This window comes from Gorilla gorilla, chromosome 5 (genome assembly GCF_029281585.2).
Source record: "Gorilla gorilla gorilla isolate KB3781 chromosome 5, NHGRI_mGorGor1-v2.1_pri, whole genome shotgun sequence".
In the NCBI taxonomy this organism is placed as follows: Eukaryota; Metazoa; Chordata; class Mammalia; order Primates; family Hominidae; genus Gorilla; species Gorilla gorilla.
This window is the reverse complement of record NC_073229.2, coordinates 150,881,992-151,170,349: the sequence shown is the minus strand read 5'-3', so window position 1 is coordinate 151,170,349 and position 288,358 is coordinate 150,881,992. Positions and strand designations below refer to the sequence as shown.

General features: G+C 36.4%; 1 long non-coding RNA gene across 1 annotated transcript; it reads right to left on the bottom strand.

Annotated features, from left to right (window-relative positions):
• Window positions 1–261,535: 261,535 nt before the first annotated feature.
• On the bottom strand, window positions 261,536–278,268 carry LOC129534452 (uncharacterized). Its single transcript, XR_010134364.1, has 4 exons — window positions 278,164–278,268; window positions 276,979–277,098; window positions 263,093–263,201; window positions 261,536–262,778 (listed from the first exon to the last, which is right to left on the bottom strand). It is a non-coding gene; the product is annotated as an uncharacterized lncRNA (long non-coding RNA).
• Window positions 278,269–288,358: the final 10,090 nt, after the last annotated feature.

The window sequence follows — 288,358 nt, the reverse complement described above, 5'->3', positions numbered from 1 at the left end:
TAGTGCTACAATAAACATATGAGTGCAGATATCTTTTTGATACAATAATTTCTTTTCCATTGGGTAGATATCCAGTAATAGGGTTGCTAGGTTGAATAATAGTTCTATTTTTAGTTCTTTGAGAAATCTTTATACTGTTTTTCACAGGAGTTGAACTAATTTACATTCCTACTAACACTGTATACATGTTTTCTTTTCTCCATATCCTCCTCAACATCTATTATTTTTTGACTTTTTAATGATAGCCATTCAACAATAGTGTAAGATGTCTCATAGTGGTTTTCTTTTGCATTTCTCTTATAATTAGTTTGAGCATTTTTAAAACATGTTTGTTGGCCACTTGTGTGTCTTCTTTTCAGAAGTGTCTGTTCATGTCATTTGCTCACTTTTAATGAGTTGTATTTTCTTGTTGATTTAAGTTCCTTATAGATTCTGAATATTAGTCCTTTGTCAGATGCATAGTTTGCAAATATTTTTTCCTATTCGTAAGTTGCCTGTTTACACTGCTGACTTTCTTTCGCTGTGTAGAATCTCTTTAGTTTAATTAAGTCCCTTTTGTCCATTTGTCCAATTTGTGTATTTGTTTTTGAGGTCGTAGTCATAAATTCTTTGTCGAGGCCATTGTCCAGAAGAGTTTTTCCAAAATCTACAAGAAACTCAAACAACTCAACAAGAAAAAAACAAAGAACCAATTAAAAAGTAGGCAAAGTATATGAACAGATATTTCTCAAAAAAAGACATTCAAATGATGAACAAACATAAAATAAAATTCAATATCACTAATCATCAGAGAAATGCAAGTTAAAACCACAATAATATGCCATCTTAAAGCATACTAGGAAATCATACTACAAATTGTATTTCCATTTGAATAATTTTTTTTTGGATGAAGTCCAATATCTATATATTTTTCTTTGGTTTCTTGAAGGTTTTTTGTGTTATATCTAAGAAACTCTTGTCTAATCCGAGGTCACAAAGATTTATACCTCTTTTCTTCTAAGTGTTTTATAATTTCAACTCTTACATTTAGGTCTTTGATGTATTTTGAGTTAAATTTTGCGTATGGTGTGAGGTAGGGGAATAAATTTATCTTTTGCATAGGGACACACAGTTGTCACAGCATCATGTATTGAAAGGATTATTCTTGTTCCCATTGACTGGTGTTGGCATCCTTGTTGAAATTCACTTGGCTGCAGACACAAAGGTTTCTTTTTAGACTCTCGATTCTATTCCATTGATGTATTGTCTAGCCTTATTCCTATACCATACTTTCTTGATTGCTATAGGCTTATGGTGGGTTTTCAAATTAAGAATTGTGAGTCTTTTAATTTTGTTCATCCTTTTTCAAGATTATTTTGGCTCTTCTGGATTCATTCCATTTCATATACATTTTGAGATCACTTTGTCCATTTTTTCTAAGAAAAGCAACTGGAAGTTTAAAAGAGATTGCAGTCAATATAAAGATCAATTTGGGGACTATTATGATCTTAAAAATATTAAATTTTCCAATCTATGAACATAGTATGCCTTTCCATTTACTTAGGTCTTCTTTAAAATTTTTTAAACAAGGTTTTATAGTTTTTAGTCTACAAGTCTTAAACTTGTTTTGTTAGATGTATTCCTAAGTATTTTATTCTTTTGATGCTACTATAAATGTTTTTTCCTATTTTCACTTTTGGAACATTTATTAATATAGAAATACAACTGATTTTTGTATATTGATCTATCCTGAAACCAAAATTGCTGAACTCTTATTAACTCCAGCAGTTTTGAATGTTCATGTGTTTATGTGTGAATTCTTTAAAGTTTTGTATATATAAGATCATGTCATTAACAAATACAGAAAATTTTACTTCTTTTTTTCCCAGTCTGAATGCCTTTATGTCTTTTTCCTATCTAAATGTTTTCGTGCAACCTCCCATAAAATGTTAAATACCAGTGGGGAAAGTGGACGTCTTTGTCTTATGTGGAAACCCTTCAGTCTTTTATGAAGAAATCTTTTTGTCTTTAACCATTAAGTATGATGTAAACTATACATTCTCTATGAATTCCCTTTGTTACATTGAGGACGTCTTTCCCATTTGTAGGTTGTAGAATTGAAAAGATGTTAGACCTTGCCAAATGCTTTTTATACATCTATTGAGATGATCAAGTGTTTTCTTCTTTTTTCGATTAATATAGTATATTACATTGATTAGTTTTATTGTATGAAACAACTTTGCATTCCTAGGCTAAATCGAATTTGATCATGATCCACACCACTTTTTAGATGTTGTTGGATTTAGTTTTTCATTATTTTGTTAACGATTGTTGAACCTATATTCATGAGGGATTTAGGTCTGTGATTTTCTTTCCTTGTGATAGCTGTTTGATTTTTGTGTCAGGGCAATAACGACTTCATAGAATGAGATAGTATTTCCTCCTTCTCTTCTATTTTTGGGAAAACTTTTAGAAAGATTGGTGTTAATTCTTTAAATGTTGGTATAACTAATCATTAAAGTCATCTGGTCCTGAACTTTGTTTGTGGGAAGTTTTTTAAATTTAACATTACTGATTCAAACTCAATCTTAATAGTAATAGGTCTATTCAAATTTGCAATATTTTCTTCAATCAATTTTTGAGGTTTGTGTCTTTCTAGAAGTTTGCACATTTTATCTAGGTTATGTAATTTGTTGGTATAAAAAGTTCATAGAGTTTTCTCAGAATATATTTTTAAAAATTTCTTTAAGGTCTGCTCCTTCATACATGATTTTAGTAATTTGAGTCTTGTCACTTTCTTTTTCTGTTAGTTTAGCAAAAGTTTTGTCAATTATGTTGATAGCTTCAAAAAATAACTTTTGGTTTCATTGATTTTCCGTATCATTTTTCTATTCTCTATTTTGTTTATTTCTGCTCTTTTCTTTATTTTATTTCTTCTACTTGCTTTGGGTTTAGCTTGGTCTTTTTTTTTTTTCAATTTCATAAAGTAAAAGGTTAAGATTGATTTGGATCTGTCTTCTTTTTCAATGTAGGCATTTACAGGAATGCAGTTTCCTTTAGGCATTTCTTTTTATCTCATAAGTTTTGATAGGTTTTATTTTCATTTGCATACATCCTATAGTATTTTCCACTTACCCTTATGATTTCTTTTTTGACTCATTGATTATTTAGGAGCATGTTTAATTTCCACATATATTTGTAAATTTCTCAAGTTTCCTTCTGTTATTGATTCCTAATTTTATTTCATTATGGACAGAGAAGATACTGTGTATTATTCTAATCCTTTTAGATTTATTGAGACTTGTTTTATAGCCTAGCATACAGTCTATCCTGGAAAATGTTGCATATACTATCAAGAAGAATGTGTATTTTGCTGTTTGGAGTGACTTATTCTATAAATGTCTGTTAGGCCTAGTTGGTTTATAGCATTGTCCAAGTCTTCTATTTCTTTGCTGATATTCTGTTTAGTTGTTCTATTATTGAAACGTGTGTAGGGGCAGAAAGGTGTGATACCTTTCCTTACCCATCATAATGGTCACTGCTGACTCTCATATAAAAAAGGCAAGTTAATAAGAGAAAAGTATAGCAAATATACTTAAACTTTTATGTGACATGAGAGCCTTCAGAGATGAAGGCTGAGGGAAAACTGTCCATTTGTATAGTTAGGTTTGTTGAAGAATCAACAGCCATGTAGAAATGTAATTGGACAAAAAAGTGAATGATCTAATAGTAACAGAGTGGGGAAATCTAGCAAGGCTTGTCTCTTCAGATTCTTTTTGACCTCTCTGTGTAGCATTTCTTCCTCCCAGGTATAGGGGAGAACTTCTTCTGGAATGAGGGTGTTATGACCTACTATTACAAAAGGTAGGTCAGAGAATTTCATTATGGCCAGCTCTCACAGAAAGATGGGAAAAGGTTAGAGTAATATTTCTAGGTTTCCTGGCTGGCTTTGGGGAAGAGGAGTTCTAGTTTCTATGACCTGCCTTAAGGGAAGATAAACTACAGTTTTTATGACTTGTCTTGAAAGAGAAAGGGGAGCATTAGAAAGAAGGTCAGAAAGGGACTTTGCTTCTGAAGTCCTTCTAATGTCCTTCAGTTCAATGTACTCAGCGTAGCAAAGCACGATACTTTGTGGTTACATTTTCTGAGCCCCAACAGTAACATATTTAAGTTTCCTATTCTTATTGTTGAATGGTCTATTTCTCTCTTCAATTTAGTCTGTTTTTGCTTCATATACACTGGAAATCTGTCGCTAGGTGCATTTATGTTTATATTAGATTGGAGCAAAAGTAATTGTGTTTTTTGTCATTAAAAGTGTTATATCGTTTTTCCCCTCAAGTTTTCATTACTGCTTTATTTTGTGTTAAGTAGATATTTTCTAGTGTACCATTTTAATTTTTTTCTCTTCCAATGTTGTTAAGATATTTTAATAATGGCTGCCTTGGAACTTACCATAAAATTTTAATTTATAACAGTTTTATTCAGAATAATGCCAATTTAATTTTGACAGTACACAAAAACATTAAAAGTAATGGCAAAAACCTCAATTACTTTTGCAATAACTTAATAATTACCATATCTTCTTAATAGATTGACATTTTTATTATTATAAAATGTCCTTTGTCTCTGGTAACAATTCTTGCTTAAAATCTATTTTGTCTCCTATTAATGTAGTCACTTCATTTTTTACACTATTTGCAAGATGTATCTTTGCCTATCTTTTTACTTTTAATCTACTTATGAGTGAATCTAGAATGAGTCTCTTTTTGACAGAGTTGATTTATTTAGTTATTTATACCATTTTGGTAAGCTCTTCTTTTTCATTAGAGAGTTTAATCCATTTACATTTAATCTAATTACCAATAAGGTAGAATTTACATTTGCCATTTATTTTCTAAATGTGTTATATATTTTTTCTCCTCAGTTCTTTATTACTGCCCTCTTTTGTGTTAAGTAGATATTTTCTAGTGTACCATTTTAATTCCTTTGTTTTTCTTACAATATGTTTTTGAGATATTTTCTTAATGGCTGCCTTGGAGCTTAGTATGATTTTTTTAAAATTTGTAACAGTTTTGTTCAGATTAATGCCAATTTAATTTTGACAATACACAAAAACATTGCTTCTGTGTAGCTCTGTTTTCCTGCTCTTTTATGCTCTTATAGTCAGTTACATATTACATATTGTGTACCCATCACCTTCGACCTATAATGATTCCATTTTGTAGTTGTTTCTAAATCAGAGGGAAAAGGCATTACAAATACAAAATACAGTTACATTGTCTTTTATATTTATCTTGTATTTGACTGTATTTGTGCCTTTTGTTTCTTCATATAAATTTGATTAGTGACCTAGTGTTCTTTCACAATTTGAAACAGTACTATAAGCAAAAGCCACGACTTCAGTACACTGAAACCTAAAATTCAATGACATGGGAAAATATTTATAATATATTTATAAATTTTTAAAAGTCAGTTATAAATCATCAATATGTGTGCTGTAATCTTATGTATATAAAAGTAAATATATTTTATATAGACATAGAAAAATTTAAAACAGACAAGAAATGTATATGCCAAATTATTAACAATGTTTATCTCTGTGTAGCAGAAATAATGGTAATTATTAAATTTTAAATGATTTTTTCTTTGTTTCTAAGTTTTTTCTTTGAATATATATACCTTATATAAAAAGAAAAACATTGATGTGACTACTTCTTAATGTATTAGTCCTCAATAAGATGTTCACGGAGAGATTAAAAGAACATAGTATTGAAATAATTTGTTCAGGTCATTCAGAGTTGTATCTTAAACAGTCTCTTAACCAGAACCCAGCTAGAATGTAAGCTCTTTAACACTTATTTATATAGCTTTACATCTACAGAATGTTAAGTACACATGCACATGCAATACATGTTTGTTCAGGATATGAATCAATGAATCAATAACTCGGTGAATGAATATATGAATAAACAAATGAAAATGATTATAGCCTATATATATGCGTTGCTTCTTCTGAAGCTACTTGGAAGAAATTACTTGTTAGAACAACACTTGAGACTCTTTAGTTGCAATTCTGAAATGAATGATTTATTGCTTTTAAAACAGTATGAGATACTAGGTGAAAAGCTGTAAGTAAATGCGAAATATTATTTTATTAATTGTGACTTGTAGAATGATCTGAAAGATTCATAACATATAGTGATTGCCAAAAGCAGCCGAGAAACCCAGTTTGCTTTTGACAAATAAAAGTGAAATTTGGAGGGGAAAAAATCATATTCAAAGTTATTCTATATAAGCTGAGACTTACCAGACTTACCATGCCAAATGAATAATATTTACTTTCATTTAAAATTTATATAATCCAACCATAGAAAGTTTACATAGCAGTATTAAATATAGCTATTATTAATTTATACCGTGGGGCCATGATTAATGTTTTTTCTGCTCTAAGACTTTATTTTTTTTCCTCTTTTTCTCAAACATGTTTGGCATTTAGAAGTTTTAACGTAATTTCCCCCTTTGGTTTCACCTGGGGTCTCTGCTGTCCCAGAACCTCCTTCTGACCTCAGTGTTGTGTTTTCATTTAAAATAGGGCATGTATATAAATGTCAGCAATACAGGGCAATTAGAAGTTTGAAAAGGGCTGTAACATAAACCAGCATTATAGTGAAATGGATATTGCCTTAAGCTGCCTGCAATTCACTTGCTGTTGGAAAGACAATATCCTGCCATTCTCCCATGGTGGCCTTCAATTGAACACATTTGGCTGAGGATTGACCCATTATTAAGATAAGTCTCTGCCTGGCTTGAAACAATGAAGAAACACAGAGTGAGTGAAGCCAGCAAATTGGGCTGGTAGTTAGCAAGCATTGGGCAGAAATGTGACACTGGATTAGACTTTAATAGCTGTCTGTGGTGCTATCTGTGAAATCCAATACTGTCCTGATTCCCTTGAATTGGACGGTATGTACATGCTCTTTGGGCTTGTCCAAAGTTTTCAGGTTTTTGAAGGAACTGCTATTTATTTATTTAGGCATGTGTTTATGTTATTTTTATTTTTAACACTGCCACCAATAACAAGACAAAAGAGTTTAGCACTCCTGACATTAGCTTACGTTTATTCATTTTCATTTTCTCTACTGCTAGGAATCCAGACCACGAACTGTTGTTGCAAAGTTAGAAAATGGAATATGTTTTTACACAAGGCATATCATATTGTTCCAATTTACCCACTTCCAAAGATGCTCGACCTTTATGCACTCAAGGATGCTTTCTTTCGCTAGTTGGAGGCTTTTTGACACACTGTCAGCTGAGCTCTCGCTTGCTCCATGTGACCTCAGAGCAAATTTTCAAACAAGATAAGGTTGCTGCTGAAAGTCTCTCCTGGGCTTGCAAACTTTGTCCTGCCTGTTCTGGTGTTTCAATGAATAACAAAATGCAAAAGGGTACCACGCCTTTCCACATTCTATGTACTCTGGGTCAAGACCTTTTTTTTTTTTTTTAAGACCACGTGAGGTTTGGTGGTAAGGAGAGAACAAAGTTTGGGGGACAATCTACGAAATTACCTATTTTTTTGCTCTTAGGGTGAGTCATTTTAATTAAATATATCTCTGGTGAGGTGTTTCCATGATCCTGACTTTTAGTTCCTTAACAACATTTCATCTCGTCAAACTCAGCTTTGTAAAACTCATATGCAAAGCTGAATTGAAATGAGGGAATCTAATTGAGTGTAGAAGGGAAACCTATATCACCAGTTTGCTTGTAAAAATCAAGGTTTCTATGCAGGCTATGAGCTATAGTTTTGGCTGTTGTAGGAAAGACTTTTAAAAATCCTTGCTGTCAACATGCTTTTGAGGTTTTCCAGACTTCAGGGAAAGTTAAATAGACCATGAAACATATAAGAAAGTATGCCTGGGCCATGAGAATTGGGAGAAACTAGAATGGTCTACAAGTGAAGTTGGTTGGATCTCTCCTGCTGGAAAAGTTTAGTGACATTTGAGTTCCTGCACCATTTTGCTTGAGATGGCTTAAGTGACACAGATGTCAGAGTGCCTATGATGGTTTAAATTCCAACTGTCCCTACGCAAGTATGTGGATTAAACAGCTTTCCACAGTCAAATTTACCTACTCTATTTCAAATTCTATGTAAGTGCTCTTTCTTCACTTTCTTCACATACTTTTCTATATAACTAGGTATGATTGTTTCCAAACAGATACATAACATCCTTTTACAGTAAGTACAGTGTAGAAATATTTCTCTCTAAGTGAAGAAATTGGGCCTCAGAGACAACTGGAATGATACCTTTGATGTGCTTCATGGATCAAGATGGTTACTACATTACTAAGACCAGAGAAATCTAAAACATTAAGACTGAAGTCACTTGAATTTCATTGTTTTCATATCAGCCTGTTTCCCAATATTCTCAGCCACACTGCTGCATATGCCTAGTAAAATCCTATTTTCAGACTTTGTAACAGCTATTACAACATTTTCTTGATATTTGCAAAATGCCTACTCACCCCGGCTTTCCTCCCTTTTTATCAATAGGCTCACTCATATTAACAAAGAACATGGAGCCCATTCTAAACTTTCTCAGGTAAAACTTTCTCAACATTTTGGCCTCAAACCAATCTATATCTTTATCCATCATTTCTCTTCTCATAGAAAAGGCAGATTCCACCTCTGCAAAGCTACACTTCCACTTGTGTACTTGCATCTTTCCCATTCCTAAGTCTTGATCATCAATGGCGTTCTCTTTTTTTCCGGTGGCCAGAAGTGTATGTAAATTGCTGTCACTCTACTTCCTTCCCAGAACTTGGCACTGTAAATCTTTTAATTTTTAGTCACTTTGGCAAGTATATGGTGGTATCTGGTGTCTTCAATTTGCATTTTGATGATTACTCGTGAAGTGAAACTTTAAAAATATGTTTTGGCCACGTAGATACTGTGTTTTTGAACTATCTGTTCAAGTGTTGTTTCCCTGCTTTCTCTGTTTGTTGTCTGATATTCCAAAACCTTGTATGTAGTCCTCACTGTGTCTTCTCTACTTTTGCAAAGTCCCAAAGCAAAGTGAAGAGGATTCACTAGAGCCATCTTCCTTGGTAAGCCCTAGACTCAACTACAGTACTCCTACTCCCAAGAGGCTGTCAAAACCATAGCTCAATCTTCCAGAACCTCCCTCTTTAATTGTCAAACTCTCCTAGGATAGAGTAACCCTAAATTCTGTTCTTATCTTCCTGGGCCTTTGTCCTTATTTTAGATTGTTGGATGGTAATGTTATGATGTCTTACTAGTTCTCTAATTTAAGGATGTGATTTGTTTTATTTTAAAATATTTTATCTAGTTTGTTCAGTAGTCTTCAGTTGGAGACAAATTACCTACACTTCTATTAGTAGGAGGAGATGTCACTCTTCCTTTTTTTTATGTTGCTGTTTCTTGGTTTTAATCACCAGAAAGTTACTTGAACGGCTGTTTTTCCTCTGCATTGCCTCTACACTTCTCCTGACTTTGTCCTTGTCCTTCTTCTTTAAACTCTCTTTGTGTCTTTTCATCTAGTTTTATGCTTTCAACTACCAGAGCTCAAATCTGTATCTCTATCCTAATCTCTTTGTTTTGAGTGAAAGACTCTACCTCCAGGCAGCCCAATGGACGTGTCCATCAGTATATCCTGAGCACGGCTCAATCTTAAATGATCAAATCTACATTTTTATTAAGCTCATTCCTACCCCTGGCTGGGATTTAATCATGTTCTTATATTTCTTAATTTGTGGATGGTGTCATCAATAAATACTGTCACTTTTTATTAATGTCGCTATTTTTCCAAATTTGAATCCTCATACTCCTTCTCTGACTCCCTGCTTCCAATCTAATCAATCATTAAATCGTGTTGATTCTTTTCATTGATACTTCTCTAACCATTCTCCATTTCTTAAAACCTTAGAGACATAAAAGTAAATTTCTTAGACAACAGACACTAAAGCTGGATTATTTGGTGAACTGTTAGCTAAATGACCTAAAGCAGATTACCTGACAACTCTGTGCTTCTGTTTACCTACCTGCAAAATAGGCATGATAACAATAATACCTAACTAAAGAAGACTGTAAACATCGCCACAATCTTTTCCTCCTCTCTCTATCCTTACCCTTTGCAAAGTGACTTTGCAGCCCTTATCATCAAGAGATGAAGTTGATTTCCCCACCTTAGAATTTGGGCTGGACTGTGCCCTGCTCTAGTTAATAGAGTGAGGAAGATATGATAGTATGTCTTTTCTCAACCTAGGTCTTGAGAGGCCTTGAGTGCTTCTGCTTGCTCAAAATTTGCCCGGTTACCATGTGAATAAGTCGGATTCAGGCTTTGGTGAATGAAAGACCATCCAGAGTAGAGACAAACCTTCCTAGCTGAAGCATTCTAGTTCAGCCAGCCCCCAGCCAACCTGGCAACTGACCAAAGATTATGTGTGATCTCAGCCAAGCCTAAAAGAACTGCCAGGATGATGTGCTAAATAAATGGTGGTTGTGTTACGGCACTATATTTGGGGTTATTACCTAGAAAATACCAACTGATAACACTACTTCATAGGGTGGTAGTGAAGATTATATGAATTAATATGTGTACATTGTTAGGACATTGCTTGGCAAATAGGTAGCATTATTTAAATGATAGTTATTGTTATTATTATTCTTATTTTCCTCTCTATCCCTAGAGGAACTCTCATCACCAATTAATTCTTTTCTCTTTTTTTTGAGACTGATTCTTGCTTTGTCTCCCAGGCTGGAATGAAGTGGTGCCCTCTTGTCTCACTGCAACCTCTGGCTCCTGGGTTCAAGCAATTCTCCTGTCTCAGCCTCCTGAATAGCTGGGATTACAGGCACACATCACTGCACTTGGCTAATTTTTGTATTTTTAGTAGAGACGGGGTTTTGCCATGTTGGCCAGGCTGGTCTTGAACTCCTAACCTCAGGTGATCCTCCTTCCTCGGCCTCCCAAAGTGCTGGGATTACAGGCATGAGCCACTGAGCCCAGCCTGTTAATTCTTAAGTGTTCCCTTTGCTGTTTATCCCTTCCCCTTCAAGTCTACCATTTAGAACTGCCTTGTTAGTTATCTTCTAAAATACAAGTTCAATCATGTCAGTTTCCTGTTTACAAATGAATCTTTACTAATTACATTTGAGTCTAAACTTCTTAGTTTAGTTGTTTGAGACCTATTTAATTTTGTCTTTTTATATATTACCTTAATTTATCTATGTTTTTAGGCATGACTGGTACCCTATATTAATTATCAGTAAAATAACTAAAAGTAAGACATAAATAGTGTAGAGACAATTACTTTTAGTTGACTCAATATGGCATTTGTGTTCAATTCTGTTAATACTGAGTTGTAGATGAGGAATGTAATAATAATCCCAATATTTATCATATTAAAATAAGATCTGATTTATAGCACCTTTTCTATAAACTAATCCACCATAAAATGCTATCTGTAAACTGTTCCTATTAGATTTATTTGCTATAAATATAACTCATAGTGCATATGCATTGTTGGATAATGAAATGCTCTACTTCAGGAATTTCCAAATGCAGGTCCCCTCATTGACACTGGATTGTTGCACAAGAAAAAAGCCAGGGAGCTTTATAAAAATATGAGTATTTCAGTGCCATTTCAAAACTTCTGAGTAAGAATTTCTAGTGATATAGCTAGGAAATCTGTATGTTTTCAAATAACTTTTGGCTCATATACCTACCTCTGTTATAGCTAAGAACATTTCTAGTTATTTAGACTAAGTTCATTGAAAATTCTCCAGGAAAGAAAAAGCTTCTGTTTAGACAATATGAAATCAGGGACTGGAATTCTCTTTAGGTGTGAATAATTGTAGGCTGTTTGTTTTTTTATTTTACCAACTGTAGATCTGCTAATAACTTAATTAACCCTAGCAGAACATGCCAGAAGTATGGTAAAAGCACATTGCTTTCTAATGTGAATTTCATTTTGATTGAACTAAGCCAAATTGTGGATATAGAAACTGACTTTTAGAAAACATTTGAATTAATTTTGGAAATTCAAAGTTGATGGAATTAGAAAGTGTTCTCCAACCAAAATAACATTTAAAAAAATCTAGAGCCTGATTTTGTTTTATCTTATTGGAGGTCAATCTACCTTTGCTTCATATAACCTAAAGGTTAAAATATACCTTCAGGTACGAATTCCATGTGTGTCTGAAACCTTTCTTTTCTAAAGCTGTCCAGTACTTTAATAGGAACATGATTTCTTTTATTGTTGTATTAAGTGGTAAAGTGATTACAGGCTAACTTCAGTCCTGTGTGTGATAAGCCATCAGGTTATGCAACATAATAATGGTAGATATACACTCAAATTTAATCTATCTATAGCAGCCCAAGAATAACATTTTTTGCTCTGAAGAGTCTTCATTTTGCTATGAAGAGTATCACCCAGAAAATGCATAGATAATCACAGGGGAACCCTCTTCGCCCTGTTTAGACCAAGTTTGGAATTTTGACTCTAATCCCATCTTTCCATATGTTAAATAGAGTATCCAAAGTACCCACCTCAGGCCAGGGGTGGTGGCTCACTCCTGTAATCCTAGCAGGTTGGGAGGCCAAGGTGGGTGGATCACCTGAGGTCAGGCATTCAAGACCAGCCTGGCCAATATGGTGAAACTCCTTCTCTATTAAAACCACAAAAATCACCTGGGTGTGGTGGCACATGCCTATAATTCCAACTACTTGGGAGGCTGAGGCAGGAGAATCGCTTGAACCCAGGAGGTGGAGGTTGCAGTGATCCAAGATGGTGCCATTGCACTCCAGCCTGGGTGACAAGAGTGAAACTCCATCTCAAAAACAAACGAAAAAACAAAAAACAGAAAAAAACAAAGTATCCAACTTAGAGAATTACTATAATGATTTAATGAGGTAGTATATGAAAATATTCTTAGCCCTAACTTAGTAACCTATGAATGTTAGTTACTATAATTCAAAAATTATGTGGTCACCTCTTAATTATCATCAAACATAAAATGTAATTGAGTCTTACATAAATCATGTTTAACTTATGATTTATGATTAGCTTTATAATTCTGTAATGGAATTGACATTTTACTAGAAATGAACAGACAAGAATTGAATAAAAACTGCCATGAACAAGTAAATTTAGGCAGTTGCTTCAACTTCCCCCAAGCTTAGCCTTCATCTTTTGATATGGTTTGGCTGTGTCCCCACCCAAATCTCATCTTGAATTGTAGTTCCCATAATCCCCACATGTTATGGGAGGGACCTGGTGGGAGGTAATTGAATCATGGGGGTGATGGTTTTAGAAGGGGCTTTTCCCCCTTTGCTCAGCTCCCATTCTTTCTCCTGCTGCCTGTGAAGAGGTGCCTTCCTCCATGATTGTATGTTTCCTGAGGCCTCCCCAGTCATGTGGAACATTGAATCAATTAAACCTCTTTTCTTTATAAATTACCCACTCTTGGGTATTTCTTCATAGCAGCATGAAAATGAACGAATACATCCCTCAACTAAGGTCAAACTGTAGATGCTTTGTGCTTTACATAGATAAAATATGATACAGTATGTCAAAATTGTTCTGTACACTACATTGCTTTTTAAGGATAAGGTATTATTATTATCAACAACATCTCTGTTGATGCAAGTTCTCATTACATATATAAATATTTGTAGAGTGACTGTAGAATAGTTTAGGCACTTTTCACATCAACAGTATCAATCAATTCAAATAACAGTTTGAATAGTTCTATGTAAGTAGTAAAATCAGAAGTATTTCATAGAGAAATCTGGTCCACTGTGGTTTTAGTAATCGCCTTTCCAACAATTACTGTCTAAACTTTTTTTTTTTTGCATCATCTCTACATTGTTGATTGTTGCTTCTAAGATATATTGCTATTTAACTTATCGAGTATTTATGTTTGGTGTCTCTCAACTTGGGAAAGCAAAAAAAGAAAAAAAAAAAAGGAAAACAAAAAAACAACTTGTCCTGGCTGGGCACGGTGGGTCACACCTGTAATCCCAGCACTTTGGGAGGCCGAGGCTGGCGGATCATGAGGTCAGGAGATCGAGACCATCCTGGCTAACGCGGTAAAACCCCGTCTCTACTAAAAATACAAAAAATTAGCCGGGCGTAGTGGCGGGCGCCTGTAGTCCCAGCTACTCGGGAGGCTGAGGCAGGAGAATGGCGTGAACCTGGGAGGCGAGGCTTGCGGTAAGCCGAGATAATGCCACTGCAGTCCAGCCTGGGCGAAAGAGCGAGACTCCGTCTCAAAAAAAAAAAAAAAAAAGAAAAACAACTTGTCCCAGGTTGATAGAAAGCAACTTAAGGGTAGGCATCATGATTTAGATTTCCCGTTTCTCTATTTTTTTTTCCTGCTCAGCTTTTGATAAATACGGCAAAATAAAAGTGAGGGTAAATGTATTTAAACTCAAAATATTTGATTATCTCCCTCACTCACAGAAACAGAATCTTGAATAAAATAAAAATAATGTAAATGGTGGGGGGACTACGCTCTTTTTAGTCCATTGTTTTCATATTCATAGTAGCCCTTTGAAATAAAGGTTGAAGAGTGGGGTATAGTTTATTGAAGATTGTTTGGGCTTCCATATTTTTTCTAAGAGATATAAATTCTGGAGTTATCATGTATAAATCATTATTACCTGTTAGAGAATACGTTCCAAGATAGAACATGTATAAATTCTTGATTGAGGTGCTAAACTAATTTATACCTTGAATCATCCCTATTAGGAACAACAGTTTAGTTGGTTTATCTTGGTTTTCCCTGTCACTGTAATGATTATCATGGAACTCTCTTAGCAAGCACCTGCTTATGTACAGTTTTCTCGTTAAATGAATGATTTTAGAAAACACATAGGATATTTTGTAGCTAAACACTAGAAAGGATATTTTCATATAGTAACTTCTGTACAAAGAGTTGGGCTTGAGAATGTCAATAATGCAACAGTTGTATATATTTGCTTTCCAACATTAAAGTATCAAGGCACAATATAAAAATAAGATGAAATTAATTTATAATCATAAAGTCTTTCTTTTAGGAATAACATTCTACTGCTTACAAATTCCTTCTTTTTAATAGTTATCACAATGAACTTAAAAATAATTTACAAATAGCATGGCATGTCAAGCTGTGATTATGGAGCTTAATTCTATATTAAGCACAAGAGAAGTAGATGGTGTTTAATAGCTTTTTAAAGCTCGTGATTTTCTGGAGATTTCTGGTCCTCATTGGAGGAGACAATTGTAATAAAAAATAACCTTGGTACAGTCGTCTGTTGGAGTAGTAATCTGAGAATTTGTGCTTTGAATATTTTTCTTTCTTTGGATACATAAAGTAGCAGAGCATGACTCCATGTGGGTTGGTTCCACTTTGTGTTTTGGCTTTTGTATTCTAAAATGGAATAGTTTTCCTTGGCAGACTCAGCAATAGAGTAAGTCTGGGGTAGGTAGAGTGCATGTATTTTATTTTTTTAAAGGAGAATGGGGATTTGCACAGTGACCCAGATGTGTGCTCTCTGAACTCCAACTGTCTGTGTTCAAATATGCACTGTGAAGTGAACAGGGTTTAAAAGGACCCTGTGGATACCTTGGGGGTATTTCTTGCACAGTGTTTTGGCAGCATGCTCTTCTAGCTGAGTTAGATTTATTGCTGAAGCACTAAATCTTCATTATACGTGACAACCTTATTCCCCTGCCGTCCTAGTCCCTTTCCCTGCATACTCCTTTTGTTTTATTCCAACATCTTGTTTCTTTCCCTTCCCTAGCCCTGAGATCCCAAAATATTTTACATTCCAGTCTATCTCAGAGTTAAAATTGTGTTAAGTTTGTGGATGTGTCATTCACAGATGTCAGAAATTGGAAAGCACAATAAAGGTTAAAAGATGTCTCATCCAATCCATCAATATTTAGCCAAGAGTGCACTGGAGCTTTTAACATGATCTATATGGCTGGATGCCTGACATAACTCTATCAGTGAAAAGCAGTCACAAGCACTCTGGCAAAGTGTAGTTACAGGTGAGTATTGAAAAAGAATACCATTTCAGGTGTGTGGTCCTGAAGCTGTCACTTTTCTTCTATCCAGCACCATAGGCCAGGGTGAGGAGCCAGCACAAATGTTCAATGGACTTAATCTCCTGTTGAATTGCTGTGGAATTTTTAATAACTTCAGAAAGACTAGACCAGATGGACTCTGGAATAAAGGGGTAAATTTAGAAATATCAAGAAAGCTGATTTTCTTAATCCTTGCTGTACAAGAAATTTCACCTATTCCCAATTGCTTAGATCTACCTAGCTTGCTTAAAAAGACATAATATTGTTATAGATTCTTTCTCTGCTTACTGCAATAGCAGTATATTGGAGAATTACTATCAATCATTACATAAAAAGTCAGAAAGTATCATGCTGGCATACTTAATACAGATACTGCATGAAAGTCATTCATTCATTCATTCATTCATTCATTCACTCCTCTATTCATTTAATAGTATTTATTTCATGCTTACCATGTGCCAGAAACTGAGATGTATAATTGTGAACAAGACCAATCAAATACACATATCTCGGTGAGATTACCACAGGGTATGAGATTCAGACCAGTAAATAGGCAACTTCAATGCCAGTGTTCAACAAGGGTAGTATGTTAGCTACAGTAATACAACAGGCTTCTAACTCAGACTGTGTGTGAGTGTGGAGGAGAGAAGTTAGCAAAGAGAAGGGCAATGTGGAATCTGAAATCTGAATAGTTAGTATGGTTGGCCATTTGAAATAGGTGGTGAATGAGTCAAGACATGCAAAAAAGATTAAAGATGAGAATGGCATGTGATATTGGTTTGGCTGTGTCCGCACTCGAATCTCGAATTGTAGTTTCCATAATCCCCATGTGACATTGGGGGGACCCGGTGGGAGGTAATTGAATCATGGGGGTGGTTACCCTCATACCGTTCTTGTGATAGTGAGTGAGCTCTCATGAGATCTGAATGGTTTTATAAGGGGCTTTCCCCCTTTTGCTTGACATTTCTCCTTGCTGCTGCCATGTGAAGTGGATGTGTTTACTTTCCCTTCCGCCATGATTGTAAGTTTCCTGAGGCCTCCCCAGTCATGCAGAACTGGAGGCAGTTCTGTTTTTCTGGAACCTCAAGGATGAGATGGGAAAGCAAAAGTGGGGACTCTTAATGGAAGCAGGATACTTTTAGATGTGAACTTGGTCAGGAACTTCTGTTACACATGTGCTGTTCATAGACCCTGCTTGTGGAGCCCTTTGCTTTAAAAATGTACCTCATCTGCCCAGAGTGCTTCAAAACATTAAATGCCACTTTCAACTATCATAGTGTTTGGTTTCTAGTATATGTTAAAGAGATTGAAATAGAGAGACAAAGAAATAACTCATAAGTAAATGTGTTCCTAACCCACTGAAAAAAGACTTCTTTTGTGATTAAGAGGCAATATTATTGTTGCATCAATGTAAAAGATATTTTTTAAAACAACACATGAGAAATATAAAAGATGAAATAAAACAGAAAATAAACCTACTCTGAGTAGAAAGTCAAAATATAGTTTATTCTAAAACTAAAGCAGGTAAGAAATCATGATCAAAACAAAAAAGTTAAATAGGAGAAAACATTCTCTAATAAATAGAAATATACCAACCATAGTATGGACTTTTTTTGGAAAGTACTGTGGTCCCAGTCATGAGAACACCAAGTAGATGGCTCTGCCTTCATTTATCCATATTTTTGTGGCGGGATTCCTATAGATGCAGAGAAACATTATTCATTCACAATCCCGAAATACAAGTTTTGAATTCTTACATGGTTTAGGTCAGCTTTAAATGAATTTAACAGTAGATTTGAGGACAAGTGCTGCTCCACATCACTCAAGGTCACCTTCCACTGAAGTCTGATCCCTTTCCCTAATGTCTGTAGCAGATGTGTGTAAGAATTTGGCCCACCGTCCTAAAGATTACCCGGTTTGTTGACGTCTTTTGAGTCCAATCTTAATCCCAGAACTTTGACACAGAATTTGAATTTTAAATTGCTGGAGAAATTTCCTGAGAATACATGTCAACAAGTTATCCAGGTGTTAAATATATACAAACTGTAATGCATACCTCAGAACTTGAATTGGCATACATTTATGCTAAGTTCTTCTTCGTGGTAGGTTTGTTGAAAATGTTTGGTATTTGTTCATAAACAAGAATGGATTTATTACTTTAAATTTGGCTAAGATACAAATATGGTAACCCAGATTTTTTAGTAGAATGTCTAAATAAACTTCCCCAGGCATGTTTAAGTATAGAGTTAATAAATACTACCTGTAGCGATCCCTCATTTGCCAAAGATTTAACTTCATTCACAAAACACAAAATGTAAAATGTTAACCTTTTGCCATGTATCTATAAAAGAGAAAGTAAATAGCACATCTGATTTAATAGTTTATACAGTATATTTAATGATAAAGTTTCTGTTGACAACATTCTTCTAATTTTTTAAAAACTATTTTGCCGGACGCGGTGGCTCACGCCTGTATTCCCAGCACTTTGGGAGGCCGAGGCAGGCGGATCACGAGGTCAAGAGATTGAGACCATTTTGGCCAATATGGGTGAAACTCTGTCTCTACTAAAAATACAAAAATTAGCTGGCTGTGGTAGTGTGCGCCTGTAATCCCAGCTACTCTGGAGGCTGAGGCAGGAGACTTGCTTGAACCCCGGAGACAGAGGTTGCAGTGAGCCGAGATCGCGCCACTGCACTCCAGCCTGGAGACAGAGCCAGATTCCATCTCAAAAAAAAAAAAAAAACAAAAAAACCTATTTGAAATACCATCTTCTTCATGAACTCTTCTCTGATATTTGCAAATGAAATTTGATATTTACTTTATTCTAATTCCTCACTACAATATTTAATACCCTCCCCCTGATATTTTGTCTTGTACTTATTTGTGGACTCTAATCTGCTAACTTTTAAGATAGTGTTATAGGTTTGGTGTTATTTTTTAAAAACTATCCTCAATTGTCTTGTACCTCTTATATAATAGGCCCTCAGAGGAAATAGTGTTAGTCTAGAAGGACAAATCTAAGTTTGAATCTTGTATTTGCAGTTCTCTAGCTGAGTGGTTTTAGGAAACATACTTAATCTCTCTGTTCCTCAGTTTTTTCACCTGTGCAATAAGAACATAACACATACTTGACAGTTTTGCCATTTAAATTCAAAAAGAGAGCAGATCTAAGTGCACTTAGAAGACAGTAAAACATTGCCAACTTCTCTCTCTCCTTTAGTAGAATTTTTCAATTTTTATTTGAATGGAACATCTTGTGTCTTTTAAGGTATATGGTTTTTTTGTACATTTGCTAATTTACAAAATACAACAGTTTTCCAGTTATTATAGCCAATTAGTTTAATTGACCTTTAAAAACCATTTTGTATTATTCTTATCTGGAAGAACGGCCTTGCCTTACATGTAAAGTGCAGTGATATGTGCTGTTAGAGATACTTATAGCTTTCTGTTGTGCTCCTATGGAGATCCCCTGTGTCATGAAATGGCCTGTTGTTAGAAACAGACAGGAGTCAATGAATCAACAACAGCCCAGTGAGCTGTTATTTACAGTAACATTACAGCAATGATTTATGCTCATGAGGTTCCTAGGTGACAGGGGAACTGAGATTGTAAATTAACGTAGATTTAGATTGTTGCACAGGAGGTGCGGATGGCCTTTGTTTTCTATTTTGAGGCACAACAAAAGACAGAAGGATGACGTATTAGCCCAGACATCAGCTAAGCTCACATTACGTTTAGCATTCTGGCCCATCTTCTGATTTCTCTTTCGTGTGAGGAATGTTTGCTATTTTATTTTCATATTGCGATATATGTACCCTCTTCTTGCAGCCCCGAGACTAACCCTAAATGACTGAGGACCTCCTACCCTATAACTTTCCAAATCCCAAGCCACCTGCTGTCCTTGCATAACAGACTCAATGACGTGCTTTCATTGTCGTGATCATCAGGTGCCTTCTGCTACTTGTACTTGAAAGTCACCAGAAGCATTTATGCAGATTATATGCACAGTCAGGGTGACCTCTGACTGAGCAAATGTCATAATCGCCAGAAGAGGGTTACTGACCTGATAAAATTCAAGATGCTTATACAATTTTCATTTTTGCAAATTTGTCTAGGTGAATATTTCCAAGTCAGATTCACTCTTAATGTCAAGGTTAATGTTTTGATTTCTAATTTTGTTGTTTTAGGTGATCATTTGAGAAATTAAAAAAAAAATTAGAGCTATTTCTAAAAATATATTCTAAAATATTTTCTCTTTAAAAAACTTTCACAATGTTGATGTCTTTAATGTCTTACCATAAAAGAAACAAGGAAGGCATTTTAAAAAATATTACAGAGAAGCTTAATGACATCGTTCAAAGTATTCTGGATAGTACAATTTGAAACCAGAATAAGAACCCAAGTCTTCTGAGTCTTACTCCAGTGATTTTTGTTTTTCCAATTATAGAATTGCCTCTTCAACCATGTTTACATAGGCAATGTAAAAGTGTATGTTTGACAGAGAAATTTAAAAATGGTTACATGTATTTGAATATGGTATACTCTCTATGCACACATTAATCCATGTAAGTAACTATTTGTCTTATTATTCCACAATATGCCTTCTTATTCCATATTTCAAGCAGTGTTTGACAGTAAATCCAAAATAGTACAAATAAATGAAATTCCAGAGCTGGGAAAAATATAGCTTGAACAGAATATCAAAGTATAAAAGGAGGTTAAAATATACTATAAAATAGAAAATATAATATGAAGTATGAAGTCACAACTAAGAAAAAACATGTATACACTATCGGTAAATGCAAATGAACTAATCTTCCCTTAATATTAAGAGAAAAGCATTATCAGATTGGATCACAAGCAAAACCAACAGTAACAGCAGACTTATTTAACATACAGTGATTCACAAAGATTGAAAATTATAGAACAGACAATGACATACCATAACAATTCAAATACCATTATATCAGAAATGTTTACAAACAGGGCACAAGTATTAAATGGGACAAAAAAGAGTCTTTAGTGATAATAAATATTGCATTCTTCAATGAAAACATGACACTTGTGAGTATTAACTAAAAACATAGCATTGACATTCTTAAGGCAAAATCAAAGTCAAACACTCACAAAAATAGACATAGGGTTCTTAGTAATCTTTCTCTACTAAATCTATCAAAGGGCTAAGAGGAGTAAATAAAAATTAATTGTCAATGTATTTTATGTATTTTTGCGTATGTGTGATCTTTTAATTTACTTTTAGTGACATCTGTTGTCAGGTTTAGCCATAAAAATTAAGCAATTCAGAAGTTTGTTTTCCTCGTCTATACGCTGAAACACTTAAATAAATTAGAGATTTCTGCTCCATACACTAAGAAATAATGTTAGGCTAGTGCTTTGGGGTGGAGGGAGAAGTTAGCAAAATACAAATTCTTTCCTTGCTTTTAGGACAATGAACTGTTTACATTTGTTTATCTTCTGGAAATTGTTTTGGAAATTTATGCTTTTCTAGAAAATCTTCCATTTTATCAAGATGTGCAAAATTATTTGAATAGGGTTAAATATATTACATGATCCTTTTAGTTTTTTCTTAATCTGTAGTTATTTCCCCCTCATCAATTTTTATTTGTGGATTTGTACTTTCTCGTTTTTTTTTATTGATTAGATTTTTTATTTATCTAGTTAAAAAAAAACTTGTTCATGGATTTATTCAGCAGTTCAATTTTTTTCATTTTCTAATTTATTAATTTCTGTTTTTTTCTCTTACTATTATATTCCTTATATAATTATATATTATATTATATTCCTTCTCCTTTCCTTGAGACTATTCTGTTCTTTTCCCACCTACTTGTGGCAAATGGTCAATTCATTATGAAACTATTTATGCTGAGACTTTCCATAAGCAATTTAGCTATATTTCATAGGTTCTGAGATGCATATTTTCATGTCATATTCTAACCATTCTTCCATTTTGGTTTAAATTTTCTGTTGTCATTTAAGGAAAGTTTTTACTTTTTTATTTCAAAGGGCCAGTATTTGTTACTTTTCAATTTGGCTATTTCTGCTTGTTTTGCATTGTGATCCGAGTATGCTACCTGTATCATTTATGTTGTTTTACATGTATCGATTTTTTTCTATGTCAATATATAATTAAATCTTGTGAATGGTCATTCTCCTGGTAAAAAGGCACATTATCTGCTTCCAAGGCACATACAGAGTTTGTCACATCAGTTAGAACTATCTTATCTCTTGATTGTTTTATTTAGGTCAATTGAAAACATATGCTTGGAATCCAGGTATTCTGTGTTGCTGATCAATAGAAATTCTATTTATTCACTAGAATAAAGTAAATGATAGAATTGATATATTCATTGTGAAAATTGAGGATCCCAACCATGACTCTTACGTAAATAGATAGCCAAGCCTCTCTGCACAGAGGTGGCCATCATAGTATCCATAGGCAGTGCCAGGATTGTGTTAAGGCATAAATAAACAAATAAAAATAGAAGTCAGCCCATTATTTTCTACAATGTGTAAGTGAATAAACAATAAATCCTCAAATGTTAACAGCTTAACACACAGTTGAGTCGATTTCAACTTGAACTTTTTTCAAAGCAGCATTCATGATATGTCATCCATGTCCATTTGAAATCTAAAAAATGTACTCATATCACATTTAGTTGGTTAAATGAGTAGACTGGAAAGTCCACCAATATGAATTGGTTGCTGTCATTATCCTAATAAATTGACCAGCTGTATGGCCAAATCGGAAGGAGAAAACTTTACAGTATGCTCAATTTGTCTGGATCTACCCAATGAAGTAGAATCAAACATGGTCACTATATTTGTTTTGAAATATGTGTTTGGTAATTCTGAAATCTCAAGATTTTGGTAGAGGGTAAGATGCTTATTGTTTCTACTGATTATTATTTTTCATAAGTATCACTTCTAGTTTTATAATCCTGCATTTTTTTCCATAATTTTCTTTTAAATTGATCTTATTCTTATTTTTTAATGGTCTTAATTCTATAATAGTCCTTATGAGATTGTTGTATTTTTTCTCTCATTTTGTTGTAGGAGAGTAACATCCTGAGTTTGCAGGCACTCTTTCTTAGTATTATTTAGTTCTAATAGTTTGAAATCTTAGTTTTGATGCTCATCTGGGTAAGCTAGTTCTGATATGCATATTTTATTTCTCTCTCTCTCTCTCCCTCTCTCTTCCCCTCTGTTTATCCCTCCCTAGTTTACAGTTACCTCAATTTAGCTCCTCCTCCATCCTGGGACCTCTGTTCCAGCACCATGTTTTTTATTGTTGACTTTGGGTTCTCACATCGTGATTAGTTTGGCATTTTGATAATGTCATCTACGAATCATCTTCTTACAGTCTCTTTAATCCCTCCAATGAATAGGGAACACTTTTATTTGTGTAATGTGTATCACTTAAAATTCCTGTGGTTTTTAGATTCATAAACCAATGCACCTATGGCTGTACCTTTTATTCTCCCCACCACTCTCTACCACCTCATACATATCAGTCAGTACCCTGAAAACGCAATCACTCCAGTTATTTCAGAGATCACATTTGATTCAGATAACTGGTTACACAGATGAGTTGAGAAGTCGAACAGTAAATCATAACAGAAATTACCAACAGTGAGAAGATGATGTCTTTCCTATGACTGAGGAGGCATGAGAACAAGTTGCTGTTATCAGAAACAAGCCACAGGGCCATGGGAACCAGCCTGGATGAGAGTTGGGATCATGGAGGGAATAGGTCTGCAGGAGCTTGGGGCAGGATGGAGGAGGATGTAAATAGAGAGACACAGTCACTGTCAGATGCCAGTAAGGCAGAGAGAGGAGGCACGTTGCCCTAGCGTTTATTTCTCCTGCTACCCAGTTTCTTGCCATTGCTTTACACTGGCCCAAACTAGCCAAAGCCAGCTATCAAGAAACCCTGGGAAATATGGCAATCTGCAATAAGACCAAAAGAAAAGGAGGAAATGCATCTGAGTACAAACAGGCAAACGACCCTCATACCTCTTTCACACCTTCTCACCAACACACATACACTCTCTCTCTCTCTCTCTCCCTCCTGGTTGTTTCTGTTCCCTTCAGGTTCACAGAGATGTCTGTCTCAATTTTTCTTAATTTGGTTCCACCATTTTTTTTTGTTATCCAAAAAAAGATTTCTTTTTTATAACCACTGTATTCAGAGTGGAGTAGGGGTGGAGGAATACTTTCAAAGTATGAAATCACAACATGGGCTTGACTAAAAGATATCACATTATCTCTCTAGCCCTGGAGTTTCACTTTGTAGATTTTTTTTTTTTCCTTAGGCACGATTGCTGAGTGAAAGGGCATTGGCTCTCAGTACAATCACATCTGGATCTCTGTTTCAGCTTCACATGAATAGTGTGATTAATTTTGGATAAGCTACTTAGCAATGTTCCTTATCTGTAAAATTGGAATAATTGATACTGACCTTAAGATTTCTTTAATGATTGATTAAAAAAGAATATCTAAATTGCCATTTTCTGTGTCAGGTATTCAGTGGGTTCTTGACATATGGTTATTACTATAATGTTATTACATTATTATTGTCATAGTTAAGTGAAAGTATTACTAACCTTGATTTGTGTTTTCTGATATGTGACTTTATGTTATATTTATGTTATGTGTTTTCTGATATGAAACCTTTACCTTGTTTGACCAGGAAGCACTGATTAGTAGGACTCACAGTAGAATAAGCCATAACTAGTCATGTATCAAGCATAGTGTGGTTCTTTGGTTTTGAATGTAATGGATGTGCTTAGGAATTAGTAAGGTGCCTATACATATCATGATTTTATCAATTGAGTGAATATATCTTGCAACATGTTAGCACAGTCAGCAAAAGTAAAACCAGAAACAGTTATAAGAGAAAAAGCAGGTTTGTTCAAAATATATTTTAATGTAGATAAATTCCCCAAATCACAGATTGGAATTGCAGTGCATAACATTTCACAACTCTAAGGACCCTCTTTGTTGAATTAAAATGTTAATATTTTAATATTTTAAAGGCTTTTTGCAAATATTTAACTAACACATTCATATTTTATAGCCTTTGAGCACTAAAATTTGGTGAGATTTTTTTTTTTACTCTCCAAATGTTGACTAATGCTGACATACGCAATCTAAAGGGATTAATAGTTTTCATATACATCTCCCTTGTCTTTCATTTTAAAGCCTCATCAAAAAGTTTCAGCCTCTTTTTGTTACTTTTCAAGAACAGCTCAGTTGATACTTTGACCCATGTTGCTCAATTATTCTTCTTCAGAGGGTGTCTACTTAAATGGATTGGTTTTACATAAAAAGGATTTGACTACATTCGATATTAAAATAAACATCAATTAACATACTTGTTGGGTTTTTATGCTGCCAAATCATTGGTTAGACTCACTGCTTCCCTTTCCAAGCTTGTTTTGGCATTGTCAAAACTATGTCTGAGCTACCCAGACTCTTTCCTAACTTCAGAACCCAAGTGCTTGGTTCTAATACCAGGAGGCGATGAATCATTATGGTTCCGTCAGACTTCATAGGGCCACATAAATGATGTAGAAGTTAGAAGACTGTTTCATTGTCTAATCCCCAGCCTGTCCCGTTTTATTGACATTTCCTATTTGATTAACAGCAAATTCTCACCATCTTTAACATTGCTAATGGAAATATTCCATACAAAGGCTGAATTTGTACTATGTGGTAACTTTCTGTTGTTTCCAACATGAGCAGTCTTCTATGACTAAAAAATGTTCTGAAGGGCTGAAATTTCTACCAATGCACATATAAATAATTATGTTGGTTGCAAGTATGTTCCTGGGCAATGAGAAATTCAATTTGTCCTTGTCAAAACAAAACAAAAGAACCAAACACAAATTGGTTGGAATGTTTGAGTTAGTGGAAAGCATTCATCAGAGATGTATTGGAGAGGGAGATAATCAGAAAATGGCTTAACTACATCAGTTTTGCATTGATCTGACTGTAATAAATGCCTTTTTGTGTAGCTATAAGAATGGTAGTAGTTGTCTTAAGGTCAAAATATCCACAAAATATCCACGGGGAGTTTGTTGAAAGTGGTAAGAAGAAACATCACAGAGAAGTGAAACAAAGGAAAATGATTGATGATGTATGAGGACTTCATTCTGTAAGAATAATCTAAAATTTTTAGTATTGTTTTCTGGATGTTTTAAAGTCTTTCTTTTATAAATCAGAGCTGTGTTTAGCACAATATGGATCCAAATGTTGGACCCCACAATATTTGGTTCATTGTGTGAAATGCAACAACAGTCTTAGTTGCTGTGTTAAAAACCACATAAATACTTATTCTCAAGACATATTCTCAAAATACTGAGAAATCAACCCACATAAGAAGTGGTGAATGTAAAGATATATCGACTTCAGAAAAGTCACTGTATTTCAAAAAATAAATTTCATCTTAGACAATCAATCACAAAGAATAACTGGAGATATAGTATGAATATAGTCAACAGCAATGGAGAACTATAGGAAATAGCTCATGTTTATTATACTAGGAAAACAAATTAAAATAATATGAGTGTGAAAAAATCAGAGACTATCCATTTTTTAACCTTAAGAAGGAATATCTTATGTTAAATGGCATATTAATAACTACAAAGTGGCTAAGCACCGTGGCTCATGCCTGTAATCCCAGCACTTTGGGAGGCCAAGGCAGGTGAATAACTTGAGCCCAGGAGTACAAGATATGCCTGGGCAACATGGTGAAACTGCATCTGTACAAAAAATACAAAAATTAGCAGGGTGTGGTGGTGTAAGCCTGTAGTCCCAGTTACTTGGGAGGCTGAGGCAGGAAAATAGCATGAGCCCAGGTTGAGGCTGCAGTGACCTGTGATTGTGCCACGGCAGTCCAGCCTGGGCAACAGAGCCAGATCTTGTCTCAAAATAGTAAAAATAATAATAACCACAAAATATTGAGCATAGCATATATGTCACACATGGTGTTTTCTAAGCTATATTATGTTGTTATTTGATATAACCAAACTAGGAAGAAATTAGTGGAAAAAATATAAGAAAAGAACAGATTGCATTCTTATAAATGATTGCCTATGTATTAGGGGATTCTATAAGAGGTAAATGTCATTGTTAGGCTGATCTGGAAAGTAATGAGAATAATTCTATAAGATACATGTGTGTACTGGTCTTATTCCTTTTTTTCAGTCTTCTGAAATTAAGAAATAATCTTATACATAAATTCAATTTGTTGCAGGTAAAAGTATACCATTCAGAATAGAGAAGGAGAAGAATAGAAGGAAGTCACATTGTTCACCACACAAGGTTGTTGTGGAAATGTGAGGGAAGGGTCATTTATTATTGTTTTTATTTTGACTGGGCTCAGATTTTGTGCTCTCTGAAAAGATACAATTGTGAGAACTTGCTCTAAAGTCCCAGCTTGTTGATGGACAGGCATCCTCTCCCAAGGTAATAGGGAAGTTGTTTTAGCAACTCATATTTTTGGAAAAGGCAGTGTTTGTTGTAATTTGATCCTAACTGCAACCTATATCTCACCTGCATTCATCAATGCCAAGCCACAAAAATGCCTGGAAGGTCCAGAATGCTTGTAGCTTGTGCTCTGCATTAGTGGTATTGTGGCTGCTTCACTATGAAAATATTGTGCCACAGAAAATATATTCTGATTCCTTATAGCAATTAAGTCCACAAACGTGAAACTGAAGGTCAGTTCTCTTATCCTTGACTAACTTATGTTTTTTTGAGAGTAGAAAACTATACTACAGTAAATTCATGTGTTCATGTGGTTGTGCTGAGGGTGGGGAGGTAACTTCAATATAAAGTCTTAATTTGTTCCCCTTTTCTGTAACACAAATGCTTTCTATCATATTTGATTTATTTAAAATAACTTTAGGCATTTCTCTTTTGTTTTATCAACTACTTACAATATTTTCATACAAAAGTGATGGTAGCAATTCTTGTACATATTAGTTAAAATAATAAGAAACTCAGAATATGATTCAGAAATGCCCAAATATTTTTTACCAGAAAAAGGAGGAAAATACTTCTTGGATTTACAAATGCAGGTATTCATTCATATACTCATTCAGTGCATTTTGTGGTTGCAAATTGGTCGCAAACAATTTATTGGAAATCAAAGGGTTGAAAATAAATGAGCCATAATGCAAGCCATTAAAAAGGTCCATGGAGAGAAACAGACATTGATGCAAATGAAATTTCTATAAAGGGAGGTGAATGCTCTAAAATAGTATGTGTTTTAAAGACAAAACTGCCCTTTTAAAGTCAAATATTTTTATATTAAACCATAGTTTTGTAGCTGTAGATTTGTCTTTTTGTTACAGTATCTAGATCTATTGGTATTCTTCCATATCATTTCCATTATCAGTATGTGTATAATGCCAACTATTGGAGGCTATCTAGTGTTACATAAAGCAGGCACCTTTGTGTAAGGAATTAATCTTGTCCTAGAGTTGACTTTATTATTTTGGCAACAGGCAAAATGATTGATTTTCGACACCTCTTCTCTGCTCTTTGTTGTGAACCAATTCTATCTTCATGGTAGGGGAAGTGAGTTAAATAAAACAACTGGTAACAAAAGGAGGCTTAGTTGTGTGTATACATTTTTTTAAATTTAGTTTTTATTTATTCATTTTTTGAGACAGGGGCTCAGTCTGTCACCCAGGCTGGAGTGCAGTGGTGAGATCATGGCTCACTGCAGTCTCCACCTCCTAGGCTCAAATGATCCTCCCACCTCAGCCTCCCAAGTAGCTAGTACTACAGGCATGTGCCACCATGCCTGGCTAATTTTTTGTGTATTTTGTAGAGATGGCATTTTGCCATGTTGCCCAGACTGGTCTCAAAGTTGTGGGGTCAAGGGATCCTCCTGTCTTGGACTCCCAAAGTGCTGGGATTACAGGTGTGAGCCACTGGAACTGGCTCATTTTTTTTTTCTAATATCAGCGAGAAATATTTCTTGTGGGGCCTCTTTCTTCTTTGTAATTCAATAGAAGAATTTCTTGACTCTCAAAACACTTTAGATCTTTGTCCTCATTTAGGAACTACTTTAATGCCATATTTTAGACATGGATATAGACCAACATAGATGTATATGTATTTATTCAAATGACTTTTTATTAAAAAATTAAAATGATTCGTTCTTTATTATGAAGCTTAGCCACATATTCAACACCTTTCTTTGCATCCCCAGAGTTAATATATTGATAAATTTGTCATTTGGAGATTCCAATGTTGGTTGTATTTATAAACCTAAAAATATATGAGAAATATACTTGAGGTGCAAGATATTTAAACTTTACCTTCACGCTTACTCACACATCCTGCACCTGTCAGTAGGACAGGAATTCTGTGGGGGAAACAATCAAGAAAGTTATATTTCTCAGTCCATTTTCATGGAGGAGACAAAATATTAATTTTGAGTTTTCAGATTTATTATAGTATACAACAGATGACCAGAGGCTGACTTAAGAATATTACTCAATACTCCTATGTTCTGGTTTTCTCATCCATATTGTGGGGATAAGAGTTAGTGCATGTTTATGTTGAATAAATCTCTCACTTAGACCAGTGATAAGTGCTATGTAAATATCAACTAGGAAATTTTGTAACTCCACTGCTCACGTATATTATTATAGAGCTTAAATCTACTCTAGAAGGTTTTCTGTGTGCCCAATATTTCAGACACCAACTCAGTTCAAGCTTCTGAATGTTTTTATTTATTTTCAATGATTAATAACATTTTTCTACTCCAACTCTTTCCCCCACTCTAAGTTGTACAAAGGACTTAAAAGAAATTCAGATTTGAAAAAAAGCCACAAAATATACCTAATGAATAAATGCTATGATAAAAATATAAAAGTGGAGACCCTGGGTTGCTATTTATTACCTCTGTACCTTTGGTCAGTTTCTCAACTTTCTTGAGCCTGAACCTCTTCATACCTAAAATGCAGACCTATATCCCAAGATTTTTGGGTGAGGGTTAAAAGACATAAAACATGTGGAATTGTAGCAGAAATAAGATTGTCCGTGACCTATTTTTAATCCCATTTCCCTCCTCCTTACTGCATAAACTACTGCCTCTCAACATATACTGTAAACTGAATTAGTCAGGGAAAAATTACAATGAGTAGTTTGTCTTTATATGGAAGATATATGGAAAGAAGAGGAAGATAACCTCTTCTTTATATGGAAAAATTTAAGTAGCTTCTTGTTCTACAAAGTGTTTTGAAGCACATAGTCCTTACAAAAACTTCATGAATTTAGCCCAAAATTGTCAAGTTTGTCTGGAGCAATGTTGAGTGAGTTTTCTACCACTTAATGGAATGTGATTAAATTGAGTTGTAGAAAAAGATGAAAAGCCTTAAATGCTGGGCATTTAATTTGTGGATTCTTGGTATTCCATGCCCACCGTATATAAAGGCATCAAAATTATGCTGTGATAGCGCACTAGTATTAACAATAAGGATAGGAGCAGTAGTTGGAGTTGGTCTTGAAGCTACTCCACTCAAAGGGAAATGTGGATATAGGGTACATTTATTAGTTTGAATTTAGCTTTGCCTTGGGCACATAATGGTGGCAGGATGAAGGGAGGACTCAGGAATGAAGAGTGAACAAGAAAAGAAGAAAGGAGGAGAATATGAGAGAAGGGTCTTGAATATCTAGCAACAGCGGTTGAAAAGCAGCCTGATGCAAACCGTAAATTGGGTTCTGATAATTTTCATGAGTGGCTTTAGGTAAGATTCTTTTCTTATTCTTTTTTTTTTTTTTTTTTTTTTTTGAAAGGGTGGCAAATGGATTTTGTTTACGTGGTCCTTTCGATATTGCATTGTAACACATCAGCGTAACACTTCCTTCTCCTGCCACTGCAAATATGAACCTAGTAAGATATTTACAATGTTGTAGCCTGTTGTGTGGACAGAGAAGTCTGTGTTTTGGTATTTTTAAATTCTCAGAGCCAGATATTTTTAGAATGCCTGGGTATATTTTCTGGAACACAATTCTTCTTTTGTTTATACCTTCTGTCTCATTGCTTCCAAATACAATTCTCACTGCATTTTTTTTCCATAGTCTTTTCTATTGGATAAGAATATGGATAAAGTTAAGGTTTCACCTCAAATCCTTTTTCTTTTCTTTAATGTGGTGATGGCATCATGCCAGACATTGACAGCCTGGTGGTCTATGTTTACTTTTTACTCAATCTTGAAGTGCTGAATAAACCTGGATCAGTTCTGCTAAAAGGCATTTAAAACCAGGTGGAAGTCTCAATCTAGGAAAAGACAAGGGCGTTCCCTGGAGAACAAAGGCCTGATCCCATCCACCATGGGATGGGTGGAGTGAGTAGCTGTAAAGGAAAAAGTAGCTATTGGAAGTATTTGTTAAATAATGACTGATTGAGTAAATATTGATTGAGAACTTCTGTGCATTGTTATGGGCACTGAGTGTTTCAGTGTTGAAAACGAAAAGATTGAACCCCTGTCCCTATGTCTCTAGGGGAGAAAAAGACCATTATCATGTAGATAATGAACAAATAATGTACTTTCAGATCAAAGTAAGAGGTGCTATGAGGAAAATAAACAGAATAAATAATTAGAGGACTATTTTAGAATGAAAGATCAGGGAAGACCTCTCTGAGATCACACTTAAGCACAGATGAAAACAGAAAGAAGGAAACAGCTATTTGAGATCTTGGGGAAAAGCATTCCAGGCAGACCAATAGCAAACCCTAAGGATTAAGGTAGAAAGCAGCTTCATGTATTTGAAGACACCCACTGTCAGGACCTGATAAGAAATGAGGTTGGGTGATACGGGGCCAGGGTATCCAGGCCTTTCAGATTAGAATAAAGAATTGGGGTTTTCTTTTAAATGTTACGGGAAGTCTCAAAAAAGTTTTAGCAGGAAGATAATTCAATCTAATTTTTTTAAGGAGGAGATGCCGGCTTCTCTTTGGAGAATGAAATGAAGTGGCATAGGAGTGGGACCAGAGAGATCATTAAAGAGGCCATGAGAATAGTAAAGGTGATAGCGCTGTAGACTTGGACAGCAATTATGCAAATAGTGAGAAATTGTCTAATTTAGAAGATATTTTAAAATTCAGAGCAGCTAAGACTTCCTGATGAATTAGATGTGAGAGATGAGGGAAAGAGAGGAATCACTGATAGCTAGTGGTTTCTTGGACTAAGCAACTTTGTGAAAATATGGTATGTTTTACTGAGAAAGAGATTATAGAAGGAGCAGGTTGAGATCAATAGTAGATCAAAATTCTGTTTTAGACCTTTTAAGTTTGAGGTGCTTACTAAGCAACCAGTAGATAAGAAATAGCTGCACTTTCTCCTACTAGGTGTTTGTAAGTGCTCTCTATATAGTAACACGTTTAATCTTTATAGCAACTTTGCAATATTTGTAATATTATTATTATCATCATCTCCATTTTAAAGATAAGGAAGCTGGGACACAGAAAGGTTGAATACTTAGCTAAGAAGATACTAATATGGCAGGAAGTCTGGCTTCAGGAGTTTATGCTCTTAACCACTGAGAAATATTCTTTTTAGATGGATCTGCAAACCAGACATTGGGGCAAAGGAGATCTTATTCTTTTTAATAGAAAATAGGTGAATAAATGCAACAATTATATATACAGAAGAAATTCTCCAACAAAAATATAAAATTACCAAAGTGATGCATTAATTTAAAAATTATTATCTTATTCATTTTATGAAACAGATTCAATTTTGGTACCCAAACTCAGAAAGTCCAAAAAATTATATAATTTAGCTTCATTTATGAGTATTTTTGGAAAATTATATATAAAATTTTAAAATAGAACACATCATGTTGAAATAATTATCCACTGTGAAGATATGGGATTTGTTCTAAGAAACAGACTCGTATAACATGAAGAAAACCATTAGCAAACTCTAATGCATTCACAAGAAAAATAATAAACATGTCAATCACTGATTAAAAAGCCAACAGGATCATATATTGTATATGATGTTATATGAATAGAGAATTTTCTCAACATTTAAAACCAGATACATGGAAGTCTGCTTGAGTAGGAACTATAGATGGTTCAATCTAATAAAAAGAAGGGATTCAAAATCAAGGAGATTCTCAAGTACTATGCTAAAGACTTTGGATTTTACTCTGGGAGGTAAAGTTGACTGATCAATAACAGGCTCTATTATAAGAGGAGAGGCCTAGAGAGTAAACAAATAGTCCTCAGTGAGCAGTCAAACCAAACAGATAGCAACTCATGGGAGTGGAACAGATCTGCTTAGCTGGGAAGGGGAAAGAAAAGGGGAAGGGTTTTCATCCCAAAGAAAAGTATCACAGATTGGGCTAAAGTCAATAATCTCCCAGAGATTAAGATATCCTGGCAGTTAAAAAATGCCTAAGATAAGTAAATAACTATCATGCTCTGCCCTGATGGAATTAGAAGTGTTATATCAACTTTACACTGACTAAAAGGAATTGCTGAAATGGACTGCCAGAAAGCAGAGCATATTTAAGAAGGCACAAAAATCTTTGCTCCTGACCTCAATACTTTGATATGTATATTTTAAAACCAACTAAACTAAATATATATAAGTTTATATGTTAAACTATATTAAACTAATATTTATATGCTAACCAAATATGTATATAAAATATATATAACATATATAACTAAATACATATATAAAACATATATATCTAGTTTAGTTGTTTATAAACATATTTTGACTCAATGTATATAAATTGAGTCAAAATATGCACTGGGCTGAGAACCAACTAACTATTGATGAGCTAAACAAATTTCATTACCGATGCCAGTATCCTGCAAGTAAGGGTCGTACTTGACCATCACTGATCATGAGAAGAACGCCGTGATATTCAGTGTCATATGAATGTGAAACACAGACTGAAGTCTTTTGGAATAGGAATAATTTCTGACACCCAAACTGGAATTCCATCTCTGGTTTACTACTTAATTCTCCTTCTTAAGGGAGGTAGAATAAATGAAGAAAATAAAGGCTCTTACCTCCCCTCCTCTGCCTTCATTACCCATTTTCACTACACACACACACAACACAGTACACCAAGAACAAGTTAATAGATGTATAGGCAACCAAACTCTGATTTACTAAAATATTTAGTCTTTGGACAAATAGTCACCCTTTCTTAGCATAAGAAAGTTTGGAAATCTTTTACATTCAAGTTGAGCTTAACGACTTAAATCATATCTTCAACACAATGAGAAAGATAGCTCAGCAAACCCTATCTGTTCTAGAGTGGTGCACTGATTTCTCAACCTTCCTTCTCTCCATTGATCTATTTCTATCTAATATAAACCACTCTTCTCTCATAAATGGAGATGAATGTATGTGTAATTGAGAAAGATCATAAAGAATTTGGAAAAATGTAAATAGATTTTGTCTTCTTTATAAACATTGGTTAAAGTTGCCTAAGTTCAAATGTTACTGGAAGAACTAGTCTTCTGTCCTGCCTCTCCCTCATTCCTTTATCTTAGGAATTTGAAGAGGGAAATAAATCCTATACTGTGACCTCCTGCTTCCAAAGATATAATGAGTTAGGGAGATGGATGCCTGCCTAATAATTTGACCTTCAATTTCAAAAATTTTGATTTTGATTCCAGCTAACTTTTATATAACTAAAAAAAATGTAATTTTGTTATTTGTCATGGGACTGCAATGGATCCAATTTCTTTTGCTTCACTAAGGGTTGGCATTATTGTCTGGAAAGAAGACATGGAAATGGAAATGTTTTACATAATAATATAAACTACTATAGACATTGTTCACAGATATTGGTGCATATTATATTCACAAAAAAGTGCTTCTCTCTCCTACTATGAACCTAGATTGCAATATTTTTGAGATTATTGTTTGTCCTTGGGAGGTGTGTGTGTCTCTGTGTGTGTGTGTCAGTGAGTATCCATATAACTTGTGTAAATAGGAAAAAATTCAAAAATATATCATTCAGGAACCTTTGGATTGTGAGTGACAGGAAATCAATTCAAATTGGCTAATGTGGAAAAAAAAATACTTTGCTCTCACACTGAAAATTTCAGCAGTACCAGCTTTGATCATGGCTGGATCCAAGGGTCTCAAATTCCATCATTAGAGCCAGTCTGTCTTTACACTTCAGCCCTGCTTTCCTCTCGGTTGTCCTCATTTTTATGCTTTTATGGTGCCTGATGGCAGTTCAGACTCACTTCATCCTCTCTGCTAGCTGTCTTAGGACAGACACACACAGACACACAGACACACAGACACACACACACACACACACCCCAACCTGTCTTTTCTAGTTGCTCCAAAAAAAAACATTCCTGGGATTACTTAGATTAAAGAGTGATTAACCAATCATCATGGCCAGAACACAATACCAATTGTCCAGATCTGGGTCATGAGCTCACCTCTGAGTCCAGGGGTTGGGCCAGCCCCACCTAAACCACAAGGAATGGAAGTATATAGGGTTGATCTCCAAGGAAATTCAAGTCACTATCACAAGTATAAGGAGAATAATTCTGGGTGTGCAAAAACAACACACATCCACCCAGTAACCTAGGCTGGCTTCTCTTCACACGGGCTGAGGGGCCTAGATGGTAATCAGACTTTAAGCTGCAGAACCCATTATCGGCTATTTTCTGCAGGCCCCTCTCCTTCCAAATCCAACTCCCACTCCCTGCTCTTATAGACTTGCCTTGGATTCTCTATCTCAGTCTTTGGGAAAAGCCCTGTGGAATGATCACTGTATCCCAGAAGTGCCCAGATTGAAAAAAGACCATGGGTAAAACCAACCCATGAGAGTATTCAGCAAGTTTTTTTTTTTTTTTCCTAGAGCATTTTACTTGGAACAATCTCCAAAACTGCAGCAGAATCCATAACACATAAACTTTGTGGTTGAGTATTAATGAGAGCAAAGTGACAGGTCAGTGATAGAAAGTGTGGCCCTTGCGGTACTAGTGCTATACCACCAAGGAAGACCCAAGCCCGGGTCGTAAACAGCAGTGAACAGAGTCGTGACCAAAGGCCATGCTGAAAGCAAGGCAGATTGGAACACATGACATGGCCAGCACTGCCAAGTCAATGACTCAGGAGGAGACACGAGACAAACTTTCTTACCCTTTATTTTCCAAATAAACTAGAAGGTGACCCTTAGATGCAAGAGGCTGACATTTCAGTTACACAATAATAAAAACCAAAAAATTAGAAACAACAGCAAAAGGTACAATGTGTTATTATTTTCATATGAGAAAACTGGGATGGAATGACTATTTCACAGTGACTATTTTAAGCTGTGAAGACATAGCACAATATTGCCAAGTGATTTGGCATTTTAATAGGTTACAATCAAATGTTGATTAAAAATCAGACGCTTGGGCCGCCTTGTGTGAACATCTTTTTCATCTGCTCTTCAGATGTAACTTTTCTATTCCTGCTACCCTCATTCAATATTGTAATTATGAGTTTTCTAGACTACGCCAATTAAAATTAGTTTGGGGCCAAGTGGACAGACAATTGAAGAACTTGGTGGAAAGTATAAAAGATGTTAACAAAAACTATGGATGTAACTGAAATAATAGTCACTCGCATTTAAAATCCACAGAGCTCTTTATGTACACATGAGTGTATTGGGAGGTGGGATGGTGGGAGAGTTTAGGAAATCAAATTAAGCTTAACCTTGGCACTTGGGGAGTTTCTAACACTCAGATACAGATTTAAATGTAAAAGAACCTTTATGCAAATGTGTACTAAACAGAACAAGTGATGTATCAGGGAAAGCACAAATGTAAGGACATTTTTATGTTGCTTTGCAATCATCAGTTGAATTTTAATATAAAGGCTTCAGTAAATGTCTGTCTTTCTGGCAGCCTGAGGGATTATCGGTAATAGGATTATCACTTTATTTTTCTCTGTGAACTCCTTCCGGGTCAAACAAAGAGCCTCTGGGCTTCTTTCACTGGTGTATCTGTACACACCAGGAACTGATCATAGACAATCTGTTGAATCTTGGGCCTGACTAATGTAAACAAATAGAAAATAATCAAACTTCCAGAGAAATTGTTGATGATTTCCAGCCATCATTAATGTTCAGTGCTCCCTTGAATTTTGGCCACGTTCTCACCTTTAATCACTGGACACCCTTAGGATAATGCACCACACCTGGGACTGGGGATAATTTACCACTTGCAGATGGGTTAGTACTGCAGTTCAGTCAGACAGAGTTTTGCATTTATTCTGGGTCCCAGAGGTCTTCCTTTTATAAAGTGCAGTTATATCCACTAAAATTATAACTTCCAAAATTCTGTTCTGTTTTATTGCTCTCGTGAAATATTTATGACCTCTACTGCTTAAGTGGACATTTTTAGAGATTTACTGCTGAAAGCTTTCAGGAGAACTGCACAAAATTGGTGCTGCTGGTACTGACCTATTAGGCTAAGGTTCTGTAAGAACTTTTTTATAAGATGCCAACAGAAAGTATATTGAGTTTTAGTTTCTGTAACTTAAAAGCAGATCATGTTGAAATGTGGACATTTTATTTTGTGTAGCATCACCATCCAGTAGACTTCCTTAATAAGCACATCACATTATGCAAACTACATGTTGATATTATTTTTCTCCTAGTTTAACTCAATTTTAGGTATCCAGAGACTGAGTTACTTCCTAATATATTAGGAAATCAGTTAATTGTGCATTTCTGCATTTTTTGGTGCTTGGATTCAAATAAGACCTTTTTGGGTAATTTCTTGTCCACTTTTCATATCAGTTTCCTTTTCTGCTAAGTATTCGGTGTTCTTATATGGCCTGGCAGATAAAGTTTCCAGGGAGTGTTACTGGGGTGAGTCCCAGGAAAACACGAGCAAAGAATTCTCTGTCTCTTTCTGCCAGATAGAAGGATTTTGCACAAGCTAGAGTGGAATATATGAGAAAAGAGTATTTGTTTGAACCATACTGCAACTCTCCGCCTTAGCAGAGACTAAGACTGGCTAGAGGAAAGCTGATCCCTTTCCACACTCTGTCACCAGAGAATAAATAACTGGTCATGTCTTGTGAGATTCTCAGCATTTCCTAGGTCATTGATACCTGGTTTGACACTTCCATGGGCACAAAAAGCCCACACCGTACTCTTGTTCTGAATACGCAGATATAGGTACAACTAAGAATATCAGAAAAGCATGCTTGTTCTTCAGGGTTTGTGACCCTTTACAGGCTAAAAAAGCGACAAACATACACACACACATGCATACAGGTCTGGCCATCTATACCAATGCAGTATACATGCAATTTTCAATAAAGCAACTTAAAAAAGTACATCTAACAGTAGTGTCTAAGTTATGTTTTATGTTTTACTGACACTATTAGCTATGACATGAGAAAATCCAATAACAGACCCCTATCCTCTTTAGTAACTTAGTGACACCACTAGCCACTCAGCAGTCCCAGCCTGGAGACTGAAAATGGACCTTCCAGATGCTCAGGTCACCCCAGGCCGTTCTCCATGCTGCATGGATTCTCTGCCTTCCCCGGAACCAGAAACAGGAACTTCCAAGCATCTCTCATTTAGTCACACTAGGGAGGATGGTGGGAGGAGAAGAGAGATGAAAGAGACATATTAAACCTATTTGGGCATATGATTTCTCAACGGCCCCACATCCTCCTCCACGTCTTCTGCCTTCACCCACACTCCCTCTATTACAGCCATAAGGAACTATTGCTTCCAGAACACATCATGCTTCTGCAAGCCTCAGACCCTCTGAAATATGGTTTATTTTAGGCTGAGGAGTACCTCGTTGTCCTTAGAGACTTACTGGAGTGTTAAATCCTCTGGGAAAATGTCCCGGATTACCCAGGCATAACTAGTCATTCTTCTCTCTCAGCAACCCTAATACTTATGATCACTAACTCAATTGTAATGTTTCTGTATCCTTATAAAGTTTCTTCCACCAAACCACAAACCCTTGTGTCTTTTTTTTTTTTTTTCCATCCTGGTAATCACCTTTCCCTTCTCCAGGCCCGATGTCTAATAGAATGATTGCTTTGCCCAGAGAAAGTGCTACATAGTAGCATATTGAATTAATGCATGAAGGATAAAATGACTGAAGTACTAAAGGAAGGGAAAGATTAGGGAAAGATTACACCTACTCACCAGCACCCAGCCATAAATCTGAATAGGATGAGCAGCTTTAGAATGCCTGGAGGGTGCTTGATGAGAAGTAGCTAAAAGATACTGGGGCTAGTAAAGCCCTTTCACTTTCTTCTTTTTTTTTTTTTTTCCTCCTCTTACTCAACTCTTTTTTTTTTTTTTTTTTTTTTTTTGAGACAGAGTCTCGCTCTTTTGACTAGGCTGGAGTGAAGCAGTGCTATCTCGGCTCACTGCAATCTTTACCCCCGGGTTCAAATGATTCTCCTGCCTCAGCCTCCCTAGTAGCTGGGATTACTGGCGCCTGCCACCACACCTGGCTAATTTTTGTATTTTTAGTAGAGACGAGGTTTCGCCCTGTTGGCCAGGTTGGTCTCGAACTCCTGACCTCAGGTGATCTGCCCGCCTCGGCCTCCCAAAGTGTTAAGATTATAGGCATGAGCCACTGAGCCTGGCCTTCCTCTTAACCCTTAACCTTAATGCTGTCTTATTTCTAAGCCCATTTTCCCTGTATTCTTTACCCTTTTTTCTCTGTGTGAGATCTCTAGATTCTTCCTCTGTCTTCCTGCATGTTTACATTTGCAGACAACTCCAGGAAGGACATTGGTAGACTCAACGTCCAGGGAACCTACGAATCTGCTATCCCAAACCTTCTGCCCCCAAACACTTCACCCTGAAATACAGCCCAGAACATGCACTCAGTGAGTCCCACAGAAGAAGAGACGGAAGGCAGAACTGAACAAGATGTGTCCAGAAGAGGTAGCCATAGATCATGGACATGACCAAAAGAAGCTTACTTTATTTTCAAGTAAGTTCCCAAGCCATTATGTCTTAGCCTGATTTTCTTGTGGGTGCACGTAATGCTGATGATGTGAAGTTTAACCATTAAATGATCCATTATAATACATTAAATTTAAATGACCATTAAAATGCCATGCAGTTTTAAAATAAAATCATTAATATTTATACCTAATGTTGGCCAGAAAAAAATACTAAGTGAGAAATAATAATGTAAGCTAACAATTTAGGGGAGTTTACTACGTGTCCAGCACTATTCTAGGTGTTATTATCACAATCCAATGGGGAGGTATAGTTATTTCTCCATTTACAATAAGGGAACTGAGGTAGAGAGAGGAGTCAAGTAAGTTGCCAGAGCTCATGCAGCGAGTAGGTAGTGGAGGTGGGTTTCAAGTATCAGCAGTTTAGCTCCCGAGTCTGCCATCTTAAATCCATGCAGCCTCTTCAAAAATTAATAAAAAGCATTTCTTTTTGAGATGGAGTCTCGCTCTGTCACCCAGGCTGCGGTGCAATGGTGTGATCTCGGTTCACTACAACCTCCGCCCCCCCGGTTCAAGTGAATGGCCTGCCTCAGCCTCCTGAGTAGCTAAATTTTGATGTAGTAGTATAAATGCAATGCTAGCAAATTAATTTCTTATTTATGCTTAACTGCCTAGAAGCATATCATGATGTAGGTACCAAATAAGCTACTGCATTTGTAATTTTATTGAATAACAAAATCCATATTTCAATAACCAGTGTTCATGATTCGAAGTTGATGCTACACACTTTCTTAGCTCAGCCAGCCTTCATGTTTCACATTTTATAATTACTACAATTAATGAATAAAAATCATTGGTTAATGGTTTCTTAAAAATAAAACTTAAAACTCTGGCATTTCTGATTCCAGATTTTTTCTTTCTTCATGGTCACAAAACCATGCCCTAGGACATGCTTAATATATTGTTCAGCTTCTGGACAGGGGTGAAGATCTTTCCCCTAAGTATTGAAAAACTTGTAACTTTAAATGACTGCGCAGGGGTACAGAATTATGCCTGAGGGATTCCATATAGTTTTAAGGAAGACTACTGAGGTAGCCTTAAAAATAATAGCTAAATTATATTTAGTGTTTCTTATGTACCAGGGACTGTTCTAAATTATCTTTAAATTCTCTAAAAATTCTAAGAAATAGGTACCAGTGTTATCCCCATTTTACAGATGGGGAAATTGAGGCAAGGAGAAGTAATTTGCCCAATGTCGTATAAGAATGGCAAAGTCAGGAAAAGCATTGGAACACAGTCTTTGCTCCAACCACTGTGTGTGCTGCTTCACTATGCTGCGTGACAAACTTTTTGTAGTCAGAAAAACTTTTTACTCCAAGACATTTCATTAGTTAAACAAATGGCCAAAGTTAGATCTCAAAATCTGGGAGTCTTTATTCTCTGGAGTAACTTTCAGCATCCCAGTATCATCCATTGGCAAGAAACCAGCATTTTACACAATCTTCCAGGAGACTCTGAATATTAAAACATGAAGCTTTGCATTTGGTAAAATTGTAAATGTCTAATTTCTCCCTCTCTTGGAGTGAATCACAGGTTGATAGACTACTGATATTCCGAGGTATTTTTTCATCAATTTTATTGCAATTAAGGAGTCCATGGTAAAGTGTTCAGATTCAGAAAATGTCTTTAAATCAAATATCATTCGTATGGGAAATATTCATAGGCACACATCTTTAATTTTGATAAAAAAGATGTAGGCTTCAGTGGGGTGCAGTGGGAATGAACCAGGGTAATCCATAAAGACTCCATGCTTGATACCCTAAAAGTAGCCATCCTTTCAGTGAGGAGAAACAACTCCCCCTAACTTCTTACTTTATTCTCCCTGTCAACTTCATCTGGCTGTTAATCTCACCCTACTCCTGGTCTTTAATCTTGTTCTAGCATGGGGGTGGAAAAAGTAATCTTTGTTAGTAGAAAGTCCCAAAACCCCACAACAACAGGAGTTCTGTGGACAATGTGAGGAACTGGGCATTCTTGGAAAGATGGGGAAAAAAGTAGGACGTTTTTAGGATGAATAAGATGCAACCATTTACATGGTTTCAAGTTAGTGGGTGAGGAGACAAATTTTTTTTAAGCTAAAAAAGCAGATTAGTTAAAAATGGATGTAAAAAGAAAAAATGAACAGAACGATCATGAGAAAAAAGGAGAAATATTGCAGGAGGACGATTAAGTAAAAAACTATGGAAAAATGAGAGAAGAGGATTAAAGTACAATACAAAAGATTCAAAAGAGGAAAGATTTTCAGTCATAGGCATCTAATGTTTCAAAGTTGATTTCTGCATGTACAGGAGAGCTAGATGACTGAGGACTGTACGGTATGTAAGACACCCTCTGTTAGAAAGATTCTCATCTCCTTAAGTTGGCCACAGAAACAGAATTAATGGGCTTGCTGCACCTCTGAAACACATTCTGTCTCGCTCATATTTGCGCAAAAGCTAGAAAAAATATATTGGCAAGGACTTCTTAGAGCTTCGTGCTTACTGTGGGTTTGTGCAGGTTAAGAAGGCTGTCTCTGGGGTCTCACACAGAAACCTGGGTGAAAGCAGCTACTGGGAATTTGGCCAAGAGCAAGGTTTATAAGGTTCCAGTGTAGGACATGGGATCTATGCTATTCTACTTGATTAGTGCAATCAAGGAGGTTACCAAGAAAGTTTGCATTTATAGATCTCTGTTGGTGTCATTTGACACTATTTTATTGGGGTTCTTATTTGAGTGTTTTTATCTGTGATGAGGTATAAAGTATGTATTTCATATATGAATTTACATCTAGGTAAGTTCATCCTTATATAAGCAAAGCCAGCTAACCCAGAACATTTTTCTTGTCCTTGGCTAGTTTATGATACTATTTGTGTTAGTTATCTCATTCTAACTATAGACTGGGTGGGTTAAACAGCAGAAATGAATTTCTTCACAGTTGTGGTGGCTGGAAGTCTGAGATCAGGGTGCCAGCATGGTCAAGGGCTGGTAAGGACTCTCTTCCTGGCTTATGGATGACTGCCATCTCTCTCTGGTGTCTCTTCTTTTAAAAGCATTAATTCCATCATGAGGGCCCCCTTATGACTGCAGCTAAACCTAATTACTTCCCAAAGGCTCCATCTCCAAAAGCCATCATAGTGGCAGTTAGGGCTTCACCATGTGAATTTGGAGGAACACAATTTCAGTCCATAGCTCTACTCTTAGGAGTGTCATCTCCCTCCCCGCCCTATCATGTCCATAAAACTTACTGAATGAAGGTGCGGTAGTTATTCACTATTATATTATTTGGAATGGTAGGACTACAGACAGACTCGAGGACAATGTTTTCTTTAAACCAAGAAATATTTATAGAGTCAAAAAGTGCAAGCTATGCCCTTGAAGAGTGAGTTCTGCCATGTCAGCAAGAGTCCAAGCAGTATTTGCCTTCCAATGTATCTCAAAACATTTTTTTTCTTTTTATTCTGTGCTAGCAACAATGGTTTACACAGAACTTTGCATTTTGTCGCATTTTATTTGGAGCTTTACAATGCAACATCATTGATAAATCTCTGAGGATAGTTGACCTTTGAGGTCATTGATGGGAATATTCTATGAGTCAATAAATTAATAGAATACCAGGCCGGGCATGGTGGCTCACACTTGTAATCCTAGCACTTTGGGAGGCTAAGGCGGGAAGATCACAAGGTCAGGAGATTGAGACCATCCTCGCCAAAATGGTGAAACCCCGTCTCTACTAAAAATACAAAAAAATTAGCTGGGCACGGTGGCACATGCCTGTAGTCCCAGCTACTCAGGAGGCTGAGGTAGGAGAATTGCTTGAACTCGGGAGGCGGAGGTTGCAGTGAGCCAAGATTGCACCACTGCACTTCAGCTTGGTGACAGAGCAAGACTCCATCTCAAAAAAAAAAAAAAAATTAATAGAATATCTGTTATAATGAGCTTGGTATTATGAAGTATGTTTTCCTCAATACTATTACTGGAATTACTCAATAGTTCTAATTTTGCTATTGTACACTAGAGCAGTCTTATTCACTAAACTGCTTTTTGAAACTTTTTACCATATTATAGGCATGGATGGCAAACACAACACTTACATGTGATAACATACCATTCTATAGTTTAAAGAATAATGCTACATATCTTATAGGTAGTTGAGACCTATCAATTAAATTCAATAGTTGCCCATTATTCACTTGGCTTTACTTTACAATCCTGGTTGAATATCTGTTAATATTTTTCTCTATATTTATATATTGAAAATGATATATATACTTACATGCAGATACATAATACATATATGCATATATATATGAATATATGTGTGCATGTGTATACATATATATATACAAAACACCCACATATATGTATCTACATATATGCACATATGTGTAAATGTATGTGTGTATATATACATGTACATATATACATATATGCATAAATACACACATACCTGTACCTATTGTATTAGTCCATTTTCACACTGCTATAAAGAACTACTTGAGACTAAGTCGTTAATGAAGAAAAGAGGTTTAATTGACTTGCAGTTACGCAGGCTTAACAGAAAGTATGGCTGGGAGGCCTCAGGAAACTTTCAGTCATGGTGGCAGGTGAAGGGGAAGCAAGGACCTTCTTCACAGGTTGGCAGGATAGAGAAGCTGAGCGGGGAAGTGCCACACATTTTTAAACCATCAGATCTCCTGAGAACTCATTCACTGTCACAATAACAGCATAGGGGAAATCTGTCCCCACGATCCAGTCACCTCCCACCAGGCCCCTTCTCCAATTCGACATGAGATTTGGTCAAGGACACAAATCCAAACTATTGTCACCTATCTCTAGTGTTTTAAAACTAAAAATAACATTGTTTATTGCATATTTCAGGGCACTAGTGACAGTTAAGATGGAAAAGTTAAATATGAATGCTTATCTTTTCTCTGTTCTTCTTCCACTGGTACAGTATTAATGCTGTGAACTTAGTTTGTCCAACATCTAACACATTTCCTGAGAGCAATTAAAGAGCCACAAGGGAGTAATTAAAGAGCCACAAGGGATACAGTGTACTTAGAGAAATGGGGTTGGGCAGAAACTAAAGGATAAGCGTTGCACGTACTGTTCACTCTTCCTGGAATACTTTGGTCTATCTGGAATATTCTATATCTTCTCCCCTTTCAGTCAGAATTAATTGCTATCTTTTCTGTTCTCTGGGGCCTTATAAATTGTGAATTATTGAATTCATTTTATTTTTTAAAATACGAATTCTCTGTTTTTAGTGTGTAAATTTCTTTATTACCTATTAAATAAGAGTTGTTAATTGTGTCATTTAAAGCCTCTGCATTTTTATTTTTTGTATACTGTTGATTTATTATGGGCATATTATTCTCAAATTATAATACTATATTTATTTTTTCATATATTTCTATGAGTTTGTCAACATATAGCTATGCTGTCATAGGCATAAAAGTTAATTTGTTTGTCTGCTATGTACTATCTCATTGTAAACAGCATATAGCTTAATTTTAAAAACTAGATCAGCTCTGTATTTTAATGTATCACTTTAACACTTTAACATGCTTTTTTGGTGATTAAATATCACCTTTATCATCTCCCTATGTTAAAATCATTGGAATTTTTATTCCAGAATGTGATTCCTAATTGATTTCTTTAAGCTATAGTTCAGCAAGTATTTAAACTGGCTTTCTTGGTTTCTTGACTCACCACTTTTTCTGCTAGCCTGCTTCTTCCTACTCCTTGGGCTCTTTTTCTCCTGTGTTATACTTGAGTAATTTTCTCAGAGAACTATGGTTGGCAAAATTTCTGACTCATTACACATTTCTAAATGTTGCTATTTTGAATTTCAATGTAGTTAAGTATTTTAGGTTCAAAAATAGTTGTTTTTTTCTTAACGATAACATTAAAGATATAGCACCATTATCTTCTACCTCTCAGTATTGCAAAGGAGATAATTTCTTGTTCATCTGATTTGTGGGTTGCTTCTTGTAGTTAACTAATTCTTTTCCCTCCTAAATCTTGTAGGATTTTCTTTTCATCTTTGAATTTCTAAAACTTCAGTATGGTGGCCTAGGTGTTTATTTTTATTCGTCTTTCTTGGCACTCTAAGACCTTTCAGCTGTGCAATTAGATCCAAAATTTTCTTCTATAGTTTTCATGATTTCTTTGTCATTTCTCCCATTCCATTCTCTTTGCTCTTTTTAGAACTCCTATTAAATTGATGTTGGAATTTCTTTTCTTTGTCTATTGACCTTTCTCTTATCCTTTCCACTTCTTTGCTCTTTAGTGTTATGTTCTGGGAGATATCCATGGTTCCATTCTCCAGCTCACAGATTTAGCATCTGGCTGCACCCATTCTCTGTTTAATCAATTTATAGAGGGTTTTGTTTTTGTTTTTCCATTTCAACTACCTTAGTTTGTATTTCCACAATCTTTATTTGATATCTTATCGATACAGAATTCTATACTAAAAGTTTATTTTCTTTATTGTATCTCTTTTTCATTATTTTTTTTTTGTTATTTGTGTGAAGTCTCTTTGTTTTGCTTTTCCTCAAATGATTAGTAATTTTGTTGTTTTATTAATATTTTTTGAGTACTCTGCCCACCTCAGTATGGATTCTAGTTATATTTAATCATAAACTGCTTTTGTGATTTTGGGTGAAAGATAAAAATATTTCAGATTTTGTAGACAGCTTTCAGACCTCTTTCCTGTTTTTCACGAGCTACTGCAGATTCATTATCTAAATATAAATATATTTTTTATTTCATGGCATTTTAGACAGAAGAGCAGTTGGACATACATGTTCCTTCTTCCATATTGCTCCAATCCTCTTTTCATAATTGGAAATTGTTACAATAAAGTGTATTTTATTCCTTCTCTTACTGTATTCATAGATAGATATCAATATAGAAATTGTTAGAGAGACAGATACCATTTTTCTTTGATTTCATGGTATTTTAGGCATAAGAATAGGTGGAGATGTATGTTTCTTTCTGCCATATCGATCTAATCTTCTCTTATATTTTTAAATGGTTAAAATAATGATTATCATGTTCCTTCTTGTCTGGATTACAAGCTCTTAAAAGTGTAGATTACGTCTTATTCTTCTGTGTATTTTGTACATGTCTTGCCCATGATGTCTGTTTGGTAAGCTTTTGCTGAACTGAAGGGAGGTAAACAGAATATTAAAGATAAAAGTTTCCTAAGCACCAGAAACTTTGTTTATTAACTCCAGGCTAGGCATGAATCACCAAAGGGTCAGAAAGAAGAATTATGAAGTGTTAACATTTAATAAATAGTACAATGGTGAAATCAATCAAATACTCACTTGAATCAATCATTTTCTGTGATTTTTAAAATGTGTAAATAGGCAACTTGATCAACTGAAGTAATCACGTATTTTAATTCAAGGGTAGAATTTTTCATACTTGAATCAGATTATCTTAATATCTTTAATTTTCCTCACAGGTCCTTCTCACTAAAAGAAAATGTAAGTCACTAAAATTATGTCTCAGTTTATAATCATTTGAACTCTTTCCACTAGATCCAATCATGAATAATTTCTTCCATGGGTGAAAGAAGAAAAAAATCAAAACGAAACCTCTGTTCTCTTCTCTTTAAATCTTCTAGTTTGATTTATTGCTATATCAATCTGAATGAATTTTAGATAATTACAGGAACAATGGGAGTGACTCAACATTTACATGGAAAATTTCTTCTGAAATATAATGATAAATAAAAGAAAGTCTCCTTTTAATTAATACCTACTCTGGGATGTCCCTCCTATATAGTAAAGTTATTTAAACTCAGAAAAGTTTACCTAACAAACATGAGGATGACTAGTATCAAAATAAAGAGAAGCAAATAGTAAGTGTTTGCAAAGAAGTGAAGAAGTTGGAGCCTTTGTGTACATGTGTTGCTGGTAGGAATGTAGAATGGTGCAGCCATTGTGGAAAATAATACAGCGATTCCTCAGAAACTGAAAATAAAGTTACTAACACAATCCAACAATTCCACTTCTGTGTAAATGCCCCAAACAATTAAAAACAGGGACTCAAACTGATGTTTATGCACCCATGTTCATCACAGCATTATTTACAATAGCCAATAAGTGTTCATGGATAAACAAAATGTGGTATACACATAGAATGGAATATTACTCAGCTTTAAAAAGTAAGAATATTGTGACACATGCTACAATATACGTGAACATTGAGAATATTTGGCTAAGTGAAATAAGCGTGTCACAAAAAGACAAATACCATGTGATTCCACTCAAGGATTGCTTGAGCCCAGGAGTTCAAGGCCAGCCAGGGAGGCATGGTGAAAAGCCTGTCTCTATAAAAAATAAAATAAATAAAATAGCCAGGTGTGGTGAAGCACACCTGTCGTCCCAGCTACCAAGGAGATTGAAGTGGGAGAATTGCTTGGGCCTAGGAGGTCGTGGCTGCAGTAAGGAGCCAAAATCATAGACAAAAAGTAGAAGTGTAATTGATAGAAGCTGAGGAGATGAGGGAATGGGAAGTTGTTGCTCAAAAGATGTGGAATTTCAGTTGGAGAAGATGAAAAAGGTCTGGATATTGATAGTCGTGATGGTTGCAGAACAAGTTATGTATTGAATGCCACAGATCTGTATGCTTAAAAATGTTGATATGGTAAATTCTGTGTAATGTATATTTTGCCACAAAGGTTCAGGACATGACTTTAATCTGTGATGGTTACAGAACAAGGTATGTATTGAGTGTCACAGATCTATACACTTAAAAATTGTTAAAATGGTAAATTCTGTGTAATGTATATTTTGCCACAATTAAAAACAAGGACCAGGAGGGTTAAATAATGTTCTTAAGTTCTTTCATTGATAAGTAGGAAAGTGAGAATTTCAACCCAGCTACATGTTCATTCATTCAATCAGCAAATTTATTAAGTTCCTACGATATGCCAGGTACCATGCTAGTGCTGGGATAGATCAGAGAGCCAAAGAAAGATCCCTGGCCATGTGTAGCTTAAATTCAAGTTGAAGGAGAGAGACAATAAACCAAAATAATTAAAGTGTAAATTATGTGGTCTGTGAGAGGCTGGTAAGTTACTGATAAAAGGAAAATTGAAACAAGGTAAAAGAACTTAGGACTGCCAGTATAACTGACTTCTAAAACCAGGCTTCATCCAGAAACCTATGCTGTCAGGATATAATATTTCAGAAAAAAAATGAAATAATGTTATTTACCAGTTTTCTTTACTTTGGATGTGTTTTTGTTACAGCTGTTTTCTCTTTTCCTGCAAGTACTTTATTAAGAAAGTAAAAATTGGCATGTTTTACTTCTCTAAGAAGCAGAACCAGGCTCTTTAGAACAATGCCTGAAATAATATTTCTTCTCTAAGAACACCTCAGCATGTAGATTATTGTCCCTCTTACAAACCTGGGAAATAAAAGACACGTGGGAGCTTGGGAAAGACTCATGCACCTTAATTGGGTAGAACGATCTTGGGCAATACAAGAATTCTCAGATTTTAAAATATAGATATTAAAGTATCCTGGATCAGGATTTTACCAGTTGTGTGGCCTTGAGAAAGACAGACTTTCTTATAGGCAAAATGAATACTAAAAATCAGCTCCATGGCCAGGTGCAGTAGCTTACACCTGTAATCCCAGCACTTTGGGAGGCCAAGGCAGCAGGATCAGTTTAGCCTAGGAGTTCAAGACTAGCCCCAGTAACATAGTGAAGGCCATGTCTCTACAAAAAATAAAATAAATAAATTAACCAGGCGGGTTGAAGCATGACTGTGGTCCCAGCTACTCAGGAGGCTGAGGTGGGAGGATCGCTTGAGCCTAGGAGATTGAGGCTGCAGTGAGCTATGATCATACCACTGTAACCCAGCCTGGGTGACAGAGTGAGACTGTCACAACAACAACAGCAACAACAACAACAACAACATCAGTTCTACTCACTTTATAGGGCTGTTGTACATAGTAGTAGAGAAGCAGTTTGTTACTTCTCAAGCACTACGTAAAGATGAATTAGTCTGTAGTAATAATATTATGACATAAGCTTCTTTTCATTGAATATGATGAACTGATTTTGGAAGACCCATAGTTGCCCTAAATGTGTACTGAGGCCTTAAACATTCTCAGGTCACAAGGGAGGAAAGAACAAACTTTTTCCTGCCCAAGTGCCAACGGATACACAGTAGCTCTCTCATGTAATCTCTGGTGTGGAGTGAAGAATTGCGAGTGGGAACATCAGAATCACAAAGTTCTTACAAGCAGCCATTTTATGCAGATGTCCTGAAATAGTCTTGATTTCAGCATTTTTTTCTCTTCTAGGAAAGTAAATCATTTTTTCTTCCATCTTTATGGTTGTGTAAGTTCACTAAGAAGTGGAAATTGATGCATTATTTACAACCAGCTGGTGAATTCACTGCCAGTGTAACAGAGCTCTAATTTACTCACCAAGTGAAAATGTTCAAGTCAAATTTGAATTATGTCACCCAGTGATGTGTAAATGTGTACAAAAGTATGCATTAATGCACTGCCTTGTCCCCCATGGAAACCAAGTGTGGCTACCCTAGAAGGAAGTGACTTCTGGTCTGCAAGAGTGAGAACTCAATTCATGATGCAACTTTTTAGAAAAATTAATGCAGTATGTTTATATTTTGTATCCATTACACTATGTTACAATTATATTTGTAGCTGTCTAACCTCCTCCTTCTTTTATACTGTGAGAGTCTGAAAGTCTTATGATGTGTCTGTATTGTTAAGGGAATACTTGGCACATTGATGGTGGGGTATTGCAGCTGGAATCATTTCCTGATTCAGTGTTGAAAGCCTGAGTGGTCCATGATTTGTAGTGCAACCCAGGCAGCTCTCGATGAGGAAGGAGACTTGCTTGGGACACAATCTGAGAAAGGCTTGGTACTCAGCAAATGCCTGGCTCCAGGCAGGAAGACAAAGGTTCAGGACATGACTAATCTCTGCACATGGCTGGAGCACTACCTCATATCAATATTGGTTTCTCATCTAGAAAATTCTTGGTTATGTGGACCACAAATCAGAAACCAATGTCAGTGAAAGGAAAATTTAGACTTAAAGGCTTACATACTATGACGCCACTAATAAGACAGGGAAAGAAATCAAAGCATGAAATTCAATGGAATGAAGCAGGAAAAAAGTGAGTATAGAAGAATTAGACAACATGTTAAGGAAGAAACTGATTCAAATAAAACAATGCAAGCAAACACAGCAGGAGGATAAATGTCAATATGGAATTAGAACATTTCAGCACTGAAAGTACAGGAATATTCTAGGAAGTTGTCTCATAAAATAAAGGACATCATATGATTTCCCAAATGTTTACATTGAAACACAGCAGAGAGATGTGACAGCAGTCTGGGCTTAAGAGATCAATTTAGGAGTGACCAGCCTCCAGGTTCTCCCCTCTGGCATCCTTCTTACATGTTTTCAGTAATCTTTCCAAAACGTGGATATAATCATGTCATTGCCTATATACAAAAATCTTCAATGAATCCCCAGGATATGAAAAATAAAGTTTAAATACTTCAACATAAGCATTCAAATACCAAAGTTTGGCCCTTTCTAAACTTTTCCATCCAATTTCCCCACCCCTGGCTTTCCACAGAGCCATGGAATCAGCCCATGTACTCATTTGACTGCAAACATGTTTGGCAAAATCCTTTGGATTTTTGCTCAGGCCATTTTCTCAGTCTAGATTGCATTTTCCCATAAATATCCAACTTCTGAAATCCAATTTATTTATCAAGGCTCTTTAAAAATCTTGGTTACTCCAAAAAAGATTTTCCCAGGTGAATTTCTCCCTTAGTACAGCGTTTGTATTCTACTGGTGTAACGTTGGTTAGTGTTATTTAGGCTTACGTCCATCTCTGCACCCAGCCTATGGACCTCCAGAGGGCAGAAGCCCCATAGTCCTTACACTCTTAAATTTAGCAAATAGTCCTTACTCAAATAATGTTTCTGGCACTAATCTCAAACATAAATTAAACATTGTTTTAACCCCTCCTTTGTATCAGTCTTTTTATTACTATTAAAATCAATTATTACTTTGATGTTTAATTTAACTTAAAAAAAACTTCTTTTCCAACCACAAAAAAAGCCCAAGAAATTTTCCTCTATACTATCTTTAAAATTGATAATTTACCATGCAGCTATTTGCACATTAAAAAAAATTAATCAACTTATTTATAAGCATTTTTACTCAATTTCTGAAGAATCAGAAAAGCATATTGAAGGTATATTCTACGCTGTTTGGTGGCTTTCAAATATTCAGAAGGAAGAGTCTAGCTTCTCTGAGAATTATTTTATGACAGTAAGGTAACTGATCACCACGAGGAAGAGACTCTGAATAATAGCATGGGGGAGAATACGGTTCCAAGTTCTGTTGTGAATCTACCCACCAGAATCAGGCTGAAAGAAAGTAAAAATATTTAATGTTCATAAAATGATAAGGGATAATAACATAGATAATTACCTAATTAATTTAACAAATGACTCTAGAAACCTGAGCTGTTCTTACATAGGAGGGGAGATGGGGGCATGGGGGTGACAACCTCGTAGGTTTTCTCTTCATTGTAAAAAAACTAAAAGTACTTTTGTAAAAAAGAAACCCCAAACCTAGCATTTTCAATAGGGTGGAACTGTGAGAGAACTTGTAGGTTTAGAGAAGAACCAGTATTTCCATATAGCTGCAGTGTCATGAATACAGGAAGAAGAGTTAGGCAGAGATTAACGCTTAAGTGAATTTGTAGATCATATTAAAACCTTTGAATAATTTTGATTGCAGGATTCTGCCTAATATATCATATCATATGCCTAGGTCAACTTAATTAAAATTCTTCATAAATATTGTTTAAATGACTTTCTATCCAATTGATATGTTATTATATTATTTGTTTAAGGATAACTTGGATGTTGGGTACTTTGGTATTTTTAAAATTTTTTTTCACTATTATAAACATCACAATGGTAAACATCTTTGTAAATCTTTGTTTCTTCTTCTCCATCTCTGAATTTTTCCTAGAAGAAGCACTCTTAAGGTAAAACTAGAAACATATTAGAATCAAAGAAGCCAGACATAATCGTGGCCCTATTCCAGGTTCTCATTTTTCTTTAGTTAGAAAAATGTGGGATTGCAACAACAGACTATTAATTAATCTCCCAGCATCCAGTCTTGCACCCCTCCAATCCACTCCCTGTATTAAGCCAAAGTAAACTTTCTAAAATATAAATCTTATCACGTCCTCCCTACTAAACCTCATACAATAGCTCCTCAATGTGTCACATGTGAACTAGTGAACTATCCAAATTCAAGAACATGTTAAGACTTCTAATATATATTACTGAATTGCTTGCAGGAAAGTTGCAGCAATTCATTCTCCAACAAGCCGTGTACAAGATATGGATCTTATGCCATTACCAACATACAGTATTCTCATATGTCACACATATCATAGTGATTTGTTGTTGTCTGTCTCTCTCATTAATTTATAAACTACTTACAATCAGGAATGCTGCCTTACTCATCATTGAATCCTAACACCAGAGCTGAGATAGTGAACAATGAAAGAATTAATACTACTTAGCACAAGTACTTCATCTGTATGTAGGATTTAAAATTCCTTTGTCCTTTGCCCTGCTGGGATTTAAGGAGAGGCAGGGTCAAGGCCAGGAGTTGAGAGGTCAAACAGAGGTTGCAGTATCAGACATGAAACCAAAGGTCAAGGTAAGTATTGCAAAAACCATAGTTCAGAGTATCTGACAAAAGTTGATCTTTTATAGATTATCTTATTATTGTTTTTAAGTTCCCTACATCCTGTATACTAAGTAATACATAGTTATTTGACTGAAAAAGCCCAGGTAGGGAGATCAGGTGAGATAGCCCCATCTCACTCAGTTATGCTCCTTTGAAGAATGCCTTTCTATTGGAACTAACTGAACAGTTTCATATGCAAGGCAAGCCATGTGCAGGGACGGTTCATCCACTCTTCAGAGAAGTCTCATGTGTGTGCATCCTCCCTCTAGCAGAGTGCCTTTCAAACTTGAAGATGCATAAATTACTGGAGAGTCTTGTTATTCTGATACAGAAACCCTGGCTTGGGTATTCTGCATTTCTAACAAGCTCTCAGGTGATGCTGCTGATACACGGACCACACTTTGAGTAGGCATACTCTAGCATACTTTCTGCTTAATCTCAAAATATTGTTGGGAAACTTAAATATCAAGAATCTAGACAATGTACCTGGTTATTATTTAAGTACTTCGTGGATGCTCGTTGTAGAAGCATCTTTTCGTCCCTTCCAGTGGGTCTCAAACTTGGCTACATGTTAAAAGCAACTGGGAAGACTTTAAAACATACTCATGGACGCCAGGGTTCCATTCAGATGAATCAAATCAGAATATCTTGGGAAGGAGACCAGGAATGGGTATTTTTTAAAGCTTCTCAGGTGACTATTTTCTCATATAAGGAGACTGCATGGTGATGAATTGCAAGTGCACCTGAGTTCTGAGTTTGAGGCTCCAGGTCCTCCTTTTGGATGGCACACCAGAGAGACATTAGGTATTTAGGAGAAGGGCAGGCAGCACCTTGTGGGAATCCATTCTACTCTTTGGACATATGTAGTGGTTGCCAACCCAGCAAAGCATCAGAAATCAGACTTGCCTCTGGAACTTTGTACGTCTACAGATTCCCAGGCACCACCAGTGGGTAGGCAAGGCTCTGAAATCTGGATGTTGCTGTTTTAATGCTTTTAAATGTTTCTCAGTGATTCTGATGCCCCACCAAGTTTGAAACCATGGCATGCATACCAGCCAGAGAAAAGGGAAATTAATCAAATACGTACTATGATAGTAACTCTGCTAACAAACGAAGGTCTAGTTATATTTTTAATGCCTCAAATAATAGCCAATTCACTGAAATACGTAAGTTCTTTGGTGTCAAATCTTCACAAAATAATTATAATTAATAGATTCATCACTTTTTACCTGATTTGGAGGGTTCTGCCAGTAGTACTTTGACCATAATTCAGCTTCTCTAAGAAACACTTAAGCCTTCCTTGATTGTGACTTTGGCTTCGCTATGCCTCGAGTTTCCCAAGTTGTGTATGTATTGACGGAACTCACAGGAAAAGGCTCAATAAGAGTTCTGTTGTGCTTTAACTATAAAGCACCCTTTAAATAACTTTCTCTTCTATGGGAAAATTCAACTGAAGTGTCTTGGGATGGCCAAACACAACTATTTACAGAGGAGTATATTGCTTCAGAAAGGATAAACCACCAAAAGCAGGGTCCTTGACCTAAGAGGCTTAAGCTTTAAGATGGGGTAAACAAATGTAAGATAACTGTAAAACAGAGTCAATCTCAAGGCTGGAGAGCCAGCAGCCCTGGAGGCTGCACAGAAACAGAGTGGTATTCACTTCTAGCACCTCACAAAATAAACTGACTTCTAGAAAACCCTGGTTACTTTCAGACCCAAGAATAGTTTAGAAATTGAGGTTTTCAGTTTTAGGTTTTTATAGGGAAAGTTGGAAATAAGATATTCAATTCAAAGTGTGGTTGTTTTAGCTTCAGTTAACATTATATAGATGAGATTTATCACTATCTAGGCCAGGTTTGCTACCAATTTAGTTTTAAATATTTTACTGAGTAGATTGTTGTATGATGCCAAGACTTTTCCATTGGTCTATTTAATGGTTTTATTTCTATTTTTATTTTTTTTTTTGGTTAGGCTAAAATATTAATTTAATTTAATTTATTTATTTTTATTAATGTAACAGTATAATACACTAAATAAATTTGACAGGAGCTGATCAAATGCTTGGCAGTCTCAATTTCATTTGCAATTAGTCTTTCAGAGTATTCTGCCTTTGGCTCCATAATGTTATCATAAGAAAGAAAATATAGTCAAATCCCTAAGTGATATTTGGTCATTAATAGTTTAATGTGTGTTTATTTTTTTCTTCCAGGTTTTTATTTCAGAAAATAAATCCTGGATTATGTTCTCAAAGGAATTATAATTATTTTGTGTATCTTTTTCTTAAAACCATGTAGGCATTTTTTTCCCCTAGTGGTTTTTATAAAGGTTTAACAACTGGCAGCCCTGGAATCTGATGACCTCTTTCTTTCCTTTGACTAGATAAGGTAGTGCAGCTGCTCGGTAACTTTTCCCATAGAGGCTGCCAATGGTGGTGGGGGGATGGGGTGTCCCTCTGTAATTTGATCTCCACATAGGATCAGACCTGGTCCTTGTCAGGGCTGAAATTGTGTGCTATATTAAATTACATTTAATGTTTTCTGTCCTGCTCCTTAAACTACTGTTTGTAGAGACCATCCAACCTACAGAACTTCCTTGAGTCCATTGGGGAACCAAGTTACAGCAGTCCACATGGTCATTCAGTCGACACTCTGTCTGGAGCCAGCTTCTTTAGAATCCACTGGTGATGTTTCTGGCAAAACGATTCACATTTCTAGTAAAATCTCATCACATAAGAAAAGTTAATAATCTTTGGTGAGAAATGACTTGGGCTATGAACCTACAGAGCAGGAAATTGAGAAGCGGTCGGGCAAAGTTTAGAGATGAGCAGTTTGGTTTTGGTGTATTGCTTTTACTTAGCCTGCCCCAACCTTACACTACCTTTTGTGTCTGCATTTGTGACTTCTTGTGCCCCCACCGTTATCCTCTAGTTCACTGATGTTCAAACACAGGTGTGCATGAGACTCATTCCTGCACCTTATCCATAGACAGTCTGATTCAGAAGTTTGGTACAAGGTCTTAGAGGCTACATTTTTAACAAACACCCGATGTTCTCCTCATTCAGGCGGTCTAAAAACTACGCTATGAGAAAAGCATCATTAACAAAATGTGCTATCACTCAGCCGACATTTGTCAAAAGGAATGTATACTTCATAGATTATTCGTATTTGATTGTGTTAACCTACCCTCAAAAAGTAAAATTTTATCGGGAGATATACATATAGAGAAAAATCTATTCCAAGATACCTATGCAAAACAGTCGCATAGACTTTAAATGCTTGATGAGTTAATAAAAGGGGTAGTTACTATTAGCAGCTGTGGTCATGGAAATATGCCCAATGCTTTAATTTCTTCACTTTCAGAAAAGCTGTTTTTGAAATAGCAAATTTTAAGTAGGAGGGAACCAGGGGTTTGCTTACAATCCCAGCTGATGTTAGAAATACATTTTTGGGAGACTTCATTTATGAAAGCAGCATGCATTAAGCATATGCTATGTGAAATACATATTTTGTTTGTTCATTTTTAAGGCCGCCTCATATGTATTCTGATCGGAATTTAAGTCCTCAGCATTCTTCAACTCTTCTAAAGCAATAGAACATATTTAGTAGGTTTGAAAAGGAAAAAAACATTCCTTACGATTTGACCCAAAAAAAACACCAGAGCTCTTAAAAAAGTCAATTCACTCTTACGAAATCTAATGAGGGATTTAAAACATTTTAAGATGGCTCAATTTATTACAGCCACTACTGGTGCCGCTGCTGTGGCGGAGGCTGCTGGTCTCAAGGGGCGGGGGGTGTATTTTTACTACTAAAATGTAGAAACGTGCATTGGAACATGGTACGTTTTCTCTTATGTCGAAATAGAATAGTAGAAAGATTCAAAGACTATGTGAATCAGGTGATAATGGCTTCTAATACCAAGGCTGGCATTTACTTTGACGATAAGTAAATAAATTAATCTTTCCGTGTTCCAGTCTTTTGTAAAATGGAGGTATTAATAATTCTATCTTGAGGATTTATTGGGAAGGTAAATAAAAGTAATAGAAGTCCTGGCAAATTAAGGAAGATATTTGTATATAAAGCATTATTTTAAAAATATGTACACACACATACGCACATATTTTTTTTCGTTCCCTGCAATTCTGCAAAGCAACGTATGTAATGAAATTAAGCCTCTTGCAATGGGGCTTTGTATTCTCTGACTTTCACTGATGCACTTCTCTCCTGACTCTGTTATCACTCTTGGCAATGCAAGAACGGAGTTCAAAATCCTAAGCCAAATTAATACAAACTTAATTGGGCTTCCATAAGTACTATATTAAAGTTGAAATATATAATTATAGCAATGGTGGACTAATAAGTGACAATGTTATCAAGGGCTTAATATTTTTCTAATGATTTCTCAACATTAAATAACATTATTATTGGTTTTAATCAAACAATAAGAAGAAAAGCTAAATTTCAAAAATACTATTTTATGTCCACCAACAAATTTTTTTGAGATACCTCTCTAAAGGAAGCATTTTAGTTTCTAGAACCTGGAATTTCTATTGCAAATTAAAGATCTGTGTTATTAGCATGGCCATTTACAGTTGAGCTATGACATTTTAAACTGAAATACAGACTTGGTTGCTTTCCACAGAAACATTGAACACCTACTATGTGCAATACTCTGTACTTGGTAACGTAGGAGACACAAAAATATTTAACTATTGTTAAAAAAAATGTACCTTGAGAGAAACACTGATAAAGAGAAATAGGAGTGAAAGAAATAATGAAAGTAAATAAATAGATTGCCTAAGATTGAAAACTAGTAGAGCCAAGATGCAAAACTAACTGTAGATTTACTCTCTTTATTGTTCTGCCATGCTCCTCTGTATCATTAAGCTTAATTGCAAAGAGTGACCACGAGATATACTTGTCTATTATCTAGTTACAAAGTTGGGGTTTTTTTTCCTGATTAGTTTCATACTTTGCACTATCAAAAGAAGAAAATAAGGTATTTGAAATGTTTCACCCCATTAAGAAATAACTTTAATGACTGAACCAACATAGTGTATTATCAGGACATATTCATGACCTTGCCCCTTTCTTTCTATGTTTGTTCATTATAGCATCATCCCAGTACACTCCAGCCCTTATCATTAGCAATCCATACAGGTAGTAGACTTACCTGTGGCTTCTAAGTAAGCTCAGTGTTTATGGAGTAAAATTGTTCCTCATCCAAGGGATTTTTTTAACTTATCTAAACCAATTATATAAGCTGCCATGTTTTCTTTCAACAGTTTGACAAATATTGTCTTTTATTGGTTAGAAAAAGAAAGTGGCCCAAAGCATTTATACCTCTTTAGCATGTACTGTTTGAAAGTTTGAGCACAACATGAGATAGGATGCTTTGGAATCCTTGATACCATTTCTTCCCCTGGAGCACATGTGATGGAGCAACAAGACAAGAGTATTATGTCCTTGCTGGAATAACATAAAGCCTAGTCAGCCAAGGCAATTTCACAGTGCCTGACCCAAACACCTTGGCTGCTGCTGTCATGCAGGGAGACTTTTTGGCTGAGAATGAGGGCTTGAGTCAGTGATTGCTGAATGCCCTATATTTGGCATTCTACTGTTCATATAAACAGGGAGAACAGAGCAGACGTTCATGACTGTAGCATTACTGACTGACATTTTGGTGAGTAAACGTCTACCTTGTTAACTCCATTGGGCTTTTTTTTTTTTTTTAGGTCAATATCTTTCACCTGCTTGTTTTGAAGTTCTAGTTGATGTTGACAGTTCTTTGATATTTATTGATAAAATACCACATTGAGATTTCTTTCTGAATTTACCCTGTTGTGTGGATTCAAGAGTACCCCTTTAGCGCGGTATTTCTCTATGATTACTTCTTGTATTTAACTTATTTTTTTCACCCAGACAGAATTTCTTACAATTATGCTCCAGATTCTCCAGACTCATATTCATTTAGTATTTGTTCATTGCTTAGCACAGTGCTGAATATAGAACAAACATTCATTAACTTTTTAATGGATCGATTGACTAATTGAGTTCACTTGCCATTGACTGTCACAATGGAAGTAAAGAACAGGTATTTACAGTGGACAAATTAGCTCCATTTGTAAGGGTATGGTGCTGTTGCTCACAGGGAGAGGGTGGGTGTTGGTCCCTAGAAAGACCAATTTGTCTTATGAATGTTATCTATTGTGTTCAACCAACCTCTTCTTAAAACTGTGAACCTAATTGCAAGAAAAAGCCTGTAATGAAATTAACAGCAAAAAGCAACAGCCTAAGGATATGTCCCCAAATGGTGGTTCAGTAATGATCTTAACAAATTACATATTTGAAAGCAAGTAGAATAATAAAATAAATTTCTTTATCTCCCTGCTTTCTTTACCTTCACCAAATTTTTTGTTCTTTCTTCAAAAAATAATGATCGAGTCCCTACATGAGCCAGACACACACAGTACTAACAGGAAGAGCTATAAGGGCAAAAGAGGCACACCCTGACTCTGCCTGCATTTCAGTGGAAGAGTCAGACAAGCAGAATTATAATCAGGTCCCTATGCAATGCCACTGGACATACAATCCAGGGTCAACTGACTGGAGGTGGTGGGAGGAGCTAATCAAGTAAGAGGGAATGAGTGCATTCATGCAGGGAATACCATGGGAAAGGCCCAGAGGTAGGGAAAAGAGAGACAGATTAGGAGAACCAAAATGATGTTAGCACAAAGTTGGGGTCAGGAGCAACAGTAATGAGAGTTGACATTGAAGTGTTATAAATCAACCACGTTATTGTAAAAACATTAAGACTTTACTCCAAAGTAATGAAAAAGAGTGGGGATTTTAAGCAGAAGCATGACATGCTCAAATTTGTGTTTTTGACACTTCCCACTGATGGGGCTGGGAGCTGGGGGAAGACAGGAGGCATGGAGATAGGGGATTGACAGAGAGGATTGGAATAGCTAAATGAATTTGAATCATATCAACAGGACTGGAGTCTGGCTAAATGTAGGGGGTTTAGGGGAGAGTGAGTCAAGGGTATATATATCTGAGTCAAGGGAAGGTAGCAGCACTCACTAAAATAGGAATCAGAGAAGCAAGATCAAGTTAAGAAAAGGAAGTTCATGGATTCAATTTTAGCTTTGATAAATTTGAAATGCAGAAAAGGCATTTCGGCCAAAATGCTAAACAGATCTTTCTTGTTCATAATGACCTTGTAATTGTAATTCATATATTCATAGATGTTCATTTTTATATTGCTCTTTTTTACCTTCATTCCTATCATTATAGTCAAAGTTACCTACTCTACTTAAGCAAAGGCTATGAGGGACACCAAGGAGTATAGGCAATCTCCTTGAGGTGTTAAGAGCATGGATAGGTAGATAAGACCTACACTGAAAAACAATTAGGTAAAAAAAGCATCATGTTTAGGGAAGGGTGTATATATATATATATATATATATATATATATACACACATATACATATATATGTATATATATATACACCCTGTAATGAGTGCTGTTATATATATGCCTTTTCTGTATGTAATATATGTATATATAACAACATATATGCAATATGTGTATATATAACATATATGTATATGCCTTTTCTATTTGTAATATATGTATATATAACAAATAGCACCTGTTATAGTATGTCAAATAATGGAGAGGTTGAACTGAACTAGGGAAAATTTCATGTGGAAACTAGGACTTGGTATTGGTTTCAATAAGGTAAAGACAGGGAAAGATGCTAGATAAGGGCATTTCTAATTTGGGGGCAGAAAGGAAGGGAAAATAAGCTATTTTATCTATAGTTTTAATGTAATATATGCCTTGCAATATGGTACTACCTAAGCAAATAACTTGCTCGTAATGTTTGTTGTAAAAAGAATGACAGCTTACCAGTACACATCCATCCAGGTGTATAATTTTCACTTCTAGCCCTACTGTCTTTCTCATATGTAGAATGTTTATTAAACTGGCAATGAAGGGTGTAGTTCTCTTAGGAAAAACCAGAGGAGGGAGTTGCTGTGCATAAATTTGATCTACCCCGCCTATGCCTCTAATTTCTTGAACAGCGATATGCAAACAAGTTCACTGAGGATTTGTTCTCTCTGTAGTTATTAACAAATATTTGATAAATCGTTAATGTGGGACCGTTGATTGAAATATTGCTATATTTATTTATTTATTTTAATTTAACTTTTAAGTTCAGGGTACTTGTGCAGGTTTGTTATATAGGTAAACTTGTGTCATGGGGGCTTGTTATACAGATTATCTCATAACCCAGGTATTAAGGCTAGTACCTATTAGTTACTTTTCCTGATCCTCTATCTTTTCCCACTTTCCACCCTCCAATGGGCCCCAGTGTCTATTGTTCCCCTCTATGTCCATGTGTTCTCATCATTTAGCTCCCACTTGCAAGTGAGAACACACAGTATGTGGTTTTCTGTTCCTGCCTCAGTTTGCTAAGGATAATGGCCTCCAGCTCCATCCATGTTCCTGCAAAAGACATAATCTTGTTCTTTTTTATGGATGCATGGTATTCCATAGTGTATATGTATCACGTTTTCTTTTTCCAGTCTACCAACATTGCTATATTTAAAGTAGACAAGAAGAGTTAAAATAAAAAAACCACTTACTTGGTGGGAAAATGTGGTCTAAAGGCCAATAACTTAGAACAGTGCTATTCAATAGTAATATAAAGAGAGCCACAAATGTGAGCCACATTTACAATTTTAAATTTTCTAGTAGGAACATTTAAAAAAATAAAGGAAACAGGTAAAAGTAATAATATGTTTATTTTTGTTGATAGATCTGAAATATAATTTTAACACATAATCAAAATATGTATATATACATAATCATAAAAATGTATTCGTGTGATATTTTACATTCTTTCATTTTTCATATTAACTGTAAAATTAAGTATTTATTTTATACATATAGTACATCTCAATTCAAACTAGGCACATTTGAAGTCCTCAAGAGCCACAGAAGGCCACCATATTGGATAGCAGAGGCTTAGAGTGGAAAACCTCTTATGTTTGGATTGTAATGGTCAGGTTGCTTATTACTGCACACATTCAGTCTGCTCCAAAGATGAATGCTTTGACTTCTTTGTAAAAATAATTCTCAGAAGCAGAAGAAATAAGAAAACATAAAAGAGAATTAACTACTATTAAACATCTGGGCTCCAGGCAAAGGGCTGGATATTTTATATTTATTATTTCATTAGTCACCACATCAGCTATTTGTAGTGAGATAAGCACATGTAAATAAATCCATACACAGACAGACTTATAAGTAAATGAACAATTAAGTATTGCACAACAAACCCAATGGACAAAAAAGTGGAAATTTAGAAATTTAGTAAGTTGTTCAAGATTACATAGCTAGTAAGTGGCAGAACCATGAGTCACAGCTAGATCAGTCTGACTCTAAAGCTGATGCACTTTCTACTATGCTTTGCTGTCTCCTAAGGCATATCCCTGGTTTTTCTCAAACTTTCAGTAAATAGTGAATCAGCACATGATTTTGCAGTGAAGAATAAGCTTTTAGCAAGATCTTGTAATAGAAACATCATCAGGAACTGAATCATTGTAAAGACATGTTACTGGACCTGGCTCTTGGTAGACCCTAAAATTTAGTGAGAAGAAAGTAATTCTAGTGGATTACTCAGAAGAGGTAAATGGGAACTTCGTGAAGGTAAGTAAAAATAATGGATTGTATCTGAACAAAGAGTAAGTACATCTCAACTTTAATCCAGGTTTTGCATTTAATTCACTAATGTACCATAACTCACTTAGAAGATTTGCTATTCCAAACATCTGAGATGTGAAAGGAGGGAGTTAACATACAGCATTATGTAAACATTATTGAAAAAATGAATGTATTTGGTTTACCTTATTTCCTTTCTATTTCTATCCATATAGCCCTACAACCATACTGAGAATTTAGCCCTGGGGACATCTTCCCATATAATCTGGCATAGAAGAGTGGTTATCACACCTTTAGCATGGGTAAGTCACCTGAAAAACTGATAAAACACAAGCTCCTGGCCCCTATCTTCAGAGATTCTGATTCAGTGGGTCTGAGAAGAGACTTGATAATCTGTATTTCCAGTAAGCTCTAAGGAGATGCTGATGCTACTGGTCCATGGACCACACTTTTGAGTGGCACTGGTTTAGACAGTGAGGGATAGCTGAGGTAGTTTAATTATAAAGTCTGTTTGTCCTTTGCTAACTGGTCAGCTGCTTCTGGATTCCCTGAACTTCCTCCTTTTGACTCTTTTTTTTTTCCTGAACTCTGTAGATAGATTCAGTAAGTAACACTTCAATTTATCCCAAGGAAGTGGCAGGAATGACTTCAACAGTCCTTAATTCCTATTTGGATACTGACTTAATGGCCATAGACTACCACATGGCAAAGGTAGATTCAGTGCTGATCAAAGTAAGAGAAATTGCAAAGGGATGATCAAAGAGTTCTAGAATCTCCAAATTTGTGCAAGTTTCCTGATCTGGTAGAGTTATATTCTAGAACACTGACAAAATAAAATATTAAATTGATAAATATAGTGGTCTCTGAAGAATTGCAGTGAATGAGATGACAGGGAAGTAAGAAATTGTCATGTTTTGATTCTTCAGAAAGAGAGAGAGAGAGACCAGAAGGAGAACGAGAACTGTTTCCACCAATATCACAGCAGTGCCTTTATTTTGGGTTCTTCATAAGTAATTATGTGATTGTTTATTAGTAACAGTTTATGAATACCATAAGAAAAAATAGAATCCATTTAGCCTATCATGGCTTCCCTAAAAATAAGATGTCTTGTTTTCTTGTTTGAGTGGGCTTCTAAACCATGAAATAAGAAAGTGTGGTAAAAAAGTACGTGTAAATTTCAGACATCTATTTTTATCTCTTCCTATGAATATGATGAAGAAACTAACCAGATGTAAGGACAATAACAGCTGAATGTCTAATCTAATTGATTATAAGGTTTCCGTCCCTCTGGGGGGAGATGGTTATTAGAATGACATACCTTTGTTCTTAGCTTTTTATTCAGCCAAGATGTGAATAAAATATATGTGTTATGCTCATCAATTTTATGGATAGCAAATTAAAGAAAAAATGTGACTATTCTGGTTAATAATATTTGTAGGACTGAAAGAGTGAAAGACTGATTCTAATAAAATAAGTTTAAACAGCAATTAAATATGTAGAGAATGATAGAAATTAGGTATAGTAGGTAAATTGAAAGAATACAAAGTTGTAGAAAAAATTAAGCTGTATATGATTCAGTGTTAGCACCAAAAAAAAAAAAAAGCCAATGCAAGGGTTGGTTACATTAGTTAAAAATAATATATTTAGAATTAGATAATAACTTATTCTGCTTTATTTCTACTATTCACATTAGAAATATAATAGAGTTGGTCATCTGTATCTGAGGGTTCTGCGCAATCCCCAATCAAAAATATTTTGTAAAAGTTGTAAAAAAAAACATACAACAGTAAAGAATACACATAAAAATATGGCATAACAACTGTTACATAGCATTTACTTTGTATTAGGTATTGCAAGTAATCTAGAGCTGATTTAAAGTATATGGGAGGTTGCGTGTAGGTTATATACAAATACTATATTATTTTATATAAGAGACTTAACCATTCACAGACTTTGGTATCCACAGGGATCCTAGAACCAATTTCCAAGTTGAGAAATAACTATTGAGTTGAGCTTTGGGTGACACATTTTATTAGTTTGGTGCAAAAGTAATTGCTCTTTTTACCATTAAAAGTAATGTGCAGAACTAATTGCAGGTTTTGCCATAAAAAGCATTACTTTTAATGGCAAAAACCACAATTCTTTTTGCACCAAACTAATATAACATATACAGACAAATAGAACAAGCTCCAAGGATAGTTATTAGGAGAGGTACAGAGTGGGAAGCCACATCATATCAGGAAATGTGTATACTGTATCCCTTCCTTTACTGCATTTCAATGCTATCTAGCCACTCGTGTCTGCAATTAGATCCTCAGGAGAGATAAGTCATGGATTATTTTAGCCAAATACGTGTTTACTACTTTCTTCAAAACCTCTGTTTGCTTCCTAATCTCAGGACAATACTAAAATACATTACGGGTGCCCTTTATTGCGATCCCTTAAAGTAAAACTAGAGCCAGCCCCAAACAACCAGTTATATCTCCCTTCCCGATTGTTGTCCCTATGGCTCCTCTCATTCTCCAAATCCAAAGATTTTCTCTTAAGGACAAAGTTTTCTCACGATGACTCTTCTAAAAGTGAAATAAAAAAAAAAATAGAGCAACAGTGGGAGAAGCACCCACTCCCATCCAAAGTGGCACATTCATTCAGTGACTTGAGATATTTGAAGTAATATTGCTTGAAAAAACATATTTGAATAATTCTGAGGGTAAAACATGTACACAAATTGGAAGTATGGTGGAAGAGATTCTGGCTCAATATAAGAAAGAACTTGAGGGAAAGGACTCTTGTTTGCTGTATCTTTTCATGGCCTGGGACCGTACATGGCACACAGTAATTTCAACAAATATTTGGTGATGTGTTGAATGAATAATTAAATAAATAAATAACTTGGAAGAGGAAATAGGCTGTTTATATCAATTCTGGGGGATAATCAAGTAAATAATCAGATGTGATAGAGTTATATGCAACCGATTGTATATAACTCTATCACATCTGATTATTTACTTGATTATTCCCCATAATTAGCATTATATGTAGTTCAGGCATTAAATGGGCCTGAAATTATCTAAAAAATCTGAGAAAATTTGAGATTCTTCTGTAAGTTACTGTCCCTTTTTCTAACAATAACGCTTCTAGCGTCTTTGTTATTTTGGTTCTGGACCAGATGTTCACTTAGATATAGTCTGCAGTCAGTTGTAAGTATTCACAGAATTTCTAATCTACAAACACCTTCCTGTGTTTTGTGTTCTGATGATGTCAGACATATAAAGCAAGTTTTCCGACTTACGCAGTTCATGATATATTTTATCAATATTTTAAGCCCAGATGCCATTTAGGTGATTAGATAGATCAAATAATAAAGCACATATTTTGCTACTTAATTCATCTGGGAAAAACCTGCCGTGCCCTCTACTACTTTCCTTGCTCCAAGAAAAGTGATTGGGAAGAGAAAACATTTTGTGGTTAAACAGTCCTGGATATAAATTTCAGCTCAGCCATATTTCAGTTGTATAGCATAAGGCAAGCCACATTACTTTTGTAACTTAGTTTCCTTATCTATGAAATTGAATAAGAGTATATACCTTACATGATTTTTATGGATATTGAATGAGATGTTGCACTTTAAGTATCTATTACAATCTCTGGCATACAGCAGACTATACAAATGGCAAAGGCATTGCTGGTGGTGTTGATAATTATGGATAATTAAGTATTTATTTGCTTCTTCTCCTTCTGCGAAGAAGATCAATTCAATTGGTTTTATTGAAAAAAACAATCTCAAGTCATTGACTATTTTTAGTATTTCTCCTGAGGTTTTATTAAACAGTTTAAACAAGCAGAAAAAATAGGTCATTTGCCCATAAACTGCCAAGATTTTCAGACAGTTGCCTGTTTTGGAAAGTCAGCATTCATTTCAACCATATTGAAATCATATGCTGAGCAAGTCTACAGTGAAAGGACAACCCAAAGTCATGCTAAGGAAAACAGTTTGGCCCACGTCCATCCAGCTGTAAATAAATTTGGATTTTTCTTGATAGACAGGAATCAGGTTTCTTTATTACTGCAAGGAAGAAGAGGTAGAAGCCATGAAAGAAGCTTATGTAAAATATTTACACAAGTCTTCTTTGATACGTTAATGAGCTAGATTCTTTGAAATGAAGCCTACTTTTGCCTTTACTACTTTCTTTATAAACATAATGAGCAAGAAACTTAGACTTGGAAAATCTTTCCTACTTGTCACTAATTTGGTTGCTTCAATTGAAGTATTATGCCAGTTTTAAGCAAAAGAAATGAAGACATCATTGTACAGCAATGCTTATTTTTCTGATTATCTGAAAATAATAAAGATCATGGTGCAATGGACCTGGGTAAGAAGACCATTATTGCCCATGAAGATGGCCAGAATGAATGAGGTTGGCTGGGCTGTACTCCCACTACACTCCTAAACCTGAGCACTGGGGTTACCAGCAGGTTGGACATTTAGGTGCATTGTCATTCAATGATACTGAGATTACATGGAATAAAAAAGCAAAAGATTTAGCTCTTTTGACTCTGAACTAAATGCTGTCCAGCGACTTTGAATGGTTGGCACTAAAAATAATAATAATAATAATAATAAAACCTATTTTAAGTGAACTACCTTATGGCATTCAATGCTGAAAAATGTAGTCAGGAGCTCAGCAAGACTCCAATAGGAGCTGTAAAACTGTAGTTATTGAAAAGTGCAAATATAGTATATCTTTCAAGTATTAGAAACAGACATTCTCCTTGGCAGCTGTCAGAAGAAATGTGTCTTAGCAAATTTCCTGACTGAACTAAAGCATTCAGCATTTACTTAAAGATTTTGAAGCTATGGCCCAAATTGTAATTAGCATAGTTGTTACTGGCACTGAATTCCTTCTTTCCAGGAAACAGATGTAAGAGCAAAGCTGAAAGTGATAAAAATTTCATTCTTCATCACTATAGAAAATCATTCAATGATACTTTTTCATTTCTACTCTTGTCATTCACAGCACAATTTTTTAAACAATATTTCCTGTTCATGCACAAAAACAAGCAGCAGCTAAAGCCCTGAAAATGCATGCCTCCATACTGCTAAGATGGCAGGCAGCCCCTGATATACAATTTAATCTGTATCTTGAATGTTCTAATAACATGATCCTTTTGGCTGCAATGAACCAGCTGAAAAATTTGAATTGTTGATGTTGAGTTAACAGTCAGAGAAAACTCAACAGTGACAGACAGCCAGTGGGAAGAGTGATAAGATTTGACGCTGGTCTAAGTCTAAGCAAAATATAATATTTTATTTCAGGTTCTTTAAAAAGCATAAACCTCTCAACTCAGGAGTTGTTTTGGGTATACCCCAAGATAGACTGAGCAGCTGATGAAAGAGCCATTACATATCCAGTCACAAGAGGCTGGCTTCCTTTAACTGGCCAATGAGCGGCTGAGATCTTAGTCTGGCTGGCACTGTTGGCTGTATTATTTGCTCAATCAACCATTACAGCTAAAGAGCTCAGTTGGCTAATTTTTTTGTTTTGATTTTATTGGACTTGATCAGCAGTTGGAATGAATGTACTAAGTCAGCTGGTTGTACCATTCGCTTTGACTCATTATCTAGGCTTCAGTGGAGTAAAAAACTACATGCAATTCATGGTAGACCAAGTAAATGTATGTGGATATCTATGCATACATAAAAGGACCTATCTCTACCTTTTAATGTTGCTTTATCTTTGAGTTGGGGTAGGAAATTTTGTAGCTTTTAAAACTTTATTTCTTTCTTACTGGCAGAGATATTTGCAATATTTTCATTGATGCATCATAACCATCATCATCACTATCATTATTCAGCTTAAACAGTCAAAAGTCCTAGAAAAAGAACAGAAGGATAAAAAATCTTTATTTGTATTTCTTCCCATATTAAGAAATCGGACAAACAGCTTTTTATCTTCCTAGCTGAATGGCATACTTTTGCTCTTGAACTCATGGTATGTGTTGTTGTTAAACAGAAGAGTGTTTGGTAGCTTTCAATGAGAAATCTGTCAGCTTTTACAGCGGCTGAAATTACAGCTTGACCAAATTCTTCAGTGAATTTGTAGAAACTCCTTCTCTCTCTCTGCCTCTTTTCTCTTTTTTCCTTTTCTCTCCTCTTTCTCTGTCTTCCCCCCTCTCTCTCTTCACTTTTAAATAAAATTCCAACATAAAAATACCATTTTCCAGATTATACTCCTATTCACAGCTTATTTCTAAATCTAGGGCAGATATCTCTAAGATATCTCTAGGAGTTGATCAAAGAGTTGGAGGATCTTTGCTGTTATGATAGACTTAAAAGTTGAAGATCATAAAGTTTGAGAGTGGAGTGATGATAGAGTCAGTATGTTATTTGATGATTAAAGCTCATAAATACTTGAGATGATTCTGTTGGGGGGAATATAGAAAAAAGATATGGTAATTCAGGGAATTAATAAAAATAAATGTTTAAATTAAATGGAAAGGGGACTGGTTTACATTTTCATATTCACAAGTATTGGATGCAGAAATTAGTATTGAATCTGGGAATGAACCACCTGATCGGTATATTGTCTGAGCCAGCATTGGAGTCACTCATCTATGTCATAAATGACTAAGCATTGTGGGTAAGGAAAAGTATGGCATAGCAACCAATTTGGTGTTGGTGAATCCTAGAACCTGGAAAGGGGAAAGGATTGCATTGGCTTATCAGTCAGAGCTGCCCATATAGTATAAGGCCCATATAATTATTATAAAGAACCATGTAATCATAAGGGACCATATATTTTAAGGGCCAAATAGGGTCTGTGAATATTGAAATTTTCTTTCTAATTAATACTCCTTGTGTCAATTTAATGGTCTTGTGATTGCTTATATGATTACTGCCCTGATAATAATATATCAATAGTGAATGGGTCTCACAAATGGAAACCCAATTCAATAAACATGTATTGAACACCTAGCATGTGCCAAGCACTGGACTAGGTGCCATAAGCTGAAAGAAATGTGAGATGTCATCTTTACATCCAAAGACTTCACAATGGTTCAAAGCCACACCACAATTTTTGTAGTTAACTCACAACACTTTTTCCTTTAAGTTAACAATGTATTTTAAAAAGTAAAATTTATCATGTAACAAAATCAACAGCATTATAGTCAAAGAAAGATGTCTCCATTTTGTCCTTGCTACCAGTGCGCATGCACACACACTTGTGCATGCACACAGATGCACACACACACGTAGACACACACGGTCCACATTTTCTTTTATTATTTTATTATTTTTTTGAAGTTTAAGAAGGATTCAACTTCTTAGGCTGTGATATTGGTTAAATATTTCTGGACATGTATCAATTTTTATATAAAAATCATAACCATCGGTAGGGATGGTACTAGGTTATAACAAAAAATAAAAATCATAACCAGCTACCATTAACAGAGGAATTAGATTGTAACCTCTGTTTTCGTTTGGTGAAATGGCACCTCCTTATGTTATGACACAAAATGTTGATTAAAGAAGATTGCATGCCATTAATCCTCTCCTACCATCAGTTTACATATCATTAACATGGTCTTCTCTTTTTGGTTTCTCTATCTTTTTAGGGTACATGAAACACTTTTAGCTAAAGGAGTTTTATAGTTCATGTAGCATTTTTAGTGGCAAGTTGTTTTCAGAATCATGTTTCATGCAAAGGAATATCTTATGGCACTGTTTCTATGTGTACAAACTAAAGAAGTAAATCTATAATTCTGTGGTTTCCTTTAACTACCACATTATTGTGTATTTCTATACCTACTTATATACTGGTGATGCCAACTCAAGTAGGCATTATTCGAGTATATTATAGCATCCAGATACTACAAGAACATTTAAACTGGATGAGGCTTTAGAGATCCCTTTACAGATGAGGAAATCAAGGTCCTAAAGGCCTTAGTGACTGCCTTAGTTACTAAGCCAGCTACCGGCTCAGCTGAGACTCATTTCTCTTACTCTTATTATGGAGCTTTGTTTTTTAGGCTGTGCCTCACTATATCTGCTCTGGCAAACCTTACCAGGTCTTTCATTCATTCAATAAAGGTTCACAGGGAACCATCTAAATGCATAATGCTACCATCAGCGCTGAGGCAGGGGACTACAGACTGTCATAGTTAAGTAAGAGCATGCAACAGACTATTACTAATGTTGACATCAAAAAGAGTAGGACAATGTATTAAAGAAAAGAAGGGATAGGATCCTTTTACCTAGAGGTATTTAGGAGATATCTTGCAGAAGTAGGATTTTAGTGGGGAGCTAAATGATCATGAAGAAATTAGCCCTTCAGAATAAGAGCACAACAGGACAGTGGTTAGAGAAATTTAAGAGTTCACAGCATGATGGATCCTAATGTTTAACCAAATTAATCTATGTAACTATTTTCAAATTTATAATAGCCACACCGTTTTTAAACGGTGCTTTGAAGTTAACTTATGACTTCAAGGGTTAGACTGTTTGCTTGCTCCCACCATCATACCCCCAAAATCACCTTGTTGGTTGTTCAATGACTTAACATGTTATCATTTCCAATCCCCTTATGTAGTAGATTTGCCTTTTGTTTTGCTTCTACCTTTTATGACGGCACACTCTTAATTTCTCCTGTCACTTTCTGAGTACCTGCTATTAATTTGTTTACATTAGCACCGACTAATTGTGTTCAGTTTTTTTAGAGCTTAGTCTCAGAAAAAAAATGGGAAAATTAAGATACTACCTTGTCTAGTACTTAAGGTGATTGGGAGTTATTACGAAATGGTTTTGGTGATATAAGGTGTTTTCCTTTTGTTTTTCCACACAGATAGAAATGCAAAACAATATTTGTAATAGTCTGTGCTCACACTGCTATAAGGACATACCCAAGACTAGGTAAGTTATCAAGAAAAAGAGGTTTAATTGACTCACAGTTCCATGGCTGGGGAGGCCTCACAATCATGGTGGAAGATGAAGGAGGAGCAAAGTCACATCTTACATGGCAGCAGGCAAGAGACTGCCTTTTATAAAACCATCAGATCCTGTGAGACTTATTCACTATCACAAGAACAGCCCAGGAAAAACCCATCCCCATGATTCAGCTACCTCCCACAGGGTCCCTTCCATGACACATGAAGATTGTGGGAGCTAAGATTCAAGATGAGATTTGGGTGGGGACACAGCCAAAACATATCAATATTTAACTGCTATTTCTCCTCATGTAGTTGAGAGTCTGAATAATATTATATGAGATAGAATGATAGAGTTTCTTTTGCAAATGTCAAAGTCATGCTTGTAAAAAAGTATCATACATAACCTTATATTGAGGCTTGTCTAGAGATGCAAATGACAAAGATGATCTCTGGTTAACAGTTCTACCTTGGATCAACTTATGCTTCATCAATTTACCTTCTACATACTGTTCTTAAATTTGCAATATAAAGTTTCTACAGAGTTTGATTAAAAGATTGCTATGATAATGATAAACATGGTTGTTAGAAACTATAGGAAATAATGAAAAACTTGGTGTTACTTTTTCCTCTACATAATATGAAATAATTATCTTGATGGCCTTTTTCTTTGAGCTGCCATTGTAATTATTGAACACAAGAACTCCAGCTTTTCATAGCTGTGGTCTGATACAAATATATCATTGTTGCCCCTTGCAACTAGCTTGCTACCTTAGAAAAGTTTTATGTCTCCATCACCTTGTGAGCCAGTAGAAATAGCTGAAAGGTGTGAAAAGATGATCCCATCTCACTTTCTCTTCTATATCTTCCACAGATGCATCTAAGTGACAGAATCTAATTTTTATCCAGAATCTTAGATACAAAGCACTCTAGAAAAAGATGCTGCATTGCATGAAAGTGCATTACAGAACAATGAGCTAGAATTTGAACACAACAATCTACAGTAGGTAATATAATGACAATACAAGTAAAGAAAACCAGCTAACTCAAGATTCTTAGGAGAAAATCATGTTAAAGTTAGATAGTTACTGCCTGAATAGAGGAAAGCATGTTCTGGGCAGAAGAATTCATACTTAAAAGATTCTGAGGTGAAAGGATGTAACATTGAGGATACTGAAAGTAATTTGGTATGCTGAGAGGGTAGAAACACTAGAAAAGGAACTGAAGATGAGGTGAGAGACATAAGCAGAGCCAGATGGCTAAAGGCCTGGTAATCATCAGCTCATTAAGAAGTGTTAACTCTTATTCGGTAAATTATGGAGGTTCAGCAGGAAGCCTGGTCATTCTGTGTTTCATCTCCACTCTCATTCTAACCAGAATGGAAATTTCCCCTCCTTCACTTTTAATTTCTTGTTTTGGAACAAAACTGGACAAATACTCATGACACCAGGCCTAGGGCAGAGAACCCAGAGACGTGAAGCTTTTATTTTATTCCACCCACCAAGAAAAATGCAAAAACTATACGTATTCCTACCAATCTGAAGTAAAGGCCCTTATGTCATCAGGGAGCAAGTGATGCAGAATTGTGCTAATTTAATAATATATCAGTTTTTGCAAAATTTTAGGAGAAGAAGCATTTATAGAAATTAAGTAGTTTTCGCATCCTCTGAGGCAATTGTAAAAATGTTTGGTTTTTTTGGAACACTTCAGACTGGTTGAAAGGTTATTAACAAAGTGACCGATACAACAACAGCAACATCTTATTAATGTAATGGCTTCTTGGTACACTTTTAAAGAAGAGTTAAATTGAAAAAGCCCTTTAAGCATCACCAGTTACCTCCCTTCCTCTCAAGCAGAAATGTAGCTAATACGCCGCAATATTATTTGCTGTAACTGAAGACAACTATGTTAGTGATTACTCTCAATTCTCTACCTTCAATGCCAGGCAGATATTTCCTATATTTAGCCTAAATTCATTCTCTATATCTCAAACATTCATTTAAGCTAAATTCATTCTATATAACTCAAAATATGTGTGTATGTAAATAATAAATACTTGATTATTAGTGAATGTACAGTAGCATTTCATGACCTAGAACTGTTATAATCATCTTAGCCTTTTTGCAGAAAACATCTTAATTTCACATCTTTCCTCAAGCCAGAAATTGTTCGCTAACATTTCTTTCTAGTTGATTTTTAAGGTTCTACTTTGCATAGATAGATATTAATACAAATAACCTCTGCTGCCCTGTCATCAAAATATATGGAGAACTGTGTATATGTTAATAAGGCCTCTTTCAAAAAATATTTCTGAGTAATGTGCTTCTTTCCAAGAATGCTGGCAAATTTGAGTAGGCTGCACTTTCTCTAATATTTTATATCCATTAATAGAAGGCACATATAAGAAAACAAATATACGAAGGAGCTCAGTAATTTCTCTATTAGCCTTACTTTGACTATAGCCTTATCAAAAAAGTGAGTTTAGGTCTCTTTTCTTCCAGCCATGTCTTTTTCCCTAAACTCTACTATAACCGAGGGGAAAAATTGCTGACTTTTACCCTTCTGTATTCAATTCTGCAACTGAAATATGAACTTTTAAACCTAAAAATTCCACTGGAGCATTGGTAAATAGCAGGAGTAACACATATCCAAGGGTGTTCACGTTTCTGGCATGTGAAGCCTCACAGAAGAGGGCTTATTTTATATTGGTCTTTTGTATTTTTACATTTAACTGATTGAGTCAATGGAAACCAGCCCTAATTGTTGCTTTATAGGCAAACGATGTTTTCCATCACTGGCACATACTGAACTAAACCTTCGGGGAGTAAAACAGGGCTAGGCTGCTGTTTTCTGTTACTCTGCAAATCAGAAAAAGATTGGTAGTTCTGATTAATCTTTTATTTCGTTTAGTTGCCTACACAACACCCTGCCAAATTACTTTATAATAAATAATAAAAGTCACTGAGAACTATGTGTTTATTCTCACCACCAATGCAATAAAAGATTTTCTATAAATGAGTTATTTCTAATAAAGTACAAAGCTTGAAGAAAATTATTGAAAGCAAATTTGCCTCATGCTTTTATGTTAGTAGAATATCCAAAACTTAAGAATAAGTTCAACTAATGTTGTGATTTTAAAGGTTCTAAAAAATTTAAAGCAGCAAAACAACTCCAAATGTATCTCTTCATGCTGTAAAATAGCATTTAATGAATAAAACTTACTATTAGGGTAAACATGATGCTATTCAGGTTCTTCACAACAGTGGACTTCAGAAATCTAATTTGTTGAGTATGTTAGAATAACATTTTTTTTAAAATGTGCTAAAATAAAACAAGCATTTGACTCTAAACAATAAAAGACTGCATTTAATAGCAAACAGAGCACAATGTTGCCATACACACTTTCTCAATGGGAAAATGAGTTAATGAGGTCATCCTTATGCAAGAACATGAGGAACATCAAACTATGATTACTACTAAGCACATGTGTAGTTCTTTGCAAAACATAGAATTCCTTATATCCATTTTTGTTAATGCTTCCTCAGCACCACCAATCACTACTCCCATTTTTTACAGATGAGGACGTCAAGGTAGAAAATGAGTAAATTATTTACCCAAGATAGCAAATTAGTTTGTGTCCATGCCAAGATTTAGCTCATCAGCAGAGTGATTCTTATAACAAAGGGCCACGGCTCTGCGCCTCTCTACCTTCCTAGCTGCAGTAATACAGTAGACTTACTGAAACATGATGAACAAAGAATTATTAGCAAATGTGACATCTGGAAGTTGTTTCAATAGTGCAGAATGTTAAAGCAAGTGTGTGGGGGTAATTAATTGATTTAGCACATTTAAGGGAAGTTTCTTCTCAATTACAATACTTGCTGGGAAACAATAGCGTACTAAAAAACAGCACTTTTTCTATGGCTAGAGTTACCATTATGCCATTTCTTTCTCCCTGAGTCGACAACATAGGCACTTAAGTTGAGGGTTTGAGCTATAAAATTTGTCTGAAAATGCTAGTCAATAGGATATTGGATAACTTTCTGGAAATTTTCAAAAGATCTGCTCCTAATACATTAAATTATATGGCTTCAGATGTATTTAGTTATTTTGCTTAACTGTTACAGTGACTTCCCTCACCTAATAATTCAAACACCTCTTAAACTACTGAACCATTAGGACATGCCCTGATTCTATAAGCTGCAGGTTACAAGAGTATTTTACACAGTCAAGACCTTTTAGAACTCAAAGCCTTCCTCTATTATATATTAAATGGCTACTTTACTGAAAGACAAAATCGTACATGAGGGTGAGCCCAGTGGTATCAATAGCAACAAACCAAATCAAACCAAAACAAAAAAATTATAGTCACATCTAGATCTATGGCAAGAACAGTTAAGTAACCATGCTATAGAGGCTGCTGTGCTTAACTGAAGCTGAAAATAATTTGAAGATAAATGAGTAGATGCAGTAAAAAGTTTCTAAAACATGTGGCTTCCAACCAAATTGTACAAGTCTTATAGGATAATAGCATCAGCCTTGGTTCCCAAGAAAGCACCTTATTTCATGTTCAGTCTAATAATTAAAGAAAAATAAAGGAAAAAGAATTGGACCAAAGACCAGGACGTGAGTTAGTTGATTAAATAAGCATTTATGAGTATCTAGTATGTGCTAGGCACAGGAGCTCACAGACACATAAACAAGTAATTGCAAGATACGGGGAGAAAAGGCAATAAGAAAGTGGTGGGAGAGCGCACCAGACAGCGACTGAGCCATGGATTGCGTGGGAGGGGAAAGATTCAGAGAAGATCACATTTCTGCTGACAGAGGACAATGTGTACACAGGCTCAGAGTGAGACAAAGGAAGTGTGACCTGGAAAGGCTATCCAAGTTCTTCATAGTATTTTATCATTTTTTTTTTCCCCCTGGTGAATTCAGTACATTTCAGAGTCTATACTCAGCCCTGCAGACTTAATCATTCAGTCTTTAGTGTTCCAGACTTGAAAGAATGGGGAAGATAAATGCAGACCAGCAAACCTCACTCACAAAACACGATATAAGGAACTAGAATTCTAATTTATTTATCTACTATGATAAATCTAATTTATTTGCACAAAACCTTTGTGTCATCCTATATAGAGAAGTCTGTCCCCATGTAGAAGACTAGAATTATCAAAAATTGCTTTGTGAGATCAGAGGAAGAGCATCTGCTTTAAATGCAGAATGCATATGAGCTTTTCATTGTGATAACATGCAGAGTATGTCCCTATGTCAGTGACATCCTGACCCACAGGACACCCTCTCCTTACAAAATGTTTATGGCCAAACTTATGTCCTCTTGCTTCCCCTCTTCCAAATACCTCCCCACTCCCATCTCCAGGCTGGGTGACAGAGCAAGACCCTGTCTCTAAAAAGAACAAAAAACAAAAGGTCATTCCATTATTCCATGAGGTTAATAATGAAATACATTTCTGGTTTTATGTTGATTTTGTATGTGTTTCCTAATTCATTTTATGTTGATTTTAATATTTGAACCCTTAATTGGAAACACACTTCCAAGTTTTTAGAGAACATCTAACTGCCTTGCAGTATATTACAAGTTAGGAGTGTTCAGCATAACCTGAAGTACAGAATACTTAGAGAGGAAGAGTGTTTATTGAAGGTGTAGAGATAGAATGAGCTGATAAAGGACCACTAGTATCTCGCTACTAAGAGAGGTCAGAACCTGTAAATAATCTGGGGGAGGAGGTGGGAAATGACAGTTTTTATGTAAAAAAGTGATTGACATAGTCACAAGGAGAGTGAAGAGAACAGGTGGGAGTTAGCTGAGGGCATTCATGTGCATGTAGACATTGATTTTCAAACTCTGGTCAAAACATACACCTCCTGTCGGCTAAGAAATAAAAACCATAGTCACAAAACTATCAACCACAGGGAGATGAGACAGGAGGGACATAGGAGTGATGTCATGAGGGCCTTGTATAATTTGCTAAAAATCTGGAAATATTACTGAAGAAATTTACACATAGGGAGTGACCTTAGTTAGCAGATTTGCCCTTTAAAAGATATTCCTAGCGGAAAAGTTTTTAAAAACATGTATTAGCATGCACAAAAAAAGGCAAGGACAAAATGTACACAGCTTCTGTGGTAATACAAGTAATAATTACTGATGGCCTGAACCTGAGGATGTCAGGGTAGAGAAGTGACAAATTAAAAAGACCCAAACAAGTACAGAGACTAGGACCTGATGTCCAAGACTGATGGGGGAGCAGGCTAGGGGAGGGAACAGAGGATAGTTTGACCAATGGAGTACACAGTGATGCTTTGCATTGTGGTAGAATGTGTAGAGAGCAGCAAGATTTGAGAAGATACTAAGTTCGTTTTGGACATGTGTTTGAGAAACCATTTAGGCATTCATTTGGAGAGATTCAGTAGAGAGCTGTAGTTTTGAATCTGGACTCCAAAAGAGAAGGTACAGACTGTAAATAGGGACTAGAAGCCACATTTAGGTAGTGGATGGAACCATGAAACTTGATGAGAGAGAATGTGTATTGAGAGAGTGTGTGCAGATTGAGAAAATGAAAGTAGCCAGTGTTTCTGGACAGCACAGTTCAACCATAATAAAGAGCTGTGTGGAAGAATAGGAATCTTTTAAAAAGAATAAGTAAGAATGGCCAAGGAGGAAGAAATAAAAGCAGAAGTGCTTGTAGTTATGGAAGTCTCAAGGAGGGAATGATCTATAGTATCAAATGCAACAAGGAAGGAAAACATCACATGGAATAAAATATCATTGGATTTTGAACAAAAAATTATTTTTGACCCTGGGAAGGGAGTTTTAGGGAATTTCTGAGGGCAGTGGAAGGAGGGATTAATGGGAGGTAAAGAATTGAGATGACAAATGGAATCTACTGTTTTTTAGAAGATAATCAATGGAGGAAAGAATAAAGACGTGACATTGACTAGAGAGGAAGACTTCCCAGATCCTTCTTTCATGAGCTCTAGTGGTACCTGAGCACAGCAACATTTTAACACTTAACCATCTTGCCCTGCAATTGATGACTTAGCTGGTTTCCTCTGAGGGAAAGATTATTGAAGGCAAGGAGTGTATTTTATCTGGTTATGACTCTTAAGCCCATCTGATGCTTTGTAAGTGGTCACTGAGTAAGTCATGAATGAGGAGGATGTGGAACTGAGGGATAACTTTTCAATAGCTGAAAGGAAATAATCAATAGAGAGAAAGAGGCTTAAGAGAAAGTTAAGAAGAAGTAACTGACAGAGCAGTGATCCTTATTTGCCTGTAGGTTGAAGTCCAAAGCATAGTTGGAAGCTTTTATTTTTGCACACAGAAAAGACTTTTTTTTCCCCTCTGAAATGGAAATGAGGTGAGGATAGATTCATATGTGAATCAAATGTGTAGATGTGGGGTCAGGAAGCTGAGGAAATTCATTCTGATACCCTTGCTTTCTTTAGTGATGTGGAAGCCATTAATTGGGTAGCTAATAAATGCCAGGCATAAACATTTCCAAATATTGATTCATTTGTGAATCTGTATTTATAAGAGAGATCTGTATTTAGCATTTTTTATAATGTTTGTCAGATTTTGCTGTCAGAATTATCCTTGATTCATGTAATAGATTTGATTGCTTTCCATGGTTTTTTTTCCCTATGTTCTGGAACAAATCATGTAGAACTGAATTTACTAGTTCCTTTAGAGTTTCAAACAATTCACTAGTAAAACAATCCCTGGAGAATTTGGAGTAATTTTTTGAAAAGTTTTCCATTATGCCAATGGTTCTTATTCAATTCAGGTTATACTTTTTTTTTTTTTTTTTTTTGAGACAGAGTCTCGCTCTGTTGTCCAGGCTGGAGTGCAGTGGCGTGATCTCGGCTCACTGCAAGCTCCACCTCCTGGGTTTGTGCCATTCTCCTACCTCGGCCTCCCGAGTAGCTGGGACTATAGGCGTCCACCACCACGCCTGGCTAATTTTTGTGTTTTTAGTAGAGACGGGGTTTCACCGTGGTCTCGATCTCCCGACCTCATTATAAATATTTATTGCTAGTTTATATCTTTCATGAACATCTTCCTTTTCACAGTTTTACATATTTATTAGCGTTACATTGTCTTGCATTGTAATCTCTTATACATTTTATTCTATTTGCTGTCTCTACCCTTTCTCTTTCTAATTCTATTTATTTGTCTTCTTTTCCTTAATCAGATTTTTAAGAAACCTTTCTAATTTAATTTTATTGCCAATAATTCATGGGTTTATTTATTCTATTTTTTCCTGATTTTAATACATTAATTTTTCCTTTTAAGATATTTTTTCTTTTATTCTTATTTTATTTTACTGTTTTGTTAATTCTTGCTTAATAATGTATATCTTTAAAACTGTGAAGTTGCCTCTGAACACAGGCTTTTTCATTGACTCCTCTAGGACTGCTTTCTATTATTTTGTTTTTGCCAGATAACTCTTTGATCTACTTTTTATTTTTATTCTTTGTCATTGCAGTTATTGGAAGTAGCATAGAGTTGAATTGTTCTATCCTAATCAGCAAAGCTTTACATATGAGTTGACAAACAAAGTTCACAAACATTGATGTTAAATTGTTTTAAATTCTAACTTTTAATTACAAGAAAAGAACCTATATTTCTCTTCTGATACAATTTAAAAACAAAATAATTAGAAAATAAAGGCAAGAAGAAACTTCTAGTAGTTAGTAGAAGTTTATTCGGGATGTGATGAAATAAAATAGGCTATTTTTTCACGCAACATTTTATTTAACCTGTTTTCACAAGTTTATGTTAACATCATAATTTTGTTACAAAGAGAAAAGTATAAAATAGGAAAAGAACAATATAAAGACTTTATCATGTAAAATAGTGATTTTATTATATCTACCACTACTACTTAATAACCTTGAAAATAAAATCTAGGCTTACATACCTGAGTTCTTTTTGTCATTAAATTATATTTTTATGTTATGTATATTTTTAAGAATAATTTTATTTGAATTCAATAATATTTGTTTATAAAACAATTATACTTAAGTTGAAGCATTTCATTGGAATAGAATACTAAGGAAAGTCTTCATAATGCTATTTTCTCATACTTAAATTTAAATTAATAAATTAGTCTGTCACTCAGTGATTTTGAGTTTTTCAGGAGCAGAATATGAGTTGTATATTTTCTGACCTCTTATATAGTTGATCATACTTTACTATTGAATTCATATGGAATTCATGAATTATGATATTTTATCTCAATATTATTTATAGTTTCACTTTCTTCCATTTTGTATAGGACAAGTCTAATTGTAATTTTGTTCCTTTGAGCATGTACAGGAATAATTTTTGAGATATTTAAGCCATATATTTTTTCCTAGATTTCTCACAGCTCTCACAACCACTGACAATCATCATTGCTCATGGGTAGAGAAGGGCCTAAAGGTAAAAAAAAAAAAAAAAGTGATTATTCAGCTTTGAGTTTTAAATTAAAAACACAGTCTGTATAATGACACACTAATTTTGAAAGGTAAGCTTCATTGCATTCCATAAATTCCAAATCTTCCTTTTAGATATCAGAGTAGATTTTGCAAATCTGATCACTGTTTTACTCTGCACCAAAATAGAGAGTGAAGTTTGCTTTGGTGTAGGAAAGTTCCAGAAAATAGGAAAGAGGAAGGTTTGAGAAGGACCAAGTTGTTGTTAGATGTTTCTATTTGTTCTTTTCTCTTCATTCTTCATCCCTACCCCATGGTCAGATCTCAAAGAGGCATGGAAAGGTACACAATAAAAATAGAAAGTTAAAAAAAAAATCCTAAGCAGAAAGCCTAGTGTCTCACTTTTTAAAGAGCAGACCAGAAAACTGAAAAACATAGAGAAACTCTGTGTTTGGCATTGTCTAAAAGAAAAATGATGTCAACCAAGTGACATAGTAAAAATACCTGAGGGAGGTATCTTGACAGAGAGCCCTTAGTTAGATTCAAGATTACCATTGCCTTTGGCATCTAGGGGACTTCTGGTTGGGAAAACAGTCGGGCAAAAAGAACTGTGAACCAAAAAAGGCCTGAGGTCCAGAAAAGGAAGCTTCAGAATGCTGGGACCTCTTGAAAGCAGGCTATACCAAAGTCAGAGACTTCAGCGGGGTATTTCTGCACAATATCTCCCCAAAACCAATGAAGACAGCAGTAACTTTGTAAACACAGGTGTGGCATGTCCAATAACTGGGTGAAATAAGGAATTTACTTTCCAGGGGAGCACATGAGGATCTATGCAGCTCAGAGGCCACTCTCTGACCTCTGTCTTATCATGAGGACATGGATACTTTCCTTGTGTGTATGTCATCTGGGGAAAAAGGAGGGAAAAGAGAATCCTTGAGAATGGAGAAGAGCACCTGACAGAAAGATGCCTAAAAATATAACCCAAAGGAACATCAGACAAATCTAAAATTAGCTCATTTCAACACACCTATTTTTTAACCATTAGTAACAATAGACTTTATATCAAGATAATGAGTTATAGAAAGTTTTGTGTGTAAATTTACATTCATTTATAGCATATAAATTTTCTGCACTTGCAAATTAGTTTAAAAAAATCAGCTTGAGCTGCTTATTGACCTGTTTCTTTTATAATACTTGAAATCATCTAATATTGCTAGGGACATCTAAGTGTGAATTTTTCAATTGAATTTCAATCTACCTCCTCATATTTTTTTCAAATGAGGACAATTTATTTCTACTATAGTCTTCAGTATTGCTTCTCACCTGTCAGGAATGAGATTGGAGCACTAGGCTCTGCCATTCACATCTACTATACACCCCCTCATTTTTTCTAAGGTTTTTTTCCTCTGTATTCTCAGAGACCTACTATAACTTGTACTTTTTTCACTCTTTCTATTTTTCAAATAAAGCTGATTCTTTTCCTTAATGGTTTCATGTTGGATACTGTCTTTGGCAAACAGCATTCATTCCATTCACCTCTGGTCTCCTTGTATTATAAGGTCTGGAAGCATGGAAACTGAATTTCCCAAAATCCCTTGCCAGCAGAACTCTGGATACTGTTTAAGCTCTGCTGATGAGGGTTATTCACATGAGATTTGGAAGGTAGAAGCCACACTGCTTCCTTGAGTAGGGGTGGCATATATCAGCTTTGGCAGATGAGAGTGTTTGCAATGATAGATATTCATATTGATATAGACATAGAAATATATTGTAGGAATTGGCTTATGTGATTATGGAAGCCAGAGGACTCATGGTCTGTCATCTGCAATCTGATGGACAAGGAAAGCTAGTGGTGTAACTCAGTTTGAGTCCAGAGGCTCCAGGGGTGCCGATGTCCTAGGACAGGTGAAGATGGATGTTCCAGCTCCAACAGAGAAAGTGAATCCACCCTTCCTTTACCTTTTTGTTCTATTCAGGTCCTCAACAGATTGGATGATGTCACACATTGGTAAGGGCAAATTTATTTACCTAGTCCACTAATTCAAATGCTAATCTCTTCTAGAAACATGCTCATGCACATACCTAGAAATAATGTTTAGGCAGCTATCTGGGCAATTCTTAGTCCAGTCTAGTTGACACATAAAATTAATAATCACAAACTAATGCCTTGTAAACTTGACACCTGTACACATCTTCCTAAACTGTACTTAATCTCTGAAAACAAGGTCATAATTCTGCCTGACATGATACAACTATCCTGCATACAATAAAAAATGTGCTAACTCCTTCCCTAGGAGGGAAGGTAAAGTACTTGAGTGATGTCTATTCTTCTCCTGATAGCCTATAACTCAAATACTATAATGTGAAATTAATGATACTTAAATACAATATAAAGTCAACACATCTCATGTTACATGATAAAAGAATTAGAAGGGAAAGAAAATGAAGATAATTGCTTTATATATATGTATATATATAGATACATACACAAATATATTCATAAAAAAGAGGAAATATTCATGAAAATTACAGTCCTTGTTGCTATAACTTGTCATGTGGTCACAGCTGGTGCCTGTAACTCCTTCTACCACTCATTCTTCTACCCATTCTATTTCCTTTACCTTCAGCAAGCCCCTCAGTGGGTCATGGGTCTTTATCTGATGGAGTGACCCAAATTTTCATTCCTGAAGAGTCTGGGCCAGTTGTTATGTTGTTATAGTTTTCCATTGACTGTAATCACAGGACATGGTAATACTAAGAGACCCTAATGCAGGGGTCCTCAACTCCCAGGCCCTGGACCCATACCAGTCTGTGGCCTGTTAGGAAGCCAGGCCACACAACAGAACGTGAGTAGTGGGTGAGTGAGCATTGTTACCTGAGCTTGCCTTCTGTCAGATCAGCAGTGGCATTAAATTTTCATAGGAGCATGTACTATATTGTGAAATGCACATGTGAGGGATCTAGGTTGCATGCTTCTTATGAGAATCTAACAAATGCCTGATGATCTGGGGTGGAACAATTTCATTATGAAACCATCCCCTTACCCATCCATGGAAAAATTGTCTTCTACAAAACCACTCCCTGATGCCAAAAGAGTTGGGGACCACTGCCCTAAGGGATCTCTTGTATTTCAGACATACTCTTCCTTACCTCCATTGTATTGTATAGAGGTAGTCCAAGTACTCTTTCATAATCCAGATGAATCACCCCAGCCAATACCATAACTCTCTTCTTTGCCTATTGACTCAGAGGCGTGAGGAGCCCAAAGTGACCAGGTGGAAGTCTTCATGTACAGTTCAATGGATTATTGTTGTGTTTCCTGGTGGGAGTAGTTCTCCCTCTGGAACTAAAACTTCTAGGCCAGCAGAGCATAAAATCACGAAAACATGGAGCAGAAATGTTGCTAGTGGGTCACTAGGGGTAAGAGCGAGTGGTCTCATTCCCATTTTCCCGCCTTGATTCCTGGATCTATAAATCCCAGCTATCAGAGAAACAGCATCGTATATTAGATGCTGACTCAACATATACAGCCTTCTGGAAAACCTAGCCCCACCCTGCAAGGCATTACCACATAGCTGACTCTGTAACTGTGTCTTCAAAAGGTCATTCTGTCGCTCTATCAAGCCAGCCACTTCATGATGGTGGGGAACATGGTAAGACCAGTGAATTCCATGGGCATGGGCTTATTGCTTTATCTCTTTTGCTGTGAAGTGAGTTCCTTGATCAGAAGCAATGCTGTATGGAATATTATTACAGTGCATCATTCATTCTGTAAATTCATGGATTGTATTTTTAGCAGAAGCATTTCAAGTAGGGAAAGCAAATACATATACAAAGTAAGTGCCTATTTCAGTAAGGATAAGATGCTTCCCTTTCTATGATTAAAGTGGTCAAATGTAATAAGGCTGCCACCAGATAACTGGCTGATTACTTTGAGGAATGGTGCCGTATCAGGGGTTCAGCGTTGGTCTCTGCTACTGGCATATTGGGCACTAATCAGTGGCTACAGCCAGGTTGGCCTTGCTGAATAGAAGTCCATGTTGCTGAGCCCATGCATAACATCCTTCCTGCCATCAGGGCCACTTTGCTCATGAGTCCACTGGGCAATGACAGGGGTGAGTGGGGAAGGAAGCTTACTGGTAACCATGGAATGAGTAATCCCAGACACTTGGTTATTAAAATATTCCTCTTCTAATGTCATCCTTTGGTGAGTATTCACAAGGACACAAATGTCTGTATGATTTTTGCCCATTTAAAAGAGGGTTTTCCACATACCTCTTCTCCAAATGTATTTGTTACCAGTTTTCTAATCATGTTCCCTCCAAGTCCCTGATGCTCCTACTAAACCATTAGCTACAGCCTATGAGTCAGTGTATAATAACACATATAATCCTTTTCCCTTCCAATAAAAGTGTATAACCAGGTGTACTACCTGGAATTCTTCCCACTGTGAAGATTAATCTTTACCACTGCCCTTCAGGGATGTCTCAGAGAGCAGCTGTAGTGCTATAGTTGTCCACTTTTGAGTGGTGCCTGCATATCACGCAGAACCATTTATAAGCCAGGCCTGAGTCTTCTCTTCCTTTATCAACGAATTGTAGGAAACTCCTCATGAGGTCCCAGGTGCAGGCTGGGAGAAAGAAGGCAGTGTAGCAGGAGTAGGAAGCATGGGCATTTGAGCCACTTCTTCATGTACTTACTTGTGCTTTCAGGGCCTATTCAGGCTCCATCGCATATATACCACTTCCATTTGACATAGACTGTTGCTGTACATGCCCAACTTTATGGCTTGGTGGGTCAGATAATACCCGGCTCATGTTGGGCAGCTCAGATCATATGGTAACTTGGTGGCTCATGGTCAGGAATTCAGTTATTACCAAGGTCCATTATCAGGCCAAGAGCTGTCTCTCAAAATGAGAGTAGTTATTTGGGGATGATGGTAGGACCTTGCTACAAAATTCTAAAGGCCTGTGCTGCAGGTCACCTAAAAGAGCCTGTCAGAGGCTCCAAACTGCATACTTATCTGCTACTAACACTTCAAATACCACTGGATCTGCTGGACTGTATGGCTCAAGTAGCAGAGCAACTTGTACAGCAGACTGGACTTGTTGCAGAGCTTTTCTCTTTTTCTGAGCACCAATCAAAACTAAAAGCTTTTCAGGTCACTCACTAAATAGGTTGAAGTCACACACCCAATTGAGAAATATGATTTCTTCAAAATCCCAATAGGCCCAGTAGATGTTGTGCCTCATTCTTGGTTGTAGGAGGGACCAGATGCAACAATTTATATTTTACCTTAGAAGGAATATCTCAATATGTTCCACATAACTGGGGCCCTAGAAATTTCACCGAGGTAGAAGGATTCTAAATTTATTTACCATTCTCTGACATGCAAATGTCTTATCAGTTAGTGTAGAGAAGCTGCTACATCTAGCTCATTAGGTCCGATTAACATAATGTCATCAATGTAATGGACCAGTGTGATATCTTATGGAAGGGAAAGATGATCAAGATCCTTGTGAACTTAATTATGCCATAGAGCTAGAGGGCTGTATAGACCCCCGAAGTAGGACAGTGAAGTGCTTCTTGCCTTTCCAGCTGAAGGTAAATTACTTCTAGTAGGTTTTGTGAACAGAGATGGAGAAAAACGCATTTGCCAAATCAATAGCTACATATCAGGTAGCAGGTTATGTGTTAATTTACTCAAGCAATAAATCCATATCTGGTACAGCTGATGCATTTGGAGTCACCACTTGGTTAAGCTTATGATAATCCACTGCCATTCTCCAAGATCCATCTGTCTTTTGAACAGGGACAAATAGGAGAATTGAATGGGGATGTGATGGGAATCCACACCCCTGCATTTTTCAAGTCCTTGGTGATGGCAATAACCACTGAAATCCCTCCAGGAGTGCAGTATTGCATTTGATTTACTGTTTTCCTAGGTACAGATAGTTCTAATGGCTTCCTCTTGGCCTTTCCCACAATAGTAGGTGTCATCTTACAGATCAAGGAATGAATTTTGGGATTTTGCTAACTGCTAAGTAAGTCTATTCCAATTATGCATTCGGTAGCTGGGGACATGATCACAGGATGGGTTCAGGGACCCATTTAGTGACCACTCAGGGATGCAGTTTAGTTTAAGATGGACCTAAGGTAAAACTCTATTATAATCACCTGATCTTTATAAGGCCCTATTCTGACTGGAGAGCCATTGTAATGTTTCGGATCTCCTGAAATCAGTATAAGTTTAGAGCCAGTGACCAAAAATCCCTGAAAGGTCTGATTATTTCCTTTTTCTCAATACATAGTTACTTGGTAAAAGGCCATGGGTCTCTTTGGGGAAGGCTGGGAGAAAGACTAACAATAAACATTTTTGGTAGTATACCAGGGTCCTTTCTTGAGTGGACCTATGCTCTCCTTTATTCAAGGGATTCTGGGTCTGCAACCTGGCTCAAATCCAGGACTTGAGGTCAGTAACTCTGTCTTTATTATTCAAGTTAGACTTTTGTTCACTTGACCCAGGATTTTTCTGCTTATACAGACCAAGTAAAAATTTAGTAGGCTTCCTATCTGTTTCACTTCCAGGAACACTGTGATCAGTTAGCCAGTGCTATAGGTCTGTGCGTCAGTCTTCTGATTGCTGCTGTGACTCTACTGAGCACTAGAGTAACTATGGTCGCCTTGTCCTTGGTGGTTGAGTGCTGCCACTTGGGCACCCCAGGATCCAATTACTCCTGTTGCATTTAGATTTTCCAGTTGAGTGGCTGGATGTGGTTCTCACTCTCTAAAGTTTGGCCTACAGGGAAGCACAATCACTATCGCCAAGCTCTCTAGGGATACTAGGACTCCCTTCATAAATGCATTTCACAAAGTATTGGGGAAAAGTATGTTGTCTGAACCCCCTGGTGTGGGTGAGTAGGTCTTAAATGACAACTCCACTCTTCCTGAAGCCTTTGAATTCCTTCCTCTGTAAAACTCTGTAGATATATTAAAACCATTGACTAAATTTTACATTTTAAATAGGTGAACATTATGGTATATAAATTGCATATCAATGAAACTATTTTCTTAAAAAAACTTTTTTTTTTTTTTTTTTTTTGGATTGCAGGAAAGAGCCACAGATTTGCTTCTTCCTAGCAAGGGCGTGGTACTAATTCCAGATCCATCCAAATATTCTTCACTACTTCTTAGACAGAGACCCCTTTCTCCCAGGTAAGCAGCAGAATTCCCAGACTATTGGTAATTCTCAAAAATCATCATTTGTCAGGCAGTTGATGAAAGACAACACTTTGTGAATGAGAGATAATTTAGTTGGGTTAATATAAGATGAGTAGAAGTTCAAGTTATAATAAAGTCAGTGTATGAAGGTTTAAAAGCATTTGGATAGATGTGTGGGTGAGGAAGAAATAAATCACCATGGACATCTCATAAGAGAAGAGTAGCTTCCAGGCTTTCTGGCCAGTGGTCCAGCACCTGAGTCTCTGATATTCCAGGAAATAGAGTGGATGCTTGATCTTACTCTTCATCTGCCTAGCCAGGTGTATTTGTCCACTTTCATGCTGCTATTAAAAAACTGCCTAAGACTGGTAATTTCTAAAGAAAAGAAGTTTATTTAACTCATAGTTCCGCATGGCTTAGGAGGCCTCAGGAAACTTACAATCGTGGCAGAAGGGGAACCAAACACATCCTTCTTCACATAATAGCAGGAAGGAGAAGTGCCAAGCAAAAAGGGGAAAAGTCTCTTATGAAACCATGAGACCTCATGAGAAATCACTCATTATCACAAGAACAGCATGAGGGTAACCTCCCACATGATTCAATTATCTCCCACTGGGTCCCTCCTGTGACACGTGGGGATTATAGGAACTACAATTCGAGATGAGATTTTGATGGGGACACAGTTAAACCACATCATTCCACCTGTAGTCCCTCCTAAATCTCATGCCCTCACGTTTCAAAACAATTACACCCTTCCAATAGTCCCCCAAAGTCTTAACTCATTCCAGCGTTAACTCAAAAGTCAAAGTCCAAAGTCTTAGCTGAGAAAAGGCAAGCCCCTTCCACCTATGAGCCTGTAAAATCAAAAGCAAGTTAGTTACTTCCTGGATACAATGGGGGCAAAGACACTGGGTAAATACACCTATTGGGTAAATATGCCCATTCCAAATGGGATAAATTGGCCAAAAGAATTGGCTCCAGGCCCCATGCAAGTCCGAAATCCAATAGGGCAGTCATTAAACCTTAAAGTTCCAAAAAGATCTCCTTTCACTCCATGTCTCCCATCCAGGTCATGCTGATGCAAGAGGTGGGCTCCCACAGCCTTGGGCAGCTCTGCCCCTGTGGCTTTGCAAGGTACAGTCCCCCTCCTGGCTGCTTTCACGGGCTGGCATTGAGTGTCTGTGGCTTTTCCAGGTGCACAGCATAAGCTGTTGGTAAATTTACCATTCTGGGGTCTGGAGGACGGTGGCCCTCTTCTCACAGCTCCACTAGGCAGTGCGCCCATGGGGACTCTGTGTGGAGGCTCCAACCTCACATTTCCCTTCCACACTGCCCTAGCAGAGATTCTCCATGAGGGCTCTGCTCCTGCAGCAAACTTCTGCTGGACATCCAGGCATTTCGATACATCTCCTGAAATCTAGGCAAAGGTTCCCAAACCTTAATTCTTGACTGCTGCACACCTGCAGGCCCAACACCATGTGGATGCTGCCAAGGTTGGGGTTTACACCCTCTGAAGCAATGGCCTGAGCTCCACCTTGGTCCCTTTTAGCCACAGCTGGAGCTGAAGCAGCTGGGATACAGGGCACCATGTCCTAAGGCTGCACAGAGAAAGGGGGCCCTAGGCCTGGCCTCTGAAGCCATTTTTCCCTTCTGGGCCTCAGGGCCAGTGATGGGAGGGACTGCTGGGAAGGTCTCTGACATGCCCTGGAGACATATTCCCCATTGTCTTGGTGATTAATATTTGGCTTCTCATTACTTACACAAATTTCTACAGCCAGCTTGAATTTCTCCCCAGAAAATGGGATTTTCTTTTCTATTGCATTGCCAGCCTGCAAATTTTCCAAACTTTTATGCTCTGCTTCCTCTTGAACACTTTGTCTCTTAGAATTTTTTTCTACCACTTACACTAAATCATCTCTCTTAAGTTCAAAGTTCCACAGATCTCTGGGGGACAAATGCTGCCAGTCTCTTTGCATAACAAGAGTGACCTTTACTTCAGTTCCCAAAAAGTTTCCCATCTCTGTCTGAGACCACCTCAGCCTGGACTTCATTGTCAATATCACTACCAGCATTCTGGTCAAAGCCATTCAACAAGTCTCTAGGAAGTTCCAAACTTTCCCACATCTTCCTATCTTCTGAGCCCTCCAAGTCTCTAGGAAGTTCCAAACTTTCCCACATTTTCCTGTCCTCTTTTGAGCCCTCCAACCTGTTCCAACCTCTGCCTGTTACCCAGTTCCAAAGTTGATTCCACATTTTTGGGTATCATCGTAGTGTCCCACTCCTGGTACCAATTTACTGTGTTAGTCTGTTCTAATGTTGCTGTAAAGAACTACCTGAGACTGGGTAATTTTTAAAGAAAAGAAGTTTAATTGACTCACAGTTCCACATGTCTCATGAATGTCTCAGGAAACTAATAATCATAGTGGAAGGGGAAGCAAACACATTCTTCTTCACATGATGGCAGAAAGGAGAAGTTCCGAGCAAAAGGGAGAAAAGCCCCTTATAAAACCATCAGATCTCATGAGAAATCACTCACTATCAGAGAATAGCATGGGGGTAACCACCCCATGATTCAACTGCCTCTGCCTGGGTCTCTACCATGACACGTGGGGATTATGGGAACTGCAATTCAAGATGAGATTTGGGTGGGGACACAGCCTAACCACATCACCAGTTTGCTGTGTTTCTGAGGTCTAAGCTTGAGTCAGCTAATGGATGCCCATGTTGCAGGAGTTACAGATTATAATTTCCAAAAATTAAAAAGATTGATCAGTAGGTTTAAATTAGAGTGCTTTTGAAATTTGGCATGTTTAAAGATTTTTCACAGATATGTTTTTAGGGTGGTAAATGCAGGAGAATCAGGAGCAGGTAGATAATCACTTTTACAACCTATGACTCAGCTAATTTTATTTTCAATTTCTTCCATATGAACTTAATTTTCTCTTCCATGTTCTTTTCTGAAACTGATTGTGTTTTCACAAGTTCCTTCATATAATAAAAATCAGCATTCATTCTTTTGCCAAAACATTCATCCTGCTTGTTTCTAAACACTCCTTTCTCTGTTAAGAGTTTTCCCCTCCTCCTACAGAGGAATAACTAATTTATCTGCCTTTTGAATTTGGCTTCTCTCACTTTAGGATAAGTAGCCCTGGATCTCCATGTTCAGACCTCCTCACTCTCATCAGCAATCTCTGTTTATCTTCAGGATCTTTTTTTTTTTTTGAGATGGAGTCTCGCTCTGTCGCCCAGGCTGGAGTGCAGTGGCGATATCTTGGCTCACTGCAAGCTCTGCTTCCCTGGGTTCAGGCCATTCTCCTGCCTTAGCCTCCTAAGTAGCTGGGACTACAGGTGCCCACGGCTGGGTAATTTTTTGTATTTTTGGTAGAGTTGGGGTTTCACCGTGTTAGACAGGATGGTCTCGATCTCCTGACCTCGTGATCTGCCCACTTCGGCCTCCCAAAGTGCTGGGATTACATTACAGACGTAAGACAACACATCCGGCCCTATCTGCAGGATCTTTAAATTCAGAAGTTAAGTACAAGATTTCGAACAATATCTTCCAGAATACTTTGAACCTACTCATTAAACTTCTGCATTGAAAAAAAAACCTCTACTGGCTGTCTTCTACTTTACTCTACTGGAGTTAGGCAAAACGTTCCATAAAATGTTTAAAGACACTTTGTGCCTAGCCAGAATATAATATATATTCAACATAAAAAAAATCTGGGCAGTGATTTCAAAATGGATAGGAACTTCTATTTAAATAAGAAATGAAGACTACTGGATCAGACTGACTTGGCTTTTCCACGAATCTTTGTTGCTGTTATAGGCTGTTGTTAAATACACATTAAAATGTTTGTGATAGTCATGCATACCAAAAGACACTCCTCATGATTTGGGGGACATCTTGGATCATATGAAATCATGGCATTGCAGGGCTGGGGTCAAGACATGCTGCTGCCAGGCCAGGTTCTGCTACTCCAGGAGCCCACCTGGCAAGGTGCCAGCTGCTTTTGCAGGGCCCTGACCTTTCCATCAGGCAGCAGCAGAATCACCAGACAGTAGCTCAAAAATAAAAGTAAGTTAAACATAACTGTGTCATCCCAGAATGGTGATGTTCCCTAATAAAAGCCACACTGATGAATAAAATATAAGGTACAATTATCCATAGCAAGTGCCAAGAACGGTCTTATAGCCTGATCTTGTATCTGTAGTATTTAACTTCATTTAAAATCACTAAAGAATTTATGTTTAGTAAGAAGTAAAATCACTTAAAATGACTTTGGTAACTTTGTTTTTGTTTAGTCCCCAAAAATAGAAGAATATCTTGACAGATGCAAACCAAAAACAATAAACATTTGATTATCTCCAAGTTTAGACATTTGTATAAGAACTGTGGTAAAGATTATAATCAATAAGGACTCCAGCTTCTTTCTCTAGCCCCATCACTGACAGGCCAAGTTAGCTCAATGAAATTCCCAGGGTCAGCTTTTCTGTTTTTAGAAATATAACTAATTAGCTCTCTGTAGTTTTAAACATCATTTCTTAATGATTTTCTGTAGTAATAATTCTCTGTGATTACCTAGCAGGGTGACATTCACGAGAACTGTTCTTTGTAAATTGGTTTCTGATAATAGGGAGGACGGGCCAGTTCATGAAGCACAGATAAGAGAACAATAGGGTAGTGGCCCATGAGAGAGTAAAGGATTGGGCAGGATCAGGAGAGTGAGAGGAATTTCCTTTATCACTCTAGGCGAATGAGGTCAACATATCTCTTTGAGGAGCCTTATATTACATGATAGTTATGATGTTAGTTACTTGTAGTAGTAACAGTATTAGTAGTACTCTGCATATTATCAGAATTTCAGATATTTTAAAATTTCCTTCTGAATATATTTTGATGCCATTTCCTGTCCAAAAGCTTGGTTTAATAAACGTTGCATCAAACTTTCTACTTCTGCCAATGATTTAGTATAAAATTTGAATAAATTTAGCAGATCTTCATATGTTAAGACCCAGTGCCTAATTTGGAATGTTGATGTGAGGATTAGAGACACATTTTTCTATAACAGAACTCTCTCATTTTCCATATAATAAAAGGGCAAACAAACAGGAAGAAATGATTCAGTTCCGGAATAGTGATCCTCCCCAGTAATGGAAGTTAATTGAAGAGGGATTTTAATGTAGCTCACATTTAGGAAGGAAATAGTTTTCTTATTATTCAATAAGATCCAAACGTTATGATTTCAAGGAGATATGGATCTTCTATGAGGAACTAGTGAGTTCTGGTGGCAGGAGATGAAACACCTTTTTTTTTTTTAAGACAAGAGGAATAGATGAACAAATATGCAAAGGAAAACAATAAATACCAAAATATGCAGCAAACCAAAGCAGAAACCCACCCTGGTGCCTTCCCTGGTCTCTTTTATTCTCAAAGCTCTAGTTTCCCTTTCCAATTACCTGGCAGAAGAAACAGATGGGAGATAAAAATGCTATGATTCATCTCAGGGTGCCATAAGGATGTAGAAGATACAACATGAGGAAGGGGGTATGATGACTACTGGTGAAGGACCAGAGCCCAGAAAGGAAGGGAGATGAGAGCATGAATGAACCAAGGCACTGGTTCAGTTGGAGGTCAAGTGGAAGGTCAAGTGGGTAGGCATGGAGAGGGCTCCCTGGAGGAATACCCAGCTGAGGGATGCCCATAAAAGGATCACACTGAAGGTCTGGGTGATGAGGCTGCAGGCTCAAGAACAACCATAGTAGGGCTGAGTTTGACTAGGAACACAGGATTGTCAGTCCTCAGCCTCTCATCTCAATAGCTTGAATTTGTGCTTGGTCACTGGTAACATGGAGTAAAAAAATGATTGAAGTTTCTTCAGGGATGTGTTTCTGCCTATCCTCTGTCAGGACCGTTGAGACACCTTTGCTGTGAATAACGGAGAAGCAAAAGGAGTTACTAATGAAGACAAACTAAACCCGAGAACAGAGAGAGCCTAACTATGTGCTCCAGAAGTGCCATGTGTGTCTAAGGTAGGTCCAAAAGTATGAGTCTAGAGATATTATGTATAAAACATCTAACTGAATGTCAAAAAATCCATAGGAGCTTAATAATTGGTAGCAATTATTATTACTCATTAGTGTGGGGGCTGGGAAGATGACAACAGAGTATAACTTGGAGGGTTGGTGTAGAGCAATTAGCTAGCAACTGTAGTTTGAATTTCCATGAAGTAGTTCCCTTAATTGTGTACACACAAACACATCAAAACTGAAAACACAGCTATGTGATTTAATAATGTCGCACGTTTAGACATGATACAAGGCACTTTTGCCTACATTATCTTTCTGTGAGATTAACATTAGACCTGGTATAATTATCCTAAATTTACTACTAGAGAATTTAGTTTGAAAAATCATGCAACTTTTCTAAAGAATTTTTTCTGATTTAATAACACCAGTCAATGAATTAATCAATCAACTGTTCTGGCCATTAAATGTGTGAGAAAAAAAAAGTCAGTGTATTAATTATAATCATATACCGAGACTTGGCTCTGTGTGTTTCACAAAATAAGTATAAAGTATCAAATTTGTTATAAATGTGTGACCCATTAAAAGAAAAAAAAACTTGATAGATGTGTATTTGGTAACAGCTTTTTAGAAAATTTTTTGAACATTTATGATGTTCAGAAAAGAACAGTGATCAGTGTGCTAAATTAAATTACTTGAATAAATTATGGAGAAAAAGTTCTGATTTTTATGCAAGGTTTGCATTCTGGATTGAGGTCCAGTTCTTTTTGAAGTAGCTGAAATCAAACATATATTTCCAAACCCTGAGGACTGATTTCCTTCTGAAGACCACCCTCTCTTCTATTTGAGGAACTCCATATTCCTTCTTGTAACACTACTCTGATTCTATATCAAGCAATCTTGGCCTTGTTAAGATAAGAAAGTTGCCTTAAGCACTTTCCAAAGCTTTCCTACATTCACTGTTGGTGGATGGTGTCTCTACCCTACTTGTTCCCCTGCAGAACCTCAGATTGGAGATATAAGGGGTGAAATAACAGCCAAGTACCTCAGAGCTAAGTACTTTACATATAACTCATTTAATCCTCACAGCATTGCTATGGAACAAGTACTATTATTCATCCCAGTTTACAGATAGAAACTAAGGCAGAGAAAGGTTAAATAATCAAAGTTCACCTACTAGATAACAGAGTGGGGGTAGAAACCAAGCCATTCTGGCTTTGCCTGCTTGTAACACCAGGGTGGTAAAGGTGAAAATTTGGGTTCATTCTCACAGAGAAGAGGTTATTAAGGCTCAGACTGGACAGATAGCATGGGAATGATGAGCAAGAAGGAAATTTAAGAGTCAGATCTTAGAAAAATATGACAAAGCCTAGAGACTGGCAACTTACATGATCTGAGAAAAGTGAGGAGGCCAGTGTTCCTTGTTTGGAAACAGGAGGAATAATGGGACCACTGGTTGAAATGGAGTGCAAATGTCTTATAAGGAAAGGAAAAAAATGACACCAACTTGACCCTCAAGTATATTTTGAGTATATTTGATTTCTCTTTTCATTAGAAGAAATTTAATTTGAGAAATGAATAGAGAAAGAAAGGGGAAAGGAGAATTTTCAAAGAATAAGGTTAAAGTCATCACAGCTTGACAGCAATCTAAAAGTCAAAAAGTATGCCAGAATAGCAGGTATTTGAGACCCACTGTTCGAAACAATTTTATTTTAAACACATGTGGTTCCTTAATGATACTGGTAGCATGGTGGTTGTGCAGCCCGCCTTTAGCAGGAAGTGCTGATTTGCTTAATTCTATTAAGCCTGTAAGAAAGGTAAATCTGTCTCCTGAACTTAAGGGGCCTCTGCTCTAAAGTAAGTTTGACATTGGCCAATAATCACCCTGACATTCTTGTGGCTTTGGCTGCTCTTGAAGCTGCTGAATTGCACCAGGAGAAGAGGCTGAGTGAGAAAGCCTGGTTATAGCAATGGCCCATCCTGTCAGTGCTGGGAGTGGGTACTATACTCAAAGCAGTATAAATACAGATGCTGCACATTATGCTCTGCTATGCTGGCTGCCTTTGGGATGATTGCTGGGAAAGTTCTTGAAGCCAGTGGTGTTAGAGGGGACAGTGTGCTTCTTAAAAGAGTTAATGGTGAGAATGGTCTTTGAAAACTGTACGCTTTACAAAGGTGAACTCTGCAAACCGGGCCTACTGAAAGAAATAGGGATTCTATTTTCATTACTGTTTTATCATCAAAATACCATAAGGCCTGGCCCTTAGCAAATAGTCCTTAAATATCTGATACCATTAGAAGCTTGCTTCTATGAAGGGAGATCACCCATCCCAGTTTGCATGGGACAGTCTTAGTTTACATTATTGTCCTTGCATCCTGTTCAGCTGGTATATATCCAAGTCTCTTAATTTTTATTCAAGTATTATTATTAATAGTTGTACAAAAATAAGTCAGAATAAGTTTGGTAGACCTCTACTTTATTTCCAGCTTCTGTCATTTTCTTCCTGGTAGTAGGTATGAGACATATATACATGGAAATATAATCAGCAGTAGCCTATCTCTCTCCCTTTAATTTTTTTAAGAACTTTCCAGATTCAAGAATGGACAAGGCACTCAGGTATGAGCAACAAATTCCTTTTGTCTTGGAGATCATGGAAGAAGTATTAGATGCTGCTCCCCTTAGTGTAACAGCCAGTTTTGTTGCAGCCTGTGGGGCCTGCAAGCTACACAAAACCACCAGGATCCTAGAAGAGTCACTAGGAAACGTAGAGTATTATAGCTAGATAAACATCATCACATATGTGTAAAAGATAGAGACTGAACAGTCCAGTCTTAAAATGTATAGCAAAGTAGTTTGAATGCTTTTGTTACAGTGATTTTGTCATCTACCAATTTTAAGTGTGTAGTGATTTATCTATCACATTATTTGGCAATACTTTCTGAATTTTGCAATACATGCAACAATGACCTAAAAAATGAAAGTGCATGTTTAATTTAAAAATTAAAAGTAAAGCCAGGTGCAGTGGCTCACACCTGTAATCCCAGCACTTTGGGAGGCTGAGGCGGGTGGATTACCTGAGGTCGGGAGTTCAAGACCAGCCTGACCAACATGGAGAAACCCTGTCTCTACTAAAAATACAAAATTGACTGGGTGTGGTGGTGCATGCCTGTGGTCCCAGCTACTTGGGAGGCCGAAGCAGGAGAATTGCTTGAACCTGGGAGGTGGATGTTGCGGTGAGTGGAGATCGCGCCATTGCACTCCAGCCTGGGCAACAAGAGCAAAACTCTGTCTCAAAAAAAAAAAAATTAAAAGTAGGATCTTCATACATCATAAAAGCCATAATGATTTCACACACCAGCTGACAACTAGCAGACAAAAAATCTTCTGGGAAGTCAGAAGCATCAGCCTTCAAAGTTATTATTTTGGGAAGACTATGCTCAAAAGGAGAATTTTACATATGTGACCACAGAAGGTGTGCCTATATATCACTCTTTAAAGCATGAGTTTTTATTTCTATCAATTGGTTGTTAGTTTAAGTTAATTTTGCTCATTTTCACTTTCAAGTTTTTGTGTATGCATGAAGCAGGAAGCAATAGCAGAAAATGTGGCTCCATTAGTAGCAGAACTTCTCAAGCTCAAAGGATGTCCATTTTGTATTAGCAGATGCTTCAAATTGAAAATCATTAATTCCAATATACGTTTTTTTCCCCATGTGGTTTCTGTAATCAAAGTAAAGCTTTTGGAATTCATTCTCAAAGGTGAAATATCTTGAGATCATTGTCAACATTAAAAGTACGACCCTGAAATTAAAGTATCTGTTTTTGTGATGATAATACAGATATAAATTTTGATGGAACAGATCATCCTGGTAACAGTAATGTTCTTACTAAATTAAGGAATCTATGGAGGAGAAATGTACTTGGAGTTGGATGTAGTATCCTCATAATTTGTAATTTTATCCAAACAAGCTGTAATATTCTACCAAAAAAAGAGCCCGTATAGCCAAGACAATCCTAAGCAAAAAGAACAAAACTGGAGGCATCACGCTACCTGACTTCAAACTGCAAGGCTACTGATACCAACACAGATATATAGACTAATGGAACAAAACAGAGGCCTCAGAAATAACACCACACATCTACAACCATCTGATCTTTGGCAAATCTGACAAAAACAAGCAATGGGGAAAGGATTCCTTATTTAATAAATGGTATTGAGAAAACGGTCTAGCCATTTGCAGAAAACTGAAACTGGACCCCTTCCTTACACCTTATACAAAAATTAACTCAAAATGGATTAAAGATTTAAATGTAAGACCTAAAACTATAAAAACCCTAGAAGAAAACCTAGGCAATACCATTCAGGACATAGGCATGGGCAAAGACTTCATGGCTAAAACGCCAAAAGCAAGGGCAACAAAGCCAAGATTGACAAATGGGATCTAATTAAACTAAAGAGCTCCTGCACAACCAAAGAAACTATCATCAGAGTGAACAGGCAACCTACAGAATGGGAGAAAATTTTTGCAATCTAGCCATCTGACAAAGGGCTAATATCCAGAATCTATAAGGAACTTAAACAAATTTACAAGAAAAAAACGAAGAATCCCATCAAAAAGTGGGTAAAGGATATGAACAGACACTTCTCAAAAGAAGACATTTATGTGGCCAACAAGCATACGTAAAAAAGCTCATCATCACTGGTCATTAGAGAAATGCAAATCAAAACCACAATGAGATACCTTCTTATACCAGTTAAAATGGTGATCATTAAAAAGTCAGGAAACAACAGATGCTGGAGATGTGGAGAAATAGGGATGCTTTTACACTGTTGGAGGGAGTGTAAATTAGTTCAACCAATGTGGAAGACAGTGTGGTGATTCCTCAAGGATCTAGAACTAGAAATGTCATTTGACCCAGCAATCCCATTACTGGGTATATACCCAAAGGATTAAAAATCATTCTATAAAGATACATGCACACGTATGTGTATTGCAGCACTATTCACAAGAGCAAAGACTTGGAACCAATCCAAATGTCCATCAATGATAGACTGGATAAAGAAAATGTGACACATATATACCATGGAATACTATGCAGCCATAAAAAATAATGAGTTAATGTCCTTTTCAGGGACATGGATGAAGCTGGAAACCATCATTCTCAGAAAACTAACACCGGAACAGAAAACCAAACACCCCATGTTCTCACTTAAAAGTGGGAGTTGAACAAAGAGAACACATAGACAGAGGGAGGGGAACATCACATACTGGGGCCAGTCGGGGGGTTGCGGGGAAGGGGAGGGATAGCATAGGAGAAATACCTAATGTACATGACAGGTTAATGGGTGCAGCAAACCACCATGGCACATGTATATCTATGTAACAAACCTGCACGTTCTGCACATGTATCCCAGAACTTAAGTTTAATTTAAAAAATCTACTAATTGAAATAGAAGCTAAAGATGTCAAAATCCATAAATATTTTTATATCTACACAATTGGAATAGTTAAACTTTTGTGATAAAGCTAATATTGAATTTAAAAATCTCCAGCGTAACGGTATGCTTTTTCTGCAGCCTCTCATCAGTAAGATTTTAGGAATGTTTGATCATTTGAATAACTACTTTCTAAATCAACCTTAATATCCTACAATAATATCCATATTTTGATAAATGAGTTATCTAACTTTTGGTTGCACTGTATGCAAAATCAGCTGAAAAAATTTTAAACAACGTATTTAAAAATGGTGTGGCAAGAAAAAACAGCAACTTCTGGTTGAAGCTTTCTGCAAACTGAAATTATTGAAGACAATATCTTGCAGGCAGGAAAACATTTATCTCTACAAAAGCAAGGGGAAGCTGAACGAACTGCAGAATGAGCTCACAAGAGGCTCTAACATTTAGTTTTGAAATTACATAACAGCTTTGGAACATCTGACTTGTGGAAAGAATTTGTTGATAGATTTCCTAATTTTAATTGGATAAATGGTATTTTGTATCAGACTGAAAGAAAATTGAGAAAGCCTACAATGTTTCAGCGCTTTAATTTGGTGAAGTTTTCAAAGATATTATAAATAGAGACAACTTTTTTTGACAAGTGTTGTCTTAAAAAAAATTTGTTGGAAGAAGCTGTGCTACATGGAGGCAAAAGAGGCAGTGCCCATGAAAATATCTGGGCTGAAACATTTATGCATTTCAGCTTAAAATAAATTGAAATTGAGATAATATCACATTTAGCAGAATTTATTTGGAGATAAGCAGTTCCCTTGGGACATTTACAGATATTTTATTTTTTTGGTTCTTTTACAAAGATGTGTCTAGTGAGTAAGGATATCAGTGATTTCAAATTTTTAAATGAAGAATTTTAATTTTCAAATTTCAAATATTTCAGACAATTTTATAGGAAAAATAAAAATAATTTAAAAATGTTTTTTAAAAAACACATTAGAGACAGATTCAGCTAAGGAGCAGATTAAAGCACATATGTGCAGGTAATATTCTTTCTGCTTATGTAACTTTCTAATAGTTTATATAATCAATATTTCAACCTGTTTTAAAGTATACAAATATATTTGTATCTTTAAAGAACTTTTTTAAAGTAATTTTTGAATAGAATTGTTTTTATAGATACATGAATATAAATATACAAAATTTCATACAATAAACAATATTTTAAGCAATAAACATTTTCCAAAAATTGTATACATTTAATTATTTTAGTGTATCCTTTCGCTCTCAAACGTCTTCCATTTGGATGATAAATTGTAAAGTCATCCAGAGCAGCTTCTGAAGTCAGTAAGAGCTATAACTTTTCTTCTGAAGATTGTGGTAGTTAAACGTGAATCTAACATTCAGATGAATCATATTTATTAAAGAGAATATTATGACCATGAAGTTGTTCTTAAAACTCCCAGAGAGAAAGAGTAACCACATTAAGCCAAATTTTAGTACATGAGAAACTCAGTGGCCTCAACATTGTGATAGAGGCATATTCGTCATAGGAGATCCAAGTTAGTTGGTGTGAACTCCGGGTGGCTGTTAAATGTGGTTGGGTGAAATTTATGAGGTGGTATTTCTCCACTTCCTGTTCCTTTTTTTTTTTTTGGACAGGTCACCAGTGCCCGAATTTCTGGCTTTCTATGGCTGAAGTGTAGTTTTAAGTGGCAGTGAAATTATGATGACATTGGACAGTGATATAGCGGTGAGCGTGGTGGTAATTAATCAAAGTCTGAGATTTTTTTTTCTTACTGTATCAGATTACAAATCACTTCATAGAATTTAAAGATTACTTATTCCTTGGTGGGTTTGTGTAATGCCCACAATAAGACAATCTTTTCATTTGTACATCTATTTGCAATAATTGAAACTATAATTTGATCCTCATTTCATGTTTCAAAGTAAGGAGAGAGGTAAATTTATTCTATACAAAAAAGAGCAAGTATAGGGATTTGATATCTGCATATAGGACTTAAAGGAGCCAATTATAGCCCTTCTTTGTGCCTGGTGGGCCAAATATGACATTTACTAGTTTATCTCCTACGCTCACTTGCAATTTTTCCTGAGTAAATCCAATCCCCCTTTAAATTTATGGCAATGATACTCTCTCCGAAACCATCTCCAGATTTTGGAAGATAGCTCACCCAATACTTTTGCTTCCAGCTGTACTGTGGAGTAGTCACAAGTATTAGTTAAGAAAATCATCCCACCCCATGTGTAAGTACGTTCTGAAACAGTGTATCATAGGCCCAATGATGTAGAGGTACCCAGGAGCTTCAGATTTTATGACTGGATTCAACCGCTGGTCATAAATGAATCACACTGACTGGAAGAGAAAGATTTTCTGGTCCTGCAAAAAGAAGAATATTGGAATTTGACATATTTTCATTTACATAATACAAATGATTCCTTTGCTCTTTTGATTTTCTTTACTTATATTGCTAATCCAAATAACATAAAACAACACATTGCAGCAATTGTATGCATAACTGCTTTGGGATAAAAATCTAATAAAGATGGCTCCTGATATTATGAATTAAAATAATAATAGTGATTAATCATAGTGATGATAGTAATAGCACTGATTATATACCAGGCACCCTGCTCAGCATTTTCTATATCATATAATTTTCACAAGTGATTCTTTAAGATCAGTGCTATTATTATTCCTATTTTTCAGATTAAGAAACTAAGGCATAAAGAGGTGAAGTCATTTGTTCAAGGTCAGGCAGCTACTAAATGAGAGAACAGAGAATCATATCAAGGTGCCTGGATTCCAAGGTCATGCTCATAACTGGAGACTAAACAGCTTCATATTAGATTTCCTCCCTGGAAAAAAATCCTATTTTCTTTTGGTGAACTATGTATTTAATATTTTAATTAAGTTTGTTAGCACATTATTGTTCTTCCACTGTACTAAGTGAAACTGTTCTCTTTTTTGTTTTTTTATTGTGTTTCTGTGTGCACATGATAATTTGTTTTCTTTCTTTTCTATTTTTGTCAAACTTATATTTTCTACTTTGTAAAATAACCAAGAACTTTTTCGTGTTTTCTATGTCCTATAAAATAAAAAGCAATTAACCCTTAAAAGATTGAAAAATTAAGTATATGATTCTTTGAAATTGAAACTTTTTTTTTACAGTTAATGAGTACACGGTTCTGCAAAGTATTCTCTTTCAATTTTTGAATATCCTGCATTTTCATTTATTCTATAAATATTTATAGGAGCCTGCTATGCCTATAAGTTGTTAGGTTACGGATGTGCTAGTTTATAAATTAATAAAATGAACAAAACAATGCCCTGAGAATTAAGAAGCTTACTATGAATTCAGTTTTATTATGTCTTCTTTCTGATTTCTAATGTTGTTATATTTTAATATAATACTGTGTTGTTTTTAATTTCTTCATTAGAACTTAAAAGAAATTTTGTATTTTTCAGTTTATTTGCTTCCTTCTAAGAATTAGTTCTTAGGCTTATTTATTAATTATATTTGTATTTCATTTTTACTACCTTCTAAGTAATTGATTTTGGTGTTTATGCTTACTTATCTCCTAAAACAGAAGAAAACAACATAATCCCATAAGTCCATGCAATTATTTTTTAATATAGCTTTGGTCACATGCTATATATGCAGATATTATTATTCTTAGATTTATTGAATTTAAAGTGAATTTATATTTTTCCTTTTATTGTCCTAGTTGTATACAAAAATTTTAATTATATATCCAGATAATAGGATGTTTATGTTTACAATTTTGCTACTAAATTTGGATATGTTGGTATCATGGTCAAATGTTACCTAAAAACTTGTATTATTTGGAATTTGTTGAGAATTTTCAGTGTGTTTTATGAGTGTATATAAATATGATACTTGCTTCTTAATCTATTAGCATTACTTTTATTTCTTAATTTATTAGCATTACAATAATCGAATCCTTTATATCATTAATTTTTATCACATTTGACCTGAACTCATATAGCAATAGTAATTCATAGTACTAAAGCTTTTCTTAGTCAATTTATTATTGCATAAATCACTATTTTGCCTTAATTGTGAATTGTGTCTATGATCAAATTAGTATGATCCTTTCTTGCCCCTTTAATTTGTTTTACCATTAATTTTATTTGTTTGATTTTAATATAATCATTTCTAATATCTATTTATATTTATCTATTAAGCCATTTACATAAAATATAAACACTATCAACCTTTTGTACCATTTTGGTTTCCAGATACCTTTTGTGAGCAGTATATAGTTAAATTTGCTTATTGAACAAATTGCCTTTCCCTTTAACAAAGGAAGTTAAATTAGTCATATTCAGGTTATTGCTAAACTTTGTTTTTCTGACTTCTTAATAGAGTGCTTTTGTTTTGTATTGTAAACATTTATACTGTTTTCCTTGTGGTCTGTCATTTGCTACATGATCGACATTTCCTTTGTTTTTATGTTCCAGTGGGTACTTAAAATTCTGTGAGTGTTATCTTTAAGTTTTTGAAGTCAAATTAAACAAAATTTTTTTAGAACTTACAGCAGGGAAAAAATATGACTTTTTACTTTATAAGATATAGATTTGAATTTTTACTATTTTCTCTTCATATATGATTATCAATTTTTGTACATTTAATCAAAAATTATAAATTTTCACAAATATTCTAAAATGCTTTTTTATGATATTTGCACTCATTTTAAATTATAGTTATAGTACTTACACAGTCTTATCTCCTTTACTGAAATGTCTCCAATATTTACTGCTACTTTTTTTAATGCTATGAGTGTTTTGCTTTTAAGTGTATCCAGAATATATTCTTAAGAAATTTTTCCAGGACATCAGCAAGATGATGAAAAGGGAGTTTTCTACTGTCATTCCCCAGAAGAAGCATCAATTTTACAACTACTCATGGACAAGAGTATCCCTGTAGGAATCTAAGAGTTTAGCAAAGAAGTTTCAGCACATTCTCAGAGCAAAAAGTTTGAGTATGCATACAGAGAAGAGAAGAGAATAAGAACAGTTGCACTTTACCTGCACTTTTTCTCCCCCAAGGTGTCACAGCTCAGTGCCAAGAGAGACCTCCTTAGCCCATTTCTCCCATAAAGGAAAGTGAGAGTATAGTAAATAAACTGTCAGTTCCCTGGCTGTGTGAGATGCTGCCCAATAGCCCCACCTCTTTTTTGTCTTACCCAAATTACCGAGGTGATCGGCACAGGTGAGAGATTGAGAGAGGGTAGAACCAGAGAAGAGAGGCCGTGGACTCTCATAATTGCTCCAGTGGATTCCATGAGGAAGTTTGTCCATGAGGCACTTGAGATGTCGCACCTGCGGACACCACCAATGGCCCAAGGCCACTGCAAATGCATTTCATGCTTCTCCCACCGCCTGGATGAAAGAAGGATAGAAAAAAGGCACACAAACTTGAGCATCTCAAAGCACTGCTCTAATAGGTAATAGAAAAATAGGTAAGTGTCCATTGACAGATAAATAGATTAAGAAAATGTGGTGTGTATACATACACAATTCCATTGTATATTTACACAATGGCATATTATTCAGCCAAAAAAGGAAGGAAATCCTGTCATTTGTGACAACATGGATGAATATGGACAATATTATACTCTATCATATTGTACTATATTATAATAAGAGAAATAAGCCAGACACTGAAAGACAAATACTGAATAATTTCACTTATATGTGGAATCTAAAAATGTCAAACAGAAGCGGAAAGGAGAGGAGTCAAACTCAGAAGCAGGGGTGAAGCTGTGGAAAAAATGGAAGATGTTGGTCAAATGGTACAAATTTTCAGCTATAAGACTAATAAATTCTGAAGGCCTAATATACAGTATGGTGACTATAGTTAATAATAACATATTGCATACTTGAAATTTGCTAAGAGAGTACATCTAAAGAATTCTCACCACACACACACACACACACACATACAATAGATAACTTTGTGAGATGATGGATACGTTAATTAGCTTGATTGTGGTAATCATTTCACAGTGTATACATGTACAGTAGTTCACCCCTACCCACAGTTTTGCTTTCTGTGGTTTCAGTTACCTGCAAAAAAATACAATAAGATATTTTGAGAGAGAGAGAGAGACAGAGACAGAGACAACATTCAGATAGCTTTGATTACAGTATGTTGTTTTAATAGATCTACTATATTATTAGTTATTGTTGTTAATCTCCTACTGTGCCTAATTAATGAATTGTTTTATCATAGGTGTGTATGCATATGAAAAGACAATATATTTAGGGTTTAGTACTATCCACGGCTTTAGGTATCTTAGAATGATATTCTGAGGTATCCACTCAGAATCTTGGAATGTATGCCCTACAGATAAGGGGGGACTATTGTATCAAAACATCACATTCTATACCTCTAAATAGATACATTTTTTATTTGTGAATTATATCTCAATAGTCTTGAAAAACAAAAACCAAAACTGAACAAAATATTTCCAGAACATTTATGAGTCACTTGTTTTCTTTTTTCTTATGGATCTGAGAATATTTTCTATGGCTTCCATTTAGTGAATGTGTATTAGGTTATTCAGATACAAATCCTATACAAATCATTTCATTTAATTCTGATGTTGTCATGGAGAATTTTTAAATCAGCTTAATTTTTGTGATTTGCTGATAATCTTTCAACTGGATTTAAAAATTTTTTTAATATTAAAATTTTTAAATGTTGCCACTGCACATCTAAAGTTGGTATGCTGTTATTATTATTATTTTTTGCCTGGTGTATATTAACGCCTTTCAAAACCCTTTCTGTTCTCCAATTCAGAACATTTCTTCAATTATATGTTTGATTATTGCTTTCTGTTCTATTTGTTTCTATTCTTTCTTACATTGAATATGTTCATTCTAAATTATGTATCTTCTCCATATGTTTTTGTCTCTTTTATTTCTTCTTATTATTTTCATGTAATTTCTATGGTATGGCTTGAATATTTTTGTCTCTTTCAGAATTCATGTTGAAACTTAATTCCCAATAGAACAGTATTAGGAGGTGTGGCCATTAGAAGGAGATTGAGTCCCTCATGACTAGGATTCGGTGTCGTTAAAATAGGGCATGATGGAGGAAGTTCATTCATTTTTGCCCTTCTGTTTCTTCTGCCACATAAAAAACAACATTTCTTCCCTCTGGGGATGTAGCAACAAGACCTCATTAAGGGAGCAGCAAGAGCACCCCTCGCTGGACACAAACAAACAAACAAACAAACAAAAAACAAAACTGCCGATGCATTAATCTTAGACTTCCCGGTCTTCTGAACTGTGAGAAAATAAATTCCTGTTTATTATAAATTACCAGCTTAGGTATCTTGTTATAGCAGCAGAGTTGTGCTAAGACACCCTATATAATGGAAAATTTTATCAAATTTACTTCTGTATTACTGGTTCAATTTTCTGCTTCCATAATTCTGTTCTTTCTTACTGCCTTCAATTATCTTTGTATTTCTGTTAATAGTCTGATACTTTTATTATTTTTTAAACTTTTAAATATTTTTCAATGAATTGGTTTGCCATTTTAGTTCAAACTGCCTGTTAACTAGCCCAAAATTAATGACTTGCTGACATATTATCATCAGTTGTTCTTGTATCTTCATCGAAACACTGTTTTATGAAAAATATAAAAGAAATAGATTATGTTTTCTTCCATTTTGATAGAGAAATTACCTTAAGAATATGACTTCCCTGAGTCCTGTCTGTGTCAAAATTAGTATCTTGTTCTGGGCATACAGAGAGAATAGTAGGTATCAGAATTAATTGTAGAGCTCTTAAAAATTACCTTCTGTGTCCCTACCAACTGAACTCCTGAGAATGTTGGCCTATGGTTGGGCCAACTATATTATTTGTTTTTATTTGTATTTACAGCTCTACAGCTAATAATTGTAATTAAATAGGTTTGAGAACCACTTGGCCAAAGAATATTAAGCTCCTCATAGAAGACAGATGCATGTGAAAATTACATTCTCTCACCTCTGTCCTGTATATAACTCTTCAAAGAAGGTTTTATGCACCTCAAGTTTTAATTTATAAATATGCTTTAGTCCACCCAGTCAGACTCTTTGAAACTAAGACATAGGTTCTTCACTTCCAGAAAATAAATTAGCTGCCACCTTCCACTATATTGGACAGCCACTTTTTCTTCCACTTTAGCGCCTTTTGTGCTACATGAATTTGAAGGCTGTAAAACTGCAGGAGCTTAACTGCTACCTTTTATTAAGCACTCACCCTTTGTATACATTCTCTTATTTAATCACCCTAACAACTTTAAAGAGATATGTAGCATCGTTTTCTTCATAAGATGAATTAGAAGGAGCATAGAAAGTAAGTAATGTATTTAAGATTACATAACTGGTGAAGCCAGAATAAGAAGATGGATCATTTAACTCCAAAACCTGTCCTCTTATCCACTGCTCTACATGGTTATATCATGACCTGCAGAAAAAATACAACACTACTGTCTTGGTCTGTTTTGTGTTGCTGTAACAGGATACTATAGACTGGAAATTTATAAGGAAAAGAAATGTCTTACAGTTCTGGAGACTGAGGAGTACAAGGTTGAGGGGTCTGCATCTGGTGTCATCTCATGGCAAAAGGCAGAAGGGCAAGAGAGCAAGAGCAAGAGGAGGCTGAACTTGCTTTTATAACAAGCCCACTCACATGGTAACCAACCCACCCTTGTGATAATGACATCATCAATCCATTCATGAAGGCAGAGCTCTCATAACTAATCATACCTTACTAGACCCCACCTGCCAACACTGTTGCATTGGGGATAAACTTTGAGGAATACATTCAAACTACAGCAACGACACTACATCTTTCAGAGTTTTCTTTTCCTTCACTGTAGCAAAACATAATCCACTGGGGCACTGGTAGTGTGAGGAGAATGCAGTGTGAAAAGAGGCAACATTCAGTTTTGAAGAAATGGAAGAAATAGGTGCCTAGCTACATAAATGCAGATGGTCTTCAAAAAAGAAATCAATTTTCAAGAGCATATGGTTATTAAAGCATAACAAAGCTCAAAAGTTTTGGGGAGGAAAACCACTGTATGTAAATAGATTATACTCTTCATCTTTCATACAAATATCTGGCACTGGGAAAGAGGCCAAGCGTAACATCTGTAAACAGTTTGGCATTGTCCATTGTATTCTCAGTCAACAGTACCATTTGAAAGTTTGTCCTATTGTTGCTCATCTCAATCTTTTAGAAGGATTTTTCTGCAGATACATAAAACTGATGAGGGGTCAGGTCAAGGTGGGAATTTTCCCTCATGAAGAAAATATTTTAAATGTCCAATGAAACTCATGATATCAGTATGTATTAAGTGATTTTTGTATTGCTATAAGGAAATACCTGAGACAGTAACTTATAAAGAAAATAGGTTTAATTGGTTCATGTTTCCGCAGGCTGTACAGGAAGCATGGCACCAACATCTGCCCAGCTCCTAGGGAGGCCTTGGGGAGCTTTTACTCATGGTGGAGGGTGAAGCAGGAGCAAGTACATCATATGGCGAAAGCAAGAGCAAGTGAGTAGGGGGCAGGTTCCACACACTTTTAAATGACCAGATCTCATGAGAACTCACTCACTATCTTGGAGAAAGCACCAAGCCATAAGGGATCTGTCCCCATGACCCATACACTTCCCACCAGGTCCCACCTCCAACATTGGGGATTACATATCAACATGAGATTTGGGTGGCACAAATATCCAAATCATATCACAATAATTAAGGAATTTTAAATACTGAAAGAACAGAATAAGCTTGGAAAATAAATATTGCTGAAGCAACTGGTTAAAAATGAAAAATTTAACCAAGCATGTTATTTGACATCATGTGCACAATATAGAATTATCTGAATTTGAGAACATTTCTATAGAATTCAATTTAAAAAACCCAGACTTCCAGGTGTAAGATTAAATCTTTTCATAAGAAAACAAAGAGAGAATGAAATTAACTTGAGGTGATTTAAATCATGGCAGTGTATCAACATCATAGGTAGATATTTCTTGTTTAACAAGTAAAATGCAAAGTGGCCAAACAAACCACTGACTTTTGATTTTCATTTTTTTGATACAGAGTCTCACTCTGTCACCCAGGCTGAAGTGCAGTGCCACAATCTTGGCTCACTGCAACCTCTATCTCCTGGGTTCAAGCAATTCTCCTGCCTCAGCTTCCTGAGTAGCTGGCACTACAGGCGTGCCCTACCATGCCCAGCTAATTTTGTATTTTTAGTAGAGATGGGATTTCACCATGTTGGCCCGGCTGGTCTCAAACTCCCAACCTCAGGTGATCTGCCCGCCTTGGCCTCCCAAAGTGCTGGGATTATAGTTCTGAGCCACTGTGCCCGGCCAAACCTCTGATGTTATATACATTTTTGTTAACCTTTTACCTAGTTGCTCTGATATTTGGTAAAAATAATTATAGTGGAAAGAAAATCTTGCTAGTACCAATTTATTTTGACATGCTAAGATTTATTTTATTTTCCCTGTTATGCCCAGAGTGATACCTCTCAAAAGTTTAGGCATTAATAAACTAAAGTCAGTCATTATGTAAGTACTGTTCATAGGGATGCATAGAGGCTTTGAATGAGAATTTTGGAAGACAGAAAGGGAAAACAGATATGAATATTTTAGGAAATGATGTGCCAGTGGGTTCTGTGGGCTCACAGATTTGAGGCATTCTGATCCAGTCTGACATCCTTACTTTACACAGAGGAAAGAAAAAAACAGACAAGCTAAGTAAAATCACACAGCATGTTAGTGACAAAAGGAAGTTTTGATACAACCAATGTCCTTCCACATTTAGGTAGAGATCAGTTTCTCTGACAGATTCCCAGAGCACAGCTCAGTTCCTTCATAGTCAAAGAGCTCTTTACCCACACTGTGCTTTGAGAGGAAGTCCCACTTACCTCCAAATATGCCCATTACAAGATTAATGAATTATTCTGGGCCATCAAATCACTTCTCTGAGGTTAATGAATTAAACACTATTCCCAAAGTGAATACATGATAGGTGCCCTTAAATTATTTCTATCTTAGTTCAAAAGAGTTTTTCAGGTTAACTGGGTATTATCCTAGGGATTCATGAAAAAAATGAATTTATACAAGGCCAGCTACGAAATAAAACAATGGCAAAGAATCAAACGGGTTAGAGGTCGTTTCAATTCAGCTTCTTATTAGCTCTCCAAATTGTGAAATTTTTATCCTCTCTAAATGGAATAGTAATACATCTCAAAGTAGTTGTTATTCTTTTGGGATTCCAGATGACATCTTATCCTACTATAATCCTCTCTAGGTCTCAAAATTCCTAAAATTGTTGAGAATTTTAGGAATTCCCAACTCTCAATTAAGATTGTTAGAGATTAATTTTTTTAGATTCAGCATTGGCTTATCTATTCATAAACACTGTTTAAACCAAAGACCCCTCAGGACTCAATACATTGTGGATTACAAATTACATTAAGGATTATAAATTACAATCCTTGTCTAACTGTATCTCCTGTACATATTTCCAAGATGGGATAGAACAGAATAGCATGCCATCTGGAGCCCATGGTAAGCCAGTGATTAGATACAGGAGAAGTGTAGAGAAAGGCAGGGAAAGGTGAAGAGCTTGGGTTGTTGTGCAGCAGGGCATCTCCGGGTATCGGCCAATAGAGGTTTAAAGGCCTTGGTGGGAAACAGGATGCAGGGAAGGACAGAAGAAACAAAATGTTGGAAAGGTTTTCTAAAAAGGAATGGATAAGTGCTCAAACAAGCCACTCACTCCAGAAGAAATGGAAAAATGTTCTGATTCCTGGAATGTTTCAGTCATTCTGAGCTTCAAGTCACCCCTAAGAAGCTCTTGGGAACCCAATATCTAAACTCTCTTTAGGACTGAAACAGAAGAGCTCTTGATGGCCAAGGGGCATAAGAATTATCTTCAAATACATGGCTGTTTATGACCCACTATGTTTAATGTACATCCCTAGGGGAAAGTCAAGAATCAATGTGTTTACTTTGCAAGAGACCGTTACACTCATTTCCTCAAAACATTTCTTGAGCTGCTTCTGTGTGGAGGGTAGGAAGACAGAACATGTGGTGGGTGAGTAAGCCCACAAGCTCAGCAGTCAGACTGCCTGGGTTCAAAACCCAGTCCCACCATTTATTATCCTTGTGATCTTGAACACATAAATTAACCCTTTTATAACTCAGTATACTAATCTATAAGGTAGGAATAATAGTAGTATCTACCTCATAGAATTTCTATGAGGATTAAATAAAATATTATCGATAAATCTGCAATATTCAGTAAATGTTTATTTTTATTATTATTTTTTCTACATGTGAGGCTCTGTGCTACCTGTAGGGGATATTTGGATGAATAAGATGCACATACTTACTCAATTCAAATTTATCACAGATGCAGGCATGAGTCTAAGCTGTGAATTTCTGGGATTTAGACCTGACTGGTCAGTTGATCGAGAGGGGTCCTTCCAGAAGTGTATGGGCAGGAAGAACTCAGGAGCACCTAGTAGTAAAGCCTTAGAAATTGTATGAGAGGAGGTTTTCTGAGTGCAGTGTTGTATCTGCATGTTGCATTTGGTACGTAACTCCCTTTGGAGTCATATCTGCCCGGCTGTGAATGCAGATGATACTGGGCATTAAAGTAAAAACACTGAGAGGAGCAAGGCACAGTGGCTCATGCCTATAATGCCAGCAGTTTGGGAGGCTGAGGCAGGCAGATCACTTGAGGTCAGGAGTTCGAGACCAGCCTGGCCAACATGGTGAAACCCCATCTCTACTAAAAATACAAAAATTAGGTGGGCGTGGTGGCACATGCCTGTAATCCCAGCTACTCGGGAGGCTGAGGCAGGAGAATCGCTTGACCTGGGGAGGCAGAGGTTGCAGTGAGTTGAGATGGTGCCACTGCACTCCAGCCTGGGCAAGAGTGAGAATGTCTCAAAAAAAAAAAAAAGAAAGAAAAACTCTGAGAGGCATAGAGGTGGGAAGAGGTGGCATGGAGCACCCAAGCAATGACAGAGGGCACCACAACAACTGGGAGGGCCAAAACATCTCTCTGGTTGCTCCACAAGCTACTGCACAGCTCAGGGCTGCCTTAGCTACTCCTATCTCAGTGAACAGAGTGGAAGGTAGCAAGTTCCCAGTGTGAGACAACCATGCATAGCAGAAGTGGTAGGTTCTACATGACAATTGTCAATCTGACTTGTTGATCAATGCTTGTGAGATATTTTCTGGGACAACTAGAAATTCAAGGGCTTAGCAGAAGCAGTGTGGAAAGATTCAGGTTACTATGTGAGCCAGTGGAATATGGATACTGCTTTAAATGGGACCCTATTTGAATCCACATACTGTTATTGTCTAGGATAACTCAGTTTACATTAAGGGACAATTTTATGATGAAAGAGGTTCCAAAATGGAATATAGCATCAGTAACTGGAGTTGGTTACAGAAACTGAAGAGCCACTCAGTGGAGATATATTAGATAGAGGATTTCTCTAAAGTGTAGAAATAAATGACCTCTTAAGATTCTTTCTAACTCTGACATTCTTTGGCTCTAAAACCATTTAGAACTTTAGATAAAAGTTATTTCTACTTACAGACTGCCTACTTCTAGACATTCTGACAAGTGCTTTATCAGTTTTTTCTACAAATAGAGTTTGCTTGCATTATAAAAATAGGCTATTAGGATATGAGCTGCTCCATGATAAGAACCAGATTTTAATCACCTTTGTATCCTCAGCAAGGAAGATCAGCCTGCAGCCTGCAGAATTTAATAGAAGTGTCTTGGGTCTTATATTTTTTCTTTTAAATCATTGTTTTAATAGTTTTAACAGTACTATTTAAAGATACTCTGTCATTAGTTCATAAAATATTTTTTATAGTGAGATATCAATGCTAAAAAAATAGACAAGTAGTACCTTATAGTTACTACATAAACAAAAATCTTACCACACATCCTCTTAGTTAATCCCTGTACCTTACTTGCCCATATGGGCAATAATATATACATATATTATTTAATGTAGTTCAAGTATTTAGGCAATCTGACTTATAAGTCAGTTGTATCAGATATTCTGATGGTTAAGATAATTTATTTTGAAAATTCTTCTCTTCCTCTTCTTATCTGTAGTGACTTTGTGGCATGGTATAGTTGACAGAGATTTGAATGTTAGTTATTCCAGAGATTTCTTGGATGGAGGGAAGGAGCAGGCAAATATTTTAATATTGATTAAACTTTTAAGCTAAAAACATGGAGCCTCGGTAGTCAAACTTCTGGCATCATCCTGCAGGTGTGATGATTCCTTAACGTCAAAACTGGAAGATCTTGGTTCCCTATGCCTCCTCAGCCTTCTACATGGGTGAAAGGATTTTGGAGAAGGCACATTATCTTTTTAGGTTTCAGTTTCCACATTTACAAAATAAGGGTCTTGAACTCGGTGGTTGTTATCGTACTTTTTAGTGCTAGCATTTTATGGTACTTCATCAATTTTCCAACTCCATTTCATTATTTTCTAAGGGCATCTGTGACAGAATAAAATCCTTTTACATGTTTATAAGGTTTTTCTCCTGAATAATAATAACTTGGTAGTTTGTTGCCTGAAAAAAAAAAATGCAACAGAAGTGAGGGAAATGTAAATATGACAGCAAATGGACAAAGGGAAGCCAGAGCACATGGAGAAGTGATAATGCCTATGGGTATGGCCTTTTTTTCCTCTGGGTTTTAAAAGAAAATTAATCATTTTCTCTTGGAATGCTCATTTCAAACACATGTGAATTGTGACTACATTTTATCTCCTGCCACTGACTCCACTGGGGAGCTTCTGGCGATAAATCTCCTTGTCAGTATACACCGTCTCCCAGAATTGCAAGCATGCCGGAATGAAAAAAAATCTGGGTGTGCTGAAAATAACAGAGATAGGCCAGGGCCATCCCATATAAAATTGCCTTTTATTCCCCTAAAGAAAAATGGCAAGGTTTATGTAATAAAATCAGAGACAACATTTGGGGTAATATGACAATAGCCACTTGAAGCCCAAGAGCGGTATGAGGCAATCACATTGGAAAATTTTGTATATTTTAGTCTTTCTGTTTTAAATGGAAAAAAGAAGCACGTGCAAAACCATGTGTGAAGTCCTGATATTTAGAGGAACATTAAAGAAACCTGATGCATTGGAGGGCAGAATGTCTGGTAGTGCGAGAGTTGGTAACTAGAAGATCATTATTTAATTATCTTTCTGCAATCCTGAGCAGAGAAAGTGTATTTGTCATAAATGGGTGGGTACCAGTATACTATGCAGGGCACAACTATGACTTCTTGGCAAAGACCATTTTCTATGATGGCTTTGAGCAGCGTATTATTTATGCGTAGTTGGCAATTGTTATTAAATACTAATGATGAACTTCTTCTGAGGAGAAAGGGAAGAGAAGTGATGTCTATATGTGTCGTAGCACAGGAGAGTAAATGCATTGGGGATTGGAGCTCAAAGAAACTACAGAGAGATTTGCTCCAGATTATGGGTGTAACTAGAGAACCCTATGTCATACAGTCATAGAAAAAATATGAGTTAGATTGGCTTTTGAATTTATCATAAAGCATTTAAGTCATGAAAATGTATAAAGATAATGCAATCATTGCCTATGGAGCCACCCCTAGTTCAGAAATGAGATGTTACTTATGCAGGTAAAATTGATTAGTAAGTCTTTCTTTTATTCTTTTTTTTTCTTTTTTCTTTTTCTTTTTTTGAGACACGGTTTTACTCTGTCTCCCAGCTGGAGTGCAGTGTCACAATCTTGGCTCACTGCAACCTCCACCTCCTGGGTTCATTTAATTCTCGTGCCTCAGCCTCCAGAGTAGCTGGGATTACACGCTTGTGCCAACATGCCCACCTAATTTTTTTCGTATTATTTGTAGAGACAAGGTTTTGCCATGTTTACCAGGCTGGTCTCAAACTACTGATATCAAATAATCAGCCTGTCTTAGCCTGCCTAAGTGCTGGGATTACAGGCATGAGCCACCGCGCCTGGCTGATAAGTTTTTCCAACTATATTTTTCTCTCTACTTCCAGAGTTACCAATATCCTACAGCGGTGTATCTTTTCCCACAAATTTCATGTAAATATATATATATATACATACATATATATAATATATAAACACAAATCCATGTATACACACATATATGTATACATATATACACACACATATATATACACATGTATACACATATATATCTTCTTCAATAAGGGCATATTCTTAAATAATATATAATGTCTTTGCAAGTTTTTTAATTTTCATAGTTATAATTTTCTAATATTATTCTGCAATCTACTTTTTAAAAACTTTTTGGTCAATATAGTTTGTATAGTTTGTGAGAATTAATTCTCTAATATTATTCTGCAATCTACTTTTTAAAAACTTTTTGTTCAATATATTTTGTGAGAATTCTTTACCTTCACCCATGTTCCTTTAATTTTTTAATCTATTTTATTTCACTGTATGACTATACAGGAGTTCATTTATCCATTCTCTTGTTGAGGGTCATTTAAGTTGTTGCCAGTTTTTTGATGTTATAAACAATGTTTCTACAGAGATTTTATAATATTTTTCTAGGTTCCTAAATATATACCTAGAAATGAGACTGAACCTAGGACACCTATGTCTACTTTGTTAGAATTTGTCAAATTTTGCTTTCCAAAATGTTTGTAGCATTTACATTTACTGCTGGTGATTTAGCTCTATTTGCCCATATTCTGGGTTTCTTGTGGGTATGTTATCACCTCATTTTATTTGGATGTTGCCTGTAAGTTTTTTGTTTTACTCACTGAATTCCCCTCTAGACAGAACATTTTCATCTAATCAGTTTGAAACTTTTATTCCTTATGGTTATATATTCATGTATTTATTCAATAGAAAGTAATGTTTTGGTAGTTGTGTTCTGTAACTTACTGTAAATTTGTATTTTCTTCTTATATAGAATTTCTCACATTATGCAAGTATTCTGCCAAAAATGATGTTCTCTTTCTTCCTTGGAGATTTACAGTGCATTAACATATTAAAGACTCTTAATAATTTCTCCAGTAAATAAACTTGATTATTCATTTTTTAATCCATCATTTCCCAAAATTAATTGGCCATGGAATTATCTATTAATATAACACCTTGTTAAATCCTGCATTGCTGTGCACCACAGAACATAGTTTGGGAAACAGTGTTCAATTAACAAGCCCTTCTGTAAAACAGCATGCTTCAATTCAGAAACACATGAGCTGAACAAATACTTGACACCAAATGACTTTACAGAATGTATTTTCACAATAAGAAAGTAGAAACTAGGTTCCAAGATGGCTGAATAGGAACAGCTCCAGTCTACAGCTTCTGGCGTGAGCGACACAGAAGATGGGTGATTTCTACATTTCCAACTGAGGTACTGGGTTCATGTCACTGGGGTAAAAACATGCCGAATTGTAAAGACCACCGATGCTAGGAAGAAACCGCATCAACTAACGAGCAAAATAACCATCTAACATCATAATGACAGGATCAAATTCACACATAACAATATTAACCTTAAATGTAAATGGGCTAAATGCTGCAATTACAAGACACAGACTGGCAAATTGGATAAAGAGGCAAGACCCATCAGTGTGCTGTATTCAGGAGACCCATCTCACATGCAGAGACACATATAGGCTCAGAATAAAGGGATGGAGGATGATCTACCAAGCAAATGGAAAACATAAAAAAGGAGGGGTTGGAATCCTAGTCTCTGAAAAAACAGACTTTAAACCAACAAAGATCTGAAGACAACTCAGGATTAAAGAACTCACTCAAAACTGCTCAACTACATGGAAACTGAACAACCTGCTCCTGAATGACTACTGGGTACATAACAAAACGAAGGCAGAAATAAAGATGTTCTTTGAAACCAATGAGAACAAAGACACAACATACCAGAATCTCTGGGACACATTTAAAGCAGGGTGTAGAGGGAAACTTATAGCACTAAATGCCCACAGGAGAAAGCAGGAAAGATCTAAAATTGACACCCTAACATCACAATTAAAAGAACTAGAGAAGCAAGAGCAAACACATTCAAAAACTAGAAGAAGGCAAGAAATAACTAAGATCAGAGCAGAACCGAAGGAGATAGAGACACAAAAAAACCCTATAAAAAATCAATGAATCCAGGGGCTGGTTTTGTGAAAAGATCAACAAAATTGATAGACCGCTAGCAAGACTAATAAAGAAGAAAAGAGAAGACTCAAATAGACGCAATAAAAAATGATAAAGGGGATATCACCCCGATCCCACAAAAATACAAACTACCATCAGAGAATACCATAAACACCTCTATGCAAATAAACTAGAAAATCAAGAAGAAACAGATGAATTCCTGGACACATACACCCTCCCAAGACTAAACCAGGAAGAAGTTGAATCCCTGAATAGACCAATAACAGGCTCTGAAATTGAGGCAATAATTAATAGCCTACCAACCAAAAAAAGCCCAGGACCAGATGGATTCACAGCCAAATTCTACCAGAGGTACAAAAAGGAGCTGGTACCATTCCTTCTGAAACTAATCCAAACAATACAAAAAGAGGGAATCTTCCCTAACTCATTTTATGAGGCCAGCGTCATCCTGATACCAAAGCCTGGCAGAGACACAACAAAAAAAGAGAATGTTGGACCAATAATCCTCACGAATATCATGCAAAAATCCTCAATAAAATACTGGCAAACCAAATCCAGCAGCACATCAAAAAGCTCATCCACCACGATCAAGTTGGCTTCATCCCTGGGATGCAAGGCTGGTTCAACATATGCAAATCAATAAATGTAATCCAGCATATAAACAGAACCAAAGACAAAAACCACATGATTATCTCAATAGATGCAGAAAAGGCCTTCGACAAAATTCAACAGCGCTTCATGCTAAAAACTCTCAATAAACTACGTATTGATGGGATGTTACTCAAAATAATTAGAGCTATTTATGACAAACCCACAGCCAATATCACACCGAATGGGCAAAAACTGGAAGCATTCCCTTTGAAAACTGGCACAAGACAGGGATGCCCTCTCTCACCACTCCTGTTCAACATAGTGTTGGAAGTTCTGGCCAGGGCAATTAAGCAGGAGAAGGAAATAAAGCATATTCAATTAGGAAAAGAGGAAGTCAAATTGTCCCTGTTTGCAGATGACATGATTGTATATCTAGGAAACCCCATCATCTCATCCCAAAATCTCCTTAAGCTAATAAGCAACTTCAGCAAAGTCTCAGGATACAAAATCAATGTACAAAAATCACAAACATTCTTATACACCAATAACAGACAAACAGAGAGCCAAATCATGAGTGAACTCTCATTCACAATTGCTTCAAAGGGAATAAAATACCTAGGAATCCAACTTACAAGGGATGTGAAGGACCTCTTCAAGGAGAACTACAAACCACTGCTCAATGAAATAAAAGAGGACACAAACAAATTGAAGAATATTCCATGCTCATGGATAGGGAAAATTAATATCGTGAAAATGGCCATACTGCCTAAGGTAATTTATAGATTCAATGCCATCCCCATCAAGCGACCAGTGACTTTCTTCACAGAATTGGAAAAAACTACTTTAAAGTTCATATGGAACCAAAACAGAGCCCGCATTGCCAAGGCAATCTTAAGCCAAAAGAACAAAGCTGGAGGCATAACGCTACCTGACTTCAAACTATACTACAAGGCTACAGTAACCAAAACAGCATGGTATTGGTATCAAGACAGAGATACAGACCAATGGAACAGAACAGAGCCCTCAGAAATAATACCACACGTCTACAACCATCTGATCTTTGACAAACCTGACAAAAACAAGAAATGGGGAAAGCATTCCCTATTTAATAAATGGTGCTGGGAAAACTGGCTAGCCATATGTAGAAAGCTGAAACTGGATCCCTTCCTTACACCTTATACAAAAATTAATTCAAGATGGATTAAAGACTTAAGACTTAAATGTTAGACCTAAAACCATGAAAACCCTGGAAGAAAACCTAGGCAATACCATTCAGGACATTGGCATGGGCAAGGACTTCATGTCTAAAAACCAAAAGCAATGGCAACAAAAGCCAAAATTGACAAATGGGATCTAATTAAACTGAAGAGCTTCTGCACAGCAAAAGAAACTACCATCAGTGTGAATAGGCAACCTACAGAATGGGAGAAAATTTGTGCAATCTACCCATCTGACAAAGGGCTAATATCCAGAATCTACAAAGAACTCAAACAAATTTACAAGAAAAAATCAAACCACCCCCTCAAAAAGTGGGCAAAGGATATGAACAGACACTTCTCAAAAGAAGACATTTATGCAGCCAACAGACACATGAAAAAATGCTCCTCATCACTGGCCATCAGGGAAATGCATATCAAAACCACAATAAGATACCATCTCACACCAGTTAGAATGGCAATCATTAAAAAGTCAGGAAACAACAGGTGCTGGAGAGGATGTGGAGAAATAGGAACACTTTTATACTGTTGGTGGGACTGTAAAGTAGTTCATCCATTGTGGAAGACACTATGGCGATTCCTCAAGGATCTACAACTAGAAATACCATTTGACACAGCCATCCCATTACTGGGTACATACCCAAAGGATTATAAATCATGCTGCTATAAAGACACAAGCACACGTATGTTTATTGTGGCACTATTCACAATAGCAAAGACTTGGAACCAACCCAAGTGTCCATCAATGATAGACTGGATTAAGAAAATATGGCACATATACACCATGGAATACTATGCAGCTGTAAAATGGATGAGTTCATGTCCTTTGTAGGGACATAGATGAAGCTGGGAACCATCATTCTGAGCAAACTATCACAGGGACAGAAAACCAAACACTGCATGTTCTCACTCATAGGTGGGAATTGAACAATGAGAACACTTGAACACAGGATGGGGAACATCACACACCAGGGCCTGTTGTGGAGTGGGGGGGGACGGGGAGGGATAGCATTAGGAGATATACCTAATGTAAATGATGAGTTAATGGGTGCAGCACACCAACATGGCACATGTATACATATGTAACAAACCTGCATGTTGTGCACATGTACCCTAGAACTTTAAGTATAATAATAAAAAAAGAAAGTAGAAACTGCCTCTTCTAATTAAAAGAAATAACTATTTTTAACGTGATATCTTATTTTCTTTGTCATCTAAAAAAGGAAGATATTTTACATATTGAAAATATTTTACTATAAGATCACATGATTTTTTAAAGATATAATATGAAAGATTAACAGGAAAACATATGGTTGTCAGTTCTCTAATACGAAGGAAGTATTTTATTGTTCCTCAGGCATTTTTCTCAAAATTTGTGTAAATGATGCATCTTATTCCTTATTTAGTAAACATTTTAAGACTCCTAGAATTTATACTGTCTATTTTGAAATACCCTAAGGCATGGCGGTATATTTATAGAACTACAGGATGGAAAGGAATGGCTAAAATCCCCTATAACATTCAGCTATAACATCCAGAAGTTAGGCCCAACTAATTTCCAGGTTCTAATACATGGGCAAGCCTCAGTGTTCAATGGTGTGTGCTTTTGAAAAACAATCAGTAATATGAGACTGAAAATAAAGCAGTAGTATCTATTAGCAGGAAAGCACTATGGGACATTCATTCATTTATTCATTTAGTCATAAAATATTCACAGTCCCTGATCTCATGCACCTCATCATCTCCCACAGAAGTAAGAGGACCACAGTGCAAAGAGATGTAATCATATTTCATGGGAGCATAAGAAGGACAACTAACATGTATGGAAGTGGAGAAGCTGGGATAGTGTTTAGGGTTAGAGACGGGGTTTTTATTCTTCCTTCCACTCCTCACCCTTACCTTGTTACACTGTTCTTTTTCTCAGGAGGACTAACCTCAGGAGGCTCTGTTTTCTAGCCTCCTGAGTCAACTGACCTTATAAACGAGACCGGTCATCAGTGGTTGCCACTAATGGGACATGAGGAGGGAGGTTATTTTTGTGATTCTAGTTTCTACCAGGCAGCCCTTCTGGGATTCCAGCTTTCTGCAGTTGTTCCTAGTAATGCCATTTTCTCCTTTGGTCTTCTAAGCTTCGGGATAGTTTCCTGTTTTCCTTATTCTTAGGGTTGACCTACTCTGCCCTAGCTGGATTCTTAGACTCTTCCTCTTATGCAAAGTCAATTTCCTGTTCTAATTTCTTGTGTTTGACATACTTAGATTAGTTTGTATCTGCTTTTCTCTTTAGATCCTGATACATACAGATTTTTTAAAGTAGGTAAAATCTGAACTGAGTCTTTCAAGGATAGAAGGCATTATCTAAGCAAATAAGAGAAGCAGACAGAGCCTTTGATCAAATCTGGTGACAAGAGTCCAAATTGGAGCATGTTAACTTAGTTTCTGAAGACATTCAACATGAAAGGGAAGGAGTTTCATCAATGACTTAACCCCTTTCCTCTCAGTAGGCTCTTAGAACTCCAACACAGATTTGTCCACTTCTCATCTGTGTTCCACTTAGCAAGAGATTAGATGTTGAGATAATGGAAAGATAATGAAAAATATTACATAATAATAGAGACCACGAAGTGTTTCATCAGAACAAATAAATTTCCAGAAACAAGGACATTGTAGTACATTTTAAGTGAAATTTAAGTAACAACCTCTTTCTAACAAATATATGTGCATCCATCTTACCATGCACACAGTTATGGCTCTTTAAGAGTAAATTGCTCTGAGAAACATCCTATGAAAGTGCAACTCTTTCAAGGAAGCCCTTTTTTCCATCAGAGCTTATAGAAAAGCAGCATTGCTATCAGGGAAAGATCATGAACTCTGGAGCCTAAAAGAACCTTCTTTAGAATTGTGGTTCCCTCGCTTTATCAATATGTGATCTTACACAACTTACTCAATTTTCATAACCCTTTTTCTTTATTTGTGAAGTAAGAATAATAATGACTAACTTTTGGAGTTATTTTGAAGAATATGTAATGAAATTTGGGACTGGGCGTGGTGGCTCACGTCTGTAATCCCAGCACTTTGGGAGGCCGAGGAGGGTGGATCACTTGAGGTCAGGAGTTTGAGAGCAGCCTGGCCAACATGGCGAAACCCTGTCTCTACTAAAAATACAAAAATTAGCTGGGCGTGGTGGTGCATGCCTGTCATTCCAGCTACTCAGGAGGCTAAGGCTCTGGAGAATCGCTGGAACCCAGGAAGCAGAGCTTGCAGTGAGCCAAGATTGCAACACTGTACTCTAGCCTGGGTAACAGAATGGAACTCACTCTCAAAAAAAAAAAAAAAAAAGAAAAGAAATTTGGCATATCACTGATAATCAATGAATGCTAGTACCTTTAATTCTCCTATAACATCTGCAAGTGTAGAATGTAAATTTGTGAGAAACTTACAAAATAACAGTAGCCTATGTATATCTATGTCAGATGAAAAAGTCATCTGTCCATTGATTGATATATTCATTGATTCATTTATCTATTCATCAATATTTATTGTGTATCCTTTATATGTTCCCATTAGGCTAGGTCCTAGGATTTAAAAATGAACAAGACATAATCCCCAAGAAATGAATGATCTACAGGAGGAAGATAAATAAAGAAGGAATAACAAGGGATGTACTACAATAGGAATATACACCAAATGTAATAAAAAACATAAGAAGGGCTCAGTTTTGGGAGTGCAGGGAAGATTTTCTGGAGATGTTATCCATGTAGAATTAATCAGGTAAAAGACTAGATAGAAGGACATTTCACGTAAAGAAAACAGGAAATGCAAAAGCCCAAAGAGGCAATGAGTCACCATACTCAATTTTCATGGGAAGTTGGGTAAATAACTACAACTCTCTTGATAGAAATTGGTTTAACCTTTCCCTAGCCTTTCCAGACATGCTATGTTAGATTACTTTTTCTAGACGTATTCTAATTGCTAAATATTCCTCTAAAACTGAAAAAATTAAGTGTATCAAATAACCTAATGAGATAACTAACTGTAATACCAATGCTTATTAGCCATAATAATAAGCATTCTCTTCACTTAAAAATCACTTTATTATTGGCACATAATCTGTATTTAGTATCATCCTTATTTGTTCTGGTTTTGTTTGGGGGGTGGGGGATGCTAAATTTTTCACACTGGTAAATGAGAAGCCTGGATCTGATTCAAAGCTGTTATTTTTTGGCCTGTACAGCTTAAAAATGGAAATAACGTTTAAAATCTAGAAAGTTGACATGAAATTGAAATAATTTTCTGTGCAAAGTCAGAACTTCTGGCAATGCTGGGTCTGTATTTCTGGCATGGTTATGAGCAAAAGCCAATAGAGGCTGCCTTCTTCAGCCTGGGCTTGAGCTGGTTTGCCGCAATCACCAGTACTCAGAAGTTGCAACCCTCGGACCCTACAGGCTTCACATACTTACAGAAACATCTGCCTGGATGTATTGTATGTAAACATCTACATTTTAGTTTATAACCCTGCCCTAAATTTCCCTAGTTTTATCTGGATTTTAAAAATCCTTTTCCATTCTTCAATTTACCATCTTGCCTTTATTCCTGATGACTTTAACCTGTTTCTATCAGGCTCTTTTCAGTAAAAGAAAGTTATATTTGCTTTTTAATATTTAAAGATTAACTCAGCCAATAGGGTTGAGTTACAAATACATTAAAATGTATTTGTTTTAATGGGCATTTTGCCTGTATTAAAAATGCAGAATGGGGCTGGGATTACATATCAGGTAGTGCATGGACACAAATGGACTTTTTACACAGTGTGAACCTTTTCAGAAGTATCATGTTGCATGTATCCTAATTTCTTCTAAGATACATTACAGCTTACCACACACATTGAAAGCTGAAGATTTGGTTTGGATAAGCAATATCTACTAAAAAAATTTATGTATTTTAAGTTAGATATGGTCTTAGCTTAGATTCAACTGGTTGATGGAATACTTGACTCCTTGACTCTCCTAACTATATATTTAAGCACTGTGTCTGACATTTAATAACATGAGGATTTTAAGTTTCATAAAGCAGATTCAACTTAACTGAAACATTGAGTAACAAATGTAATGTACCAAGAATAAAACACACGAAAAACATGACATGAATCTAATTTTCTAATCTGTTAGCACAGTATATATACACATATGTGTGTATATATGTGTATATATCTATATACACACTTTTATAAGGGGTTGTGTAATTGCATTGTCTTATTTGATCTTAACAATCTCAGTCAGTTGGATGAATATTATGATCCCTCTCTTTAGCAGATAAGAAAACCAAGTCTCACTTAAGATAAGCAACCTGCCAAAACACAAGTAGATAATGAAAAGCAGACCTGGAACTGAAACCCAGGTTTCTGAATTTAAGTTAAATCATGTATATAATAAATATTTATTGACTATATGCTTCATGCTGGTTTTGTGTTAAATCCTAGAGCTGTAATAATGAAGGAAGCAGTTGCTGCCCTCAAGGGCCTCACAGATACATAAATCAGTATCATGCAGAATAGTTGATAAAATAGTAGAGATACTTCGAGTGCATGATGGAATACTCATGAGGCCATCTAAGGTTGACTTGGGGTGGGAGGTCTGGTTAAGAAAAGGCATTTGGATAAAATGGGGATGAGGATTGGCACACTAAGGACAGAGGGGGAAAAATGAGCAAATGCCTGTATGGAGGGGAGAAGCAGGAAATCCTAAACAGTCATTTATGGCTAGGACAGAAAAAGTTTAGGTAGGGAGGGGCAGAACGTGAGGCTGACAAGATGGACAGGGATGGAAGCAGCAATGGGTACTCCTCCAAGGCCTCTCGCTTTTATCCTGTAGCTCAAGGTTTAAAAAAAAAATTGAATGCATTAAAAAATAGAGTGGGAAACATTAGAATGTATCACATCCATTAAGTAATTTTTTGCACTTTTCTTTCATTTGTACTTTTGTGTTGTACTGGAAACTGAGGTAATGTGTATATCTACAGGGTAGTTCTAAATGTGTGCAAAAATGGACTGGGCGTGGTGGTTCACGCCTGTAATCCCAGCACTTTGGGAGGCCGAGGCAGGCGGATCACGAGGTCAGGAGATTGAGACCATCCTGGCTAACATGGTGAAACCCTGTCTCCATTAAAAATACAAAAAAATTAGCTGGGCGTGGTGGTGGGTAGTCCCAGCTACTCCGGAGGCTGAGACGGGAGAATGGCGTGAACCCGGGAGGCAGAGCTTGCAGTGAGCTGAGATCGCGCCACTGCACTTGATCCTGGGTGACAGAGTGAGACTGTCTCAAAATAAATACATAAATAAATAAATAAATAAATAAATAAATAAATAAAATAAAATAAAATAAAATAAATGTGAGCAAAAATGGTACAGTGAAAAATGTTAAAAAGTTCTCTTCCTGGCAGAAATATGCTCATCCATTTACCATAAAACATATACAAGAATGCTTATAGTAACACTAATCATATTAGTTGAACATGGACAAAATGAAAACACATTTTGATATATCCATATATTGAATTTTATGTAAAATGGGAATAAATGATTTAAAAACACATATGATGCCACTAGTAATTCTCACAAATAGTTCAAAATGTGAGAAAACTAAATTATACTGTTGAAAATTAGGACAGTGATTGCCACGGGGATGTGGGGGCAGTTTAGGGCCATGAGAACTCTGGGATGCTGTGATGTATATATGTACGTATATATGTATGTATTGTTCTGGGTGCTTGTTACCTGAGTGTGTTTATTTTTCTTTGAGGAATTCCCCATTGTGTGAGTTTAGATGGGAATCAGGGCACCCAAAAGGACTTAACATTCTCTCTCTGCGCAAAGTAGTATGACCATTTCAGATGCGCCTGCTCAGGATTTTGAATCTGGTGTGCCAAGATGGAAGAACATTGACTGATTGCTCATAACAGTGGTAGCTGGTCCACGATGGTCCACCAATTACGGTAGCTAATTGGTGCTTCTTTGCTAAATGAGCAAAGAAGTCAAACCAACTTCCTGCTGGGTGACCTTGGCCACATTCTCTGCTGCCTAGTGTCCTTCCACTCCTTCTGGTCACCGAAGCCTGCTTTTGCATCCTTCCTAGCAATTTCATGACTGGGCTTTCTGAATTAGCCAATCTGTGTGTGTGTATGAGTGTGTGTGTGTGTGTGTTTGTGTGTGTGTGTCTGTTAAAGCGGAAGGATAAGATGATCCAGGGACTTTGTGTAGAGTAAGTAAAGTCATAAACTACAGAAGATGGCCGGGGATAGACTAACATTAAAACAGTGGGCAAAGGAAAATGAATCTGGAAGGGAAGTAGAGAATAAAGCCTCACAGAAGAAGTAGAGAAGTAAAAGAATGAGGAGTGAGTGATCTCTGGGAAGTGAAAGTAGTTGTAAATTTTAAGGAGATCATAGTGCCAAATGAGGAGACGGCTTCAAAAAATAGTGTTTGGGAAATATTTCCTGGATTTGGTGATTAGAAGGTAGTTGATTACTTTACAAGAACTGCTTCAGTAGATTACAGAAGGTGGTGAGATGTAAATGAGAGGTGAGGTAGAGGAGAGAGTAAATATATGCAACCCAACTGATGTTCCTTCCCATTGCTCTAGCATGGATGGAACAAGTGGAGCTTTACCCATAATTCCTCGTAAGCTGTAGATTCAGGAACTGCCCTTCTTTTGTTGCTTGGAACCACTCCTCACTTCACTGCTAGTTGTACTCAGTTCCAAAGCATGGGGAGCCAGGCTTCCCATAAATGCCTCATGACCTTATTCTCTACAATGCTATCCCATAAGTTTGCACAAATGTATCAGGTTTACTGACCTGATCAGGGTAACTAACAAGAAAAAAGTATTATATTTTGATGACTATTCTTACAGTTCACTGGCAAAGCCACAAGAAGTAAAATTCTTTTCAGGGACTCTCTTGTGAAAATCCCAAATTTCTAACTTTGCATCCCTGTCCTCAGGTCCTTGCTCCCTGCTTCCCTTTGAAAGGTATATCCTTCTTTAAATTACCTTTCTACAGTTTTCTATCATTTTTCACAAAATCCCATTTCCTGGTTATGATGTTTAGTTCTTTCAAAAATGTACCTTCCTCCACTAGCAATTGGTCAAATCTGACATGTAAAGTTTTTCATGTGCATCCGTGTGAAGAGACCACCAAACAGGCTTTGTGTGAGCAACATGGCTGTTTATTTCACCTGGGTGCAGGTGGGCTGAGTCTGAAAAGAGAGTCAGCAAAGAGTGGTGGATTATCATTGGTTCTTATAGGTTTTGGGATAGGCGGTGAAGTTAAGAGCAATGTTTTGCAGGCAGGGGTGGATCTCACAAAGTACATTCTCAAGGATGGGGAGAATTACAAAGAACCTTCTTAAGGGTGGGAGAGATTACAAAGTACATTGATCAGTTAGGGTGGGGCAGGAACAAATCACAATGGTGGAATGTCATCAGGTAAGGCTATTTTTACTTCTTTTGTGGATCTTCAGTTACTTCAGGCCATCTGGATGTATACGTGCAAGTCACAGGGGATGCCATGGCTTGGCTTGGGCTCAGAGGCCCGACATTCCTGCCTTCTTATATTAATAAAAAAAACAAACAAAATAGTGTTGAAGTCTTGGGGTGGCAAAAATTTTTGGGAGGTGGTATGGAGAGAGAATGGGCGATGTTTCTCAGGGCTGCTTCAAGCGGGATTCGGGGCAGCATGGGAACCTAAAGTGGGAGAGATTAAGCTGAAGGAAGATTTTGTGGTAAGGGGTGATATTGTGGGGTTGTTAGAAGAAACATTTGTTGTGTAGAATTATTGGTGATGGCCTGGATATGGTTTTGTATGAATTGAAAAACTAAATGGAATAAGAAAAGGAGAAAAACAGGTATAAAAGGTCTAAGAATTGGGAGGACCTAGGACATCTGATTAGAGAGTGCCTAAGGAGATTCAGCATAGTCCTGCCAGCAAAGATTATTTATTTACTTCAAGAGTTAAGAGTGGCAGTTTGGGGATAGCACCAGGAGATATCAGCTGTGATGGCTTGGAGAAACAGTGTAAACCGGCAGTGTAAACAAGAGCAGGACATGTATGAGTAGTTGAGAACGGCGAATAGGAGTATGACTAGACAGAAGATAGTAGGGATGACCAGTTTTTTTGGGGCACAGTCTAAGTTGGTCCGGTGTCTGGAATGAGACTGGGGCCTAATAAAAAGGACCTCAAATGGGCTGTACCTTGTAGCAGCCCGAGGACAGGCCTGAATTCTGAGAAGCGAAAGTGGTAAAAGTATTGTCCAGTCCTTTTTAAGTTGGTGGCTGAGCTTGGTGAGGTGTGTTTTTAAAAGACCTTTAGTCCGTTCTACTTTTCTTGAAGACCGAGGACTGTAAGGGATATAAAGGTTTCACTGAATACTAAGAGCCTGAAAAACTGCTTGGCTGATTTGACTAATAAAGGCTGGTCTGTTATCAGACTGTATAGAGGTGGGAAGGCTAAACTGAGGAATTATGTCTGACAGAAGGGAAGAAATGACCGCGATGGCCTTCTCAGACCCTGTAGGAAAGGCCTTTACTTATTCAGTGAAAGTGTCTATTTAGACTAAGAGGTATTTTAGTTATCTGACTCAGGGCATGTCGAGTAAAGCTAATTTGCCAGTCCTGGGTGGGGGCAAATCCTCGAGCTTGATGTGTAGGGAAGGGAGGGGGCCTGAATAATCCCTGAGGAGTAGTAGAATAGCAGATGGAACACTGAGAAGTTATTTCCTTGAGGATAGATTTCCACAATGGAAAGGAAATGAGAGGTTCTGAGAGGCGGGCTAGTGGCTTGTACTGTAGCATAGCCTGCCTTTGCTGGTGTGTGGCGATTAGGCCTGGCGGAACTGCCATCAATAAATCAAGCGTGATCAGGGTGAGGAACAGGAAAGAAGGAAATATGGGGAAATGGGGTGAATATCAGGTGGATCAGAGAGATACAGTCATGGGGGTCAGGTGTGGTATCAGGAATAATGTGGGACACCAGATTGAAGTCTGGGCCAGGAACAATGGTAATTGTGGGACTTAAAGAGTGAGTACAGCTGAAGGAGCCAGGAGCAGAAAGTATATGCATCAGGTATGAGGAAGAAAATAGATTTTGGAAGTTATGAAAAATGCAGAGAGTGAGTTGAGCATAGTTTACAATTTTTAGGGCCTCTAAAAGTATTAAAGCAGCGGCAGCCGCTGCACGCAGACGTGAGGGCTAGGCTAAAACAATAAGGTCAAATTGTTTGGACAGAAAGGCTACAGGTTGCGCTCCTGGCTCTTGTGTAAGAATTCTGACTGCACTAACCATGCCTAGGAAGGAAAGGAGTTGTGTTTTGTAAGGGATTGAGGTTTGGGAGATTAATCGGACATGATCAGCAGGGAGAGCACATGTGTTTTTATGAGAATTATGCCGAGATAGGTAACAGATGAGGATGAAATTTGGGCTTGACTGAAGTAATGGGGTCTGTCTGTGAAGCCTTGCGGCAGTACAGCCCAGGTGATTTGCTGAGCCTGACGGGTGTCAGGGTCAGTCTAAGTGAAAGAAAATAGAGGCTGGGACGAGGGGTGCAGGGGAATAGTGAAAAAAGGATCTTTAAGATCAAGAACGGAATAGTGAGTTGTGGAGGAAGGTATTGAGGATAGGAGAGTATATGGGTTTGGCACCATGGGGTGGATAGGCAAAACAATTTGGTTGATAAGGCATAGATCCTCAACTAACTTGTAAGGCTTGTCTGGTTTTAGGACAGGTAAAACGGGGGAATTGTAAGGAGAGTTTATAGGCTTTAAAAGGCCATGCTGTAGCAGGCGAGTGATAACAGGCTTTAATCCTTTCAAAGCATGCTGTGGGATGGGATCTTGGCATTGAGTGGGGTAAGGGTGATTAGGTTTTAATGAGATGGTAAGGGGTGCATGATCGGTCGCCAAGGAGGGATTAGAGGTATCTTATACTTGTGGGTTAAGGTGGGGGAATACAAGAGGAGGACGCAAAGGAGGCTTTGGATGGGGAAGAAGGGCAGCAATGAGATGTAGCTGTAATCCAGGAATAGTCAGGGAAGCAGATAATTTAGTTAAAGTGTCTCAGCCTAATAAGGGAACTGGGCAGGTGGGGATAATTAAAAAGGAGTGCTTAAAAGAGTATTGTCTAAGTTGGCACCAGAGGTGGGGAGTTTTAAGAGGTTTAGAAGCCTGGCTGTCAATACCCACAACAGTTATGGAGGCAAGGGAAACAGGCCCTTGAAAAGAAGGTAATATGGAGTGGGTAGCCTCCATATTGGTTAAGAAGGGGACGGACTTACCTTCCACTGTGAGAGTTACCTAAACCTCCGCATCCGTGATGGTCTACAGGGCTTCCGGGGGGATCAGGCAGCGTCAGTCTTCAGCCACTAAGCCAAGAAGGAGTCAGTCAGAGAGCACTGGGCCAGAGTTCCAGGGGCTCTGGGAGTGGCTGCCAGGTGAGTTGAACAGTCCGATTTCCAGTGGGGTCCCGCACAGATGGGACATGGCTTAGGAGGAATCCTGGGCTGCAGGCATTCCTTGGCCTGGTGGTCAGATTTCTGGCACTTGTAGCAAGCTCCTCGGGGAGGAGGTTCTGGAGGAACGCCTGGCTGCTGCAGTTCAGGCGTTTGGAAGTTCTTGTGTGCTGGAGATGTGGCTGGGGTTTGTCTCACAGTGGAGGCAAGGAATTGCAACTTATTTTTTATTATTGTACACCTTGAAGGTGAGGTTAATTAAGTCCTGTTGTAGGGTTTGAGGGCCAGATTCCAATTTTTGGAGTTTTATTTAATGTCGGGAGCAGATTGAGTAATAAAATGTATATTGAGAATAAGATGGCCTTTTGACTTTGTAGGGTCTAGGGCTGTAAAGTGTCTCAGGGTTGCTGCCAAACGAGACATGAACTGGGCTGGATTTTTATATTTGATGAAAAAGAGCCTAAACACTATCTGATTTGGGATAAAGGAAAAGGAGCATTAACCTTGACTATACCTTTAGCTCCAGCCACCTTTTTAAGAGTAAATTGCTGGGCAGGTGGGGGAGGGCTAATCACGGAACGAAACTGTAAGCTGGACCAGGTGTGAGGAGGGGAGGCGACAAAAAGATTATAGGGTGGAGGAGCAGAGGCTAAGGAAGAATTGGGACCTAGCTTGGCCTGGCAAGGAGGGGAGAGGTCAGATGGGTCTGTAGAAAAGGATGATTAGAAAGACTCAGCGATGCTTGGGGTTGGGACTGAGGGGACAGGCAGGAGGGAAAGAAGGAAGATTTGGGATGACTTGCATTGGGCTCAGAGACTAGGAAGGGACTGATGTGTAAAAGAATGCCTAGATGTTAGGCACCACAGACCATTTGCCCATCTTACGACAAGAATTATTTAGATCTTGTAGGATGGAAAAATTGAAGGTGCCGTTTTCCGGCTATTTGGAGCTACTGTCGAGTTTGTATTGGGGTCAAGCAGCATTGCAGAAGAAAATAAGACACTTAGATTTTAGGTCAGGTGAGAGTTGAAGAGGTTTTAAGTTCTTAAGAACACAGGCTAAGGGAGAAGAAGGAGGAATGGAGGGTGGAAACTTGCCCGTAGTGAAGGAGGCAAGCCCAGAGAAAAGAGTAGAGACATGGAGAAGGGGTGGGGGCTTCTTGCCCTCCAGAAAAGCAGAGAAAGGGTTGGGGCATGGAAATAAGGGATTGGGGCACAGAGATAAGAGGTTGGGATGTGGAAATAAGGGATGGGGGCACAGAGATAAGAGGTTGGGATGTGGAAATAAGGGATTGGGGCACAGAGATAAGAGGTCGGGGTGTGGAAATAAGGGATTGGGGGTTCTTGCCCCCTAGAAAAGCGGGACTTGCCACTAAGGGTGAAGGAGAAGGGGTTGAGGGGTACTCGCCCCTCCCCCAGAAAAGCGGGACTTGCCGCTAAGGGTGAAGGACCAAGGCAGGTGTCCCTGCGTGGTCTGACACCTTTGAAACGTGGGTGAATAATCAGAGAGGCATCCCTGCAATGATCAAACACCAAGGAAAGGCTGCCTTGCCAGTCCGTGAACGGCGCCGGAGTTTTGGGTCCACGGATAAAACGTGTGTCCTTTGTCTCTACCAGAAAATGAAAGGAATTGAAATTAAGAGAAGGGAGAGATTGAAGTGTGGCACCAAGATTGAAAGGAGAAAGAGGTTGAGGGATAGCGAGGGAGGTTGGAGAAGAGAGTAAAAAGAGGCTGCTTACTGGATTTGAAATTGGTGAGATGTTTCTTGGGCTGGTTGGTCTGAGGACCTGAGGTTGTAAGTGGATCTTTCTCACGGAGCAAAGAGCAGGAGGACGGGGGATTGATCTCCCAAGGGAGGTCCCCCGATCCGAGTCACGGCACCAAATTTCATGCGTGTCCATGTGAAGAGACCACCAAACAGACTTTGTGTGAGCAACATGGCTGTTTATTTCACCTGGGTGCAGGTGGGCTGAGTCTAAAAAGAGAGTCAGCAAAGAGTGGTGGATTATCATTGGTTCTTATAGGTTTTGGGATAGGCGGTGAAGTTAAGAGCAATGTTTTGCGGGCAGGGGTGGATCTCACAAAGTACATTCTCAAGGGTGGGGAGAATTACAAAGAACCTTCTTAAGGGTGGGGGAGATTACAAAGTACATTGATCAGTTAGGGTGGGGCAGGAACAAATCACAATGGTGGAATGTCATCAGTTAAGGCTATTTTTACTTCTTTTGTGGATCTTCAGTTACTTCAGGCCATCTGGATGTATACGTGCAAGTCACAGGGGATGCCATGGCTTGGCTTGGGCTCAGAGGCCCGACAAAGTTAGAGCAGAATTTGTCAACAGAGATTCTAGAACTCTAGGATTCTAGGAAATGTCAATTGGAATTCCACAAGAGATTGTGACTGAAAGGGAAATAAAAAATGCATGCTTTTTTTTAACTTTTATGTTCTTGATTGCCATGTGATGGGAGTACTCAGAGTGATAGACATTTAATTAATAAGCATCCCATTACTAACTTTGTTAACGTGCATCAGCCTCATTTGTGAGTACACAGTAGGGCCATGTTCCAATGATTGAGTCCTCTTCCCACTTTTGATATGACATGGGGAAGGCTATTTATAATTGATGAGCATTGAATTGCATGAAAGGAAGGAAGGGAGGCTAGTAATGTCAGCTCTTCCCGCCTGCCATACCTGCCTCTTATTTGCTGCCAATGAACATTCAAAAACAAACAAAATCCTCTGCAGTAATAAACAAAATTTAAGGGTACTTCATTTGAAAGAGGACAGTTTTATATGCAGTGACTTTGCTGATTTCGAGACACTTAGCTATTATTGGTAATGTTGCAAAATCTGGATTTTGTAGTTTAGGAGAGAATTGCATTGTGAAGCTTTTATATTTTTGCCATTTCATCATTTAACTTTTTAAATGCTTTTATCATTTAATTGTGGTGCCTTATATTTTAGTTATAACTAGGTTTTGTTTTATGGTCAAATGAGCCAATTCCTGAGGATGAGCAAGTACAGAAATCTTCCTATTTCAGTTGGAAATGGAATCTTTATGTAGCTATCTGAAGCTCAATCAATAATTGAGTATTTGTATAGCATGATTTTCATATTAAGGAGACACACTTTTTGTGCATCTGTAGGTCTATAAAATTGTGTCAGGCTATATTTTAATTTTTATTTCTTTGACTTATGGATTTAGTAGCTTTACTATTCAACATTGTTAATAAATTTTTATGTTGTAAATAACACTAACTAAAATCAATTTAGAACAGTTATTTAAATTAAATCTATTGAGCCTACTTTTAGAAAAATATTCCATTTGCCTTTAGCTGGTTATGTAACAAAAGTTTGCTATGTTTGCCTAACTTACAAAAAGGAAAGAAAGATTTATTTCAAGAAAGGTGAACTATGTTTAATATTTTTTTTCTAGAAAGTTGGCTAGATAGTAATTCTTAGTTTCAAACATGGAAGAAAAAACTAGTTTTGTATATACCACGTATCATGGGCTATATCTTTGGAGGATCTTGCATAGTGGCAATTTGTGGTGTGACTTTTAGAACTATTTGGATAAAGTAGTTAAATCAAGATAACAATTTTTAAAAGGTAAAACTCGGGTTTCCAATACCCGACACTACTGACTTGTATTCAAGTCGATAATCCTTTGTGGGGAGTTGCAGCCACACAAAAGGAGTAGGCTAGGAAGATGGCCAAAATAAACATCCACTGAAAACTATCATTCTCAACTCAAGAGACCATTGACAATTATTAGTGAATTATTATGTCTACAAATGATTAATGCTAATGTACCATGAGTTGCAGATACAATAACTTATGCAGGTTTCCCTGAGCCTTGAAAGGTATTTTAAGTGTTCCTCCATAGTTAAAAGACTGAAAAAGGCTGAGTTAGTCCAATGCTCCAGAGAACTTGAGGAAGACAAATTGTGGTATCAGATAAATTCAGAGGAAGGAGAGTGTCTTAGTCTGCTCGGGCTGACATAACAAAATATCACAGACTGGGTGGCCTAAACAACAGAAACTTATGTATTTTTTCCAGTTCTGGGGGCTGGAAGTCTGAGATCAGGGTGCCAGCGAGGTTTTGTTTTGGTGAGAGGTCTTTTCCTGGCTGGCATACCCAGCGTGTATGTATGGGGGGAAATCTCTTCCTCTTCTTATAAGGCCTCCAATCCTTTGGATTAGAGCCCATCTCATATGATGTTATTTAACCTTAATTACTTCCTAAAATCCTTATCTCTATATACAGTCACAATGAGGCTTAGAGCATCACCATATGCATTTTGGGGTGATCCAGTTCAGTCCATACAGAAAGGGATCATCTTAGCACCATAGGCCTTGTTGTGCAGGCCAGTGTAGGAGCAAAATCTCCAAGTAAGTTACCTCTTCAAGATGTCTCCATCAGTGTGTGATAATGTGCTTCTCTGTCCATAGTGGCTGGTAAGTAACTGTCAAATCACACACACACACACACACACACACACACACGCACACACACACACACACACACACATTCATTCTCATAAATACTAGAGTTATACTCAAAAAAAGAAATTTTTTCTATGTCTTACAATCTGTAAGGCTGTCCCACTACAATGAGATGCATCATGTTTTTTTGTTTTCTACTTACCACCATCTCCCACGCTATATTGTGTATGATTTCTTCTTTAGATTTAATTTTTTTGGTACTAAAACATCATTATTGAAAGCTAAATAATTGAATTTAAAAACATGTCTTTTCATGTGTATCAATATAATATTGGAAGGGACATAGTAATTTCCGTTGTTTTATGTTCTAATCTGTATATGGAAGTTTCATTGACAAGCTCATAAAATGGCAGTTCCACACAACTTTGGGAAGCAATAATTTACATTATTAAAATTATCCTGAAAATTCCTAAATTGGCTCCCAATTTATGAATTAAAATATAAATTATTTTAACAGACTATCATTGTTAATTGCTCTTTATTGTACTTTGAAAATTAAAAATTTATGTATAGTTGTAGTAACTCAAGCAAAATATTGGATTAAAAAGAAGATGCCATTTTAAATTCTGCTAGACGCAGAATTAATTCTGTTATAAGAGCTTCCACAATTTGCCTTATCTATCTACCTATCATCTATCTATCTACCTATCATCTATCTATCCATCTACCTATCTATCTAATCTATCTCTAAGAGCATATGTGAATATATGTGAGGATATATATATCTTTATGTGTAGATGTATATACTTTCACTAATAATATTGGGAACAATGGAATGGTAAATATCAGCGGAATAGCCTACATCATGTCTGCCCTTTTATCTTGATTAAAAACCATCTACTATCGGCTGGGCATGGTGGCTCACGCCTGTAATCCCAGCACTTTGGGAGGCCGAGGTGGGCGGATCATGAGGGCAGGGAATCGAGACCATCCTGGCTAACACGGCGAAACCCCATCTGTACTAAAAATACAAAGTATTAGCCGGGCATTGTCGCGGGCGCCTGTAGTCCCAGCTACTCAGGAGGCTGATGCAGGAGAATGGCGTGAACCCGGGAGGCGGAGCTTGCAGTAAGCCGAGATAGCGCTACTGCACTCCAGCCTGGGCGACAGAGCAAGACTCTGTCAAAAAACAAACAAACAAACAAACAAAAACCATCTACTATCTTAGGGCATAATAGTCCACCTTCTTTCTTACTTCTCCTTAATGTAACCTTTTCTCTTGGGAAGTTTCCGTTTATCCCGCTATGGGCATACATGTGTATACATGGACATAGAAAATTTTAGGGGTAGAAGAGATCATTAAAATTATTGTCATGACAAGTCATCTCTACAGACGCAGCATTATAGAGATGAGAAAAATGATGCCAAGAGAGGATGAATTACTTTTACAAAGACTCACGTCTATTGATGACAGTGTAGGGTAAAATCCAGCTCTCATGTATTACAGCTAGAGTTCTTTTATTGAACCCAGTCTAAGTATCACACTGTTCTCACCTCAATGCCTTTGCTCACTCTGTTCTTACCATGAGGATTTTTCACTCTATTTCTACTTTGCCCATGTAAAATTGAAACCTTTTGTCAGCTCTTGTCAAGCTTTCTGGTTTACTGCACATGTCTGCCTTGTCCTACTTCTTAATATAACTGTTGTCTATTTCATAATTTCTCGATTGTATCTACTCTATTTTACATTTGTTTCCATGTTTTTTTGCTGTGAGAGTTCAATGTAAAAAAGATAATAACAATAATATATCACTTAAAATTATTTTCAACTTACTATATATCTGGCACATCACTAACAGTTTTACAAGCTCCTTTCATCCCTTTGACTGAGAAACAATTACAGGCTGAGCATCTCTAAGCTGAAAATCTGAAATCTGAAATGCTCCCAAATCCTAAACTTTTGGAATGCTGACATGGCACCACAAGTGGAAAAGTCCACACTTAACCTCCTCTGATGGCCTGCAGTCAAAATGCTGGCACACAACACATAGTTTACCAAATGACCTCAAGGAAAAAAGTGCCTATAGACAACATAGCAAAAATGTGTTATGGGCTTATTGAGGAACTAGAACACTTTGCATTCATAGAAGAACAAGAACATTTATAAAATGTTCTTTTATAAAACAAGTGCATCCATTTATAAAATCAAAGAGAGACCTCTAAGACAAAAGCGTTGTTAATGAGGCAGATGACCCTGGAGAAAATACATTAAAAAGCCATCCAGCAGAATGCTTCCTCATCTCTAGAGAACCCACTTCCTGGTCCCTCAACTGCTTCTGATATTTCTTCTCATCTAAAAAAGTAAAATACAGTGTACAGCAACCTTTTAAGCAAAACACAGTGTTGCAGGTGGAGACTGAAAGCCTGCTGTTATTTGTTGTTGCTGTTGTTTAGCAGCTGATACAAGTATTCTAGTGATGATACTGGGCTGTTTGGTTGACTGAACACATTATTTTTTCACTGTATTAATAATATATTTTTTACTATTAAGTACTTATGCGTGAATAAGTGTAAGAAAATTATTGCTTATCAGTAGCATATAAATTTGGAGTCAGGAATGATGGCAATGCCAAACAACCACAGATTGTCCTTTTGTGTAGCTGAGCGATCCCTTTGCTCTCTGATAGTTCAGTGTACACCAACTTTGTTTCATGCACAAAATGACTGAAAAAATTGCATTCAGTCTATGTTTATAAGGTGTATATGAAACATGAATAAATGTTGTTTTTAGGTTTTGGTCCCATTCCCAAGATATCTCATTATGCATATGCAAATATTCTACTATTGGAAAAACTATCTGAAATCCAAAACATTTCTGGTTGCAAGCATTTCAGATAAGGGATACTCAATCTGTATTATATTCATCCTATAGGTAAAGCAGGTGAGGAACAAGGAGTTAAATAACTCATTCAACTTCACACTGTGATGTGCTCATTTTCCACAGAAGTCTTAATGTGAACTACCATATTTCATTGATTTTAACCTGAACATTTTCCTACAAGTTTTTTTACCTCTTAACTCTGGATGCATATTGTAATCAATAACACTTAATAAATGTGCAATACCTTAATTTGCAATGTTTTTTTTCTTCTTTAGTCATATAACAGTGCATCTTGTAATTGATAATATCTTAGATTTGATAAGACCTGGTATTTTTTGTGGACCCTGTACAGTTCAAGGTCTATTCACATGCAAATATTTGTAGTCCAGAATTTAATTAACACTTTAGAAGATAGTGAGTGTGAATTAACCTTACGCAAAGAGGGTCAAGTGAATGATTCTTAGGAACAGTATAGAATAGTCGTGCATTGCTTAACAACAGGGATTTTGGAGGGCAATTTTATTGTTATGCAAACATCATAGAGTGTACTTACACAGACCTACACGGTATAGCCTACTACAAGCCTAGGCTATATGTTGTAGCCTATTGCTCCTAGGCTACAAACCTGTACAGCATGTTACTGAACTGAATACTGTAAGCAATTGGAACACAATGGTAAATATTTGTGTATCCAAACACACCAAAACATAGAAAAGTTACAGCAAAAATACAGTATTATAATCAATGGGAACACTGCAGTATGTGCAGCCTATCATTGTTTGAAATGTCATTGTGCAGCACTTGGCTTTGTAGTATCAGATTATATTTGAGAAATATTTTCTTTGTTTGCTGACCTTGCATTACCAACCTATGCTCTATAATTCTGGAAGTGGAGCTAAGACGACAGTAAAGACACAATCAATCAGTGAAAGCTCTTTCCATAAGCATTCATTGGATATCCTATATTAATAAAAAATTATTACATAAAACTGTTCATGTTGAAGGTAAATGAAGAATTTAAAAACACATATGGAATTCATGTGACAAAATAAGAGGAAAAAGGTATGAAAATGATGTAGTCTTAATCTGAAAGTTGGTCTTATTTGAAAAGAGGTGAGACAACCAGTGAAAGTTAACCATTGATGGCAATCAACCATCTGTGTTTATTTATGACTTATTTTTTTCTTAGAATAGAATTAATTTGCAAATTGTCAGAATTTGTGCTGTTCCTAGAGTGGTGAGTTTAATTGTAGTTGCCAAGAACTGTCTGTTCTTAAGAACTGCTCACATTTACAGTGTCAGTGTTGTACCCTGCCTTCGCTATAAACTTTCATCTCATGTTGTGTATAATAATTCTTTAAACCCTGAACATAAATTGAATAAAAACTGATTAATTGCAGTCTATTAAGAAAGAAATGCTAATGAATAAATGTGCTATTTTTCAAATTTTGCTTTATTTCTTTTTTGTTTTAATGTTTTTATAATTATAACACTTTTTTGAAACAAAAATTATAGAAATTTTCTTTTGAATCTAAAATAAATTACTGTTGTTTCAGATATTTCCAGGAAGGCATAATTCAGAGATAAGAAAGTACGACACGCCAAAAAGTTTTAATACAAAGGAACTCAGCTTTTAATCACTGCATGACCAGACCTTTTAAAAAACAAATCACTGCATTTTGGGAGAAGTAAAAAGAAATACTGCTATGAACAATGAAAAAATACAGGTTTATTTAATTTGATGCAATCAAGACTATAATTTTAAAATGTGGCTTAAGTCAACTGTGATTAAAGCTGAAATGAACAGTGTGTATAACTAACTCTTTTTTAAAATATGGAGCTAAGGTAATATATTTTTTCAAATTTTTGGAAAAATAATTTATATAGCCATGTATTGCTTAATGACAGGGGTACTTTCTGAGAAATGTGTTGTTAAGTGATTTCATTATTGTGTGAACATCATAAAGTGTACTTACACAAACCTGCATGGTATAACCTACTATATACTATGTATACTGCTCCTAGGCAACACATAACAGCATGTTACTGTACTGAATACTGTTGGCAATTGTAACATAATGGTAAGTATTTGTGTTTCTAAATATAGCTAAATATCTACAGTAAAAATACAATAAAAATACAGTAAAATACAAATGAAAAAAAGTACCTCTATACAGGGTAACTCCACCATAATCTTATGGGACCACTATTGTATATGCAGTCCATCATTGACCGAAATGTGATATACACACACACATGCACACAGACAGACAGGCGGACACATACACACACACACTCACACAAGAAAGGAGAAAATGAGAGAAGAATGATGACATAAAATATTATTTTTCATAGAATTGACTGCATCTCTAGAAATTAGAAATTATAAATGTTCCTCCATTAAATATGTGTAAACTGAGACTCTAAGATGTCATATAATTCCTTCCAGCCTATATAACTAGATAGGAGCATGCTGAAGTCAAGTCTGTGTAACTGCAGAGCCAGGCTTTTAATCAGTACACTGCAATATGTATCTGGAATGGTGGATGGGAATGCTCTACTTACCTAAAAACTCCATTAGAGTGGCTAAGATAAAAAGACTAATCAGTTGTTGATAAGGATGCAGAGAACCTGTAACACTCATATACAGTTGGTAGGAATATAAAATGGTACGTATAACTTATACCATTGAAGTCCATAACTATTAAAGTTATAGACTTTGGAAAATATTTTGGAAAACATGTTATAGTTTCTTAAGAAGCAATTGTAATCCAGACAATCTACTTTACTTCATTACTTACTGTAATGAAAGCATATTCTCAAACAAGACTTGTGTATTATAACAGCTTTAATAGTCCCAAACTGGAAAAAACCCAAATGTTCATCGACTTGTGAATGGATAAACAAATTGTAGTACATCCGTATGATAGAATGCTATTCCACAACAAACAGGAATGAACTATTGATAAATGCAACAAATTGGATAAATCTCAAAATAATTATGCTGATTGATTCCCACATATAAAATTGAGAAAATAACAGTATCTTTTCAAAAAACCAGCTCCTGGATTCATTGATTTTTTGAAGGGTTTTTTGTGTCTCTAACTCCTTCAGTTCTGCTCTGATCTTAGTTATTTCTTGTCTTCTGCTAGCTTTTGAATTTCTTTGCTCTTGCTTCTCTAGGTCTTTTAATTGTGATGTGAGGGTGTGGATTTTAGATCTTTCCTGCTTTCTCTTGTGGGCATTTAGTGCTATAAATTTCCCTATACCCACTGCTTTAAATGTGTCCCAGAGATTCTGGTACGTTATGTCTTTGTTCTCGTTGGTTTCAAAGAACATCTTTATTTCTGCCTTCATTTCGTTATTTACCCAGTAGTCATTCAGGAGCAGGTTGTTCAGTTTCCATGTAGTTATGCGGTTTTGAGTGAGTTTCTTAATCCTGAGTTCTAATTTGATTGCACTGTGGTCAGAGAGACTGTTTGTTATGATTTCTGTTCTTTTGCATTTGCTGAGGAGTATTTTGCTTCCAGTTATGTGGTCAATTTTAGAATAAGTGTGATGTGGTGCTGAGAAGAATGTATATTCTGTTGATTTGGTGTGGAGAGTTCTGTAGATGTCTATTAGGTCTCCTTGGTCCAGAGCTGAGTTCAAGTCCTGAATTATCTTTGTTAATTTTCTGTCTTGTTGATCTGTCTAATATTCACAGTAGGGTGTTAAAGTTTCCCGCTATTATTGTGTGGGAGTCTAAGTCTCTTTGTAGGTCTCTAAGAACTTGCTTTATGAATCTGGGTGCTCCTGTATGGGGTGCATATATATTTAAGATAGTTAGCTCTTCTTGTTGCATTGATCCCTTTATTATTATGTAATGCTCTTCTTTGTCTCTTTTAATCTTTGTTGGTGCAAAGTCTGTTTTATCAGATACTTGGATTGCAACTCCTGCTTTTTTTGCTCGGTAAATATTCCTCCATCCCTTTATTTTGAGCCTAGGTGTGTCTTTGCACGTGAGCTGGATCTCCTTAATACAGCACACCAGTGGGTCTTGACTCTTTACCCAATTTGCCAGTCTGTGTCTTTTAATTGGGGCAAAATAGATAGACTGCTAGCCAGACTAATAAAGTAGAGAAGAGAGACGAATCAAATAGATGTAATAAAAAATGATAAGGGAGATATCACCACCGATCCCACGGAAATACAAACTACCATCAGAGAATACTATGAATACCTCTATGCAAATAAACAGAAAGTCTAGAAGAAATGGATAAATTCTTGGACACATACACCCTCCCAAGACTAAACCAGGAAGAAGTTGAATCCCAGAATAGATCAATAACAAGTTCAGAAACTGAGGCAGTAATTAATAGCCTACCAACCAAAAAAAGTCCAGGACCAGACAGATTCACAGCTGAATTCTACCAGAGACAAAAAGAGGAGCTGGTACCATTCCTTGTGAAACTATTCCAAACAATAGAAAAAAAGGGACTCCTTCCTAACTCATTTTATGAGGCCAGCATCATCCTGATAGCAAAATCTGGCAGAGACACAACAAAAAAAGAAAATTTCAGGCTAATATCCCTGATGAACATTGATGCAAAAATCCTCAATAAAATACTGGCAAACTGAATCCAGCAGCACATCAAAAAGCTTATCCACCACAATCAAGTTGGCTTCATCCCTGGGATAGAAGGCTGGTTCAATGTACACAAATCAATAAACATAACCCATCTCATAAACAGAACCCATGATGAAAACCACATGATTATCTCAATAGATGCAGAAAAGGCCTTTGATAAAATTCAACACCCTGTCATGCTAAAAACTCCCAATAAACTAGGTATTGATGGAACGTATACCAAAATAATAAGAGCTATTTATGGAGAAACCCATAGCCAATATCATACTGAATAGGCAAAAGCTGGAAGCATTCCCTTTGAAAACCGGCACAAGACAAGGATGCCTTCTCTTACCACTCCTATTCAACATAGTATTGGAAGTTCTGGCCAGGTTAATCAGGCAAGAGAAAGAAATGGTATTCACACAGGAAGAGAGCAAGTCAAATTGTCTCTGCAGATGACATGATTGTATATTTAGAAAACCCCATTGTCTCAGTCCAAAATCTCTTTAAGCTGATAAGCAACTTCAGCAAAGTCTCAGGATACAAAGTCAATGTGCAAAAATCACAAGCATTCCTATACACCAATAACAGACAAACAGAGAGCCAAATCATGAGTGAACTCACATTCATAATTGCTACAAAGAGAATAAAATACCTAGGAATCCAACTTACAAGGGATGTGAAGGACCTCTTCGAGGAGAACTACAAACCACTGCTCAAGAAAATAAGAGAGGACACAAACAGATGGAAAAACATTCCATGCTCATGGATAGGAAGAACCAATATTGTGAAATGGCCATACTACCCATAGTAATTTATAGATTCAATGTTATCCCCATCAAGCTACCATTGTCTTTCTTCACAGAATTAGAAAAAAGACTACTTTAAGTTTCATATGGAACCAAAAAAGAGCCTGTGTGGCCAAGACAATCCTAAGCAAAAAGAACAAAGCTGGAGGCATCATGCTACCTGACTTCAAACTATACTACAAGGCTACAGTAACCAAAACAGTGTAGTACTGGTACCAAAACAGAGATATAGACCAATAGGACAGAACAGACGCCTCAGAAATAAAATCATACATCTACAACCATCTGATCTTTGACAAACCTTACAAAAACAAGCAATGGGGAAAGGATTCCCTATTTAATAAGTGGTGTTGGGAAAACTGGCTAGCCATATGCAGAAAACTGAAACTGGACCCCTTCCTTACACCTTATACAAAAATTAACTCAAGATGGATTAAACAATATACATATGAAAAAAAGCTCATCATCACTGGTCATTAGAGAAATGCAACTCAAAACCACAATGAGACACCATCTCATACCAGTTAGAATGGCGATCATTAAAAAGTCAGGAAACAACAGATGCTGGAGAGGATGTGGAGAAATAGGAACACTTTTACATGTTGGTGGGAGTGTAATTTAGTTCAACCATTGTGGAAGACAGTGTGATGTTTCCTCAAGGATCTAGAACCAGAAATACCATTTGACCCAGCAATCCCATAATTTGGTGTATACCCAAAGGATTATAAATCATTCTACTATAAAGATACATGCACACATATGTTTATTGCGGCACTATTCACAATAGCAAAGACTTGGAACCAACTCAAATGCCCATCAGTGATAGACTGGATAAAGAAAATGTGGCACATACACACCATGGAATACTATGCAGCCATAAAAAAGGATGAGTTCATGTCCTTTGCAGGGACATGGATGAAGCTGGAAACCATCGTTTTCAGCAAAGTAACACAAGAGCAGAAAACCAAACACTGCGTGTTCTCACTCACAAGTGGGAGTTGAACAATGAGAACACATGGACACAGGGAGGGGAACATCACACACTGGGGCCTCTCAGTGGGTGGTGGGGCTAGTGGAGGGATAGCATTAGGAGAAATACCTAATGTAGATGACGGGTTGATGGGTGCAGCAAACCACCATGGTATGTGTATACCTATGTAACAAACCTGTGTGTTCTGCACATGTACCCCAGAACTTAAAGTATAACTTAAAAAAATAGAAAAATAGCAGTATCAGAAGTCAAATAAATTGCTACCTGAGGATAGGGGCACAGGGAGGTATGGATTACAGAATGGCAAAAGGAGACTTTTAGAAGTGATGGAACTGGTCATCGTCTTGATTGTGGTGATGCTCTTACAAGCTTACAAATATGTTAGAAGTTATCAAATCTGTACACTTCACTGTATGTCACATAGAACTCAATAATATTATAACAAATAAATGTGAAAATTAATACCACACAGATATTTATAGAGTCTGTGCAAGAATGATGAATTACTATTACCATATTTCAGAAATACATTTCCATAGGAACTATGTTCTAATGACTCTAAATAGCTCTGATTTGGTTAGCAATTTTTTTCTAATAATATCTTCACTAAAGTAGCGAGGGGCCTGTGGTTATACTTCTAGGGTTTGCTCAGGCCTCAAACATTTATTAATCACCTACAATATGCCTAGCATACTTCTGAGTCCAGGGGACAAATGGATATGAATAAAACAGATAGGTAGTTTAACCTCAGGGAGTTCATTGTTTTTAAGTAACAACAAATTAATGGTCACTAAAATAAACTTGAGTGGTTTGATTGCAAGTACTTTTTTTTTTTTTTTTTCTTGAGACGGAGTTTTACTCTTGTTGACTAGGCTGGGGTGCAATGGCACAATTTCAGCTCACTGCCACATACACCTCCTGGATTCAAGCAATTCTTCTGCCTCAGCCTCCCAAGTAGCTGGGATTCCAGGCATGAGCCACCATGACCAGCTAGTTTTTGTATTTTTAGTAGAGATGGGGTTTCACCATGTTGACCAAGCTGGTCTCGAACTCCTGACCTCAGGTGATCAGCCCACCTTGGTCTCCCAAAGTGCTAGGATTACAGGTGTGAGCCACCGCACCTGGCTGCAAGCACTTTTTAGAACTGAAATAAAATTGACTACAATGAAGTAGAATAGGTTAGGATGTCTCATAGGCAACAAAGTTATGCAGAATTACCAAATGTTTGGTAAAATTATCAGTGCTACAATAGGTATGTGTTTTGGGCTAATATATCAACTGTACTTCTTATATAGATGATGGTCCTTATATAGGAGATAGGAATGTAAAAATAATAATATATAAATCAATTAAATAACTCAAACAACAGAAGTATACAGAGCAAAGAAAAATGTGATAATAATGACTGAGTGGAAGCAACCAGGAAGACAATCGTGTAGATTTTTATTCCAAGGGGAAGAGTTGAAGAAGTTAGTAGAGAAACAGATGAAAAGAGATGAAAAGATTTGCCTTTTGAATAGAATGAAGTAGCTTATATTATGTCAACCTGCTCACTGAAAATAAATATAAAGATGAATAATATAATTATTTTAACAGCTCTTTAAAGTCATGGAGAGCAATCAAGGCGGCTGCCTTGATTTTCTTGGTTTTGAGGTGCTAAGATCCTGGAGAGAAGGAAAACACACTGAGGTGGGCCCAACATTCACTATTACTTCTTCCCTGTAAGCATTTGTGGCTCATAAGCAGGGATCCAAGATCCCTAGCAAAAATAAGTAATTCAGGCCTTTTAGCTGTCTAATCAGTTCAGGGAGACACAATTGGAGTTCAGGGCTACCAAGGCAGCCAGGACTTTAGTGAACAAAATCCCAGAGACAAGGTAACACAGATAACGAGTCTGACATTCTGCACTCCTAATTCTTTTGAGGAATTTGCTTATATCTAAGCTCTTCCAGGCCAAGACAGCCAAGTTGAAACGGATAGGTAAAGTATAAAAATTCAGCCTGAGGTTTTTCGGTCTTAACTGGAAAGGGACACAAAGAGGAGAGACCCTGGTAAACACTCCAGGCTGTCACTAATCTATGGTGATAAAAGTCAGAATAGTCATTATCTTTGAGAGAGTAGTGCTTGGGAAGGGGGGACAGGAAGACTTTTGGAGTGCTGGCAATGATGAATTTCTTCATCTGGTGGTAGTTACATGACCATGTTAATTTTATGAAAAGTAATAAATACACTTGTGATTTGCATAGGTTAATCTTTGATAAAATGGAAAATCAGCATTGCTTACTATAAAAAAGATGAAATATTGCTCAGATAGTAACAAAGAGGGATGTTTCATCATGTTCTTTGCTTATATGAATAAAGCAAGTATATTTGGTTGGAATTGTATGCTTACAAGGAAAGGAGTTTGAAAAGGATGAAAATTACAGATTAAAAATAATTATTGTTATATTTCTTTCCACTATAGTAATTACACTGTGTTTATTTGTTGCATTCCACCAGGGAGTATCTAATGTTAGGGAACTAATTGGAAAAAAACAGAAGGCACTAAACTGGTTATCCACTTTTAGTATTGCATTTAGATTTATACAAAAAAAAATGATGTCATTTAAAGTAATTAGTGGGAGACAAGGATGGACGAAGGTCAGAAGATTAACACATTCAAAGAGGGGAAAGCCAAAGCTTGAGATGGCTGTGTGGGCCAGATCTGTGTGAGAATGTTGTATCATCCAAGAATTTTTTTTACTGCAGCATATATCTTATTAGAATCCTAATTGTTTTCAGTCTCCAGCAGAGCAGTAATGGTGTAACAATGTTTTTGTATTTCTGTAAGGAATGTTTTCTAGATATCTCTTGGAGTACTGTCATTAACATTTGGTTTACTTTTTTAGTGGCAATATTTTTTCCATTGTTTTGCATACTAAGACAGTAATTGATTAGTATATAATCTTTGGGCCAAGTTCTGCCCTAGAATACATATGTGATCTCCAATAACTTCAAATAGAGCTGCACGCACATGTCCTCAAGTACAATCTGGCTTTCTTCCATGGGAGGCAGTGGGAATCACTGAAGCCAATGGGAGCCATGCATGGATAACTGATGGTTGAACTTGGTCCTTAGGGATTGAAAGTCATCTGAGCCTTTCCCCTGGGAAACAAAAAATCAAAGGCTAAGAATAAAAATCATAATTGCTAGAATTGATTAGTTTTATCAACCCGCTCAAATCTTGCAGTATGTATCTCTTGAAACAGTCTAGTGACAGAAAGTAAAGGAGGATCTTAATTTGTTATGCAATCTTTTTGTTCTTATAATAATACTTGAAATAAGAAAATAAAGAGACTTATTTTCAGGTGATTTCATAAAAAGCACATGAACTTTAGTAAGAGGGAAAGCTACTGTTTTCTAACTTCTCTAGAGAACATGTTTATATGTTTGTAGAAATATACACCTATTTGACCCTTAAAAGCTCGGGATTGAAAAAGGAATATTGGAGTCAATTTTATAAAGTTAGTTCAGAAATGAATAGACGAAAAGTTAACCTTCCTTCTCATTCTCCTGCTCTAATACTCTATGAGCAAAAGTGAGAGCTGTTTCTGTTGAGTACATGGCTATCTGTAGTGTTTATTACACCTGGGGGCATTCTAAAAAAATAGTTGGAGGAATCGACTTAATTTTGATTTGAGATTTGTTTTCCCTAATAAACTCTCTCCTTGCAGACAAGGGCAACGTCTTCTTGAAGATAGCAGTTTTTCTATACCAGACTTACAAGAATTTTTTTTTCTCAAATTCTCCTCATGAAAAATTTCAAACATTTAAAACATAAGGAAGAATATGTAATATAAAATATACTCTCAAAACTACCATCATGATTCTACACTATTCTATTTTTTTCTCTCTCTCCCCTTCTTCCTTCACTACTTCCTTCCCCTTCTTCCACTTTTTCCTTCTGTCTTTTTTCTATTATTCTCTGCTGAACCATTTGAAAGTAAGATGCAGCCATATTGAGATATCACCTCTAACTACTTCATTTCCTAAGAATAAAGATAGTTTCCTGCAAAAAAGGAATGCTTATACACTGTTGGTGGGAGTATAAATTAGTTCAACCATCGTGCAAAACTGTGTGGAGATTCCTCAAAGACCTAAAAACAGAAATAGCATTCCATCCAGCAATCCTATTACTAGGTATACACCCAAAGGAATATAAATCATTCTATCATAAAAATGCATGCATACAAATGTTCATTGCAGCACTATTCACAATAGTGAAGACATGCAATCAACCTAAATGTCCATTAATGGCAGACTGGATAAAGAAAATGTATGACATATACACCACGGAATACTATGCAGCCATAAAAACACATGAGATCGCCAGGCACAGTGGCTCATGCCTATAAACCCAGCACTTTGGGAGACCGAGGTGGGCAGATCACAAGGTCAGGAGTTCAAGACCAGCCTGACCAATATGGTGAAACCCCACCTCTACTAAAAATACAAAAATTAGCTGGGCATGGTGGTGTGCACCTGTAGTCCCAGCTACCCGGGAGACTGAGGCAGGAGAATTGCTTGAATCTAGGAGGCAGAGGTTGCAGTGAGACAAGATTGCACCATTGCAATTCAGCCTGGGCAACAGAGCAAGACTCCATCTCAAAAAAAAAAAAAAAAAGAAAACTCATGAGATCATGTCCTTTGCTGGAACAACAGTGGAGCTAGAGGCCATTATCCGTAGCAGACTAAGGGAGGAACAGAAAACCAAATACCACATGTTCTCACTTATAAGTGGGAGAGAAATGAAGAGAACAATGAACACATGCATCAGTAGATACTTGGGCCTATCAGAGGTTGAAGGGTGGGAGGAGGGAAGGGATCAGGAAAAATAAATAATAGGTACTAGGCTTAATACCTGGGTTCTGAAATAATCTGTAAAACAAACCCCCATGACACAAGTTTACCTACGTAACAAACTTGCACTTTTACCCTGAACTTACAAGTTAAAAAAAGATATTCTCCTGCATAACCACATTATCATGTCTACAAAAGTTAACATTATTTCTCTAATATAATATACAATTGGTCAATATTCAGATTTTCCCACCTGTCCTCAAGATATCTGATGGCTATTTTTAGAATTGGCATACAATCAATATTCTTATATTGCGTTTAGTTTTCATGTCTCTTTTACCATACTATAATCTTTCTTACTTTTTTTTTCCCATAATGTTGACTTTTTGAAGAAACCAGGTCAGTTGTTTTCCCCCATGAATGCCATGGACTCTCCCGAATGCTTGTTGTGTGTGTTGTCCAGTCTTTGTAATTGTTCTTAGGGAAAAGGGTCATCTGATATCACGTCTTATAGTAGGAAATCATAGCATGCAAATATCATTTGTATTTTAAAGGTAGAAATTTTTAACAAATAATTCTCTAATTCATGGAATTTGATTACCTAGATTTTGAGAAAAGAAAACTTTTGGCCAAGTAGTTTTCTAGCATTTTAGTGTACCCAGTATCTCCAACCCCTTTACACACTCAAAGTCTGTTTTCCTTTGGCTAGTTTAGAATAGAGTGAAATAGATGCACTTAGCATTGGTTAGTAACATCTACCCTCACATACCATTCCTGTGCTTCAAGTGATTCTGTATTTCCTCCATGATTTAAAAAAATAAAATAAAACTAATAAAGGAAGAAAGGAAGAAAGCCATAGTAAATACATAGTTATTGTTAGCTTAATGTACTTTACATTTTCAAAGCTTGACTCTTATTTATAGTTTTGATGAGCTTCCTTTCTAAGACTGTTCTTTTAAATCAGATTCCCTCAATTTTGACGCTAAGCAAGAACCCTCTAGTCTTGCGTTCTTGGTTCAGAGATCAAAACGTATATAACTTCTGTTTATTAAAGTATTGGTTTTCACCCAACACCCCCAATCGAATAAACTTTATTTAGTTCCAGAGGTCTATTTTTCTAGTCCTATCTTTGTCTAGGCCTTTGTTGCCTGAGCAGATAAATGGCTGCTGCCGACAGTGCTATAAAAGAATCAGAGCCTGGGGCTCTTGTTATTTTTTAAAATAACAAGTTTAAAAATAACGAGTGAATCTTGTTATTTTCAAAAAATGCCTAGAGAATTATTCAATTTCATTTTGCAGCTATAAGGTTGGTTATATGTATAGAAAAAGAGATCTTGTAACTCAAAGGATTTGGGATCTTAAACTTTTGTATTTGATTACATTTGAATGCAATTATGGAGGCTTGTAATGTAATATTTTCTTTCTACTGGATGAAAATTACAGATATGTAATATGGGTTTAGTTACCTGATTGCACATTAACTCTAATACTTTCAGATAGCCTGCGGCATGGGCAAAAATAAAAAGGCTATGTTGTTTGGCTTGGAACGCAATCAGGTATATCATTGGTTAAATACACCACCTGTGTCCTACAAAGATGCAGCTTTAATGTAGAAATGGTGCAATACGTATGGTTTGCTTTATATCTTAGAGACCATCTAAATATCCAGAACAAGGAAAAAACAACCCATAATACATTTCAGGGTCCCAGTGGTTGCTAGGAAAATTTTGATTTGTGAGAATTTCTAAGTAGTATGTGATTAGATGATATGAAAATCCGGGCCTGTGACCTTTTCAGCTAAATCTTAAAAGTTAGAGGATTCCCAGAGAGTGGGAATCCCTTGACTGCATATGGAAAAGAAAAATCCTGTCCCTGAATGGTCCTAAAATCACCTCCAGGACCAAAATTTAGAAACCTTAGAATTTAGGAATCTTAAAAATTTCCATGGTGGAAAAACAGGCTGTAGGAATTATAGTACAAGTTCAAATAATAAAGAAATGATAGTTGAAAAAAAGCACCTGAATGTGGGATTTTTAAAAAATCACTGGTAATTACTACAAACAATTAGGTTAGGTTTTCCAAGAAAGTAAATATTTAAGGGAAAAAGATGTCTTCTGTCTTCCAGGTACTCCCAACCTGGGGAGACGTACATAAGGTCCACAGAAGAGCTAGTAAAGAAGGGTGTAACCAAAGGACAAACACTTGACAATGGGAACATGGGCCGTGGATGTCAATTTGTTCTATATTCTAATACATTTTGATTTTACAGAATCTTAGCGGTTTTATAGCTCATTTCCCAAACCACTGTGCAGCAGCCAAACATTGGATTGGTACATTCTTATTTCCACCAATTATGTCGAGCTGAGTTTGAATTGAAGATTGGTTTATGTAAGCAATAGCAAGATGATTTACTGAACTTCAAAATCAGAAGTAAATGTATTCCTCTGCTCTTAAGTCTTTTTTTCCTTGTTTGACATTTGTTATTGTTTATCACCTACCTACAATGACTTGAAACTTATTTCTATGTGGTTTGAGGTTCTGGAGGTTACTTCTTATGAAGAGCATAGCATGGCATCACAGTAGAACCTAGACAATAGCTTGAGTCCTAAAGAAAGAGGCGGTGGCATGTTGAATGCTCGGTCAGAATCCAAGAAAGTCTCCATGGAACATGAAGCTCTGGCAGGGAAAAGGCCCCTGTCACTCATTTTTCCTTATTGTCACTTATCTTCATATTCAGTTTTGCCTCTGCATTTTTATAAATACTATCTCACAGAAATATGGTATTAGACATACATATCTATCCTTTCAGAAAAAGACCAAACTTAACCATGTGAGTATAATTTCAATCTAAAAAGTAGGAGCATTTTTGTTTTATGTGAGATCTTAGAGTCCCAACTATAATCTTCATTCTTCTAGCTCTTCTCTCCAAGGCCAAACAAGATTAAAAGCAAAATCAGAAAACCCACATAGATATTTCCAGAATATCTATATATTTGGTTTGGCTATAACACCTATATTTACAAAAATAATTTATTTAGGAATAATCCTAATATTCCATACTTGTGAATAACACAACAAAATATTTGAGAACATCTGTAAACTAACTTTGAGTTTAAGAAAACTAGCTTAATATTTTACATACAATAATTGAAAATTATTTTTAAGTGGTTAAGCGAATATTGGAAACAGATGAAGCTTTAAATGAAAAAAATTGTCTTCTTAGCTCACTATGAATGTTCATATATTAGCATTTATTCAACCACACATTGTGCCAGAGGAAAACTGAAGAACACTGAGGCATTTCTCACTATGGATTCAACAAATCTGAGAGCTCCAAAAGAGAAAGACAAGAACTAAACATCCTTTCCTCTAGACATTTACCTCAATATAATTTATACCATCATTAACTTAGCAACTAAGTTGTTGGAGCTGTTTCTTGAGTTATTTGATAGAGAAAGATATATTAAAGCAAATTCACCTTAACTTCTTGCTGACTTATGCACTAAAATTGTGTTTTTATTATATGACAAGAGGACAGCAAGGTCATGGAGCAGCACATGGGTTTCAACTATGAAGTTTCCTGACGTTGCATCTCGACTTCAGGATTGCGTAGTTTGAGGGCAGCTAATAATTGGAGTAACTTGATAACTCTTGTCATCAACTCAAGCAATAATCAGCCATGTCCCTGATGACAACAAAAGGCAATTAGTCTTCATTTTCAACCAAAAGAATGAGATTGAATGTATTTTCCTGTCTCAACTTTTAATTTCTAAAACTTAATATAAATTTTGTATCATAGTGTGTTTAGTTGCAGAGAATAGGTTATTTGGGGAGTGAGGGTGGGGAAGGATTCTGAAATCAGGCAGTTCCAAAGCCAATACAGTGACTCGGGCTTTTTCCATTCTTTCCTTTTACCTTTCTTGGCATGTTGGCTGTTTGTCCTTCCTGTAAATTTTCAATTCATGATCACAAGTTTATACTGCCTTTCTAAGTATCCTGGCTACACAATAGGAAGAAATAAAATAGGCAGAAAAAGGGCCAATTTCCCAGATATTCTCTCATTTATCAAGGCAGTAAATCTTCCCTGATACCCTTAGGGCACTGCAAAACATTTTATATTTTATTTTAAGAATGGAATCATATGACTACCCCTAGCTTATTCATGGGAAAGAGAATGTGTTTTTTTAATGACTGGTTGAGACCAAACATGATTTACCTACTGAAAATAAGGAGGGGCTTACCTTTCCAGAACACGCTGTTAACAGATCCATATCTAAATAAAAGGGCACTGTTAACAAGGTATGCACATGTGTGGGAGAAGGAATTAGAATGGTTTGACTAAGTCACTAACAGGACCTAGCATAGATACCAATTAGGAAATAGAATTCTATGAGATCTTAATATGGAGAGTCTTATTAAAAATAAATTAAAATGAAATATACAATTTTTATTCTCCTTGGGTCAGTTTTTTCCTGCCCTGAAGTTTTATTGCATCAAATCTTGTTTACAGGCTGCTTTTGCAAATTTTGACATAATTCATTTGGCAAGAATCTACAATGATATAAAAAGTTCCATGAGAAATTAAAATACCAATAGAGTACAAAAAGAAGTCAAGTTCATTTTGTAGTGTTGGATAGATTGTAATTTTAATGTGGGGAAAAGTTGTGGATATATTAATATATTTATCTTACTAGAAATAGCAGCTCCCCAACCTTCTTTTGGCACAATACAGAGTTCTAAGTCACCTCTAAACATTAGCAGCAAAGTAGAAATTTTTCCACTCAATGAGATTGAAAAAAAAAAAACCTATTAGTCCATTTTTACATATAGAAAGTAAAATTTATCAATAAAATACAAATGAAAATGTCAGTAGTAATAAATACATGTTATGTTCGTTCTTTGGGAGAAGGTTATTTTGAGCTATTAAGGATTCAATTGATTATTGGTTTAAGATACATCAATATGTGTTGTAAATATTCTGTAGTAATTCTTGAACCATACATCTGGTAATCTGATTTGGTACTCCAGAATGTCATGCACAGAGAGAGGCTGCATAAAGTTCATTTAAGATCATTAAAGAAAAACAAGATATTTGGTGATTAGCTCAGAATTTATCCCTTCAATTTTATTAAAGAGAAATTATAAGATCTTGGAAAAGACTAAATTTACCTTCATGTTTTGCGTGCATATTGCTCTACTTTGTGTTGAGACAGTTTTCAAGGCCAAAGTTTGATTGTTATACTCCCAGTGACAAAGGAGAGAAAATGTGACAGAGCTAAGCAATCCCAGGTTATTCATTCTTTATTTCTTCATTTTGAGTCTAGATTGGCAAAATGTAGTATGTAGTCTTAGGAGAATAATAGTTACAATTAGATTTAATGTATCTCCAGCGTATTTCAATTTAGAATCGGATTGATTATTTTTAATGTATAAACCGAGTATCTCTCTATAAAACAATCACTTAAAATTTATGTTCCAATTTAAACTGTTTTCATTTTTAAACGAAATGTTCCATTGCATCTTAATTAAAATATATATTGATTCTGCTTATTGTTAACAATTTTATCTGGCTACAAAGTGTCAAATACCTCAAACATCAGAAAAATGGTTCAGCAGATGGGAGAAATTCTAACCAGAGAATTTTACTATTTTATAACATAAATGTTATAAAATTTATTGTTAATTTTCATGCTCCTAGAGGGACAGCAAAGATTTGTGTTTGACTGAAAAATAATCTGTAGCTCCCTTCTAGCCTTTGATTGGCTGTGACTTTGCATTCTTACCTTTTTGGTAATTATAATATTGAATCTCAAAGATTGAATCTAAAAGATTTTCCATGCATACATATTCAGTGTACATATATTCACCCAACAAACATCATGTTCATATCACTCTTAAAAGCCAAGCATTGTGGATACAAAAACAAAGTATAGTCCCTGCTGTCATGTTGCTTACAGTTCAATAAGAACCAAAGACATAAGATAAATAATTAGAATGTAGTATAATATCTGCTGTGATAGAAGTAAATACTCCTGCAGTGGGCCAACACAGCCAAATGAGTCAGAAAGCATTTCAAGGATTGCATTCTTGAAAAGATATTAGACAATAAGCATTAAAATAGTTAAACCATTGGCATGCAAGATGATATTTATCTAGTAATATGGGGCAGTTTATTTCTACTAGAACAAAAGTGAGAGACGTGAGTTTATTGAGTGCCATTTTCTAGGTTTCAGGGCTTATCTCCAAACAAGTACATTGCCAGAGGATTAGACATAGCATTTTCCAGAGACATAGCCATATGTGAGTTCCATATATAGACAAAATCCAAGTTAAAATACCTACAGGAATTTTGCAGCAGACTCACAGAATACATGAGTATTTCAATACAAGTTGATTCAATATGGCATACAGCTGGCCAAGCAGAGGGTTTGGGGTAAGGAAAGAAGAGGAGAGATTAATAACAAAGTGGAATCTGATTTTAAGCAGGTTGAATGTTGCTTTGAATGCAACATACGTGTATATGGCTGGTTTGTGCAATTTTTTAAATGTAACCCGTTCCTGCCAGTAAGAAGTGAATGCATACCTTGTGTTGTGAAAGTAAGTTAACTCTCAAACCATTGATTTCTTACATGCTAGAAGAGATTTACTGGTGTATTGCTGCTGTTTTCAAAATACTACATGTTAGAAACATAAGAAAACTTGACAGTGTGTTCACATATATATTTTTTACAGAATAATGAAGTTATTCAAATTTCTAAAATTAATCTTACTTTTTCATAATATTCATCTTTTGAATCACCCAATTTTTTTCTCCCTCCAATAATTAGATTTTTGTCATGAATTCTGTCTCCATCTCTTCCCCCAATTTTGCTGATACTCTTCTAGTTCCCGCTCTCCCAGTATTTGAGTCCTGTTCACACCTTGAGTTTTGAGGCATCACATTTTCTTCCTGGCCTGGGATTCCACACTCGAGCAATGATATCTTTTATCTGAGGATGGGGATTAAGGACTGAAGACAAACTGAGCAGTATGAGTACAGCTCTTATGTGTGATATCCCATTTGCACAAAATAAGGATATGGAAAATGCAATCATAATTGCTACCAGTGATAAAAAGCATCATTTTTAGAATTACTTGGTAATAAACTTAATATGCCTTCTTGTGGAAGAATAACAATGGAATCATTGGCTGAGGTTGGTCTCTGAACTAGTGCTTAGCAAACTGCACTAAATGGAACCTCATACCCTTACAGAGTGAATAATCCTTGAAATGTAGGTAATTTACTTTCTTCTTGCAGCTTATTGTTCTCAAATATTTTGAGAACCAAAATTTTTTCTCATTTATTTATCCCTAATTCTGAATGATATCCTCTGCCCTCCTGTGATGCTCAGTGATCTGACAATGAGCAGGAAAATAAAATTAGGTGTGCTACTGAGATTGCATGCAAGGAAGGACACAAAAGAAAACATAATAGAGCCAGTGCCAGTCACCTATTTAGGTATGGCAGAAAGAGTGAGTGAGGGACTTTGCAAAAGTGCTCGGCGGGGAGCATAGGGTATGGTAAACTGAAGTATCCAGGGCAGCTGCAGGCTAGGAAGAAGATGAACAGAGCTGTTTAGGTGAGTTCTCATGTTCCCATATGCCATAGCTCTAGAACATGTCAGCAGAGTAAGGACACTTCTTCCCACAAGCAAATGGATAAAAATCTATCTGTGTGGCCATTCTGAAACCAAAAGATTTTGTTTCAGCTGGGTAGAGATTATGCTGGTGGCTTTGGCCTCTACATGAATGCAGCAGAATATTCCTCAGTAGCTATCTATTTATTTTATCATTCGCCACACAGTGTATTGCCATTGTATGAGAAAATCATTTCTGGTTAAAATGAATGCTTACAAAGCAGCATTTTATATCTTTTCCCATCTGTGAGGAATTTGTCACATCTTAATATAAAATCCCTTGTTGCCTTAAAGTTTTTAAGACCAAACACATTATAGTTCTAAGGGGATGTTTGTTCTTGTCCATCATCTTTTTTTTTTTTTTACTTTTAAAACCATGTTTATTTATTTTTGTATCAGAATATGCATGACTTTGTTCTGACTTCCTTTTCTTTCTCCCAAGATAGTCTGAAGAATCAGATACTGGATCTCGAGAGGTTACCTCAAACTATTTTAGGAATGCAAGAAGAAAATGTTTGGCTAGCTCTCTTTTGTTGATTTGCCCCAGCAAGTGGGTTTGGTAGTAATTGCACCTTGTAATTCCAACTAGAAGGTCAGTCTTTAGGATTATGGAGGCTTTTATGACCAAATGTATCCTACACCAAGAACATAAACATTCTATAGGTAGGAGTTTGACAGTGCAACATAATTGCAAATTTCTTATCTTTTCCTCATTATAAATGCTTCTCTCCTAATTTTGCTTACCTGCTATACTTATATTCAGTGAAACTTCAGAATGTTACTGTCAAAAGCACTTTCATAAGGTAATATATTTATTCCATACTCTCAGAGGAAAAAGTTTCATATTTTATTTCCAGAATTTCATGTGCTGAGAAATCACAACCTTGGCTATTTCTTTCCATTATGTTCTTGGTGTCTAACAAGAACAGAAGCAAGAGTGTTGGCAACACTGGCCGCAGTAAAAATGTGGGATCCTTTAATATATGGATTCATCCTGTATATCTAGCCTTCAAATTTATTATTAAACATTTTCCAAAAAGGCCAGGTGTGGTGGCTCACGCCTGTAATCCCAGCACTTTGGGAGGCTGAGGCAGGCAGATCACCTGAGGCCAGGAGGTCGAGACCAGCCTGGCCAACATGGTGAAACTGCGTCTCTACTAAAAATACAAAAATTAGCCAGGCGTGGTGGCATGCACCTGTAATCCCAGCTACTTGGGACACTGAGGCAGGAAGGTAACTTGAACCCGGGAGTCAGGGGTTGCAATGAACTGAGATTGTGTCACTGCACTCCAGCCTGGGCGACAGAGTGAGACTCCATCTCAAAACAAAAAAGAAAACAAACAAAAAACATTATCAAAAGAAAAAGTTGTAATCAAAAAGTATTTTTAAGCCATTCAGAAATATTTAAAATGTATTTAAAATTATGGAACCAATATATTTTATATTGAGAAAGATGCACTTAGCCCACCCTGCCACACAAGACAGAAGCTCCTTATATATTGAGCAGACTGAACATATGCTTAAAAGACCTGTGTCTATAAAGACAGCTCATTCCAGGTTGGATGACAGCTGATTATATAAAGGTTTTCACCAAAGGAACCAGAGCAGTTCCCCTGTAGTTTTACTTGTGGGTCTGGAGCCCCTTTAAAAATAATGTGAAGCGGCCGAGCGTGGTGGCTTACGCCTGTAATCCCAGCACTTTGGGAGTCCGAGGCAGGCGGATCACAAGGTCAGGAAATCGAGACCATCCTGGCTAACATGGTGAAACCCCGTCTCTACTAAAAAAAAAAAAAAAAAAAAAAAAATAGCCAGGCGTGGTGGTGGGCACCTGTAGTCCCAGCTACTCGGGAGGCTGAGGCAGGAGGATGGCGTGAACCTGGGAGGCGGAGCTTGCAGTGAGCCGAGATTGCGCCACTACACTCCAGCCTGGGCAACAGAGCAAGACTCCATCTCAAAAACATAATAACAGTAATAGTAATAATAATAATAATATGAAGCAAACTGTATGCTATCCTTTTCATAAGCTGTACCAGGATAGAAGCATTCGAATCTGTAAATTACTTTTTTATATGTCTTGTAGGTATCTAAACATTTATTTCTTATGTTGCACTCTAATGTATAAATATTCTTCATAAGATAGAATGCTCATAATTAAACATTTGCTAGGGGTTTCTGGGAATGTTTATCATCCTAATATGTAGTATTCCACTTGATGAAGCCAATTATTGCACACACTAAGTGGTAGGGCAGTAGCTTATCAGAACTACATTGGTATAGAATGCTTTATAGCTACAATGCGAATTTTCTTTAAAATTAAAATCTTCTCATGTTAAAAAATATACTCTGCAATCAATCTTTTCTACTTCTAGAAACGTAACTAAGGAAATGATCTGAAGTATCAAAATATTATGCACAAAATATATATATAATTTTAATATTAAGCACAAAAATATAGGGATATAAACTAATTGTTTATTATTAAAAATAGAAAATGTTGAAGTAAATCAAATCGTGGAATGAAAATTTAGTCTACAGGTATTATGAACCATAAGAATAATTATGTAATATAAAAATTGTTATAATATGATAATATTTATGATATATATGTACATATATACACATACACATATATATATTTGATGAACACATACACTCTCTATTCATTCCAAATATACTGGAAAAAATTCCAAAGTTATAGTTATCTTTGTATGGTATACGATTTCATTTCTTCTTCCTTTTGTTTTTAGGCATTTTCCAAATTGCTATAATTAGCAGATGTTACTTAGAAAAACAAAATATCTCCAGTAAATTTTCATTTTTCACAATTGGATTTTTCTACACGGAATACAACTTCTTTAATATGCTTTTTGAACAATTTTATATTTTTCTTTTGTCGAACCACTAGAAAGTTTTTGGTTTCACTGCTGAATTTTTGAGGTTAATATAATAGAAGTATGACAGCTGTACCCTCAGACAGACTTGCCCTAGCATCTCTCAGATGCAGAATCTCTTCATGACAGGAAGTGGACCTGTTTGAGCTTGCGTGGTATCTCTTAAAATTCATGTGTTCTTTCACTTTATTTTTATTTCTTGATGGAGCAAAGGAGATATGAGAGAGAGATTGATGGAGACAGGGAGAGAGAGACTGATGGAGGCAGGGAGAGAGAGATTGGGGGAAAGGCAGGAGATAGACTGAAGTAGAAAGGACAAAGAAAGAGCTGATTGCAACAGCTGCTTTGCTTATCTGAAAGTTTAAACTTGACTCTTGTTCACATCCCAGGTGACCAGCTAATAAAAATAATTTAAGCTTTAACAAAACAAGGATAATTTATAATGTGGAAACTGTAGTCTGGCACTTGTATCAGCACTAGAAACAAGATTTCTGAAAATTCCTTAGGGGAATGAAACTAGCAGGGACATAGAATTTAATAACAGCTTTCTTTTCACCCAGCCACCTCATCTCACCTCCCACCCTCTGCTGCCAACTCAACATCAACATCATCATCTTGAAGCAAATTTATACAGTTTTCCGTTTCATTGTTGGATTCTCCGTGTTATTTTTAAAGCAATTCTAAAATCATTTCTTCTATATATGAAAATATTTTAAAAATTCAAACCTTAATGGTTTTCAATAAAATTATTGCTACCACAAATCTACAAGTATTCAAGAGACCTTGTTTAAGCAGAACTAATTCAATTTTTAAACTAAAATATGTATTGCATATTTTATAAAATTATACTTTTCTTGGAAAAAAGGTTAAATGTCTCACAAAAAGGGAAGATTTTATTATTTTTTCATCCCTGTTGAACTAGAGTGAAATTAATTTGCTAAATGAAAAGCTACTGTCATCTAACATATTTTACAAAATGAACATACACATGGAGATTAATCAAAAAAAGCACGGCACCAGCTTCATAACAGTGTCATGCTTAAAATGAACTTACGTTTTTATTCCGCCTTGAGGATACACAGATTGTTTTGTTTTAATGGCTTCCAGCCATCTCTATTATATAGCATAAATCCTCAAAGGGGGAAAGCAGATTTTAATCCTCAAAACAACATGTATAGGGAAAGAGTTTAAAAGTGCTGATTAAGCAAATGTTGTTGGTTTAGTCTATCTATTTCACATTTGTGTTTAAGTCATTGTGGAACAAATATTTAACTATTGGAGTAATTGTCTGGACATTATTTCCAACTTGGGTGAATCTTGGGCATCTCTAAGGTTGCATTTTAAATGACAGTCATCACCGGTTTAAAGGAATTCCTTGGCAGAATTGCTAAGCGAGTAATGAACTCTGGTATTGGAAGGCTATAAGTTCAACATATTATTAAAAACTCAGAATCAGATAAAAGCTCTTGGAGGCATATGAGCTTCCGTTGGTAGGCAACTTGTCTTTCTCTGCAATCCCAACTGCTGAATTTAGAGTGAGAGACAGAAGGTCAAGCCATGTTTTGTCACATAGCTACTGTGTGACCTTCATTAAGTCAATCTATCTTTCTGATCCTCTATTTCTTTATTAGTAAAATGGAAGTTATAATAATTGTGTTGTCTAATTCATGAGGCTGGTCTAATATTAAATGAAAATAATGCATAGAAAATCATTTTATAGCAGCAAACAATAGAGAAAAGTTCATTCACTATATAAAAGGTGAATAAATGTGTATTTGTGCAGTATATTTTATGGATACTTGATAAGGAACAAGAAAGTTGGAATTCTGATTTGGAGTTACAATATCTGGGTTCGAATTCAAGCATTGAAAATAACTAGTTCTGTTATGAGGAGCAAGTCAATTCATGAATTTAAGCTTCCATTTTTCTATAGTGAAGTTAATAGTAATACTTGCCTATTAGGTTATCTGGAGATGCAATGACCTCACATACATAAAAACATTGTATAATCTTACGGTTATTGTCATTTTGTTTCAAAAATTCACTTTTCATGGTAAAAGACTAAGATAATTTCTATCCCAACGTGGACCTCAAGAGAATAGATTTGGCTTCATACCTTCCCTCTTTTAAGTTTAAATTACACCTCCTTGCAAATTAATTTCCTTTGGAAGCTATAAATTTTCATCCAGAATTTCGCATTTTGTTTAATCTTCTTCTCTATATGTGGTGGCAGAATAGTTTTAGATTATTTTATTTATTTAATTCCCAAAAATAACTTAAGAAAATACAGTAACTAACAAAATTATGTTAATGGACTAAAGAATTAGCAGAGCAGAAGAATCTATGAGAACATTGTGTGTCACCTGTGATCCTATCCCCAAAACAGCTTGATCCAAGAGAAAGAGGCCTGGATGGAGGTAGGGGGCTGAGGTCAACTGGATTCTAGCTTTGAACTTTATGTGAAGCCTCTGAGAATTTTTTTTTTTTTTTTTTTAGATGAAGTTTCGCTCTTCTTGCCCAGGCTGGAGTGCAATGGCACAATCTCAGCTCACTGCAACCTCTGCCTCCTGGGTTCAAGCGATTCTCCTGCCTCAGCCCCCTGAGTAGCTGGGATTACAGGTATGCACCACCACACTCAGCTAATTTTGTATCTTTAGTAGACAGGGTTTCTCCATGTTGGTCACGCTGGTCTCGAACACCCGACATCAGGTGATCTGCCCGCCTCAAACTCAAAGTGTTGGGATTACAGGCATGAGCCACCGCTCACCTGGCGACTTTTTTTTTTTCCTATTTGTAAACCATGAGAATTAGAGTAAATGGCACATAAGACTTGTCTTGCTTGATGCTTGAACATTTTCTCTAGTTCTTAAAGTCTAAGCAATTTGTGGATGCTTAAGGGTAGAAGGGCTCTGATCATTACCTGTTGGTCAGTACAATTCAGCCAGAAGCCAGAGCTATTTGATTAGGAGTTAAAAGTGTTGTAGCTACTGTTTGATCATGTTTTGGTTTTGACCTTAGATAATTTACTGTTCATTTCTGCTTAGAAATGTACAGTTATTTAATAGTACCCTCATGCTAAGGAAAAGCTCATGTAGATTTCAAGGAAACTCTTCTTAGTCCTAGACAGTAACTTATGTTCTGGCAGAATGTGGTTCCATAAGTATGAATTAGTGAAGATAAAATAGGGGTCCTTAACTTTATACCTTTTACAATGGGAAAGATTTATTTTATGGTATTTGTCTATCATAAATTATTATTATTATTATTATTATTATTATTATTATTATTATTATTTGAGACGGAGTTTCACTCTTGTCGCCTAGCCTGGAGTGCAATGGCACGATTTCAGCTCACTGAAACTTCTGCCTCCCAGGTTCCAGCGATTCTTCTGCCTCAGTCCCCCGAGTAGCTGGAATTACAGGCTCCCACCACTACACCTGGCTATTTTTTTAGATTTTTAGTAGAGATGGGGTTTCACTATGTTGGGCAGGCTGGTCTCGAACTCCTGACCTCATGGTCCACCTGCCTCGGCCTCCCACAGTGCTGGGATTACAGGGGTATCATAAATTATTTCAAATCTTTGAGAGCAAAATATATATATGCCAATGTATCGAAGTTAGTGATTACTTAAAAATGTGACTGCAGGTATTCAAGAATTAAAGTTAGCAAATAACTTCTATTTCCTCTGTCATTATAAAAGGAATAGAATGCTGGATGTTTGTCGTTTTAATACCCCAAATCTTAAGTCACTTAAATCTGCCACAAATATTTTAAAATAAAATCAAAGGCAAGTTCTGTAAAATGAGCAAACATTTCTATATTTTGTAATTTATATACAAATATAAATACAGCTTATCTTAAAAATTTAAACTTTAACTCAATATCTTTTATTTTATTTATTCTGAAGCTAGTTGATGTCATCTTTAGAGACAACATGAGTTGAGCTGTAATTTTCCAAATAAATTTCAAATAATTTAGCATTTTAATCCATATATATGGAGTGTATTGTTTATGTAATATTCAACATTCAAACTCCCAGACTTTTTACTGAGAGTTGGATTATCTCATATGTAACAATATGCTATTATTTCACTTTTTGCATAGTACACAGGAAAAGACAATGATGTCCTTAGTTGCCTAATTCAGATAAACATTTCAAGTTTCTTAACTATGTATCTAATATGAGACCAAAATACTGGGTTGATACTTATGTATTAAATTTCACATCCTTGTTTCTTTTGGAAAATGCGTGTCATAATATGGCATAGAAAAGTATTGGTCGGATGTCATGGTGAATGAATGTAGAATAGATCATACTCTTCTGACTCTAATCCTTTTCTTAAGTTAGAAATTTAGGATAAAACCATGTTTGGGGCATGATTTAGAACATAGATATTAATCATCATGTAAGTTTCTCTTACCTATTAGTAACATCTACTCTTGTCTAAACATGTTTTACATTAAAAAATCTGATGATCTTAAATGCTTATAAGGTAAATGGATAAAGAGATTTCTCAGTGCTTAAAAATATTTTGTATATTTAAATTTTTTATGTATTAAAATTATTTCAGTATGCTTTTAGAATTGCTCTCATTTACCAGATAAGAAGAAAAATAATTATATCAACTTGGACAATCTCTCAATGTTGTTCTAATCTGCTACTTTCTAATTAGCTTCAGTCTTTGTGTCCAGGAAAGTGTGAGGCCCAGGGGGGAAAAATTCCCAAAGAATCTTGGAGAGTAAGCTCAGCTTTCTCCACCAAATGGTAAATGTCTATACATTAAAATAATAATAATGATCCATTAGCCACTGTTCAATAAAGTTTTTGGAAAATAGAATCATGAAAAAGATTGCCTTATGTTGGGTTCCTCATAAATACTGAAAAAAATAAGAAAACTTTATCAACTTAAGCAGTTATTTTTTGTGGCGTTTCTCCTTGATATGAATAATACTAGACACACACAAATGCATGCACACACACACATACATATACAGGTCTCTGGGCAAATACATTTGGCGGCAAAGACTTGAAAATTAAAGGATAGCCAGGCACAGCGGCTCATCCTGTAATCCCAGATACTCACGAGGCCGAGGCTTGACGATTCCTGGAGACCAGGAATTTGAAATCAGCCTGAGAAGCATAGCAAACCCCTTCTCTAAAAATATAAAATAAAATTATGTGGGCATTGTAGCACATGCTTGTAGTCCCAGCTACTCTGGAGGCTGAGGTGAGAGGCTATAGTGAGCTGTGATTGCGCTACTGCACTCCAGACAGGGTGACAGAGTGAGAACCTGTCTTGGAAAAAAAAAAGAGAAAGAAAGAGAAGAAAGAAAGAAAGAAAGAGAAGAGAAGAAAGAAAGAAAGAAAAGAAAGAAAGAAAGAAAGAAAGAAAGAAAGAAAGAGAGGGAGGGAGGGAGGGAAAAGAAAGGAAAAGAAAAGAAAAAAGAAAGGAAAGGAAGGAAGGGGAAAGAAGGAAGGAAGAAGGGGAAGGAAGGAAGGATGAAAGGAAAGAAAAGGAAGGAAGGAGAAAAAAGGAAGGAAGAAGGGGAAGGAAGGAAGGGTGGAAGGAAGGAAAGAAAGAAAGAAGAAGGAAGGAAGGAAAGAAAGAAAGAAAGAGAAGGAAGGAAGAAAGGGGAAAGAAGGAAGGAAGGATGGAAGGATGGAAGGAAAGAGAAAGAAGGAAGGAAGAAGGGGAAGGAAGAAAGGAAGGGTGGAAGGAAAGAAAGAAGGAAGGAAAGAAAGAGAAAGAAAAGAAAGAAAGAAAAGGAAGGAAGGGGAAAGAAGGAAGAAGGGGAAGGAAGGAAGGATGGAAGGAAAGAAAGAAAGGAAGGAAGGAAGGAAAGAAAGAAAGAGAAAGAAAGAAAGAAAAAGAAAATTAAAGAATAAAACCTAATTCCCAATGTGTTAACATTGGTTATAAACTCACTGAGATATAATAATAGTATTGCTGTCCAAGATTAATATCTTTATCCTGGCTTAATTGTCTTTAATTTCACTATAATAAAAGTTCTTGATTGTAACCAGGCCCACACAAATCATCTCCCAAGAGGTTTTCTGACAAAATAAAGGAAATACTTTTTGTAAGTGACCCTCATGCTCCAACAGGCCTTCTACAAGGAAGGGCAAATAGAAAGAGTGTTTTATCTTGGTGTTACACATAATGCATCTGTCAAGACCCATGAATACATTTCAAATCTTTGCCTTTCTAGGTGTTTTATGCTGTTACATGGTCTAGAACATAATACATGTTCAGGTATTATGGGAAATGAATATGCAATAAGTCATATACTGTTCCCTCTGACACCCTTAACCTCTTGATAATTAAGATATAAAAAAAATGTTTTGAGCATGGTTAAATCAAATTCTTTATAATTTTTTGAAACTGATGATTCATTATGTTAAACTGCCTCAGTGGAATAAGGAGGTTTTTTGGGTTTTTTTACTAAAATCTTCTTCGGATTACTTAATGGTATCATTTTTAAAAAATAGAACAGCATTTCCTTTAGAAAATTTATACTAAGCTTAATAATACAAGAATTAATCAGATAAACTCTTTAAGATAGTATTAAAATCATTGTGAATACAACTAAATCCATGTCAGTTGCATAATATTTATTTAATTCTAATTGAACAGGGGCTAAATATTAATTATCCCTCACTGAATTACATTACAGTCAATTACATTCTTCAGTTCCATTATGATTTATTCAACTTGTGTTTATATTTGACTCTTTAATGCAGATTTAGTTCCAGATTTAGTATAATAGTAATCTTGTTACTGATTTTATTTAGCGTCAGGTAATTCGTCTATCAATTGATGGCTATCAAATACTACTCTCCTCTGTCCAGGGACTGGAGCTTGGATGGGTCAGCCTAGACTCTTTGGGCTAATGCAACTAGAAGAGAGGTTTGCTCAGATCTTCTCTGAAGAGAAGATTCATATTCTCTCTCTCTCTCTCTCTCTCTTACTCTCTCCTTCTGTCTCCCTTGCAAGGTGTAAACAAAGAGACATATTCTCCCAGCGCCCATGGGCAGCCATACTGTCATGCTGAGGAAATCAAAACTGTAAAGCTTAGACAGCAAGTTTAATATTATTGGAAATAAAAGCCATATAAAACAAATGGTTAATACAATGCTATAAGAAATAAGAGAAGAAATATTTAAGCATGTTTGTAATTAGTTATGCAGAAATTTTGCTTAGATGAAGGTTTGAATTGTTTTCTGAAAAATACATGTAGTTTGAATAATAGATGAAAGGAAAGCAAAGCAAATCCTATGAGAGTGGGAGATGAAAGAGAAATGCAAAATACAGGATAGGATAAGGATGATGAGTTTGAGGAATGGTAAGGAAACTGGCTTGGTCCAAACCATGCCTTTGTGTTGAAGAATTTAGATTTGTAGAGGGAGTGAAATAATGATAGATTTCTGAATTTCTAGACTTTATACTTAGTGTATATCAACTCAACTGCTAGTCTTTCTGTTGTTGTAACTGGTGTGGGGTAGGTAGAAGGGGAGTATATGTCAATTATGCTGACTGTATCACAGCCTTGGAGAAATCATCTCTCCTGCAGCTGATAGAGTTCTGGTTGGGCTATAATCATTGAAACCTGCCAACAGTCATAGGGGAGAGGATATCATTGAGGCTAGGCCAGTTATTGTTCTACATTATTTCAGACAAAATCATAGTTTCAATGAAGGAATATATTTCAAACAGAGAGAAACCAAGTCCTTTACAGGGATTAATACATAGTCACTGGAAGAAAGAACTGCTCTTCCTAGAAAAATAAAGGTCTGGCTCTGCCAGGGTCCTTTTCATCTTCTATGTGGAGATTCCAGCCCCCAGAGCGAAGCCAGGCAAAGCATGGACAGCAGGGAGATAGAGAAAGGGAAAAAAACCCTTGTGGCCACATTTGAGCTCCTGGTTCCCACAATGCCTGCAGGCAGCAAATTCTACTTTGACTTCCTAGTTACATGAAGCAGTATATTCCCTTTCAGTCAAAGCTAATTTGACTTGGGAATCTGTCACTTACAACTGACAGCATTTTGATAAGTACCATATTCCACCACTGGCGAGAGGACTGCAATATCAACAGATGCACAACCACCAATCACACACTGATCATCACCAGACATGACTTCTATTTTTATTTACATATTATTATTGCTCCACACATCTGAATATAGGTTCAAGGTGGTTTGATAAACATTAGCTAGTTTAAGGTAATCAATTACATGTCACTTGAAATGCCTTTGATATGATGGAATAAAAATAAAGGAAATGAACTAAACATGCGTAAGTCAGGAACTCTTCATTTAACCAACCTAATAAATGAATACAAGACGAAGTGGCATATTTACATAATCACCTTTAGTCTTCACATTGCCATGAGAAAGACTGTATTTTTAACGAAGCTTTAGGTGCTAGAATATGAAAATTGCTTTTAAAAAACAAAGATATGCCAGAAACACTGAAATTAGCCCTGTGGGTCATTATATTAAATCAAATTCTATCTCCTCACTTCTTGGCTCAGTTTCCACACTATCAACACTCCACTTCATTTCAACAAGCCCACTGAAACCATCAGTGGAAAACATCCTCCTGTTCAGCTATTTGATATCAAATAAACAAAATGATTGTTGATGAAACAAATTTTTCTCTTGAGTAGCTAGTTGTGTCACTAACCTTATAGCCAAATAATAGATGGGGCAATTTCCAATATAATAAAAAATACACAAAACTTCCAAATAGCAGGTTGAACATCTTAGAAATGGAATTTGGACTCAAAGAGAGCTGGGCTTCAGGTGCTTTGTGTATAATGTGTATGTTTGAGGAATGGTGTTTGTGAGAACAAATTTTAACCTCTATACTTCTTACTGATGTACAAACATGCACTAGATAGTCGAAGAAACACTTAAATCCAAGCTAGAAAAGAACTTCCTTGTTGCTAATGTACAATTAAAGGACTCAGTCCCAGTGTTGTAACTACAATGCAATTTGATACCAAGTGTGGAAAGATCTGCTTTGGGGGATGGGGGCTTGAGGGCTGCCAGGGGACTTGCTCTTTTGGCAGTGATTAACAGTTTGGTAATGAGGGTCTGTGGTGTAGGGGTGAGAATCCAAACACTGTGTCAAATGGTTAGCTGCTCTTTTAATGACCCCAAGTGCATGGCAGTCCAAGAGAAAGAGAGAGAAAGAGAGGAGAGAGAGAGAGAGTGAGAGTGAGAGAGAGAGAGAGAGAGAGAGAGAGAGAGAGAGAGAGACTATGAACATGACACAAGATTCACACTTTTACCTTTATACAAAGACAAACTATTGTTCTCTATTGTGGGCTGCCCACTACTCCACCTACTCTATTCCCCCCAAAAGAAATCATGGTATTATTATCTATTTGACTATAAGAACAAAATAATACAAATAAATTTTTAAAAAATGAAGACATTTGGGAGTGTAAGTCCAGAAGTTGTTGAATCTGTTAAGGAAAAAATCTTTTTAGGTTAAAAAAAAATGTAACTTGAAAAAGAAATTCCTTATTTCTTAAGCTAAAAATGAAACTAAAAATAGCTTTACAGGAGATTCAACTGTCGTGTGAATCATCTCATTTATGTGTCAATTTTATGCCTTAAAAACTGATAACTCAGTTTTGTGTAAAAAATGTGATGCCCAAAAGAAACTAGCTCCTTGAGAAAATCAGAAGGGGGAAAAGTGAACTCTAGGCTGCGGTGTGTTTATATTTACTGGCTTGAGATCAGCCTGTTATGAGATGTCTTGGAAATTGTGTCCATAATGGCTAAGTTTTTGTTGTTTTTTTTTTCTTAGCTACACATCCAGGGTTATGTTGTTCATAAGGAGACAGAAATACCTGGGCATGAATTCCACATATGTCAATTAGTGGTGACCTTGGGAAATTACTTAATCTTGGTTCCAGTAATAATATTATAATAATGCCTTCCTCTTACATTTACTGTAAAGATTGAATGAGATAACACATGCAAAATCTGATACATAAGAAATCATGAATAGGTATCAATACTGTTTCTTTCTCCATTTTTGCCTTATTCAACTTAGTATAGCTTTATAATTATTATCAATTCAGTTAATTTTGAGGCAAAAATCTATGCTTGCCAAAATATATTATCCCTTCATATGATGATGCACAGTTTAATCACTAATGTATTTCAGTGTGTTTTTAAATTTTAATTAAACAATGAACATGTAAGTTAATTTCAGCCTCAGCAATAACAACACAAAGAAAAAATAATTTGAGGGCTAAACATCTCAGTCATCAAGTTTCTTTTGTTAAAACGTCTGTTTGTAAATGAAGTTTAGCGTAAATTATAACTTAACATAAAAGTTTAATGAATAAAGTACAAGCCTCACACATGGCTCTCTAAACTCCAGAAAATGTCCAAAGTGGATTTTGGCTAACATCATCTGGACAGTTGCCTAGGTAAAACAAAGCCAAAGCAAAGAAACGGCTGGGCCAAAGGAAGCCTGAATATATAAACATGAAACTACTGAACTCGGAGGAAATAAGTAAATGAGTCAAATACTGATCCAGGAGCTCTCTGTCCATTTTTTATCATGAAGATATTTTACTGCCTTAATCAGGCATCTGCTTTTTATGTTTTTCAGAAAGACTAAAGGCATGAAGAAGGTAAAGCAAGCACATGTATGTTCAAACATTGACCCCTTTTCCTCCTATGAAACATTATTCTATGGATTAATTAAACCTTATTACATTACATATAAATTAGACTATCTTTTAGGGAGGAGTAAACAAATCTCATATTGACAAAGAAGTTTAAATTTTATTTTGTAGTAAATAGAGGGTTTTTTTTTTTGGTTTGTTTAAGTGGTCTAACTTAAAAATGATTCATTATTTTAACTGGGCACATGATTGTATCTATTTCTGGGGTACAATTTGACATTTCCATACATACATGTGTTGTGAGGTTAGTGTATCCATCATCTCATGCATTTAGATTTCTTTGTGATGAGAATATTCAAAGCCTCCCTTCTAGCTATTTTTAATATACCATCTTTTACTGTTAACCATTGTCAATATACTCTGCAACAGATTACCAGGACTTACTCTTCCTATCTAACTGTAACTTTGTCCTCATAAGCCAACTCTCCCCATCTTTCCCCTGCCCTACCCCTCCCCAGTCTCTAGTAACCACTGTTCTACTCTCTCTGCTTCTGCTTCTTTGATGTCAACTTCTTTGCTTTGAGATTCCACATAGGAGTGAGAACATGGCATATTTGTCTTTCTGTGCCTGTCTTATTTCACTTAACATGATGTCCCCAGGTTCATCCATGTTGTCACAAATGAAAGGACGTCACTCATTTTTATGGCTAAATACTATTCCATTATGTAGATATATCACATTTTCTTTATCCATTCATCCATTGTTAGACACTTAGGTTGACTCCATATCTTGGCTACAGTGAATAGTGCTGTAATCCACATGACAGGAGAGGTCTCTTCTATATACCAATTTACTTTCATAATGGCTGTACTAATTTAAAATTCCACCAACAGTGTACAAAGATTCCCTTTTCTCCACATTCTTGCCAAAACTTGTTTTCTTTTATCTCTTTTATAATAACCATTCTAGCTGAAGTGGTATCTCTTGTGGTTTTGATTTGCATTTCTCTGATGATTATAGTAAGTAGTTTTTTGTTTGCTCTCTAACCTGATGTTTTAAATATCAGGTCCACAGAACCCTCTTCATCTGTGCATAGAATTCAGGAGATCCATGATGGGAACAAAAATACGTTTTTGTTTTTATTGTCCTGTAACTGAAATTTACTGTTTTCTTGAATTACAAATATGGTGTATCACAGATACTTTATAGCATATTATTTTTGTTGCTTATGTCTTGAAATATCTCTTGTTGTAGTCACTACGTTGAAGATATGGTAGTTATTAGATTGTCAGTGCCTACACAGCAAAAATAAGGATGAGGACCCCTGCAGGAAGGCTGCACATTTGTATCTGCTATGATTCATGGACTCTGTGTAAAGTTAGCGGATGTATCAGGAAAATAAGACATAGGAGTTTCTCTTCCTTCCCCAGCATATTCTATAATCTATAAACATTTACTAATTCATTCATATTGTCCTCTATATGACAATATATCTCAGTAACAAAATAAAGATCATGGGGCTAGCAGCTGCTTTTTCACTAAAGTCCCTCACAACTTCTCAAGCAATCTTAGCACAGGGTTTGATTATAGAGTAGTGGCAATAGTTTCCCTGGGCATAACTGCAACTGGTTCTGTTTCTTTAAAACCTTTCCTTTACATGCAGTGCCCTTCAGCTTGTCAATCAAAATTTGGAAAATGAGAATGTAGAAATTAGGCTATTGTGTCAAACCTTAGTTGTCTTCATGATATCCCAGAGTTGAATAAATGAGGCATTTTTTAAGGCTAAATTTGTCAAATAGATAACATTGCATAAACGGATTATTTTTTGGAGAATATATACTGAACAAGATGTTATCTCTTAAAAATTAAAGTGGTCACCTGTCATATTAGAGAAACACTGATCCCCCCATCATTCAATAACTACTGAGTTAAGTGTGTTAAAACTTTAATCAGGAAAATGGTATACAGAGAGTTTATTTTGTAGTGCCAATAAATATATTTTCAAGTCCAACCCTTAACCAATTATAAGCTCAAATACCCATTAAATGTCCCTTTACTTATCATATTGTGGGTAATTTAAATGTTTTCAGAATTTTAGCATTGGAAAGGAGCAGCATTTTCATCAGATAACTTCTTCGTAAAGTTTCCGTTTTAGTTCGAGTTGGTTGTTAATTGTGGAGTAAAGAGAAGTGACGGAATCTCAACATTGTCTTTATTTCCAAATATAGTAAGTTGCAAATCACTGAACTATTCATCTGTAGTGAGGAGGTTGACTCCAGTAAGCCTTATTAAAAACTCCAAAATTATATTATTTTATGACATTCAAAATAAAGATACACAAACATCTTTGTTAGAAAGTTCCATTCCCACACAGTGTTCTGATTTTTAAAAAAGATCAAAAGCAACTAAAATAGAAATTTATTTTTCAATCTTGTATAGAATACTCAGTCTTATTGAATGTCATATGACACCTTTCTTATGTCCTGGATGGGGGTGGGGGGTGGCTGTCAGGGAAGGGATTTTCCCCTTGGAGGAAAGCTTTTCTTCATAAAAGACTGACAGGCAGTGCAGTAAAACTAATGCTATTGCTGGTCCTCCTCCTGAGACCAGTTTAGCCACACTTTTTTTTTTTTCTATGAGGACCTTCGGGATTGGCCTTGGAAGCATTTTTGTTTCCTCCATTAAATGTGGAGAAAAAAATGTGGTGGAAAACACTGCTGGAATTCACATTTCTAATGCAACCCACCTAATAATATAACTTTGTATAAACAATTTTTTCCTATTTGTTCTGAGTCAATACTCTATAAAATAGAGACACATTATCAGTTAGCTAGATCCAGGAATAAAATAGACAAGCTAAAAACAGTATTCATTTGAGCAAATGTATAACATTGAATTACTATGATGCAGCCTTTTAGGTAGTAACTTGTTGGAGTCTCTAATCCCCAAAATACTGAGTACCACAAATTGTATTTGTAGTAATATTTAGCAAATTAGGAAATCAAACAAATGTCTTAGCTTTTTGCTTCTGCTTAGCACATCATTGTGGATATTATCTATGAAGAAAACAAACACACATAAAAAACTTACTTACTTATGATAAAGGATATTCGTAGGAACAATACACCAGGATGCATTTTCAAAAGCACTGTTTTTAGCACATAGGGATTGTGATGTCTTGAAAAAAAATCAAGTATCATTATGAAAACAGAGTATCATGAAATATCATGTGCCTTTAATAACTTCCTTATGCTGTGAAGTCATGCAACAACTCATTTATTATTTCATTCATGAGCGCTTGCCATGTGCTCTAGGCACTGGGATGAGGAGATGAACAAGACAGACAAAAGTCTCTGCCTTCATAGACTTTTTATTGTACTAGGAAATGACAAGGATACCTTTATAAATATTCAGAATAATGACAGGTGATAATGCAATGAAAAAAAGGTAAAGCATCCCAAAGGGTAGAGATTGAGCACATGTGCAGAGGAATGGAGGAAGAAATGGACCTGGGTGGTGGAAGAGGGAACATTTGAGCAGAGAGAAGAACAAAGTGAGGGAGGGAGCCATGGGGAAAACAGGACGTGAGGAAAAGGGGAATTCCAGCAAGAGGCATGAGAACATGCAGAGGTCCTGAGGTCTGTTCAAATAAGAGGCCAATGCGTTTGGAAAATAGCTGGTTGAGTGAGTAGAGGAACATGGTAAGAAATAAGCCTGAAAAAAGGAGGGAATGGGAGGCTATGGAGAGCCTTCAGGCCATCTTAAATAGTTTATATTTTCCTCTATCGCTTATATTTTCAAACAGAAGTTATATGTCTGTAATTTATACTATGTTTAGGAAAAGCAATATAATGTAGCCAGCAGCATTTTTATAATCACTGAAATATTTCATAATTAAAGATCTATGAAACAGCAATAGAATCAATCACTGAAATATTTCATAATTATATTAAAGATCTATGGTATAGCAATGGATTGAGACACTTTTATCATTCATCTTTTATTTCTGTTCTGTTTCGTTTTCTTTACGGTCCACGATGCTTTCATGAAATAGAGTGTATTACTCTTTTATATTACAAGTGATAGCAAAGTATTGGTAGTATTTACCAATATTACAAAAGACTATGTTGAAAAGTGGCTTTATAATTATTGTAAAAATTCCAAAATTTGCCTACCTTAAATAGTCTTGGAAATGTCATTGTGTAGGTAAAAAGTAAATGAAGTCAGGATATCAAATAGTAAAAAGACTTGATTTTGTTAGCTTTTCAGATCTCTTCTGACTACCCGGTATGTGCCAGACATGGTGTTAAATTTTGCAGGTTTGAATCAAACCTAAGATATTGTTCTTTGTTTTAAAGTACTCATAATCTATGAAAAGAATTGTAGTGGGATACATTGAATTTCAACCCTAAAATGGGATACATTTCATAAAAATGTGCACAAAATAATAAAGTTGCCTTCCTACTCTTGTTCTGAATAATTTAAATCATCTTGCCTAACAGAACAGATGAGGGAGATGCCCTAGTCTGGCCAAGTAGCAGAAAGCAGTAGTGAGGAGCACCAGCACAAGGATGTCCAAGATGTGTTAGAGAAGCTCTCTGGTTTCAATACAGGACAATGTACAATCAAAGAGATAGTGTGATATTATGGAAACACACAATTTTCAGAGCCATACATACATACAGGCATACAGGGAGACATACAGCTTTCTCTCAAAGAAGCATCTGAATTTGAGTATATTGAACTTTTTGACCCCTGTGTAAGATGGAGATAACAATAAATTTTTGCAAGGGTGTTTTGAGGTGTAAATCAATTCACATAGTTCACTGCACTTGCCATAGAGTAGGTTAGCTCCCCATCTGGCTGAACAATAAAAATAAACTTTCTTCTGTGGCGCAGAACTTATTTAACAGTGGACAGCTCTGTAGCTGTTCTCAATGTCACAAAATTGCAGTGAATACTAGACCTTGAGTATATAACTTACCTACCCCATAAAGGTGTTGGGAAGATGAATATTTGTAAGGTACTTTAATTACTCACGGGTCAAAAGCGCTTGTGAGTGCAAAGTCCCCTTCATAGGCATTATCACCAGCAGGTTCCACTGCTTTCCCTCAGAAACACTGTGAGAGAGAAAATATGCCTTTTAGGAAAGCAAATTTTCTTATGTTTTCCTTCTGCCACCACTGGAAGAAAAATGCAGTATTTCAACGAGAAATATTACCACATTGCTTGTTCTTGAGGGATTTCCAGAAGAAATACCACAAAAATGCTTTTCTTTGAGGGTATTCAGACTAAAATTCTTACAGATTGAATACATATCAACATAGCTCATATGTAGTATATAGTCTGGTTTTTGTTGTTGTTGTTCTAGAAAGAGTGACATGTGGAAATCCAAGGAATTTCTTTATTTGATGGAGGACAGAGAGTGATTAGTCAGCTAACATGAAAAGCAAATTCCTCTGAACAATCCTGAGCAATACAGAACTCCCATTTACAAGATGAAAAAAAATGGCCCCCAAATTAAGTAAAGCAATACCAATTTAATAATAAAAATACGAGTATAAATTTTGCAAAGGAATTTTTTTTTAACCTTTCAATGCAGATGATGACAGATTTTATACCTTCCTTTTAGAAGGCCTCTTTTCAATTAAAAAAAAATATTATTAGTGCTTTGGTAATTTGACAAGGAAGTAGTTACTTCTCCCATCCCTATAAATAGAAAACTACGTCATTAATTTGAGCATAGATAATGGGCAATTGCTGAATTAACCAGAATCATGTTGGGTAATGGCATCCTAAAATAATAGAATCCATCAGCTTGGTTCAGCACCTACTATGTGTAATTTACTTTGGCAGTGGGAACTACCAATAAGCAGGGGAATGAGAGTAAGTAAAATGAGTATTGCCTCTAAACACCAGAATTCACACCTTAGTTTTTATATGCAGTTGGACTAGTTGCTTAACTTTCCTAGTCTTTAGCTTTTTCAGTGTGAAAGATGAAGAAAGCAGTACCACCCCTTCCATTTGTTGGGAGGATTAGGATAAAGTGAATTTTACATAGTGACTGTTCAAAAGCTGATAGCGCTGCTGCTGTGCAAGATGAACTTATGTGGTTATTCAGGAGCTTACTGTCTATGTGAGGAGATCTAACAAACCCTAAAACAGACTTTTAAAATTAGAGATTGCATAGGAGAATAGATTGTAAAATATTAAATCAATTTCACAGCTAGGAGCATATATTTATAATTTTATGATTAGTAATAATTAAATTTTGTAAACTCAAATTCACAATACACTTTTAGTATTCTTTTTTTAAAAATGTCAACTGAAAATATCTACTAAATTCATTATAAAATCTGGGTATTTATTTGTTATTGGCTGAAATTTTTATTTTGTTATCTTCGTTACCATTTTAGTAATCTATTAATTACCGAATAATAAGGTAATAATAACATGAAATTATGCTGATTCCTCAAAAACTGGGTCTGAGATTCTAACTCCAGCTACTAACTTTGCCATAACTAACTTTTTTTAGTGTTCTCTGAAATAAAAGTTCTGGGATAAAGTTCTCCTCTATGTTTATCTATGAGAAATGATACTTCAAGCCGAACAAACTGTGTTCGTTCTCTCCCACACACAGAGCATGAAACATTCTAAGTCTCTCCAGTGTGACTGATGATGCCAAGTTAGCCAATGTTGGTCTGTTTTCTTTAAATGAGATGGCTGTGTGTGTGTTCATTTGAATAACATGTTGGCTACTGAAAGACTTTCAGCATCTATAGTTAATTAAAAAGGAAAGCACAAGTTTTAATTTCTTCTTGTACTCTTGTTAACTAAAAATTTCTCTTCAGAATCTGAAGCTAAACCTTTCTTCTCTGACCCCAGCCTTGTTAGTGCTGCCACCTACAGGAAAATATGGTAGCAAAATAATGAGGTATTCATGTGAAACCCTGTAACCGAATTGACCTCCTCCATCTGCCCCTATACTAACCTCTTTAAGCCACTGCTAACACACACAAATAATAGTCGCACACATATGCATACATGCACACATATGCATACATACTCTCCAAATTTACTCGCTCAGGTGTTCCATTCCTGATGGTTTACAGTGACTTAACTCTACTAAGTCAGTATACTAAATTGTAATGGTCTATTCTCTCCTTTATGCCAGTCCCTGCATTTTAAAAAGTAAAAGTTGGTAGTGTTTTGTCTGTCGTATGCCTGGATTGAATTTTTATGTCCACTAATATTCATACTGAAATGTCAGGCTGGGCACTTGTGTTGTAATTACATAACATGAGGAGAAAAGTTGAGTGATGTGGTGAATGAAGTATTGGCTTTTTGCCAGAGATGCAGGTTTCAATCTGACCTATAGTTCTAGACAATACGAATAGTCTTGGCCCGGTCCCTAGGGTCAGTGGTCTATGGCAGATAAACCTTTGAATGTAATTCAACACAGTAGGCAGTCCTGTGAGGTTGAAAGCTGGGACTGTGTTTGCAAAGAGGATTAAATACTTCCCCACTTAGACAGGGAGAGAGAAAGAGGGAGAAACTTTCTTGCTAAGACTTCAATTCATTGGAAACATTCACACCTGAGTTCTTTGTACCTGTTACAGAGAAGCAATGGTGCCCATTTTCAAAGCCAAGCTAAAAATGTCTATAATGATATTTTTGCTTTCTGCAGTTAATCTGGCTATACTTTCAGTAAAGAAGAAGGGCAATTTCCTCCCAAACCTTTAGGCCAACATCACCATCAAGAACATTTCATTTCCCCAGCTATTGCCAAGGATGGGTCAGGAAGGTAAATGTGTAAACCCCACTCCCAGTGTAGTCAAATTGGTTGTTGCTTCCTGGAGAGCTGTGTTGAGAAGGTTGAGGTAAAGCCTGGACTCAGCAGGAAATTGCGCCCTGATTAAAATAATGGCTGCCAGAGGTGAGATCCCCAGAGGTGGTTCTGCGTATATAACCTATTTGGCCATCTCTGGTCTACATGCTATAAAATTCGTTTCGAAGGAGTTCTTTTTAAAAAAATATTTTCCCCACTAGAGAAAAGTCTACAGGAAATATAGAAATATTGAAAATGATAATATAAGCTTAAATATATAACACATTTCCATCATATTTAGACAGGAAGGCAACAGTTACTGGCAGGGTGTTGAGTGAAAACAGGATTGTGGGTTTTATCCATTTAGATGAGTTGGGAATACTTGTAAGTAGGGCAGTATGGAACAAGGATACAGAACCACATTCCCATTTTAAGTCCCGTTAAGCAATTTGCCAGCTCTCTAACATGGCTCATTTATGCACATTGGCAGACCCTTGTAGGGCCGTAGCCTGAGACTGGCTCATATGCAACAAGATTTCCTTTCTGAGGCTGTCATCATTCGAGTCTCTATGCTGCTTTGGTATGACATCTCGTGGCTGTTGATTTGACTTCCTGCCTTACCTTTACCTAGGATCCTGATACCTGTATATCTTCCAGTTCTGGACTCCTCACTGGGGTTGAGTCCGCACTGGAGTTCTCCCAGCTTTGTCTCAGCAATATAGCCCAGTTTTTGGCATCTCTCCAATCACCCAGGTTGTGTCCATACGTGATTCCTATCTTAGAATCTTTATTTTGCTGCTTTGCATGGCCCTGTTTCCCTGCATAGTGTCAGTATAGCAGATAACAAACTGGGAAGAAAAAGCCACTCTAGCAAAGGAAAGAACTTAGGAAAAAGGTAGAAGCAAAAATAGAAATAGGTCTAGGAGAAATCAGATTAGTAGATTACCTTGGAGAATGGCGGGAGGACAAATTATAGGTAAGATGTCAGGAGAAATGTTCTGCGTGGTCCCATAAGAAGTTCAAGCAGATGATTAATGAATGTTTTGGTCAGATTCATTATAGGAAATAAAGAATATGGAAAATCAGTTTTTCTCAAGAAACTTGGGAACTTGGAGCCTTAAAGAACTGTTGAAGGAAACTCTGGGGAACATAGTGGTCTAGTGTCAGAGGCACAGTGGAGGAAGGGGAAAGAAAGCTTGATGAGCGAGAAGGTAACACTTAGTCACGTTAGGTAATATGCCATGTTAATTCTTTGCTGCAATTCCCTGGGGGTCTGGTAACCCTTAATACCACCCACTCTTGAGTTTGTAGATGATTATTTTAGTGGCAATTAAACCAGAGGTGAGTGTGTCTGTGTGTGTGTGTGTGTGTGTGTGTGTGTTTTAATAAAGTAGGCTTATGTGAAATTGTTTCAGGGAAAAAAAACATCCCCAGAGCAACGTGAATTTCATTCCCAGGACCTTTCTTTTCTTCCCCAAAAAATAAAATAAAAGACCCTGACTCTAAGATTTAGTTTGGGAATGGCTGATTTAATCCCTGCTGTTAGGACCTCACACTTTCAAAAATTAATTGGGTCAATCAACATGCCAGAAAGCAGAAAAGCAAAGCACACTTTAGTTAAATTTAAATTCTAAAAGGGAAGGTGCTTCTTAAATTCACTGTTGCTTGCATACCGCATATTCACATAAAAGTACCATAGCTTACTCATTTCTCTAACCACAAATTTCTGAAGGTTGAGAAATAATGAGATATTATCCTAAAATATGCAAACACTGTAGGTATGTGTTGATAGATAAAGTACCAAGTAAACAGGAGATGCTCGTAAACTAGCTCTAAAAAGATTCATTTAGTTTCTTAAAAAAATAAATAAACAAAAATAAAACAAAAAAGCATCAAGCAATTTAAATATTTCATAAATGAAGAGTATGGTATAGATGGTTTTTCCATGAAATCCACTTGCAAGAAATACTCTACTTACATTGTTATTATAGTTCATTTTTTGGTTTAGGACTTCTTTTGAAAATGACATTAAAAAACTATGAACAAGATTATCTCCTAACAACTCACAGATCTCAACAGACTTATTATCTTTAAGAAGGGGAACAGAGAGTGCAAAAAATCACACTAATTACAGAAAAAAAAATCTTCAAAGTTGTTTACACATATTTTTAGCTAATCTAAAACTTCCTAGAATAAGATACAGAAAAAATGCTTGGAATAAAGTCTGAGGCCATCCATGGTTTGAGTGAGAAGAGAGTCCCAAAATTAGTATATTATTGTTCATCAGATTCTGTGGTCCCCAGATCAAGTGCAGAGCAACTAGAAATCACAAGGCCCAGCAGAACCTTACAGACTCTCTTCTACTTATCTTGTGTCACACATATGGCAAAACTTAAATACCTTAACACTTTAATTTCTAAGAAAGAAGTCCAATATTGACTGATTATGCCTCCATTCCTTTCAATAAACAGGCAGAGAGGAAAAAGGCCCACAAGAGCTCTGTCAGGGAAATAAGAAGCTCATAAAGTAATCTTATAAAAAGCACAGTTGAACCATTTTTACTGAATTACATTGTTTACAAATGTCATCAAATGTATTAAGCTAGACACTTGTGACATCCTGAAGACCACATCAAGGCAAGCTCTTTGCAAAAACCAAAAAGATTGCTGCAATGGATAGGTAATAATACAGTGGGCAGCTGGCTAGATTTTTAACTGTGGCTAAATCAGAAGAGACTGGGGGTAAGGGGAAGCTTCAAAATCAGAGTAAATTCCTCTTTTACTGCAAAGATCAAAGTAGAGTACAGCCAAAAAAATTTCAAGATGAAATGTCCCTCTTTATATTACCCACAAAAAAGAGATGAATTGGCTCTTGACCGACGAAAACTGATATTATTATTGCTTTGGATGGGAAGAGTTTAGCTCCTTTTTCAATCATAGTGACTTAACAATATGAAGATGAAGAGATATTTAGGCCATTCCTATGGTCAGAGAAGTCTAGCTCATCGTTCAGTGTAATTAACTGCCTAACCAATGGCTCTAAATGTCTGCTGTTTTCTGTTTTGATTGCCTGGACCAAAAGCAGGAAAAGAACATCATGATCCTCAGAGGGCATCGTGAGTGGAGTTTACAAGGGGTCTTGGCACCTGCTCTGTCTTGCCGACTAGAAGAGGCATGGAGTTGTTTTTTTTTAATAGTTACCATTATGTATATTGTAGCATGCCAGAACTTATTCATCTCATAAATTCATCTTATAACTGAAAGTCTGTGCCCTTTGACCAACATCTCCCTATTTCTCCTACCCTCCTGTGCCTGGCAATGACCATTCTACTCTCTGATTCTATGAATTTGACTTTTTTAGATTCCACATGTAAGCAAAATCATGTAGTATTTGTTTTTCTGTGCCCACCTTATCTTATTTCACTTGGTGTAATGTCCTGCTGGTTCACCCATGTTGCCACAAATAACAGAATTTTCTCCTTTTTTTGTTGAGTAATAATACGTGTGTGTGTATATCACATTTTCTTGATCAATTCATTTGTCAATGTATACAGGTTTTTTCTGGTTTCCATGTCTTAGCTACTGTGAATAATGCTGCAATGAGTGTGGGAGTGCAGATTTTTCTTTGGGATACTGATTTCATTTTCTTTAGATATATACCCAAAAGTGAGATAGCTGGATTGTATGGTAATTCTATTTTAATTTTTTGAGAAACCTTCATATTGTTTTCCATAATGGCTGTACTAATTTATATTCCCACAAACAGTGCACAAGGGGTGCCTTTTTTCTACATCCTCACCAACATTTATCTCTTGTCTTTTTAGTAACAGGATGAGGTGATATATCTGATTGTGGTTTTTAACTGCCCTTCCCTGATAATTAGTAATACTGAGTACCTTTTTATATACTTGTTGGCCATTTGTATGTCTTCTTTGGAAACATGTCTATTAAGGTCTTTTGCCCATTTTTAAATTAGGTTGTATTTTTTTGCACTTGAGCTGGGTGAGTTTCTTATATACTTTGGTTATTAACCCTTTATCAGACACACGGTTTGCAAATATTTTCTTCCATTCTGTAGGTTGCCTTTTGATTTTGTTGATTATTTCCCTTGTTGTGAAGAAGCCTTCTATTTGATATAGTTCCTCTTGTTTACATTTGCTTTTGTTGCCAACATCAAGTTCTTTTTAAGACCCTTTTGTTTCTGGCATTGTGTTTCTGTGATTCTGACTATCTCCTTAATGATAATTTTATGCCTTATATTTTACCACCTGCTTTTAACATTTGCCATCTACTTTTCTCTCTATCTACTGGTTTCTATAAGCTCTGCTTTTCTTTGCTGACTTTTCGTTCACTCAATTTCTGCCTTGATTTTGCCATTCCTACCTTCTGGCCAAGTAACCCCAGTGAAAGGAAAATAAATCTTGGGGCCCCAAATCACTAAGCTAAAGGTAAAAGTCAAGTTGGGAATTGCTTACGGCAAAACTGCCTTCCATTCTATTCAAAGTTACCCCTCTGCTCACTGAGATAAACGCATATCAGATTGCCTCCTTTGGAAAGGCTAATCATAAACTCAAAAGAATGCAACCATTTGTCTCTTATCTACCTATGACCTGGAAGCCCCTGCCTCACCTTTCCAGACCAAACCCATGTTCATCCTACATATGTTATGGATGTCTCACTTCTCCCTAAAATGTATAACATTAAACTGCTCTGACCACGTTAGGCACATGTTGTCAGGACCTCCTGAGGCTGTGTCATGGGTGTGTGTCCTCAACCTTGGCAAAATAAACTTCCTAAATTAACAGCGACCTGTCTCTGATATTCAGGGTTCACACCCCAATATTCTTGGCTGGGAAATTATCTCAAGCTCTCAGAATTCTTGAGATAATGGAAATGTCTATGGAAGTAATTATTCATTATTTGGTATTCATCATAAAGATGGCCCAAATTAAAAAACAACAGCTAAGACAATGAGAAAACATTCTTGTTCACAGAGAATGGGGAAAAAATTGGAATAAATTTACTGCTTAGATTTTTATTGAATATGCAAATTATGATAGAAATTTGCAAAAAGAATTTTAATATGCTGTCTCGATATAACTGAAAACTGCTTCTTCTAAAAAAGTTATCTAAAAAGAGAAAAGTGCAGATAAATATTTGTGCATATTAGTGGTAAAATCAAGGTTAAAAGTTAAGGTATAGTAGGTAGAAAATTATTATATAATGTAGAAGAGAAAAGGAGTTATATAAAAGATTTTCATTATCCATTGTTTATCCATGTGTTGTTGAAATGTGGCTTTGTTATGAAGCCAATGAAGTTTGCATTTTCCACATTTTCTTTCCAGTGAGTAATTAATCCCCACAATTTATTAGTCACTTCAGTTTCAGAGGGCCTTGTGACACTAAACCACCTTCCCTTTCGAAACAGTGAAAGATAAAAGAATCCTTTGCATTTTATGGCATATTAAACTTTAGAGTAAATATATTTTAATCTACTTGAAATTCCTTTTCATAAGAAGTATTGTTATCTTTTCTTTTCTTTTCTTTTTTTTGGGGGGGACAGAGTCTCACTGTGTTGCCCAGGCTGGACAGCAGTGGTGCTATCTCGTCTCACTGCAACCTCCGCCTCCCGGGTTCAAGAGATTCTCCTGCCTCAGCCTCCTGAGTAACTGGGATTACAGGCACCCACCACCATGCCCGGCTAATTTTTGTATTTTTAGTAGAAATGGGGTTTTGCCGTGTTGGTCAGGCAGGTCTCTAACTCCTGACCTCGTGATCCACCTGCCTCGGCCTCCCAAAGTGCTGGGATTACAGGCGTGAGCCATTGCGCCTGGCCATATTGTTATCTTTTCATACTATGACCACCATAACCTATATCTGACATTTTGAGACACATCTTAACCTATCCCATTTTATTTCTACTTCCAGTAATATGTATTATTACCAAAACAATATTTTTAAGGTTTATTGGAATGACTTCCAGTGGCTCTTCGGATAAAACACAAATCCCTACACACCCAACAGCCAGCATGGACGTGCATTGTCACATTTGGCTCTTGCTTCATCATGGGCCTTTCTTCCCTTGCTCTCCTCACACCAGGTTCTTAGGTCTTCTTTCTGCTCCTTTTCACTGGAAGGCTATTGTCCCTGTTGTTTCCCTTGATTGTGTTCTTCTTTACCCTTCATAACATCCTTCTATTCATGATTATTTCCTACTCATTTAAGTCAGGCTAATGGGATATTAATTAGAGAGCATAAATATCCTAATTTAAAATTACCTGACTATCTGCCTCCCCTTCTACAATGTAAGCTCCATAACAGCAGGGACCGTGTTGGTCCTGTGCAGTCCTCTATAGTCAGAGCTTAGTATGGTGCCTCCTACAGGGTAAGGGCTCAACAAATATTTATTCAATATAGACATGAACAAATACATGAAGAATGAATGGAACAATTGAAATTCATCACCTTTCTGTTAATTTATAATTTGCTTTTTTCCCCAGTGTTTTTACTTTCTTATGCCATAGTGATGTTGGAGCTGGCTGTCATAAGATGTAGTATTTGTCAAAATGGGGTGCCAGTAGATGCTTATGGAAAAGAATTACAGAATGGCAAGCATGCTGATCTAGTTGTTCTTCCCCACTAAGTCCCTGAAAGAAAGATGAATGCAGAGAGTAATGCCAAATAAGGGGTTTAACCCAGGTTTTAGTGAGAACTTTCAAAAGCCAGGATATAAGCAGAGGAAATTCCTTTTAAGTAGGCTAAATTGGTTTAGATGGCCTAAAATTAAAGCAAGTCAAAAGCCTTGATTTCTCTTCCCCTATCATTTCACTGGAATCTTGAATCTTATTATTCCAGTGATAAAAAGACCAGTCAAGAGTTCTCAGGCATCGAGAAGAAAGCAGATAAGTGAAAGATCTTGAGCAGGCACAGTGGTCTAAGAGTACTTTTCACAAAGCCTAGATGGAAGGAAGTGGCTGGAAGGGAAGCCAGTGGTGCCAGTTGAGATACAAACTTTGAGAAACCATTGCTCTAGTTTATATACAGGATTTCAGGTGACTCAAGAACAGAGGTCTAATGAATCTCTATCTTTCATAGGATTCTTAAAAAATGTGTATGGTTGTTTTTTTGTTTTTTTTTTTGTTTTGTTTTGTTTTGTTTTTTGAGATGTAGTCTCTTTCTGTTACCCAGGCTGGAGTGCAGTGGGGCGCTATCTTGGCTCACTGCAACCTCTGCTTCCTGGGTTCAACCAATTCTCATGCCTCTCCCTCCCGAGTAGCTGGAATTACAGGTATCCGCTACCATGCCCAGCTAATTTTTGTATTTTTAATAAAGACGGGATTTCGCCGTGTTGGCCAGGCTGGTCTTGAACTCTTGACCTCAGGTGATCTGCCCACCTCAGCCTCCCAAAGTGCTGGGATTACAGGCATGAGCCAACGGGCCTGGTTGCTTTTTAACTACACATAATATATTAGAAAATAAAAAATGTTTCTAATACATTTAAATTTTATGCAACTTTATGTTTTCTTTTTTCTATATTATAGACATTTGTATATTTCCATCAAAAGGATGGGCTTTTATTTAAGGAAGGTTCTGAGTATGTTTATTGTCTCAAATAAGTGACTATCTGTGATAACTTGTCAGCAATAATTCTAATTAAGCTATTTGTTCCTTTAGTCAGTGGATTTTACTGAGTTCCTCCTATGTCCTAAACATCACTGTAGGTATTGACCATGTCATTACATTGAACATTAGTTATGACTAATATAATGCCCAGCTTTGATAGCCTTATGTAGTTTACCTTTCAACAATGGAGACAGAGAGTAAACAAATAAACAAAAACATATATCAGAAAGTAATAAGTACCAAGAGAAAATAAAGAGTTTGGGTAAAACATAACTAGAGGTGGGTACATGTAGGATTCTAGTAAAGTTGTTTAGGAAAAACCTCTCAAAAAAGATTATATTTGAGCAAAGACCTGACTGAAGTAAGGGAGCTAACTGGGTGAAAATCTGAGAAAATAGCATTCCAGTGGGAGGGAACAGCAAATACAGAAGAACTGGGGCAAGATCAAGCATGGCATGTTAAGAGATAGCAAACAGACCAGCAGAGATGAAATATAGTAAGGCAGAGTGTATAGGAGAGAACATTGAAGAGTTAGCCAGAGATCAGATCATACACAACCCTGCAGGCTTACACATTTTATCTGCATGAGCTGGGAAGCCATGTGATAGTTTACAGCAGAAAGTAACATGCATTGAATTATACTTTTAGAAGTTTTCTCTGGCTCCATAGAGGAGAATGTACCAATGTTGGGTAAAAATAGGAATACAGATCAGTTTTGAGGCTATTGCAGAGAGGAATCAAGAATGTCCCCTAGGCTTTCAACCTAAGCACCTGGTGAACAGTGGAGCTTTTGTATAAAGGCTGGGAACATTGACATTTGTTAGAATAGGAATCCAAGGGCTCTATTCTGGATGTGTTAACTTTGAGACACCAATTAGACAGCCAAGTGGACACACTGAGTAGAGAGTTGATTATATAAGATAATGGTCCAGGTGAGAATTCAAAATAGAAAATATAAATTTAGGAATTTAGGAACCAGCAGCATATATCTGGCATTTAAAACCATGTGTCTGGATGATTGTAAAGAAAAGTTAGTTATTTGAAGAGTGAGACATGAGTATTCCAATATCAAATCTGCAACATCTACAGCTCCAAAAGCTAAGAGAAGAAAGCATTTCAAAAAAGAACAGATCAACCATGTAGATTCACTATGTCAAATATTATCTAGAAATCAAGGAAGAAAAGATTGAAAACTGACCGTTAGATTTAGTAATTGGTGATTAGCAACCTTGACAAGATTGATTATAATATAGTGCGAGGAATAAAATCCGGGTCAGCGATATATTCGAGAGAAAATGAGAGGTGAAGGAGTGTGAACACAAAGTAAAAGTAGCGTTTTAGAGGAGTTTGTTTTAAAACGCTGCAGAGAAATAGGCCATTAGCTAGATGGAGGCCTGCAGATATGAGAGGATTGTTTTATTATCAAGATTGGAAACATTACAGCATGTACATATGCTTTATGATCCAGTAAAGAAGGAAAAGTTCATGATGCAGAGAGAGAAAGAGAACACAAGAGTGAAGACCTTTAGTAAGTGAGAGGGGAGCGGATCTAGTGCACAAATTAAGAGATTGGCTTAGGATAAGAGCACAGAAACTCATCTATTGTAGCAGAAATAAGGCCCAGTATGAAAGTACTGATGCTTATAAGACCATAGATTTAGTGGTGGAAAAATGACGAGTGTATGTTTTGATTAATTGTATTTTCTAAGTAAAATTCAAAAGCAAGGTAATAATTTGAGAGTGAGAGTAAAGTGTAGGGGTAGAAGGCATTACATAAGGAACTGAGAAGAAGAGAAGAGAAGGTATGCAGCAGTAAGAGTTGACAGGGTAAATGAACTGGAGACATATTCCCACTGGACAATGCAGAAGCCCATTGTTTGGGACAGACCTCACACTCACTGGGTGTACTTTTATATGCCAGACATATCTAAGCATCTAGTGTCAGTGTACTCTGACAGCATCTGCCTCAGCAGCACCACCTATATCTCATGCTCTATCCCAGGCTTCTGGTATATCCCAGGCTATATCCAATCTGCTGCTAAGAAGATTGCCTACTGAACCCCTCAGCCATAATTACACAGGTAAATCTGAAAGTATGAGGCAGTTAAAATCCCATGGCACAAACCTTGATCTTGGAGTATGAAAGTGGTAAGTAAATGTGCCCTCTTTCAGCTACTCTGGCAATTTTGAGGACGTTCTACAAGGCTCTTCAGAAGATTCCCAACAGGCAGGATAGAGTCCCAGGAGTGATAAGCTCATTAACAGGCCGAATTTGTCTTTCCCTCCTTCCCTGTCTCACTTTTCCCAGTTCCCCCATCTCACCCCTGTAGATTGTTTGCCAAAATAAGCCATCTACGTCAAAGCCCTTGCCTCAGGCTCTGCTTTCTGGGGAACCCAAGCTAAGTCACCTGCCATCAGGAAGACACATACTAAGTTGCTTTCTCCAGGATGGGCAGTAATTTCCACCATGTTTTTCTCGGTTACTCTTCTAACCAACCATATGGCTTTGGATACAGTTGGCCAAGTCTAGGATACAGGCTCCAGCCATATAAATACAAAGATATTTTCTGGGGAATACTGATAGATTCTTCTATGGAATCAGTTATTTATCCTGTTTACTTAGCCACATGCTTTAACCCAGCAAGTCAATCAAATGAAGAAATGGAAGAAAATATTTGAAAATTAAAATCAGGAGTAAAGTCCCAATGACAGCATATCTATTTCTCCTGGAATGATAGATAACTATACAGACCCTAAGAAAAGAGGGAAATTTGTTGTAGATGCCTGCATTGTCTTTCAGCTTCTCTCTCTCCCTCTCCCTGGGACAGCCTTCTGCTGTTCTTGGCCTTCTCCTCTTAAGCAGCTCCAGAGAGCAGGTCACCAGAGAGTAGGAGAAGTACTTCTTGGCTAACAACCTGTTCAGGTGGTTGGCCTTCAACCTGGTCTCTTGGGAAGGGCTCCTAGAAATGATTTTCCTGATTATTTTCCCAAACAGCTGGTCTCTTCCCACTGCCCATCTGGGGGAGTTGAGAGGAAGCAGTCAGAACAAAGGGGAGCGCCATGGAGCACTGTCAGGTGGAAGATCAGCAGACCCACTGCCAAGCGAGTATAATCTCTCTCCAGGGCTCAGCCAACTCCTTCCATCCTTTGGATCTGCCCACTAAGGTCCAAACTGTCTCCGTGGCCAGCCGGCTTGCTTCATGATTCTTGGAAATGCATCTGTATCTTTCATAAAACATTACAGGGAACATCCAGAGCATTCATAACATGTTCATAAATATAAATCTTTAAACGAAATGATGTTTTCCCTTGGATGAAATGAACTTGTTGAAGAAAGACGCATTTGGCATTCCTCAAACAGCTTTGGATCATGTGCTGTTTAAGTAACTGTCAGTTCACTGCTGGGTTCATTGACACTTGGTTCTTTAATGGTGCTTATAGTGAATAATGCTGTCTGCACAGAAAGGGTAAAGAAAACAGTCATACAAAATTCACACCATTGTCTGGTGGTTGCTGAGAACGAATATTCCTGATGTGCTTATTAAATTTGAAGCCTAAATTCTCTTCACATATAATCAACATAAAGTCAAAATAATTATTTTACCCAAATGCTGTGTGTATAGGTTCAGTCTATTTTTATAAAAGAAAAAAAAATCAACAGATGGCTAGAAAGAGTAGCTTAAGACATCAAAAACAGCTGAATAAACTTTCAATAGTCTGGGGTAAGAGAACAAGAGAGTGAAAGAGATCTTACTCTATACTTATATGCATTGATGGTTCATTATGTTAAAAATATATTTTAATATATACCCACTGATATTTTTATAAGAAACATAATTCAAAGGGATGATATAAAACCATATAATTATAATCATATATCATACATTCAAAATATTTAATCATATGTAGAATACATATAATCATGTAATTATAATAAAAATTATTTTATTTTTAAAAATATGTTTTTGTAAACAATGTATTCAACTACTTGCTAACCAAATAATGTTCTTTATTAGTGTTACCACAGGGTAGAGCAAACAATACATCCAGGGAAGTATACTTTTATATTAAAGATTATGTAATAATAAGTATGTCTTCACTGAATGTTCCCAGCAATCTGGATTTGTCAAAAATCACATGAAGAATCTGACCAGGATAAAATTTTACTGAAAATTATGACCTTGAAAAAGAAAAAAACAGCACAAATGACCTGTATAGCGCACTAGAATGTACTTCAGGAGGTCTGGGTCTCATCCCTGTTCAACCACAAAACTGCTTAATATTTCCAAGCCTCAGTTTCATCAACTCTAAAATGAATAGGTTAAACTACATACTATCTCAGCTTCCTTCGGCTCCAACATTTAATGATGTTAACAGAGTCAGCCTTATCCACATCATGTATTAAGGGGAAGAAAAACCTGTCCTCTCCCCAACCTTTTTCTTCCTGTTTCTCTTCTTCTAGCGCAAAATGTCTTCCCCACCACATGATTGTTATAGGAAATAATCTTGGAAAGAGCACCCATTCTTGGCTTTTAACACTTTATCTGAAATTAGTAATTGGCAATCATCCCAATTACCAATTGCATGGAGAAAACACAAATTTAGTAAGAGGTGTGAGTCTCTGGCATGCCCCATCTTGTGACTCACTGCCTGAGGAGTTCAGAGCAATGTGAGGGGCCAGAGTAGTAGCCTGGCACAACTAGCTAACAGGGAGATGAGGAAACTGAATGGGCACATTTACATTTTATTGTTTTCAACAACCATCATCACCATCATTAGATATTTTCAACAAAAGGCGATATATTTTGAAGGGGGCCTATAACACCCAGCCCCACTGTAACCCCCATTACCAAACACTTGGCCCGTTGTTAATTGCAAAAACAAAAATATCTTAATTGGAGTTAAGATCTTCCTTTCTTGCTCCCTCTGCCACTCAGAGAAAGCATATTACTTTCTACTGGAAGTAGCCCAGCTACAATTGCTATTAATATTAAAAACATACCAGTTAGTTCATGCAACCTACAACCCATGAGTATTTATATTTGTTAAAAAAACCTAATTTTCTAATCATAGCAATTGCTCATTTAACACCACTAAAATGCAACTATGTTTCATTTTTAATTATTATAGTCATTGAAGTATGTTAGCTTAATCTGACATTAATTATCCTTCCAACATTGATATTTATTATCTCATGGCCTGTTCTCCTCTACAGTTTCATGAATTGATTTTGTTGATGTGTTACAGAGTCCTTTCAGGTATCTAAATCATTCCATATTCTTATTCAAAAATAATATTATTTTGTGGTTTTAAGCCTAAATTCTTAAATGAATGCCTTTTTTTCTTTTGCCATGACAACAGATGATTTTGTTTCCTATGAGTATCTATATCTTAAGCTGATCTAAAATATGGTTCTTTCTTCATAAATCCAATACACAAAAATTTAGATTTATCAAAAAAAGAGAAAAATTAGGAAGTTATTGGGTATGCCACAAAAGAGGCATTGAGTTTATAACAGACTTTTCTAAAAGTGTCTTTCAAATAGCAATCTGTTGTTCAATTTACAGTAAGCTGACTTAATACTTTTTCATTATTATACAAAATAAGATGGTTTTCTTATATTTGAGATGCCAATGTTTCTAAGCTCAAATACTACTAATAAAAACCAAAATGGTTTTTGCCACATAGTAGGCAAAATAGTTACAATAAATCCTTATTATTGAATAGTATAACCATTGGGGATGGGAGAATCACAGGATTTTCCAAAGTATAGGAATAAAAATGTAGTCATTCCAGCTGAGTTTCTTTCTGATTTTAGCGTATTTATTCCACCTCTTTATTCCACCAAGTCTGTTTAATTAGCACATTACTTGGCAGTTTGTTATCTTGTATGAACATTTGTCAATTTTTACTGGATTCCATATGTAAAATTCCAAATGAGAGATTAAATGTGTTAATTGTATGAAATTGTATCTATAAATCTAGCTTTCTCTACTTTCTCCACTCCTCACCTTTCTTCAGAAATATGTTAGAAAGAATAACTTCTGCAGATTGTTTTTGAAATAGAGTTCATAATGCCACATGTCACATCGTGGAAGATCCTAGCCCCATAACATCTGTCTTCTTGCCTCTTCCTCATTATGCTTTGAGGGGACAAGAAACAGTAAGTTGGGAGTTACATGTGAACATGGAGTCAGCTTCTCCATGGAGGTGATAGAAAACAGACAACTCCCATATGCCTTAAATATGGCTAAAACCTGAAAACGAGTTTGCCTTATTGTTCCCCTCCTCCTTACACAGTGCATGCTGCAGCCTCTGAACTGGCCTGTTAAGAGGCTTATGTATGGCCACATCAAGAAGCTTGTAGGGCACACAAAGAGATGGCTGACTTGTAGTTCTGAAAATTCTCCCCCAACTTCCATCATGCCCCCTTTATCCTCCCCTTCCCTCAAAGCCTTCCAGACAGAGGTCCAGGGCAGGCATCCTTGTTGACCCAGTGGCACAGCCAGCCCTGGCCACGTGCAAATGAAAAATCTGCTAATTTACAAGATAATTTACTATTCTGGGTCTTCGCACTGGCACCTCTCTTTTCCTGTTTTTCCAGACAAACCGGGAAAGATATACACAATATTACCAAGCCAAACTATTACGAAGGTTGCAAAATTTTATTTCCTGTGAAGAACTAAGGTTTAATTAGCTAAAAAGGAAGTGAATGCAAGAATGATAAGTAAAAGTTGGTCTCTGTCTCTCTAGTGAGATTATCCTCGGTACTTCTGAACTTTATTATCCAAACAATGAGGGGATGGCGTGACTTGGCGCCTCCAATAATCTCATGCTCATTATTGCTCATGCAAAGTTGTGAAGAGGCTGTAGCTATTGCAGTGGCTTTGGAATAAGGAGAAGCAAACCTCAAAAGGTTTGTAGATTTGGAGGAAATTCAGATTTGCTTCCATAATTTGGCTGCTTGTCCAAAGCTTATCCGAACTATCTGAACCTTTTAAATCTTCAGAGTTGGCCTGGAAATTTCTGGCTCTTTGTTACTGGACCTGGCTTGGAACTACATGAGGATGGCCTTTTGTAAAGATTTTTGGCACCTCTGGCTCTGATGCTGCTTATGACAAACTGCAAATAAGAAATTAACAAAGAACAAATGAACTGTAATATTTTAAAACATCAGCAAGAGTTTGGATTTTTGTGAAAACTTTTTTTTAGCATTGAGATGCTTTATTGATCTTTTTATAATAGTCTGATAGTAAATAATCATCGCAGTTTATCAAGGACTGAGATGATCAAGGAATGATCCAGGTAAACTATGATCAGTTAGTTACCATAATATGAACATTTCAACAATAGGCCAAATTCCACCTAAAATTCACAGGAGAATGTAATTGATGACATATATATTAATTGTCTTTTAGTTTATAAATTTATCTATGTTAATTACTGTATAATTAGATCTTTGACCTTGACCAAAGACTTTAAAAGATAACCCTTTTTTTCTACTGGTTCTGTGGTATGAGATACAACCACATTTGCTTTAAAAGTGGCTGTATAAAGTCATAATCTTCCATAAAACAAGTGATGATGTTTGAGAAAAAAGAGCAAATATAAATTTTGGTTTTCATTCTATGTCATAAGCATGAACAAAAATTCCATCTTAATAAAACAAAAAAAACAAAAGAGAAATGATATTTAGACAATTACTCCATGGAGTGTTTTAACATAGCCTCCTAGGCTATGATAGAGTCTGGTAAAGAATAATGGTTGTAAGAATTATAAACTGTATCACTATCACTGAACTTTAACTTGCCCCAAAGTGGTATCACTTTAATATTTTCTTAAAACATTGACTTTTCTAGAATTAAGTCTTCTTTATTTTAATTTCTTAGTATTTATCAAACAGAACCATGAAATTTCTTTTAAATTGTCTTCAGCAAAAATTCTATTTTTTCTACCCCAATCTTCCTGCTCATTCCTTTCAAAGATACTTTACATTTCTTCCCTGATGCTATGGCAATAATCTAATTTACTATCCTCACTGAGACACTTTTGAAAATGAAGAGGGTGCTATTAATAATTAAGCTGGGAAAAAGTCATAAATCTGAGACTAACCAGAGCATACACTACAAATGCTCATACAGTGTGCAGTTTACAAAGTGTATGGTCTACAAAAAATGGCTTAAAAAGTATATTGACGACAGGTTTAGAATTTGATTCTGTGTTCCCATGCATACTTTTTTTTTTTTTTTTTTGAGATTGAGTCTTCGTCACCCAGGCTGGAGTGCAGTGGCGTGATCACTGCAAACTCCACCTGCCAGATTCAAGTGATTCTCCTGTCTCAGCCTCCCGAGTAGCTGGGATTACAAGTGCCAGCCATGATGCCTGATTAGTTTTTGTATTTTTAGTAGAGACAGGGTTTCACCATGTTGACTAGGCTGGTCTCAAACTCTTGACCTCAGGTGATCCACCCTCCTCGGCCTCCCAAAGTGTTGGGATTACAAGTGTGAGCCACCATGCCCGGCCTCCATGCATACCTTTTTAAATTACTAGTGCCCTCCTTTTTCCCATCATCCTCAACCCTCCCACACAACTATAAATTTCTTTTCCTTCCCCATGTCTCCTAAGCTGCTCTTGATACCACAGCTTCTTCAGTTAGCTGGTGTTCTCAGGGAGTGGGGCTGTTCTTCATCTTCCTTCATGGTCTCTGGTCTCTACTTGCTCACTCTCTCTGTATACCTCCCTCCCTGCTTTTTTGCTTTCTATGTGTTCTGTTTCGAAATTCCAGACTTTGGTTATGGTCATGGTAGAGTGGAAGAATTATTTTTCTATAACAGTAACATTTCTTTTAATAACCTTTCATTTATCTGGTCTTTAAATCACTTCTTTGTTGATATCTTGTAAATAACTTTTTTTCCCCTTTTCGTGTTCAGTCTCTTCTCTGAAGAAATTAGAATAAACTCTTCAGTTTTGAAGTAGCCTTCCTCTTCCCTCTTTACATGAGAACTACAACCCTGGAGACCTATGAGTCCTAAAGTAGACTTGACTTTTTTCTCTCAGGGAACCTTAAAACTTACATGGAACCACAACCTGTGGTTGGTTGTCCAGTTTGTAGAGTTCTCTGAGTTAGTATATAAATTAGATTTCTTCCAGTAGCTCCATGATTTAGCAAACAAACAAACACTCCAAAAAAATAAATAAATAAAAAACCTTAAAATCAACTCACAATAAAAGAGAAAAAATCATCAATATATTCACTCAAAAAATTTGTTTTTTAGGTGTAGGCATTTGAACAGGAATTTTTAAAAATTTAATTATAGTGACTCACAGCTCCATGATGGCTTTGAGATATGTCGTGATTCGTTTTTATGAGCACATAATACGTTAAGAGCCTCTCTCTTTCACCTACATTCATATATGCACACACACTATATCTAAACACATAATGAATAAAACACAGCATGGTGAGTCATATTCCTAGGCCCGTATCCCAGTTCTCCCTTTAAAACATTCATTTATTTAATTTTCTTAACATATGAATCACCTGTGGACATGACAGTGGCGCTATGTTCTGTTGTGTATGCCCACTATAAGCTCCACTCTAGGGGCAACTGATACCACCAGTCCCTCAGCTTTGGGAAGTTCTGAGATGAGATGTAAATCCAGTTGCTTCTCTGCTTTCCCTACTGCTAACTTACGATATGGTTTTCTACAATCTGCCAGGTCTGTTACACTCAGCCACCTGCTTTCTAGCTTCCTAAATATTGTTGCCCTTGTTTTTTCTATTCTTCATCTTTGTGTATCTTTTCATAGTCTTTTGAGTGTGTTTTCTATTGTTAGGATAACTAAATATTTGCATTCAATCCACCATTTTAATCAAGTTTCATTTTAATCTTTGTGGATTTTGATTTTTTCATCTCTAAATTGGGAAAGGTAGACTTTCTCTAAGATAACTTCAAAATATCCTACTGCTATAAACTCTAAATAACATGTTGCACAAAATATTTTAAAGCAACTAAATTAACCTCAAAATTAACATTGCGTTCATTGGACCCTACATCACACTGCCCATGGAATGAAGCTTCAGTCTAACATTTAAAGCCTTGTGTAATTGGAGTCAATCTCCCTTTAAAAACAACAGAAACAACAGCAAGAAGAAAACCAATCTTTATTTTTAATTTACTTCAATGCCAATCTTTCTAAGACAATGTAGTTATCTTAATCACTTTTATAATATTGTAAACTGCTATATCCTGAAAGCCTAGCTTAGTTATTGGTCTTTAAATATGTGTTGAATGCAATATACAATAATGAGTGAGATAGGCCACTGTTTAGGGTCATGGGTCTCACCTGATATAGAGGATTTGGTCCTAAAATGAATGATTCAGTTATCTGAAGAAATTCCTGTACCCACAAAATAAGTTATCTATTTACCAGAAGGACCTGGAAATTATTTTTTTGATAAAACTCTATATTTCCAGTTTCTATTTCTTCATATGAAGAGTAGGAAGGAAGAAGGGGCAAAATACATTTTTTTAATGTGTAAGCTTATCTATAAGAAGAAGGGACAAAAGACATTTGATTTTTTCATAAGCTTATCTATAATTGCCTACATTTCTAGTGCCCCACTCTGTTTTGTATTCACATAGAAGGCAGGAGATGTGAGCCAGGATACAGATTGTACATTACTCTCTAGACAGGCCCCACATTGCTCTCCCTCCATATTCCTTTGGGTCCTGAAAAGACTCAGGGTATAGAGGAAAAATGCACCAGTTTTGCTATCAGATGGGACACTGTTTGCACCCCACTCCACAACTCAGCATACGCTACTTTGAGCAGGACTGTCTTTGTCAAAATGTTGCATTTTGTGTGGACTTTCCGGGGATGAGACAAACCCGGTATCACTCCTTATAGGTGTCATTTGACCTGAGGGAGAGGTAATCATTGATAAATGATCAAATTGTGTGATAACTGGCACATCATCCATGGCCTGGGCTTAGGGCTAATGGCTGTTGTCAAGCAAATTTGACCAAACCTATTATTGCATTTAGAGTCATCCTTTAGTTAGGTATGTTACACAGACCTTATGCACCCTCAGCCATGGAGAAACTCTGCCTTTTTCACACTGGATAAAATGGCCAGACATATCAAGTGAGCTCTCTAACCCTTAACTGATAATGGCAACAAGTTGCCCCAATCATTCAGGAACTCCTCATCCTCATCTCAAGTAACCTTGTGGATGAGGGCTGGCAGGGCCTCTGCCTTTCAAACATTTCAGATACTGTTTCTTGCTTTTTGGCAGAGACTCTCACTGATTCTGGAAGAAGACCAAGATATATCATGTTGTTGCTTTTTTCAATCCTGACTTTGCTTTGCTTTAGACAAAATGCCTCTTGATTTGCTAACTGTGGGGAAAAAAATCTCTCCCTTGTTCTCATTTTCCCTTCTCATTGGGGGTCAAGGTGATGTCAGGAATGCTATTAAGTGGCACCTTTTGAGGTGGCATGCTAGACACATGGTAGTCAGATCCATTTCACTTGCACCTTGGTTAATGGGCTTTTTATGGTACACTTGTGCACGTAGTGCACAGAATGAGCTTATGGCTCATTTCCTAAATTACCATTTGCAGGAGGGAAAAACCTCCCAGTAGAGCCTGATGTCCTATTGTGTTTAAGCCGGAATATTATTTAGGAAATTTAGCACAGCATTCATTTGATACCATTCACTAAGATGGCAAAATTGAATCACTATACATTAATTTACAATTTTACACTAAGTAAAAATTCTTTAAGGGAGCATTCGCGTAACAGGCTGCCCTCTCAGGTGGTTGTTTGTCACCTACAGCAATTGCTCTCACCCACTAAGACACACTGGAGACCTTAGAACCAGACTTTACACTACCACAGTAGCCTCTCTAATGACCCCAAATAGCTAACTGTGGCTTCATTTGCCTTTCTTGCGCAAACGAGATTCAATGGACTATAAGTACCAGATCAAATCATAGTTCTTTCTGCTCGTGTGATCCTATTACTCAAGGAAATAGGGATTCCTCTATGTCACTGTCTCCTCATTCCCCCAGAAAAATATTTTATTAATGGCATAGGGGAAGATAAAGGAAAAGGGTGAAGCCTCCACATACACTTTGTGAAAAAGATCAGAAACAGCTGTGTATGCTTCCTAAACAGGGGAGCTAAGGATAACGTCAGGGCTTGTACTCTGACACTTAATGAATGGATAATAAATAAATTCTTCTTCAGCCTTTCCTCATTTTCTTGGATCACTAGAGAGGACAACATCATTTTATTTTCAATGATTATCAATATGTTATGTTTGGCAGTATTTTTACAGGAGTAAAAGGATATGGTAAATATGCCTCACCTAAAATCATAGAGTAGGAGGGAAAGAACTAACGGGTTTTTAAGTAATAAAGAGGTGAATAAAATAGCAAGATCACCAGAGAAAAAGAAAGAAGGAAAATCCCCAGAACTGACAGAAAACAGTGAGAGAAAGAGAAGGAGAAGGGAACAAAGCTAAGGGCTGATGATCTGTTAATTGCATTTTGAAACGACAAAAATAATTTGCCTAGAACCTCTGTGTACCCAAGAAGAAATTCAAGTGTGTAACAGATGGGCTGTCTAAAGTTTGGACTGCACAGAACTTTTTAATTATTAATATTATTAATTAAATGTCAATTCAAAAGGATTGCACATATTTGTAATCATTTTCCAAATATACTAAAGTTCAGATAGAGCTGAAATCCAGATGAAAAATTGTCTTGTGTATATCTATCCATTCAGCTCTGTTGACAAATATTTATTTAAAAAAAAAGAAAGAAAAGAACCTTAATTGAGGTGGAAGTCTCTAAAAAGTCTTCTTTAGAGCTTTTGAATTTTTAAAGAAAATATCATAGTCATAAATACCATTGAGAGGTGAGTTTACCAGCTGTTCCCCAACTCCACTAAGGAAGTATAAGAAAAAAATAAGACAATGCTCCAAGGGGATGATTTAAATTAAGTAGATGAGAGCTTTATCTTGCGGCAAGCTCTGTGAAAAACTAGAATAATATAATTAGTCAAGTGTTCAATGCCCCTCTGGTGCTCTCTAAAATTGAGATTAATCTTGCTTGGCTTGCACTGATTTGCCTGGCAGTGTTAAACTATGATGGGAGATGATCTCTGTAACTTCTTGGGCTCCTTCAGTGAGAGGATTTCAAATTCTGTTTGCAGTCATGGGAAAATTGTTTCTTCCTCTTTCGTATTACCTGTCATATGTCCTACTCTAGAGGACTGAGTCTCTTTATTATTTCAGTCTGTCATTGGCCTTAAGTGACTCACCTAGACAGATTCTTAAGTAGGATTTTTCAACTGATATTCAAGGCAATATTGAAAGCCCAGGAGTAAATTTTTACAGAACCTCTCTTCATTTTATCCTAACTGCTACCTGCCTATCCTCATATCTCCTGATGTCTGTGTCTGGTGAGATTAGTAAACAAATAGGATCCTTTTAAACTTTTATCAAGACTTTCCAGTTTTATATTTTTAGAATCAAATTTTTAAAACTATGAAAACGACTGCCATCTCAATAATGATATTGATATTTTTACTGAGACATAGCCTGAATTTTTCTGTCTACAGTATGCACAAATTATAATAGCTGTTGTAATAACTGAAAAATGTCAAGTCCCTAGTTAACTAACTCCCCTAGGCAAAATCCATCCTTTTACGAAAGAATAAAACCATCCTTCTGGTTTCTGCAAATGCTTGCAAACCTCATTCACCACTACCCATCAAATTTTCTCATGTTTCTCACTAACTTCTTTCACTGAGCTAACCTCACTCAGATTATCTAATTGTTTCATTTTTACCCTGAGAAGTGGTAATTATGACTTAAAAACATATCGAGAACACAATTAACTCATCTGTAAAGCATATTCTAGTTCTAAAAGAAAAACCTAAAAAGGAAGTTCTATAAACTAATATTTGTGCTGCCCCAAAATTCCTATTTTGAAATCTGAATCCCCAAAGTGATGGTATTAGGAGGTAGGGCCTTTGGTAAGTGAGTGATTTGGTTCAGCCCTAGTGAATGGGATTAGTACCCTTATAAAAGAGACTTTGGAGTGCTTCATCTCTCTACCATGAAAGGACACAGCGAGACAAGACTGTTTATGAACCAGGAAGTAGCCCTCACCAGGCACTAAACCTGCTGGTGCCTTGATTTTTGACTTCTCACTTTCCAAAACTGTTAGAAATTAATTTCTGTTGTTTATAAGCCATCCAATCTAGAGTGTTTTATTACAGCAGCCCAAACACACTAAGATAGACAGCTACCAGTTAAACTAAGGACTGGGCGCTGTGGCTCACACCTGTAATCCCAGCACTTTGGGATCCCGAAGTGGGAGAATCACTTGAGGTCAGGGTCAGGAGTTCAAAACCATCCTGGGCAGCAGGGTGAAACCCCGTCTCTACTAAGAATACAAAAATTAGCTAGGAATGGTGGCAGGTGCCTGTAATCCAAGCTACTCAGGAGGCTGAGGCAGGAGAATTGCTTGAACATGGGAAGCGAAGGTTGCAGTGAGCTGAAATTGCACCACTGCACTCAAGCCTGGGCAACAGAGCAAGACACAGTTCATATATATATATGTGTGTGTGTGTGTGTGTGTGTGTATAATTTAAATTAACATCATTTTAATATTTCTGAACTGTGCATCAGTGCTTCCTAGTATATCATTCATATCACCTGAGGAACTTATTAAAATCATAAATTCCAGGGCACCACCACTGGGAGATCTTCATTCCAGAGGTCTAGGAGGGAACCCATAATCCTCCAGGTTTGGGAACCACAAGACTTGATTAGTCCAGCACATGCTGTGAAATGTAAGATTCTAAAATCAGTAACTAGTAATAACATAGAGAAAATACAATTAAGATACAAAGTTTCTTTAAAAAATTTTCTTCAATTTTTTTTTTATTGAGTATACTGTCTCTTGACTGTCCTATTTTTGGCTGAACAATTTAGATCTCTAAAAAGTAAGTGAGACTTTCTTTTTGCTATGGGATTAGCCAGCGGACCAATAAACAATCAATTGACCTGTTTTCCTTTCCTTCCTGTTTGCATTCCTGACATACTCCTGTGATTAAATACAATTTGAACTCTGGCTGGGAAGCAAGGTGATGACAGGACATGAGGAGAAATCAGTCACCTCCATCTAGAGCCTGTCATAGAACATAGCAGTACAGATGTTTACTTGCTTAAGTTAAGGGAAAGCACTAAACTTCTGATTCCTTCAAGCCTACATGCAGACTAAACAGCCTTTGATCATCATGTTAATTCATGTGGGGCAAAAGTCCATATTTTGTCGATCTTCTGTGAGTTTCCAGTTTTCTATATTTTAGCAGACTCTACAATTGTACTGCTTGTTACATAGGGAACTCATATTTGAGATACAATGGTTCCTAACAACAATGGGAAAATGCGAGAAGGAATAAAATCCTAAGATTTGACAAAAGATGTTATCCAATAAGTAGACAGAGCCAGAGAACTCCCCTAGCTAATCCATAGATTAGCTAGGAATGTAGTCAGATAACAATTAGCAATAGGACTTGGGCAGGAATTACAAATGAGGTAAAATGACAAGCCACCAAGATCCCTTAGTTCATAGGAAGCAAGGCCTTGGTCATTGGTATGGGTTCAGGAATAGAACTCTAATTTCAAGGCTGGCAGTGAGGAGTGACAGGAAGAAGAGTTGGCAAAATACATGTAGGTTTGTTGCCATTAGGGGGCACTGGATCCAGGGTATGGTTGGCAGACAAAGAGCCAAGATCAACACCAAGATCTCTGAATACCAAACTTTAGCAGAATAAAAGAAAGCTGAGTTGGGAGACTTGTTTTATTGCAGAATGTACCAAGAATGAAGGATAGGATATACTATAGGTAAAATAGATCAGTGAGCCAAACTGGGAAAGACAGAGGCTGTAGAATAAATGTATTGCAGACAAGACAAGATGCCAAGTGTATCTAAACATTTTACAGAACATTATGCCAATGGTATTCCTATCCCTGTTGGGAACAGAAGTAACTTTAAATGTCAGGAAAGAATATTTAATTCAGTTTGAAATCTTAAGAAGAAGGAAGAATTCAGGGCAGACGGAATCCATATCTAAAAAAATTATCTACACTTCATCATTTAGAGCTAACATGGCAAATTACAGTTTTTTTCTGATGATGAGTTTATATATAGTCCTAACAATCTCTTCTTAATGATAACTAGACACACTCCTACCCAAAATAACTTTCCATGTTCTTATAGAATTAAGTTCAGACTTTTCAGATGGCATTCAGATATCTCTAGATTGCTATTCCAACCTTATTTTATCCTTCCAATGACCCTCTGCTCTGGCCACCCAAGTGTAGTCTTTGTTCTGCGAACAGATTAAGAAATTTCACAACTCTACAGCTTTGCTTCAGCTGTTCCGTTAACCAGAAGTAATTCATTTTCTGGCTGTTTAAAGATATTTTATGCAACTCAGCAACAGCCGTCTATGATCACCCATCAATAATTCCTGCTTTTTCTTCTGTGCACCTTGATTTGTTCACCTAATTTTGTCTTGCAGTTAATTTGTCATTATTCTTTTCATAGTTCATTTGAGACTTTGTCCAAGCCAACTAGAAACTGGGCTCCTTTGATGAGAAGATTATGTTTTATTCTTTGTAATGATCCCTGTGCTTAGTACAGAGTTTTGTACATGGCAGGGACTCGGTGGACATTTTTGAATTAAAAAGTTATCTGTTTAGCACGAATGCAAAATGTATTTCTAATTTTATTTAATGGTTAAGGAAAGGCACAGACTTATTGATTGTAAAACAGGAGAAAGAATTTCTTCTCCAATTAATTACCTCCTTGTTCCCTAATGAAATATTTCTTATGAATTAATGCTCAATACATATTTTAATTATTACATGCTGATTATAACTTTTAAAACATTTTAAAATAATGTTGCATTTAGTCAAATAAAAAGTCCCCCACTCCAAATGCAGCAATCCATTCTAATTTTTTAACACATAGCAAGTAAATTGTGTAGACTTCAAATTAAGCTGTCGAGGATTGACAAATTGAAGCAATTCTTTGCCTCTTTTTTCATGAAAGTTTCATTTTTTTCTCATTTATTGATAGTCTAACCTAGAGTAGAAGGAGAACATTCTTCCCTTCCATGCTTGAAGTCTACTTTAGATTTTTTAGGCTTCATTATCTTTGACCTTTTTGGTTAAAAGCACACTGGAAGCAGTAAGACCAAGGTCTTAGGATATAGAAAAGAGAATTTTAAATTTAACCAAAGCTATGTCTCTAGGCAACAGAGGTTCCACATTATTAAGCTCTGAGGGGATCCAGGTCTGGTCCCCAGTGGACTGTGCAGCGGGGCCTGGAGAGGGCAGGGACATCAATTGATAGAGTGTCTTGGTGACAATGAAAGTTATATACTACAGGGATTTTTTTTAAAAAGCACAATTAAAAGCAAATAGCATCTAATTAGAATCATCTCTTCATTTGGGTTTCTTCTGAAGATGAATTTTCTTTCATTTCATAATAGATTATAGATCCATCATCTGAATTTATTTTGCAATTGCTTTGAGAGATTGAGATGAGATAGATAAGCATCCACTCAGGTTTCTTATCCACAGGGGGCTGCACAGAAGAGTGATTTAGAGAAAGTACACACAGAGTGCTTAAAATGGTCACAAAATTATTGTATTTATGTTTTAAAAATATTTTTTTTCCAGAGAACTTCTCTCAACTTAAAGGCAACAGCAGTTTCAGGGAGGTCTTAATCATATTTTCCACCTGGGTTGAACAAAGTCTCAGAAAGAAAAAAAATACTTTTCTCGTGTTGGTAGACTTTGCCTGAATAACTAAGTGAAAGGAGGGTAAAAAGAGGTATTCTGCTCATTTATTTACCCCAGAGTTGAAACTGGTAGAAAGAGTAAACAATTGCTTTAAAATTTTTAGTAAATCCATCAGCTAGAAGCAGCTATATATATCACTAAACAGTTCGCAATCAAGATAATCTGAATTTCTATCAGGAAGATGCTCCTATACCGTGCAATTCTTTCAAAACAAGTCATTATTTTTAATGACTTAGGGGTCATTATGAAATATTTACACTTTGCCTAATTTTTTTCATTTAATTTTCATAGTAAGCCTGGGAGATAGGTGTTAACATCTCCATTTTAAGGAGGAAGGCAGTGAGCCCTGCAGGAGAAAGGAAGTGAAGCACTTGACCAAGTTCTCACCACTTCATACATCTGTGGAACCTGGGTTCACACACAAAGCTGTGAACAAGGTCTTTCTCCAAAGCCTGTATTCTTTATACTACACCACACTGTGTTTCTAGGAAAGTCAATCTTCAGAACTATTGAGTTAGTCCATATTGCTTTTTTAATGAGAATGCAAAATTGCATTAGACCAAATCTTCTCACACTCAATCATTATTTGAAAAAGAATAAATACAAATGGTAATTCTGTGAACAGAGGATTATAAATTTCCTGTTAATCTTTTCTAACAAGCGATTTTTACAAGTGTGCAATACTTAGTTAAATAGTTAAAATGCATAATCTTGATGTTTGCTTTGAGCCAATTCCTTAACATCACATTTAATTAAAAAGCAAATGAGAAGGCAAATCCAAATAATTATTTGTTTTCTAAAATTCCTGCCTCATCTGGCTTCCAAGAGAGCACACCTTTCTCTCATTGCTATTCCTTCTCAGTGCTCTAGGTAACTTTTCCTCATCTCCCTACTTTAACACAAGCTTAATCCTCTAATTTCTATGTTTATACTCACCCTTGCCACTCTCCTGAGCTAGAAGGGTTCCAAATAATTATTTCCATTCATGAAACACCAATTCCCCAATCTTAATTCTATAATCCAGCTCTCAAGATCTCCAGTTTTGTGTAGGCGTCTCAAACATAAGATGTCAGAAAACAAATTTCTTAATATGCCCCCCCGCCAAAGTCCCTCTATCAGGTTTATTTTTTTCTAGAAAAGGACAATGCTGTTCTAGCTTTTCAGGCCACATATCTTGTAAGTACCTTTCACTGCTTTTTTTTTTCTCTGACAATCCACATCAAATCTTTGTATAGATCCTCTCATCATTATTGTCAAAATATGAGCAGTTTTATGACCTCTCCTGCCCTAAGCCGTCATCATTTATGGCATGATTTTTTTTCTCAGTCACTTCCTAGCTGGTCTCTTTGTTTCCTCTATCCTTGTACCCACTTCTTTATTTTCATAAAGAAGTCAACACAGACCTTTTGAAATATAACTTATAAATGTACTCCTCTGTACTAACACCTTTAATGACTTCTCCTGTCACTCACCCAATGTCCTTAAAATGGCCTATGCCGCCCTCCCTGTATGTTCTGGCTCCCTGTGACCTCAAACTCCACTTCCCCCATGTTTTGCTCTACCTTGAACATGCCAAACATAATCCTACCTCGTTTTCTTCAAGGTGCTGTTCCCTCAGATGTCTCCTTCAGGTTCTCAGTAGAAGCCTACCCTGAACACTGTGTGTACAACAGCAGTCTCCCTCTTCAGCACCCCCATCCCCCTCCTCAGCTTCATTTTCACCCTTTACAGTTGACACACCTGACAAGTTATAAATTGATTTCTTCAATGAACAAACACATATTATTTTAAAAAAATAATTTAACAAATACATTATAAATTTACTTGTTCAGTGTCTCTCCCAACCATAAGCCAACTGGAGGACAGACACTTTTTCTATTTTTTTCAGTACTCTTTACCCAGCTCTTGGAACAGGGCCTGCCATAAACAAGGTGCTCAGTAACTATCTTGCGATGAATAAATGAAGGACTACCAGTGAGATAAACAGACTGTCAGATTGTCTCAAAGTCTTTATTGAGAGTGGCAAGGATGCTCACATGGCCAGGAAATGTAAACATTTTAGAATATTTGGGAAACAAAAGGAATAATGTGGCAAAAGAACAGTTTAAAAACAAAAGCGGAACTTTTTTTAATGGTTTCATTTTAGAATGATAGCTTCAGGTCTAGGATCTCAACATGAGTCATAAGCAAAACAACTTAGTTCATCCATTAATAACTGTTGTGCAAAATTAGCAACAATGAAATCTTTCAGTCCACTGGAAATTATAATTTAAAACAAACCACATTAGTTTTTTAACAGGTCTTCAAGAGAATGAAATAGTGCTTGTTCCAACTGACCTTAATAGATAATACACAGATAAATTGAAATAGTGTAAGAGAGTTCTCAGTAGAAATCCCTTTTGCATGACTTTTAAAATTTTGAACAAGGCCTGGGTACCAAACCACATTTTGTCCTTAATAAGCTTTAAGACTTTGGTTAAAATGTCTTGCAACTCCTTGGATCCATGTCTCCTGTTTATAAAACAAGTGTAGCTAGACATTCCTATATCACATGGATATCATAAAGATTAAATAAAATACATCTATTAAGACAGCGTGGGGTCATGGAATAATACAATCAGTATCCCTGGACTTTAGCCTTTGGTCTCCATGTACTTACATGTGACCTTAGAGAAAACAATTGACCTTATGGGTTTCAGCTCTTATTTGTAAAATCAAGGTGTCTGGCAACTTGATCTTCAGAGTCTTCAAATTCTAAGAGGATATGCTACAAAACCTCAAAAACAATGAAGTAAACATGCAAACATGAGGTACTAGTATCTGTAACACCTGCCACAGAAATGATATTGATGTCATCTTATGTACTCCAGGACAGTTTCTGCGATGGTAAACTGAACTGATCCCCACAAACTCTGCTTCAGATGATCTACAACAACCTGGAGATTATCTACCACAATCAAGGCTATGCCAGTCACTCATCCCCCACCAGCCTAAGAACAGTAGTTACTGTGAAGAGTAAGATGGTAAAGTCATAAACCCAGCTTATCATAATTCCTAAGCTACTCCATTTGTGTACAGCAAAGCCTTGTTAAGCTCTATCACTTTTTTTTTTTCAGGCCACTTGTTTTTACTCAACAAATTACTTTGTCAGTGATAGCAGCTTTTTTAAAACTTTATAATTAAAAGGCTGTTTTAAACATAAGAGATCAAAGCATTTTGTTTAATAGTGAATTAATCCATTTATGACTCAGTTTCCTTATTTGAGCAAAACAAAAATATGAGGTAATTTGCCATGTCTTACAGCAGATTTGTAAGAAAACAAATACTTCAAAGTCACCTTTGTGTTTTGAAGAACAATAGTGTAAATGATCTTTTATCTCACATTCTGTCAACTATAAATCTCTTTGATATGTCTCCAACAAAGTGATAATTGAAGCTCATTACTACTCGGAATTATTGTATGATCCTGAAGAATACTTTAAAAATAAAAGAAATTAATTTATATTCAGCACAGCTGGCACTACAGGATTTATCCTTCTCCAATTGTTGGAAATGTGGTTCTTAAGCGAAACAAAGGACCTTTCAAATGCACCTCCAAGTTTTCATCTTAGAAACAACTTTATTGATTTAAGTCCATCTTGCACCCCAGAACAATATGAACTCAGGAGCTAATTTTAGGATTTGACTATTTAACTTGTTAAAATGATCAGTGAAGATTCTAATTTTGAAAGTACAATGAATTCTCATTATATAGTAAAGCCTTAGACATTAGTGGCTATTAAGATTGGCAGTGATTGCTATGGTTTCTGGCATCATCTGCTTTGAGATTTTACAAAGGACAGGGGGGAGTAACAGACACTTCCCTTCTTATCTCACCATCATCTCTGAGAGTTCTATGACTACTCAATGTTAAGTTCTGCACTGCAACTACAGCCTTTAATAAGCAAAATAGTCTAAGCACACTCTAACAACAATGGCCTCTGAAATACAATAACATTATTCTATTTTTTGTTGTCTTAAATCATTTCAGTTACAAAGGTTATTTATTTCTTTTGTAGTTACAGATTAAAATGGAACCTCCTTTTTGGTTTGGGACAAATCACATCAAATGAGACCATAACATCATAACCCTTTTGGAAGTACTCAGAATGGAAGCATGCAGGGTTTCTTTTTTTTTTTTTGCTTGTTTCCTGTTCAAGAATTTAAATCTTCTTTTATTAACTGTCATGTTTATTAAGTGGCATTGTGTGGCTCGCCTTCCCGACCAGGCAGCCCCTGCCTTCCCTCTTCTTCTTCATTCCCAACCCACCCCCACGACTTTCACCACTTTTCTCCTGTGTTAATTTGCACACCTCACCTGCTCCCCTGTAATTGACCGTTGCTATGTGTGTGGTATTTGGAGGGCAGGGAAAGAATAATGAGAGGAATGCACGTGTCAGCTTCCTTTGCCTGATACGCAGCCACCGGAGCTGGGTTTCTGCCCTCTCCTTGGAGTTTGTGAAAATACTTAACTAATCATTCTGCAAAACATTTTGAATATTATCCAAAGAAGCCAAAGTGCTTTATAAATATGATGCCCTTGACACTGGGTGCCACTCATTATTCCCTTTCTGGAGAGGCAGAGCTATTTTCATCCCAGGGCCGCCCCTCCTCTGAGGACATTCAGTGCTAGACCCTTTGATTCGTACATCTGGGAATGTGAACTGAGAAATCGCTACCACTCAGACTCTGGAAGTATCCTGGACTCAAAAAGTCTGAGTGATTAAGCGAGTGAGCAGCAGACATCACCACCACCACCCTCCCCAGGCATTTCCCCTGATTAGCCTGAAATCCAGCCCATATTCTTAATGTGACTGTTTTGGTCTGTGGGTTCATGTTAGGTTCAGAGATGAAAATAAGCAAAATCAAGATCAAAAATTCCTTTTGGAACTAGAAAGAAGATGAATTTTAACTTTAGAATAGTCTTTGTTCTTGTAATTACCAATAAGAATTACCTGGAAATTTAACTGAAATTAAGCTATTTTGGGTAAATACTGCATACAGTTCACAGAATTTAGATTAACTTCCACTTAGTAATATGTTGTTTTCAGTTTTGTAATTTTGAGGAAAAAAATCTCAAAGTAATATGAAAAGTTATGACATATATGAGTTGGCTAATAAATAGAATGTTACCTCTGAAATTCCCAAACTGTTGTTCGTGACAACTTTTATCATTTATTAGAAATGATCAGTCACATATACCTCAGGCAAATTATAACCGAACATTATGTACTGGGTATTTCCATTTACATTCAAAATTCAATTTCAGTGTCTATATCCTTCACCAATCATCCTTGACATTGTTTATGACATCTCAGGAATATTTGAAAATCATAGAGCTAGAATATATATTTCAAACACAGAAATACAACAGGCAGTTATGAATCAATGATGGCTAATACTTTAATTTTTTTCTCCTCATTTACTTTAGATGAGCCATTAATTAATCTGGAAAGAAAAATGACTTACAAGGAAAACATTGACATGACATAGCTACGCTGTATAGTGTGGCAAAGACTTGGAGTAAAGGGAATTAAAATAATTTTGTTTAATGTATTTGAGATTTATAAAATCTCATTGCTTTATTCCATGGGAACAGGGTCTTTTGAAAATAAATGTGATCATTAACCATCTGATTTACTATGAAGTTAACTAAAAAAGTGTCTCTCAAAGGCCAAGACTGGCTTAAACTGCTAAGGCTAGTTTATTGCTCCACTGGCACTAGCATGCCTACACTCAAAAGACGGCAGCACTGCACTACAGTGGGGCACATGAACACCTGGAATATATTCTCCAGAGTGAAAACAGCAGGGAACTGACCAGAAATAACCTCTCTCGTATTATTGCTTCAATTAGACCAAAACAACTTTCCCTTTGAAAACTTAATAATAAACACTGCAGGTCATTCACTTGTTTTGAGCCCCTTTGGGAGAGAGGAGCAGATGTATCCCCTTAGCCAGCCCTCTCGCTGTCATAGAGACAAGAGACACAAATCAGGACAGATATTGATTTTAATTGGAACCAACAGCACCTACATGCCATATTAATTTTCACATCTTCCTGCAAAAAAAAAATGAAGATTGGTTTTTGGTTCTGTTCAGTTGATTAGACAGAGTGATGTAATTATTGTATTTGTAGATTGAACAGTACCTTAAAAAACTTAGGTATCTCTAAAAGTCTTATTGTATACCAAAAGTGTAGAAAACAGCCTTAATACATTAAATTCCAGCTTATAACCAGTGGATAGGCATTTTTCTTAATAACTTTCACTGGAATCTTGTAAGATACCACAGATAGAAAGAGAGCTAGGAGTGAAAACAAACTCAGAAACCTAGATTGTTGTATTTTTCTTCTCTTGATTAGAATTGCCCGATGGAATTATTTCCACACAAAACAAAACTGACCTTTAAACTTGACTTCTTTACCTTCACTAGATCTTTACCATCATAAAGGGAATGCCATTGTCTTCATGAAAACAGAAATGAGATTTTTTACCCCCATTTCTGCTCCCCATGCTACATTAGTTCCACACATGCTGGGAAGTGCATTGCATTCTATACTTCTTCAACTGACTGTTAGACAAAATTTAGTTGGTTGCTGACCCCACCTAGAAGTAGTTCTCAGACTTTCCTAGGCTTTAAATTTAATTATTCTGCCTTAGCTGGTCTAGAATGGGGCCCAGGAGTCTGTGTTTATTCCCAGTACTCCAGGAAATTCTGATCCAAGTGACCCACTTTTTGGAGAACTCTGACCTGGTCATAGGTAATAATGACACTTAAGGAGATGGAGACTAAAAGGGACCTTTTTAGTCAGTTCATTTTTTCCAATAGTGGAAAAACAAAAAAGCTTGTAAAACTGCAATCACAGATTTCATGAGATGGTATTTGCATGTGATTTAAGTTCACTTGTTCAATTATTCATCTAATATTTATTAAGAATTTTTTGAGTAGCAACATGCTGGACATTGAGGGAGGAGAAAATGTGAAAAAGACAAATAAGATTGTTATTAGAATTCCAGGTTATGAATATGGGCCTTTAGTTTGTTAGGTGTGTTTTTATTTATGAGGTTTTTATCTGAGAGAAAAGAGGAAAAGAAAGTAAAAATTTAATGTGAGTTACTTGGCAAGAACAAAATAAAACTACCAAATATTTTCCAGTTTTCTACCATAAAAATTTCAAGTTTTTTGAGTTTTTGCTCAAATATATAGATTTTTTTCATCACATATACAGAGGATTGTTTTAATAGACAGTGATATGTCTATACAGTGATATTATTAAAATGATGCTTGTGTGCTTAACGATTGAAAAATATATGTTAAACTGTAAAGAGAAAAACACAGATTTCAAAATACTATCTCTATATACTATACTACATTTTTGTGACAATAAACATATAATTTATGCTAGAACAAAGATTATAGCTAGTGAAATTAACAATCAAAGATTATTTTTACTCATTTTCATTTCACTTGTTCATAATTTATAATAATAGATTTGCTAAACAATGAGATATTACCATTTTTAATGTATTACTTTTAAAATACATTTTTAAAAAGCAGCTTTAGGTTTACTATCTCATAAAAACTGGGAAACTTGTGAAACAGGCAGGGTGCCAGAAAATCTGGCCAGATGAAGGATATGTTAGAAATTTAATTTCTTGGTCTTTTTAGTGCTCTTTTCTTCTATACTTCCAGGCTTCATGGAGGAGATTTCAGGAGAGGACTGTCTTTTAGAGACAAGACCTGAAGTTAAAAGATAAAAGATGTAAATTGAGGGAAATCCTAGGTACAGTTCTGAAACAAGTTCCTCTCCACCAAGGCTATAAAGAAGCATGCAAAATCTTATTGAAAACCTGGGAAAAAGTGGATAATTTCTGTCGTGGGGTTTGAACATGAATATCTGGAAATGAAAATACCCACCCCTACCTATATTATAGGTAGGAATTGGAAAGATTAGTAATTTACAAATGTGTGGGAATTTTAAGAGAAAGTTAAAGAATAGTTCTAGGAAATTGTTACTATATTTGTTTAAATTATTATATTTTTGTTATAATTTTTATTATATTCGATTTATATTTGGGATGACTAACAACAAAGAGCATACTATTCAATTAAGAAAATATGAATACAACTTGAAAAAGAGAGGAGTATGGTAAAAACAGAAAGAAGTAATGCTAAATCCAAGAGTCTTAATATTATTTGGCTTGTATAAAGGAAAAGTGGGGGAAAGTAACAACAACAACACAACTACCGTTAACTGAGCATCTACTAAGTGCTGGACACTCTGCTGGGCAGTTTACATAAATCATCTCCAATCTTGACATAACCCTGAAAAGTAGATAACAATCTAGGTATATGTATAAGGAAACAGAGTTCAGGAAGATCAAGTAAATTGCTCAAAGCCATTCCACAGCATGTAAGTGGTGGACCCACTCCATATTACCCCAAAGTGCTTCTAAAATGTTTAGAAAACTACTCTGTATTCATTCTTTTATTCAGCCAGTCATTGAACAAACCAGTGGAAAACTAGACAAAACTCCCTGCCATCATGCATGGGCTTTCTAATTGGAAGGGACAGCCAAAGAATCTAGGTAAAGTAGGTGATGTGTTAGATAGAATGGAGCAGGAGGAAGTCCAGGTAATGCTGAGGGAGGGTGGGGCATTTTCTGGAGGACTTTATCTTCCTAAAATTTAGGTACTTTTTAATAACATTTTTTGAGAAGTATAGACACTACAGTACTCTCATTATTTTCAAAGAAAGCTATACACAGTATGTCTTGGTGCGGGTGGTGGGTAGGGAAAGCTGTTGTCTAGTATATAAATAGGCTACATGTGATGTGATAGTTCTTTTCCATATTTCATTCTTAAGCTATTAAACAGAGTAGGGACTCCCCCAGAGGAATTCATGGTCTTTTTTATCTTCCCTTTCTTGTATTCCTTTTTTTCCTCACTCCACTGATTTTAAGTCAGTTTTGGGAGCTTAGCAAGATTTGTCTTTCCAAAAGCTTCCTTGTTCGCTAAGCAGGTTTCCCAAGCTTGGGTATAAAAGACCCCCTGGAGAAGAAGTACAAGACAAACACTAATTACCGTAACAATTTATTAAGAAAGATCTTTGATCTTTTCTCACCTACCCAGTTGTCTAGTTCTGCTTTGTCTCCACAATTATAAAATGTGTTTACATAACTAATTAACACGACAGATTGAGTTTTACAGGGTACGTGATAATAAGCGGTCCAAATGGTTTGATCTCATGATAAAGAAGGAAGTGTTTGGAATTAGCACTTCCTAAGAGATCCAAATGGGAGTAACTATTGTAGAGTTATCATAAAACAAAAGTTCTTAATGTTCCCAAATGGGGCATTCTATTATAGTAAGCTTTAGTATTTGAACTCTCACTACAGAATGTTTTATAAGAAAAATATGTAAATGTGGTAAATTCTGAGTTATTTTCAGAGATGATAAAAGCTTTAAAAAAATGTGTTTTTCCCGCCCGTAAATTCTTCTATTTGTAATTTAAACTCATTTTAGATAAAATATTCGGGGCCAAAAAAGCTAGCACTTTTGCTTTGTTAAGCTCATATCTAAGGGATGAGGAGTTGTAAATAAACCCAATTTTGACGATTATAATATTTAAAATAAGTTTTTGCTATAAAACTCTAATATTATTTGTGGTCATATTTGCTTGTAATTTTAAAGACAGAATCCTCCTGCTTCATGGGTCATTTAGCACCTTCTACTGTATATTTTGAGCTCTAAATATACTTTTCCTTGGAGAGAAGAATTGCATATTGCCAAGGGCAAGTGATGTCTACACCAAAAGGTTTAAGTCAGGGGCAAAAGCCCAAAAATATTTTTCTTTTCAAAGAACAGGTGAAATATACACATTTTTGCCCATCCCTGATTTCTGAATTTGAAATTCAATTTATTCTTCTGAGAGGTTATTGTTTATGCACACTTGGAAAAACTCAACATTCTGTGGAGAGAAAAAGATAAAGACTTGTGATTACAAAACAGTTTGACAACTTGAGTGCAAATGAATCAGAAACATGTGGATTAAATTTCCCTTGAAACACACATGACTTTTTAAAATTAAGAGGAAAAGGGCTTGGCAATAAACACTTTAGTTTTTGCCAGACCTAAAGCATTTGGAAAATAATCCAGATTGTGGTTGGGCTGTCTCCTCCGTAGTCAATTCTCAATTTCTGTACATTGATATTTGAAGTTTCAAATCACTAATTCAATGTATAGATTATAAATACTTGAACACATCTATTTTTACTATTTTCACTTCCACATCCTTTTTGAATCAATGGAAATGAAAATAATTGTGTACAAATTGAATCAGGAGAGTGAAGGACTCCTTGGTAGGGAACTGGCATACATTCCCTCCATAAATGACAGCAAGCTTATTTTAATAAATACCAGCATATGAATATGTTATACATTAGGAGAAGCAAATGCATTCAGGAAAGATGCTGCTATATATTTTAGGATAGTCAAGAAAGTAACGGTCCTATAGGTCACTAGAAAACCTGGAAGAAGACGTAATTTCAATCTATCATACATTTTTATACTATGATCAATATTACTCAATGAAAAAAATACCCTTAGGGATTGAAATTCTCCTCTATATTTACAGAAGAAAAATGATACTAATATTGGGCATTTCTCTCTATCATTATGGAGTATTTTTCCCATCATGCTATAATTCAGACCATATAAAATGTTCTGTTTACAGACAGTTAAATTGCAATATTATATTTTTACATGTCCTACTTGCAGAAGTTTTTGGATTTTCATAGAATAAATATTCAAAAATCTGTTGACTATATAGACATGCAGAAGGAAGGAGGGGAGGAAGGGAAGGAGGAAGGAAGGAAGGAAGGAAGGAAGGAAGGAAGGAGCAAAGGAAAGGCGAGACGAAGGGAAGGGAGGGAGGGAGAGAGAAGAAGTGAAGAAAAGAAAGAAGAAAGAAAGGCAATTCTTAGATTTTCTTCAAAAGTAGTTTTTAGAGAGTAGGAACAAAAAAAGTATGAAATATCTTTGGGGTATTTAGGAACCAAACTATAATATTAGCAAACTAACAGTATGGCAAAAATAAAACCATTACTCTCTCTGAGTGCTAACTCTGTTCTAGACACTATGGTAAGTGCTTCATATGCATTATCTGTTTTAATGTCCACATGGACTCACAGGAAAAAGAGAATTAATTAACTCACCTAAGGCCTTGTGACCAAATTTGGAGTTCAGTCCTTCTCATTCCAGAGCCGAAGCATTTCATCACTTTGCCTCCTCCCCTAACATGTTCAGCAGTGAGTCCCCTTCAATCCAAGACTAATTTGTTCATTCGAACCCATCGTTATCAATTAGGAAACCCCTATCTAAACCACTTAGTGAGGTCAGCAATGTGTCCTTCCTGTGAGTCCAGTAGGATCCCTGAAGTGAATCTTACGCACACAGGTCAACTCTCTCTCACAATTTAAATAGGGGCACACTTTCAAATTTGTCAAACTCTTTTTAAATTATTCAAAATATGTTCTAATTTCATAAATGGGCAGCTGTCTTTTAGGATATGCAAACTAATTAAATATGTAGTCTTATATTATGTTAGCATGTAACAGAATCTCTTAACAGAGAGCTTATATTTTAAAAGCCAGGTACATTTAAAAAATCAATTTGCTTAGAAACCTCAAAAAAGTTTATTATTTTCTTATACTAAAGGGTGATATATGTTATTAACCCCCAATCAGAAGATAACAGGAAATATAAATAGAATTTTATTTAACTAATTTGATCAGGTCAATAAGCTTCAAATGTATCTACAAATCAGTAACACCTACCTTCTTCATAGTTAGATTGGTTTATATTAATAATTAATTATTAAGGTCAAATTTTTGATTCAACTATTTGCTAGTCTAACTTCCAAAACTGTTCTAATTTCTATGTGACAGTATTTTCACTAAAATTGTTATTATTTGAGATAATATGTTTCTCTTAAAATAAGTACTGTAGAGCAAAATATTTTCAAATAAAATGATCTTTGTCTGGATCACATTTCTAATTCTTTCTGATCATTTTTTTTTCTTCCCTAAATATATAAGAAAGCCAAATTAGTTTATGGACCCTACACTAGAAAACTTTGTGAATAGAAAATAATCATTTAAGCTAGTGGTTCAGCATTAACTGAGCATCACTATTTTGGGGATATTGAGAATTAAAATAAATGAGCTTCTATTCTGCCTTCCAGGAACCTGACACAGAGCCAACCAGTCTCATAGTATCATGTGTGGCAGAAAGATATTCTCCTCAGAATAAAAGCATTCCCTTCCCCAAATTTCATCATGTCCTCACTGAAGTGTAAAGCTTCAGTGCAACTCTTTACCACTTGAGTGTAGCTATTAACTACCTCTAGTGTCAAATGTTCCATTTGCTGCTGTTCCTCACCAAAGTTGCCTTTATATCTCCAGAATGTCAGCCGTGGAAAAGAGGAGTTGGTAAGGTGATAATAGATGTCAGGGGAAGAGCCAGGAAATGTATTTGTTTGGGAGTTAAAATCATTTTGAGACATTTTCTATAATTTCAACTTAATTTCTTCAGTACCAAATCTCTGTTTTAGCCTCCTGGGTATTAAAGATGAGCAAGACCAACAAGTCACTACTCTGAAGGAGCTTACATTCTAGAAACCTTAGAGAGCCTTCCTGCCTCTACTCCATTTGCCTTGGACGTTGTCATACGGACAGAAGAGAACTTGGGGTTCACCTGGAAAACGTTTGTACTGTTGCTCTCTTACATTATGAAGTGTGACATTCATGCAATATTTGACTCAACATAAAAGCACTTGAAAATAATATTAAACCATCACACTGAGTTTTCTCTGAAGGACCCACAACAACCCAAATTCATGAAGGGCACATTCTTCCTTTTCCGGGCAATGTGAAAGATAAGCCTTCTTCAGAGTTGCCACCTGTGGGGTGTGGGATGACCGGCCCCTTTCTTCCACCCTCAGACCACAAGCCTCATTCTTGCCATAATGAAGAAGCTGATTGATGGATGTCACCTTTCCCACTGCAGACACTCTTATCTTTCTCAGCTTAGCAGTAATAGACATGACCTGCTCCCTACCAGCTAGTCTCTGTGTGAGGGACCCGTCCATCACTCTTTTTCCCTCTTCCATCTGTTCTCCCCTCCTTCTCCAAATTTCAGCCCATATGCCCACTGGCAGCAACCAATATGTCTGTCTGTCAGTAACTCTGTAATGAGACCAATTTATAAGGTCACATAATCCTGACTCTTCAGGAAGAAAAAAAATCCCCTATCCTATTTACTGAGAGAAAGTCACCTTCACCTCTAGTTCAAATGGCTGTGGGAGGTCATGTACTAACCACCAAAAAGTAATTTAGAATCAATTTCAAATGGTCTGTTTTCTACCAAATTTATTTAAAAAGAACCCGTTCCCCTGGGTTTTCTTTTATTTGCCAATGCTCTTAGCTAGAATTTGCAAAAATGAAAATGTTGACCTTTAGGGAGGAAACTAAGGTCTAGAAACAATTTAGATTATTATGTCAAATAGTGAACACTTTACTTCATTCCAGTGGTATTATTAGCATCACCCCCGCTACTTGCATAAGCACAGGATTTCCATGGACCTGTCAGTAAGTGTTGCGTGTTTGTATAACACAGCAGAATTTTCCCCAGGAACATTTTGTGTCTTTAGCTGACTAGTGCAAATTAAATTCTGTGTCAGTTTTGGCCAGAGGCTAAGAGTACCTTATGACATTTTACTGAATTCAATAACTGCAATGAAAATATTTGTAAGCACAATGCAACCAGTGAGTCCTATTTTATGATATAAGCTGTCATGGGTAGTATATTTCTTCTCTACAAAGGATGGTAACTTTTACTATTCCATTCGCTAGAGACTACATTCAACAACTGTTAATTAATTATAATATGTGTATGGTGTCCTATTTTTAACAGGAACAAATGAAGACCAAACACCAAAATGAATTAAAAGCTTTCCAGGACATCTAAAATTTGAGGATTGTTAGGTTTTTTTTTTTCTTTGTAGTAGTCATTTAGATACTCATGCTGGCTGTTCAAAAAGCCCCTGCAAGATAGTCTCCAGCTGCCTGGCAGTGAACCATCCTCTTTATCAATGGAAAAAAGTCCTTTCCCTTGGGATCCAGTTTTAAGTTACTGACAGTATTAGCCCATGAATCCTCGGCCTGGTTTTGAATTTAAGTCACTGCTCCAATTCACAGTGACCTAAGGGTTGGTTCACTCTGCACTGGGAATTATACTTGCTCTCGGCACTGATTTCGTGCCAGCTGTTTTCCTGTATGTTAGCTTCTTAAATATTGTAATGGAATTTGAATGACATTTGAATTTTACACTCATGTCTGGCCACTTAAAACCCTCAGGACTCCCATGAACAGTTTGGAGTACAGAAAGCTGCCTTACAATTGGAGGTTATATTTACAATTGGAGGCTTTTGAGCCTGAAGCTTGTGTGAACCAGACTGCACTCTGGAATTTATTGCTTAGTTTTGCGGGTTGGTTCAGAGTTGATTTGCTGGCTACAATCATTTGCCCCACATCCCACCCTCAACTTGCCACCCCTCCCAACCACCAATCTAACCCCGAGTTAAAGGTATGTGAGTAGAGGAGGCACTCAGTGAAATGAATGCCAAACCTTACTGTGCCTAATATTTTAAATTTAAACCCAGCTTATTATGCTTTATTTCTGTATTCCTGACTTCTCAAACCACAACTTTCTACTGGTAGAATTATAGTTACTTCTTCAATTTATTCTAGTATTAACTGAATTTTAGTCCTGGTAGTCTATAATTAATTCTGGAATTAATAGAATTAAGCTTAGTTCTACTACTAAATGTTGATTATAAGGTTGAACATAATCCTCTACACAAAAAAATAAAATATTTAGCCATGTAAAATATTTTCTCTCTCAGAGTTTCCTTTTGCAATTAGAGAACATTTGTCAATTTGCATATAATATGAAAAATCAAGAATTGATATCTTCTAAGTCATGGTTGTTTCAATAAATAACACATTTAATAAGAAAAAATTATATGCACTTTTTTTAAAGCTAAATGTCTTGTTTTCTGTGTTAAAGTATGAAGCCCAGCATACATGTATCTCTTTATTTTTGTCCATGAATATTACCAGGCTTTGAGATTTTTGTTTTAATTTAATGAAAAGAATCTATTTTTCTTCATTTTGCTTCCTCCAGCTCCAATTAAGAAAGAGGTTTGGTTTGAATTTCTGAAAAGGTGATGGGCCTATATGAATCTATCAACAGTGTTTCACCTAATTCCTCTTATCATTAGCATTTGTAGAACAGGTGGCTGGGGTTATTTTTTTTTCTTTTTCAGGTCATAGTTAAAAAACAAAATTATCAGCCTGAAATAGATTTTTTTAAATTAGCATATTCTAGTCAATGGGGTTTGGGTATAATTAGATCACTGTATTTTTAATAAAAATGAAATTTGCCTTAGACTATATTTTAAGATTATTTATCACTGTGTTGAAAAGAATTTAGAAGTAAAGCACTAGCAATAAACTTAAAAATTGTTTTGCATGTACTCTTTCATCTCTAGTTTGGAGACTGGAGAAAACCTGAAAGGTTGTGAAAAACTGACCTATTGCCTTTTGGGTCTAACACTGAATAATTGCAGTATTCAGATATATGTAGACCAAAGCTATACATGAACATGCTTTTCCATTACCATAAATGTGGTTAGTTGGTTTCACCATGGCACAGAGGACACATCAGCCTGCTTTCCTGAGCCACGGCACTACTTAAGGGCTTTGCTGGAGGAAAAAGAGGAATCTAGAGTCCAGAGCCAAAAAAAGAGCAGAGTTCTTTTGTGAGCATGAAAGCTGTTCAATGTCTTTGGAAAGCAGAGCGCTGGGACTCTGGAAGAGTCTGGGAGAACTAAAGGTTAGACAGATTAGCAGTGTGCAGTCAGGAAGGTCCAGCTGAGCAATTTGGAGATTCTCTTTAGGGCAACAGCTTTTAAAAAGAGAATTAACATGACAGTTATATTCTAGGAAGAAGCCTCTTATTGCAGTATCAAGAACAGGGGAAGGGGCTGAGCAGAGAATGAAGGTGGGAGAACACGGGCGAAAATGTAGCCTTGATAAGAAATGTTGAGGACCTGAAGCAGTGGGAATGGATAATAGGAACAGATTTGACAGCTATTAAGTTGTTAGAATTATTAGGACTTGGCAATTGACTGGATTTGAGTGTTTAGAAGAAGCAGGAGGCAAGGAGGAATCAGAGATTTCTGAATTGGGTAATTGGCTTACTCTCCTTAGGCATTTAATTAAGAGGAGGATCCAGTTTGGGGGAAATACGCAAAATTATTTTGGGACATTTTCATGCAGCTCGGCATGTAGCTGAGGCTCAGAAAGAGGAGTCTAGGACAAAATTTTTATTTGAAAGTTTCCAGGAGGGATAAAATTTGAAGCCATAGAAGTATATTACATTGTCCAGAATTTCTTACCTACTTACTATAAGCTAAAGCAAGACAGAAAACACATTTCCCTGAATGAGTTAGAAACACTTTCTTCTGATATTGCAGGTATAAATTGTGATCTACCTAAGAAAGGGTTCTTTGGGTTTGGGTTGAACCAAACCAAATGTCTTAAGGATCATTTCTTCAGTATGACATAGAAGGTACCATCGAGAGGACCTCTTGTTTCTGGAGGTAGACTCCTATAAAATCATGCATGCTCTCAGGAAGCTAGAAAATATCTTTGTAGTGGACTGGGTTAGACACACAGCCATAGGAAGTTTTCCTGGGCTGAGAAAATACTACCAGGCCAACTTCCTCCATTAAGTTTTCTCTGGAAGTTGTCCTTCCTTGAATCTACTCTAGAATATTTATAGACAGGCTAGCAGTCAATTTTTAATTTTTTCATGGATGCACTTTCTTTCATCTCCTCAGGCAAGCAAACTACAAGACACTGGACATCAGATATTGTCAAACCCAGCTCCTTATCTCTGCCTCTTCTTTGTCTAGTTCCCCCACAGTTATTACTAAATACAGACTTGAAGCACAAAGAATTTTGGAGACTTCAGTTTCCGCTCAGAGGAACTAACCAGGTACAATCTAGGATATTCTTTGTTGGTTGCTTTAAGAGGTAGTGACCCAAGGCTGGCCTTCTGGCTCTCAAGCTGCACCTAGATCCAAACTTTTCTTGTTGATGCTCTGATTTTCAAGATCTAATTCCTGCTGGCAAGAACCCTAGTAGCACCTGTCCTCATTGCCACAGTTTGCAAGGCTGGAAGTGTAATTTTGTCCATTTCCAAGTTTCTGTCCAGTCTTCTAGTTCCTCTTACAGTTGCCAGTTTCACCTCTTGGAACTGGAGCTCTGAATCTGTCCTCCAGCCCATTTGCTTCATAAATCTTTAAGCTTTGCTACTTGCAGATCTACACTCCTTTGAGGACCTTTGATTATCCTGTATTTTTTTTAATATCAATATGGTCAACAATGTTACTACTCACCAATATCCATTCTTTCTCTACTCAGGGAGGTTTGGACTTTCCTGCCTCTAATAAGGACAGTGAAATGTGATTGGAAGTGACAGTGGTTGTCTGATAGCGGAAGCTCCATCCACCTAGGTTCTTAAGTGAGAATGTCTTGAATAGAGTCAACATACCCTAACTTCCACCAACCTTTGATATAAATGCAGCATGAGTAAGAAATAAACATTTATTGTTTTAATCCACCCAGATTTTTGGATTGTCAATTACCATAGTGCAACTAGCCCATCCTGATGAATAAAATTACTTTCCTCACTTTGTTGTGCTTGGGCCCCCACCTCTTTATGTTAAGTGGCTACTTATTACCTCTTCTGCCTGCTAATTACTAGTGCCAGGTTAAAGGTTCCTTGGCACAGTACATATCTTGCTTTGCGTGCTTGACTACATCTCTGCACAAAGGATTTGACTTAGTGCAAAGAAGAGTTTTCTTGAAATAAGAGCTGCAAAGATGGTAATTCTAAATTTTGGAAAAAAGAAAATGAAAATTTTGTTCCTGGTGAATGCTTAAAAATAGGAAATAGAGTGAATCAATCTGGAATGACTTAAGGCAATTGTACCTAAAAAAAAAAGTATGGACTGAGGCTATTTTCAAATTAAAATTCTGCTATCTAGCAAGGGTCCTGCTGAATAATGAATCTCTACCATAATGGCTTGCCATTGAAAAAACGGTAAATAAAAAAGTTTGGTAAACATATTAGGGAAAATAAATGGGCTATTGATAGTTAGATAACTCATGTGGTAGTACCCTTTTTAATAAAATGAATGTTAAGTGATATAATTAATTAACATCAGTGTAACAGACTGCAGCAGTATATTTTCATGCATGCCTCAAGGAATCATGGTAAACACATGTTACCCCGGGAGAGCTCACTTTACATTGACACCCCAGTGTCTTCTACATGAGGAAGGCTTCAGAAATCTTGCCAAGAACATTAGCACACTTAAATTCACATAAAACAAAGATGGGCTGATGTATCCTCTAATGTTGCTTCCTGGGAGGAAAATGGTAAGAAATACTAATCCTCATTCTGATCCAATCAGTGGACTAACTGCTTTTCTTCAGGGAAAGAGGGTGGAACCACTTTCTTTTTTTTAAACAATCTGCTTTATTGATGTATAACTTATATTTTTAAAATGCACAGATTTTAAGGTCTAGTTCAAAGTATATTCTTCTGTGACCCCACCCCTTTAAAGATGAGGAACTTTTCTATCACCCCAGAATGCTACCTCATACCCCTTTTAGTCCATACTCATCCACTTGTTATTTTGATTTCCATCAGTCTAGCTTAGTCTTTCCTATCCTAGACCTTTGTATATAGTCATATGGTATGCACTAGTTTGTGTGACTTTTTCCTTTTAATATAATGTTTCTGAAAGTCATATATGTTGTTGAGCATAATACTAATTCATTCATTTGTATTGTTGGGTAGTATTCCTTATGTGAATGTGCCACAATTTGTTCATTTATTCACCTGCTGATGGACATTTGGTGCTAGGAAAACTGGATATCTACATGGAAAAGAATAAAATTGGACCCTTATCTGACCCAATACACAAAAATAAACTCAAAAAATGGATTGAAGACTTAAGTCTAAGACTTCACATCATGAAACTCCTAGAAGAAAACATAGAAGAAAACTTCTTGACATTGGCCTTGGCAGTGATTTCCCGGATATGACACCAAACGCACAGGGAACAAATGCAAAAAAAAAAAAAAAAAAAAAAAAAAGACAAATGGAATTACATCCAACTAAAAAGCTATGCTCAGCAAAGAAAATAAGAGAATGAAAAGGCAACTTATGGAATTTGAGAAAATATTTGCAAACCACTTAACTGATAAAGTGTTAATATCAAAAATAATAAGGAACCCCTACAACTCAATAGCTAAAAACAAATGACCTTATTAAAAAATTGGCAAAGGAGTTGAATAGACATTTCACCAAAGAAGACATGCAAATGGCGTATAAAAATATGTAAAGGTGCTCAATATCACTAGCTATTAGGGGAACATGCAAATCAGAACAATGAGATACCACTCATTAGGATGGCTATTTAAAAAATAAAATAAAGTGTTGGAGCGAAACCGTGTACTGCTAGTGAAAATGTAAAATGATGCATGCAGTATGGAGTTCCTGAAAAAATTAAAAATAGAATTACTATATTATCTCATAATTTTCCTTCTGAGTATATACCCAAAAGATTTGAATGCAGGGACTTGAACAGATACTGGTACAACCATGTTCATAGCAGCATTATTCACAATAGCCAAATGGTGGAAGCAACCCAAATATTTATCAACAGATAAATGGTAAACACATGTATATACATACATTGGAATATTATTCTGCCTTAAAAAAGAAGGAAATTCTGATGCATGCTATAACATAGATGGACTTTGAAAATATTACTCGAAGTGAAATAAACCAGTCATGACAGGACAAAAGCTGTATGATTTATCTTATATGAAATACTCAGAGCAACTCAATTCATAAAAAAAGAAAGTAGAATGGTAGTTGCCAGTGACTAGGAGAAAGGAGGAGGGGTGGTAAATTATCATTTAATGTGGGTATGGAGTTTCGGTTTGGGAAAATAATAAACACACGTGAAATCTGATGGAGGCAAACAAACCATATTCAAACTCTAGCAATTTCTTTAGTCTTTTCAAGTGATTGCTCTAGGAATTATAGTGTTATGGTTTGGCTCTATGTCCCTGCCCAAATCTCATCTCAAATTGTGACCTACATGTATTGAGGGAGGAACCTGGTGGGAGGAAATTGGATCACTGAGGTAGTTTCCCCCATGCCATTCTTGTAGTGAGTGAGTTCTCATAAGATCTAATGGTTTAAAAATGTGCACTTCCCTTAGCTCTCTCTCTCTCTCTCCTACCCCCATGTAAGACATGTGTTGATTTTCCTTTGCCTTCCACCATGATTGTAAGTTTCCTGAGGCCTCCCCAGCCATGCAGAACTGTGAGTCAACTAAACTTCTTTTCTTTATAAATTACCCAGTCTTAGGTAGTTCTATCTAGCAGTGTAAACAGACTAATACTGAAAATTGATACCGGGATAGTGGGGTACTGCTATGAAGATAGCCTGAAAATGTGGAAGTGATTTTGGAACTGGGTAACAAGCAGAGGTTGGAACAGTTTAAAAGGCTCAGAAGAAGACAGAAGACAGGCAGATGTGGGAAAGTTTGTAACTTCCTAGAGACTCGTTGAATGGTTTTGACCAAAATGCTGCTAGTGATATGGACAATGAAGTTCAGGCTGAGGTGGTCTCAGACAGAGATGAAGAACTTATGGGGAACTGGAGTAAAGGTCACTCTTGCTATGCTTTAGCAAAGCGACTAGCAGCATTTTGCCCCTGCCCTAGAGATCTGTGGAACTTCAAACTTTGAACTTTGAACTAGGATATCTGGCAGAATAACTTTCTAAGCAGAAAAACCTTCAAGATGTGACTGGGTTTTTTTGTTTTTTTTTTTTTTTTGTTTGTTTGTTTCTTAAAATGTACCTCTGCATGCCCTAGGAGAGGTTCTCCATGAGGGCTCTGCCCCTGCAGCAAACTTCTGCCTGTACATCCAGGCATTTCCATATATCCTCTGAAATCTAGGTGGAGGCTCCTAAAGCTCAACTCTTGTCTTCTGCACACCACACCCAAAGGCCCAACGCTAAGTGGAAACCACCATTGTTTAGGGCTTGCACACTCTGAAGCAATGGTCTATGTGGCATATTTTTTAGACATGGCTGAAGCTTGAGTGGCTGGGATGCAGAGGGGCAATGTGGGGTTGAAGCCCCTACACAGTCCCCACTGGGGCACTGCCTAATGGAGCTATGAGAAGATGGTCACCTTTTTCCATACCCCAGAATGATAGATCCACTGACAGCTTGCACCATGTACCCGGAAAAGGAACAGGCACTCAACAAAAGCTTGTGAAGGCAACCGAGAAGGATGTACCCTGCAGAGCCACAGGGGCAGAAGTGCCCAAGGCTGTGGGAGCCCACCTGTTGAATCAACATGCCCTGAATGTGAGATATGGAGTCAAAGGAAATAATTTTGGAACTTTAAGATTTAGTGAGTACCCTGCTGCATGTCAGGCTTTCATGGGGCCTGTGGTCATTTGTTTTGGCCAATTTATCCCAATTGAAATGGGGTCATTTACAAAACACCTGTACCCCCATTGTATGTTGGAAGTAACTAACTTGCTTTTGATTTTACAGGCTCATAGGCAGAAGGGACTCCCATTGTCTCAGATGAGACTATGGACTTGGACTTTTGGGTTAATACTAGAATGAGTTAAGAATTTGAGGGACCGTTGGGAAGGCATAATTGTGTTTTGAAATGTGAAAAGGAAATGAGATTTGGGAGGGGCCAGGGGTGAAATGATATGGTTTGGCTCTGTGTCCTTACCCAAATCTCATCTCAAATTGTAATTCCCATATGTTGAGAGTGGGACCTAGTGGTAGGTGATTGGATTATGGGGGCATTTGCCCTCATGCTGTTTTCATGATAGTGAGTAAGTTCTCACAAGATCTGATGGTATAAAAGTGTGGCACTTCCCCTTCATGCTCTCACTCCTGCCACCATGTAAGATGTGTCTTGCTTTGCCTTTGCCATCCACCATGACTGTAAGTTTCCAGAGGCCTCCCCAGTCATGTGGAACTGGGAGACAATTAACTTCTTTTCTTATAAATTACTCAGTCTTAAGTAGTTCTTTAGAGCAGTGTGAGAACAGACTAATACATGCAGTATGTGTTTCTACTTTATCACAGCTTATTCTCAATTAAATCAATTTTTAAATGTAAGTACTTTTTTACTTTGTTGATGTGCTTTCCTGCCCTTTGTTCTATGTTTATCATATATTTATCTCTACATGTATTATGAACTCCAAAATATATTATTATTTTACTTAAATACCTAGTTGACTTTAAAAAAATAAGAAAATAAGAATTTCATATTTACTCTTATATTATTATTTTTAGTGGGTTTTGTTGCTACCCATAGATCCTTATTTTCCTCTGTATCATTTTCTTTCACCTGAGAACTCTCCCTAGCATATATTATAGTTAGGTCTGCTGGCAACAAAGTCTGTCAACCTTTATTGTTCAGAAATTGCTTTAATTTACTTTCATTGCTGAAAAATATTTTCACTGAATATATAATCAACAATTTTCTCCTTTTGTCTCTTTAAACACAGTGTTTCACTACTGTCTGGCTCCTATTGTATCTGATGAAAGGGCTGTTGTTATTCTTATCATTGTTCTCTTTTATGTAATATGACTTTCGGACTGTTTTTGGGATTCTATCAAGTTTACAGCAAACTGACAATTTTGTTCTTAGATGTTCTTTCTTTGGTAATTATTCTGCTTCTGGTTCATTGAACATCTTAGATCTGTTTCTGTTTTTTATCAAAGTAGAGGATTTTTAGCCAATACTTCTTCAGTTTTTCTGGCCCATTCTCTTTCCTCTTGTTCAGGAACTTCTCCTGAATACTGTCTAATGTGTCATTGAATGCTCTTTTTCTTATTGTAATCTCTTTACTTCAGCTTGGATGATTTGTATAGACCTACTTCAATACAGTCATCCTTTTCTTTGTTGTTGTATTCAATCTGCTATTAATACCATCCAGTAAGTTTTATATTTTGGCTATGATATTTCTTATTCTGGCTTTTCCAGTTGGTTATTTGTTTCTCTAAAAGCTCCCTAACATCCCCTAATTACCCATTCTTTTATCATTACATGCATCTTTTTCTGTAGATCTTTCATTATCTTTGTCATTGTCATCTTAAATTCTTTATCATTACTTTAATATTTAGTGTATCTCTCTATTGATTCATTTTTCTCTTGACTACAAGTCATATTTTCAAACTCCTTTGCATGTCCTGTAATACTTTATTGAACGTTGTATATTACATTTTAAAGGACAATAGATATTATAAAACTATTTAAAACAATAGATCTATTCAAAATAATAGATTTTTAAAAAGATATGCAACTATATACACATATTGTTATTTTTAACACATCATATTATACTCTGTCAATAAGGAATGCCTTATTCTTTATTAGAAAGATAGGTTGAGAGGCTGATCAGTTTTATCTAGTCATAAATTAAGCTACTTTGGGGCAAGTTTGTTTGGCTTTAACTCCTCCAAAAAGGCCTTGGAATTCAAGTACCACAAGTCTATTGTGCTATCTTTCTGTTTTTCATTCTATCTCTAGCTTCCGGTGCCACCACTAGGTGAAATGTTATTGATGTTACCAGACATTGAATCAGATGGAATTTTGGTTGGAGATTTGGTATACTCCATTTTTCTCTAGGATTAGCTACTTTTAAAGTGATTTCATGTCTTTCCCTCCAGGACTGCACTGGGACCAAATGCTGTCAGACCTCATATCTGTAAGACCTTGAGTCTTCTTGACCCCAAAACTGCAAGACCGCTAGACTATTAGACCTGTAGACAGATAAAAGATGACTGGATGTTAAATATGACATGTCATAAGACTGCAAGACTATGAAACAATGAGTCTCCAGAGTATGAAATTGTTGGGCTGTGAAACAATGAGACTACAGCTGTCCAGATCACAAGACTTTGCAACTTTAGGTCTGCAAGACTGCAAATATGAGAGATTGTTACTTGGCAGAGTAATTTCTGGATTTGGGGCTTCTCCAGATTTAAATTTAGTATGCAGCCCATAGGTTTCATAAATGCTGATCTGATTTCTCATTTGAACAAAGACCATCTTGCTTCTCTAACTGCTTTCAGACTCAGCTATCCTCTGATCTTTGTTCACCCATCTTTCTAAAGCTTCTACTAAACTTTGGTAGTTTTAGATTTCTTTGTAGCCAGAGTTCCTCATTAGTTATAGTTTTGGGCTAATCTGTTGGTTACTTATTGTTTTGGTGTCAGCAAAGCTATTTTATATACTTCTGTATCCTAACTGAAAATAATTCCATTTGAGCTATTTGAAGAGCTGCAATATTAAAGAAGTGTTTCAGATAGCTTCCATCTGTGCCTACAGATTCATTCTTCACTTTTTTCCTGGTTTGCTTTTCTTTATTTGAATTTTATGATTTTTTTTCTTCAACTTTTATTTTAAGTTCTGGGGTACATGTGCTGAATGTGCAGGTTTGTTACATAGGTAAATGTATGTCATGGTGGTTTGCTGCACAGATGAATCCAACACCTAGGTGACAAGTTCAGCATCCATTAGCTATTCTTCCTGATGTTCTCTCCACCCCCAACAGGCCTCAGTGTGTGTTGTTCCCCCTCATGTGTCTATGTGCTCTCATTATTCAGCTCCCACTTCTAAGTGAGAACATGCGGTGTTTGGTTTTATGTTCTTGCATTACTTTGCTGAGGATAACAGCTTCACACTCCATCCATGTCCCTGCAAAGAACATGATCTCTTTCCTTTTTATGGCTGCATAGTATTGCATGGTATATATGTACCACATTTTCTTTAACCAATCTATTATTGATATTATTGATGGGCATTTGGGTTGATTCCATATCTTTGCTATTGTAAATAGTGCTGCAGTAAACATATATGTGAATATATCTTTATAATAGAATAATTTATATTCCTTTGGGTATATACCCAGTAATGGGATTGCTGGGTCAACGTATTTCTGCTTCCAGATCTTTGAGAAATCACTATGCTGTCTTCCACAATGGTTGAACTAATTTACATTCCCACCAAAAGTGTAAAGTGTTCTTTTTTCTCTATAACCTTGCCAGTATCTGTTGTTTCTTGACTTTTTAATAATTGCCATTCTGACTGGCATAAGATGGTATCTCACTGTGGTTTTGATTTGCATTTCTCCAATGATCAGTGATGTTGTGTTTTTTCGTGTTTGTTGGCTGCATGAATATCTTCTTTTGAGAAGTGTCTGCTCATGTCTTTTGCCCACGTTTTAGTCATGAAATCTTTGTGTCTATGTCCTGAATGGTATTGCCTAGATTTTCTTCTAAAATTTTTATAGCTTTGGGTTTTACATTTAAGTCTGTAATCCATCTTGAGTTAATTTTTGTATAAGGTGTAAGGATGGGTTCAGTTACAATTTTTCTGCAATTTTTCTTGCAACACCATTTATTAAATAGGGAATCCTTTCCCCTTTGTTTGTTTTTGTCAGGTTTGTTGAAGATCAGATGGCTATAGATGTGTAATCTTATTTTTGAGTTCTCTATTCTGTTCCATTGGTCTCTGTGTCTGTTTTTGTACCAGTACCATGCTGTTTTGGTTACATTAGCCTTGTAGTATGGTTTGAAGTCAGGGAGCATGATGGTTCCAGCTTTGTTCTTTTTGCTTAGGATTGTCTTGGCTATGTGGGCTCTTTTTGGGTTCTATGTGAAATTTAAAATAGTTTTCTTTGTAAATTCTGTGAAGAATGTTAATGATAGTCTAATGGGAATAGCATTGATCTATAAATTAATTTGGGCAGTATAGTCATTTTCATGATGTTGATTCTTCCTATCCGTGAACATGGAATGTTTTTCCATTTGTTTGTGTGCTCTCTGATATCTTTAATCAGTGATTTGTAGTTCTCCTTGAAGAGGTTCTTCATTTCTCTTGTTAGCTGTATTCCTAGGTATTTTATTCTGTTTGTAGCAATTGTGAATGGGAGTTAATTCATGATTTGGCTCTCTGCTTGCCTGTTGTCAGTATACAGAAATCCTAGTGATTTTTGCACATTGATTTTGTATCCTGAGGCTGCTGAAGTTGCTTATCAGCTTAAGAAGCTTGTGGGCTGAGACAATGGGGTTTTCTAGATATAAGATCATGTCATCCACAAACAAAGATTAGTTGACTTCCTCTCTTTCCATTTGAATATCCTTTATTTCTTTCTCTTGCCTGATTGCCCTGGCCAGACTTTTAATACTATGTTGAATATGAGTGGTGAGAGAGGGCATTCTTGTCTTGTGCTGGTTTTCAAGGAAAGTGCTTCCATCTTTTGCCCATTCAGTACGATATTGGCTCTGGGTTTGTCATATACAGCTCTAATTATTTTGAGGTATGTTTCTTCAATACCTAGTTTATTGAGAAGTTTTAACATGAAAGGATGTTGAATTTTATTGAAGGCCTTTTCTGTGTCTATTGAATAATCATGCGGTTTCTGTCTTTAGTTCTATTTATGTAATGAATTACATTTATTGATTTGTGTATGTTCAACCAACCTTGCATCCTGAGGATAAAGCCAACTCGATTGTGGTGGAAGCTTTTTGATGTGGTGCTGGATTTGATTTGCCAGTATTTTATAGAGGATTTTTGTGTCGATGTTCATCAGGGATACTGGCCTGAAGTTTTCTTTTTTGTTGTTGTTGTATCTCTGCAAGGTTTTTGTATCAGGATGATGCTGGCTTCATAAAATAAGTTAGGGAGGAGTCTCTCCTTTCCAGTTGCTTGGAAAAGGTTCAGTAGAAAAGGCACCAGTTTCTCTTTGTACCTCTGGTAGAAATAAGCTATAATTCAATCTGGTTGGACTTTTTTTGGTTGGTAGGCTATTCATTACTGCCTCAGTTTTAGAACTCATTTTTAGTTTATTCAGGGATTCAATTTCTCCCTGGTTCAGTCTTGGGAGGGTGGATATGTCCAGGAATTTATCCATTTCTTCTAGATTTTCTAGTTTATGTGCATAGAGGTGTTTATAGTATTCTCTTATGGATTTTTGTATTTCTATTGGATCAGCGGTATTATCCCCATTATCATTTCTAATTGTGTCTATTTGATTCTTCTATTTTTTATTCTTTATTAGTCTAGCTAGTAGTCTGTCTATTTTATTAATTTTTTCAAGAAACAAACTCCTGGATTAGTTGATTTTTGAAGGAATTTTTGTGTCTATCTCCTTCACTTCTGCTCTGATCTTGGTTATTTCTTGTCTTCTGCTAGCTTTGGGGTTTATTTACTCTTGGTTCTCTAGTTCTTTTAGTTGTGATTTTAGGTTGTCAATTTGAGATCTTTCTAGCTTTGTGATATGGGCATTTAGTGCTATAAATTTTCCTCTTAACACTGCTTTAGCTGTGTCCCAGAGATTCTGGTATGTTTTCTCTTTGTTCTTATTAGTTTCAAAGAACTTTTTGATTTCTGCCTTAATTTCATAATTTAACCAGGAGTCTTTCAGGAGCAGGTTGTTCAATTTCCATGTAGTTGTGTGGTTTTGAGTGAGTTTCTTAATCTTGAGTTAAAATTTGATTGTGCTGTGGTCTGAGAGACTGTTATAATTTCAGTACTTTTGCATTTATGGAGGAGTGTTTTACTTTCAATTATGTGATCAGTTTTAGAGTAAATGTCATATGGTGATGAGGAGAATGTGTATTCTGTTGATTTGGGGTGGACAGTTCTGTAGATAACAATCAGGTCCACTTGATCCAGAGCTAAGTTCAGGTCTTGCATTATCCACTTTTTCTATCCTGCTATGTTTCCCTGTCCATTGGCTTCTATTGGATTCAGTCAATGAGGAAAAGTTGGCTTGAGTTGAAAGGTAGGTCAGATGAGAAGAGCAACTGGAACAGAACTGTGTATACAGACCCCTACAGATGAAAAGGAAGCTCTAGTGTATAATAACTATAGGTTGGCATGATTTCCAAGAAAAGAATGATGAAAAACCCAGAGAGGAATAGTGGTACTGAGGAACTTTGCCAGTGATAGTGTGGAAAAAATTGAGGGTGTCAGGGAGCTCAATAGGACAATTAGGTAACAAAGGGAAGGCAAACATCTTAACATTTTCATAGTTACATCTCTTACCACGAATTGCTTAGAAAGATCCATCTTTGACATTTCTGTGGAGGCTGAAAATCATGTAAGCCTATTTTCTTTTCCTTTTGGCTAATAAAAACATGCATATTGTTTATATTAGTAGAAGAGCCCATTTTCTTTAGCTAAAATCTGAAGAGAAAGCCAATGTGTAAAGCATATAAAAAAGCAAAGCTCACCAGATTGAAAATGAGCTAAAGGGAAAGAGTGCTTGCTGCCTGATGGACCCTTGCTCATACCCCTCTTTGATAGTTTCTTAGGGAGCATCTCAGAATCTTTGTCCAGTATCACCTGGAGACAGAAAGAGTGAACCTTGTATCTTAGAGCTGGAACTTCTAAGATGCACACTTACGGAGAAAACAGGATCTTCTGAGTTGGATCTGGAGCTTGGCAATAAATGACTTTTGAACCAAGGTTTTAGGAGTGACAAAAGCACATAAAAATCACGTCATTGTAATGCAACAAAGGTATCATTTTGGTCATCATGGGTGCCCAGCACAGTACTAAATGTTGATCCAAAAACATGCCCATTCTCAAAAAGCTCAAAATCCAAAATAAAAGACACTGTTCAAGCAACTGTTACATACACCATACTATACCAAGAAAAAGAAAAAAAAAAGCACGTTAGAACTGATTAAATATGAGAATTACCTAAAAGTCTTTTAGAGCACAGTCCACAGACCAAACTTTGACGACTCCTGGTCTTGATAACAGTTTTCAGTGTTATTGTTTAATAATTAGAAACTATGAGGTAGAGCTGGATTAATCCTCCTTTTCTACTTGCAAATTAGGCTCAATTTAAGAGGTAAAGCACATGGGTGAATTCCCAACTATCATACTGTAAGTCAACCTTGAAAGTAAGAATAAACAGTTCATCAGCACACACATTCATGTTTTTGACTAGTGCCTCTCTCCCAAGAGGTGCACAGGTGGGAAAATGAGTGGGGTCAGAACTCTTCTATTCACCCAGCATAAATTATTATATTCCACTGGAGAATGGTTATTTGCAAGGTTGCTGTAAATCTTAAAATGAATGTTTGTAAGGCAGCAGAGAACAGGTTCTCTGATTCCCTTAAAAGAAATGGGGGAAGGGAACCTAGAAAAATCATCTCTAACTTCCCAGATGAATAGGCAGAGGAAATTCATAGCTTCAGCTCCCAAAAATAGCAGGAAAGGAAGGCAAAAAAATAGTTAGGCATGCTGATGATTGCATTGTTACAACTTAAATTGTACTCAGATGTGAACTCTGATGTGCCAAAAACAGTGAAGGCTGATCCTAAAAGATCAGAAAAGTGACATCTGGTATTGGATGCCCCAGCAGACATGACTAATACCATTGGTATTGTGTAGATTCTGCCTTTATTAATTTAATATTCAAACATGAAGGTCAGCCCAACAGTGCTCTGCAGTACCAGAAGACATAGGCTTCCCAGAAACCACCTTCTTGTCTCAGGGTTATTTAAGGGTGCTGGATGTCTATCTTGTGGGCTGAGCAGGACAAACTCTGTAATTTCCACATTTGTTAAGACCCTTTTGTTTCATGGCTCTCACACATGGTTGAGCTATAAGAGAGCCCTGAGAACTCATCCATAACTTTTAATAAATAAATAACCTCCCCATAGTTTGCCCCTTGGATATTTGCTTTACGCCAGAACATTTTAGTTTTACACATACACTTGCATGCAAATGTATTTCTTCACTGAAAATAAAAACCTGATATCCCTCATAACTTTTACTGCTGTCATTCAAGAATACCACATTCGCTTGAGGCTTGAGGGTGTTCTGACTAAATCAACAGAGTTATCCTGTACCCCATATGGATATTTCCAATTGTCATATTTATTAGCTGATATGGTTTGGCTGTGTCCACACCCGAATCTCATCTTGAATTTTAGTTCCCATAATCCCCACATGTCATGGGAAGGATCCAGTGGGAGGTAATTGAATCATGGTGGAGGTTACCCTCATGCTGTTCTTGTGATAGTCAGTAAGTTCTCATGAGATCTGATGGTTTTATAAGTGGCTTTCCCCACCTCCACTTCATTCAGCACTTGTGCCTCCTGAAGGACATGTTTGCTTCTCCTTCTGCAGCCATGATTGTAAGTTTCCTGAGACTTCCCCAGCCATGCAGAACTGTGAGACAATTAAATCTCTTTCCTTTATGAATTACCCATTCTTGGGCAGTTCTTTATAGCAGTGTGAGAATGAACTAGTACAGTAAATTGGTACCAGGTAGTAGGGTGTTGCTATAAAGATACCCGAAAATATGGAAGCAACTTTGGAACTGGGTAATAGGAAGAGGTTGCAACAGTTTGGAGGGCTCACAAGAAGACAGGAAAATGTGGGAAAGCTTGGAACTTCCTAAAGATTTGCAGGACTCAGAAGACAGGAAGACATGGGAAAGTTTGGAACTTCATAGAGACTTGTTGAATGGCTATGACCAAAATGCCAATAGTGATAAGGACAAAAAATCCCAGGCTAAGGTAGTCTCAGATGGAGATGAGGAACTTGTTGGGAACTAAAGCAAAGGTGTCCTTTGTTGTTATTCAGCAAAGAGTCTGGCATCTTTTTGCCCTTGCCCTAGATATCTGTGGAAATTTGAACTTGAGAGAGATGATTTAGGGCATCTGACAGAAGAAATTTCTAAGTGGCAAAACATTCAAGAAGAAGCAGAGCAAAAAAGTTTGGAAAATTTGCAGCCTGACAATGCAATAAAAAAGAAAAAACAGTTTTCTGGGGAAAAGTCAAGCCTATTGCAGAAATTTGCACAAGTAACAAGGAGCTGAATGTTAATCACCAAGACAATGGGAAAAATGTCTCCAGAGCATGTCAGAGACCTTCAAGGCAGCCTCTCCCATCACAGGCCCCCAGAGGCATAGGAGGAAAAAATGGTTTTGTGGGTTGGGCCTAGGGCCCCCCTGCTCTGTGCAGCGTCAGGACATGGTACCCTGTGTCACAGCTGCTTTGGCTCCAGCTATGGCTAGAAGGGGCCAAGTTATAGCTTGAGCCATTGCTTCAGAGGGTGCGAGCCCCAAGCCTTGGTGGCTTACACATGGTGTTTGGCCTGTGGGTGCACAGAAGTCAAGAATTGAGGCTTGGGATCCTGTGCCTAGATTTCAGAGGATGTATGGAAATGCTTGGATGTCTAGGCAGAAGTTTGCTGCAGGGGTGGAGCCTTCATGGAGAACCTCTGCTAGGGTACTGCAGAAGGGAAATGCAGGGTTGAAGTCCCCACACAGAGTCCCCACTGGGGCACTGCCTGGTGGAGCTGTGAGAAGAGGGCCACTCTCCTCCAGACCTCAGAATGGTAGATCCACCAACAGATGCACTGTGCATCTGGAAAAGCTGCAGACACTCAACACCGGCCATGAAAGCAGCCAGTAGGGGAGCTGTACCCTGCAAAGCCACAGGGGCAGAGCTGCCCAAGGCTGTGGGAGCCCACCTCTTACATCAGCATGTCCTGCATGTGAGACATGAAGTCAATGGAGATCATTTTAAAACTTTAAGGTTTAATGACTGCCCTATTGCATTTCAGACTTGCATTGGGCCTGCAGCCCCTTTGTTTTGGCCAATATCTTCAATTTGGAATGGGTATATTTACCCAATGCCTGTACCCGCATTGTATCTAGGAAGTACCTAACCTGATTTTGATTTTACAGGCCCATAGGCAGAAGGGTCTTGCCATGTCTCAGATGAGACTTCGGACTTCAACTTTTCAGTTAATGCTGGAATAAGTTAAGACTTTGGGGAACTGTTGGAAGGTCATGATTATGTTTTGAAATGTGAGGACATGAGATTTGGGAGGACCAGAGGCAGAATGTTATGGTTTGACTTTGTGTCCCCACCCAAATCTCATCTTGAATTGTAGTTCCCATATTCCCATGGTCATGCGAGGGACCCAGTGGAAGGTAATTGAATCTTGGGGGTAGTTACCCTCATGCTGTTCTTGTGATTGTGAGTGATAGTGAGTGACTTATCATGAGATCTGATGATTTTATAAGGGGTTTTTCTCCCTTCACTCAGCACTTGTATCTCCTTTGAAGAAGGGCCTGTTTTCTTCCCCTTCTACCATAATTATAAGTTTCCTGAGGCATCCCCAGCCAAGCAGAACTGTGAGTCAATTAAAACTTTTTCTTTTATAAATTACTCAGTCTCAGGCAGTTCTTTATAGCAGCATGAGAATAGACTGACATATTAGTCTAGCAAATATTTGCTGAATACGTACTGTGCTAAATTCAGGGGCAACTAGAAAAATGAAGTTTTAAACAGAAGAAAATAACTGCATACAATGTCATTAAAACATGCTTTAAGATTTGAAAGACAAATCAGAATTTTTTTTTTTTCGAGACAGAGTCTTGCTCTGTTGCCCAGGCTGGAGTGCAGTGGCACAATCTTGGCTCACTGCGACCTCCACCTCCTGGGTTCAAGCCGATTCTCCTGCCTCAGCCTCCCAAGTAGCTGGGATTACAGGTGTGTGCCACCACACCCAGCTGGTTTTTGTATTTTTAGTAGAGACAGGGTTTCACCATGTTGGCCAGGCTGGTCTCAAACTACTGACCTCAGGTGATTCACCCACCTTGGCCTCCCAAAGTGCTGGGATTACTGGTGTCAGCCATGGCCTGTAGCTCCTGGCCTTCCTGGCAACCTCTGATTGCCATTAAACAGTAATGCAGAGTTTATTGTTAGAAATATAAATGATAATAAGAGCTGCTGTTTATTGACCATCTACTACAGGTAAAATATTGTGCTAGATATTTCACATACAATATCTCAACAATTGTAAAAGATAAGTATGAAAAAATCCCTGTTTTACAGATAAGAGAACAGACCCAAAGAAATTAAGTGCATGTAAGAGATCCTATAGCTCAGTAAGAACTGAATAAGACTTCTATTTTAAGTCTATCTCCCTTCAAAACCCATGCATTTTCCTCTATTCTGTGCTTCATCACAATTTTCAATGAAGCAATGTAAGTGGTTAACACCTGTTTCTTCAAGATTCTGATTTATTCAACCCCCTGCCTCATGTAGATAGAAACATGGAATTTCTCAAGCTTGAGAATTGCCAAATCTCCTAGGAAATTTTATAGAACTTTATTTTCTGTGATATTATAAAAAGTAATACTTCCACTTTCAAAATATACAATTTACTGTACAATTTAACTCGTAACCATAGTCTTTACCCATCACACCCCCTGCCATCCCCAGATTCCCAGCATTAATCTTTTATATGGAGTCATTATACATGCCACACTGTCTCTCAATAGCCCAGTTGTGTGTGTGTGTGTGTGTGTGTGTGTGTGTGTTTGTGATGTATTTATTCTTTTACCCAAAAATCTCTTTTCTTCAGTTTCCTTGAGTTTTTCTGTAACTTAGAATATAATATTTTATCTCCATGATGCAAATGCTCTTCAAAGGGTGGACTTATTAAGTCAATAGTTCTTAACACATTCATACGTTTAAATTTTCTGAATGGCCAGTCACTTCAATAAGGACTTGAGAGATCTGGGCTAAGCAAACTTTAATATAAAACAAGTTCAGAAAACTCTAGGTCAGAGAGAGTGAAAGCCACTTGGATAGAAAAGGCCCTTTGAGCAGCTCTATTGAAGAGAGTTCTGGATACAAATGGGATATTGTAAGAACAGTAGGAGAAATGGGGAACATATGGTTAAAAGGGAAAAAGAAAGCAGAAGGAAGAGAGAAATAAGGCAAACTTTAAGAAATTGTGTTTTGGCTTATAGATGATGATGTATTAGTCCATTCTCATACTGCTAATAAAGACATACCTGAAACTGGGTAATTATAAAGGAAAGGGGTTTAATTGACTCACAGTTCCACATGGATGGAGAGACATTACAATCATGGCAGAAGGTAAGAAGGAGCAAGTCACATCTTACATGGCGGCAGGGAAGAGAGAACTGGTACAAGGGAATTCCTCTTTATAAAACTATTAGATCCTGTGAGACTTATTCACTATCATGAGAACAGCACAGGAAAGAGCCACCCTCATGATTCAATTATGTCCCACTGGTTCCGTCCCATGACACATGGGAATTATGGGAACTACAATTCAAGATGAGTTTGGGTGGGGTCACAGCCAAACCATAACAAATGTTATCCTCTTATCTTTGATTTATAGAATATATGTTGCATTTATAGAAAAGTTAGTTATAGGCAAGAAAGTTCTTTAAAAACATAATTTAGTGCTATTTTTGTATATTACTTTTCTTTTTATTTCCCTCCTGGGATAAGGAGTGTAGACTCTTTCAGGGAGGGCATGGCTAGGTTCCCCGTGACAGGAGGCCGCTGGTTATCCCAAGGTGCATGTAGAGAGACTGATGCATTGGATAACTCAGGGAATTCAAAGCATTCTCCAGCTAGAGGATCCCCAGCAGCTCCAGAAATGGCTGAGCCTGCTGGCAGGCTGAACATGCAGGCTGACCACAGCAACAGACCATACCACACTGGGAGAATCTGCCTGGGAGAAGAACGAGTTCTCCACTAAGAAATTAAGCTAAGAGGAGATAGGACTATTTTTTAAGTGGTTGAAGGGGAAATTAAAGGGAGGGGGAGGAATTGGGGGAGGGTTAATGGGTTTGAGGGTTAGCTTTTCATTTTGCATTGAAGAGTCAGTTAACAATGGTTACTAAAGGAAATTAAAAGGCTGGAAGTAGTTGAGGTTTTTGTTATTTCTGAAGTTATGAAACATGCCAATATTGCACAGGCATGTATTTAATGTGGTATAACAATGTGACAGCCTTTGTGGATGGTCTCTGGAACCCTTTGAATGGGTTCCATGAGCAAATCAGCATTCTCTTGATGACTGTGACTGTCAGACTCTGTGTGCCCGTTTTTCCAGCTCTTAGAGGGCATAGTCCAAAGTTTATCATGAGATATACTCAAACAATGTGCATTTGGGGAGTTGAAGGAAAGAAGAAAGGCCTATTTGGAAATGTGGCTGTGAAGTTGAGGAAAGGATGAGTCCAGAACAGAATTACCAAATGACAGCTAAAAGCAACAAAGTGACTGCTGATATTCTTGTGATGAAATTGCCACTTGAATCTCAAATTATAGCCAGAATCTTACCATGGATTCATACTTAAATACATATAAAATGCGCTGTTAATTATAGCCAAGAGAAAGGGCTCCTTCTCAAGCTTTGTTATGTTAGATATCCTAAACAATGAGTCTCTCAAATTCATTCAGCTAACAGGTAAGTATCAGAACTACTTTCAGTTGTAGAACAGAGCTTACATTAACATTTTTCAAGTTTATGTCACGTTCAAAAAATGCATCCAAATAATTAAAATTACGCATATAATCTTTACAATGTTCTTACTGGGTAGACATCATTATCATCATTCAACAGGTGAGAAATGGAGATAAGAGAAGTAATTTGTCCAAGTTCATACAGCTAGGAATAAATGGATATAGTATTTATTCCCTGGCAGACTGATACCAGTGCCACACACTTTACCATTGCCTCTGCTCACATCTACCTCATATCCCATGACTTAAAAAGAATCCATTCTTAAGTGAAAAACAAATAGACTTCTACATTATTATATAATTCATTTGTTGTATGACAAAGTTTACAATTATAAGCAGTTTCTTTAATTAAACAATAATTTAAATAAGGTTGTATTGTGTTACCGATATACGTTTGAAAACCCTACTTCAATCTACATTGCATAAGAAGTATATGGTTTTCTAGAACACTTGGATGAACCAAGGCTTCTCCAGGCCCCAGCCCTGTGTTCAGAGGATGAACATAAAACTCTGTTCTAGATTTGGGCCTCTCATAATACCCAGGAGCCTTTCCCTCTTACATGTTCTAATATTTTATGCTTTTTGAAGCACACAAGTAATGTTTTCCTCATTTCCTGAATTTTGCTAGGACTTTCTAATTTGTTAATAATTCAGAAGATAAACCTCTTTGGCAGTTTTAGATCTCAGAGTCTAAGGAATAAAAGACAGGGATGAACCAGGAGGGTGTGACATAATGAAAGAGGTGGGAAGACTCCCAGGAAAGCGTTGCCAGCCTGCAGCACCATCACACTGCTCCCTATTCTCTGCTGGGTTTTTTTGTTTTTGTTTTTGTTTTTAAAGGGCAGGGGTGTAACTTGTATTCTCCTTGGAAAGGGGCTCAAATTATATAATTAAAAATTATTATACCATTCCCTCTGTGGGAAAATAACTTTGGTTATATTCAAAATCTAAGAAAACTGAGGCTGTAGTTCAATAGAAATTATGTATAATTTAACTGAAAACCTTTTTCTCTGTTTGTTGGTGTTTTGTTTCTGATGGGTGTACGTACCTGTGCATTGAAGGCAGGGGGAGCAGATGAATTCCTAAATCATATTCTGAAGACAACGAGAGAAGATACTTCAAAATACATCTGTTAGTCCAAAAACTATTTGTTGAATACCTAAAATATATTAGCTGAAGATAAGCAATATAAAAAATGTGAAAGCTTATTTGTTTTCCCAACAATTATTTGTTAATAAGAGATTTTTAATAAGATCATATGTAAAAATATGTTTCTCATTATTTTTAAAATTGGTGACTATATAATTATTTCTCCATTCACTATAACATGTAATCTTTCCAAAGGGAACATAAACCTTATCAGTCGGTTAGAAACCCCTCTTAAATTGACCTTTATTTTCACCACTGCCCGTTGTAGGAGAGATTTTGCAGCTACTTGTCTTCACATATAAGCTCTTATTTATTAAATGAACATGCTATGTTCCTCATTAGTAAAGAAGGCAGAATATAATTGGTTAAATTTTTTTTTATCATTCATTAAAAACAAGAACTTAAAGCAGTTCAATTTTGGCTGGAGGCAGAATCAGCATTAGGAAAAAGGTAAATGACCTACAGCAACTATTTAGTCTGCAAATTCATTTAAATTAAGTTTTAGAAGAAAGAGAAATCCAAGAATGTCGAGGAAAGTTCAAATGTGGTAAGCGCTGGCAACGGTTACAAATATTATCATGAAGGGTAAGGAAAAAGACAAAAGAAACAGAAGATTTGACAAAGGGGTTTCCTTCTGGTCAGATGCTTGGATGTCCATAATGTCCTACAGTGACCACTGAAAGGATCAATGACATTGGAGCTACTGGAGAGGTTAAAAGAGAACATTTGTGAAGAGTAGTAACCAGGAGAGGAAACCTTTATCTATCTTAAAAATGGTATGAAAAATATAAAATAGTATTAATCCTTAATTCACAATAGAGAAGAGATAGAAAGTTCCATTTTAATCAGTTTTTCTAATGACTCACTATGTATTCATGAGACCCTGAAAATGTCATGCGCTCTGAAGATTCAAGGCATAGTATTGTCAAAGAGATGATTAATAAAGTGGTATCTTTATTTATAAGAAAAATAAATCAATTCTGAGTTATTTTGTCTTACCATGGTTTAAGAAATCCTCTCATATTTAGGAAGCCATACATAGGTCAAATAAATTCCCCTATGATGTTTTAGATTTTGGTTGAAAAATTCATCTAAGTCTTTCTCAAACTCCTATAGATTACACCTGCAGCATGATATCTTCCATGAATCCATACTCCAATAGGACTTTAAAGCAAACACTCACAGAAAGTGGCACGCCTTAGAAGCTGAAGGCATAGCTCTAAGTTTTGTCTCCCATATTTACCACTTGTTTACATTCAGGCAAGCTATTTAAAGTCTCTGAAGCTCAGATTTCTTATTTTTAAAAAATGAGAAAAAAATGATGTCTTCAGGTTTCAAGGTGATACTCTATATCAAGAACTTTGTCCATTATACAGTTTTGGGTACATACAAATTGTTGAATGGCAGCTGCTACTGCCTTCCTAATTTAATTAGCCCTGGTGCAAAAATAAAATACCGAATTACTTAATTAGATTATATGCCTAAGAAGGATGTGCTATATAACTGATAAGGTCTAGTTCAAAATAAAAATGCAGGGCCTCCTATTCAAAAATTATGAAGACTTTCAAGACTGCAGTAGCAAAGCATTAAACCAAGCATGGAGCCCTTCTAAGCACGAGGCTTTACATGACTTTGTGGGTCACGTGCCCTTCTCTTACACAACCTTTGAAAATGACCTTGCTTCAAGAACAGGAATAGGTAGGTCACCAATTCCTGTTGGTAACCAATATCTCCTGCTTTAGTAGATTTAGTAATAATATCATTATCAATATTAAGTATCAGGATATATATTACCAAAAAAAATGCCAGCCAGTTTCTCTCCCCTAGTTCTGTTTATTGCTTGGGGTCATACTCCCCAAGGAAAATACATTTAAGACTTGAGGTCTGATGAAAAAAGCCTCCATCAATCCTTCTTTGTTTTTCAATGCAATTGACCCTTGCAAGCAGAAAAGGAATTAGAAAAACAAAATAAACATTTAAAAACCTGAAGCATTCCGGACAGTGATCAGAGAGGAAAATGTGTTAATGAATATAATTCTGTTTAGGACTGCAAAATGAGAATGCAACTTTCATTAATATCCTGGGCTGAATCCAGGCTTTTGTCTGATTGATATGGAGAATTCCAACTATGAGATTGGGAAAGGGACTAGATAAATGTGTATCAGTATTTTTTACAGCTATGTTCATGTCTCCAGAGGCTCAGGAAGATTTAATAAATCAAATAAATAAATAAGTAAAAGAATTTTATGCTCAGTTCTTCACGCAGTTTCCATCATTGTCCAAGAGATTTCCACATGCACAGCAAGAAATGAAGATGGCTCTCTTGTTACCAATTATTTGGGAGAAACTATCTAGCTTTGATAATGATGTAATCTGGCCTTCACCCTCTGAACTTCATAGAAGTCTATTTAATCTTTGCCAATGTCCCCTTATGAGCAAAGACTTATTTTCCACTTTTAATGTTGGTTGAATAGCTTGTGAATACTTTACAAGGGATATGTCACTGCTTGGTTTGAGGTTTTTATGTGGTAAATAATTTCAGCTATAAGAGAGTCTGAGAAATAACCGTACCACTTGGGGAATATTTTTTTTCTTTGAAAGAAAGAGAGAGAAGAAGGGAGGGAGCAGGAGAGAGAGGGAAAAAGAGAGAGAGAGAGAAGAATGATTTGGTATTCATGAGCTCAGCAAAAGTCAACTGACAAAAACAAAATGCTTAAGCCTTTAAAAAATTGGTCACCGAAACCTTGCTATAATTTACAGAATCATAACATCATATAATTTTTAACTGAGAAGGATTAAAGAAATCATAAACCAAACCTTTAGTTTCATATGTAAGGAAATAAAGCTTAGGAAAATTAACTTACTACATTTGCTAGTTTATACGCTCACTCCAGGTTTCTAGCTACATTCCTGTACTTTTCCTACATGACCTCTCTATGGAGTTCATTTCAGGGGAAGCTTTGAACAGAAACTCCTTTCCCAGAAAATTATGTCCAGGCAGGTTTATAAACATTTTGCTATCTCATGTGATAATTCACTCTAATTCACCCATTCATTTATTCATCTATTCATTAAATAAATTAGATAGGTCTTTCAAAGAGTATATCCCAAGCCCGTGTTATATTTTGGACTGAAACACAGACCCAGTTCCTGACTGCAAAAGATGCAAAACAATGGAAAAAATAGAGCTGTCAAAATGAAATACAACAATTAGTCACTAAGGAGGCCCATGAATTCAGGAAGAATGCAGTGTATATGGACAATGCACAGTAACTACACAGTTAGGTAATGGCAGAGTTGACTTATCCTAAAATGAGGTACAGTTAGGATTCCCACTTTTCAAAGTAGGGATGCGGTATGTGTTTGGCATCATGGTTCAGAGTGTGAATTCTGGAACCAGACCACCTGGTTCCCAATTTTAGCTCTACTGCTCACTAACTATGAACTCTTATGCAACTTACTTAACAATTCTAACCTCAGTTTCCTCCTTGGCAAAATGCTGATTAATAGTAGTACCTAGCTCACATGGCAGTGGCTGGAACATAATCAGCACTGGATAAAAGTTTGCCATTACTATGAAGTTACAGAGCTGTAATTTATCCACTGAAATTATTATACTTACTTTATAATTGGTTGCATCATTTTTTCTAGCTTCAAAATATGTGAATAATAGTTTTTCAATCATACTGTCCTAATCTAAGGGATAAATAGCAAAAATTTAAAAGTATCGAAATGCTGGCTTTTCTTTATGATTCCCTTTAGTATAGTTATCAGCCCTAGATCATAAGTACCCCCATATAGTATTATTTTCTCAAAAACAAAAACAAACAAAAAGCAACATACATCAGAATGCTTCCTCAGTTGTCCAGGCAACTATTTTTATAATATGGAAGATGGGGCACAGAGTTTACTTGATGGTATAATACTCAGAAGGTGAAGGATATCAAAGCCACTGTGCACTGATCCTCTGAAGCCAGGCACCACAAATGGTAAGGAGCTCTTGTGGAATGGAGAGAACAAGGGAACTAAAATAAAATGCTTGAGTCTCAATACAGGCTCTATTAATTCCTTGGTTGCTTTATCACAGGCAAGTTGCTTACACTGTTTGTACCCTAGTTTCATCATCCTGAAATTGGGAATGATAATATGAGAGCATAAGTTTATTGGGAAGGTTATATGAGAAAAGGTGTTTGAAGCCATAAGTTTGTAACAAAAAAATAAAGCACTATAATTACTTAGTATATTCAATTTAATTTGTTTACTCATTTTCTGGTCTTCGGATAAGGCAAAACATTTAGGTTAAGAAAGGGCATTTGTATATATATGTTATATTAATTTATTTATATATGTATGTCATATACAAATTCCCTTTATTAACCTAAAAATTATATATAATATGTAAAATTTACATATATATGGCACCAGTCTTTCCTTTTCCATCTCTATTTGTTCCTAGTTACATCCCCACTCCTTTCCTATAAAAAAGCAGGAAATGATCAGATATAATTTGCGTTTTGACTGGGGTTGATTCACACTGATGTGTTACCTCTCAGGAGTTGGTGGTATAACTCTAATGTGTTACCTCCCTTACTTATTTGGCATTTAATCTCCATTTGAAAGCATAGTTACTTTAAAGTTAAATTACAGATAGTTCTGCTTCAGCCTTTTGGATGGTGTGAAGGCTGAATTTAAAAGGGACTTCAGACATAGATGGGAGGTGTTAATTCCTTCCTTCCTCTTCACATCTCTGTCCTTTAGTTTTGAAGTCTTTTAATCTTCTAGCCAAACACTTCCTCTCTGTACACAGTCAAATCCTCTCTCCTGATGCTCTATCCTCTCTCCTGAGCTCACTTTCGGGCTTCAGGTACTCCTCCCTGTAGGGTGTTGGCTTTCACTTCTCACCCCAAATTCCTGCTGCTAAAAATCTCTAGAACTTAAGGCACCAGCCTAAAATGAGGCTATGGATGCAGTAGCTCTCTTATATTGGAGGTTAAGAACCCAAAATGGGAATAGAAGACGCATAGGAGATGACAGAAGAGTTGATGGGGGTCTCAGGGTAGGAGCAGAGAGCAGGCAATGAATTTTGATGGCCTAATTTTATATTATATTGTAATAAGAAAAAGTACCTATTGCCTCCAAGACTACACCCCACAGTGGTGTCGGAGTATGAGAGTGTGTGTTCTATACCTGGAGGTTTGTTCTCACCAAGTACATAACCTCAGGAGAAATGTCTACTTTGAATTACTTGTTTCTGAAAGGGAAACATCAAAATGTTGGGAATGCAGTGTTTAGGAGCTGATAAGGTGCTGATGAGATAAGGAAAGTTAATTCATTATGACCTACTGTAACTGCCCAGAAGGGTCTTCCTCCCCACTGAATAAACAAAATCAGCTCACAGAGACTATAGCCTTGCAGTAAAGAAAGAGTTTAATAGACACAAGGCTAGAGCCAAGATGGAGTCAGCCATGTCAGGTTTCTCTTACTGTCATATTTTTGCAAAGGCAGTTTCACTACAGTGAAAATAATTCCTTGTATGGTACAAAAGCTGATTGTCCAGCTCTACCCCTTGCATGACAGAGGCATGAGAGCAGCATCTCTGAAGAAGAGTTATTTGGACCTTCCTGATAGACTACTCCTCATACAGGATGCAAAACCTGGCAGGCAGGAATTCTGTGTTGCTTATTTGTTTCTTGTTGGGTAGTTGATTTTGGTGGACTTTTATCTCTTTATTTTTCTAAATTTTTCAAAACCCATTGATATTTTGAAAGATTTTCCTAGTTAAGATTTCTGTGTTGTTGTTTCATGGCTTGTTGTTTCCAGTTTTGTTGTTTATTTCGAGTTTTCTGCATGCTTACTTTATTGGATTGCATCCCACCTTTCTCTTCCACCTTAAGATGGAAAGAGAAAGTAGTCAGGAGGAGACCACCCTTTCTCCAACGGTCAGAGAAAAGATACTTGTCTTTCCTCTTGTTTGGTAGAAGCCTTTGCTAAGTCACCTTGCAGATCTCTAATGCTAGCCCTAAAAAAGAAGCTTTTAATCTTTACATCAGTAGACAAGGAAAAAAAATGAAGAGTGCTTGCTAAAGATCATTCATTTTATAGCTCAAAATAAACTCAGGCCAAACTACCAATGGAGAAAGCAGTAAATTATCCCCAAAAGTAAATTTAAGAGATTATCTTCCAAGGTATCTAAGGGCTCTGTGAGATAATTTAAGAATAAAACTACATGGTCACCAATAAATACAGCTTTTCTGATAATCTTTCTAAGAGCTCACAATTTAGGCAGTTTAACCAAGGTGTTTTAGTGTAATAAACATTTTCTTAAACGTTTAATGTTCAAGAAAAAACAGATTAACTTGAAAAGGGAAAAATTGGTCAGAGAATATATACCAACCTCTTTTCTACCAATACTTTTTCTTTTTCTTTTTTTTTTTTTTTTTTTTTTTTTGAGACAGCGTCTCACTCTGTTGCCCTGGCTAGAGTACAGTGGTGCGATCTCGGCTCACTGCAACCTCCGCCTCCCGGGTTCAAGCGATTCTCCTGCCTCAGCTTCCTGAGTAGCTGGGACCACAGGCACGCGCCACCACGCCCGGCTAATTTTTGTATTTATAGTAGAGATGGGGTTTCACCATATTGGCCAGGTTGGTCTCGAACTCCTGACCTCGTGATCCACCCACCTCAGCCTCCCAAAGTGCTGGGATTATAGGCGTGAGCCACCACACCTGGCTACCAATACTTTTTCTATTGCACCACAATGCTGGGGATTTTGTAAATATCTTTAAATTTCTGCTTTAAGAAAAACAAGATACCATTAAAGTAGATTGAAAATTATACATCTGAGGCTCTTGTGTTAATTCACTCACTTTCACTAAATAAACTTCCCACCCATGCCTGTGAGTTTACCCAACAAATAACTGTTCTTAGCTAATTCCTATCCAATGAAGCTTCCTAACATGAGGATTCTAAGTACAGTCTCAGTCCCTTTTGTGCCCATCTGATTACTTTAAAGACACCTGAGTGTCACCTCTTTTTCTAGCCACTCCAGCCACCAATGTAACATAGGCTTTTTAACAGCTTCCCCTGGAGACTTGCATACACTTGCCTCATACAGAGCCTCCAGCTTCTTGTTTCCTGCACTTAGCTATGACAAAACTTAAAGTAGTTATAGAGGCACATATGCTCTTTTTTTGATGGGATGGACTATTTCACCTGATTCTATAGTGCAAAGAAACTTAGCAGTGTTGGCAGAGTCCAGATTAGATTTACATCTGTGTATCATAGAAATCTACCATAAATTATAAGCAACACACACAAAAAAACCAAAAACTAACCAGTAAGATTAAAAACTTCAAAATATTATACCAATTATAATCACTTATTTAAATTACCTTGTTCTTATGCCTACTTACTTAGCAATGACTACGCATATCATTAAACGTGTGTCAGTTTAACCCTGTGATAACTTTTGTTGATGTCAATGATAGTTTTCATAATATTTATAACATTCATGATTCATAGCTTTAGCTGAGAGGGTGCTATCCTAGTATTATCTAAATAAAGTCAAGGACTGAAATACAGTTGTTTGACTATGTAATTTATTCTAATTTTCCAGTGCTCAGTTGCTATACAGCTACCCCCAATGACCCAAAAACTTGGTGAAAACTACCCCCAAAACTTGGTGAAAATTTATTATATTATGCTCATGAATCTTTTGGGTTAGGAATTCAGACTGGGAAAAGCAGGAATGGCTGTTCTTTGCTCCACAATTGTGAGGTCTCAGCTGGGAAGACTTTCAGGATGAGGGTCATTCAATGGTTGGGGCTAAAATCACCTTGCTGCAGTTTCATTAACATGCCGTCTTCACTCACATGTCTGGTGATTGTTGCTGGCTATCGGTTGGAACCTCAGCTTAGCTGTCAATCAGAACACTTGCCTGTAGCCTCCTCATATAGTCTTTCCTATGGGCTAGTGTGAGCTTCCTCACAACATGGCTCTGTGTTCCAAAAGCAAGTGTCCCAAGAGAGCAAGGGAGAGGTACATGACATTTTTATGATTTTGTCTCAAACTCAAGTAGTGTCACTTTTCTCATACTGTATTAATTGAGGCAGTAGCTAAAGTCGGCCCACTGCAGGGAGAGGGGACATGGACTTTGCCACTCAGTGGGAGGAGTATCAAGGTTTTGAGGGCAGTTAAAAATGTGATCTGACTTTTATTTGACAGCAAAAAAAAAAAAAAAAAATGCATTGTGAAGAAAGAATGCAGGCCATCTTTGGAAAATACGTGTCACGGTCTACTCTCTGGCTACAAAAATTCACATCCTTTCTACCCTTCCACATGCAAGATGTACTCATTCTCTTCCCTAAGACTTTCAAGTCTTCTCACACTGTTGCATGTACTCTACGGTTTCCTCATCTAAATCAGTCAAGATTCAGATGAATTGTAGTTCCTCAAGTACAACTTCTTCAGAAACATTCATTTTGATCTAACGACATAATATCTAAAGAGATGAGCTACTTGCTCCCCAAATATTCTATATTCAATGATTGAACAAGAATACGATAAGTTTTTTACACACTTCCATTTTAAAAAGGAGAAGCCAGGAGGCACACAGCAGTCACAGGTCTATATAAATTGCATTTATTTAACCTTTTTCCAACAATTTCATCTGTATAGATACTATATTACCAATTTTGATAATAGACCAGCATTATATAAACATTTTAACTTAAAAACTAGCATATTTATCACATAAACCAGAAGTTAAATACAGTCACTGATTTGTATTTTTTTATTTATACATATATATATATATTTTTTTATTACACTTTAAGTTCCAGGGTACATGTGCACAACGTGCAGGTTTGTTACATATGTGTACATGTGCCATGTTGGTGTGCTGCACCCACTAACTCGTCATTTACATTAGCTATATCTCCTAATGATATCCCTCCCCCCTACCCCCACCCCACAACAGGCCCCGGTGTGTGATGTTCCCCTTCCTGTGTCCAAGTGTTCTCATTGTCCAATTCCCACCTATGAGTGAGAACACGCAGTGTTTGGTTTTTTGTCCTTGCGATAGTTTACTGAGAATGATGATTTCCAACTTCGTCCATGTCCCTACAAAGGACATGAACTCATCCTTTTTTATGGCTGCATAGTATTCCTTGATGTATATGTGCCACATTTTCTTAATCCAGTCTATCATTGTTGGACATTTGGGTTGGTTCCAAGTCTTTGCTATTGTGAATAATGCCGCAATAAACATACGTGTGCACGTGTCTTTATAGCAGCATGATTTATAGTCCTTTGGGTATATACTCAGTAATGGGATGGCTGGGTCAAATGGTATTTCTAGTTCTAGATCCCTGAGGAATCGCCACACTGACTTCCACAATGGTTGAACTAGTTTACAGTCCCACCAACAGTGTAAAAGTTCCTATCTCTCCACATCCTCTCCAGCACCTGTTGTTTCTGGACTTTTTAATGATTGCCGTTCTAACTGGTGTGACATGATATCTCATTGTGGTTTTGATTTGAATTTCTCTGATTGCCAGTGATGATGAGCATTTTTTCATGTGTCTGTTGGCTCCATAAATGTCTTCTTTTGAGAAGTGTCTGTTCATATCCTTTGCCCACCTTTTGATGGAGTTGTTTGTTTTTTTCTTGTAAATTTGTTTGAGTTCTTTGTAGATTCTGGATATTAGCCCTTTGTCAGATGAGTAGATTGCAAAAATTTTCTCCCATTCTGTAGGTTGCCTGTTCACTCTGATGGTAGTTTCTTTTGCTGTGCAGAAGCTCTTTAGTGTAATTAGATCCCATTTGTCAATTTTGGCTTTTGTTGCCAGTGCTTTGGTGTTTCAGACATGAAGTGCTTGCCCATGCCTATGTCCTGAATGGTATTGCCTAGGTTTTCTTCTAGGGTTTTTATGGTTTTAGGTCTAACATGTAAGTCTTTAATCCATCTTGAATTAATTTTTGCATAAGGTGTAAGGAAGGGATCCAGTTTCAACTTTCTACATATGGCTAGCCAGTTTTCCCAGCACCGTTTATTAAATAGGGAATGCTTTCCCCATTTCTTGTTTTTGTCAGGTTTGTCAAAGATCAGATAGTTGTAGATGTGTGGTATTATTTCTGAGGGCTCTGTTCTGTTCCATGGGTCTGTATGTCTGTTTCAGTACTAGTACCATGCTGTTTTGGTTACTGTAGCCTTGTAATATAGTTTGAAGTCAGGTAGCGTGATGCCTCCAGCTTTGTTCTTTTGGCTTAGGATTGACTTGGCGATGCAGGCTCTTTTTTGGTTCCATACGAACTTTAAAGTAGTTTTTTCCAATTCTGTGAAGAAAATCATTGGTACCTTGATGAGGATGGCATTGAATCTATAAATTACCTTGGGCAGTATGGCCATTTTCACGATATTGATTCTCCCTATCCATGATCATGGAATGTTCTTCCATTTGTTTGTGTCCTCTTTTATTTCATTGAGCAGTGGTTTGTAGTTCTCCTTGAAGACGTCCTTCACATCCCTTGTAAGTTGGATTCCTAGGTATTTTATTCTCTTTGAAGCAATTGTGAATGGGAGTTCACTCATGATTTGGCTCTCTGTTTCTCTGTTATTGGTGTATAAGAATGCTTGTGATTTTTGTACATTGATTTTGTATCCTGAGACTTTGCTGAAGTTGCTTATCAGCTTAAGGAGATTTTGGGCTGAGACGATGGGGTTTTCTAGATATACAATCATGTCATCTGCAAACAGGGACAATATGACTTCCTCTTTTCCTAACTGAATACCCTTTATTTCTTTCTCCTTCCTGATTGCCCTGGCCAGAAATTCCAACACTATGTTGAATAGGAGTGGTGAGAGAGGGCATCCATGTCTTGTGCCAGTTTTCAAAGGGAATGCTTCCAGTTTTTGCCCATTCAGTATGATGTTGGCTGTGGGTTTGTCATAAATAGCTCTTATTATTTTTAGACACGTCCCATCAATAACTAATTTATTGAGAGTTTTTAGCATTAAGGGCTGTTGAATTTTGTCGAAGGCCTTTTCTGCACCTATTGAGATAATCATGTGGTTTTTGTCTTTGGTTCTGTTTATATGCTGTATAACGTTTATTGATTTGTGTATGTTGAACCAGCCTTGCATGCCAGGGATGAAGCCCACTTAATCGTGGTGGATAAGCTTTTTGATGTGCTGCTGGATTCAGTCTGCCAGTATTTTTTTTGAGGATTTTTGCATCAATGTTCATCAGGGATATTGGTCTAATATTCTTTTTTTTTGTTGTGTCTCTGCCAGACTTTGGTATCAGGATGACGCTGGCCTCATAAAATGAGTTAGGGAGGATTCCCTCTTTTTCTATTGATTGGAATAGTTTCAGAAGGAATGGTACCAGCTCCTCCTTGTACCTCTGGTAGAATTCGGCTGTGAATCCATCTGGTCCTGGACCTTTTTTGGTTGGTAAGCTATTAATTATTGCCTCAATTTCAAAGCCTGTTATTGGTCTATTCAGAGATTCAACTTCCTCCTGGTTTAGTCTTGGGAGGTTGTATGTGTCAAGGAATTTATCCATTTCGTCTAGATTTTCTAGTTTATTTGTGTAGAGGTGTTTATAGTATTCTCTGATGGTAGTTTGTATTTCTGTGGGACCGGTGGTGATATCCCGTGTATCATTTTTTATTGCGTCTATTTGATTCTTCTCTCTTTTTTTCTTCATTAGTCTTGCTAGCAGTCTATCAATTTTGTTGATCTTTTCAAAAAACCAGCTCCTGGATTCATTAATTTTTTGAAGGGTTCTTTGTGTCTCTATTTCCTTCAGTTCTGCTCTGATCTTAGTTATTTATTGCCTTCTGCTAGCTTTTGAATGTGTTTCCTCTTGCGTCTCTAGTTCTTTTAATTGTGATGTTAGGGTGTCAATTTTAAATCTTTCCTGCTTTCTCTTGTGGGCATTTAGTGCTATAAATTTCCCTCTACACACTGCTTTGAATGTGTTCCAGAGATTCTGGTATGTTGTGTCTTTGTTCTTGTTGGTTTCAAAGAACATCTTTATTTCTGCCTTCATTTCATTATGTACCCAGTAGTCATTCAGGAGCAGGTTGTTCAGTTTCCATGTAGTTGAGTGGTTTTGAGTGAGTTTCTTAATCCTGAGTTCTAGTTTTATTGCACTGTGGTCTGAGAAACAGTTTGTTATAATTTCTGTTCTTTTACATTTGCTGAGGAGTGCTTTACTTCCAACTATGTGGTCAATTTTGGAATAGGTGCAGTGTGCTGCTGAGAAGAATGTATATTCTATTGATTTGGGGTGGAGAGTTCTGTAGATGTCTGTTAGGTCTGCTTGGTGCAGAGCTGAATTCAATTTCTGGATATCCTTGTTAACTTTCTGTCTTGTTGATCTGTCTAATGTTGACAGTGGGGTGTTAAAGTCTCCCACTATTATTGTGTGGGAGCCTAAGTCTCCTTGTAGGTCTCTAAGGACTTGCTTTATGAATCTGGGTACTCCTGTATTGGGTGCATATATATTTAGGATAGTTAGCTCTTCTTGTTGAATTGATCCTTTTACCATTATGTAATGGCCTTCTTTGTCTCTTTTGATCTTCATTGGTTTAAAGTCTATTTTATCAGAGACTAGGATTGCAACCCCTGCCTTTTTTTTGTTTTCCATTTGCTTGGTAGATCTTCCTCCATCCCTTTATTTTGAGCCTGTATGGGTCTCTGCAGGTCAGATGGGTTTCCTGAATACAGCACACTGATGGGTCTTGACTCTTTATCCAATTTGGAGTCTGTGTCTTTTAATTGGAGCATTTAGCCCATTTACATTTAAGGTTAATATTGTTATGTGTGAATTTGATCCTGTCATTATGATGTTAGCTGGTTATTTTGCTCATTAGTTGATGCAGTTTCTTCCTAGCATGGATGGTCTTTACAATTTGGCATGTTTTTGCAGTGGCTGGTACGAGTTGTTCCTTTCCATGTTTAGTGCTTCCTTCAGGAGCTCTTTTAGGGCAGGCCTGGTGGTGACAAAATCTCTCAGCATTTGCTTGTCTATAAGGATTTTATTTCTCCTTCACTTATGAAGCTTAGTTTGGCTGGATATGAAATTCTGGGTTGAAAATTCTTTTCTTTAAGAATGTTGAATATTGGCCCCCACTCTTTTCTGGCTTGTAGAGTGTCTGCCGAGAGATCAGCTATTAGTCTGATGGGCTTCCGTTTGAGGGTAACCCGACCTTTCTCTCTGGCTGCCCTTAACATTTTTTCCTTCATTTCAACTTTGATGAATCTGACAATTATGTGTCTTGGAGTTGTTCTTCTCGAGGAGTATCTTTGTGATGTTCTCTGTATTTCCTGAATTTGAATGTTGGCCTGCCTTGCTAGGTTGGGGCAGTTCTCCTTGATAATATCCTGCAGAGTGTTTTCCAACTTGGTTCCATTCTCCCCATCACTTTCAGATACACCAATCAGATGTAGATTTGGTCTTTTCACATAGTCCCATATTTCTCGGAGGCTTTGTTCATTTCTTTTTATTCTTTTTTCTCTAAACTTTTCTTCTCACTTCATTTCATTCATTTGATCTTCAATCACTGATTCCCTTTCTTCCAGTTGATCGAATCATCTACTGAAGCTTGTGCATTCGTCACGTAGTTCTCATGCCATGGTTTTCAGCTCCATCAGGTCCTTTAAGGACTTCTCTGCACTGGTTATTCTGGTTAGCCAGTCATCTAATCTTTTTTCAAGGTTTTTAACTTCTTTGCAATGGGTTCGAACTTCCTCCTTTAGCTCGGAGAAGTTTGATCATCTGAAGCTTTCTTCTCTGAACTCATCAAAGTCATTCTCCATCCAGCTTTGTTCCGTTGCTGGCGAGGGGCTGCGTTCCTTTGGAGGAGGAGAGGTGCTCTGATTTTTAGAATTTTCAATTTTTCTGTTCTGTTTTTTCCCCATCTTTGTGGTTTTATTTACCTTTGGTCTTTGATGATGGTGATGTACAGATGGGGTTTTGTTGCAGATGTCCTTTCTGTTTGTTAGTTTTCCTTTTAACAGTCAGGACCCTCAGCTGCAGGTCTGTTGGAGTTTGCTGGATGTCCACTCCAGACCCTGTTTGCCTGGGTATCAGCAGCAGAGGCTGCAGAACAGTGAATATTGCTGAACAGCAAATTTTGTTGTCTGATCATTCCTCTGGAGGTTTTGTCTCAGAGGGGTACATGGCCGTGGGAAGTGTCAGTCTGCCCCTACTGGGGGGTGCCTCCCAGATAGGCTACTCAGGGTCAGGGACCCCCTTGAGGAGGCAGTCTGTCCGTTCTCAGATGTCAAAGTCTGTGCTGGGAGAACCACTACTCTCTTCAAAGCTGTCAGATAGGGACATTTAAGTCTGCAGAGGTTTCTGTTGCCTTTTGTTTGGCTATGCCCTGCCCCCAGAGGTGGAGTCTACAGAGACAGGCAGGCCTCCTTGAGCTGCGGTGGGCTCCACCCAGTTTGAGCTTCCTGCCGCTTTGTTTACCTACTCAAACCTCAGCAATGGCGGGTGCCTATCCCCCAACCTCGCTGCTGCCTTGCAGTTCCATCTCAGACTGCTGTGCTAGCAATGAGCGAGGCTCCGTGGGCGTGGGACCCTCTGAGCCATGCACGGGATATAATCTCCTGGTGTGCTGCTTGCTAAGACCATTGGAAAAGGGCAGTATTAGAGTGGGAGTGACCCAATTTTCCAGGTGCAGTCTGTTATAGCTTTGCTTGGCTAGGAAAGGGAATTCTCTGACCCCTTGCACTTCCCAGGTGAGGTGATGCCCCACCCTACTTCGGCTCATGCTTGGCGTGCTGCACCCACTGTCCAACAAGTCCCAGTGAGATGAACCCGGTACCTCAGTTGGAAATGCAGAAATCACCCGTCTTCTGTGTCACTCACGCTGGGAGCTATAGACTGGAGCTGTTCCTATTCGGCCATCTTGGAACTGCTGACTGTGTATTCTTTAATTATAACTTCACATATTCACTGTCAGCCCAAAATGACTTGTTGTGCTGCCCCTAAAATGTCTTTCTTATAGATTCTATTAATTATATAATTATGTGCTTAACAATACACCTAAAAAGTTGAATATATCCCCTCTGGATAAATTATTTCCTACTCTAATGTCATTTGACATATTAAATATTTGAATAACTATAGATGACATCTCACTATGGCAGGCTAAAGTGTGTGATGTTCCCCAAGATTTCTGCTCTAATTCCTGGGCCTGTCATTAGGTTATGTTACATGGTACAGCTAAATGTAAGAAAGGGCGATTATCCAGGTAAGCCTTATTGGATCACATGAGCCTTTAAAAACAGGATTTTCTCCATCTGCTGGAAGAAGAGGAAAGAGATAAGCTCTGGCTGGCCTGGAAGAAAGCAAATACCCTTGTGGTGAACTGTCTATGGAAGCCACATGGCAAGGATTGGAGAGGAAACTCTAGGACCCAGGAGCAGCTGACAGCCAGCAAGGAAATGGAGCCATCAGTCCCACCACTGAAAGGAACTGAATTCTTCCAACAAGAATATAGAAGAGGAACTTCCTCCACTGCCTCCAGGTGAAAACACCTTGGAAACACCTTGATTTCTAACTTGTTATACCCTGAATAGAGGTAGAACCTACACAACTGAGAGCAAATAGATGATGCTGTTTTGAGTTAAGTTTGTGGTTGTTATGAAGCAATAGAAGCTAATATACTCAGTCAGGGAAGGAGAGTTTTAAGTGAGCAAGGAAATCAGGATTAGTCAAGGAGGTGATATGGGACAAAGCAGAACTCACACTGAACTACTGACTCTCCTTCCCTGCCCCTTTCTCCACCTTTATTCTGTGTACAGGTAAATTTCTTCAGGATGTGGTCTCTGTGCACAGGTGGGCTATACTGAGCAGGATATCCATGGGATTGGTTCATTCAGGCCTGGAATCAAATGATTGCTCTCCCATGAGATTGCAATCGAGTTACTTAATCTCTGAGCCCCCAGTGTAATGGAGAAAGCCTCTCTTTCAATGTGTGTCCAGAGAAAATGAATGAGGTAATGTATAATAAGCATTCAAATTAATCTACTAAGAGTCATTCTGTAGAAGTTTTAACTGTACATCATTTAACACAGCAGAGACTCATGGGAAGACTAAGATTCTCAATCCACGCAGGAAGCATCATCATTGCCATGGCATCTTCCTCTGTTGATATTCTCCAAGAGTCTACTTGCTTAAAATACCTTGGAATGACAGGAAGGAAGTTTCCCAATGGGCTCTTTGAAATATCTAGTGATAAGACTGAGCTCCTGGGGGAAGGGCCCCATGTTTGGTAGGCAGTTAGAAATGTTATCTGATTTTGATTTGACCTGAAGGGAATGTCATGATAGTATTCACTAACTAGATGTATTCATTAAAAAGTAAATAAAAGGTTTTTTTTGAAAAAGAAATGCAATTGCAGACATTCTTTTTTTTGTTTGTTTTATTTTGTTTTTTAGTTCACTTGTTTTAACAAGGAATTTTTTGGTGTTGATGCTGATGGTGGTAGTTATGCTCTTTGTATTTTAAATAAACACGAGATTTTGTAGTACAACCATTACCCACCCAACCATGTACTAACTGTTAAAGAAATCTTAACATGGTGTGATAATTCAAAGATAGGACCATTGGCTCAAACGAAGGAAAAACAAGACTGTAATAGTATGGTTATTACTCTAGTTGAGATGATCTTATCTGTTAAAATAAAAAATTGTACCCTTTGTCAAAAAAATGGGTAAGCAAAACATGAAAAGTATAAATTGAACTTTTGCTTCGTGTTACATCTCTGCTGTTTACCAAAATCAATTTGTTTCTGTTTGTTTTACTGTCTATCTGCTGAAAACATATCTGAATCCAATGAAAATTTAAAACATGTGATTTAAAATAGTTTGAGAAAGGAAAAAGGAAGCGTGCTGTTAAATGTTAAAACGGGTTCTGTGGTAAATTGTATACATGCACCACATCAAAAGTAAATTGAAGTTAAAATAAATAATGTTACACTGAAAGTTGAAAGAATATAGCAAATCATAAAGATGGTTGTATACTAATTGAGAGTATTTTAATTGTTAAAAGATTTAGAGAAATAAACATTGTAGATGGGAACACAGTGCTGAAAGATCAGCGCCGGTTCTGGTTTTCCTTTCTAGTGGCTTGGCACGGTGGCTGCGCTGAGCTCCAGCCCAGCTTTCAGAAAACAGAAGCAACGCTGTTCAAAGGATTAATCAGTGGCCCATACACAGGAGGCCTGGGGCCACTCATGTACAAAGCCCCAAAAGTTGGTACAGAAAACCTGTGCCTTCCATCCTTGCTGTCTTGCATTTCCGTGAAGGCGGCGGTTCTTGGCAGGCATACCCTGTAGGGTTAAGTTTGCTTCGTTTTTGCCTCCAATATCTGCAGTGCTATTGACCTCACCAAACTACTTCTCTGTTCCCTTCTTCACTCTGTTGCTAGTCACCCTGTAATACAACATTAAAATGACCAATACTTCCTTTTCCATCCTGGTCTGTTTTCTTACTCATGCTGATCTACATTACATGGCTAACAGGGCTCAAGACAAAAAGGTTGTCTTCATGAAAAAAAAAAAATTGCCATTGTTTATCCGTCTCTTCATTCCTGTTGAATTCAAATCAATAGAACTGAAAATTTTTTTTTACAATATAATCTACACATATTTGAATTGTATATAAAAAAGCCTTCTAGGCATTTGATGGAGCTATATTAACATTGGTTAGGGTTTGGGTATTTTGTAAAAGAAAAATGTTTTGGTTTGTGTGTGTCTTTCAAATGTATATGATATTATTTCTAAGTCCCCATTCTTTTTCTTCTTTCTTCAAAATGTACCTCGTCTTCACCTTCAAGGGGCAAATTAATTGTTAAGTACAGTCAAGGAAGGCATCAGATAGAGAAAAAATTAAAGTATTTCATATATAGGTGTATAGCCTATCAAACAAATAATTACCATCACACCTTTTAAGCATTCACCTGTGTTATGTCAAGAAATATTCTAGGTTTTATACATAAAATATCACATTTAATCCTTAAAATAACCCTGTAAAATAAGTATTAGTGGCCAGACATGGTGGCTCACTCCTATTATCCTGGCACTTTGGGAGGCCTAGGCAGGTGTCTCGCTTGAGCCCAGGAGTTTGAGACCAGCCTGGACAACAAGGTGAGAACCTGTCTTTAGAAAAAAATACAAAAATTAGCTGGGTGTGGTGGCATGCATCTATAGTCCCAGCTACTTGGGAGGCTGAGGTGGGAGGATAGTCAGAGCCTGGGAGGTCAAGGCTACAGAGCCGTGATTGTGCCACTGCACTCTAGCCTGGGCAACACAGAAAAACGCTGTGTCAAAAAAAACTGTTAGTATTTTATAAAGTAGGAAAATAAGAAAAATTAAGTTTAGAGATATTTTTACCTTCACTTTTTTTCCCTAATACTATATATTGAACATCTATTCTGTGCCTTACACAGGATGATCGTTTGGAGATAAAATGGTAAGCAAAAATATTCAAGATCTATCCTTTCATTGGATTTCCAAAGGAAAAGCATCTGGTTAATAAATCAGTTATTAGGTGGCATATCAAGTATTCAAATTCAGGACTTCCTGATGCCAAAGCCAGGACCTCACTAGTGTTTCTTTGTCAGCCTTTCTCAGTAAAGAAGAAGAAAAATAGTGTCAGAAGCTGGTCAGTCCCTTTTATATATGGCCTCCAATTGTTCCAGGTATAATTAAACCCTAAGAAGGCAAACAAATTTTCCTCCCACTTAGCATCTACTGTTAGATTCTTAGGAATACTAGCCAAACGTCATATTCTATGGTTGACTAGTGTCCAATGGAGAGGCTATTTCAGGTCCAATAATATATTTGATCAGACATTTGGTTACCAAATAAACACATCCAGTAGTATAGATTCTGGATACATTTAGTAATTATGGATGCTGTTAATGAAAACACCATATTAACTTTTCAAAAACATTTACTTTAGTCATAAGTTTCAATTTTTGTCTGCTGACTCTATATTTTAAGTGAATTTACAAAATGTATAGATGTTTAAGTAGGATTATAAATCCAGCGCTTTTGTGTGACTTGAGTCCCCTCCTGCACTTACTTTTCTGCCAAGTAAATAGGTATGAGACTCATACCTATTTAACAAAATATGTCAAATACTTAAATCATTTTTTCTGCACTCCCAAACAAGTTCAGGATAGCGAAATCATTCCATCCTAGTTGTGGCACACATGAGTCAAAAATCAGGAGACTCACACACATTTCTAGGTGACGTGATCACTTAGTCATCTACTCACAAGCAGATTAAGAGAAAGAAAAAAAAGCAAGACTTCAAAAACAAATCACCAACAGAGGCTAGAAAACCAGTTTCAGCAAAGCAAATCAACCTTTATTCTCAGGGCTAGCTACTTTCTTGTTCTTAATAAAGAACTGCTCTTCCATGCCACACTTCCCAAAGGCCCAGATGACCACTCCATGTTGTCCCAGACATAATTCAATAGTGCAGTGTCTTGCTGACCCAACCTCTTACAAATGAATACCGACCTTCTATTGATAATAGCTACCCTTATATTTCCTTGAAGATAAACCAAAAACAGCACTAAAGGAATTTAGAAAATATTTATGCATGCAATCTTTTAAGTCCAGAGCTTGAATGGTTTTATCTGCTTACTGAAAAGACTAAACATTCTGGAATGTATTTTTGGTGGTTACATGAATGGCAACTTACTTGCTGCAAATATGCCAAGTGTATATTGCAAGGGCTATACATATTGCTTACTGGTTCAACATGCATTTCTTTCCAGAATGCCAAGAAATGTTGCTCTAGCTTCTGTTGGTGCTCTATTAATGCAGATGCAAGGCTAACAGCAGTCCTCTCCTTTCAAGTCACTTTGATTACGTTAACCTGCATCAGTAGATATGGCACCCCGTGAGTGGTACAAAATGCAGTAGTGTACTGGGAGTGCCTTTAAAGCCACATTTGAACACATTATGAAATATATGCCTCCTTTTCCTAATGAAAATGGAGCCACATTTTCCTGTTCTTTCAGCCAGATGGAATTATGATTGGTGTGTGCTTGCCTTTTACATTACTATTTGATTCCATAATAAGAACCACATGAGACAATTTTATTTTATTGGTTCTTCAGTTGCCAACATGGCTTTTGTACAACTAATAAAATAAATAAAAATATTTCTCCTGTGGTTTTTCGTATAAAATACATTTGTTTATGAAGGATAAGCACATACCAATCAAAACCTGATCTGGCATAAGCAATATTGTCGTGCTTTTTCTCATTAAATAGGAAGCAAAGGAGTATTTATTAGTTTCCTAATAGCACAGTTGGCTCAGACTGGCATATACCTATGTATTAGATACTGAAGGCATTTGTTTAGAGAGCAATAGGTTAGGCTGGTGTCTTGGCAAAAGTTTCAAAACCTAGTTACTAATGAAAATATATTTCCTGGGAGGGCACATAATGAAGGAAGTAAAAAGAATAAAAAGCTGCATAGCTTCTTGGTGTCCATGGTAACTGAGCCATGATCTTCTTCAGAGGGAGCTCCTGAAAAAGCACTGCTGGCATTGCATCTTCTGTACTGCAACCAAGGAAGCCTAAAATGAACCACAACAGCATGTCTAAAGTTAGTGGCCTGCCATTCATAGAGCACAGGCCAAGATTTTGAGAATGAACTGAAAGGTCACCTTTTAAGTACACTTGAATGTAACTCATACTGCCCTAAAAATCTGTGATTAGTCATCAGCTTACAGAAGTTCTTATTATTTAGAATATTCAAAAACAATTCATCAATATCCCTTTCCATATACAAATGCTTAACAGAGCAATGGCTTAGGAATAAATTTGCAATAGAAATGGATTTTCTTCTTAAATATCTTTCTGAGCAAAGAACAATAGAGGACCACTTTACCTCTGATAAGTCATCACACTTCCATTGACTGATGTTGGTCCTCCAAGAAGTCCATGAAATCTGTCAGAGGTCTTGTTCTTTCATTGTTTTGTTTTCAGTATCCACAGGCCTTGAAAGATGAAGATAGGGTTATAGGCAGTCAGAAGCATGTTGAAGCCTTACTACAGAAAGTAAGGTGAACATCTGAGAAATGGCTCTTACCCTAAAATGATGCTTTCTTGCAAAGAAGAGGCTACACTACATAAGAATTGAATTATACTACATAAGACTTGAGTTTAATTAAACAGTTGCAAGAAATACTTTACAAAACTAACTTTGTCAGTCATTTTTTTTAAAAAAAGAAAACCTGTCCATGTTGTTTTAATAATTTGGTAAAAAAATTCCGTTTGCTTAAACTCTTCCATTTCCCGGTTTGATCACTTTCCATTATTCTATCCTGAGAAATATAGAAAGAAAAAATGAAAGCATCCTCTTACCTGGACTTTATAAAACCTAGACATCATATAAAAATAAACATCTGTCTTCAATGGAGAAGAAAAACAAGAATATGAAATCTTTAAAGAAGCTAAAAATATATTTTTATTATCATTTAGATTTACAATTGTTAAGATATGAAATATATAAAAATAAGCAATTCAAAGGAAACACAGTTTGTCGAGGTGATAGATTGTTGTTTTGGTTTGATTATTTTGTATATATGAACATGTATACATATATATGCATATATTTTTATTTATTTATTAGAATAAAGCAAAAGGTAGAAAGGCAGAGGTTGTTTGGGAAAAGTACCCCAAAAGAAAACAGTTATTTCCAATATATTTTAAGATTGAAGAGAAAGTATTGATTTGAATCATTTTCCCACTGGTTCATGAAAAAAACAACTCATAAAATGAGTTTGATGGGCACAAAAAATTAACTTTGACCTTTCTTTGGCTTCAGAGGATCCAGGTCAACTTGGAGAGACTGGAAGTGTTATGACACAGGAGAGGCCAAGGGGACACAGCCCCACACTCAGAAAACTGCTCTCTCTCACACAGCCAGCCAGCAACAGCCTTTCACAGTGATGTTGCTTCTCTTTCTATGTCAGGGTTAAGGTCATTTTTAGGGCACAGCGAGGAAATGTAGAGGCCTGGGCTGTCTGCACCACATCTGTGCTGTGAGAAACAGGGGGTTTCAATTTCCAGCCTCTGAATATCACACAACCTAACCTTTACCTGCCTGCGCTCACCCTAGTACACAACAAGCATAAAAATAAAATTAGACATTTCAGAGTATGGACTAGCAAGGTCAAAGGTAGACATTCCTGAAACACATTAGGACCTTCAGAAAAAGGTAACCGATACAGGCAGAGCCTTATTAGTCAGCTATGATCATACAATCTCCTGTTTAGTTATTTTACAGGGTAAGAAAGGGTTGGGAGGTGGGTGTGTAGAAACTATATTTCAGTTACTGTTTTGGTACATATGGAGGCAGAAATCTCAAGTTATTTATAAGTATACCGGTTACTGAGGGTTGTATTTGCAAATATAACCAGTTTCTTATCATCTAGAGCTTATTCTTATATTTACTTCATTAATCACCAATCACACTTCTGGAATATAGAAGAGAAGCAGTGAAATTGACATTGGAAGGGACATAAACAGAGGAAGCATTTTACTGTGTGGTTCTGGAGCTAGTGAACTCTTAGAGAATAGGAACCCAATAATCTTACTCATAAGTATAAAAACATCATTAATAAAAGCTAGTATTGACTTAACACTTTTCCTAAGCTGTGAGCTGCCTTTTGCGCTTTCCATGTGGTACTTTGTCAATCCTCATAACATATCTGTGAGCTACTATAATTATTGGCATTTCAATATGATGAGAAAATTGAGACCGTTTCTTCATATTTAATATAGTTTTTCTATATTGACCCACAAAGTAGCTGAATATTCCCAATGTGTTTATGGCATTCAAAAACAGCAAGTGCTATTGCCCATTTACAATGAAGGAAACATGTCACTAGTGGTGCTTGTGATGCCCTTGGGTTTCTCTGAGATTGTGCAGATGTAAGTTCTTGATTTACTAAGCCATGCTAACTGAGAAATCTTTTAACTGAAAATAATAATAAAGAAGGGAAAAATAACCTTTAGAAATACGACATAAATTGGTGCAGAAATTGGTGCAGAACCAGGCTATGGGTAGGACAAGAGACAATTATCAGTGAGGTATGGTTTAAGGGGCAGTGGAAGTTTGCTTACACCAGACATTTACCTCCAGTTCAGGCTTTGCAATTAGACAAAGCTAGAATCAAACACTAATTTTATTATAGCTATTGTGACTCTCTTTGAGCAGAAGTTTCTTAATTCGTCCAAAAGTTGCCGTGAGAATGAAGCTAGGCAATGAATGTCAATACTTTGAATGTGACAAGTCTTCCAATACATTTTGTTTCCTTTGTTCTCATTTTCTAACTTGTCTTCCTTCCTGTGATTTAAAGTGAGGGTTTAAAATGAGGAATTTTCATATAATGAGTGATACAAACATATGAAAGTATTAGAACCTGCCCTTGGAAGAACCACTATCTAATGTTATACTTTGTGACCTAGAAAAGGCTGTCAGCTCTTAAACATTTTCCAATCGTTTAGATATTTATTCAGGCTAACAAAAATAACAAACTCAGGAATCTATACAAATAATTTGCTTGTCCAAAAATGGCACTACATTTTACATTGTATTAGGAAAGAGAAATTGCAATACCATAATATTGGTCAATGTTATTTATTATCTCTTGGTCTTTTCCTGTTTCTCACCAGGTTCCTATAAAGTTCCTGATAGTTGAAGAAAGTCAGGAGATCTTAGAAACTGACTTTCATTTATAACCTGCTGATTCACCTAGATCAGGTTACTGGGAAGAAATCCAAGTCAGACCTCCTGACCTACTCGAAACAGCATGAAGTATGCCCTGCCACTAAATCCTGATTCCTGTGTACCTCACCCTGTCACTAAATATGATTTAGAGAAACCTTTAGAAATCAGGTAAAAGGATTTAGTGCTTTACATGTAGGTTACAGCTGCTGGACTAGCTTTTATAGTAATGTAAGTAAGTAATTTATTAAATGGCTCGGTCATTAGATATACCAGGCCTTTAAAACATTCTTGTGAGGGAGGCTACTCTGGGGAGTGAGAAGATTAGCATTTCTCAGCAGCAAGTATTTTTGACAAGATTAATGAGGCACAGGGCAGAGGGATCTGTTTCCCCCTTTGTGTCTGCTCTCCTGGTTTCCTTGCCCTTTATTTGGTTGTCTTTTCCTCTGTGGCACCTGCTGTCACCGACATGGATGAGATGCCAAAACAGCATTCCTTTACTTCAACACTCTTCACACCTTCTTCTTCCCCCTTCTTTCTCCCCAGGAGTTATTCCTTTCTCCTCTTCTGGGATTGGCAAGGACATTATTTTAGTTTTCTATAAGAAATGCCTGATAGGCATTTTCACATGAGAAGAAATAAAATTAGGAACAAGATCAGAAACAGTTCTCAGTGATTCCTTTTATAAAAGGAAACCAGTTATATAGGAGATCATTTTAAAAGTACATATCTGTTCTAATACATCTTGTGTGTTCTTTCAGACCCATCACCATCTCTATGGTACCAATTTTGCCTGTTAACAGGATATAATTTGCTTCATATACTGATCATTTGATAGAAGGTATATGTTCTCATTTTTTTTTCTCATGTTCTCAGGAACAAAAGCAGGACAGACACTGCCCTGCTTTTGTAAGCTTACTTTCCTTCAAAAAGAATTATATCATGCAGACTAATAACAAGTGTACTTTCCTTTAACAAAGTCTCCAACTTCACTTCTGTTTGTTCCTCTTCCAGCTCAATTTCCCCTTGTTGTCTTCCAATAAGTTGCCATCCTTCTTACCCACAAAAGTCTCCTAAGTATGTCTTTTGGTTTGACAAAACACATTTTTTACATCTTATAAAAGCTAATATAGCAGAATTTCCCATTTGTATTTTTAGCATCTGCCAACAAATGTTTGTGATGATCCCAAGCCCGAGTTATTTTTAGGTCTAAAGTAATGGCAGAGGTATTTAAAAGCTTAACAGATGGTAATATCTGTGGCTACCCAATGGGCATCCCTGGGTTGGATGAGGGCCTGGGAGTCTGGAAAGTTGGGAGATCAGCAAAAGGTACACAAAATACCAGATTTCAGGAATTAATGAAGATGCTTCATGTTTATTCCTGTAATTTTCTAATTTTGTAATTTTAAGTTTAAATTCTGGTACTTACTCTATCATTCTTGATTTGGCCATATGACTTAAAATAAGCAATTATGTATAAATGAGAACCATGAATTCCAAGAAATAAGTCATTTGAATTGCAGTAATCGTCCAAAGGAGCCCCAGTTTAATTTCTTATTTATTGGGCTCAGCTATGAACCTCAGTAGAGCATCTGCACATGAGGTCATTCTGGGGGTGTTCAATGAGTGCTTGGCTAAAACAAACATGGGATTTCAAAATGTTCAAAAAGAAGATTGCTCATATGGTTATATACTCTAGGATAGAAAAAACATTAGCAGGAAATAAAAATGACATTTTCTCACTTTCAATTATGAATAAGGCCAAGATGTAAAAAATGGGAAGGATTTAAAAGTCACAGTTTTGTGGGTACAATGTAGATTTTAAAAAGCCAGTACTAAAATGAAGTTTTGTAGCTAAATTGTGTATCTTCTCAGAATTTATTTCTTCATCTGTAAATTGTGAAAAATAGTAATAATCATTTTATAAGCCTATTGTAAAGATTGAATAAAATAACGTATCTAAAGCTCTTGAAACAACGATTAATAATTGTTAAATAATTAACTATTGTAATGCACTTAAAAAGCACTGATAACTCTCTTAGGGAATATTTTATATTAATAAAAATAAGAAACACAGGGAGGGTAAACGGTCACTGACAAATGGAAGAGTGGGAGTGGAATCGTGTTGGTAAGGATAAAGCCTGTGATGAGCTAAGAATCTGAAGAATGAAAGTACTTTAAAGTTATCTGGGGTGCAAGAATCAAGAAAAGAGAGAAACAGACCAGTTGATTGGCATAGGAGGGTCTGGTGTTCAAGAATATTGTGAGATCACCCAAATCCTTAATTTTTATGTCACTCTCTCTCCCCTGTAAAATAAGGTTATTCTTAAACTAGAAAAGGAAAAATAAACATTTTAAAAAGGAAATGTAAATTCAAGACAGGTTAGAAGATTGGAAAAAAAGCCCCTAGTTGATTATGTAAATAAAATGTCTGGGTCCACTGAAGCTTCATATTGAAAATTTTAAAATACTATATGTGTGCCCCGTTCTCCTAACACAACTTGCTTTACACACAGCAATGTCTTACACACGTATTTTGATTTACCTGAAATGCCTTTCCTTAATTTTTCATGTGAGAAAATGCTATTGTTTAGACATGGATTTCCCAGCTTCCCTTGGCAGATCTAATCACTCCAGGCCACCTCCAGCTTATGCAAGCCTCCTTTTCACATTTGTTAGAATGTATTGCAGTGATAAGATTGTATGTCTCTCAGTCTCCCTGTCCCAGTTGTGACTTCTCAAGACTACAGACTGTAGATCATTTTTGTATTCTGAGATTCTTCCACAGAGTGTGGCCCATGGTTACATTCAATTAATGTTAATTTGACTGAATTTAATTTAAAGGAGAGATGGTTGCAGGAGGTTAGAAGTCTTGACATGGAAAGAATTTAGGGAATAAGCGAAATAATAACTACATTCAGTAATTGACAGGTATTACATGAAAGAAAAAGTAACTTCAGAGGATAGAACTATGAATAGTGGATCAAAGTTAAAAAGGAAATAGCTTTTGGCCCAGTGTGAGGCTAGACTTCCTTTCAGAGTTGCTCAAAATTGGAAAGGGCTGTCTTGTATGATAGTGACATTTCTGCTAGACTGTATGATTAAGTAGAAACTGAGTAATCTACTGGAGACATAGTGCAGCTAGTTCTTGCAGAAGATTAAGATTCGATTTGAAAATCTGTAAGTTTCCTTAAAACTCTAAGATTCTATGATTATCAATTAATGTATTGGTTTAGAGATTCAGATATTGCGGTAAACTTATTCATTCACAGAATCCAAGTTTATCTCAGCTACCATCTTTCCCAGGTAACAATCTCTTCTACAAGTTTGAGAAATTTGTTTTTCACTGCAGGCCCTGCTTTTATTAATATTTCCCTCCCAATAACATTTCCCACACCACAGGTATATTCTATGGAGACTCAAAAAGTTGGCACCTCTGAAACCTTATTGTGAAGTTTCTCCTGCTTTGCTTTGTAGTCCTAGCTTAGCTGGAAAAAAAAAGCAATATGTTTAGAAGACTATTAGTATAAACCTGAATAATCAGAAAGGGGCTCAGCTCTGTAGAAAACAATAATAATAATTAAAGTTTACTTCTTTAGTGTCTGGAATTCCAACTGGGACAAGCTCAAAGCTTTGGTTTATCATCACAAAAGAGCCACAGAGCCCTCAAGAGCCCTTTCTCAGTTTCCAAAGAAAATCTACCAAGGCAGAAACTCTTTCTTCAAGTTTTTTTTTTTAATTAAAAACAAATAAAGGCAAACACAAACACATTCCAATACAGAAGCATATCTGAAGAGCCACAAATCCACAAGGTTTCAAGCCTCTGGCCAGTCCAATCCACTAGTGTAAAATGCTAGACATAATTTCAGCCAGCATGAGGCTCTCTTCTACATTACGACTTACCTTTATTTATGTCCTCAAAGTTTGTATTATATTTTTCTCTCTCTCTAAAATTTTACAGTTTATGTAGCTTCTCATTTGATTTTTAAGTTCACATGCAAATTCTATCTTCAGCTCTAAACTAATAGCACATATGTTTTGTTTATCTGTATGGCAGCAAGACAATTTCATGATCTGCCCACAGCTTACAAACCGATCAGTGGGGTCTGTCTCCATGGTTCCATGACTAATGAACATCTGGAATTGTCAGTTGTACCTCTGTGAGGTTGAGCCATGACTTGAACTAAAGATACAATGTGAGCAGTCGTTTGAACTTCCCTGCCACTTGCTAGGGAAATAAGCAAGAAGGGTAAGGATAATCTGTAGTATTAAGAAAATTTTCCTTTCTATTAGCTTATCTATTCCATCGTCTGATGTAATGCTATTATCAATTTTATGCATCTAGTAATATAAGACATTACAGTAGTTAATTGATATATATGTGTATATTATATTCCAAGATATCTTCTGTGGGTATTTAAAAACCTTTCAGAATAAGGTTTAAAGTAAATATAGTAATATAACATCATTAATTAATTTTCTTTTCCAAGGCATTATGTATGTCTTTAAAAGAAGTATTGTCAGAATGCACTAGCCCAAGTCAATTAAGAATATTCATATGCTTCCACCTTAGGAGGCAGTGTTACAGAGTTAATACTCATAATAATAATATCTGACATATATGTAAAGATTTATTGTATATGCTCTATTATGTACCCTTATAAGATACTAACCTATCTACTTTACATGGGAGGTAAGTACTATTTTTATCCCCATTTTACACATAAAGTCACTAAGGTCTTGATAAATTAAGTAATTTGCCTAAGGATAATTGACAAGAACCGGAGGCTAGCTCTTTAGGTACTATTTCCATTTCCAAAACTTCCTAAATGATGAGAGCAATGATTCCGCTTGAGCTGTGCACGGACTTCTATCAATGGCTGGGCTTAAGGTATATTTGTCAAGCTGATGATACAGGCCTGATGGAAATATATTTGTACCCTCTGGGAAAAAATTCATATTCCATCTATTCCTCTAGTTCAGACACACTGGCAGGCAGTACTGGTGAGTGGTTTTACCAAAGTCTTTAAACACGAGGTACTGAATAAGTTCCCTGGAAAGGATTTCCCCTTGGGGAGAGCAGGCTAAGCCTGGTGAACTTGACACAGTTACTCATTTCAACCACAGTAGGAGAGTAAACATGTGAGTCTACCACAGAGGCTGTATTTGAACCCAAATGAAAGACATGAGCCTGAAATAAGGCTGCTTTGGGCCATCTTGGAAAGAAACAAGAAGAAGAGAGGGCAGTTTTCCCAACTTGACATTGGTGGATGCCAATGAGGGGCCAGCAGGAAACTGCAGCATCTGTGAGAACAGACAGGAGCAGCCCTCTCATGGTAGTGGGAGTGGAACCTGGACAATAATTCTCAGGCTTGGTGTGCAGCACCAAAGATTCAATGGGGATGGCATCGTTAAATACATCCCAGGGCCTCCAAGAAATACTTGAGGGGTGGGGCTTTGATAGGATGTGAAGGTTCTGCTCAATTAGGTCAGAGGAAAGTTGGGAATCCTGTCTAAAAGGAGTTCAGGAAACACACTGGATAGTAATTGTTCAGGAATGGCCATGGGAAGACTTTGGAGTTTAACTTTTAATAAATTAAAGCAAATTTAAGAAAATCTGGAACAAAAAATGGAGTATGCAAATGATCTCAAAATAAAGGATGTTCCTTTAAAGTAGAAATTTGGCTTGTGAAAAACTCACTCCTTACATTTTCATTTCACTGGAGGTTGGAGAACATCTCATCACAGGCTGCACAGGTCTGCAGAGAGGTATTTGGAAACAACAATATGATGGCAGCTCTGTTGGATCATCTGGTCCACTACTTCTAAGGTTCAAGACTCATTATTTCCAATGCCAAGGGGTTAACAGACCTTGAGAGAATGACCCATGTTAGCTTTAATACACATAAAACTGTGGCTGATATCAAAATGCCAACTTATTCTTTCAAAATAAGAAATACGTAGAAGAATTGGAATATCCATGTTGGCAGGAATCTTATATTTTCTCCCTGTAGCTCAACTACTTGGAAGTGTATCAATCACATTGCTTTCCGCCATAAGATTTTTTCCCTAATATTTATGAAAAGCTTACAATTTATAAAAATTCTTGGTTCTTTACTTTGTATTAACACTTTTAGTTTATATGACAAACATAAGGAAAATGAGGCACAACAATATTAAATTCCCCACATTCATGCACTGAGGATTTGGCAAAGCCAGGATTCACAATAAGACAGTTGGTTCTTGAGCCCATGCTCTTAACTCAATACTATACTGCCTTAAACTGAGATAGTTCAAACCTAAGTCTTAATTCATGTTTTATGCTTTAGCATAGAGGTAGAGCAAGTCCAGAGCTAATTAATTCAGGGGATGATAGTGTCATCAAGGCCACAGGTTCTTTCTCTCTCTTCTCTCTCTCTCTCTGTCTCTCTCTGCCTGATACTCAGCTAGCTCCCCTTGTGGGGTCATTGCAGAACTTTGAAGTATCATACAGAAGACAAAGCCTTTAAGAAGTAGAAGGCATGCTTTCATTTGCACCAAATGAAGGGATGAGGAATCTTTCCTGAGATCCACCAGCCAACTGCCTTTATATCTCACAGGTTAGAACTGTTTCTGGCCTAGACAAGTTGCTGGCACAGAAAATGGGAATCATTGATCAGTGTAGACAAATAAGGATTCACCCCTGCTTGGAGGCTGCTTCCAGCCTCTAAGAAGCCTATGATCACAAGAAAGAGAATAGATGCCTGAGTAAATCTGGGGTACTCTTAGGAATGTAATCAAACAAAAATAACTAAACCAGGAAGCTAAATAGTAATCAGACATAGTTTTACTGAATTTCCAGAAGCAACTTTTGTTACAGGGATAAGAAAGGTTTAATGGCAGTATAACATTCTTGCACACCTTTATTAGACACACTTGCTTGGTGAGCATGGATATAAGCAAGCAGAATTAGACAAATCTATTGTTTAATGGCTTCACAATAAGGGTGGTATTGGCAGTGTGATCTAAAACCCACTGATTACAACTTCCCATATTTATTTGCACTCTAGCAATATCTCTGTCATTAGAAATTGAAATATTCCAGGTTGGACGAACAATTTCCCTTTCCTTGGATTATCTTTGGTTAGATGTTGCCAACAGATACATTTGACACTCACCTCTTCTCTGTGTGTCTAGGAGTGACAAATTCCTCTTTCTGAGAGTCTCAGTCTTTGACAAGATACATGAGCATTTTCAAATGGGTTACCAGGAACTCATTTCAGCTGACACACCTCACCTATATTCACCTGATTTTATAGTTTAACTCAGACGCATTTCTAAAAATTTAATTCCAAACTCTTGGAGATCTTTTAATTAAATCTCAAAGTTTTATAGTAGTAGACAATAAGGAACTATTGTAGGCACTTACAGGAATTATTATAGTTATGATTATGGCAGACACAATTTGATAAGATGAGTGAGAAAAGAGACAGAAAAGTCAGGTAGAAGTCTCTTATAAATCAGGCTATAATCTGATGAGAGGTGTCATGGTTAGTACTGAGTGTCAACTTGATTGGATTGAAGGATGCCAAGTATTGTTCCTGGGTGTGTCTGTGAGGGTGTTGCCAAAGGAGATTAACATTTTAGTCAGTGGACTGGGGAAGGCAGACCCACTCTCAATCAGGATAGGCACAATCTAATTGGCTGCCAGCATGGCTAGAATAAAAGCTGGCAGAAGAACATGGAAAGACTAGACTGGTTTAGTCTTCTGGCCTACATCTTTGTTCTGTGCTGGGTGCTTCCTGCCCTCAAACATCGAACTCCAAGTTCTTTAGCTTTGGGACTCGGACTGGCTTCCTTGCTCCTCAGCTTGCAGATGGCCTATTTTGGGACCTCACCTTGTGGTCATGTGAATCAATGCTCCTTTAATGGCAGTATAACATTTTGTACACCTTTATTAGACACACTTGCTTGGTGAGCATGGATATGAGCAAGCAGAATTAGACAAATCTATTGTTTAATGGCTTCACAGTAAGGATGTACACACAATAAGGTGTAAAAGATAAATTTACAGTAAAGATAAATAGTCACTGGTGCTCTTTTGTTAGGACCCGAAATACCAAAAAAGAAAATAGGCAAGCAAATATGTACCTTCCAAGTACCGAAGTTAGTATAAAACTGACTAATAATATATATGGATATGATGACTTCCTGAAAGCTCTGTAATATCAGGCATCCTCTAAGCCTGTAGGAGTATTACCCTAGGCTTCTTGAATGAATATACATATTTTAGGACAATCAGCAATATCCAGGTCTAAGTGAGGCCTGCAGAGAACAGAAAACATTTCTTCTTTGCTAAACCAAACTATAGATTCCAGAATATTGCTTCCCATTTAATGGTTACAAAGTTCAAAAGTTAAACTGTAAAAATGAAAATTCACTACTTATTTCAGAGTTATCATAACAGCTGGATGTTACAACAGAACCAAAGAACAATGTTGAATGCTTGCATAACCCAAACACTGGCAAGGAATCATTCTAAATATGATATCCTAGTTTCTATTTCTTTTACGATGAAGCTTAATTTGCTTTCTAATTTGTCACAGTTTTTTAAGATCCTTCAGTAGGGAGGAGAGGTTCTATTCTGATGTCCTTTGTATCAAATGCCTAGTGATCTGGCCCACTGTATGAAAATTAAAGAAATGCTGACAGTCATGAGAAAATTTTATTTCTTTTAAAATATATTTTTCTCTCATATGAAAGTTCTGAAGCTATAAGATAAAAAAATAAAAAGTAATAACTAGCATTTATTGACCACCTACATTATACCAGATTATATAAAATCTCAAACTCTCACAACTGTAACATTACGAGGTAGAATTAACATCCTCTTACAGTGTGCCAGGTATGATGCTTGCCCCAATTCACTCAGCTATTCAAGGACAGAGTCAGATCTGTCTAATTCCAAATCCCATGTCCTTTCTACTCTAGCATGTTAAACTAAAATGCTATCTTTTAAAAGATATAAAGTGACACAATAGACTGAGTAGATTAACAAAAGACATACTACTTAAAAAGATGATATTCTCACAAAATCACATGCAAACAATGTCTCATATCTCGTACATTTATTTTACTTTTCTGCTAGCCAACACTACAATCCTTCGGATCAGGAGATTTGGCTGCACTACAGTGTATACACTGAAAGTCAAGCAACACCAAGGCACCATTAAGGTCATTATTCTTGTGGATTTCTTTTCCTCCCACAGGGACAGGCATATCAATTTTTCTATATGTTTTGAAGAGCTTAGCCACATGATTTTAATTATTTCTCCCAGGTGGCTCTTAGAACTTGCATGGTGGCCCTATATGTTATCCAACCAAGGACAGGTCCCAATGAGGCCTGATGAATGAGTGGGAGACCAAAATCAGAGATTTGAAATTGTCTTCCCTGAGGAGCAATAGTTTTACCTAATATTGCTTGGGGATCATAGGGAATCTGAATATTGGAAAACAATGTAACTTAAGGTTTTGAGCTAGACCACAGTTTGAGATCATCTAGTATTTTTAGCTATTTTTACAAATGTTCTGGTTTGGGTAAAACCTAAATTATGTTTTTCTAGGTATCTTTCCCTTCAATTTTTAAATATTTATATATTTTAATGGAAATTTAATCCTCTTGATATTAATTTATTTACGGTTAACTCATCAAAGTGTATTCAAAAACCTATTTCCCAGTTGGCTTTACAAGAATTTTTACCAACTGTAGAATGAGTACAAATACACAAACACACACACACACACACACACACACACACACACACGTTCTCTTGCCAGGAAACAAAAGGAAAATACAACACACCAAAAAGTTCAGGTTAGGTTCAAATCTCAAAAGCCACAGGATCCAGTGAATTCTAAACTTGGGTGATGGTTTCTTTCATCCAGGAATCTGTCCCACATGTCACTGAGTGGTGCAACCGCATCAACCACAAGTTTAACCTAGTTCTCTTGTACTTTTTAATGGACTTCATCCCCCAAATTTTCAAAATGTAGACTGAACTGAACTTTTCTAAAATATTGCAATTAAAAGGCATTTTTCACCTGACTATTGGTATGGAAGACAATGTCAATCATCTTTCCCTTGGTAAAGAAATCTCTCTTTCTTCCTTTTCACTTCCAGGTGATAGACTATGCAGTGAGTGATGCCATGGAATGACATTCTCTTATTTTTTCTAATATATCTTCCTGTCAGTATACATCAAGAATCTTTAATCATTATATATAATTCATCAAATATCTATATAGCCCTTTCTATTAGTGAAGTGCTTATTTTAACAAAAATATATCCATATATTTGTTGAATATATATGTTGCATATATATATATATGTTGAATATATATATATATATATAGAGAGAGAGAGAGAGAGAGAGAGTTAACTATGCCCTAGTCTTCTGTCAGGCAAGTTAATTCACTGAATAATGTAAAAGTGATAATAAAAAATATAATAAGAAAGAGTTGAATATTTATGATATTCATAATGCTGTATCCCTATCCATAACCACAACAGACATTCTTAATCAATCTGATACATTTCCTGTGGACCTCATGCATGACTATTGAATTTTTTTTCAACTGAGTGTTCCAGAAAGTTTCCATCAAACTACTAGAGATGGTATTGTATATATAACCTATATTATATCTTTGTACCATATGAAATTATTCTACCTGAGTGATATTCAACTCTTGTGTGTATTGTTGGAGTGCAGTAGTAAGATGCATATGAGATTATTTGTACTCCCTGTACTTCACCACCTCATGCCTCTGCAATCCTTCTTAGTGCATGTTTCCTTAAGGTTGTTGTTGTCGATGCCTACCAGTGTTTTGTTTGGCTGTTTCTATTTCTCTTTCTTAAACTAGGAGAAGCAGAAACAAAACAATAACCTACTCAATAAAGTGAAAGTTTAAGTCTGTCATATTTCCTGAAATAATGAAAATCATAGATGAATATGGTGTATTGAAAAGACTAAGGCATAAGGAGGCAGGAGACAAGGATCACTTACCCCTAATTCTTCTCCTGATACCAGCTGTTTGACTTTGGTTTAACTACTCATTCATTTATACATCTATTCTGAAGCAATCATTATGTCCCAGGCACTCTTCAAAGGTTATGGTTGACTCATCTGAAAAATGAGGAGAATACACTTCTTTTCAGCTTCAGATGTAGACAGGACTAGGACCATTATGGTAGTTTTGATTATTGGTCTTTTGGGTTTGGTGAGGAATGAATGTTTTGCATTGGTATAGACCCAGTAAGTAGGTAATTAGTATCCATTTTGCTCCTAGGCATATTTTCTAGAAATTACCCAAGAAAGCATTTTGACCACTATAACATCAAGTTCCTACTTTTTCTTCTTTCTTCTTTCAAGTACCTCTTCTCCCATTTGGACTCATTTTTCTTCTCTTGCCATAATTTTGACCACATTTTGGAAACATTATGTCATCTCCAATTTTTTCTCATTTTTCCTCGCCTCTAATTTCTAAATTATTCATCGTCTTTATTCTTTGAATTATCAAATTCTATCAGCTAGTTAGGTTTGTATTGGATTATATTATACCTTTCAGGCTGCCAATTATCTGAAGAAAGCAAACAAAATATTATATATGGCCCACAAGGCAAAATGCCAATAAATTAATAGCTACAAAAATAAAAATACCCTATAACCTCTTGTCAAACACAATATTAAATATTAGTTACAGAAATTCTATGATTAATAAAATTAATGAAATTACATTTTATAATATCTGAGATAGAAAAAGTGGTTAAGTGCTTTCTTAAATAAGAAAAAAATTTTTAAAAATTAGTGAAATAAAATAGAAAAGTAACAGAAACTGTAGACTTAAAAAGGTTGAAGGAGAAAAATAGGGTAAATTGAAAAACAGTAACTAGTGAATTAGACTAAAAAATAGGTCATCTCCTCAGTCTTCTTCATTTCTGCTCATTATACTTCTTCGTGGTGCAAAAATTTCAAAGGGCCATAACTTGCTATATATAGTTTTCAAGATGGGAAACAATAGATATACAAAAGGATTAAAACTTTGAAATATACATAATCATTTTTTACTCTCTTAATTTTATAATTTAACTCATCTCTGCTCATCTCTGTTAGTTGTCTATTAAATGTTTTCAGTGACAAAAAATACTGATTTTCTCCAATATATACTGCTTAGTTCTTATCTTTATTTACCACATATGCCAAAGAAATAAAGACCATACAAAACAACAACACTCTCTTCCCATCGTCTTTTTTACTGGGTCTGTTCTCATGAGCTCTTAATCTCTTCTAGCCGCCATGTTCTGTCTTTAATGGTCAGATTAGAATTCAGAACCAGCTCAGAATTCAGGATTCTGGGCAATAGCTGGAAATACACACTCCCCCAACTCCAGCAGGTTCAGTTAGAAGAGCTCACAACCTGTTGTCCGGTCAATTCTACAATTGCCCTCTATAGGAAGAGAAGTGCCTGGGTCAGAAAAAAAGAGTATTAAAAAAGCTGCATTTTGCCAGGTGCAGTGGCTCACGCCTGTAATCCCAGCACTTTGGGAGGCCGAGGTGGGCGGATCACCTGAGGTCAGGAGTTCAAGACCAGCCTGGCCAATGTGGTAAAACCCCGTCTCTACTAAAAATTAAAAAAAAAAGAAAAAAAAATTAGCCAGGCGAGGTGGCGGGCGCCTGTAATCCCAGCTACTCAGGAGGTTGAGGCAAGAGAATCGCTTGAACCTGGGAGGCCGAGGTTGTAGTGAGTTGAGATCGTGCCATTGCACTCCAGCCTGGGTGACAAAAGCAAAACTCTATCTCAAAAAAAAAACACACAAAAAAGCCTGCATTTTATATTTTGAATTAAAACAAAATATAAATCACCAGAAAGAGGATAGATAATAGAAACAGATTTTTGAAATTTAGTTATATGAGTCTACCTTTTATTTATTTCTCTTTTCTATCTACATTAATTAGAACAATTTCAATTGATGTTTATAATGTACCGCAAATTGCAAAACTAAGAAAGTATAAAAGTAATCACATATATTCCAAATTTCTAATCTTTTCTGCATATTTGTCATTTCCTATCTTGAGAACTACAAGTTATGCCCCTTTGTATTCTCAGTACCAAGATAGAAATAAAAAGAGCAAAAATGAAGCCAACTGAGAGCACTGGCAGCATAAGTTCCCAGCACATGGGTTAATACTGGAGTCCCAGAAAGGCCAAAATACAACACTCATCAATAACTAAGGCCAAAATACAATACTCATCAATAACTTCAGACCCTGAGTAGCCATGGAGAAAGAGGTGGGAGCATCTACTTCCCCCTTCGAATCTTTAAAGTGGCATTTTTATCATTTTTTTTTTAATTGACACAATGGTTGTTAGGATAAGGATTGAAAGATATTGGAAGAAGCAGTAAGGAAAGCAGGATCAACACGTTCAACAATTGATGGAAATGTCAGTGGTCAAACCAAAGAACACATAGCTGATAGACAAAGAGAAGTGGTTGTTTTGTTGCTTGCTTCCCAACCAAAACATTTTGGAATAACCTGAGGTTTTATCCTAACTATGTTAGAGTCAAGCAATTTCTGACACTAAATCTAGGTAAAGCCCATCCTATGAGTCAGAGCTTAGTTGGAAATTGGAGATTAGAACTAACGGGAAAAAAATAGAGAAGCTAATGGAAATAGGGAAAATATGTAGGAGTTATGAAAGTATTTGCAAATACAAAATCAATTATGTCAGGATATTTATTAAAGACCTATGGCCCAATAAATTCTGCTTAGTAGGCTTGAACCATCATCTGTCACTACAATATCCAAAAAGATATAATGTCAATTAACAAACCAGATTGTTGATTGACATTATTATTCAAAAATAGAAAATGGCCAGGCATGGTGGCTCAAGCCAGTAATCACAGCACTTTGGGAGGCAGAGGCAGGCAGATCACTTGAGGCCAGGAGTTCGAGACCAGCCTGGCCAACATACTGAAACCCCATCTATACTACAAATACAAAAAATTAGCCCCATGTGGTGGCACATGCCTGTAATCTCAGCTACTCAGATGGCTGAGGCACTAGAATCGCTTGAACCCAGGAGGAGGAGGCTGCAGTTAGCCATGACAGTGCCACTGCATTCCAGCCTGGACAATATGGCAAATCTCTCTATCTCAAAAAAAAAAAAAGGAAATAATTTTTCCTTAATTTTACATTTTTATTATGTACAATTAGATACAAAAGAATGTAGGGAACGTAAGAGTTATAAAGTATATTATAAAATAATCACTTGTGAACATACTCCACGTAAGACATAGAAAATTCCAATACCATTAAGCATACTAATATGCACCTTCACTATTGAATCTCCTGACTTTCCCCAAACTAGCATAACTAACCAAGATTCTGAATATATTTCTCTATTTTTGTATTTTATTGTTTTGTCACATGTATAGACTAATGAAGCCCTTGTTTTGAACTTCATAAAAATTATACATTCTATTTAGTGTTCTAGAAGTTGATTTTCATTCACATTATATGTAAAAGTTTATCCATATTATTGCGAGTAGCTGTACTCTACTTTTACTATTGTGTAATATACTAAGTGTGAATCGTTCATAATTTATTTCTCTTTTTTTATGATGAACATTGGGTTAATATCATTTTTTTCATATAAATAAAAGAACTGTGGAGATGAATGGAACTTTCTAAGAAAATCCAGAAGTCCTCCAGTTTGACCTCCCAATTGATACAAAAATTCCTTTGACAGCTTGTTACAGATGGCTTTCCAACATCTTCAAAAACACTCTATAATGATGTTCAATTTGAACCCTAGAACCGTATTTGAAAGATACTTTTAGAAAATATTTAAGTCATGTTATTTTTCCTGGTAAATTTATTGATGTAATCCAATTTTCCAAAATAAGTGAAAACACAACTGAACATTTGCCTGAATCTTCGATATTACAATAATGATGACACCATATAGATATTGTGCCAACACAGTATATCATTCAAGAAACAGCACAACTGATTCTCATTTAAAAATTGGAAGATGTTTCACAGTTCTTAAAGTTATGTTCCAAATCAATCAGCATATGAACAATACACTTGGGACCAAAAAAAGCTTTAAGCTTAACCCTTCTTAGAGAACACTACAATAAGACCATGAGAAATATCGATTTTAATAATCCTTAATTTGGAAATGACTTGATACATTTTATATTAGTCAAGAAGGCATATAAATTCCTAATGAGCAATGGCATCTGTTTATTTAATATTCTGCATGAACAGGAATTTTGGAAATACATCTGGTGCTTCCAGTGACTGTATAATAATCAATGTATCCTGACTCTAAAGAAAAGCAGAAGTGAAATTGAAAGTACAGACTACAAGGTGGAATATGATCCCTCTACTATCAACTAAAAGTCTTAGACTTGCTACCCTTCTGAAAATGGTATGTTTGGAGAGCACTGTAGAATATGTGTGATGCTCAACTGAATTCCATCTGCTTGCCCATATTTGTTAGCCTCCTTGCAGTTCAACACTAGCATGTTACTAGTTTTGGCTGGTAAAATAAGATCATTTCCAGATTGAGGAGGTAGAAATTACACCCATGATTCTCTTATATCTCTTTCCCAACTATCAAAGATGCTGCACGTTTCAGAGGGTGCTGCGCTAAAATGGTGGAGATGCTATCATCCAGGAAAACGGACTGAAACTATGCAGACTAGAGTTCAGTCTGTGTGAGCATATGATAAGGAAATGAAGTTTAAGATTAATTTGTTATAATAGCAAAATCTAGCATTCTGATTAACACTGAGCAACTGCTGGATGCAATGTTATTATATTTAATAAATTATTTTTTTCAAAATTTGTGATGTAGCCCATAATGAGAAAAATACTTGAATTTTTTGCCTTTAATTCTTTTTTTTCAAGGTGGATGTAATTCTACAGTAAATAAAGGGACTGAATTGTAATTTATGAGCTTTACTTCAACCAGCACTTACTCAGTTTGTTATATTCAGCAAAATAGATACAATTATTATTTAAGTATTATTAACTCAGTGGGGCACAAAAGACTCAGCTACATAGCCTGATGATCAAGTCAAGACAGAATAGGGGTCCTTGGGTGGAATGAGCCCTTGCAGTGCTCAGAGAAACTGAGAGACATTATTTTTCTTTGCTAGCTACCCTGGATTCTGCCCTGATGGTTCCCATCCTTTTAACCTCTGTGGCCTCCAACCTGACACCTCTGTCTGCAGCCTTCATCTCCACTTCTTCCCCAAGTCTGACTACTTGTGTCCTCCCAAAATTCATTTGCTAAAACCTAATCACCAGTGTGATGGTATCAGGAGGTAGAGTATTTGGGAGGTGATTATCATGGCTCTGCCCTCATGAATGGAACTACTGCCCTTATAATGGAGTCTCTAGAGAGCTGCCTTACCCTCTCTAGATGTAAGGATGCAGTTTAAAGGTACCATCTATGAACAAGGAAACCAGCCCTCACCAGACACCAAATCTGCCAGCACCTTGATCTTGGACTTTTCCAGCCTCCAGACTCAGAGAAATATATTTCTGTTGTTTATAAGCCACCAGCCTATGGTATTTTGTTATAGCAGCCCAAACAGACTAAGATACCCGGCTACTATGGATTTTGCCACAATCATTGTAATAAAGCCCAAAAAGAACAATGCACACCTGTTACTATATACAATTTCCTTCCTATAAAAATCTCTGGAAAGATAAAAGGAATCTGGAATAGTGTTATGGTACTCAAAAAACAGAGACCAATGTCATGTTTAAGGTTAGTAACTCAAATCAGAATACAAGTAAGTGGAAATTAGCAAGTATCAAGTACAGCCATTCAATATGTATTAATTGGGCAGCCACAATATGTTAAACACTATACTAAGCACTGGATGTAGAGTGATAAACAATAACGATATGGTCTGCTCTCCCAGATGGGTTCATAACCTAGTGGGCACAAAACGAACCAGATATAAAGAGAAGAGTAGGAAATTAAGCAACATGACGTTCATCTGTCATTCAGGGTACATTTTTATATTAATAGAAACAAATCTTATCACTCTGCTGTCCAAAATCTTTTGATGGCTTCTTATTATACTAAAAGAAAAGTTGAATTACCTTATCATGTCCTATAAGTCACTTTGTGATTGGGATCCTACCTATTTAACCTCTAATCATCAGTTTCTTTGTCTGTAAAGTGCTTATAACATTTACTTCATATAATTGTTGTGGGAATTAAGTGAGATAGTTTGCAAAGCACTTAATTAGCACTGTATCTGGCAATAGAAAGTCCACAGTAAACAGTAGTCAATAATATTGCTGTTGTTATCTCTTCTGCATTATCTCACGCTTTTTTCATTTTCTCTCATTTTCCTTCACCCACATTGGCCCCTGAAGACTCTGAGAATACATCAAGTTCTTATCTGCTTATGGATTTTGAACCTTTTTTTCTAATTCTCCCTTGGCCTGACAGGCTTCTCATCTGTCACATCTCAGCCTCAAATTGTCACTTTCAGACTTGTTTTAAAAGTCCCTCTTACAGCTGCTTGTCTCTCTCATAGTACCCTTTTTGTTCCTTTCATTGAATGTTTAACTATCTGAAATTATTTTGTTAATATGTGGGTTTGCTTAACTTATTGCATGGCTGGCCCAGTAGAATTAGACTCCAAGGGGCAGAGAGTATCCGCCCTGGTTTGTCCATTGCTGTATCTAATATCCAGTCTTATTAGAGCAATGCCTTGAAGGTAGAAGTGCTTTAAAAAAAATTTACCAAATGACCCAAAAAAGCACAAAGAAATCAGACATTGCAATTAGAATAAAGGTTAGGAAAATATTTTTAAAAGAATAGAATTCAAAAAAAAGTACACAAATAGGTAGAACAATCTCAAAGTACTGATTTTCTTGCTAAAGAATTGGTCAAGAAGTAATCAAGTGGATTAAACAAGGGTATTGGTACTTCTGCCCTCACTTGGACAAAAACTCACCCACAAAATCAAGGTTCTGATTTTGGAGGTCAAATCATTAATATAATCAAACACTTAGAATTATCTATTATAGGGTAGTATAGTAGTTGCTGAGACTATGAAGATGAGTGAGAAACCACAGAGGACTCTGATATAACTGAAAAGAAAATTACTTATTTAAAAAATCATTAAAAGGTGTTAAACTATAATCTTCTCTTAGGCAGTAAAGTACCTAAGGAGTGTTAAGGAGCTTACAAAGTAAAGGATTTGACTTTTGCACCAACACTGAGTTGATGACAGACTTGAGCAGGATTTCATACAAGGACATAGAAAAGATAAGATACAAAATATAAGATATAAGACTTCATACAAGGACATAGAGAAAAGGTTGGGAGAAGAGTGTGAGCACACTGGGGCACCTGTGTGCTAGTAAAGAAATTAACCACCAATCTATCTAGCACTTAAGCTACACTGATAAAGCACTTCCTGTTAGAGAGGAAGCATCAAAAACCAATAGGACACATTAGCTAGGATCACATAGTAGAGTTGACAGTGCCCCACATCGGGTATTTTACTGAGTATACGCCATGTGCAATATTCTATGATTAAAGTTATTTTCATTTGTATAATGTGCCATAATTTATGAAGAGTTTTCATATAAGTTATCTTAACTAACTCTCATAATAAATCATTTAAGAAGGTCATCATTTTGTAGGTAAAAAACTTGTCATTTTTCAAGGTCAACAGTTAGTAAATTATAGATCTATGAGAGTGTTATTGAATATTAGACTTTTGTACAGCGCTTTTTTTATTGTCCCATCTCTGCCTCCCAGTAGCCACAAATATTTATGTCACTTCAAATACAAGTACCACTCTTTAGAATGAATCTATTAGTCATAGTATCACATGATTTAAGTATGTATTTTCAAACCAGTTAAAGCTGCCATTGTAGCAAAAATATTGCCTTAAAATTATACCAATTGTCTTAATTTAAAAGAAGAATTAAAAAAAAACTTATTTAACCTCTGTAGAAATGTTTGTATCAGAAGTTGAAATGGTAGAAACCAGAACTTTCAGTTTTCACTAATTAAAATAAGTGTGAAGGTATGAATGTTAAGTAAAAGCCATGAATGTAATGAGGACAAATAATTCAGAACATTCATGTTATAAGAGTTAGCTTATAAGAAAATAATTTTATGTCGAAAGCATAGTGATATAATATAAAGGTATTATGTTAGTTGGATACTTTTGTTTGAACAGCTTAAGAGCTTAAAACTTTGCTGTTTAGTTATTATAATCTACGATATTTACATATTGAATTTTACCAAACTTTTCACTTGTACTAATCTTAAGGGACATATTTAATCAATATGCTATTACTTGATATTTGTATAACTACTATAAATAAGATATCATTATTTTATATAAAAACCTATACAATCAAGTCATTTGTAACATTTAAAATATATCAAATAGCAAATTCTGTCAGTCATTATATGAAAATACACAATAATCACAAATAGATACTGCTTTAACTGAAAGGGAGCTAACACTAATATTTATGTTGCTGGTGACATTTACTCTAAAAGTTATTATAGTATCTTTTCCCCAAAATTGAAAAAAAACTAAAAAATTGACACATGCAACTTCTTTACTGAATATTATTTTAATACTAATGAGAAAATTTTCTTTGTGCACAAACACTTTTCTTTAGGGTACATTTAAAAAAATCAACCTGAAGAATTCTGTATCTGTTTCACTGGCGATGACAAGTATGTTAATTGCTTGCAGATAACATCTGTTCTAGTGAAATCAAGATGCAGAGTCTGGGTTGGATCTGTGGTGCTAGCAGCTTTCTAAAGCTTTGTCTGGGAGACCCACTGCATGCATTTCACAGACACTCCAGGCAGCTGGAGGGCTTTTTAGTTTTTCTGACAACCATCCAGCAACTGAAATAAAATCTGCCAGGAATCCTGGGTCATTGAAATGTCTCCCTTTGAGCAGTGGACTCACCTTTGAAGCTTCAAGATATCCACTGACCATGACGCCTGAGTGTGCTCTGGCTAAAGCAAGTTCAGGGTGAGCTGCCAACTGCCTGCATGCAAGAGCAAGTCTCTGACTTCCTTCTCTGTTTACAGAGGAGGGTGAAGGGCCTCTCTAGAAGGGATAGCAATAGCCTGGTCAATATAACATCAGATATAAAGAGCCCTTATGCTCAACAGGCCACATTTACAATTTTACAGGGTTCATGGACTGCAATTGCTTGCCAGATGTGCCTATGGAGTTGCGTAACCATGGCATCATGATTGCTCTGGTCTCGATTCTTTGGGGGCTCTGTATATTTGCATCTGCTTTAAGCTATGATTTGTATAGACTCTGATGTACTGTTCCTAGTAGAGCCAACCCCACTCCTCTGTGGAATACATAGCTGTGTGGCCTTTTGTTCTGCTGTAGAAACGTGGAGCAAGGCCTGGAGTGGTGCTTTTTAGTATTTGTAGACCCAGCTGACTATGTCAACCAAAGTTGTGAGCATAGGGATCTCACTAGCTCTGCAGATAGGCTTAAGGTGATGTAGCTCAAAAAATTAAAAAATATATCTGCATTTGTCACAGGTTATACACTTGAGAAAAAAGACGAGAGATGGATGAAAAAATTGAAAAAGGAAACCATATGAGACACATGAGCGAGAGGTGAGAGTAAGATGTGAAATCTCAAGGATAAGTGGATATAGTGAGAATAGAACTATTAAATAATATAACACGTTTGTATTGTAGTATATAAATTGATTTAAACCATTTAACTCTAAAATCTAGATCCTTATTGCCAATATGAGTATTTCATATATTTCTGCCATTTTTAACACATCTTATTTGTTTGTATAAGAGCTAATGATACAATATCTTAAAATAAATACACTCTGATCTTATAATACAGAAGAAATAAGCTCTTTTTGGTATTTCATTTGAGGACTCTTCCTATGTAATAAGTAATATTACAGTAGATACAGATAATATTCTTCTCTTCCTATCAATCACTGTCTCAGTCAACTTGGGGTACTGTAACAAAATATCATGGACTAGGTGACTTAAATGACAAAATTTTATTTTTCATAGTTCTAGAGACTGGGAATTCCAAAATCAAGGTGCTGGCCATTAGTTCCTGGTGAGAGCTCTCTTCCTGGCTTGCAGAAGGCTGTCTTCTTGCTGTGTCCACACATTGTGGAAACAGGAAGTTCTGGTGGGTTTCTTCCTCTTCCTATAAAGGCACTAATCTCATCATGGGGACTTTACCCTCACAACATCATCTGAGCCTGATTACTTCCCTAAGGCCATACCTCCTAACACTACCACACTTGGGGTTAGGGCTTCAACATATGAATTTGTGGGAAACACAAACATTTAATCTATAATAATAACCTTTTTTTTGACATTTTACTACTTATTCAGAAAGAAAGCACAGGACTAATTTTATAGAAATTGAAAATGGGCTACATTTATGAAATAGTTCATGTAAGAATAATTAGCTAATAATACAAGATACTTTCTTTATATATGGATACAGTCACCCTTGTTTTTCCTATCATCATATATGAGTAAAAGTTTAGAGCTTATATATTTGTCAATTAGAGAATGATTTTAAAGAAAGAACTGCCAAAAATTTCAGACTAGAAAGCTAAATTGATGAATGAAGCCAAAAAATAGTAAATGTTGACAGTATAATCATTGAAATGATCAAGAAGGGTAGGGGTACTTTTAATTTAAATCCAGTCTATAATCTGGTTTTTAAAATCATTTGGGCCAAGAGATCTTTTTTGATAATTAGATTACTGTTTTCAGCTCCTTAAATTCAACCAAATGAAATTACTTTTAATAAATCATTTATTTCAGACTTTTAAAATTAACAATACCATTTTGAAAAGATACATTTTCATTTTAAAGACAGTACATACCAAATATAATTTGTTTCTTTAAAAAAATGCTGTAACCTTGTCCTCTAGAATTAGGTAGGTTAGCAGGTCTCACCATGCATGTTAACCCTGTCGAAGTAGCTACTATTTCTCCTTTGTAAAATGTATCCCTCTTCTTGGTAATTATGTGTTTGATGAGTACTTTCCTAGTAGATATTGAATCCTATAAGGACAGTGGCTTTACTTGTCAGAGGATCCCTACTTCCTGGTATAGAGTAGACACTCAGCTACAATTTGATGAGGAAGAGAAAGGAAGGGAGAAAGGAAAGGATGGAGGAAAGACAAAGAAGAGAGAGAAGAATAGAGTGACCATGATATCACCTTTGAATATTGCTATTAAATCAGTCTGATCTCAGGGATGCTCAATCATCCATCAAGAGAAGGAAAGGAAAGAAATGCCATTTTCTCATAAAATCTGATGTGGAAGGCTATGTATTAAGACAAG